The sequence below is a fragment of the Abrus precatorius genome, unplaced genomic scaffold (genome assembly GCF_003935025.1).
Source record: "Abrus precatorius isolate BTA unplaced genomic scaffold, Abrus_2018 Scaffold10, whole genome shotgun sequence".
Lineage (NCBI taxonomy): Eukaryota > Viridiplantae > Streptophyta > Magnoliopsida > Fabales > Fabaceae > Abrus > Abrus precatorius.
In genome coordinates, this window is record NW_020874292.1 from 25,464,403 (window position 1) to 25,701,873 (window position 237,471).

Sequence of the window (237,471 nt, forward strand, 5' to 3'; positions counted from 1 at the left end):
AATTCGAAGAACAAGAATGAATAGGGATACCTATGTGAGAAATAAATCCGAAGAGAGTATTATTATTTATAAGAAGAATATTGGAAGAATTACAATTCATGAATGAATCAAATCAGTCTATCCACCTGTTATTTATAGCCTAATTAACTCTAACTCCCTTTCCAAAACAGAAACTGACTTGTTGACTCAGATAACAATGCTTCCCTCTTGAAAGCATCCTTGACCTCAAGGATGAAATGACGGATACTTCTTTTTGAGGTTATAGTAGAATTCCCACGTAGAGTCTTTTGGAAGCTTATGCTTCCATTTAACCAGTAACTTGGTTACAACTGCACCTTTCCTTTTCATTGTCATCCTATCCAATATAGCCTAAGGTTCTTTCTCATTAAACGCATCTTTAGATTGAAATGGTAAATCTGATGAAGTTGTTGTATTGCCAACATGTTTCTTAAGTTAAGAAACATGAAATACATTGTGTACTTTTGACTGTAATGGTACTTCTAACTTGTAGGCCACTTCTCCAATTTGATCCAGTACCTTGTAAGGCCCAAAGAACTTAGGACTTAATTTAGCATTGCTCCTATAAGTCATTGACACCTGACTATATGGATGCAATTTCACATAAACCAAATCTCCTATTTGATACTGCTTATCTTTTCTATGTTGATCAGCAAGTTGCTTCATTCTCTCTTGAGCTCTTTTCAAATGAAATTTGAGCTATTTAAGCATCTCTTCCCTTATTGACAAGCTTCTATCAACCAACTCAACCTTGGATTCGCCTGGTAAGTAAGGAAGATAAGTTGGAGGTGGTTGACCATATACAATTTCATATGGAGTAGCTTTAATGGTTGTGTGATAAGTGGTGTTGTACTACCACTCAGCTAGAGGAAGCCATTTACTCCACTAATGGAGAGTATCTGCACACATGCACCTTAGATAAGTTTCTAGAACAAGGTTGCCAGCGCAGATAAGGTCGTCGGAGCATATACAGTCACCGGTGTGAAAGCTATAGGGATCCTAAAGTAGAGAAACGAAGTCGTAGATTAGAGGAAAGGTTTAGAGATCACAGAATGAAATCAATTTTAGGGTTTCAAGCAAACTAGGTTGTGGGTCATTGGGTTTGAAAACATGGAGGGATCGTCCGAGCTTACTGGTTTTATATTCTGGCATGGCGATCTCACCCGTTCTTGCTAAATCACGATCTTGGCACTGAGCTAGCACAGAGAGGGAGTTGGAGATCGTAAAATCGTGCGATTTTACGTTCCGGCACGCGATTTTGACTACCATACTTGGCTTACCTATAAGGCCTTTTATTAACTGGGTTAGCACCCTGTATAAGTGATATTTTATGATCATGGTTAGGTCTAAGAGGTGGCAGCTGCTCAGGTTCTTCAAAAATGTCTAAAAATTCCTCCAAAAGCTGGACTATTACTACTGGTAAAGTAGGCTGATCTACATGAGTTGTTAAGGATTGTAGCAATCCCTCATCCTATTTACATAGCTACATTGTTTAGAAATAGACTCCTTCCTCTAGAGTTTTACCAAGCTGCTGTTTCTTCACTGTCTTAATACCACCAAATGTAGCCCCTCTTAATACATGCTTCCTGTCCTGAACTTTAAACTCCATAGTCAACTAATCAAAATTCCAAGTGATGTCCCCTAGTTTGACGAGTCATTCCACACCTAATACAAGATCACAATAGCCCAATGGAATCAAAAGCATATTTGAAGTAAATGTAGTTCTCTGGATTGTCCAAGTAAAGTTTCTCACAATAGAAGAAATGCTCAACTTTTTGCCATCAGCTATAGTGACATTCAAAGGCTCGATTTTCTCAATCTTACATCCAAATTTCCTAGCCACTTGTATGTCTAGAAAATTATGCATACTGCCACTATCAATCAAAATATGCAGAGGAAATTTCTGCTGATAACCGATGATCCTCATAGTTCTAAAATTGGCAATGCTAGTTAGTGCATTGACTAAAATTTGAGGCTCCTCCACAGCTGATATATCTTCTTCAGCATTTTCACACATTTCTTCCCCATCTAGAATCTCCATAACATGAACCTGTAGCCTCTTATAAGTTAAGCTATGTTTAGGAGAATATGGCTCATCACAAAAATAACAAAGATCCTTGGCCCTCTGCTCATTCATGTAAGTTGGTGTCAAGCTTTTCCTGGGTCTAATCTTATCCTTACCTCTATCAACCATCAAACTAGAACCAGATTTATCAGCAGCTACTAGTCTAGAACCAAGCACCCCTTTGCGTGACTCTAAAACACTCAAAGCCTGGGGAACATTAGCAGCTTCATACAGTCTTGCCAACAAAATTGCCTTACTCACAGTGGTTGGTTGAAACATTCGCACCAACATTCGTATATCCTGCTTCAATCCACCTAAGAAACAACTCAGCATATAATCCTCAGGCAAATTCAGACGAGTAATAATGGCATTAAACTCCTCATAAAACTCAATCACAGATGTCTTCTGCCTCAAACACATCAATTTAGTCATGGGATCGTCGCAGACTTTCCCAAACCTCTCAAGAACCGATTTCTTGTAAACAACCCAAGGAAGATTAGAACAATTGATGGTTTTATCTATGGTCGTGTGTCACTGTAATGCACGTCCCTCCGTGTGAACCACCGCAAGTTTAACACGCACAACATCAGATGTATCATCAATAAGGAAGAAATTATCACACTGATAAAGTCATTGATTCACATTTTTGACATTAAAATGGAGAAAATTGATGCGAACAAGTCATGTATGACAAGAATAAGAAGAAGAGGGACGAGGCTCACAGTGAAGAAGGTGAGATCTCAAACCAGCACCATTAGTCTATGCTACCAAACCTTGCAAGGTTTCCTTTAAAGAATCACCTAGGGTTCATTGAATGGAGCCCGCAAGTTCAGCCAAGCAAACCTCTAATTGCGCCAATACACGATCTTCAATGTCCTTCAACGCTTGAGCTTCCGTAGCATCAACAAGTATACAAGCCCCAAATCTTATTCTAAAAATTCTTCACAACAAACTATGTGGGAACCGGGGAGTATCTTTTTGTAATATTCATGGTTGAGTGCTCTATAGTTTTTACATTGATTAGTTTCTCATGGGTTAGAAAGTTATAGATTTGTTATTATAATCAAAGGGTGGTAATATTCAATATACAAGTTATAATTAATAGTATTAAACTTAAGTGAAAACTAAATTTAAAAAAGATTCTTGGTCCATTAAAAAATCTATCTTCTGAGAGTCCAAAACTCGTTATACACAAAATGGAAAACTAAAATTACACCAAGTTCTGAGCCCATTGTTCTAGCCCAAATAGAGAAAAACACTCGAATTAAAAAACTAAATTGGCCCAACCTTATTAAAAAGAGTAAGAACAGTAGCACTAGACTCGTGTCTTGGAGCAGGTCCCTCACAAGCGAAGGGTTTAACCATAAACAAAGAGGAAGGAGGCACAATTCAGTAAGTGATTTACGTGCAAAATTGCTTTTGGAGGCAAACCAGGTCATACCCGAAATTGGGGTTTTGAGAGGAAGTAAAATCCCACGATTTTACGATTCTCTAAAAACCAACGACACTTGTCTCTTACCTTTCTCTCTAACATTCCTACCTTCTCCCTTACTAAACCCTTTGGTGTGCGGTTTCTGCTAATTGATTCTCTTATCTGTATTTTGTTGGGATGTTGCACTCTCTAGTTGCTGCTTGTTTTATTGTTGTTGGCCTTCTGCGTACTTAGCTCTCATTGCCTTACTGCATGTTTTCTTGTTTATGTGTGCTTTGTTTTTGTGGAAAAAAAAATTTGTTGTGACTTATGACTTGTAGCATAAGACCTTGTAAATCTTAAATTTAAGTTTAATTCAATGTTTTTTTTAGACTTAGGATTAATTTTCACATCTATTTTATTTTTTATGTCTATGTTTCTGTGTTCCTAGATAAAATTTTACATTTTTATGCCAATATGTGGATGTTTAAATATACTTTTACATTTCTCTTGCAATTATAATCCTTGTTACCATCCACCCCACCCCCTTCCCCCTGGCGGTTGAAACTTGGTTTGGACTTTTGACAACCTTGCAATCATTTTCAAAGCCCAATGTGCTAAAAAAAAAGACTGACCAACCCTAGTGTTCTATAAAGTATTAGTGTTTTGAAGAGAAAATTCAATGGTTTGTTTAATTAAGTTCTCATGTGTGTAAGTTACTAAGGAGATATGAATTTTCTGTGCGAGAGGGTTTATGTTAGGGGAAACCAAGGTAAACTTGTGTTGATTATCTTTTTTTTTTTTAATAAATATTGTGGGCATAGTTTTCATCTATACTAGAATAGTGTATGTATCCTATTATTGAAAGATTCTTCTGCACGCATCAAATTAATATAGCTGTAACACACATGATGAACTGATAGAAGACTATCTTAGTTTAGGAAGAAAATAGATGATGGACCTTGTCGCCCCCCCCACCCCACCCCACCCAAAAAAAAAAAAAAAAAAAAGAAAGGAAATTATGCAATTTGGAGGTTGTGGGTTTGAAATTTTTTATTTTAATATCATTTCTAAAGTTAAGTCAATCATAGGTGCAGCTGTTTTAATTATTGTAAGTTTCGCAACAAATTTCTTTATGAAAAAAATTGTATTCTCTGTGCTACTTGTGCTAATAGGCTTGTTGTCTTGTTTATATACTTTATTATAAAATAGGCTCTTACGTCAGGTCAAGCTTTTAGACAATCCAATCATGATCTTAAAAAAGGTTATAATAAGTAATTAGGATAGGATTAGGCCTTCTAATTAGGAATCAAGCTATGCTCAAGCCTTTCAAATTAGGGCCTCTGTCAGGTACTGTCTTTTTACTCAATAAGATGACATCATGGCAAATTTATAATATTTTCCTTCTTAAGTTTGATAGTATGCTATGGTTAAGGATAGATGTATGACATATAATGGCTGATAATGTGTTACAACAATGAATACAAATTAGTGAGCAGTCACAACATTGAATTTTTGCTTCAAACCTTAACCGTACAGATATCTCTATCAGCATATGGTTTGTTTATCACCCAATATATTTGTATGTGATGCCACATTGCCACTCCCTTTTCAAGCTCCTTTAAAAATTTTAATAGTTTCCACATTTTAGTACTGAAAAGGTTGAACTTACTTCTATATTTTGCACAAACAAAATTTATAATTGTTATTCTAGAGTGATATATCTAAGGTCTCTTGCTAGAAGCTATTTTCCTGGCCTTGGTACCATTGTGACAGCTTCTATGATGATTTCCAAGTAGATATGTTTGAGGAGCACATGGAGCCGCCTACATATTTCCAAAGCTTTGAATTTCCTGATCATTTTAAATATTGTTAACGATTATAGTTAATATGCTTGAATTATTGATGTGAAATATTTTCTAATTACTTTATTTTTGTGTTATTTGTTCAGTTCTGTAGTTTAACCGCATGATTCGTAGTGGGACTGCTTGATCAAGTGATCTGACCTTATAACTGGAGCAACAATATATTTCAGATATATTGCAAAAGTCCTACGCTTCATCTATATAATTACTTTCTACTCTCTCCTAAATTACCACCCATATTGCATTGCTAAGCACATGGACACTGATACCATTGGTGATCCTGTTGACATCAATACCATTCAGAATGATGAAGAAGATCAAGATGATGATTATGATGATGAAGATGAAGAACATGAACTTGTCACTCTTGGTTTTGTTGACAAGTCCAAGAATCAGTGGTCTCTTCTCCGTCAATATTTTCCAAGCAAAGCTGGAGGTGTCCCGGTACTTTACCACCTCCTTGAATTCTTTTACACCTTGCATTTATCTTACTTATTCAGTGAACACAAGTTTTAGTTTTTGATGGTTATATAATCTGTTGTGAGTAATAGTCTTGGCTTGACCCTTTGAATATACCATCAGGGAGAACATCTTTGTGTGACTTTTGTGGAGACCCATTACAATTCTTGCTTCAGGTACGAGGTTAATACCTCATTTATAGTTTGACCTTGACTTCATTTGTGTTGTACCTGTGGATTGTGATATATTGTATTTAAACCCTTGAACTGCTAGGTTTATACACCAATTGAGCAGGAAACTACGTTTCATCGGATGTTGTTTGTTTTTATGTGTCCTTCTATGAAATGTCTTCTTAGGGATCAACATGAACAATGGAAATGCCATCCAGAGAAGCCATCTAGAAGGTCTGTGATCATTCTCTGTGAAACAAGTTTTTCTATTTTGTTTAAGTTCCTTTGATTGTTGATCTCTGATTATGTAATGATTTATTGAAGTGTGAAGGTTTTCTGTTGTCAATTGCCTCGAGTTAATCCTTTTTATTCATATGAATGCCCTGAGTTTAATGAGAGCCACAAATCTGCTACCAATAGAGGTTTGTTTACTCATCATAATATTTTTGTTTCATTCTGCAGAAAATACTCCCATTTTACTAATATTTTTTGTGACTTGTGACTATTTATATAAATTCATTTTCTCCGAGTTTTATGAATGTTTACTTGTTTAGGCCTTAGGGTTATTTGTGCCCTGGGGTAAAACAGATGTTCATAGTTATCTGGAGATCCTCTGCATTGGTACGGTAAAAGATTGATTGCTATTTTTGTTTGGATCTTTATTTACTGGCCTGTGTTTGTGTCTTTTGATTTATGAATTTTTATACTCATGGTTGTCCATTGCAAGTACTAGTGTCAGGCAGTCCTACATGAGTTATGAAGAGTTCATGATTACATGTTATCCTTCATTCTGTTATTGCACATAGTGGCAGCATGCTTTTATCATGAAAAATAAATATATGATGTCTCATTTCATTCTTAAACTTAATTTGTTACCCTGAACAAGCCACTATTGTATTTTTGTTTAATGATTCTCATATTATTTCTACAGTTATTTTGCTTAACATATAACTTATATATGGCATGCTTGCCTATTTAGATAAGTGGATTAGAGCTATTGATGAATTAGGTGTTGGAGTATATTTAACATGTTGTTTTGAACAGTTTTGTTCCAAATCTATCTCTATCTTTGATGGAACTACTTCTTACTTCCAGTTGCTCTTTGTGATTTGTGTGGCACCTGTAAAGGAGATAAGCTTTGTAGTAGTTGCAGACCAATGTTATCAATGGCGGATGGTGGCTCATGGCGGAAACTCAGAAAACTGCCATAAAGTTATGGCGACCGCCATGGCGAGTTATGGCGGATGTAATAAAATATATAAAAAAAATACTATATGTCACAAAAAATAATTAACTCAAAATATATGTAACATAACTTCCAATCTAAAGTATAATTGAATACAAAATATGTAATTATCAAATGTCAAGTTGACAATAAAAATAAAGATTATCAATTTAGTCTTCTTCTTCAACTCCAACATAATCATCCTCTTTCTCATCCACCAAGTCATATCCCTCCTCATCTTCTCCTTCAGATTATGGAAGATTAAATTCTAATTCATCTTCTGTTTCTTCTGACATTTCTTCATCTTCTAATTATTCATCATCATCTTCAAGAACCATTTTCTCTTTTCCTTTTGCTGTTGAACATGCCTTGATCTTGGAAACTTTTGCATCTTTGATAGTGATACCACTTGATGGACTCTTTCTTTTCTTAGATGACACCTAGTATATGTTGTAGGCTCTCTAATTCCAGAAGCTTCATAAACAATTACCCAATTTAAAGTGTTATCACCATAAAAAACTAAGTCATTTCCAGCATCCTCATCTACAGCATCATCATCCATTTCTCTAACCAACCACTCATTACACTCATTAATATCATTGAGTGTAATTGGATCAATTATATCTTTAAGATTTTAACGTTCTTTGAGTTGTTGGTTGTATTTCACATAAACCAAGTCATGTAATTTTTTGTGATCAAGCCTATTTCTCTTCTTTAAATGAATTTGCAACGTGAGTTTAATTATAAGAATATTAATTAGTTTCTCTCTAATTTCTAAAAGAAAGTAGTAGCCTTGAGAGATAAAAAAATTACTTGCTCAAAAACACTCCAGTTGCATTCACATCCGGATTCACTACATGTCAAGCTCAAAATTTTGATAGCTAGTTGCTGCAAATGTGGAGCTGAATGTCCATACATTCTCCACCATTGAGCTATAAAATGAAAGATAAATTATAACTCTAAAGATGAAGTATAACCTTAAAATTAAAATATTGAAGAATTTGATGAATTACCGAGAGCAATGCTTTTTCTTTGTGATTTTGCAAAGTCAGACCCAAAGAGACCACCACTGTTCTTGTAAATTGGTAATTCAAGTAGTATGCTTTGTTGCACATCCTGACTTGGCACCAACCTCTTGATACAATCATACAACTCATTTGTAATTTTCAAATCAAATTCAATTTGAGGGTTGTTATAGTAAAATTTCGGGTTTAAAATGTGACCAGCTGCATGTAATGGACGGTGAAGCTGACAAGTCCTTCTGTTATCAATGATTGCAAACACATCTTTGTATTTACTTTCATTATTTTTGAATGACTTTATAATAACTTCTTTACTTTTCTCCATTGCTTCATAAATATACCTCATGGCTGGTCTTCTTTCTCCATCAACCAAACGTAACACCCAGACAAGAGGAGCCATGATTTTCAAAGTATGCACCACATTATTCCAAAATACAGGATTTAATAGAAATTTTGTTGCTTGCTTCCCTTTAGCTTCCTTTGATAACTTGTTTTTACACCATTCCTCAGAAGTAAACATCTTTCTAAGATTTGCTTTTTCTTGGTGAAGCCTTTCTAATGATAGAAAAGAAGTTGCAAATTGAGTAACTGCATGTCTTACCAATTCCCTCTTGTTTGTAAAATTTCTCAACAAACTTAAGGTACTTGAATGACTGTAGATAAAGCCAACAACCAATATTCCCCTTTGAATTATCTTCTTTATTAAAGGAAGCTTTCCAATATCTTCAAGCATAAGATCTATGCAATGAGCTGCACAAGGAGTCCAATAAAGATGTGGTCTTTTTGCTTCTAACATCTTACCAGCCAAGACATAATTGCTTCTATTATCCGTTATCACTTGCACAACTTTATCTTCTCCAATCTCTTCCACAAGAGCATCAAGCATCTCAAATAATTTTTCACTAGTCTTCACAAAATTAGATCCATCAATAGACCTCACAAACATAGTACCAACAGGAGAGTTGACCAAAAAATTAATCAAGCATCTTTGCTTTCGATCGGTCCATGCATCTAACATGATGGAACAACCATGTTTGCTCCATTGCTCCTTATGATCTTTCATGAGGAAATTGGTATATTCTAGCTCTTTCTTTAGAAGTGGAACTCGAATATCATAATAACTTGGAGCTAGTAAATTTGGACCGAAAACACCAATAGCTGTAAGCATTTCTTGAAAGCTCTTCATTTTCATGAGGTTAAAGGAAAGTCTAGCTTGATACCAAAATCGAGCTATGTATTGATAGACCCTTGCTTTGGCTTATTTGTCACAAACTTCTCTTATATTTGCTTGTCTAAATTTTAACTTTTTCCTTTTCTCAATTGCATTTTCTGGCTTTCTACAAAACAAATCCATTGGCCCTATCTGATTACCCATGGCAATAGTATGTGTTTGGGTATCCTCCTGATCCTCACTTTCATCATAGCTTACACTTTCAAAGCTTCTCATATTTGGCATTTCAAAGTTGTTTGACTCTTTTTATCCTTTTGATATGTCTCAATCTCTTTTCTAACTTCTTCAGGACACTTGAGACAAGCTCTCACATTACTTTTCTTTCCAATCAAATGTTGTTTCACTCTAGTAATTCCAGCACTCATAACTTTTCCATAAAAGTTACATACAATGTTGTTTGTATCACCCTCTTTCAATAAATGAGTGTATTTCCATCCCGGCTCGGATCGATTAGAAGCTCTTAATGATGATTCTTGTTGAGCCATGTTAAGAGAAGATGAAATAAAGATAATGAACTTTTTTGAGGATAAACACAGAAAAAACAGAAAGGTGGACAAAGGAAAAATTGAACCATGGAAAGAGAAAAACAAAAATGAAGAAATAAAAAAAACTGCAAGAGAGACGGAAAAACAAAAAAAGATTGCTACCGGACAAAAGGGGTTGCCGGAGATGGAGAACAGAGTCGCAGCCACCAGCAGAACAATAATAAGTCAAAGAAAATAGCAATGGAAGATGAGTGCAACGTCGGAGAACAAAGAGACGAATAGAGATGAGAGGGATTGGAGAGTCCAGACGAACGAAGATGAGATTGGAGACAAGAGATGAGATCGGAGACAAGAGGGATTAGAAGAGAGAGGGAGAGATTTGGGATGAGGGTTGGCTTTGAGTGTCGAAGAAGAGGGGTACTAACCTTATTTCTGCGCGGGTCACCATTGGGTCGGGTCGGGTTTGGGCCCAAACCGTCAAATTCGCCATTTTTGAAGGATTTTCGCCATGGCTGTCGTTATTGCTATGCAGGTAACGGCCTCCATGGCGCTGCCATCTAAATTTGCCATGTAATAGAGGCAGTTTAACGACAGTCTTTAGAACTGCCATGACGAACCGCCATGGCGCCGCCATTTGATAACACTATTGCAGACAAACACAATATTGCTCTAAAAAACACCAGGTAACTAGATTGCTTAAATGTCTTCATTCTTATTCTTTTCCCAAATTTGTTCCTATAATATTCTTTTTCTCTTCCAATTTGCAGGTTGTAAGTTGGGGCTCAGGGCACAAAATTGCTTGCCAGCAGATGTAAGTCTCTTCACCTGTTTTTGGATCCAACAAAAGTCGACCCACCTCCTCGGAGCATCATAAAGGTTATAGACTTATAGTGGTCTGAAGTTTTGCTTGCTTGCTTTTATCACATTTATTTGTCTTTTATTGTGTTAATAATAGAAAAATTAACCATTTTTGGATGGAATAACAAATGATAAGACTAAGTATAATATTGCTAATAATTAACAATCTAATCCTGAATTTAATAAAAAATTGAATGTGACAAGATATTTATATTTGTATCTGCTAAGAAACTTAAAACATGAACATAGACAGGTTACTGTATATCTATTATTTTAAAGCATTCAAAGTGACACAATGGTATCAGAACAATGGAATCAGATCCTAAACTACGTGGGAAATAGGAATTGCGCATTCCTCTGACTTTTGTAAGTCAAAATTGGTGGCTCTGTTTTTCAGCAATAGTAGGCACCGATTTCAAGTTTTTCAGCAATAGTAGGCATCGCATCAATTCGTCAAAATTTGCTACAGTAAATTACTGTAGTAATGTTGAATTTTTGAAAAGATACTGTAGCAATTTTTGCCTATAAAAGGGCAACGAATTAACGAAGGAAAGCACAACAACAACACATCATTCACGGATCAGTGAAGGAAAAATACTGAGAGAAAATTGAGAGTGTTATTTTGTAAGTCTTATTCCATTTTGAGAGAGTATTTATTGAGAGAAAAAATAGAGAGATTTTACTCTTTGTCCTAATAATTTTAGATGACTTCTTGTACTTTCCCTTTTACATAGTAGAATTATTTTGCTCGTCATTGTCCGTGGGTTTTTTCTCCGATTTAGAGTTTTTCCCACGTTAAAATTTTGTCTCCATTATTCTCTTACTTCTCTTTATTTTCAATTAAATTCGATCCAGTCTTCCACATTACATTAATACTCCAACAAGTGGTATCAGAGCTGTTATTTAATTGGAAATGTCTACCGTTACAAAGTTTGACATTGAGAAGTTTGATGGCAAGAAAAGCTTTTCTATTTGGAAAGTCCAAATGAGAGCCGTTCTCACTCAGAACGGATTAAAGAAAGCTTTAGATGGAAAGTTAAAAAAATCGGCTTCCATGACCGATGAGCAATGGGATGAGTTGAATGAAAAGACGCTTTCAGCAATCCAACTTTGCTTGTCCAAGGAGGTTCTACGTGAAGTGGCCGACGTAACCACCGCTGCGGAATTGTGGTTAAGGTTGGAAACTTTGTATATGACTAAAAGCCTTGCCAACAAGCTTCGTCTCAAGGAGCGATTATACACGTTATGTATGATAGAAGGTACTCCCATTCAATCTCATCTTGATGAATTTAATTCTATTATTATGGATCTGCAAAATATCGATATTAAAATCGATGATGAAGATAAAGTCATTTTGTTAGTTGTCTCTTTACCTTCTACCTACAAACACTTCAAAGAAATTATGTTGTATGGTAATAATGACACCTTATCCTTTGAAGATGTTAAATCTAATTTATTGTCCAAAGAAAAATTTGATCTTGAAATCCATTCTGAGGACAAGGGTGAGGGTCTAAGTGTTAGAGGTAGAACTCAAGTCAAAGGGAGTACTAGTCACAAAAAGAATAGATCTAAATCTAGGAGACAAAAATCCAACACTACCTGTTGTTATTGCAAAAAATATGGGCATGACATTTCTGATTGTTTTATCTTAAAGAAAAAAGAAGAAAATAAACAAAAGAAAGAAAAAGGTAAACAACTTGTTGAAGCTGCTAATATTGAGACTGATTCTGATGGAGATGTTATGGCATCTGTTGTCTCTTCTGACAAGAGAAGTAAAGATAAGTGGCTTCTTGACTCTACATGCACATACCACATGTGTGCTTATAGGGATCTATTTACCACTTTTGAACCAATTAATGGTGGTATTGTCTTAATGGCTAATGATACCCAATGCAAAGTTGAAGGAATAGGTACTATTCAGATCAAGGCTCATGATGGTGTTGTCAGGACTCTGACTAATGTTCGCTTTATTCCTGAATTAAAGAGGAATCTCATCTCTCTTGGCACCCTTGAATCTCTTGGGTGCAAGTATTCATCTGAAGGTGGAGTGCTAAAGGTCTCAAAAGGTGCCCTTGTTTTGTTGAAAGGTAACCGAGTTGGTACTTTATATTTCTTGCAAGGTTCTGTTGTGACAGGTTCAGCAGCTGTATCTTCTTCTATGCTTGATAATAATGTCACCAAATTATGGCACATGCGCCTGGGCTATATGAGTGAAAAAGGCATGCATCTTTTGAGCAAACAAGGTTTCCTTGGTAATCAAGGTATCGGTAAATTGGAGTTTTGTAAATATTGTGTCTTTGGGAAACAGAAAAAAGTAAGTTTCTTTACAGCAACTCACCATACAAAGGGTATTCTTGATTATATTCATTTTGACCTCTGGGGGCCTTCTAAAGTTCCCTATTATGGAGGACGCCGTTATATGATGACTATTATTGATTATTTTTCTTGCAAAGTTTGGGTTTATTTTCTCAGGTATAAAAATGAGACTTTCCCCACTTTTAAGAAGTGGAAAACTCTTGTTGAAACCCAGACAGGGAGAAAAGTCAAGAAACTCAGAACGGATAATAGATTAGAGTTCTGTGACGGTGAATTTATCGAATTTTGCGCAAATCATGGAATTGCTAGACATAAAATCATTTCAAGAACACCTTAGCAAAATGGTGTTGCAGAACGAATGAACAGGACTCTACTTGAGAGAGCTCGTTGTATGCTCTCAAATGCTGGGTTATGGCATCGACGTGAATTTTGGGCCGAAGCAGTATCAACTGCTTGTTACTTGGTTAATCGTTCTCCACACTCATCACTTAATTTCAAAATTCCAGAAGAAATTTGGTCAGGTAATCCTGTTAATTATTCTAATTTGAGAATTTTTGAATGTCCTGCTTATGCACATGTCAATGATGGCAAATTAGCTCCAAGAGCTGTTAAGTGCATATTTCTTGGTTATGCATCTGAATCTAAAGGATATCGTTTATGGAATCCTAAGTCACAAAAATTAATTTTCAGTAGAGATGTGACTTTTAATGAAGATGCTTTATTATCTTCTGAAAAATAATCTTCTGTGACTTCTTCTACTAGTACTAATAATCTGCAGGGTACTAGCTAGAAGGTGGAGTTAGAGTTAAAATCTACAACTCTTAATGTTGATGTCCCATCTTCTTCTATCAATGAGTCTAGCACTGATATTTGTGGTGATGGTGATGATGAGATTACCATTTCTCCAATTCAGCCTCAGGAAGAGGAGTATTCCATTGCCCAAAACAGACCAAGAAGGATGATTACTAAGCCAGCTAGATATGCAAATTATGCTTGTGATGATAATTTAATTGCATATGCATTATCTGTTACACAAGAAATAAATGATGACATTGAACCAGCCAGTTATACTGAGGCTGTTTCTTCTGCTGATTCTTTAAAATAGCTAGTGGCTATGAATGAAGAAATTGAAAGTCTTCATAAGAATGGTACTTGGAGTTTAACAGAGCTTCCCAAAGGCAAACGGCCTTTGAAATGCAAATGGGTCTATAAGAAGAAAGACGACATTCTTGGGGTTGAAGATCCTAGATGCAAGGCACGATTGATTGTTAAAGGCTTCAGCCAAAAGGAAAGTGTTGACTTTAAGGAAATTTTCTCACTTGTTGTTCGCATACCTCTATACGTGTTTTGCTTGCTTTTGTTGCTTTATTTGACTTGGAATTGGAGCAAATTGATGTTAAGACAGCTTTTCTGCATAGAGAGCTGGAAGAGGAAATTTATATGGAGCAACCTGAGGGATTTATTGTTCCTAGTAAGGAGCATCTTGTCTGCCGATTGAAGAAATCTTTATATGGAGTCAAACAAGCTCCGAGACAATGGTACAAAAGGTTTGATTCCTTTATGATTGGGCAAGGTTATTGCAGAAATCAATATGACGACTGTATTTATTTTTAAAAACTTCCTGATGAATCTTACATATACTTGTTACTATATGTTGATGATATGTTGATTGCATCACGTAACAAGTCTCTAATCAGAAAATTGAAAACTCAACTCAATAATGAGTTTGAGATGAAAGAATTGGGTGCAACTAAGAAGATTCTTGGTATGGAGATTTGCAGGGATCGTCAAGCTGGTAAATTGTTCATATCTCAACAAAAATACATTGAGAAAGTGCTTAACAAGTTTAATATGACTAATTGCAAACCTGTTTCTACTCCACTTGCTGCACATTTCATGTTATCATCTGAACTTTGTCCTGAGACAGAGGAAGACATGGAGCGTATGTCACGCGTTCCTTATGCTAGTGCTGTTGGCAGTCTTATGTATGCTATGGTATGCACTAGACCTGATTTAGCATATGTCGTTAGCATGGTGAGTCGGTATATGCATAATTCTGGAAAGGATCATTGGAGTGCTGTAAAATGGATTTTTCGATATCTCAAAGGTACTTCTAATATTGGCTTGGTATTCGATAGAAATCATGCAACAACTGAAGTTACAGGTTTTGTTGATTCGGATAATGGTGGCGATCTTGACAAAAGAAGATCTCTTTCTAGTTACATATTTACTCTCTGTAACTGTGCTATTAGTTGGAAAGCTCAGCTTCAGTCTCTTCCATCATTGTCTATAACTGAAGCTGAATATGTTGCAGCAACAGAGGGTGTGAAAGAGACTTTTTGGCTTAAAGGTCTGATTAATGAACTTGGTCTTACACAGGATGTTCTTACTGTGTTTTGTGATAGTCAGAGTGCTATTTACTTGACCAAGAATAACCACTACCATGACAGGACAAAATATATTGATGTGAGACATCATTTTATCTGAGAAATTGTTGCTAAGCGTGAAGTCATGGTTCATAAGATTCATACATCTGAGAATCCAGCTGATATGCTTACTAAGCCTCTTCCAAAGGTCAAGTTCCAACATTGTTTGGACTTGGTTGGTCTCTACAGCACTTGAACACCCTTCAGGGTTAAATGACGTCGAGCAATTTATAAAAACTGATCCAAGGTAGAGATTGTAAGTCAAAATTGGTGGCTCTGTGTTTCAGCAATAGTAGGCACCACATCAATTCGTCAAAATTTGCTACAGTAAATTACTGTAGCAATGTTGAATTTTTGAAAAGATACTGTAGCAGTTTTTGCCTATAAAAGGGCATCGAATTAACGAAGGAAAGCACAACAACAACACATCGTTCACGGATCAGTGAAGGGAAAATACTGAGAGAAAATTAAGAGTGTTATTTTGTAACTCTTATTCTATTTTGAGAGAGTATTTATTGAGAGAAAAAATAGAGAGATTTTACTCTTTGTCCTAATAATTTTAGATGACTTCTTGTACTCTCTTTTTTACATAGTGGAATTATTTTGCTCGTCGTTGTCCATGAGTTTTTTCTCCGATTTAGAATTTTTCCCACGTTAAAATTTTGTCTCCATTATTTTCTTACTTCTCTTTATTTTCAATTAAATTCGATCCAGTCTTCCGCATTACATTAATACTCCAACAACTTTATTAATATTCCTTCCGGTAAAGACAAGTTCAAAATTTTTCGTATCTTTTTGAATCTCTTAGAAAGAAAGTGCAGAAAGGACCGATCAACCAAGGTACTAAAATCAGAGGAATAATTGGTGGCATTATCCATTTCAACAATTCCTTCATTCTTCATAGCAAAACGTAACAAGCAGATAGTAGCAATACGCGTAGCAAATGGATAGAGGAAGTTTCGTGCGGGAAAAAGTGTACTAATGGCGTGGGCTACTTGGTACAGTTGGGAAGCAGATTGGTAAGCAGTGTAAAAGTCACTGTACAAGTTTGGGGAAGTGATTATGACATTCATATGAAGTGATTATTGGGATATGGTTTTCATGGCTTGTGACAGTCCACCACATTCTCTCGTTTTGTCATACGTGCAGGCTTCTAATAATTGTGCAGGGAGGGACTCCTTCTACCACCTATTTCTGACTTGTGTCACATTACATTTTAGACACCAACTCTTAGGAATCAAGGCATTCTTCTTTGATAGTTAAATTAGAGCATTTGCATGGTGATTTCTTCAAGTTCATTGGTCAAAATTTGAGGCATTATTCAACTCGTGTAAAATGTACAGATTGGTGACCCCTATCCTATGCATGCAATTCAATTGGTTGGGTTAATTTGAGTACATCCAGAGGTCATTTATCCATTATTATTCAATAATTATAACACTATTACCAAGTACGATTTCCAATATTATCTAACATTATTACTAATCATTTCTCAACTTTTTAATTCAATTTGAGATAAACCAATTCGGACTGACCCGACTTGAATACAGGAGACATTTCAAAATTAAACCAAAAATTTGATTCTGAAGGAAAATGCTTTTCACCTTATTTCTTTCCCATTTTAAAATCATTTTTAAATAAGAGTTTTTTTTATCAAATATTCTTCTCTACTGACTAATTATTATCATAAAAATAAATATTACACTGGAATTAAATGTTAAGCAACATTTTTTTAACTTGTAACGTATATTACTGTTTGATTGACACACTTATCTCATTTAAGAGACCAGTCGTCCAATTAATTTAATTTTCAATCAAATATTATATATATGCATACATACTAATTATATAACAATTAGTTATTTAATTTTTAAATAAAATACAAAAAATATATTGACAATAGTGAGGAATGGGCAAGTGGCCGATTCAGTTGTCCTCTATTAGGTTTTATTCGATTAATCCTAGATCCAGTGGACAGTAAGTAACGCTTCCTTCAATTATGTTTTTTTGGTCCCAACATATTCTTCTATTTAAAAAAAATCTGGAATACAAGCCCAAAATATAGCCCACATCTAGTTATGTTGTCATGAGCCGAGCTAGCCCAAATGTGATACGATGTAACTTGGATTATAAGTTAGTAGATATTTATATTCCGATCTAGTGGCTTTAGATATTTAGACTATCACAAATCACAACAATAATAGGATAAAATTTTTGTTATATTCTCTATTCATAGTGAAATAAATTAAGACATTATTTTAACTATAAAAAAAAGAAGTGGAGTAAGCCCCAAGTAATAATAAAACAAGAAATTCGTATTAAAAAAAAAGGAGCTAAAAAGTCAAGGTCGCGCGGAGATAAGTAAAAACCCTAAAAAACACTGGCACACGAAAAAACACACACACTGACTTTGGCAGCGCTTCTCCTCTTCTTCCTTGCGGTTGCGTCGATCTACGAGGGGGGCTTCTTAGCCCTCTCTCTCTCACTCTCTGGGCTGCAATTTTAGGTATTTTCGTTCGAAACCCTAAATCTTTTTTGCTACTGTCTTAAGCTTCTTTTGGTTCCCTTCTTTATTTTGTTGACTGTTTTGTTCTTTGGGTTGCCGAGGGTAACCCACGTGATTTCGATTTTCGGTCTTTCTTCTTCTTCAAATTCGATTCGAATGCGGAACTCAGTGAAAGACTATGTGTTCTCTTTATCTGGTTATCCAAGGAAGGTTTGGTTCTGTGTGTTGATTTGAAGGGCTGGATAACATGTTGCAATTGCTTCATTTAGTAGCTGTATTTCATATTTTCTCCCTTGTCATACTTGTATAGCTATTTGATTCGTTATATTTGAATGGATTGGGTTGTTGATTTTAGAATCTTTCCTTGAAATTGTTTCTTTCGTTTTGGTTAGTTGCAATATTGGGAAAATATTTTACTGTTGTGAAAGTTTTTTCGACTTCATTATGACATGTTATATAATCTCTTTATGTTGGTGATGATCAATTTTTGTAAACAAACTTTATTTTGATTGGAAGGGGAATTTCGTTATATATAATTATATATATTTGGAGAAAGGAATTTATTTTGTATAAATGAACAAGTAGTGCGCTGCCTTTTCTGGTTACATAAATTCATAAGTTATTCTTGCTGAGATTGTTGGCAACTTCTTTTTCTTTAAATATATATTTGTTTGGGCTATCCAGGTGATTTGTCTTCAGATGGAAGCATTGCTTGCTTGACTGACGCCTTTGTCTCAAAAGGATTGGAATTTCTGGTTTTTGAGGGCTTGGAAATTCAGAGAGTAGCCTTTCACTCCGCGAAGAATAAAAAAAATAAAAAATAAAAAAGAAAGAAAGGAAATTGTGCATTTTGGAGGGTGTGGGTTTGAAATTTTTTATTTTGACATCATTTCTAAAGTTAAGTCAATCATAGGTGCAGCTGTTTTAATTATTGTAAGTTTCGCAACAAATTTTTTTATAAAAAAAATTATATTCTCAATGTTACTTATGCTAATAGGCTTGTTGTCTGTTTTATAGGCTTTATTTTAAAATAGGCTCTTAGGTCAGGCCAAGCTTTTAGACAATCCAGTCATGGTCTTAAAAAAGGTTATAATAGGTAATTAGGATAGGATCAGGCCTTCTAATTAGGAATCAAGCTATGCTCAAGCCTTTCAAATTAGGGCCTGACCTGTTCCCCACTCTGTCAGGTACTGTCTTTTTACTCATTAAGATGGCATCATGGCAAATTTATAATATTTTCCTTCTTAAGTTTGATAGTATGCTATGGTTAAGGATAGATGTATGACATATAATGGCTGATAGTGTGTTACAACAATGAATACAAATTAGTGAGCAGTCACAACATTGAATTTTTGCTTCAAACCTTAACCGTACAGATATCCCTATAAGCATATGGTTTGTTTATCACCCAATATATTTGTATGTGATGCCACATTGCCACTCCCTTTTCAGGCACCTTTGAAAATTTTAATAGTTTCCACATTTTAGTACTAAAAAGGTTGAACTTACTTCTATATTTTGCACACACAAAATCTATAATTGTTATTCTAGAGTGATATATTTAAGGTCTCTTGCTAGAAGCTATTTTCCTGGCCTTGGTACCATTGTGACAGCTTCTATGATGATTTCCAAGTAGATATGTTTAAGGAGCACATGGAACCGCCTGCATGCTTCCAAAGCATTGAATTTTCTGATCATTTTAAATATTGTTAACGATTATAGTTAATATGCTTGAATTATTGATGTGAAATATTTTTTAATTACTTTGTTTTTGTGTTATTTGTCCAGTTCTGCAGTTCAACCGCATGATTCGTAGTGGGACTGCTTGATCAAGTGATCTGACCTTGTAACTGGAACAACAATATATTTTAGATATATTGCAAAAGTCCTACGCTTCATCTATACAATCACTTTCTTCTACTCTCTCCTAGATTACCACTCATATTGCATTGCTAAGCACATGGACACTGATACCATTGGTGATCCTGTTGATATCAATACCATTCAGAATGATGAAGAAGATCAAGATGATGATTATGATGATGAAGATGAAGAACATGAACTTGTCACTCTTGGTTTTGTTGACAAGCCCAAGAATCAGTGGTCTCTTCTCCGTCAATATTTTCCAAGCAAAGCTGGAGGTGTCCCGGTACTTTACCATCTCCTTGAATTCTTTTACACCTCGCATTTATCTTATTTATTCAGTGAACACAAGTTTTAGTTTTTGATGATTATATAATCTATTGTGAATAATAGGCTTGGCTTGACCCTCTGAATATACCATTAGGGAGAACATCTTTGTGTGACTTTTGTGGAGACCCGTTACAATTCTTGCTTCAGGTACGAAGTTAATACCTCATTTATAGTTTGACCTTGACTTCGTTTGTGTTGTACCTGTGGATTTTGATATATTGTATTTAAACCCTTGAACTGCTAGGTTTATGCACCAATTGAGCAGGAAACTACGTTTCACCGGATGTTGTTTGTTTTTATGTGTCCTTCTATGAAATGTCTTCTTAGGGATCAACATGAACAATGGAAACGCCATTCAGAGAAGCCATCGAGAAGGTTTGTGATCATTCTCTGTGAAATAAGTTTTTCTATTTTGATTAAGTTCCTTTGATTGTTGATCTCTAATTATGTAATGATTTGTTGAAGTGTGAAGGTTTTCTGTTGTCAATTGCCTCGAGTTAATCCTTTTTATTCATATGAATGCCCTGAGTTTAATGAGAGCCACAAACCTGCTGGCAGTGGAGGTTTGTTTACTCATCATAATATTTTTGTTTCATTCTGCAGAAAATACTCCCATTTTACTAATATTTGTTGTGACGTGTGACTATTTATATAAATTCTTTTTCTGAGTTTTATGAATATTTACTTGTTTAGGCCTTAGGGTTATTTGTACCCTGGGGTAAAACAGATGTTCATAGTTGTCTGGAGGTCCTCTGCTTTGGTACGGTAAAAGATTGATTGCTATTTTTGTTTGGATCTTTATTTACTGGCCTGTGTTTGTGTCTTTTGATTTATGAATTTTTATACTCATGGTTGTCCATTGCAAGTACTAGTGTCAGGCAGTCCTACATGAGTTATGAAGAGTTCATGATTACATGTTATCCTTCATTCTGTTATTGCACATAGTGGCAGCATGCTTTTATCATGAAAAATAAATATATGATGTCTCATTTCATTCTCAAACTTAATTTGTTATCCTGAACAAGCCACTATTGTATTTTTATTTAATGATTCCCATATTATTTCTACAGTTATTTTACATTAACATATAACTTATATATGGCATGCTTGCCTATTTAGATAAGTGGATTAGAGCTATTGATGAATTAGGTGTTGGAGTACATTTAACATGTTTTGAACAGTTTTGTTCCAAATCTATCTCTATTTTGATGGAACTACTTCTTACTTCCAGTTGCTCTGTGTGATTTGTGTGGCACCTGGAAAGGAGATAAGCTTTGTAGTAGTTGCAGACAAGCACGATATTGCTCTGAAAAACACCAGGTAACTAGATTGCTTAAATGTCTTCATTCTTATTCTTTCCCCAAATTTGTTCCCATAATATTCTTTTTCTCTTCCAATTTGCAGGTTGTAAGTTGGCGCTTAGGGCACAAAATTGCTTGCCAGCAGATGAAAGTCTCTTCACCTGTTTTTGGATCCAACAAAAGCGGACACCCCTCCTCAGAGCATCATAAAGGTTATAGACTTATAGTGGTCTGAAGTTTTGCTTGCTTGCTTTTATCACATTTATTTGTCTTTTATTGTGTTGATAGCAGAAAAATTAACCATTTTTGGATGGAATAAAAAATGATAAGACTAAGTATAATATTGCTAATAATTAACAATCTAATCCTGAATTTAATAAAAAATTGAATGTGACAAGATATTTATATTTGTATCTGCTAAGAAACTTAAAACATGAACATAGACAGGTTACTGTATATCTACTGTTTAGCTTCCTGTTAGTTCACATGTGATATCATTACCATACAGTTGCAAGCAACAATGTGTGGCCTGAATTTGAGATCATCATTGAAGATGAAAGTGAATATAATAGAGACATATCTGAGGACAATAATACCTTGGCTAACTCCTTGATCTCAAGGAACAGGACTGATGACACAATGAATTCACTTTTGGATAACTTTCAGGTATTATTATTCAGTCTTTTTTTAATAAGATTCTTTTACTTTTTTAAGTATTTATTTGCTAATTATATTGTTTGTGAACAGGGTGATCATGACAAAAGGAGTTGGGCATATTTCCAGGAACGCATTGCTAAGGCTCCTGAACAAGTATTGAGGTGATTAATATATAGCAAATTTAGAGTGTTTAACTATGCTGAACTGCCTTTATGTGCCCTTACGGACACAGATTTGTGTTAGCAAACTGGGTGGGGAAAATAATTGAGAAACGGTTATCTTGCCTTAGAAGATGAATTGAGCAGGAAAGTAGTAGAAATATGTTAGTTGCCTCTGATTGTCGAACCTAACATTTGAGAGAATAATAGCTGTTTAGAACATGCTATATATTTGCTTAATCTGATATCGGTTAATGCTGAAGTAAGGAGACAAAAGTTGGAATTTAGATTATTCAATCTTAATTTCCCTCAAAATCACATTGCAAAAGGTGCATAAAAAAAATTTAACCATGTAAAACATTATGCTAGGTATTGATTTTATCAAAACATTTGTGTTTAATTACAGTTTTGATACCTTCGGTAAAAACAGGTACTATAGGAATACTAATGCTAAGCCCATATGGCCTGTGTCAAGTGGTCGGCCATCTAAAGCTGATATCCCTAGATGCAGTTACTGCAGTGGACCTATGTGCTGTGAATTTCAGGTAGTTATTTTAGAAAACAATGGTTGAACCTAAATTTTTTTCTGCTTGTACTACTATTTTTCTTGCTTGGTCAACCTAATGTTTGCACATTTCCTATAGATACTGAGTGTTTAATGTTTTCTATTTTTGGTCATTCTGAGTGTTTGATGTTGGTGGTGCCAGATTTTACCTCAGTTGCTGTATTACTTCGGCGTTGACAATGAATTGGATTCGTTGGATTGGGCTTCAATTGTTGTGTATGCCTGTGAAGCTTCTTGCGAGGCAAGTTTACCTTACAAATATGAATTTGCTTGGGTACAACTGTATTCACCTTCCCCCACCTTATAGGAAAGTGTCTGCATTTAAATTTTTGGGACTCAACAGTGTAAGATATTTTTGTTTGCCTTGGTGGAAGTATAAGGTACGAATTTGTACTTCAACCATCAATTTTGAGGATCATCTGGTGATTGTGTAATTTATGGGCGTGTTGCGCCCCTTGTTAGAAGAAATTTTGCCCCTACAGAAGAAATAGGCTATTGTTACGGAGACATATTCTCGTTGCTTTATACATATTTTCATCATTCGATAACTAATAACGAGTTATAATGAAATTTCGGCATTCTTTTTACAGTAAGGGATATGTTTGTTTTCCTTCTATTTTAATAAATTTAAGTGGACTTTGATTTTCTTATTTTAATGTTATTAAATTTTACCCCGTTAATTTGAGTTCTATTTTTTTTTAAATAGTTGAAAAATGCGTTACATGTTACCAGTGGCCTTTTTACGGTTAAGATTGGTTTTGCTCGTGTCTTTTTTCGAAAAAAAAAATATCATATTCGAATTCAAAAGAAATAATGGATCTTCCAAACTTAGTTCTGGAGTATCAATTATGAAGCAAATCAACAGAGGCGGTGACTGACTATTTAGAATGCTTAGTTTGGAAATAGCTTAGAGAAACTTTAGTTTTCTGAAATGTCAAAATCAGATTACACTGCAAACATGTTTTATGCCCGTCCATCAGAATAAACAAATCAGGAGGGTAGTAACATCGCATCACACATGCAGGTAGTAATATTTCTATCGAATGCAAAGTGTCTTAAAAGTGAGCCTTCTGCAAGTTTCTTGTATATGAATATTGAGAATTGACTCCTGTATGTAAAGATTTTTTATACCAAGACATTGGTAGAGTGATTAAATTGTTTCAAGAGAAGCAAATTCTTTAAAAACAGTCTCTCAACTAAACTTCATGACACCTACAAGTAGTGCTACCAACAATGCTCAAAGCCAGCCCAAAATTAAAAGGAAAAACTATCACTGCATGAGGGTCATAAATCAGAGTCTTTATCATGAACAGGAAAGAATTGCAACAACAAATCCCTGAGAACTGCAATCAAAGCCTTCAAATCATTGTTACCCACTTCAAGACAATCCCTGATTAACCCACCTTCCACCACTTCTTTCTGCAGTGTCTCCACAACTTCCCTCATCACTCCCTGCCATTCCATATTTTTCAGAATGAAATCTATTAATTTTAATTAAAATTACCAATACAATTATGATCATATAATTATGGTCAGTCATAAATAAAATGGATAGCAAAAGTAAGAAACGACGTCGTACGCAGTACTCACCGATTGGCCAAACGCTTTGAGGAGCTTGCGGAAGAGCGACTTAGAGACAGTGAGGACATTCTGGTAATTCCGGGAAACCCAAGCAGACCTTTCCGCGACCGATTCCAAGCGAGTCAACTCAGTCAAGCCCCTCAGCAACTCGTTCATGTCTGAAACGGCGCCGTAGAGCTCCGTGAGGGGCAATTCAGTCCAGGACCAGGTCCAGGTCGACCATACGAGCCTCCAGAACCCAAAGACGGACCCTTGCTCCAGCTTGTCGGCGATAGTCCTGGCTCGCTCGGCGCCGGCGAGGTCGCCGCGGGTGGCGCGATGGTTGGCGACGGCAGTGAGAAGGGAGTGGGAGAGGTAGAAGAGGTTACGGTAGCGGAAGTAAGAGGAGAAGGTTAGGGATTGGGATGGAGAAGGTGCTGCTGTTAGGAGAAGGATGGTGATGACGAAGACAATGGTTGAGTTTGATCCTACGGTTGTCATTGAATTTGGAATTTTTAATCGAAACCATGAAATTGTGGAAAAAATGTAAAAACCCCGTGAAAGAAGTGTTCGTATCAGATTTGGGACATTGCTTTGGTAGTCAGGTCGGGTCGGGTCATTTCTTCATTTGTTTTACCATTTTAAGATCGATTCATGAAGTACCCAACTTTTTAAACTATGAATTATCGGCTAGCTCTTTTGTATTTTCTTGCAAATATTATATTATTATTTAAATAGGCCAACTGATTAAAAGTTTTTTTTTAATGACATAGCCCTTGTCTTTTATTAACTAAATAAACTTTTAAAAATTGTTTAACCTAATTTACTCATTAAATAAGTTTGGTTTCACATAAGTTTAATGTAGATTAGATCATAAATGTCTGAAAAATAGTCTAACATATTTTCATCTTTATCAATAATTAACTAGTTATCTTCATTATCTTAGCAACTGCGTATCGTTCAGCGATTATATAATTTAAGAGTAAATGAATTAATTAATGCTTAAAATATATAATAAAGGATAGCAATTAATATTATTTTAAAATTGTAAATAGATAAATAAATAGAGTTAATTTTAAAAAAAGGGGGAAAATAATTTAAAAAACAAAAGAAGTATTGGATGATGTTCAAGTTTAATTTCTTGAAAAACAAAAGAAGTATTATATGATGTTGCAGTAAAAATTGAAAAACAAAAAAACTTGATTAATGAGTTTTGAAAAGTGGTTTTCTTTGATTGCATATGCCATGACATTAGTCCTTTCACTTCTTTGATCAGTGGATACATATCATATGGACTTTGCTTTAAAGCTTTCTGCAAATTGTATAAAACCGCACGTAACTATTTTCAAACATACTCCCTTTGCATACCACACAGGAATGCAAGCTTTTCATATCATCAAAAACTAGAAAAGTTCATGGTTTAAAAGAAAAAAGGGACTAAAATTTTATGAGAATTAGTAAATGCCTCGTACAATGTGCAAATATGTTTATAAAAATAAATTAAAATATTAAAGTGATGAATATTTATTTTAATAATAATAAACTAAATATAACTATTGAGATATTTAAAATTTATTTCAATTAATAATATTTATAAAAATTATTAGTTTAATTTTAGTTCACTGTTAATATAAAAATTTTATATTATCAATTTTAGATATATTTTAAGATTAATTATTATAAAAAAATTAATAATTATTGTTAATATGGTAATATGTGATTGAATGAAAATGTAAAAAAAATTATACTGTATATATTCAAATTAAATTCATATTTTATTATATTTAATGTTAATTCAAGAAACTTAAGTATTAACTATGAATATGAATGTTTTTATTTTAATAACTAATTAAGAAATAAATTAATATTGATTTAATTTAATTTATAAACACTAAAAGCTGATTATCACTAAAATTTGTTTTGAATTGATCATAATTGCCATTTAAAAACTTTCATTTATATTTAATGTTGATTAAAGAAAATCAAGAATTAATTAACAAAATTATGTAAGGAAAATATATTTTATTTAATAACTAATTAAAAAATTGTATTATTTTTTATTTAATTAATTTGAAGCTCTGGACACATGGTATGACATAAAAGGGATAGTATGAAAAGAGAGTCAGTGAATTCATGATAATTAAGTATGAGATTTCAAATTTAAATGTATTTGTTCGATAAAAAAAAAAGTATGTCTTAGTTAAAAAAATCATGTCCTATACACTTATTGTTAAATAAAAACTTTAAATGAAGTCAAAAGTATTGAATGATCCTTTTCAAATTTAATGAATTTAAAAAGAGTAAATATTTTTAATATTAAAAGATTCTATCATATTAAACAGAACTAAATTAAGAGGTAAGATGTTTAAATTAAGAAAAATGTTATAAAAATAAATATAAATTCAAATTAAGACTGAATTCAATTTTTTTTATTTTAGTAATATGATGTGTCATAAATTTAAATTAACATTGATTAAGATATAATATTTTGAAATTTATTTTATCTAAAAAAATCTCTTTAATTTAATACAATGTATCAAGATTTAAATTTTAAATCACATTAAATTTAAAATAGAAAAAGTCTTTTTAAAATAACAATTAATAAAAATGTAGCAAAAATCATACAACGTAACAAAAATGCAAAAAATTATCTTATTCAGAATAAGTAGAGTCAAATTTAAAAAATAAAAGCGAAAGTAAGAATGTGTTATTTAATTTCAAGTACCTCAGTTCTATACAGTCAACCTGGATAAGATGAAAAGGAATGGCACTTCAAATGAAGAAAAAAATTATTGTTTAGTAAATGCGAGATTGTTTAGTAAATGCGAGAATCTTCAACAGAAACTTATTTAGTTCATCAATAGATACAATACATCAATGATACCAATCACGAGAGATATGTCCAATACAGAAAGACCTATAAAAATATGATACCTACTCTAGAGATGAGGGCAAACATTGGTTAGAGATTCGTGTAACCTCTATAAATATCACATTGTCCAATTGCGTTTGTCTCCAAATGGCGATTAAAAACATTATTTCTGCAACCTATGTCCTACTCTTGCTCCTCCTCTTTCATCCTTTGGCCTCATGCACCAAAAACAAACAGGTCTTTCATTTTTCTGCTACTAATTCTTCATAGGTTTTTTTTTCTTTTGTCACTATTAAATTATTATTATTATTATTGTTTTGTTATGTAGAGTCTCATGTGAAACAATCTTTCTTGGGTTCTCACAGGTTTATGTAGTTGAGTTGATTAGAGAGCACACTAGTGAAGATCATAAACCACTCCATGAAATAGAGAATACCCATCACTCTTATTTGCTTTCTGTGAAAGAAACTGAGGAGGAAGCAAGAGATTCCCTTCTTTATAGTTACACACACACTATCAATGGCTTCGCAGCATTGCTTACCCCAAAAGAAGCAAATAAGCTCTCAGGTATAACTGATAATTCTCCAACAGTTTCAATTTTAATTGTAGTTTTAATTACAACTCTCTCTCTCTCTCTCTCTCTCTCTCTCTCTCTCTCTCTCTCTCTCTCTATGTACCTGACACTGACATTGCAAAGAAAACATGGAACAGAAATGGAGGGAGTGGTCTTTGTGCATAAGAACCAACCAAGGATCTACTCCTTGCACACCACAAGGTCATGGAAGTTCGTGGGGTTAGAAGGGCCTTTAAATCCATGGGAAGAAGAATCTGATCAGCCAAATGGAGACTTGTTAACCAGAGCAAAATATGGGAAAGATGTCATAGTAGGAATGATTGATAATGGTAATTCATGAATAGTACTATTTTCCTATGTATGTCTACGGTTTTATCCTGCATATAATTAAATTTGGCTGTTCACATTTTCCTCTAATTTACTATGTACCACTTGAACTGCGTATATGTGTGTGCGTGCATGATGGTATGAAATGGTTGTGCTTCTACTTGCAGGTGTGTGGCCAGAATCAAAGAGCTTCAGTGATGAAGGGATGGAGCCTGTTCCGAAAAAATGGAAAGGAGTGTGCCAAAATGGAACTGCTTTTGGTTCGTCTCAATGTAATAGGTGACTAATTGCTTTTCTTTATACCACTTTAACTTCTAATATTTTTTTTTGCTATTTTATTTAGTTTATTTGGAGAATATATGACCAAATTTGTCAAAAATATGTCAATCAATTTTTACTTAGTATTGGGTGTTTTTACTGCAACTAGCGTAAGGAATTCCCTTGCTGCTAATAACGAAATTGGGTAGGACATAATTTATGAAAGTTGAATCTTTTCAGATAAAAAAAACAACTTGTGTGTTTTTATTTTGTTTATTTTCTTGAAGGTTACTGCTTGCAATTTAAAATAGAGCATTACATTTGTGATTTCTGAATGAAGCTCCAATCTATCTTTTTTAACACCCCCCCCCCCCCCAAAGTTAGATATATTTATAAAAATGACCATGACAATTGCCTTTTGAAATAATTTTTTCAATATGCTTTGGAACCTTTGAATTGGTTTCGTTCTGGGTTAACCAGTATTTTTATAGTGTCTTTTTTCTGTTTATATTCAATCACTATGAGTGGCTTACTGGCTTAAATATTACAAAAGCAAAAGTTCATTTCACTATCTGTGCATAAATTGTGAGCATGTCATTTTCATGGTATATAAATATTCATATATTTGAAGTTTTAACTAAAGGTAAATGTGTAAAGACTTGTATTCATTCCCTTACAGCCAAGGAATTACGATTATATATATATTTTATGGGGAAATATTGTATGCTATCAATAAAAGCTATTCCCAAGTATTTTGTAATTAATAAAACAGAATAAATAAATAAATAACTTCTTAATTGAACAAGGATCACAATATAGTTGATATGTAACATGTTGGTTTTCTTTAGATAGTCCTTTTATGTTGCCCTACATTTCGTTTATTCTCTGAGAGACTGAGACACAATGATAAGGTCAAAGAAGGCATTTTCTGCTCCAGCTTTCGCAATATGTGGGGTTAAATTATAAATAGGATATCTATAGAGCTTGTTCGTCTAGATTTAAATGGTTTCAGCTTTTCCTCTTTTGACTTAAGTGTTTTTGGCTTCTTTTGTTTTTCATCCTGTGACTGTGTAAGCGAGCCAGTATCTGTATTCCAATGTCTTCTCTCCTTTTTTAAGCCATGAATATGCCTTTTTCTATCTTCTTTGAGAGCATATTCCAGTTTGAATAAATTTTTGTTAAATAAATTAATAGAAAAATAATAAAAATTTTCAAAATTTTAAATAACTTATATTTCTTAAGTTTTGAAAAATTATATGAAAAAAATTTATAAACAAATAGAAAAATATAAGATAATTTTAACTTATGAGGCAAAAAAAATCTGATTCATGTTATTTAATTTTTTATTCTTATAAGTACTTTTTAAAAAATTTATTTAAACTGAACCTATTTCTTTAACTGGTAACTCTTATTACACTACTTAATAGATTAAAAAAATAACTTTTTATTAAAAATTATGTTAAAATTTATTAAAATACATATGGGTAGATGCATTTTTCTATTTTTTAAAATTAAAATATTTTCATTCTTTAACGAGCACTCTGAAAGCACTTATTATTAACATTTATCTTTATTTATTTTGTCAATGCATTATCTCTTGGCTTGTGTTGTGTGATTCTATATATCCCACTCCCATAGTCTAGATATAGATGATTGAGGGAAAAGAAAATGGTTCAATAATTGAAGAGCTCTGTACTGAAACGGTCAATGCATGACAAAATACAAACATATGCACGAGAGAGAGAGAGAGAAGAGAGTGCCATGCAAACTAGAGGACAACGTTATGTATTGGGACGATAGACTGATGAAAATTATGTAACTCTGACAAGTCATGGTTTGCTTACTCGTGATGTTTTTGAATCTGTGGCTCTTTGCCATTTCATATATATCTGCTTGGGGAGGCGGGAGTCCGTGTTCACAAAAATATCAAATTTTGAAAAAGGAAAGGTTATATATATATATATATTACAAGATCTTCTTATAATTGGTGTAAATTTAAAAAAATTTACATTTAATTTAAATTTTTTATTTAACTTAAATATAACAGATTATAATTTATTAATTTACTAGCCGTTAAATTTAAATTAAATAAAAAATTCAGATTAAGCATAAGAATTTTTAGATTTATACTAATATAATAAAATCATTTTTCTATCTTTATAACTTAGTATATTTTATTTATATTTTAGAAGTTTTAATAGTTCTTATAATTTTATTATCTACATATTTTATTTAGGTTTTAATTACTATTGTATATCAAGTATTTGTCCTAGAATGATAGTTGTGTGAAAAATGCACGTAGTTGATAGAGAATATTAAATCCAAACTTTATTTCATTTAGATTTTTATTTTTATAATTTTATTTTATTTGTTTTAATTTTTACAATGCATTAAACACTATTCTTGATAATTTTCTCTTGAAAAATATGTGGTGACATATTGTTTGTGGTATAGGGATATAAAAAGGGAAAATTATAAGGAAAAAAACTAAAGTTTTAAAATATATATACTAAGACCAAAATAAAAGAAAATTATACGGACAAAAAATATTTAACTATACAATTATACATAGTTAAAATTAAATTTAAATATAATAATTCAATAAAATTAAATTTATATACAATTATCTTGTTTTTCTATTTATATTGGTTAGAAGAAAATGAAGAAGAGGAAAAGACAAAGATTATTAAAAAAAATGACTCAAAATTTAAGAGGAAACTAGACATGAAAGAGGTCGATAAAAATTTCTTCTCTTTGCATTTTGGCTCCCCTTTAATACTGGCAAGAAAAAGTGCATTTAAAATATTTAAATTATGATAACTGAAATATCTTAGTTCATTGTTACATTCTGTTATCATTATAAGGATATAATAATATGGCAATTTTTAGGGATAGTTTATTTTTAATCATTAAAATGTTACATGATCTACATATGAATACAAATTTATTTATATATATCTTTAAAAAATAAGATTATATATATATATATATATCGACCTCTCTATAAATACATTTCCTATTTACACACAGGCTTCCTCGAAATGCATGTACATTGCACCCACTTAAGCCACAGGTGCATGTAGTGGTAAAGGGATAGCCTTATACTTCGATCCTGTCTTGGGAAGAAAGACAACTGATATATATAGTTGAGTTACCCCCCAGTAACAAAATTAATAATTAAAAATAACAGGTTAGCCTTATATAAATTTGGTGCAGGAAGATCATTGGAGCTCGTTACTATTTGCATGGTTATGAAAGCTTATTTGGTTCTCTAAACGAAAAGGAAGATTACAAATCAGCTCGTGACAAAGATGGGCACGGAACTCACACAGCGTCAATAGTTGCGGGGCGTTCAGTTCCAAATGCCTCAGCCATTGGAGGCTTTGCTAAAGGCACTGCCACAGGAGGAGCCCCTTTAGCACGCCTTGCCATATACAAAGCATGTTGGCCAATTAAAGGAAAATCAAAAGATGAAGGCAACGTTTGCACAAACATTGATCTTCTCAAAGCAATTGATGATGCCATTCATGATGGTGTTCATGTTTTAAGCATTTCCATTGGCTTCTCTTCACCAATCTCTTATGAGGATGATTTCATTGCCAAGGGTGCTTTGCATGCTGTAAGGAAGAACATTGTTGTGGTTTGTAGTGCTGGCAACTCCGGTCCTTTACCTCGTACGTTGTCAAACCCTTCACCTTGGATCATCACTGTTGGTGCTAGTACTGTGGACCGTTCCTTTCTTGCTCCAATTAGGCTGAGCAATGGCACATGTATCGAGGTAAACTTAATTTACATTAAGACAACGTATATGAGTGAATACAAAGGTATTCAACTTTTGAGCATTCGCAAGTACACCCCTTAATTTTGTATTTTGATAACCAAACTCCCCTTCTAACTTTAAGGGAAAATAAAACTCAATAGATAATTTTTTGCTAGGAAAAATGTTTTTTTTTTTTCAAATAAAATTTCTAAGTGTGATATTTTGCAATAAAAAAAAATAGAATTGGTACCCAATAGAGTTGGTTAAACTTGTCATTTTAAAAAAGACAACCTAAATTTGTTGTGATATGAGAATTAATCTCACAGCTTCGTTTTGGAGAATTTTGGTTACATAAAAAGATTTTTGCGCTGAAAATCACATTATTCATCCAACTATGTTCTTGAAAATACAAGATGCACTACGAAAAGTAAACTGCGTATGTGGCTACATGACTAATACTTTTAGCTTAAAAATGATTATTCGTTTTAATTATAACTTTCATCAATGTTAATATCAGGGTCGATCAATCGCCCCCGTCCACACGGGAAACAGCTTCTACCCGTTGATTCTCGCTAGAGATGTTGAACAACCAGGGGTGCCTAGTTCATATTCTGGGTACTTTTCCTTACTAGTTCAATTTTTATCTCTTCATATGTTCCGATTATTTTGACTAATTATAATTTGAAAAGGTTAATTCAATTGATCATGCAGGTATTGCTTAGACAATACCCTTCAACCCAACAAGGTCAAGGGTAAGATAGTTCTCTGCATGAGAGGGCAAGGAGGAAGATTAAAAAAAGGCCTAGAAGTTCAAAGGGCTGGTGGTGTTGGTTTTATCCTTGGGAACAATGAAAAATATGGGAATGATGTACCAAGTGATACTCATTTCATTCCAGCCTCGGGGGTGTCCTATGAGAATGCCTTAAAACTTACTCACTATATCCATTCTACCCCCAATCCAGTGGCAAAAATTCAACCAGGAAGAACAGTGTTAAATACCAAACCAGCACCTTCCATGGCCTCCTTCTCCAGCAGGGGTCCAAATATAATTGACCCCAATATTCTCAAGGTAATGTCCATATAACATGATTACTTATTATAACAGTTGAAACCATGTGTCATGTCATCATGCAATTGATTTATTTATTGTACATATATCAAAAGTAACACTAACATGTATATTATTTCTAGTTTCGAATTTCTTTAATCTTTTTGGACTTTCAGCCTGACATTACAGCTCCAGGAGTAGAGATATTGGCAGCATGGACAGCTAAAGATGGCCCTACACGAATGACTTTTCACGACAAACGAGTGGTTGAGTACAACATCTTCTCAGGAACTTCAATGTCATGCCCTCATGTTGCAGCAGCAGCTGTTCTTCTCAAAGCCATATACCCTACTTGGAGCAGTGCTGCTATAAGATCTGCGCTCATTACTACAGGTAACTTCAAGATCAAGACACACCAACCCTCTTGGGTACAAGTACGACTCCCTTGGACTTGGTTGGTCCATTCTCCTTGGACTTCACACCTGACTTTTATAGTGGCACAAATAAACATGGTTTGCTGCAAGACCTGATCATATAGAGGCCAATCTTTTTTCTCTTTTTGAAAAAAAAAGCAACAAATAAAACTATAGCAATCAAAAATCATCAATGGACTGAATGGCAATGATTTATTGATCTGTTTATATTGCATTAATACTTTGCTATTATATTATATAACCAAAAAGTACAAATTTTTAACTTAACCATTGGGATAACTGTATTAGAACATCATCATTCTCAGCACTATAATTCCCTGCCATGCATTCCAATTTTCCTGTCTAATTCCCCACTCTCGTAATAAATTTCACATACATGTCGCATTCCCTCATGTAAAATATGTGTTGAAATTGATTTAGACACGTATCTCAATTACATATAATACTTAAAAATCAACTTTACCAAAATCTAAAACAAACAATCACTGAATTATGTTTTTCTTGCAGCCATGACAACAGACAACACTGGCAATCCATTGAAGGATGAAACTGGAAATATTGCAACACCTTTTGCTATGGGTTCAGGCCACTTACACCCCAAAGGAGCAGCAGATCCAGGACTGGTTTATGATGCATCCCACATGGACTACCTTCTTTACACTTGTAGCCTTCGAGTAACTCAGAGATCAAATATTACATATAACTGTCCAAAGTCATTTCCTGAACCGTTCGAGCTCAATTATCCGTCCATACAAATCCATAGACTCGACTACACTAGGACTATTAAGAGGACAGTCACCAATGTTGGTATGAGCACAAGTGTATACAAGTTCAGTGCCAAGTCACCAAAGGAGTACTCTATCAAAGCCACTCCAAACATTCTAAAATTTAATCATGTTGGTCAGAAAGTGAACTTCATCATCACAGTGACAGCAAACATGAGTCAGGTGAAGTATGGCCCAGATAAGTACTATTTTGGATGGTATGCTTGGACTAACGAACATCATGTCGTAAGAAGCCCAGTGGCAGTATCATTTGCATAAAAATAGCAGCGTGTCTGCATATTTTCATTAATATATTTTGGTGCTTTTTCCTTCTGACATTTTTCTTGTGCTATCCAAATTCCGAAGTCCAAAGGTCAAATAATTGGAGAATATTGGAAAGGCAGGAAACAGATAGGATACGGATTATTAAAGCAACGTCGGACAGTGTGACTAAGAATGCGAAAGTAGTGTTATCTGAGGATTGATTGTCCTTTCATTCAAGATCGTTTTTCTGCTGCTTCTTTTCTTTTTTACCTTTTTCTATCTTTATATATGTGCACAGAGAGAGAGAGAGGAGAATACTTCTCATTTTAAGAATAAGAGGATTATAAATATAGACCATATAACTATATATGAATAGTCAAAATTAAAAGTTAAAGCTCACCATCTATAATCACCATCTATAAAAAATTATTCTGCATATGCTCTATGAACATTATAGCCTTTTTTAGTGGCATCATGATCATGGTTAAGCCTGACTTTGCTGGTAACTTATACAATGCCATCATAGATAGAACCTTCAACAGCGTGAACACACTTTTACTTTTTGGCGTTTTGGATAATGTATAAGCACACAGAATCAATTTTATTCAAACTCGAACTTATAATAGTTCACCTAGATGCATACTTTATCAAGATCTTTGAATTTCTTTTCACTTTTGTTAACAGGAAAAAAAATTATATATATATATATATAATTAGAAGTTTGAAAAGGGGGTGTTAGCTTGGCGTTTAAACGGTAAAGGATAACCCAACTCCAGGAATTCATAGGCATCCAAAAGACAATTACAACCATTTTTTACCGGGTTCTAGTGTCTTTCAACATAAGAATTAGAAAATTGTTTAGGAGATTTAGGGATATTTTGTACGAAAACCTTTGAGCAATCATTTGTTCAAGTCCCAGGTGGTCGGTCTTTCTGTCACGTCCATCTCTAAATCAGTAGACTACTAATACCTGCCCAAGTTTAGCAAAACAAGAATATAAGGTTGGCTGAATGAACAGTGATTGTATGCAATAGTGTCCAACAGCAATCCTATTCATCGGCAAATTATATGAGGTTGGTTGAATCATTTGTGAATCAAGACAAGCAAATGTTATCCCGGACAGTTCCATCTCAATTCAGCGGAACTCTCATTTATCCAATTCTACGCTTCATATGCTTCTGAATTAGCTTGCTAGATGGACGAATACAAAGGATCACAGAGATGCGGCCATCTGTTCGCAATTACTGTATCTTATATCCACAATAATGTTGATGAAACGCATCGTTAGTGTGGGTAGAACTAAGAAAATTAGTTTCGGATGTAGACACTAAATCTATCTTATATGTTAACGTGTTTTGCACTGAATACATACTTATCTATATATTACAACATCGTCATTTTTAAATTTAGGGTGCAGTGCCCCAATCCCTCAATGTAATACAATCCCTGATTGATCAGTAGCTATGTTGGACCAAATGGGTTAGCCACAATGCAACAGCAGTAGAACACAAGACAATTGCATCAAAACAGCAGATCCCAGACATTAAGATCTAGTGGTGTCCTCATTGACGTGTACTAATGTACTCATTCCGATTGGTTGATTCCCTATCTTCTTCCCATGCTTCTGTTCTAATTCTCACCCGTTGACCATTAAAGTGAATGTACTTCCATTTAAGCCCATATCGTTTTATAACCAAATTCCGTTTCTCTTCCTGGCCTAGTTTTCTAAAGGCACTTGCCACTCTCCTGACTGTATCTTCATCCGGTTTTACGTGCAACTCCTCCATATCTGCAAATATCTGAAATGAAACAATATGTTAAGGCATAAAAGAGTTAAATTCAGAATTGCATAATAATATTCATGTAAAGGTGTATCACTGTAGAGAGATAATGATAGGAACAAAGATACCTCTACAATTTTATCTGGCAAATTATGATGATCATACAATGCGATCATCCTAGAAAACAATCTTTTTGAGACAGAACGCACGTGGGCATGGATGATCATATTCCACAACGATTCTGCCTCATCTACCCTCTGATCCATATCAAATGCTAGAAGAAGGGTGTCATATGTTCCCATTGTTGCTCCTTGACCTTTGCTTAACATCCACTTTGCTACCTGAGTATTAACCAAGGATTGATAATCAATGAAATTCTTTTCCATTCCTCACAAGTAAACCAAACATGAGATCATCATATAAGTGCATAATTTTCCAATCTTGATATACAGATAAATGCAGTAAAAAATTATGCATACTTATACGACCTAAACAACCTGGATGACAATACAAGAAGATATAAACAATGTCAATATTGTGGGATGAAACATTATTATGAAGAAAAGAGAATTAAATGAAAGCGTACGGATATAAGAAATGTATTCAAGATTCATGTCTATTTGTAACTTGAATACATTCTGCTACATCAAAAGCTGAGGGAACACTTTAATGAGCTAAAGAAAGGATATGCTAAATTTAAAAGCACAATTGAGCAATTTCAGCATTGACTAACACTCAAATTCATTTGTTGAAATTTTAACAAATAGCCATCATTCATTTCATGAGGATATGATGATTTTAAAACCTAGGGAACTTTAAATAAAAGCATATCAGCTCTAGGGCATGTTAAGAAAAAATTTATCAGTCATCAATAAACTGAAGGTTACTAGATGTCAAATATTCTTTAAAAATTCATAAAGGCAAACCAAAGCATTTGGCAAGATACATAACAAGAATTCTTTAAAAGACTAGTGATCATACTTGAATTACACGAACCCACTGACCCCTTTTCCTTAAGATTTTTAAGGCCTTTGCCACAGCAATCAGTGGGAACTCTGTTTCCCAAGCTGTCCATTTGTCTAATGCCCCATAAACTGCCTCTTTCTCATTAGGGAGTTTAAAAACCTGCCATTTAAAAATCCTCATGCACAGAACCAAAATCAACACAATACAATAAGATTAAAAAGATATCCTCTTGTTTGTTAAATTATTTTCTTGGTACCATTTTTTTTATCTTTAGTATTTAAAATATGTTTCATTCCATACCCTGTAAAACCAGATTCTCCACAATCATCAGCACCCCCATGATCTGATACCACGTAAGAAATTGAGAATGAGGGAAATCTCGAGAACTCCAGAAACCGAAAGTAAAATATTGGAAAGGAGAGAAATCACTCTGTGTATCAGAGTGAAAGTTGATGTACTCAATCTGTTAACTGACAATAACATAATGCTATGCATAAAGACGTACGTTACAGTTAAAGAAAGTAACAAATAGCCTATTCTAACTAATCAATCAGTAACTGACTTTTTTCCAAACTAGTTTTATTTTAAATACAGTTGGTGATAAAATATCATTTCATGGAAAAAAATTTTAGTACTCCTCAATATGTACTTCCTTCCCTTGAAAGAAAGACACCTGATGTGTATGGTTTATTTTTGTCATATTTAATTATTTAAATAACAAATAAGAAAAAAACAGCTACATTAAGAAAGATCACTGCAAAGGAGTTGACATTGCAGGAGTACCGAAAATTTACTCCAGATCATAGCAGCGCTGATGAATGTGAAGAATCCAATAATACCCCCAAATCTAAGATTCTGAATCAGAAGATCAATGGGTAGGTAAACATACAGTTCTCACTAGGTTGAGTGCCTTTTGGCCAGACTGAGCTGAATCTCTTCTTTTCCACAAGTGGTGCTCTATCTTTCCTGGTCTCTTTTTCCCTTTTCTGCATTCCATGTAAAACAGATTATTCACCAGACCAAGTGTGCATTACAAGATGAAGAAAATGGAATCAACAACCTACTTCTCCTTGCCTTCAGGACTACCATCTTTTGGGCTAAATTTTGATTGAACAATCATACAACGAATACATGTAGTCTGCAACGAAAAGCAGAATATTTGAAAATTTCAAAAAGTCATATACAAGAAATGCAATTGTTATGTTATTTTCCGAACCAATTGTTACCTTTGGTAACACGGTTATAGTGGTTGTTGAGAATTTATTCCCCGAGAGAAGAGCTCTTGTATTGTCTGTCTTAGGCTGAGCCAGAAGATAAGAATGCGATTATAGCAATGCAATGGTTTCTTTCTCTAATAATTACTAAAAGAACACAGCATTACCTGACATATCCGTGACAGCAGAAGAGGAGAAGCAATTGAGCTATCATGTGCCAAGGGCATCATGCCTCTAAAAGTTGGAGAAGTGTTAGCTGTTTGCTTGATACAGTGGAAGGGATACGGATCCTCTAGAATTATCAAATTACAACATTGCTAGTAGTAAGTCTCCAGAACTAATTTTCTCATATTTCATATTTTATTTCTCTGCAGTAGCATCCTTTTTTTTTTTTCAACAAAGTGGGTGAATCATAAAGTTTTTAGTATTGAACTATAATGTGCTGGTTTCCTCTGTATAAAACCTAATTATACATATCATGTTCAAAACTAAAATGTCACTCTGGAAATTAAATGGTATAAGTGTACAGAATTGATTCTAGAAGGAGTACAAAAGGTCTGCATTCAAAAAGACTATTAAAAGAAGAATCACTCTTATTATGCATTCCTTCGAACACTAGATATGCACGAGAAAATCAACACTCGTTCTTCCAAAACAAATCATTTTGACAGTCTCTAAAACCCTGTGTCACAGCAACTGCTAGTCAAACCGAAAATGGGTATTGTATATCAAAATTGATATTATATATGCAAGCAACATAATAAAAGGGACGCAATTGATTGCATAATGATAATGCCGCAGCAAGTCCTTACTCCTCACCCAATAAATAATTAAACTCTTACCCTCTCCGTCGAATTTTCCCTTTCCTACTCGTCACGCACAAGGGAAAATTCGCATGTGCTCTTAACTGAAGCAAGTCGAGTATAGTCACTGAGATTTACCACAATTTTTTGCTTTTTTGGGTAAACGATTTTCAAAAGATTACGTGAATACTCTCGACTGTGTTTAATTTTATCTCTCTTACCCAGCTGCATGTCTGGCTTCGGGCTTTTGGGCTCAGTTTGTTCTGGCTCTATTGCTTAGTTGCCCAAATAAAATAAAAAAGAGGAGTTAATGTGAAAGTTATACAATTGACCCAAAACAAAAAGAACAATTAATCTTCCCATTTATTTGTTCCAAAACAAACTTGATATTTTGATAAGGCTTTCTTTTTATTTAAAACCTACCTAGTAATGATGTAGTCCCATCATTAGACTAATCAAGATTATAATCGAAGATTTAGAGTTGTTGTTAGTTTAAAATTTAAAAAATCAAAATTAGTTTTAAATTTATGATTAATGCCATTTTTGGTATTTAAATATTAAATTCAAACTACACAAATAACTTATATTTTTTTCATTCAAACTTGTTTGATAACTAATGTAAATAATGAATGACAATGACAACAATACACTAGCACGGGGATTAGTGATAATTTTAACAACAGGAAGATATGGTTACAGTGACAAATATAATTGACTAGTGACAATAATAATTATAGTAGTTGTTTGCTGATAACAACAACGGCAATGAATAACAATCAAAACTCTTTTTATAATTCTAAAATTAAGCTGAAATGTTAAATTTTAATTCATTTAATTTCACTTCAAATTTAGTCAAAAATATTTATTTTTTAATTTTATATTTATTACATATTAAATTTTGAAAAACTTGCAACAATCCTGAACAAATACTAACCTAACTAGGACGTTGCCAACCTCACATTAAATAAAATGTATGAAGTTAAATATTACGTATAGCTATGTCGCATTCGAAGGTCAGAAATTAAAACTAAATGATGTTTTATGAAAAAAAAATATCAGTATTAAAAATTCTTTACAGTATTGTGTAAAATTTATTATTTTAAATAAAAAATGTTATAATTTTCATTATACATTGAGCCAGTGTAGACTATAATTTGAACTCAACCTAAAATTCAATCAATTATAACCAAACCCATCCTAATATTAACTTCCAGGGCGGGAGTAGGTCTTCAGCACAATTTGATTTGACTATAATCTTTTGATGGATGAAAGCCGCGAAAAACATCGTGGAGTATACATATTTTAAGAATAAATTTTTATGTATATTTATTTAATTTGAATCTAACTTAAGCTGCATACTTAAATATAATGAGTTTATAACTGTAAATTTTTGCATACATAAAAACTTAAACTTAAAACTTTATATAAGTAAGATGGAGCCGCTTGCTACTCAGATCAACTTCTATTGGTGTACATATTTTATTTTAAATCTAAAAAATAATAAAAAAATACTATAATAAAATTATAGTTTTAATGCTAAAAATTTTTTTTGACAAATTTTAAAGACAAATAAATAGTGTATTTAAAGTCAAATAAATCTTATCACAAGTTTATCTTAAGCAATCGTTGTCTAGTTATAAAGGTGATTATACTATGAATCTATATATATATTTCTTGAAATTAAATAAAATTTTGCTTATTACTTCTTTCTTCTTTTTTTTAATACGCGAGTGTGATTTGTGCATAGTTATATAGTTTCCTAATATGTTAGTCCAACCAAAACAGAAAAGAAGGACTCTTGATACCATTGAAAGAATGCAAATCCATTTTATTCACAGCAGTCACATGTTCACCATTTCCAATTATTATTGAACTGCAAGCCATTGCAGTGATACAGTTTCAATGTATATCCATCACACATTCACATGTACAATCAGATAGACTTCTACGACAATCATATAATCAGATACTCCAAAAGTTTACCAGTTTGGCACTCATTAATTATTACAACAAAAGGCTGCAAAACTTTCTGTCTCAAGTATATTTTCTTGTCTCAATTCCCACAACGCTAAGAATTAAACTTTTTGCTTAAATTGAAATAACTTAGACTCTAAAATTCGGCAAATTTATTAAAATATTGTAAATTCAAAAACAATTTATTATTTTATAGGAAATCTGAAACAATTTTTTAATCTGGGGTATTTTTGCCACGTGGAATAGAATTTCGCCAAACGGCTGGCGAAAGTATTAACTATTTCACCAAAAAAAGAACGAAATACGACTTCTTAGAGCGGTCAAAATGGAACCGCTCTCATAACCCATTTTAAAAGAGCGATTCACGAGTTTCGCCAACCGAAATGCGAAATGTAATGCAGTTTCGCATATTTGATGGCGAAAATTTTCTTTTAATATATTTTTAAAATAATTTCGTTATCGGACTGGCGAAACAAATACCACTTTCTTCATTTTCCTGGCGAAATTGAACGTTATATATATCTCCCACCCATCTCTCATTTTCATCGGAAGGATAGAAGAAAATCTCAGGTATGTGTTATTTAATAATTTTATTATTTAATTTTGAATATATAATTTTAGTTATATTTAATTAATGAGTATTGTTTATTTTATTTATGTTAATTATTGTAAAGTTTAAATATTAAATAAAGTTTATTTGAATAAAATGCAGGATGAGTGAGATTGTTATTATTATATATTGGAATGGTAGAATCTATGAAGGAAATGAAGGAGTAAGTTTTGAAGGAAGTAAAAAAGTAATTCAAATAAAATGAGGAATAAGTTATGAAACATTGAAAAGAAAAATTCATGTGAAACTCAATCTTAATCATAATCAAGTGATTTCTAGATTAATTTTTTGTTTTTTGATTGATGAAAATATTAGACAGTATACAGTTTTGGATATATGTGATGATGAAGATATTGATTGTATGATAAGTGCATTTCAACAACAATCTAGTAGAAATATTATTGAGTTATATGTAAATATTGCTGTTGGTGGAAGTTCATCAATGTCCTTACAGACGATAAATTTAAATTTATCACTTTCACAACAAAATGATAATAATAATTTATATTTTACTAACATATTAATAATACATAAATTTTATATAAATACAATTTTAAAATTTTACTTCAATATAAGTGTAAAAATTATTTATTACAATCAAACTAAGTATAAATTATTATATTTATTTTATTTAACTCAATTTTTATTATTCTGTATTTTAATAAATATCTATAATAATTCCTGTAAACAAATTTTATAAATCTTAATTTAACCTATCTTCTTAACAATTAATTATAATTTTATATTTTAATTAACTATATCACATTTCATTTTTTCTAAAAACATATTAATCTATATATAAATAAATAAATAATTATTTAAATTTTAAATTCTTTTTTACTAATCTTTAATAAACTTTCAGCATATTCTTCACTCACTCCCACTTAATTACCAAATCACTTACATACGTAGAGTTTAAAAATATTACAATATTATTATCAGATTTTCTAATTAACAAAATCAAATTAAACATAATATATAAATGCATGTTGTTAATGTTCCATACCTCTTACAATCGTAGCAGTATTTGATCCTTCACAGCAAATCAAAACAAATTTTGAAACTTCGACGATGATAGAGGAGGAGGAGAGACGGAGAAAATGGACGACGAAAGAGGAGCAGAGATGGAGAACATGTAAATGGAAAGGAAGGAGGACGACGGTCAAAAGCGGTTTCGCCAGCCGCAGTGCGAAATGAGCTTTCGCCAGTAGCAGTGCGAATTATCTTAGATGTTGCCACGTGTATCAAAAGCCCCCTTAGCCGTCCATTTTAAATCTAAGAGAGCGGTTCCAGCAGAACCGCTCTCTAATATGCACTTCTGAGAGCGGTTCATTTGAACCGCTCTCTTAAATGAGTTATGAGAGCGGTTCTGCTGGAACCGCTCTCTAAAATAGACCTATGAGAGCGATTTTAATTTAACCGCTCTAAGAAATCTTATTTCGTTCTTTTTCTGGCGAAATAGGTATTAAACAATTCAAAAATTACTACTTTCGCCAGTCGTTTGGCGAAATTTTGATCCAACGTGGCAAAATCACCCCAACTTGGGAAATTGTTTCAAATTTTCTATAAAATAATAAATTATTTTTTAATTTACAATATTTTAATAAATTTGCCCTAAAATTCAGTGATTTGTTGGGCCTGAATTTAGCATCACATGCGGATCATAGTTCCTACAACTTTAGGAAGATGTTAATTTGCCTAAACAACGATAGGTCCGTTCCTTGTAAAACAAGCAAGAGAATGATGATAAGCATTAATAATTAATTCATATCTCTTCATTATCAAACAGTGAATTGTGGAAATGATACTCACGAAGAATGAAGGAATGTGAAATTGTAACAGGATCATTAACCTAAATTACTGTTGATGTCGTTCTCATCAAGATAGAGTATATGTACGTCAAGCACCCTCTTAAGACTGCTTTCTCAGTGACAAAGTCTTCATCAATTGCCACTTGAATTAGGCTACACCTCTCTCTCTCTCTCTCTCTCTCTCTTTCTCCATGCCTAATTTTGGCTCAATCATTTTTTTAATATATTCTCTTTCAATATCATTTCCTTTTGCGTTTTGTATTCATTCATTCCAGCTGTATCATAAATAAAAAAACAAAATGTCAAAGTAAATCATATTTCATTCTTCCCTGAAGTGGCTTGAGGATCTACGTTCACGACGTAGCTAGAGGAAAAATCAATTCTTAACCCAGTTGTCAAGTATTGATCCGTAGATTATTGAGAATGCATACATACAAAATAGAATGACGATTTGAGCAAAAAAAATAAGACGTTTGTCTCTGATCCAAAAGTTTGGGATATATTTATAATTAAACTGAGCACATCTTAATTGAATCCAACTTCTAAAACTGATCTCTTCAAATAAAAATTATAATTTTTTAACGTAAGTCTTATCTAATTTTGAAATTTTTAATACAATAAACTTGTTTTTTTTTAATAAAAATCTATCACCTTTAAATGCTTAAACTCAAATGTAAAAATAATAAAATTTATTTAAAAAATTTACAAATATTTATTATTTTATCGTGCTTACCTATTTCGGACATTTGATTTTCGCTAATCATTTTTCAAACATTCATTTTAGGTGGAAATTTGTAGAAGACGAGGGTTTGCATTATTAAGTTATATAATAAACTAAAACGAATTGTATGAGTAAGACCCTTGTGGAGGAAACTAACATTGCTTGGAGGAGTAACTATACTCACTAGCATATTCCATAGAACAAAAAGAAATTTCAAAACAAAGAAAGATAAAACTATTGACCCTAAGAGAATATTAATTTTAATTTATAAATATTCAAATTAAATGATGTTTTTATTAAGTTTTTCTAGAAAAGAAGAATCTAAGTAACATTTTTCATATAAAAAATACTCAAACAGCGAGGGGAACGTAGCAGCGAAGCAGGGCTAATCATTAGGACCCTCACCCAGAGGAGCACGTGGAAATGTGAGAACTGACATCACAAATGGACACGTGTTAGGTGATTAGTGGGTGGTGAGGTTGAAAATCCTGGTACGCTGGGGTGACAGATATATAGTTGAGTGTGTGGGACCCTCCTCGAGAAATGCAAGCTTGAGATACGCCGAGCTGCGGCAAAACACAGACAGATAACTTTATAACTACGCTTTTTAGTTTTTACCCAATTAATCATTCTTGTCATTCCCCAAAAGTTTTATTTAACGGATACCATTAACCGTTCTTTTTCTGTTTATTAATCCTTTGTTACTTTTCTCAACTCTTTTCCTAATTTTCTGTTGTAAATTACTATTTAAACACATTAGTTCATCAAACTCTTCAATTTAAAATGGCGCTTCATTTTAATTATTTTTTAACTTTGAAAATAAAACAATTTACTTTTAATTAATTAAATAATCAAAGTAAATAGTCCAATCTCTCCTTTCAGTTCCCACGATACATTAGTTTTTGACTATTCTATTTCAGTAAGAGTGAGGACACTCTTGCTATATTACGATGCAAAGTAGTGACATGATTTCGTAAAGTCAATAACACGAAGTCATTCAGCACCAAAACAAAATAGAAAATGACATCATTTTATTCACTGTTGCTCAGAAATATAATTACATGCAGCAAAAGGGGGAAAGGATAAAAAGAATCGTCAATATTTTTAAATAGAAAAACCAAAAATGAAGCTTACACAGAGTGGCCCAGTGAACTTAATTTTACTCCTGAAGTGTAAATGAATATACCTGCAAAACATGGTGAATAAAGTGATATTATTTTTCCTTTTTTTTTCTGATGAAACGACCGACTCATGATTTTTCTAAAATATAAGAGGATTGAAATTATCTTATTAATGAATATTGGGGACCACATTTGTACTCCATTTTAGACGGATGGACCATTTGCAATCAATTTTTCAAGTGTTATTTGCCATCAGTTTACTTTCAAAAATGAAAGAAAATAAAATATCATAATAAGAATTGGTAGTTTTGTATACTTAGAGATAATTTATTTGAAATAATCAGAAATAAAGTTTAAACTAATACCTTTTTAATCCACATGCATGCTTGATCCTACGATGGGTTGTTGAATCTATCCTTATTAGTGATGTTTTTATTCTATATATACTGCTTGAGAAAAAACTAATCTAGCATCTTAATCCACGTAATGGTTAGCCTCCCACATATTAATTAAAGTTATATTCTTATATGGAAATCAATTCAAAAGGAAAATATAATTCTGAAAATATTCCAATATGATTAGAACTGAAGGCCTAAAATTTTAAGTGATAAAATGAATTGTTTTATGGGAATCCGGTTCCAAACATATATTCTCACAATGGAACAATCCTCCTTATACAAGCTAGCTAAAACCTGTTTTTGTATGATTTAAATATACAATATTAATTGGATTTTTGTTTTTTACCAAAATTAAACAAAATTAATCTTCAGGGATATTCAGTAGGAAGATTATTTTAAAAAAATAAAAAACCTTAAATTGGAAATATAAGATTCTCATATTTGATGTAAATTTTTTTTAACTATTTTTTAAATTTAATTGGCAATTTTAGGAATGAACATTCCTATGTGAGAAGGGGTAGTCAATTAAAAATCTAAATTTATATGGAAGAATAAATGTTTTATACACATTTATAACATTTTTAGAAATGATGATTTCATAAAATTTAATTTTTAAAAATATAATTGTCAATAATTAAAATTTTTTCATGCCAAACGTCTTATCAAATAATTTCCTTTAGGATATAAGCTCTCCCTGAAGAAAAAAAAAAGTTATTACAATTACCTTTCAAGATCATGTATCTGCTCACATATATTTTTTTTTCCTTTCTGAAGTCTTTACTTTTCTTTTTTAGGTACAGTTGTTCCAATAAACTTTTTAATTATCCTTGGATTAGTTGGGGAAAACGATATTAATATTATATACAAAATATATTTTAAATATAAATATATATTAGTTAATTCATTATTTTTAAGACTGAGAACTTTTTATAAAATATATTTTTAAAATTTTAATAGAAAAAATATATTTAAATTATACTTTTTTTTACTAAACATCAATATTTTATTAAAGATAAATTTAGAATATGAGAATATTTTAATCCATTACAACTTTAAAGAAAATTAACAATACATGTTAGAAGATTATTAATATAAAAGTATATTATATTTTTTATAATATTTTCTTATTAATATTAATATTTTAATAAAATATTTAATAAAAAATTAAATGATTTAATTTTTTTAAATCTAAAAATCATTTAATAATAATTTTTATCTGTGTAAGAAGTAAAATATTTATAATTATAGTTTAAATATACATTTAAACTCTATTGTTAATATTTATTTTTGAATCACCACTTATACTTAACAAACTTACATTTTCATTCTTATTCAAATATTTTGTTATATAATGTTATGATGATAAGGACTATAAAATAAAAAAAATTATAAAGATTAAAGTTTAAAATTTAATTTTTAAAGATATTTCCTTAAAAATCATTTAAAGAAAATTACTAAATATTAAGTTTTTTTTACGAATTAAGTATTCTTAGTAATTAATAAAATAAAGTTAGAAAACATTAAAGGAAAAGTAACATATATTTAATAAGGCATAACACTGGTTTGTAAAATTCATATTTATTGTCTTGCAAGTAAAAATATTTAATAAGAGTGCTCACTTCATTCTATATTAAGAACTTTGATTAAAGGAATTTTGCTTTTAAATTTATCCAAACCCGTTGTCAAAATTGGAAAGGAATTTTTTATTAGGAAAAACACTTCTGAGATTAATTAAGGGAAAAACACACACTAATCAGGAAAAAAAATGAGGGGCTGATAGGGTTACGCTGTAGTCTAAAATATTTTCTTTAAAAGAAACCCTTGTTTTTTTCTTGGTAAAAAAATAGTGTAATATTTTTGTTTCCTAATACTTACAACATTGTGGCAATGTAATTAATCAACTACTTGTATGTGTAGATGCTCAAACTATTTATTATTATATTGTTAGTATTGTTAAATTTGTTTGACAGAACAAGAGTGAAAGTGTGTGTGTAAGAAATTTATCAAATTTAATTAATAATTTTTACAATTAATTACAATCTATTTTTATCAACAAAAAATATGTCTTTTTATACCGACGTGATTATATTATATTAATTTTTTATGTTCATATTTTCATATGTAAAACTTATTTATTTTTTTCGTATATTCCAGCACCTTAAAATTATAGATTTGATTTTTTAAAATAATAAGGCGTATCAAATGAAAATGAAAGTCTACATATTATTAATTCTATTTTAAATGTTTAAAATTAAAATTATAAATTTTCTGTTTTTTATTTTTCCTTTTTTTACTTTAAAAAAATAAATTATAAAATCAACATTGTTATTATTTATCTCAGTCACACTCATTTTCCCTTAAAAAATAATTATAGTGAAGCTAGTGTAATCGGCTAAACTCTCCCTTGAAAGTATTATTGACTGACGCACTTTCCTTCATCTCCATTAGTTAATTATTGACGATCCTACGAGAAACAGACGTTGGTAACAGTCACGAATCTGTTGGTACCTATCCATAATAACAACAAAAAATTAATTAATAAAACAATTCATTGTCTTTGGAAAGGCACACGTAAACGAATAAATTACTATTATTTACCCTCATGTAATCATTCAAATCATGTGCATAGCATTAAAAAAAACTAAGACTTGATTCAGGAAGGTTAAGTTGATGACCAATAAGACGTGTTCACCGTTCTAATGATTTTGGATAAACATTGAATAGAGGACGGTAAGAACAGGAGAGAGATTTAAAAAAGTAAAAAAAGAAAGAAAACGTAAAAACACAGAACTCAAATGAATTCATACGAACAGGAAGCCACGTGTTAAGAAAAGGCAATAGAGAAGGTACAAGTTAATTGCAAGAAAAGGAAATGAAATATTAAAAGAAGATTAAAAAAAAAAAAGTGGGACCCAAGGGGAAAAATTAAGATATGGTTTTATTCAGAAAATGAGCCGACTAATGGAAACGAAAGTCACGCAGCAAAGACATGACACAATTAAGAGAAAGCAAAGAAGGGACCGCACTCAACTCAACGATCCCTTACCATGACGCCATTTCACCACATAAACCAATCCAAATGTACTCACTACCCTTTCCTCTTCTTATAAATAAAACCCCAAACCTTCACTGTTTCATTCCCAAACCTCAACCCCAAATAAAACATTCCAGTTCAAACAAATTAAAAAGGGTTTTTATTTTTTCTTTCAAGTTTGTCTCTAACTAAAACCTAACCAAATGGCCGAGGAGTTCTCAGAGTCCGAGGTTGTCTTCTCCGACCACCACCATGTTCCGCGCAAAGCCGAAGGCTTCCACGAGGTGCTGGTCGTGCCGCCGCAGAAAAAGAGTTCGCGGGGCCAGGCGGTCGCCAGTTCGCTCCCCGTTAATATCCCAGAGAGGATGCTCCGGCGGTGGGGTTCTGGCGAGGAGGAGGTGGCGGAGGAGGAGGGCATGGTTCCGCCGCACGAGATCGTGGGGCGGAGGGTCGCCGGAAAAATGGCGTTCTCGGTGTTCACGGGGAATGGAAGGACGTTGAAAGGAAGGGATTTGAGCAAGGTGAGAAATTCAGTTCTTAGGTTGACTGGGTTTCTTGAGGCGTGAAGGTTTCTTCGTTTCGCATTGAATCGTGTTTGGATGATGGGGAAATGAAAATGAAAATGGAAAGGGAGAGGGAAAGGGAAAGTGAAAGTGAATTTGCCTTCATTATTTCTTCTTGTTATTATTAATTGTCTCAAGAAAAGAGAAAAATTAGCATTGAGATCTTTTTTGGAGTCTCATTGATTAATTGTTTGTAATTGGGAACAGCAAAGGTTCAGAACATTTGAAGATTAGAAACGAAGTGAACTAATTTATTAATTTTCATATATATGCTTCATAGTTTAATTTGGTTATATTTATATTTTAAGTTTATGTATAGTTTGCTTTGCTTGTGGGGATTGTTGATTACATTGCTTCTGCGTACGATGTTCGAAGGTGTGCGCATTGCACCCACTTCTGGTTAATTCCTTTTTCTTCATCGATAGAAGAGAAGGTTTAGAAGCTAAAACCTCAACGGTTTGGGACTTCTAATTGTGCGTAGTATGTTGTTTCTTTTGGTTTCACATTTCTTCTGCTTCATCCTTTTGTTAGTGTTTCATCATTAAAAGTAAATGTTTCAACAATTTGAAGAGAAAGCTAACTGAAAAAAAGACGGAGAAGAAGAGGTAGTAGTCTGGTACGTTTTATCAAAATAAACTTCATTGTTTGTAGGTTTTTTTTTTTATAATTCTGTAGTTGAAATTTGCTTCAAATTCATTCTACGAAGAACTGATTAATCGCACAATTATGAGTGTGAGACTAAATTAAAAACAAGTTAATAAGCAGCTGGCTAAATTAAATGAATGCAGAATTGAAATAAAATTTTTGTCCAAGGAAAATACTAATAAGTATCTTAAAAATTAAAAATAAACTTTTAATTAAGAATCCAATAATATATATATATTTTATTACTATTTATTAATTATTTAACCAGTGTATTAAAGACAATGAATAATTAATAAAATCCTTTGTCTAAATAAAAAATTTAGAATGAGGTGTGTGTTATATAAAAGGGAACTGAAGGGTAAGATGGGTTTTAATTATGATTAGGCAGAAAGACAGGAAAGGATAGGCATTAACAATGAGTTGTCTACTTTCCCCTACAATGGCGATATTAGAGTCTTAATAGAACGATGATGTGAGGACAAGACAATAAGCTTGAGAACCAAATTTGGCAATCCAATTATAGCCTCAACAATTTTTGTTTGGCATCCATTGGATGTCTCATAATTGCAGTAGAGGGATCGTTTCTCTATTTTCTTTTTCTTGAACCTACCTCCTCTCTTTCATATATATATATGGGACATGTATTGAACATCGTATTTTCAGGATGAAATTAGTCATATGTGGGTGCATGTTACATCAATTATTTGGTTTTAATGTTTGTTTGCAGATTCACCTTGGTAATGTATTGTTATAACATGGACTGGAATTCTCTCCCGCGAACTGTACGGTCCAGTCAAGCAAACATTAAAGAGAGAGATAGGTTCAAGAAAGTTGAACGGAAATAGGTTCAAGAAAAATAATACCTTTAGATACTAATTATTATTTAATCATCCTTTAATAACTTAATTTATTATCATACCGTGCTTTATGTATATAACTAATGTTATATTATAAATATATATCTGTTTAATGAATTAAAGTGAGAGAGAAAGAGAAAAAAAACAAAGTGATAAGATAGGTAATTAAGGGGGAAATAGAAAAATATTATTATCATCATTATTATAAGAATTTTGTATATAAATATAATTCTTAAAATTGAACGGAGGATCACCAGTATGAGGGTTTATATCCCCAAAAGAGAGGTAAGACCATATCAATATGCAAGTTACGTCTAGATACAGAGTTTACTTTTTATGGATCCTGCCAAGTTTACAGTTTACCATTAATTTTATTATTATTTTTAATAATTATACTCTATACTCTTAATTATCTGAATCCTGTAAAAATACAAACCATGAATATTTTTTTTCTTTATTGGGATGTATACGCTCAAAAATATTTTTACAAACTATTTTATCACAAATTCAAGGATAGGAGGGTTGAGTAAGTGTGATTTGCCAAGACATTATTCAGATCAACGATAAAATAAGCCCTTATAATCGCGTAAAGAATAATAATAATAACTCGTGCTATGCAATTATTTAATATTTTTCATTTGGACATTCTTAATTCGTAAACTATTGAGTAATTAAGTTTGGTTGATTGCACCAAACAATTGGACAATAAGGTAAGTTTACTATCAATTTATTTTAAAAGAAAAAATAATAAGGGAAATATTATTTTTTAGGTTATTATCTTAATTTTTTCTTCAACTTAATAAAAATTCATTGTTACCTATATTTATTATGTCATTTAAATACACCATTAAAGTGATAATAATATGATTTTTATAAGAAAAAAAATTATGGTTATTAATTACTACGGTACTCAGCCAGTTGTTCTGTCATAGCAAAGTACATACTTGTAGATTCGTGACACTATGGTGTACTATATTGGTACTTCATCATTTAATGTTTGATTATGTCTGAACGGTACGAATGGAACCATTTGCCATCTTTCGATACCTGGTCATTAATAACGATGATTTTTTATGATTTTTAAATATGGTTGTATCAAACAAAAATAAAGAAATGAAAGATTTTAAATTTTTTATAAATTAAATAAAAAATATCAGATTAAAATATTACATACAATATTATTTTTGTCATATAATTAATTTAAATGCTATATTTATATACTATTTAAATTGATATCATAACATCTATCATTATTTTTTTTAAAAAAATTGTTTTAACAACTAAATTAATAGATAAAAGGAAACATTTTAAATCATAAATTTCAAATTTTAAAATGCTTAATTTTATCGATTCAAGGAGCCAAGAAAGATTTTAATTTCAATAGCAGGCTTTTTTTATATGAAAAAAAAAATACTAAGAATAGGATTTTGAGAAAAAATTATAGGAATATGGATAATTTTCAATAACTGTATTAAACTGAAAAATCATTATTGAAATTTTTTTTTATTTTTTTTGAAAAAATGTTATTAAAAATTGTTTGCTTTTAAAAAATGATAAATATTTAGAATGCTAAAATCTCTACACTTGCACCAAAAATGATTATTCTCTTATTTTTATATTTTCATAATTATTTCAATAATTTAATATATTATTTTGAAATGCCATGTAAAAATTTGAAAAACAGAATAGTAAGGAGAGGAGGATATGTGAGAAGGGAAAGTGTGGTGGGATCACAAAATCCAAGCTATTTGGTTGACAACGAGACCACGTGCTGTGAAGATGTCAGCAACACGTGTACAGCATGATCAACCTGTCCCCAAAGACCAGATCAAACAGAGTTCATCACAGTTTGGTGAAAATAGAAAATTCTGCAATTGAGTTCTTCCATAAGATCCGTTCCCCTCTATTAAATTACAATATCTACCGTCTAATTTGGAGGGTTGTAGTTTGTGGTTGCAAGGTATCTCAAATTATATGATCTCAGCTATTCACCTTATCACACATTTTAACTATTTTTTCAATTATTCAATTTATATAGGTATTATATCATGATTCATCGAGATCACGCAATGTTGAAAATTTTGACCTGTGTGAAAATTTTTCAATGACTAAGCCTAAACATATATTTTATGCATTGGAATTACTTTGATTGAAAGAAAAAATAAAATGAAGAATCAAACAGAGATGTTAACGTCAAGCAAATATCATAATTTAAGTCGATTTCTAACTTATCATTTGAGTAATTATTTATTAAATCTTAGTTATGGTGATGCGTTCCGAGTAGCAAGTGTGTACTTTCACATTCAAGTTTCCTTTTCAGTTTTTTGCACGGTTTTAAAAATCTTGCAAGTGTAATATTTATACACTGCTTTATATTATTAAGAATAGGTACTTTCAACAATTTGTAGAGTTAATATATTCACAAGTATTTAGAATTAATTTTTTTCATAAACTTGACGACATGGTTGGTTAGTTATGTTCTTCATTAGTTATTATTTTAATTGGTAGTTGAGTTTCATAATGATGGATTTATTTTTTGGTACTTGATTTCATTAGTACAGGGTTGAAGAGATTGGTCCTCGTCCCTCAATTAATTATTATACTAAGACAATCGTTAGGGACAAATATAGTCACTTTGATCTTATTTTAGAAGAAAATAATCAATAATTTATTTGTTCGAATTTATATGTTAAAGTCGACAAACAGATTATCTAGACAACAAATAATTTAAATTTAATTTAAACTAAAAGAATATGTTCACATTTGACAAATTCAATTTTTACAACCTCTTAGTACGTTTAACTTGCAATAGAGTTAATTGGATCAAGTTGAAAATTTTATATTTGACGCGTGTTTTAAATTTAAAATTAAATTAGTACATCTTATTGAGCATATTTGAATTGACTAAGTTAATAAACTCATTTTACTAACTCGAAAATACATGGACAAACACAATTTTTTAATGCACGTTCAAAGATATAAAAAATAATAATAAATATGTTTAAAGATTATAACATTTAATGTTATCAATACGTATAATTTTACAATATAACGTGATTTTAATAAAAAATTATTGTGCATAATTTTTATTATGTGTTAAACAGATTATATATTAAAATATAACTACATAAATTATAATTAAAGATGTACTTCACACTTCTTTTCTTTTTATATTTTCTTCTGCAAATAATGTCGTACACGTACGATTTTAGAGTTTGACAATAAATTAAAGATGAAAAATTGAAAATACAATTTTTAATATTGATTTTTTAATATATATTAAAAAGTATATGTTAAATATATAAATATATATTTTTAAATATTTTAAATTATTATAAAAGGTATTTATTATTTGTTAACAATTTCAGGATTCGACAATAAACTAAATATAACAATTTAGGGATATATTTTTAATATTATTTTTTAATTTTTTGCTGAAAATACATGTTAAAAATATTAAATATATAATTAAATATTTTAGGCTATCATAAAAAATATTCATTGAATATTTTATTTTTTGAATAATTCTTACTTAATCATAAAAATATGTTTGAGGAAGCATGTTCTTGACATTTTTTATGAATTGACGTGGGTCTCACTTCAAGAAATATTTTAGCCATATAAATAATTAGGTAGCTAAAAAATTTGTGACGTAGATGACGTTTTAAAAAATCTAAATTCTTCATGCCGATACATCGTTTTCTATTGTAGATGTTTTATTTTAAACTGTTGATTATTATGTTGATATGAAAATATGTTTGCTTTTATTGGGGCCTAGCCCTTGCTTTTAAATATGAGCAATTTTGTTATTTTTAATTTAATATTTAAACGCTGATATATATTCCACCTTTTTTCTTCTGTTTTCTACTGATTTTTCATTGTACTGTATAGCATTACTATATATATGCGATTGTTTTGTGTATTTGTTGAAACCTTTAGCCAAAAAAAAGTTGCCAAATTAATGATTTAGCATTACCGGTCATTCCATATATTTAGCCTTGCACGGATAAATTTTTTTTGTCTAAATTTATATTAACATTAGAAATTTTTATGGACATTGTATGAATATTATTAAATTAAATTAAATTTTTTAAATAAATATTTAAAATCATATCATACATTTATAAACCTTTTTTTGCAAAGTTTTAAAAAGAATAAAAATTATAATTATTACTATTGTATGAAAATTAAAAAATTCAAAATTTTTAAATTAACATTAAATTAAAAATAATTAAATAATGTAAATAATTTACTTGATAAAAAAAATCTCTAAAAATACACTTGTTTCATAATATTTATAAAAAACACTATCGTTTAAGAGTATTTAGAAATAATTTTATTCAAAAATTAATACTTACAATTTGCATTTTAAGCATCTGAAAATTATTCTAGAAAAAACGAATTAAGACTTGTTTGAGGTGATTGTGAATTTTTAGCTTTTGATTGTCAAATATAACCTTTAAAACATTAAAATTTAGTGTGTGGAATTTAAAATTTGAAAAAAGTAAGACGACTTAACACTAAAAATTAAATTAAATTAAATTAAATTATTTAAAATTTAAAACTTTAAATTAATAATCACACGGGACCTTGATAACTGCAATTTCATTTATAAAAGTTTACAAAATAAGTGGAAGTTAGATTAATTTGTTTTTCTTTTCTAACTCTGAAACGTGATATTGAGGACACGAGTCATTATCCAACCTTCGTGCCTTATCCATTACTGTTTATTAATTTAAAGCATTCAAAGTGACACAATGGTATCAGAAGAATGAAATCAGATCCTAAACTACGTGGGAATTAGGAATTGCGCATTCCTCTGACTTTATTAATATTCCTTCCGGTAAAAGACAAGTTCAAAATTTTTCGTATCTTTTTGAATCTCTTAGAAAGAAAGTGCAGAAAGGACCGATCAACCAAGGTACTAAAATCAGAGGAATAATTGGTGGCATTATCCATTTCAACAATTCCTTCATTCTTCATAGCAAAACGTAACAAGCAGATAGTAGCAATACGCGTAGCAAATGGATAGAGGAAGTTTCGTGCGGGAAAAAGTGTACTAATGGCGTGGGCTACTTGGTACAGTTGGGAAGCAGATTGGTAAGCAGTGTAAAAGTCACTGTACAAGTTTGGGGAAGTGATTATGACATTCATATGAAGTGATTATTGGGATATGGTTTTCATGGCTTGTGACAGTCCACCACATTCTCTCGTTTTGTCATACGTGCAGGCTTCTAATAATTGTGCAGGGAGGGACTCCTTCTACCACCTATTTCTGACTTGTGTCACATTACATTTTAGACACCAACTCTTAGGAATCAAGGCATTCTTCTTTGATAGTTAAATTAGAGCATTTGCATGGTGATTTCTTCAAGTTCATTGGTCAAAATTTGAGGCATTATTCAACTCGTGTAAAATGTACAGATTGGTGACCCCTATCCTATGCATGCAATTCAATTGGTTGGGTTAATTTGAGTACATCCAGAGGTCATTTATCCATTATTATTCAATAATTATAACACTATTACCAAGTACGATTTCCAATATTATCTAACATTATTACTAATCATTTCTCAACTTTTTAATTCAATTTGAGATAAACCAATTCGGACTGACCCGACTTGAATACAGGAGACATTTCAAAATTAAACCAAAAATTTGATTCTGAAGGAAAATGCTTTTCACCTTATTTCTTTCCCATTTTAAAATCATTTTTAAATAAGAGTTTTTTTTATCAAATATTCTTCTCTACTGACTAATTATTATCATAAAAATAAATATTACACTGGAATTAAATGTTAAGCAACATTTTTTTAACTTGTAACGTATATTACTGTTTGATTGACACACTTATCTCATTTAAGAGACCAGTCGTCCAATTAATTTAATTTTCAATCAAATATTATATATATGCATACATACTAATTATATAACAATTAGTTATTTAATTTTTAAATAAAATACAAAAAATATATTGACAATAGTGAGGAATGGGCAAGTGGCCGATTCAGTTGTCCTCTATTAGGTTTTATTCGATTAATCCTAGATCCAGTGGACAGTAAGTAACGCTTCCTTCAATTATGTTTTTTTGGTCCCAACATATTCTTCTATTTAAAAAAAATCTGGAATACAAGCCCAAAATATAGCCCACATCTAGTTATGTTGTCATGAGCCGAGCTAGCCCAAATGTGATACGATGTAACTTGGATTATAAGTTAGTAGATATTTATATTCCGATCTAGTGGCTTTAGATATTTAGACTATCACAAATCACAACAATAATAGGATAAAATTTTTGTTATATTCTCTATTCATAGTGAAATAAATTAAGACATTATTTTAACTATAAAAAAAAGAAGTGGAGTAAGCCCCAAGTAATAATAAAACAAGAAATTCGTATTAAAAAAAAAGGAGCTAAAAAGTCAAGGTCGCGCGGAGATAAGTAAAAACCCTAAAAAACACTGGCACACGAAAAAACACACACACTGACTTTGGCAGCGCTTCTCCTCTTCTTCCTTGCGGTTGCGTCGATCTACGAGGGGGGCTTCTTAGCCCTCTCTCTCTCACTCTCTGGGCTGCAATTTTAGGTATTTTCGTTCGAAACCCTAAATCTTTTTTGCTACTGTCTTAAGCTTCTTTTGGTTCCCTTCTTTATTTTGTTGACTGTTTTGTTCTTTGGGTTGCCGAGGGTAACCCACGTGATTTCGATTTTCGGTCTTTCTTCTTCTTCAAATTCGATTCGAATGCGGAACTCAGTGAAAGACTATGTGTTCTCTTTATCTGGTTATCCAAGGAAGGTTTGGTTCTGTGTGTTGATTTGAAGGGCTGGATAACATGTTGCAATTGCTTCATTTAGTAGCTGTATTTCATATTTTCTCCCTTGTCATACTTGTATAGCTATTTGATTCGTTATATTTGAATGGATTGGGTTGTTGATTTTAGAATCTTTCCTTGAAATTGTTTCTTTCGTTTTGGTTAGTTGCAATATTGGGAAAATATTTTACTGTTGTGAAAGTTTTTTCGACTTCATTATGACATGTTATATAATCTCTTTATGTTGGTGATGATCAATTTTTGTAAACAAACTTTATTTTGATTGGAAGGGGAATTTCGTTATATATAATTATATATATTTGGAGAAAGGAATTTATTTTGTATAAATGAACAAGTAGTGCGCTGCCTTTTCTGGTTACATAAATTCATAAGTTATTCTTGCTGAGATTGTTGGCAACTTCTTTTTCTTTAAATATATATTTGTTTGGGCTATCCAGGTGATTTGTCTTCAGATGGAAGCATTGCTTGCTTGACTGACGCCTTTGTCTCAAAAGGATTGGGAATTTCTGGTTTTTGAGGGCTTGGAAATTCAGAGAGTAGCCTTTCACTCCGCGATATTCCATCACCATGATTGCCACAGAAACTATAGTACCCAATAGAAAATTGAAGATCAAGTTCTCAACCAAAAGGATAGAAGTTGATTCTGGCCCAAAATGTGAGTTTGAACAGCAAGTGTCTCACATTGATGAAAGTAGGTGCTGTAAATCAAATGAAAAATCCTCTCTGCCAGATTCCAACAAGAGGGGACCAGCAGAAAGTACTGAGGGCCAGACAGAGAAAAGGCAGAAGATTGACAGGAAAGGGTCACTGCAGTGTGCTACAATTCTGAAGAGTTTAATATCTCATCCATATAGTTGGGTGTTCAGTAAGCCAGTGGATCCTGTGGCATTGAATATTCCAGATTATTTTACAATCATATCTCGGCCAATGGATTTGGGCACTATTAAATCCAAGCTGGAGAAAAATATTTATTCTGGCGCTGAAGAGTTTGCTGCTGATGTCAGACTGACCTTTTCAAATGCCATGACATATAATCCTCCTGGTAATGATGTTCATTTGATGGCGAAGGAACTGAGGAAAGTATTTGATAGGAAATGGAAAGACTTGGATAAGAAATGGAAGTGTGAAGATGAGCATGGGAAAAGTGTGACTGGAACAATTAAGGAAACTGTTAGAAGAAGTCTTAATGGGACACATCCACGGCATAAAGATACTTTGCCCAAAAAGTCACAAGTATCTGAACACAAAGGAATACATAAGATTAGTTCATTGGCAGCAAGAGATGCTAGAGTAAGTGTTGTTTTCTGGGATGGAGAAAAGCATTACTGTGATATACAAGGATACAATATATTTACTGGAATTGATGAAATAAAATTGATACTTCTACCAACTTTGTTCTCCATGATCAACTTATAGTTGGATACATCTTTTGTTTCTTTTGTGTATTTTTGAAAGATGTCATTATTTTGACAATGTTTTACTCATAGGTGGTGGTACCTAAATTATCACAGATTCCTTTCAAATTGATTGAGAAGGACTTGCACAAAGGTATGATGCATTCAGAATACTGTGTGCGTTTATGGCTCTCTAAAGGAGCTAATAGCTGTGTATTCTATAGGCAGCAAAGGTAACCATGATGGGGAACAGCCTCCTGGCTCTGTAAAGGCCTGTTCTTCATTGCGACTTGTCACACGCAAGTGTAGCATTTGTGGTGACATCACATGCCATTGTGTAATTCCTAGCAATTCAACTCAAGTGTCATCAGGTAGTTAGGCAATCTTCTGGCTGATTCTCTTATTACTGTCCTTTGTTGCCCAATTGACTTGTATTTGCACATTGATTTAGATGTGTCATCTGATGGATGTGAAGGAAGGGAGGACCTATCTGCTCGTGGTGCTGATGCTTTGAGACAGGTATTAATAATATTGTCAACATCTTTAGCCAAATTGGTGCAGCAATTCAAAATTTCATTTACTTGCTAATCTAAGAAAAAACTTCATGTCTAATTGCAGGACTGCTCTACTAAATGTACGTCACCTACAGGGAAGAAATCTGATCCTGATTCTGATGGTGAGAAGAATTTATGATTTGTGATATGTTATGTTCTACCTGTTGCTTTCATGCTGATTTGGTATACTTGATGTTGATATTATGCAAAGGTGCTGTAAGTTCTTTGGATAGTGAACATGTATGTTCTAGTTCCGAGCTTGTAACTCCTGCTACTGATGCCTCCTCGGTGGAAGGTTGGCTTCTCTTCCCTTTATGCTTTAGTTAACTGCTACCTTTTGCATGTTAATTGGTAGGATTTTAATTGGTATTTTTCTAATGTTTTAGTATGGAGTACGCCTGTTTTTCCTGCACAGTTGTCTCCTAAAAAGGCTCTTCGCGCTGCCATGCTTAAAAGTCGCTTTGCAGATACCATCTTGAAAGCACAACAAAAGACTCTTCTTGAACATGTAGGGCTTATGAAAAAGGAGTCTCAATTGCTGTACTTTTTATCCTGTTGCCTTAGTAAAGGGTACTTTTGAGTGCAATATAATATGGTTTCCTAATTTTCATTGCTCTTTTTAGGGTGATAAAGGTGATCCTCTAAAAATGCAGCTGGAAAAGGAGAGATTGGAAAGGATTCAGCGTGAAGGTGAATTCATTACTTTTTACTTGAGACATAGTAGGAATTTAATTTGGTAGAACATACCTGTATGCTTGTTTTGAATTTTGAATGCCCATCAGTACAGTAGCATCATTTGTCTCTTCTGTTTTTTCAATTTATTTGATCTTTCTATATAGGAATTAAGAAGGTGCTTCATGTAATTTATATCTACCATCAGTGTGTGTAAAGGTTCTATATATATTGCACAAACCGAATTGTCTCTGTAGGAATACCCTGTTAAATTGATGCCTTATTGGGGATATATTTCAAGTATTAGTTATTAACTTTGGGACCATCTAATATCACAAAAGACACTGGTATTGATGTTCTAGATGAAGGGAATAAAGTAAGTTATCAATGGTTGGTCCAGTAGCTAGTGTTATTTTATCATACTGTGATGCCGTATAAATTTTTTACCCTTTTCCTTTTCTTTGCTCTTTGTTGTTTAGAGAGGAACTATTTGCTTCATATCTTTTCGTTTTCTAGTTCTTAATTGGTGTATATTGCATGCACTTTTATGCTTTATCATACTTAAATTGAGTGATATGCTGCTTAACAGAAAGAGCTAGGATTGAAGCCCAAATCAAAACTGCTGAAGCTGCTGCTAGAATGAGGGCTGAGGAAGAGTTGAGACAACGAAGAGAAAAGGAAAGAGAAGCTGCACGAGCTGCAATAGAGAAGGTTTTGTTCTTTAGTTATATGTTTTTTTTTTCTTACTAGAATTTTGTATATTAACAATGAATTTTCACTTTGATGTCTTGTAGATGAAAAGAACCGTTGAGATAGAACATAATATGGAGATCATTAAAGAACTGGAAAGTTTGAGTGGCTGTACACTATCTTATAAGGCCGTAGGTGGTAGAAATGGCTACAAAGTTGCAATGGAGACGTTGGATAAACCTCTGATTGAGAACCCATTGGAGCGGCTTGGTTTGTTTATCAAGGATGAATATACCGCAGATGAAGATGAGGAGGTTTTGAACGGAGGCTGGGAAGAAGGCGAAATTTTTTAGCGACACAACTTGATGTTGTTCTGCCAGCTCTAATTGTTTATATCCTCTTAGACAGGAAATCAGATAATTATTGTAAATGCATATATTGTGGAATCTATATAGTCTGTGAATTGGGACCTGCATGGACTTGGGGGACTACCCGCCTGCAATTTTGTTTTACATTCTTGAAGCATTACCATGATCAAACATGGAAGACTCCTGTAGACGGTGTCTTTGATAGGAAAAGGCTTAAGATAAAGATGGCCTAGAAAAAAATTGGAAAAAATATATACAAAAAAAATATTTTGTTCGCAAGTGCAAGCAATTGCTTCTGGCAGAACCATGGTATTTGTATTAAGAATTCGTAAGAGAACTGTGTTTAATTTGTGGCGCCGTGCTGTTTAGTGGTGTAGTTTTTAGTACTAGATTAAAAATGTTCCTTTAAAGTGAGTTTATGTATGAACCGTATTTGTTTCAAGGTTTTTTATTATATTATTAGAATTAATGTAAAAAAATACAGTGTATTTTAGTTTTTATTTAAAGTGTAACTTCAGAAATAGAAAATCTTAATGAATCTGTAAATCCATAATTAGTGTTGTACAAATTAAATGTCGGTAGTATTTTGGTCCCTAATTGTTTTGTGTTCTTTTTGTCATAAAATTTAATGTTTGAAATTTCAAATTTGGTTCGTTACACATGCTAATTAATGATAGAAATAGGATAGGTAAATTTTGCATAAATAAGTTTTGGTTGTTTAATAATTTTAAACTTTAAGTTAGGTAAATTTTACATAAATAAGTCTTTATTTAATAATTTTAAAATTTAAGTTTGGTTCATTATCTGTCATATTTGTTATTAGTGACAAAACCAATTGAATTTTTATATAAAATTATTTAATATATTTTTATAAATTTTAAATAAATCATTCTAATAAATTTAATTATTTTTTTAAGTTTAAATCTAATCTATTTAATTAATTAAATTTTTAAAAAAATTTAAGTTAAACTTATTAATTAAATAAATTAAGCTTTAAAAAAGTTACACCATAGACTCTTTCAAACATGGCCTATTTTCATTCCTAATGCCAATGCAATGAGTGACTCAATGGCCACCAAATTGGTAACGGTCAAGTTTCGTAACACTGACTGACACACTCTTTGTTTTCCAGTTGTTGCATGAGAATTTCGTCGCTGTATTATAAAAAGATTTTATATTGATAAATAATAAAGTTAATGATTTTGTTGAAACAGATATTACCCTCTCAAGTCTAGGTACATAGCAAGCACCTATTTTCAATGGTAGAATACATAGGAGAAAAACCAATAGTGGCAGACACATGGATGGTAGATTAAATGTAGAAGCAATTAACTAAATGACTATTATTAATGAAACACATTTCAGTCTGAAAAATTATCCGTAAACAACAAATAAAAGACAAAACTGCCTTAGAATTTAGCTCAGCTACATGTCGGAGGAAAGACATGGCATCTACATGCCACTTCACACATGAAATGTACGGCATCCTTCAATTGCTACCAGTTTAAAAACGCTATACAGTTTTTATGACGTATTTGTTCTTAGCACCTCTCTCAAGGTTCTTTGCATCCTCCTGGAGAAATAGAACAAAAGCAAAACGAAACAGCAAATTATTCCCTTTTGGGATAAAGTAATACCCAAATGCGAAAGCACACATATAATTCTACTCACATGAAATATAAAGCCAATGGACTCATTATAATCAAGAAACTCCTTCCACTGCTTTCCAATGCTCACCTGTAAGAAGATATATTTAGATGCTCCTCAAGTTGCCAGATAAATGAGACAAGATTTTGGGGGGCATTTACCAAGGCCAAGGATCTATCTATAAGGACTTTTTAACAAGATCTCAGAGAAGCTTATCAAAATAAAATATACTTAGCTTATTTCAGTAAGCTTTACGGTCAAACTTATTATGATAAAAGCATATCGAATAGATACTAAGTTATTTACTCAAACATGCCCATTGACACTTGCAAGCGCACAGGCACGGCAAGATTTAGGCAGTCACAAGCATAAGCAGATACCAACACCCCAAGTGTACAAAATACAATATATCATAGAGTTGTCAGTATTGCTAATAATCAGTGTAATCAGTGTAATCACAGAATGGTAGCTTAGCAAGTTCAAGAGCAAATTAGATGTGGTATGCCTACAAAGCATTGCTCAATATTTCTGACAAGACAATTATGGTTAAATCTCCTTCCCACAATTGTTATCTTCAGCCCTTAAAAGTAAGTTTAAGCAACAATATTAAAGTTTTATTGAAAAAAGTATTTATCACACTTTTGCATCTCTAATGTAATAAAAGGCTTCCTTTTTAACAGAAATCTACTGTTTTAGGATGTTTAAACTCAATGCTGTGGATAACAAAATCGTTAAACTACTCAGAACTGTGAATATCTATCTGTTCTTTACACTCATACTCAAAAGCAATAGTAAGAGGGGGGCTCAACAATGTTTTATAAGAACCATCCAGTTCCTTATCTAGCATGTCATTCGCTCATAACAAATTGACAAAGAGGCACCCTTCCGTCAGCATATAACATTGTTGTTAAACATTCACAAGAACCTTATTACAGAAAATCTTAAGAACTTCTAATAAAAAAATAAAGTAGTAAAAACTAATGTTACCTGGGCAGCTTCATTGGCAGCATTCTTAGTCCATAGAGCAATTTTTTCCTGCCTATTTCTGACATTCACAACTGCTCCACATATTTCATCTCCGTGATCAAATTGTTCTCCAATCATCGCTAACAACTTGAACCCAAAAAAACAAAAGAATTAGTATAACTATTATTAGTTATATAACAACGAACCTAACCAAATACACAATTATTTTATTTCAAAATCACAAACTCTAAAAACGCACCGTATACAACCAACTGGTATCAGATTTTCCCTTAGGAAAAGTCACAGTCCATTTTCCCCCATTAGCACAGATGGGATCCTCCCACTTTGGCTCAATCCTATACTTGAAACAGTGGAAATCCGCCCCAACGGCCAACTTACTCGGATGGTGAATGTTATTGTAAATGCTGAAATAGCGAAAAATAACACAGAAAAAAATATATTAAAGATTGCAAGAATCAAGAAAAAGTGAATTAGGTTAAGACCCAGAAGAAAGAGAAATGGGGAAAGAGAAGAAGAAAGGGGAAAGATTGAAGCTTAACCTCCAAAACTCTTCGACGGTGGCGAAAGTGTAAATGGGTCGGATAGAGCTTCCCCATTCGGCTTGTTTGGACTTAGCGGAAGGGCTATCGAACCAGAAAGTCCAAGAATTCTCCAGCGGGTGAGGCTGCCGGACAAGGGTCGCCGGAGCTTTCGAAGCGCCGGAGGATTCCTCTTCGTCGATGATCTCACCCTCTTCTAGGTCGTCGTCGTCGTTCTCCGCCATGACCCTATTAGGGTTCTCCTCTGCCATGCTTGATTTTGGGGTATCTTCCACAACCATCTATTTTTCTCTCAATTCTTTAATGGGATCGAATGGAAATTTTGGAATGGATTTGCTGACTCTGTGATTTTAATTACAAACACTTGTGTGGTGGGCTGGGTCACTCACACCGCTTAGCTGGGTTTCAAGCCCCATCCTTGTAATGCATATGTCAGTTATTAATAAAAATAGGGTTAATTAATGTTTTAATTTTCAGACAAAAAAAAAAACTAATGTTTTAGTTTTAAAAATTAATAGATATATATTTTTCACTTAAATTAATATTAAAAGTATCCTGATACTGTCATCGGATATGATTCTATTAAATATTACAAGAGTACATTATTATACTTTTTTATATAAAAATATTTTTAATTCATTAACTAATATTTTAAGATATTAATTAATAATTTTTATTAAGATATAAGTTGGAATTTTTAAAAAAATAGTATATACCTTATTCGTAACCTTCTTTTAGTTATTTATTCTTTGATTGATCTGATTTTTTAAGTTTTTATTTTATTGATAATGAAGAGGATAAACCTTAAAGAAAAAGGCAAACTTCTTCCTACTTTTAGGCTTTTATTATTATTGAAAAGTGCAATGCTAACATATTATTTTTAACATAATTTTTAATTATTTATTAAATTTTATTAAAAACTACAAAAATATGAGATAAATATTTTTTTTTTAAAAAAAAAAGATAGGAACTCACTTATTTTTGTATTTTTTGGTAAATTTTAACATTACAAAAAGTGTGTTGCTATCCTTATCATTATTTTATTCGAGTAATTAAAACTCATTTTATTAAATTTTGTAGAATTTATCTCACCTCTATTCGTTATAACATGGGAATAACTTTATCATGCCGTTTTTCTTTCTCTATGATTTACTTCAACCTTACTAATAACTCCAATAGTAGATCATGCTTATAAGCTTCTTAACATGCTTCAAAACACACAATGTTATCTACCGAAGATAGCCCCATAACTCAAAATTGTAACTTTTTTTATTTTAAAAGGCACCCTTTTGGGGGGATGATGATGAAAACCTTGTTGTATATATATAAACTCGTCTTTCAAAAAATCAACTTGTTTATTATTCATCACATCAATTCTTTAATAATTATGATTAAATCAGCTTCTTTAACGAACAGTGCAAGTTACTAAATAAATGAGCTCTTTTGTCATTATTTTAGATTTTCATAAGTAGAAGTGCAAAAATATGTTCCATCTTTAAAAAAACTAATTTAATAATAAAAAAAAGCTTTAAAAAAGTGTAATATTTTAAGAACAAATTTAAAATTTGCCTACAGCTACCACTAGTATAAGGCTTTTTGAATCCCAAGTCGGCCTACAGGTTTATCATCCAGTCACCTAATATTCATTACTAATAAACCAAAATGCTACAACCCCTAGAAAATATTTGAAGGATCAATGTCTGATTGCATCCAGTTCCAAATGGATGTATGATTATATAAAGCTGCAACAGCAGAAGAGACACGTTTAATCATGAAATCTAAAGCAACAAACATCATCAGCGACACACAATGGATGTATGATTATTATATCAAAAATTTTCGACAGTGTCCTAGTTTTTAGCGTTCATTAAGCAAGTACACTTAGACTCCAGGTATAGGATATTGAGTAGTAAGAGCTTCAACTTTACTACGCAACTCTGAAACCTTATCTCCCAAAGGAAATTCAGGAGATGATACAAATTTCAAAAAGTCTTGGAGCTTTGTTCCTGAGACCAAACTTTTGGCTTCAAGACTTATCTGAACACCCTCATGAATCAAGTCTGCAATTAGTGCAAATTCTTTCTTACCAAGTCCTCTTGTTGTCATTGCAGGTGACCCAATGCGAATGCCTCCTGGAACTAGGGCACTCTTATCACCTTTTGTGATCAGCACGTGTCAGTATGGGTCATAAATATCATAAAGAATAAGCAAAAATGTCAAAGTAAATCAACACACAAGGAATAAGAATCTTACCAGGCACAGAATTTTTGTTGAGGGTTATGGAGGCCATGTCAAGAATTTTCTCCACCCGAGCACCATCAATACCCTACAGGATGTGATGCTGATTAATATGAAAAACAACTAACAATAACAAAGTCTTATCCCACTACGTAAAATCAACTGCATTAATATGAAAAACAACTAGAGTGCTAAAAAGGATCATACATAAACATGTAAAATCAACGTCTTTTTACATTCAAAAACATGTCAAATACATTGCAAACTCTGCATTAGTTTTATAATGGATGGGGGAAAAGAAGACGAGGGAACTGAACATTTTATCAAGACACAAGAAACAAATAGCAAAAAGCTTACAGATGGCCTCAGATCGACAAGAATCAAGTGATTATCACTACCGCCAGAAACCAGTTTATATCCATGCTCAATTAAATGGTTAGCAAGAGCTCTCGTGTTAGCGACCACCTGCAAGATGGTAGTTTTATAAGCGCCATTGTTAGGAAGTGCCTCACGCCCACCCACCTATTAACCAATGATGAAACGGGATATTGATATACCTGATTTTGGTAAATTTTGAATTCTGGAGATTGGGCATACTTCAAGCAAACTGCTAGTCCTCCAATTGTGTTGTTATGAGGACCACCCTGGATAATTCTACTATAAATCAATATCACAAACTAGGAACGTAAAGAAGACAACATCTAACTTCATACGTGCATAGGATCCACTCAACGTCTGAGTTAGAATAAATGAAAGATAACAAATTAGAGGACTTCCTAATTTACCTGTAGACCAGGAAAAACAGCATTGTTAATGGCAGATTCCAGATCAACCCCAAGCACAGGATCTTTCTTGAAGAATATCATACCACCTCTTGGACCTCTTAAAGACTGGAGGAAAATATCCAATAGATTGTGTCTCAGATGTGTCGTGTTTAACAAATAAAAGTATTTACTTCATAATTCCAAGTAAACATAGCGTTGTGTTTATACAAAAATTAAATGCAAAGTCCTCTTCTCATTTTCATTTTGAACACATAAATACAAAGTGTGACACAAATATCTCAAAGCAAACCTTGTGGGTTGTGGTGGTCACAATGTCACAAAACTCAAAGGGATCAGCAAGCACAGATGCAGCAACAAGCCCACTTATGTGAGCCATATCCATCATAAGAAAAGCACCTACTTCATCTGCAATCTTCCCATGCGTATATAAGATGTAATTAGCTTTTTGCCAAGAAGAAAACCATATTAGATAATGAGCAATATATAATTGCAGAAAATGCATAAGAACAAAACATACTTTTCTCATGCGAGGATAGTCAATGTCTCGAGGATAAGCACTAGCACCAGCAATAATGAGTTTTGGTCGGAAAAGAGTAGCAGTTTTCTCCAGCATGTCATAATCAATAAGACCTGTTGTGATTCCAGCATGGGTTAAAAAATAAGATACCCCCCAAAGGAGCCACTATAATTGTAAAAATTTTAATGACAAAACAAAAGCACCTGTTGATTCATCAAGTCGATAAGGCATAGATTCAAAATAAATTGAGGTGGCTGATACACGTTTTTTAGGTGTCATGAATCCATGAGACAAATGTCCTCCATGAGGCAAGTCCAAACCCTGGTGATATAACATTATACATTAGCAAAATCAAATTGGCTGTCGATTGAATAGTCAAGATCAAGCGAGGGGAGAACAGTTTACCATTATTCGATCATGTGGTTTAAGGACTGCAGTGTATACTGCAAAATTAGCAGGGGAACCAGATAATGGTTGAACATTAACACCCCACTTATTTCCATCTACATGAAATGCAGCCAGTGCCCTTTCTTGACAAAGGATTTCAAGCTCATCAATGTACTCATTGCCACCATAGTACCTTGAATGTAAGATGAGGTTTCAGTCAATGAAATTACAAAAGCAGATAACGAAAGACACATTTAGTAAAATTCTCATATTTTGAGAAACATAAAAACTGACCTTTTACCAGGTAGTCCTTCTGAGTACTTGTTTGTGAGGCACGAACCAACTGCTTCCATCACTGCTCTAGATGTAAAATTCTCAGAAGCAATAAGCTCAAGACTTTTAAATTGCCGGTCCTTTTCCTTGTTAATAATTGCACAAACCTCAGAATCAGCTTCATTCAACCCATAGTCCAAGAAGCTACTTCCATCGCCTAATATTAAGTCAAATATATCATACACAAATGTTCACATACTATCCTACTAATATATATTATTTGATGTTCACGCTAAACTGGGTGTCATTTTTCAAACGCTGCCACATAACAATGTGTCTTCAATAAACACAGAAGGAAGAACAAGGAACACAAAGACACTCACAGATAAAAAGGAAAGGAATCTATCTAGCACACCAGATTGCAAGAAATAGGTGAGCAACTGCACTCGTATTCCATTGTTAGATACAAAACAAACCAGAAAACCTCAAACCTATTTGCTTAAGAAGCTGCACACTTGTTCCATACACAACTATCCTACATAATTTATCAATCTCCAGCACCCTCAAATCTTTCGGAAGGGGGAAAAAAACACCATGCATTCACAAACGATAACTTCTCCATCAAATGGCAAATTAAAGTTACCTCCAATTTCAGGCACAGAGAAAGACAAAGATGATGGCTTCCCAGTGACCAAACCTCCCTCAACATGAGATGCTTTGCAGGGCTTCAAATGGTAAACCTTCATTTGAGGTATAAATCCATTACTGCCACACCCTTTAGCAGGGAAATTCATCCCTTTCGTCCAAACAGGTTGTTGCAAAGAACCCATCATTGAAACACCTTGCATCCTTGTCTTGTAAATTCAGTATAAGCGTTACACCCCTTCCCTACACAATCCATAAAGCATTATACAATAAAAATAAGATTTTGATTACCACATAACATGCTATAGAATTCACTATAAAAAAATGGAAAAAATAATTGAGATAATACATACACCCACATGATTTTTAGTTTTGAACAAATAAAAGTAGTGTTACTCTGTATATTATTAATCAATATAAAGCTGAAAAGTTGAAACAAAAATCAATCTATATAACTGAAACAAGTAAATAAATAAGTGAAGGCAGAAAGAAGATGAATTTAAGTGAGTGGTGGACTTACTGGACGGTGGCTCGTTGCTGAAGGAAGGGTGGAAAAAAAGTTTTCAGTGGAGTCAAACCAGTTAGGGTTTCAGAATTTGAAAATTTTGAGCTTAAAAAGAGAGAAGAATAGAAAGAAAAAAAAAAAAGTGAAAACGACAAAGAAGATTAGGATGCGGGAAATGGTTGAATTCAGCGGCTAAAGTGACAATGTGGCGATGAAAATTAAAAGGGTTGTGATAAGATTAAGAGATTAATGAATATAATAAAGCTTAATTAGATGTATTGTCGTGTAAAAGCTGTCCAGTCTGAATTTAATTTATATAATTTCTTTTAATGATACAATTTTTACTTTTTCATATCTTTAGTACCTTAACTCACAGTCCAGTAACATAATGTCAATTTTTAATTCAACCACATCACCTAAAAAATTAAAAATAATAGTTTATAAAAAAAATAAAAGTTATATCTTAATAAAATATTTTATATGAATAAAGCTTAAATTGTACAATATTTGTATATATTAAACACTTAATTAAATTAAAAATTAAAAAATATATCAATATAGTTTCATCATATTTTTAATGTTTTTAATTTAATTTTAATAAAACATTATTTGTTATTTTAGTAATTAATATTTATAAGATTTATTAATAAATAAGATAAGAGAATAAAATATATTTTTATTTTATTTTTAATACTATTTATTTTAGATTTTGTTAATCAATATTTTAAATGTATTAATTAAAAATAAAAAATTATATTAAAAATTACAAGAAATATATATTAAGAATATGTTTTATTAAAAAAAATTCCTAATTTTTTGGTTAATGTTCTTTGAGTATGAATTAGTGTTTCGTTTTGTATTTACTTATTTAATCAATAAGATAGAATATATAAGAGCAAAATCATACTAATCAGCCTTGAAAGCAACTCTCATTTACCGTGTGCTTGCTTGTCTAGCCAATGGAACCAATGAAGGGATTTATCTTGAATTGGACCAATTTGTTTCGTTTATAATAACAATTATCGGAATTTTGGCTACTATTGTCTAGACGATCTTTACTCTTTCCACGTCACGGTCTCTGTCCTTCCAAAAACTATTAATATTTTAATTAAGATAATTTAATAGAAGATAAAAATATACTTAAGTGCGTAGCCAGAGCAAACTAAAAAAATTAAATGGGCGGCTATATAAGCGATTGAAGGATTATCTTGAGAAGTTTGTCACTTGAAATACATTTCACTGTCCAACTACGTAATTTACATGAAAGGTCGCAAAACCAAGTTTTTCATTTTCTGCCAACCATCGAAGAGAAAGTTAAATTCTATCCTAAAAAACGAATCCTCTCATTTTCATGCAGCCAAGATATTGCATAATTCTTCCTCCATTTATATGGGTTAACCTCATTCAATTTTTCTCAGCTAGAGCCGAATTAGATTCGCTTCTTTAAGAAAAGTCATTGCATCTAACACATTGGCAATTTGTACCAATTTCATACGAATAAAAAGCATAACCTAACCTTTTCATTTCTCTTTTCCAAAAGGACATATTCTTCCAATGGCATAGAGGAACAAATGATAATGCATAGTTTTTCATTTGTTCTATAAGACATTTTAAATTGTCATATTTATCACCCAAATGACTAGCATGTAGCCACAGAAATTCTTGTGTAATTTACATGGACTCCAGGACTAAATTATTTCACTACTTTTTTTGGCTTGCTATGGTTATCATGTAACAAAATAGCATTCATAAATGCATTTCATTCCACGTGCGAAAGTCCCCCGCCACTCTCAGCACGAGTCCTACAAAAGAATTAGTGTTAGGAAGTACGAAGGAGGCACAATTATAGTAAAGTGAAGCCCAGGCTTTTAACCATTTCAATGTACAAACCCATGCAATCTTATGAATACACGTGCGCGTGCATAAAAGGGTTGATAGTAAAAACATATAGGAATGACACAGGATATAAAGAACAAATTGATAATATAATAATGCATTCAATACTTACTTATGGTCAGAAGGATTTGGCATTAGCTCATAAACAATAGTAGCAACCACATCCCTTTTTAACTATACAATAAACAAGAAAGTTAATAGTCTGACTAGATTGTAAACCAGCAACTGTGAATTTAGCAGTAAGAGTACCTGAGTGGCTTCGCCTTTAAACCCAATATAGTATATCTTAGTAGTGTCACCTCCGAAATTGTCAGGAAAATGCAACGTAATATTTGCCACACTTTGAAATTTAGAATATCTGATCCAAGGGAATGATATATTAGAAGATGATGAGTCACTAGCTCATCTAAAAAATTTAAGTCTTTTGGTATATTTCATTGAGTTTAAATTATAAATTAATGTAATTAATTAAAAATTTCAATAAAATGTTGTAACTGCTGAAAAATTGATAAATCTTTCATAGTTTGATGCTGGCAATTGAATTTTGAAGGGATTTGAAGAAAATTGGCAATCAGACTAAAGAGCAAAAGTTGAATGTTGCAGGATACAATTGTGGAGACACTATGCTGAATGAGCATATAAAAGCGAAAATTTCCGAAAAGGCAGCATCTTTTAGTTTTATCTTTCCTTTTTAGTACATTATGAAGGCGCAGAAATCTAAGTTTTCGTACAGTTTATGGAGAAATGGCAGCTATGGTAGTTTTCTTACATGTTTTCTAGAGGATTCATATAGGAACTTGAATTCCCTTTTTATTTTTTCTGGTTTATGTAATGGAACAGTAATTCTCTGATTTCATCTATTTGTTGTAAACTTTTCTATAGACATGAATTCTGTTTCTAATATATATTTCTGTTTTATATTATTTATTTTCATTATGTCTAGCTAAATATCTTGGAGTTGAGTGAGGATGAACTTATACCTTTATCATTTGCAATGAACTAACATTGGATATAGCTCAATATACATGCTTTAATCTAACATTTTGATTTTGAACTTAATACTTCCTTGTTTTATGTGAATAAGGTTGATGAGAAAGAGTTTATTGCTGAAAAATAGTGAACTTTCTTAGATATGAATTAATTTGTTCATTATGAATTATCTAGAAATAAAAATTTATGATGATGTGGTCAATGGGTTTAAATCTTAATGCTAAATGTTTTTAGTTGTATCTAAAGAATTAAGACACTAATTTTATTTTAGAACTAATTACCAAAGAATTGGGGTTGGGTATTTTAGAAAATCTGACCATTAGATGAAGCTGTATTTAGAATTACATATATATTTGTATGTAAGGCAAAAGAGATGAGGGATTCCGAACGCAACCTACTTTTTAATCGTCTTTAGATCCACTTCCTGTAATTAAGACATTTACTTTCTGCAGTTATTTTGTTTATTGTTCCAAGTTTTATTTCTCAGTTTATGTTAACATATTAATTTCAATTCCAGCACTTCTAATTTCATTTGTTTACAATCCTGCACTTAGTTAAATTTCATTTTGTTCATACTCTATTTTTAGTGACCCAAATAGTGTCGTTCTTATACGTTGGTACTTAGTATTAATTCTTATGAACAATAATCTAATTTGTTATTTCATCTATTTGGTGCACTTGCCAAAAAGTCATTAGAAGACCGTAATACTAGAGACAAAAAACTGAAACTCCAACGATACAAAGCATTATTGCCCCTAATTAGTCAGTATGGTATATACTACATTAATATAACATAGGAAATGCATTGCATACATGTATTATTGCCTTATTGAATATTTTGCAATTTTTTTTTTGAGCATTAGTGTTAGTAGAAAAGGCCAAAGTAATGGAAGAACTAAAATGAGCAGTCAGTAATGATTACCTTGTCTGGTATTCCAATACTCCTTGCATATTCTCAACCAAATCCCACTCCTTTAAGAAGAAAAAAATATTTCATACAAGTTGTAGTGTGGACTTGTCAATTAATTCCTTGGAAACCTTGAAAGAAACTATACCTGAATGGCTTGCATGCCTTGTGCATCTGAAAAGTCAATACCGTCCCGATTGATGAACCTAATTCAAGTTGAAGTGTTCAGCCTTTTTTATGTAAGAGTAAGAGAATATTTACAATAAAAAAGGTTATTGTAATTGAATATTCAATTTAGTCAAGATTGTACAAATATTATTTTCCAACCTACAAAATGTTGTATAGAGGTGGGGTATTGAGTCTGTTGATTGTAAAGGGGATACTTGGAAAGTAGATTAAAAAAGTTTGGGCCAAAATACTAAACTATATTATTTTTATGTGAAAGTAAGTAATAGGAAAGAGGTTGACAAACGTCTACAGTTAATTTCATCTTTCATCTTACAACCTTTCCTCCTTAGATTAAATTGAACAAAAGAAAAACAAGTGTTGATCACAAAAACATGCACAAATTCATTTGGTATGAGCGTTTACTAAGATATTCACACTGGTTGCACTGATATCCAATTGAGAATAAAAACAGCTCAATTGTATAAATAGAGGATGCCATTAAGCAGGAAAAAAAACACGAACATCAGACAGCACAGGTGGGGAAAGGTTAAAAGTGGAGATGGTATCTAAAATCCCTACGTGGCACATGAATAATCCAAATAAATTTAACAAGCTGGATTTGATGAGAGAAAAAAAGATATCACAATCATGAGACAATCAAAGAGGATAAATCTTATAGAAGGAATGTTTCAAATGGTAAAGCAACAACATTCATTTTAAACTCAGTTGTTGTCCAAGCCAAAGACAAACCAAGAACTAGAGCTGCAGAGGCTGGTATGTTTCTCATATCGGATTGGCAAACATAAGAAAATTAAATAAAATCCAATTTTTTGCAGGCGAAAATTAACTCTTTTATTATCAAATTCAGATGGAATGTAGGGCGTAATTCCTCAAAAAAATATAAAAAATAAATACAATATAGCTGCTTCTAAACCATAAAACTTACGCCCTCATCTTCGAAGGGCTTGTTCCATCAGCTCCACCAACAATGGATATGCTCTTAATCTTGACATCTGAAGTAAATCTATCTTACACAGAAGCATAACAGGTTCTGTAAGAACATACAGGGCCATTTTTCTAAATAGCAAAATGATAATGCTACAGCTAAATCGTTGCACTTACTGATTTTAGAAGAAAGTTGATCATACAAAAATTTAAGATTGACAGCACAAAGGAAAAATTTTACAATGAAAGGAAGCATAATTCAAGACATAAACATGGTCACAAGCACACACACATGTATGTGTTTTTCTTATTAAACTATTGCATAAGATTGCCAGAAAATTCTATACAGTTCAGGTACAGTTAATCCTATGGGGCATATAGAGAGAGAATTTTTGTTTTATTTAAAAAAAAAGAAAGAAAAACATCATAAAAACAGTGTACTGATACTAAGAAAACATATTTATTTTCCTTCCTAACATCTAAAGCATAATTCACTAGAATCATAATACGTAATTCAGTCCAATTTTAAAGAATACTTGTTTTATTCACAGTAAAGGGTGTGATAACGTCAATATTCCACCTGACAACTTCTACCCAAAAGTACTTATGTTATAAACATAGCCTTACCAAGTGCTAAATATTTCCATATCTTAGAGGCTTGTAGGGTAAGCAATTACATTATACTCACATTTTAAGACTAGATGATCTCAATATACAATGAAGGGTTTCTTTAATCTACCCTTGTTATTGAAAAATAGGTGCAATGTTTTTCTCTCCATAACCATTATTTAGAACATGGTTTTCATAAAACACAAAAAACAAAATTGACAAGGAATAGGCTGCAAAATTGTGATGTAATAAAAATGGTAATTAGGAGGTGAAAATAGTCATAGTTAGTGGGGTGGGGAAATTTAAATTAAAATTTGCTGTTACATGTTCATATAGCTTATGCTGACAAAATTATATGCTTGAATCTTTACAATTTAGATAAGCTCTGTAAAGGAGAATCGGAACCAGTAATACTACCAAAAACCTCCAGGTTGTTAACAACGGGGTTGAAAATTTTCTTGGCCTTCAAGGCCATTAAAATGAAAATTAAAGACATAAAAAATATTAAATTGACAATCCACCCCTTATATTCTACATTTCAGGAATCAGCATATTTACATAGACAAACACCACAACAACAAAGGAAAGCAACTGATTAAAATATATAAAGAACACATTCAATACAGCATAGTAAAACTAGAGAAAAATCAGTTCAACGTGTAGAAAGCATAAAGGTATGAGGCATAAAAACTTACGGAATGAATACAAGTAACTCGGGATCCCCTTCATTGCTTTCCAAGTGTTCCTGTTGAAGCAAAGAAGACCAAAAAAGATACATTATTATTTACTACAGGTTAAAGATCACACTGTGCAACTCGCAAGGAGTGAACAACGAAATTAAAGTGGATTGCTGAATGCATTACCCCAGAAGAATTCAGACGGTCTTCCCAAGCTTTAAAAACTGACTTAACACTGCCTGGAGTTGCCTCATTCAAAGCAGATACCTGAACAATATTTTCAAATTAAGATCCTTTTAATTTTTCTTTTCAATAAAAAATTTAAAGAATACAGAACCTACATTTGATAATCATTCTAAAGAGATGCAATGCGATACACCTAAAGATTAAAAAAAACCACATCCACAGTAGCAGTGCGGTATGCACAGTACTGCACATGCTCTCTAAAATTTATTATGTTCTTTCTATACAAGCTTTTCTGCTTTCAATAATGAAGGAATCAATAAAAGACATCATAATCAACATCATCGGAATTTGTCTCAATTTGATGTGGGTGTGCGAGAGAGACAGAGAGATAGGGAGGAACCTTGGAGAGGTCGATGTGTTTGTAGAGAGACCAGTCAGAGGAACAGTCATGGTCTTCGCAACTGTGGTCGTGCAAGCACGCCATCTTCGCTCTTCACTCGCAACGCAAACCAGTCCCGATTCGTTTCTCCTCGATTTGGTTTAACACCCCCAGCACCGTTTCACCTTTATCAAAACGACACACACCCCATTCGTTTGTTTCCTGATATGATAAACGACAAGTCGTATTCATGATGGCAGCGTATAATCTACAAGAAGGAACAAAATTCTGTACCAAAATAATAATAATAATAATAATAACAATAATAATTTCACTTTTTTTTCTTCCTTCTCGTTTTTACTCACTTGTTTCTTTTACCCTTTTTTTTTTGGAAAAATAGTTTGTTTACACCTATAAAATAAGGTGTGAAATAGATGGAAGAAGAAAAATATTTTAAATAAATAAATAAATTATGTAATAAAAATGAAAAAAATAAAAACAATTATAATGTAAGAGAAAATATCTGTGAAAATATATAATTTTTTATTTTATTGTTACATCTTTCATTTTTATTATTTCTCTTTTTTTATATCCAAATAACACCTCACAAAGAGATATCAAAATCTCATCACTCAATTAAAAAATCTTGTACATGGATAATATATTTATTTTAATAAGGAGTGTGTAACTTGTTAGATGTCCCTAAAGTTTGTCTAATATAAATAATATTTTTATATAATCATACAAAAAAAATTAATGAATGAATAATTCTTGCATGAGAAAAATTATAAAAAAGGAAGTGAAGAATGAAAAACATAGAGGATGATAGTTGATGAAATTATTGAGGCTAGTCTCTTGAGTGGGAGAAGTTAACCCAATTTATTAATTTATTAAATGAGAGTGTACTACAAGTTAAGTATTAGATTAAAATATTTATGTTTAATGTGAAATTTACAATGTTATTACACCTTTTAAGAATTGATGTTTATGATAACTTTATTTTATTCATTCAAACTTGGTGATAGTATTATTTTTCTTTAAATAACTTTACTCACCTATTAATATTCGTTGCATTATACTTAATTCAACTTATAGGTAACCTTTTTATGTAGGTCAATGTCTCTCAATAAAAACACTAATTATTGTAACCAGCATTGTGCTAATTAAATGTTTCCTTAAGTATGCACTTTAGAATATATGGCTCTCGGTCAAAAGGTTGATGAGGGTGAAAACAAAATTATATTCCTCGATATACATAAATTCCTTTTATTAACGTTTTTATGTTATTTAAAATAAATATTAATAACGCACTTTTAATATATTTTTTATTAGTTAAAATTTTTTTAAATATAAAATAATGAGCAGAGCTCGATAATTTCAAATGAAACCTACATAGTTTTATAATTATTCATCAATTTCAACAAATAATAAAAAGTATGTTAAAAGAAATGTATTAAAATTTATTCAAACAACGTTTTTTATTTTAAAACATATAACTACTAAAAAGGTTGAGTTTTATATTGTAATGTTAACATTTCCCTTTTATTTCATTTCAATTTCAAGCTATATTGGACAAATAATATAAATTTTTTATTTTATTGATTTATTATTATTATTATTAAACTAAATACAAATGCAAATCTATAAAATGTACACATAAAATTATAAGTTGAATAAGAAATATAGGTTATATTAATCAATATTATTTTAAAATGTGTAATTATTGAAAAGGTTGAGTTTTATGTTCTGGTCTTAAAATTTATATTTTTTTCATTTTATTATTTTCAAAGTATATAATACAAAAATATAAATCATGTTGTTTTTTCAAAATAGCATCATTTTATAAATAAAATTTTCGACAAAGTATATCAAATACACTCATAAAATTATAAGTCGAATAAAAAAAATTGTTAACAAAGTTGTATAATATATGATTGTGAAGGCAAATGAACTTAAACCTAGTTTAAATAAACTTTTAGAGAAATATTTATGAAAAAAAAATAAACTATGCTATTGTTTTTTAATAAATAAATTTTAGCATTAAATTATAAATAAATTTTTCAACAAAGTATATAAAACATACTCATAATTATAAGTCAAATAAAAAAATGCTAACAAAGTTGTATAATTATAAAGACAAACGAGGGTAAATTTCTAGAAAAGTTTCTATAAAAAAATTAGTATAAAAAATAATGAATTATATTTCATAAATTAAAAATAACTTATTTTTAAAATTTTAAAAAATAAAAATGTAAGAGGTTCTTAAAAAATAAAAAACCATAATTTTTTAAACTTATAAATTAAAAAAAATATGAACTTAATAAAAAAATTATGATTTTTTATATTAATTTTTTAATATATTTTTTTAAAAAATTAGTCAAAAGATACCTTATCCTCCATTTATTATTGTTTTTTAAATAGAAAAGGAGTGGGTTGTAATGAGTGGATATTGAAAAGTGAAAATATATTTTGTAGGTAGTGTTCAAAACATTGATAATAAAAAAGATATGTCAAGTGACACTTCTTTTAAGAATTTATTGCCTTTAATTATAGTAAAAACTCTTCAGAATTTAAAAAGTTCTTTCAAGCATTTTTCTGAGCAAATATAATGGTAGAAAAAACATAATAAGGGACCCAAACATTTTTTAAAAGATAAAACGAAGAGAAGAAAACTCACAAATTTTCAGTCGTGTATTTGGAACTCTTGCTAAAACTTATTTTATAAACACAATTACTGGTCCGTTGCATCATTCAAGTGAAAGAAAATGAAATACATATTCAAAATAACAAAAAACAACTTAATATACCTCAAATCAATCAATATCATTATTATTTAAATGCTAATAAATTTCATAAATGAAAATGGCATCAGAAAGCAATTTGTTTGAAAATATTCATGTGGTATTAATCAAAATAATGCATCATTCAATAATTAAATATGATTGAATTAAACAAAAATATATACCTATTTAAAATTTTGAAATAATTTTACCATAATTTTCTACATATTTTAAAAGTTAAAGAAACATTTAAAAAACTGGGTCAATCAGGAGTGTAAATACATAAAATCTAATGTCTTTTAAGATTTGAACTACGACATAAATTGACACTAAAATATAACATACAAATGAAATGAAACTGTAAAGTTTTATGAATTAAAAATGTCATTGTATATTAGAGTCGTATTATATCTTTCCAATTTTTTTAACTATTGACGTTATTTCATAGTATCATACAAGTAGCCTTGCTTCAGATTATTTTATCAAGTATATATTTTATTTTATAAATTATGTATAAGAGATATAAAATTTAATAAAAGTTCTAAACTTATTGTTTCAATAAATGCAATCTAGGATTTATCACGTTACAAGAAAAGATAAAAGTAACGGTGTTAATTTGCATTCTCATTCTCTCTCACACAAAATAAATAAATAAATATATATATATATATATATATATATATTGTACTAGTGTAAGTATAAAAATTTACATTCAATTTGAGTCTTTTATTTAATTCACATCTAATAAGTTATAATTTATTACTTCATTGACTGTTAAATATAAATTAAATAAAAATTTTTAATTAAAAGTAAAAGTTTTTAAACTTATACTAATTTAAAAATATTATATATATATATATATATATATATATCATTTTTAATAATTATTTTTAAAAAATGACATACATGCATACATCTAAATTTATATTTATTAAGAAATTGCTTTCACTATTTTCACTTGAAAATCACATAAATTTCGACATAAGAAGACATCAGTTTCTTTTGTGAATAATATTTGCTAAAAAAATTTCTTACTCGATCCAGTTCAAACTCTATACTAAATAAAAATAAATAATTTGGCCTCCATAAAACATCAAATAACCTCTATATTGTAAATCAAAATCTATTATTTAAAAAGTAAAATATTTAGAGCATGCTTCATTTCTGTTTTTAAAACAATTATTTATTTTTAAAACTTAATTTTAATATAAATTTGTATTAGAATTGATTTTTAAAAACAAAAAACAAACATACCCTTAGTGAAACTATTTTTTTTTAATACAGTTTGTAGTATGTAAATTTTAAAATATAAATTAATTGAGAATGATGTATGAATTACATTTTTTCTTATTATAATAGTTTTATATTTTCTCATATATATATATATATATTAATTTCATTATAAATTTTAAAAATTTAAATTATTACTTAAAATTTTTATTTTTTTGTGAATTTATATTTTTATATTTATAAAAATTATTTCTATTTTTTTAATTCTAAACTTTATTTTTAAAGGTCTTATCTCTTAAATTTATAGTTATTAATAAATATCAATTATTGACATTTAATTAAATTTTTGTTAACATTATATGATAAAAGTATTATTTTAAAATTATTTAATTTTATTTAAATATTTATATTTTAATATAGTTATAGAATTGAGTTAAAATAATTTCTAAGGAAGTTATGTTTTACCAAGAGACAATATCTCTGTTAAGGTTAAAAATAATCAAAAGCCAATCTACATCAATGACAAAGCAACTTATATAATACCACAATGTATAAATATAAAAAAATATATTGAAAGAAAAACTCAGATACTCAGTTTTATACAAGACAAATAATAATAAGGGCCACGTTGAATTTTAAATTCAAAATTAAATGGAATGTGACGCGTGCAAATTCAATTCAAATCCTACTCAATTATAATACTCAATTATTTTAATAGTTCTCAGTTTGATGTCAATTCTTTCACAGTAGTATTATCATTTTTAAAGATACATTCACTTCTAACTATTGTGAAAATATCTCAAAATTTAATAGATTATTCTAAAAACTTTTTTATGCAAATAAAATAGTTGAAATTGTTTTTTTGTCAAAGTTTAAAAATCACAAGTATTCTAAAATTTAAAGGACGCAGTCCGTAATTGCTACCAGCTCAAGAAAATTTTTACGCGGGGAAATTTGAATACAAAATCTTTTGTTAAATAAAAAATTGATTATACATAAATGCAATAGAACCTTGCACTACTGGGTTAATCATTTGAATTAGAATAAAAAATTAAAAAATAAAAAGAAGACAAAGAAATTTACAAAATTTTTAGAGTGCATTTATAACTCTCCCTAAAAGCGATTACTGATCCGTTGTCTCCTTCAACGTGAGAGTAAATCAAATGCATATTCAAAATAATAAAAGCCAACTTAATATACCCTTAATCAATCAATGTCTTTATTATTTAAATGCTAAAAAATTTCATAAATGGAGATGACACAAGAAAACAATTCGTTGAAAGATATTCATCTAGTATTAATCAAAATATAATGCACTATTCAATTATTAAATATAATTCTATTTGAATATATAAAACAAAGCATCTAAAAGCTGAAGTTTGTTCGAAGTTTTCTCTTAAATCTTAATGCTGAGCGTTAGTTCCCCGTCTCAAAATCAAAGCTAACGTGCTGTTGTCTTGAAATTTTAAGTTCTTTTAAATAAACATCTTTGTCAAACTTCTGGCCTAATTAAATTTTTGTCCGATAAGAAGGTGCATGATTATTTAATAGATACAGAGCAATTAATAAGCACGTTTTTTATTACAAAAATGACAAACCATAATCAGAAGTTTTGACAGGGTTTCCTCCTATATACCTTTTAAACATTTTTTATCATTTAATATATATATAATTTTAAAATTATTAGACAATATAATAAATTTTCAATTTAATAAATAAGGATATTTATAAATATAACAAATAAAAAAGTTTAAAATAATTTTACTAACTAATATTCTTAAATTATTACCTAATATATCACTCTGGTGATATTCAAAATAAGCACATTATACATAAGAAAAATACACTTGAGCAATGGGCAAGGAAGCGGGAAAGAGAAAAATATTGGTCGCTTTTAAAAATTAAAAACGCATGTGATGTTGATTTTGTCCAACAATTGATGCCAACATGTCATAACGCGTTTGGCCAAAAACGCGTGATAACGTGGCTTGTACGTTGGGATAGTTTTTCAATCCCTCCGAACCATATATTTCTTCCGTTAAAAATATAAATATTCAATTATTATTACTTTTTTTAAAAAATTTAAATTTTATATAAAACATATTATATGAATACTAAAATTTACTTTGTAAGTTGACATGTTCAAAATAATAATTTAACAATAAGATATTATCCTTAAGACACTGGTTATTATTATCCATATGAAAATTAAACAGACCAAGTTAATTTTCACGCAATGACTATTTATTATTTTAGATAATAAAAAAAGTAATATTTTTTTAATAATATATATATATATATATATATATATATATATAATTTTTTTAAGTATCAACATTTTATTATAAACTGGTATATTAATTTTGTCTTAGTCTGCATTTTATTTAACTTAACATGATATTACAAGGTTTTTATATCTATTTGTTCACATATGGGAAAGTTTTTATATCGATGATCGATCAAATGAAATATAGAAACAAAACATATTCATGAAATACGTACTGAAACACGCGTCTACGACATATTCCATTAGTAATGCATGCTATTTCATGTTAATTTTTTTTTCTAAAATAAAATAGAAAATTCTAAAATTTAAACAAAAAACTAATAAAGTTAGAATGCCAGAAAGTAATTAAACTAACACTGATTTATATTTTTATTTTTTTGTGAATAAGCTAATAGTCGTGTTGGAACTTGGAACATATTTAGAATATCCTAATTATCAAAGTTAAAAAATGAGTATTAATGAAATATTATTGAAAATTATAAATAGTTTATATTGATTGCGACATAAAATAAGTTTAATTTTGATGCATACTTAGTATAAAAAAAATAATATTATCCTTGAATTAAAAATATATGATAAATATAATTTTTAAATTGTTTATTACAAAAGTCAATAATTCTTACTAAAATAACAATTTATAATTAAATGATAGTGTAAATTTTTTTACATATTCAGTACATTGCAATTAAATAAAAATAAAATTAGACTAATTAATTTATTTGAATTGGATCAATTATGATAATTGAACTAGTTGCCTAATTTTAATAAATTTTAATAATAATTATTTGAGTGCTCATTCTAAAAAATATATAATACTCGAGTTAATAATATCTAAATTAATTTTAAGAATTATATTTGACATATTTAATTTTAAATTTTTATTAAAAATATTATTTTATTAAAATTTTTTATCACATAAATCACAATATTTTATTATTTATTAATTAACAAAATCCATACAAATGTAATTAAATAATGTGAATTTTATTTTCTCTTTATTGAATGTAGGGGTGTGCATAAATTGGATTTGGACAGAATCAATCTAAATCCATTTTAAATCTAATTATATGAATTAAATATGAAACTAATCTATTTTATTTTTTCTAATACTGGTTTTATAATTTAAATTTAATTTAAAATTAGTTTTAAATCCAGTAAAACATACCATAAATATTTTTTATATTATTATTAAATTATTATATTAAAAATAATTAAATTTATAATAAATAATATAAAATTATATTTAAATATATTTAATTTGTTAATAACAATTTTTATATTTATATTATTAAAATTACATTCATAATTTTTATTTTGTATCATTTATTTATCACATAAACTAATCAGTATATAATTTTTTTTAATTAAATTGTATGAAAAATGTTAGTAATATAATTTTTATTTTTATTTATTTTTTAAAAGTTATCTTAGTCTCCCTTTTTATTTAGTCTTATTCAAAATGAAATTATACTCTAATCTTAAAAAATAATAATATTTGGAACACTATTTTAATAATATAATTTTGTTAACAAATATTTGAAAGATACTAATTAAAAAATTTATTATATTTTATAATTATTAAATGTATACTAAAGTGTAGTTATTATTTCTTTTATTTAATTTTTCAAGTTTATTTCTCCTCTTGTCAATCACTCATGTAAAATATTTTTTAGAAAAAATAAAGACACGTACTTATTATTTAATGAAAGTAAATTTTAAAAATATTTTTTATTTACAATAATGTCAAATAAATTATCATGATAATATAATATTATATAAAATATTTTATTTATTTTTTAAATTTTTTATGTCATTCTATTTATTTAAATAATTTTTATTAATTTATAAAATAATATTTTTTTATCTAAATAATAATAATTTTTAACTAAAATTATGTTTAAGAGATATATTGTATTGATTAGAATTTCAATTCGATATCACAAAATAATATACATTATTTTAAAATATAAAAATACTTAACATTTTAATTTAGTAATTAAAAATACAAAAAGAAGAAAGATGTAAAAATATTTATTATAATGATTTCAATATTATTTGAACATTTGTACATTTTTTATTTATCATTTACATAAAAATTATAAATAAAACTTAAAAAATATTTCAAAAATAGGTTTTTATTCATTTTTTAATTATATTATCATCTCATATTTTAATATATATGTATATATATATATATATATATATATATATTATATAAATTTTGTGTTGAAGATAAAATAATATTTAAATTAATTTAATTTAAATGTGACACCAATGATATTAGACTAATTTCAAACTTTCTGGAATCTGGAAATACACTTTTCACTTGGTCTAGCTGATATTCTGATTTATGCAAAGGATGAGATTGAGACCCATTGCCCAGACTACACAAAAGATATGCTAAAACTGGTTTTGAGGAAATATAATCTAATTTTATAAAATAAAATTTAAATAATATCTGGACAAAAATAAAGTAGATTGAATATTTGATTTTCACAAAAATCTAGATTTTTGAATTCAGTTTAGCTTGAATGGTGGACTGAATTTTAGTATCTAGATTTTTTATCCACTTCTAATTGAGTGGCACATGTATTTGGAGAAATGTATTATATTCTCAAATTCTTAAATACTTTTCTTACTATTATATAAAAACATATCAAATAAAACTATATGCATTTATAAACATAAAACTATTCTTATTTATATAAAACTTTAGTTTTTTTATATTCTTAATTTTTACAATTAAGCCTCTCTCTTTATATATATAGTTAATACTGCTATTATTCTTGCTCTTTTTCTTATATATTTTTTAGTGCATATCAATCAATTTTTGTAGTCTCATTATGGTGTCTAGTGACTTGGATAAAAATAAATAAAATAATCAATTGAGTAATTATTATCATAAAAATATTATTAAGTTAGAAGAAAAAAGGATAATAATAATTTTTAAAAAAATATTTTTTTATTATCTTTTTTTTCTATTTTCATATTTTTAAATTTAAAATATATTAAATTATTTATATTAAATTATACAAAATAAAAAAATTAAAATTGAATTTAATAAATGCAAAAAAAATATCCTTTACTGTTATAATTTTTTCTATCAAATCTCAATTAAATATTAAGTATGATAAAAATTTATTTCGCTCTTATTCTACTCTTGTCTTATTCTACCCTTATTTCGCTTACCTTTCCTAGCTGTCCTCCTCGCATGTCCCCACCACACGGTCTAAGTTACACATGCCGGTCATATAAATTCTGATGAATGCAGTGGCAATGTAAGGTAAATTTAGAACAACAATGGCGTCCTCTCAAATTGGAAGTCGTGAGAGCTTAGAAGCAGGGTTGAGTGTTCAAGAGCTCACAAAGAAACCGTTGACTTCAATTCCTCAACGGTATATTCAACCCCACAACCGCGAACCTTCAGCTATCCCAAATCAAACCTTGTGCCATACAATCCCAACCATCAACCTGAAAAACTTGATTCATGGAGAAGCTACAGAACTTGAACTACAGAAATTGAGCTCAGCTTGCAAGGATTGGGATTTCTTTCAGGTTCGAAACTGGCTTTTACATTTCATGTTATTGTCATGTTGTGAATATACATATATTATTTTCTTGAAATCATGTATATATGCTTTATTTATGTAGTTGGTGGATCATGGAATTAGCCCATTTGTGCTCGAAACGCTTAAAGAGGAGATTGAAGGATTCTTCAAGCTTCCTTTGGAAGAAAAGATGCAATACAGGATGAGGGTAGGTGATGTTGAAGGCTACGGAACTGTGATTAGAGCAGAGGATCAAAAACTTGATTGGGGTGATAGGTTATTTATGAGGATCAACCCTCTTAGTATAAGAAAACCACATCTTTTTCCAGAGCTCCCTTCATCGCTCAGGTATATAATTTATATTCTCTAAAACTATATTTCGATGTGCCTCAAATAAAGGAGTAGAAAAGGAAATAAGAAAAAAAAATTAGATTTTTCATTTAGTTGGAAGAGAAAAGAAGAGGAAAAGATTTTTTCATGAGTCCCATCATAAAATGAAAAAGAAAAAAAGTCATTTTATGGAGAAAGTGCGAGAGAGACAGGCTGGGGAGAGGGAACTAAGGAGGAAGGGAGGGAAGTTTTGAATTTGTTATTTTTATTAATTAAATTACTAAAAATATTTACATAATATAAAAAGTTTAAAAATATATATATTTTTTGTTAAAACCATGATAATACACAAAATTCTTTTAAAATTTATTTATATATATTTTTTTATATATTTCAACACATCTACATAATAAGCCTTTTTATTTTATTTATTACTCTCTTATCTTTTTCTTCTTTATTTCACTTTACATCTAAACAAAGTATGAACCCTTTTTTTAACCTTAAATTGGATAACTGTAAATATTTAAAAACAGTAAATTTTATTAAAAAATTTTATTTATTATTTTAATATTCTGTATATAATAATTTTTAATAATTGTTTTAATTACTTAATCTCAGCTCTTATAACCGACATTTTCTTGCTCAAAAATTTTCAACTCAAGCATGGATATAGATACATATATTGATGACTTGACTTATATAAATGTAGGAGTATCTTAGATTTATACATTGTGGAAGTGCAAAATGTTGGCATGGTGCTTGTGAGGTTATTGGGAAAAGCTTTGAAGATAGACAAGAGGGAATGGGAGATATTTGGGGATGGGATACAAAATCTAAGGATGACATACTACCCTCCATGCCCAAAACCAGAGCTAGTAATGGGTCTCTCTGCACATTCAGATGCAACAGGAATCACCATCCTTAACCAAATGAATGGAGTGAATGGCCTCCAGATTAAGAAAGATGGGATTTGGATCCCAGTCAGTGTCAGCTCAAATGCACTTGTTGTCAACGTTGGGGATATTCTAGAGGTTTGTATCAATAATCCTCTCTTTCAAATTCTGTTAGTTTTTTCTTTGAGTTGTATTATTTATAACAAATTTTGTTATTACATTAGTTATTTTATTCTATGTTTTTTCTCTTTTTTTCTTATATATTTCTTTGTTATAATTTGTTTTTGCAATAAATTATATAAGTATAATTTTCCTTTTACTTTTTACACTTTTGTATTTATGACAATTTTTTTATATTAAGTAATATTATTATTCTCATAATAATTTCCATGATAAAAAGAAGAGAAAAAAATTATGAAAACAAATAATTTACAAACTTCAGTTTTTAAGACTAAATTTAAACATCATAAATAAAAAGTTTTTATAAAAAATATTTATTATATTAAAATTATAAAAGTAAAATAAATACTTTTTTTATGATAAAATTTTATTATTATTAATTGATTATCTTCTTACCTTACGATTAATATTTTTTTAAAATAAAATATAAAAAAATTAAATAAGAAAAAAAGTACTATAAATATATTTATGACAATATTTAGAAAGAGATTGAAGCTATAACATTTGAGAAAATTCATAATAATATTAAAGATTTTATTAACTTTATTTCTAATATTTAAATTTAAGTATCTAAAAATAATTTTTTTATAGAATAGTACATTATTACTGTATTGAAGTTATAAAAATATAATAAATATTTTTTAATAAAATTATATTATTATCAGCAGTTTATTCTCAATCCTAAAAATTGAGGTTAACAAAATTTTAATATTAAAATATTTTTATTTGTGAAAATGTCTTTTAATAGTCAATTTCAAATGGTATTTCCGTTAACCTTTCTTTCAAGTTACCAAAGGTAGATTAACTTTTTCAATCCGCTCTCACTCAGTTCCCTAAATTATAATAAAAATTTAATTTTTTAATAATTTATTTTGAGTATTTCAAACTTATCCTATAAATTAATCTTAAGAAAATTGATAATTAAAAATCATGTTACCTTATGGACTAGAGACTTTGATTTAGAAATTTTATTTTAATATACATCGATCAAATAACTTGCGCTTAAACTACTTGTAAGGAAGTTTCTTATTTTTTTATGTCAATTTTAAAAGTTTAAAATAATATAAACTATTTTTTATTAATTATATCCTTAATTTAAAATAAAGAAATAAATAATTAATATGAGAGATAAAGAGATGCAACAATAAATCAAATGGTATTTTTCATAAAACTAATGCTATTAAATATATCCTTTAATTTGTCTGTAAAACCATAAAGTGATAGATAAAATAAAAATAAAAAACAAAAGGAGGAAATGCATGCTAACTTCAACAAAGTAAGAGAAAATTTAAATTTTGTTTTAATGAAGAGACAGGATTTCACTTTGTTATAAATTATATCACTTAATTTCAAATTATTAAATTATTATTACAAAGTATTTATTTCTTAATAAAAATAAACAAATATAGTAAATAAAATAATTTCTAAAAAATAATACTGAGTCATAAACTTATTTTCGTTATATTTTTTACTATTAAAAATTAATTTATATTTGTATAATTTTACTAGGAACAAAGTTTTTCCAACAAATTATATTTATTCAACATGTCGTGTTGATTATTTTTATAAAAAATATTTTTATTAATTTATATATTATTTTTATGAATTTTACTTAATAAATAAATTTATATGTTAAGTATTTAAAATAATATTTTAATAATAAGACATTAACTACTATAATTAAGATAAAGGCTAATTAGAATCCTTAAGAAATTGAAAAGGATTCAACACTATAGAATATTATTTAATAATGTTATTAATATATTTTTACTATAATTTAAACAATTTTTAGTGTAATTTTACTTAAAAAAAGATTTATTATTATTCAACTAAATCAGTTAATAAGATCATGTTCTTAATAATAAAATTAAATTTTATTTGAATCATTCTCTTTTTGTCAATAAATTTAGTAATTTTAAGTTATTATAATTTCCTTACAAAATGTTTAGATATTTTGCAAAATAAAATGCCTTCGGTAACCCTCATATGAAAGTGACACGTGGTGTGCGGGTATTATAAAGGATTGTTTCACATTGGTATAACTTTATCTATACATTATTTAAGAACTTTTATTAAATTATTATTTTTTGTTATATAGGTTATAAATTAAAAATATTAAATTAATAGAATGTTCTTTTACTTTATTAAAAGACATGAAATTAATATATTCAATATATAATAATATTAGTTATATTTTGTATTATTATTTGTTTTATATAATATATAGTACCTACAACCAATTTATATATATATATATATATATATATATATATATATATATAAATTAATGAAAATTGTACTTCATATAAAATTATTAAATTATACAAAAATATTATATACACACGCATGTGTATAATACAGATATGTGTGTAACGCACAAGAATAAAGAAAAAGAGAAAAAACATGTATATATAAATTTATACTAATAAAAAATAATATGGTTCACTTTTTATTAATAAAATAATTTTTACTATCTTAATGTATTTAGGGTAAGATATTTTATCTCTTTTATCACTAATGTGGTTTTTTAGTTTTCATTTGTAATATCAAAATTATAATTTGAAATTTTGAGCATTTTCAAATAGAGAACTAGACAAGCAACCTCAACATTATAAACATTGATGCAAACATTCCCATCTCTTTGATCCATTCATTGACTCTATCTAGGAAAGTATAAACAGTCTTATTTTTTTATTTTTTAATTTCTTTATGCCATTTGGTATCTCATCATTAATTAATAAATAAGAATGCTTTATGTTATCTTTATAAGCATGTATATCACATAAATATGTTATATAAAATGTAACATATATTTATATTTTAAAAATATAATATCTGTTCAAATAAAGTATTTATTGATTTTATTTTATATGAAAATTTTTAAAAATGATTAATTTAGGAAGATTAGTGCAATTGATTGAGAAGACTGAACTAAAAAATTTGAAAGACAGAATGATTGTTTTTGTGGAGAATAATGAAGTGATATTGAAGTTATGAGGATGATTTGATTAAGAATAGAATAAAGAATGTTGGAGTTTGCAGATTATGAGCAATGGGGCATACAAAAGTGTTGAGCACAGGGCAACAGTGAATTCAGAAAAGGAAAGGATCTCTATTGCTATGTTCTTTCTTCCCAAGTTTGAATCAGAGATTGGGCCTGCAATTAGCCTGACAAGCCCAGAAAATCCCCCATTGTTCAGAAGAATTGGAACAGAGAAATATGTGAAAGATTACTTCAATGGTAACATGCCTGGAAAGTCGTATTTGGAGCATATGAGGATAACATATCACCCAGATACCAACGCCTAGTCATATGCCTCCCGTCATTTGTATATATTATTCAGGTTTTTCTTTTTTCTTTTTAAAAAAAGACAATAATAATGACAAATAATATGATATTTTTTTTTATTATTTTAAGGAATGTTTCACAATGAAAATTCAAAAATAATGATAACGTTTGAAGTAAATTCTATTGTATCTCGTTAATCGAATTAGTTTTGGTGCTTTCTTAAATTAAATAAATAAAATATAAATATGTGTATATTATTATTTATGATATTTTTATATATAAGTTATAATATGTTCGGTTTAAGAGTTTAATTATAATATTTGCATTATTTAATAACTTTTTATTGAATTCAACTATAGATTTAAAAGTTGTTATTACATATTTCAATTTTATAAAATTTTATATAAAAATAAAATTAAAAAGCACTTTATTATATTATTTTATTTCAATAATTTATGTTTTAAAAATATATAAAAATATTAAATTTTAAATAACATACATACAAATTTTTAAATTATGTAAAATATGATATATATAATTTTTAAGATGATATAAAATAATTTAATAAATAAATTTATTAATTTTATATTTTTAAAAAATTATTAAGTGATGTATGTATCTAAATTTAACACTGTCAATAGACTTCAATCTCTCACATATTGTTTTAAAACAAGTTATTTAGTGTAGAAGATAAATACTTTATCAAATTGTTAGTAACTTTCAAATTTAATTTTTTTATTAAATAATTTTTTAATAAATCTTAGACAATTTTTTTTTATTTTATTGGTCTCATTGCAAATCACAACGTAACATAAAAAAAAGGTTTATATTTAGACAATTATTATATGAATTAAGATTTGGTATAACTTTGAACAATTATATTATTTAATAACTATTTATAGGAGATGAAATTGACCAATTTTACTGTTAAATAATCTTATATTATCTTTATAATAATGTATATTAAATTTTACATGATTTAAATATTTATAAATATATTATTTAAAAATATCTTACATGTTAAAATAAAGTAATACAATAAAATATTTATTAATTTTGATTTTATATAAAATTAATCTACTTGATACCCATCTTCAAACTAATTCAACAGATAGATTAATTAATCTTAAATTCAGTAAATATTCAAGATTAATGCTCGTTGTATATATATATATATATATATATAGATTCAAAATAAATAATAAAGTTTGACATGATTTGTACTAATCCGTACTTGGAGGCTTTCTTTTGGCTATTAGAAACGATCCATATCTAAGTGACTGAATATTAGGAGCTCTATGCATGAGAACCGACCGTTGATGCCATCCGACTACAAATTCCGACGCACAGACTTTCGTCAAATGAACAAAGTCTTGATTAATTATTCTAGACACAGTATTACCAGTGTTTTTCTACAAGGTAAACATAGAATTGCGTAGCATGAAAGCATGCTTATGAATAGGATCTACTCTCACGCAAGAGCATTGTCGTGTGTTGTCTCTTCATTTAATAGTCTTAGACGCGAGGGCTAGGCTATCTCTAGTCCATAGCCATGACAAATAAACCAGATGTTCAAGATGAAGTACACAAGCCCAAAGTCGTTGAAAGGGTTCCCTTTCACAAGCTATTCACTTTTGCGGATAGCTTTGATGTCGCTTTGATGATCATTGGTGCCATTTGTGCTGTCGGTAGTGGGATGGCTCAGCCTATCGTGACCCTCTTTTTTGGGAAGCTCATCAACACCTTTGGTAGCGCTAGTCCATCCAACGTTGTCAAGAAAGTTTCCGAGGTATAATATCAAATCCACCCTTTTGATTTGGCCTACACAAAAGAAGTCAGAAGCAATAATTAAATGACAGTAATATCATAATTCTGTCGAATTTATATTCATGTTAGATAATGCATGGACATTCATTGTACATACTTTTTTATTCTTTTTAAATTTTATACCAATATTAGTTGACGTATTATAATAATTAGACAAGTTTTTACATTTTATTGTATTTACAATGATTCATACTTGTTTTTAAAGTATAAATTCTCTCTTGTAATTTAAAATTCTTATTTTATGTTAATTTCAGATTAATTTTATACATTGTATTACAGCATATCGTGTCTTATAATTTTTAAAATTTGTCGTATCTCCATGCCTGTGTCATGTCATATTTGTGTCTTGCATCATATTTGTGTCATGGCTTAGATACTGAACATTTTTTAAACGAGGGATCCTTTGTGTTTCTTTTTCTAGCCTTGAGTTGCTTTGCATAATAGTTTTTGTTTGCAAACTAACATTTATGTGTGACACCGGCATTCAAATTTCAGGTTGCGTTACTATTTGTTTACCTGGCTATTGGGTCTGGAGTTGCATCATTTCTACGTGAGATGGCACTTCTTTTTTTATTTTTATCTCTTACCCTCATTTATGCTTAATTTTGTTTAAGACTGCTGTAGTATTTTTCAGTCTTAAAGATAATTGCAATATTCTGATATGAGGGTTATTTTGTTGAATGCTGCAGAGGTAGCATGTTGGATGGTGACAGGAGAGAGACAAGCTGCAAGGATCCGTGGCTTGTACTTGGAAACTATATTGAAGCAAGACATTGCCTTCTTTGACACTGAAACAAATACAGGAGAAGTAATTGGGAGAATGTCTGGTGACACCATTCTTATTCAAGATGCCATGGGAGAAAAGGTATGTTCCTTTTGTGTATGAAAAAACACCAAGTATTGTATCATGTATCTGATTTAACACACTCATGATTAGTAGCTCTTTGATTTAAGTAGAAATGACAAGGATTTCGATCATAGAAAAAAATAATTGACCTGAAGTTAATGGCAGGTTGGGAAGTTCATACAACTTGTTACATCCTTTGTGGGTGGTTTTGTGATTGCCTTTACAAAAGGATGGCAACTTTGTCTAGTTTTGCTTGCATGTATTCCTTGTATTGTCATTGTTGGTGGAATCATGTCCATGATGATGGCAAAAATGTCAAGTCGTGGACAAGCTGCTTATGCAGATGCTGGAAATGTTGTACAACAAACAATTGGAGCCATCCGAACAGTAAGAGACATAAATCTTGGATGAATGATAGAAAACTTAGCACGCATTGCTTTTATATTTACGCATATTCGCTGATTTCTTTCTAATATTATACTAGGTTGCTTCTTTTACTGGTGAAAAAAGAGCAACTGAAAAATATGATAACAAATTAAGAATAGCCTATTCTACTACTGTTCATCAAGGGTTGGCCTCCGGGGTAGGAATGGGAATACTTATGCTGGTTGTGTTTTGCACATATGCATTTGCCATGTGGTATGGTGGCAAACTGATCGTTGAGAAAGGATACAGTGGTGGAAGTGTCTTCAACATAATCATATCAGTTAATACTGGTGGAATGTAAGTGAGACATGACTTTTCTTTTGGACTAGACTCTATAGTGCTTGTTTATGTTTGATGCTTATCATGTCATAATCTTATTAACTTAATTTACACCCATCTTAATCTGTTAAACCAGGTCACTTGGTCAGACAACCCCATGCCTAAATGCATTTGCAGCAGGCCAAGCAGCAGCATATAAGATGTTTGAGACAATTAAACGAAAACCAAAAATTGATGCTTATGACACCCGTGGTGTTGTCTTGGAAGATATAAAAGGAGATATTGAACTAAAGGATGTTTATTTCAGATACCCTGCAAGGCCAGATGTCCAAATTTTTGCTGGATTCTCATTCTATATTCCAAGTGGCCAAACTGCTGCTTTAGTAGGTCAAAGTGGAAGTGGGAAGTCAACTATAATCAGTTTATTAGAAAGATTCTATGATCCTGATTCCGGAGAAGTGCTTATAGATGGTGTGAATTTGAGGAATTTTCAAGTTAGATGGATCAGAGAACAGATTGGGCTTGTTGGTTAAGAACCTGTTCTGTTTACAGCTAGTATCAAAGAGAACATAGCATATGGGAAAGAAGATGCAACAGATGAGGAGATAACAAAAGCAATAACACTTGCCAATGCCAAAAAGTTCATTGATAAGCTTCCACAGGTATAACAAATTCTATTACTGGGGACGTAAATATACAGTGTGTCTTACTCGAGTGAACCCAATTTTATTTTATTTTCTCAAGATTATTTTAAGCTAATAAAATTGTATTATTCTCCATGTAGGGAATTGAATCGATGGTAGGAGGGCATGGAACTCAACTTTCTGGTGGGCAAAAGCAAAGAATTGCTATTGCAAGGGCAATTTTGAAGAACCCAAAAATCCTTCTTCTTGATGAAGCAACAAGTGCATTGGATGCTGAATCTGAACGTACTGTTCAAGAAGCATTAGAAGAAGTTATGGCACATAGGACTACTGTAGTTGTTGCGCATCGTTTGACAACAATTAGAAATGCTGACATCATAGCAGTGGTTCATCAAGGGAAAATTGTGGAAAAAGGTTATAAAATTGAACCAACCGTTTCAATTCTTTTTATCAACCCAGCAGTTTGGCATCATAAAATATAATACTTGGATTAAAAATATTCACTTGGGCATTTTTTCTTGATATGTAGGAACTCACGATGAATTAGTCAAGGATGCTGATGGTGCTTATTCTCAACTTATTCGTCTACAAGAAGGAGCTAAGGAACGAGAAAAGGTAGCTACAGGTAGCCAGAAGCCAAAAGGAGATAGCTCAATGAACAACAGTTTTAACTCAGAAAGTCAGATGACCAAGTCTTCCACCCAGAGAATGTCCTTTGCAAGATCAATTAGTCGAAGCTCATCAGGGAGTAGACATTCTCCTTCACTTGGCTTTGTTCTTCCTTATCAACTTGCTGCAAATGAGTCCGGAGAAAGAGCTCATGAAGATTATGAAAGTGGTGAACCTGATGACGAGAAACGCCAAAATGATTCTGTTAAACGTTTGGCCAAAATGAACAAGCCGGAGATTCCTGTCTTGCTACTAGGATCTGTTGCTGCAGCAGTACATGGGATTGCACTCCCTATATTCGGCCTCTTGCTTTCCTCAGCTATTAATACATTCTTTAAACCTCCAGAACAGCTTAAGAAAGATTCTGCTCATTGGGCACTTCTATTTGTTTTGGTGGGGTGTATCACTATGGTGGCTATACCAGTGCAAAACTACTTTTTTGGGATAGCTGGTGCAAAACTTATAGAACGGATTCGTTCATTGACATTTAAGAAGGTTGTGCACCAAGAAATTAGTTGGTTTGATCAACCTACAAATTCAAGGTATGCCAAGGTGATATTAATTTCAATAATGAAAGAGCAAACAAAGACACATTCATGATCATATGTGAATTCCTTCAAGTCATCTAACTCAGAAATGACTTGTTATGCAGTGGTGCAGTTAGTGCAAGGTTAGCTACTGATGCTTCAACAGTGAGAAGTCTTGTAGGTGACACATTGGCCCTTATTGCACAAAACATAGCAACAATCGCAGCTGGTATCATTATAGCATTCAGTGCTAATTGGATTCTGGCTTTAGTAGTTTTGGCTGTGTCACCCTTTTTGCTCATACAAGGATACCTTCAAACCAAGTTTGTAAAGGGATTCAGTGCAGATGCAAAGATTAGTCTAAATTTTTTTATGTTGATTCTATCAATAGAGAGTACATATATGCTAACAAGAATCCTTTATCTTTTATAGGTGATGTATGAAGAGGCAAGTCAGGTGGCAAATGATGCTGTTGGTAGCATTAGAACTGTTGCATCATTTTGTGCTGAACTAAAGGTGATGGGTATGTACAGGAAAAAATGTATTGGACCAGAAAAACATGGTGTTCGATTGGGGCTTGTTAGTGGTGCTGGATTAGGTTTCTCATTTTTGGCTCTGTACTGCACCAATGCTTTTGTTTTTTACATTGGAGCAATTCTCGTGCAACATGGGAAAGCAAATTTTGGAGAAGTTTTCAAGGTACATCACTTTGGGATGGTTCACCTTAATTGGATCATTGATGTTTCTTTTGAACTAGTTCTTACAATAGGTTTTGTGCAGGTTTTCTTTGCTTTAACAGTTACAGCAGTTGGCGTTTCCCAAAGTAGTGCATTGGCACCAGATACTAACAAGGCCAAAGATTCTGCATCTTCAATATTCACAATTCTTGACAGCAAACCAGAGATTGACTCAAGCAGTGATGAGGGCATGACACTAGACACCATAAAAGGTGATATTGAACTTCAACAAGTCAGCTTTAGATACCCAACACGGCAAAATATTCAAATTTTCAAAGATATGTGTCTAAGCATTCCAGCTGGAAAGGTAATCACTACTTTACTATTCTGATTATTAAGTTTGGGATCATACATCAACTTATTTGAGAATATGAGATATATAGGGAGCATTTGGATACTCAACTTATTTAAACACTTATTTAATAAGTTCTTTTTAAACGATGACTTGTGTTATAAATTTAATGATGAAACTTATTAGAATAAGCTGAAAACATCATAATAACATTGTTGATATATATCTCTGTAGACAATTGCCCTGGTTGGAGAAAGTGGCAGTGGAAAATCAACAGTTGTGAGCCTCTTAGAGAGATTTTACAACCCTGATTCTGGACAAGTACTACTTGATGGAGTGGAGATCAAAAAGTTTAAATTAAGTTGGCTGAGGCAGCAAATGGGTTTGGTTGGTCAAGAGCCAATTCTTTTCAATGAAAGCATTCGTGCCAACATAGCTTATAGCAAAGAGGAAGGTGCTTCAGAGGAAGAGATAATTGCAGCAGCAAAAGCAGCCAATGCACACAAGTTCATAAGTTCTCTTCCAAATGGTTATGACACATCCGTTGGAGAAAAAGGGACACAATTGTCAGGAGGACAAAAGCAACGTATAGCCATTGCAAGAGCCATTTTGAAAGACCCCAGAATCCTTTTGCTTGATGAGGCAACTAGTGCACTTGATGCTGAATCAGAGCGCATAGTTCAAGAGGCTCTAGATAGAGTTAGTGTGAATAGAACTACTATAGTAATAGCTCATCGTCTTGCTACAATTAAAGGTGCTGACATTATAGCAGTTGTAAGAAATGGGGCAATTGCTGAGAAGGGAACACACGATGCACTGATGAAGATTGATGGAGGATTTTATGCTTCATTGGTAGCTCTCCATGTTAGTGCATCTTAGGAATTAAAGTAGTTGGTGCCTCCTTAGAGTGGGTCACAAATGCCTTGCACACGACTAAATGAAGTCAATTTTTGAAACTTCTATTAGCATTTATCTTCCCCTATTTAACTTCATTATCATTGAGTACGCGTGCTTATACTATAAAGTTTACTACGGAACTTATTAAAATACGTCACAGTCACCTAATTTTAATAAATTATACTAAATAAAAGAAAACTTATAAAAGTCATAATGTTCCAATGCTTATCAGATTGGATGATATTTCACATGAACAACAAGGGAAGAAGCAACTCCTCATAAGTTTCTCAAATTTTCAAACATGCAATGTGATTGATGAGAACAATAAATGAAAACTGATTTATAAATTTCACTCCCTCGTCACATGTTATGTGATTCGAGAATACAGAGGCAGGCCACACCAAGGATGAACTTAAAAGATCTACAAGTGTTTTCACTGCGTGGGCCAATCCTTGGCATTTACTAATAGTAATAAAAATAAAATTATTAATGAAAATGTAGATTAAAAATACAAAATTTATAACAAAAGAGTAATTATAAAGGAAACATAATCAAAAAATAAATAATTAAATTAATATATATATAATATATGTTTGACGATGTTTATCTATTGTAAAAATAAAACTTTCCAAAATATTGTTTTATACAAATTGTTTTCAAATAATAAAAATATCTTAATTGTTTAAACTTAAGAAATATGAAATTAAATAAAACACAAATTCAAATATAAAAGTAATTAAAGTGAATTAAAATAACATAATCTATGACTATAAATTAATTGAGAAAATTTTTAATACATATGATTTTATCTTTACATTTTTTTATGTTTATTTTTAGATTAATTCTAATTTTTTTTTATAATTGCTAATTATTCATACTAAATCTATTAACATTGAATAGTTATGTAATGCTAATAATATTTTTCTAAACTATTATCTTTAATGGTTATGCAAGGTAAAAAAAATAGAAAATATAAAAAGTCTATGAATTATTAATTTAATAACGATTAAAAATAAAGAACTAAGTTTTGTTCACTTACAAATTTAAATTTAAATTTAAACTTTAAAATTATAATATTAACATTATATAAAATAATATATTAATTTATGATTTATTTAGATATAAGTCTTATAATTTTTATAAAAACATACATATTTGGATTATTTGATAACCTATTTATATTTATGATTTTTAAAAGAGATACCTATTTAAATAATTTGATAATCTATTTATAAAGACACTTGATAACTTATTAAATGTTACAATAAAAAGTAAGACATTAAAAAGACTAATAAAATAAAATAAATTTTTTAAAAAAATTAAATTAATTTAATATATAATTTATAACAGATAATAATAAGTCATGTTTAAATAAAAATTTTAGGTGGTTTGAAGCCATATGGTTCCAACCGCTCACATTTCATCACGTATCCAATATTTTGTTAAAGTGTATATGTGTCATGCTTTAATTGGTTAGGACTATAGTGATATGGAAATATGCAATAATTTTTTTATGCTCAAACTTCAAAGATATTAAATAGATCAGACTTATGCAAAGTTTAGTCTAGTATATTTCTAGTAATAAATAATTGATTATGTGTATAAAAATTAAATGTGAAAGGTATAATTCAATATAACACAAATTTTGCTGTCTTTAAATATTTAAATAAAAATACATATTTATTAATGTATAAAATGATAAATATAAACACTGACTCGTGGGAAAGTGCCTACGATCAGCAAACATGGCTAGTTAGGAAAATGTGCAATGAAAATCGCGTGAATATTGGCACAAAATATAATTTAATCACCAACATAGTTTGAAGCTCACCTGCTTTGGAATAATTACCTTAGATACTACTGCTAGTTAGGTGTAGTAAAAATTAAATAATATATTTGTTTTGTGAAAATTATTGAAATTTTACTTTTTTTTTAAAATTTCTGGTTAAATATTCGATAGGGGAATTTTGTTTCCCATAATGGTTTTAATGACTTGATTGCTTCAAGTGAAAAATACTTGGTCCATACCAAAATCTTATAAATTAATAAATTTTTTAAATTTAATTAAAAACTATTATTCTATACCAAAAACATTTGATTAAAAGTTTGGTTAAAATTATTTTTAATCATATATTAAATAATAATCACCATCTAATTAATTTTAGTAAATAAATGAAAAAAATTTACCATTCAATTTTCCTAATTAATTAATTTCCCTGGGAAAGTTAAACGAAAAAATGTTTGGCCAGTAACGTATGCTCCCTCCATGAAGCATCTGAATCAACCTATACGAAAACCATCAAGTTAATGAAAAATTAGTGTATGTTTTATATATAGAAGCGTTTTGTTAAAAATATTGGCTCTTTTAAAATGGCAGACAGAACTTGAGATTGAACATAGGTAGTAGGTACCCAATCTTTGGTGGCTGGAAAACTGCATGTACCATCGGATATGGTACAAAATTAAAAGTATTGAAACATTATGATAAATTAGTGAACATAACATTTTGTTTTAAAAAGAAAAATTATATTCCATTTGTTTTATATCCAAATGTTGGACTCTTCCATTGGATGCCCATGCATAGGAACTTAGAAGGTATGGTGGATGTTGTTCAAAATGCTCATCAAATTGGATGGCATTCATCTGAACAATAAGCCAACTTCTGATAAGTTTTTCAAAATTTCAAACATGCAATGTGTGGTTGATGAGAATAATAGATGAGAACTGATTTATAAATAGTATATGATCCTATAAAATAATCAATGTTGTCAGACAGTTTCTTAGTTATCAATGTTGTCACCGTAATCATCATCATCATCAATAATAATAATAATAATAATAATAATAATAATAATAATAATAATTCAATTTCCTCATGTTGATATCAAAATTTTCATGACAATTTTCATAAGTTTTATGGAGAAACATGTAAGAAAATCAGCATGACTACCTAGAGCAGGTATCATAATAAACTCTAAAGAATAAAGCATAAGTCAGAATGTGATAAATAAGGTCTACAAAACTATAATCAGGTTCATAAGGATCTTGTGAGAGCATGTGTGTCTTGCTTAGAGTGGACTTTTCTCCAATCACTGGTGAATGGAGACACCTTTGGCTAATCAAGGTTTTGGAGTCCGCTGTATCACTGAATAATTTGATACATGGTCTATCCAAGTTACCTCCTCTTTCACAACCTGAAAATCATTCCAAATATAACATGTTAATGTGCTTCATATCCATTATCCTTGCCTCCACCACTTCAACTTGTTAGTAACATTCCCAAATTTGTTACAGCTATGGTATTTGTAAAGCAATTTAAGGGGAAAAAGAAAAGAAAACAAGATGGCACAATTTCATTTAGACAATCATTTAATGAATCAGTAGATATATACTGAAGTTTATGATAAAGAAGCCAAACTTCATGTAATGGGTCTGAAGATTGATTTTCAAGCACTCATGTTACGCCAATCAATAATTGAAAAAGGAGGTATGTTGCCTTCTAAAATATGTTCAACACAAGATCACAATCATTACATTCTTATGAAGTAAGAATCAATAGGAATGACTATATAAATCCCTATAGTAAGAGAATGTGGGCAAGCGTTATTGAACGGGAAAACATTTTTGGAAAACATTGCATTCTAAAATATCAATTTGTATTCTACCAAATCTGAACCTACTGATTGTATTGATTAGTTGATGGGTAAAATACAAGTGATGCTAGAAATAATGAAAAAGGAATCAGAAAAGTTATAGAATTTGCGTATCAAATATAAACTAAATGTAAAACTTGATGTGCATTATTATCAAAAGCCGTATATAAAGATAATAAGATTCAAATCAAAGCATACTAGATTTTATTTGAAAGGAATGATAAAAAGAATTTCAGAAAATGATACTTTATATTGAGAAAAAAAAAGAGTAACATAATAGTAAGAACAAGTACCTGTACACAATGAAATGCTTCATGACATCCATTTATCTCCAATACGTATGTTGCGAATGTGAGCAATCTTAGGCCAAATTTCCCTACTCTTCATACGGCATTTTTCTTCTAGAAAGGGACAACTTCGAATTGTAAGTTTAATAAGAGAGCATGGCAGACTTGCTTCTGTCATGGATTCCAGCATAGGACAATTTACAATCCATAAGTATTTGAGAGAGGTTAAGTACTGTAGCTTCTTGCAGTCCAATTTGAGCATTAAGACTTTCTCTATGGACAAGTAGGTAAGAGTGTCAGGAAGCAAACCATCCTCAGGGAAGGACTCAACAATTTCATATATGCCAGAAATGGTAAGGGAGGTAAGAGTACTTGGCAAATTCCACTGCATTCTGAGTGCAGTAAGTTTCAAGCAATTGGTGATAACAAGTGAGCTTAAACTTGATGGCAAACCCATTTCAGGAAAAGACTCAATTTCCGGACAATCACAAATGGAGAGTTCTGTGAGTGTTGGGAGAAGGCTCTGCATTTGATTAGGCAGCATGTTCTCACACCTGGATATAGTCAAGCTTCTCAATCTAGGTGCATACAATTCAAGTTCATGGAAAGATACTAATTTGGGACATTGAATGATGGCGATGCTATCCAAATACTCCATAGGGCCTTCTGCCACCAAAAGAGATGCAAGATTTTCACAACCCTCTATATGGAGACACTTGAGAACTGGGAGCATGTCCACTGGGAAGGATTCTACTAAGTCACATCTATTTTGCATTTTGTAGGACTCAAGTGTCGTATGACACTGAAACATGTGAACTTCAAAATTCTTGCAATTCTTGAATTCCAATGTTTTTAAAGAATTGGGTAGGCAGCACCCAGAAAAAGATGTAGTGGAGAAACAATCAGAAATTTCTAAATGCTCAAGATAATTTTCACTTTGCATCATGGACATGAAAACTGAATCTACCACGTTTGATCCCGAAACTCGGAGTGAGTGCAGCGAAATAGGGATCTCCTTCAACACTATATTTTCACTTTGATGTATTTCTATTTCTTGAACCATAGGAAATGTTGGGAGGGAAGAGACTAGATTATTACATCCAATGATCACAAGCTTTTTCAAAGCAGGAAGGCTATTATGCAAATCTCCAACCAATGAAGTGCACTTTCTTAACTCAAATTCACGGAGTTGTTGGAAAGCATGAGGTTCAACTTGAAAGGAAAGCAACTTTTCCAATTCAGAAAAGATCAAAGTTTCAAGGGAAGCAAAAGGTGCCATGGAGGACAACTCACTGGTCCCAAAGAACTCAGGACCAATACTGCATGTTTCATGGAAACTATGAATGAGTAGATGCTTAAGAGAAGGTGGTTGTCCAAGTGGTGGTAGCAAAGAACAATCACAGCAATGCAGACTGAGGGAAACCATATTGTGGTATCCATTATGACCTATCCAAACTGGAAATTCTGAACCAGGATAGCCTCTGATGGAAAGGCTTTTCAAGTTCATTTGAGGCTGCAGATTGTGAAGTATTTTTGTTTCAAAGCCTAGAGGTATAGAACCAAGAAAATTCGAGCTCCAACTGAACTCTAGATGCTCAAGGAATTTCTTGTCCTTCATCTTTGCATCCGAATTTTGAGTGTTTTCTAGCCTACTAATGGCTAGTGATTTTGTTAGATCTTCAAGTTCTCCCAACTCTGAAATCCTGGTCTCTTTGCCAATAATAAAGTCACTTAAGAATTGGAGACTTTTCAATTCACCAATCCTTGTAGGCATCCCTTCTATACCTGCTCTCCTAATATCAAGATACCTCAAGTTGACTAGAAGAAAAAAATCTTCAGGTAATGTGGTTAAGTAGAAGCAATCTGTGAGCTTAAGTGTTTGTAAATTGTATAGGCCACACACGGAGTCAGGCAACAATTTGATTTTAGTCCTAGAGAGGTCTAAATAGCGCAAATGAATTAATTCCCCAATTGAATCAGGCAACAATTCAATGGTGCCATATCCAGATAGTGATAACACTCTCAAGCATCTAAGCTTTGTGAATATGAGATGAGGGACTCTTTCATGTAAAGGTAACACTCCATAGTTGTCTGAATAAATGGGTAGAAAAGTGCGCAAATGCTTTGCTTCACAGAACATCAGGAAATTCTTGAAGACAGGGTAGCTTAGTGCATCATATGACAAATGACGGGTTCTTTGTGGTATTCTTTGCTCATTATCAGCTTCAGAAGCAAGGCAAAATTCACCAGCAACAAATTTTGCTAGGTCATGCATGAGGTGATGCATAACAAAACACTCTTTCTTATTGCTTGAGGATTGAAAAAACGATCTTGAGACCAGACAGAAGAAGTATTCATTACCAATGTCTTCAACTTTCATGTTTCCTTTTTGTGGTTGTAAAAAATTTTCTGCCATCCACACTAACACAGGTTCCTCTTTGTCAAACTCATAATCTTTGGGAAACATTGAACAATAAGCAAAACATCGTTTCAAGCACGGAGGCAAATAGTAATAACTTATTCTCAAAGCTGGAATAATTTGACACTCATTCTCTAGCAGATTCCATATGTCATTCTTCAATATGATATCCCAGTCTTTGACATCAGGTTTGGATCTTAAAAGCCCTCCAAGTGTTTTAACTGCAAGAGGCAATCCTTGGCATTTTTTAACAATATCTTTACCAATTCTCTCTAAAACTGGATCCACCTTGCAACATCTGTCACCAAATGCATGCTTTGCAAGCAAATCCCAGCAATGCTTATCTGACAAGTGACCCAAGCGATGAGATGAAACGGTTTGCATGAAAGATGCCACCTTTTCACTTCTAGTAGTAACTACAATTGCACTCCCTTGAGCACCATAAAAGAAATAACTTCTCAAATGATCCCAATTCACATAATTCTCATTCCAAATGTCATCAAGGATGAACAAAAATTTCTTTCCAGATACCATCTTCTTGAATTCAAGCAACAAGATATCCAGTTCCTCAGTGTTGCTTCTTTGGGATGTAATGGCCTCTAATATGGCTTTTATGATCTTAGAAACATTAAACTCTTCAGACACATAAACCCATGCAGTGAGTACAAAGTTGTGCTTCACTCTATCATCATTATACACAAGTTGGGCTAAGGTAGTCTTCCCAATCCCACCCATACCAAGAATGGGAATCACAGATAATCTATTTTCTCTTGCAGAATCAGACAACAAAATGCTGACTATGGCCTCTTTATCATCATCTCTCCCAAACACAGCAGAACTCTCTATCAAAGATGTTGAAGGTGTTTACCATGAGAAGCACTCTCCCACACCCTTTTGAAGGCCAAGAACAACTTGGTACTTCATGACTGATTCAAGGATATTAACAACGTTTTCTACCCTTTTCACCAACTCTCTATCACGAAAGTAATTGGAGAAAACGTTGTGACTTACCTCCTTTTTGTGGCACGTGGCTTTGGTGGCAACTTGGTCCATTAAGTCTTCAATAAGGTAGAGAGCATGTTTGAGATCATGAAGCCAATTCTTGACAGATGGAAATTTGACTTGTTTGTGCTCAGCGTCATCAAGCACAGCACTGGCAGCGTACAACGTTGTGTGGAGTCGTGAGAGGATTTTGTCATCAAGTTTTGCTGCACGCAACATGTTAACAACCTGAGATGAAGCTAACCTCTCGAAAATCACCTGAAGTGAAGCTGACAGAAGAGCACCACCCACTACCGCTGCAGCCATGATGTGGATCTCAAAGTTGTCTACACAATTCACCCTCACTCTCTCTTCATTGACTTGGTTTCTGATTTCAGCTACAGAAGTCTATGTGATGTTTCCTGGTCCTAGATCTTGAAGAACTATTATTATTTATTATTTGATTGTTCAGCTTTTGGTACGATTCAACTATTGCCATAAGTCTTAATGCTCTGTTTAAAAGAGGGATTACTATTTTTTAAACATGCTATTTAAAAATAATATATACTTTTTGAAAAAATTATAAAAATATGAAACCTAAAATTCTTCATTAATAAATTTTAGTGTAAATACAGTAATTTACCAATAACAATCTTTTAAAAATATATTTAAAAATTTTAAAACATCAAAACTTGGAGTAGTAAATTTTCAAAAAATAGTAATTTTTTAAAAAAAAATTAGGCAATTTTGAAAAAGTAAAAAGAACCAATGATTAATAACTTTTAGTTATTTTTAAAACAATTATTTTATTTTCATAAGTTTCCTTAAAACACCGTATTGTGGTAATTCTTTTCAATATAATTTTTTTGAAAAAGAGTTCAGAAATAGTTTTAAAAAATAGTTTACAAGTTTCTTTTAATTTATTTTTATAATTTTTGATTTATTTTAATATTAAATTTATAGTATAAATTGTTATTAAAAAATTATTAAATAAATATTTAACTAAACATTATTTTTAAACGTTCCTTAAAACAATTTTTACATTATGAGTTAGTTTTTGAAATGAGTTAGACTCAAACTTTTTCTGACTCGTAAAAACATTCAAACAGTTTTAAATGTGAAAAATTATTAAAATTTCAATTATAAATATAATTAAAGTAGAATTTGTGGTAAATATAGATACGGCATCAAGTATTTTACATACAATCTATCTTTTTTGTTGTTTTAAGAAGGAAATAATTAGACCCGACGAAAAGACCTTTTTTTATCAACTATTCAACACCGTAAGCAGTCAAAATTAACACAGATTCTTACTCATATGTACACACGACAGTTTAAACCAGTGATCATCGACGACAATTTACACAATCAAGTTAAACTCCAGGGTTCTTAAAACTCTTAAAATTAACAAAGATAAATACACACATATTTGCTCTTATTTATTGGCAATTATGTCACATATAAGAGCATATGGTGGTATCAATTTGTAGAATAACTATCAAACTTTTGAACTCCTGAAGCACACTGAATGCTCTTTAAGTAGTCTTTTATACATTGATTAAACACAAACACATATACCCTTAGTAATATGAAGATTAATCACTGGAACTATTCAGCGGCGTTGGTATTATTTTCATCTCTGATCTTCATATGCTCTAAGTATGATTTTCCATCCAGCTTGCGAGCGAAAAAATCTTGGACATATTTTTCCATTTTGACCTTTTTATAGTGAGGAACATTTTCTCCATTTGTGAGACTAACTGCAGGTCCAATTTCTGATTCAAACTTGGGGGCGAAGAACATAGCAATGGAAATCCTTTCCTTTTCGGAATTTACTGTTACCCTGTGCTCAACACTTTTATATAACCCATTGCTCATAATCTGCGAATTCAAGCGTTATATTGTATAGTTTTACAATTTGCAAATAAAAAAGCATGCACAACACATGTTTTATTTTATTTGTTATTTTTTCTTTCATAATTTTCTATTTTCTTTTTAGTCAATAACATGAATTGTCCTTCGGATTGACTAGATTTATGAACATTTTTTTCTTGTAGCTAGTAAAAAGTTACACCCGTGCTCCTTACAATAATTTGGTGGTACAAATGCTCTGCCTGTTTTGTTCTAAACACGTATCCAGTAAACATGTCTTATAAAATAATTCTTTAACTTTGTAGGAGCCATATATAATAATAACTAAGAAAATTACATATCCGACAAAGTTTTATAAATCTAAATGATCTACTAGAAACTCGAGAGCTGTTCAATATGTCTTTATCATATAAGTACATGTCACCATATTAAATAATGGTTAGTTATATATAAGTGAAATTCTTTGAACAATGAAGTATACATGATTGATGACACACTAATAGAAATTAAGTTTTCATATGAAATTTCTGGTAATATCATATACGTTAAAATAAGTTCATGTTCGACCTAACTCAGTGATTGCTGATTAAGCCGTTTTCAAGCCTTTGGTTAGAAAACTCAAGCTTCGATGATATTCGCATGCATGTATTTTAAAATGTCGTTTCGTATCCGACCAAACTCACTAGTATTCAATCTGTGTAGGAAACGCTCGTGTTTGATAAGGTATATTATCATGTCAAAATATTTATTTTTTATGGTATTGATTTATGTTTTCAAGGGTTTGATTATTTCTGTTGCATGTGTTTTGAGCCTGTAAAATTGTCTATGATTAAGGAAATATTTAAAGTTTCGTTTGGCTGAGGAGTAAAATAGAAAGAAACAAATAAAGGAAAAAAGAATAAAAATAAAGTAAAAAAAATATTTGATGTCTAGATGAGTTAAAATAAGAAAAAATAAATAAATAAAATTCTTTTTATTTATTTAGATGAGTAAATAATTAAATTATATTAAAAAAATCATAAAAAAATTAATAAAGAAATTCTTAACAGCTTTTATATTCTTTGTATTATGTCAATACTTTTTATAATTTAATTAAGAAAAATAAAAAATACATAAAAAATTTCTTCCTGCCCAACGTTCTCCTCCCCTACTTGCCCGCAAAATACTTTTTTTTTTCTAAAGCTAAAAAAAAATGTTCTCTCCTCCAACTAGACAAAGAACTGATTTTTTTTTCTTCCTTATTTCCCAGCATCTAAAGAATTAATTATAATATTTACGAATTTTAATTTATTTTATAAATTTTATGTGATAAAAAATGTTAAATAAATATTGTATTAAAATACATACCTAAACCTACCTTTAATATTTTGCGTTTTAGTACTTACATAAATTTTTTACACCCATTTTACTTTTTTTTCATATGTTTTTATCATATATATAAAAAAACAGCAATATTTTTGCTGCACTTGGATTAGTATTTTTCTGTGGAAATAGGGAGGGAAGAAGAAAAATATAAGATAGGATTAAGTTTGCTTCGTATACGTTTTATTTTAACTTAACGTATTTATATTAGTATTTACAAGTATAAATGAGGTTTAACACCCTAGAGTGTTGTGTTATAGATATATACACAATATGCATGGCTATGAAAATACAGAACGAAATATGAAAGAGAGAGGATTATTGATACAAACCTCTAGAATATCCCCAACGTTGACAACAAGTGCATTTGAGCTGACACTGACTGGGATCCAAATCCCATCTTTCTTAATCTGGAGGCCATTCACTCCATTCATTTGGTTAAGGATGGTGATTCCTGTTGCATCTGAATGTGCAGTGAGACCCATCACTAGCTCTGGTTGTGGGCATGGAGGGTAGTATGTCATCCTCACAGATTGCATCCCGTCCTCAAACCTCTCCTCCCACTCTTTCTTCTCTATCTCCAGGGCTTTTCCCAACATCACAACAAATGTCATGGCAACATTTTGCACCTCCACAATGTATGATTCTAAGATATTCCTGCATACATATATACATGATGAGGTAAAGTGATGACAGAAGTTATGATATATAGAGAGCTGTATACCATACCTAAGGGATGAAGAGAGCTCCGGGAAAAGATGTGGTTTTCTTCTGCTAAGAGGGTTGGTTATCATAAATAACCTATCACCCCAATCAAGTGTTTGATCCTCTGATCTGATCACAGCTCCATAGCCTTCAACATCACCTGCCCTTATCTTGTACTTCATCTTTTCTTCCAAGGGAATCCTAAAGAATCCTTCAATTTCATCTTTAAGCGTTTCCAACACTAGCGGGCTAATTCCATGGTCCACCAACTATATGCATAAATAAAGCATATATAAAGTAAAAAAAAAAAAAAAAAAAAACAAGAAAGATATTCTCAAAATGACAAGAAAATGAAATGTAAAGGCGAGTTTTGAACCTGAAAGAAACCCCAATCCTTGCAAGCTGAGTGCAATCTGGCCAGTTCAAGTTCAGTAGCTTCTCCATGAATCAGCTTTTTTAGGTTGATGGTTGGGATTGTATGACACAAGGTTTTATCTTGGGAAGCTGAAGGTTCATGATTGTGAATATAGCGTTGCGGAACTGAAGTCAGTGGTTTCTTTATGTGCTCTTGAACACTCAACACTGCCTCAGAGCTCTCACAACTTGCTACTTTAGAGGACACCATGGTTCTTCTTCTAAGCAAACACCTCCCAGTCATTGTATTTATAGAACCAGCATTTTATGTACAATTTTGGACATATTCAAGGAAATCCTATTTTCGTTTTTACTATATTACCCAGTCACACACAATAGGCATTCTCTTACCACTTCATTTAACTCAGCCAGCTCAGGCAGCACGTAGTCACATACTTTTGCCAAAAAATAAAACAAATAAAAACACATAATTATTTGTGTCATTATATAGGATAAAACTTACATTGCTTTTTAGATATTTTTAGTTTTATTTATAGATTTAAATTAAATTTTTATTTTAATAAAATATTTATAATTATGTTATTATAGATTAAAAAGATAAAACTTTAATTTCGATTAATAAATAATATAATACTTAAAAAATTGCAGTAAAGTTCTATCTTATTATTTATATATATAGTAACTCAGCCTTAAAGTGATTAGTTTAAATAACTAATAATTGTAATATTTTATTTAAAAATAATTTTTATTATATTTTATATCTTTGATAATAAATATAATTTTTTAACAAGAAGTTAATATTTTTTATGTTTAAATTTAAATCTAAAAATTGAAATTAATAAAAATTATTAAAAAATATGACTTTTACGAAAATTCCTAGTAAAAATATAATAGCCAGAGGACTTGCTGATAAATTTCTGATAAAGTGCAGCACGTTTGAAAATGCTAGACAATTCCTAGTAATAAACAATATCGATGATATTAAGTATATTACTGAGAATGGGAGATGTAAACCACCAGCAAGATAGCGCATAGACTTTTCTTAGCGATTCACAATATCTCTCTGCCTATACGTGTAAATCTGCATCCTTGACTATGCTTTCTAAATTCTAAGGATCTGCATGTGTTCTACAATTCTCTTTAACTATGCGCTGTTACATTTTAAAAAGTTAGAAAGCCCAAATTAAAAGGAATACCACTCACTATTAAGTTTTCAATATTCTAGACTCAGACCAGTTGGCATATCTAGATTCACAAAAGATGAGAAATACATATTGTTTATGTGAGAAAAATTCTATTTGATAATTTTGTTCATAATTAACTAAAAAATATAAAGAGAGAAAAGTGTGAGATAATCGAGTGATGTAAGGAAGAAAATAAAAAATTATAAAAAGTAATAACTCTTTATATAACAGGTATTTATTGATTAAAAAATTATGTTATGTAAATTTTCAAAACCAATTCATGATCTCTATAACTTTTATACAAGTCAAAACACATTATTTGAATACGTGGTATATTTTTAGACACATATAGATAGAGATTAGAATCATTAAATTCTGTGACAGCATCGCATTATTACGATAACATGGATTCATGCATCTGAATGGAATATGTAAGTCGTAGGTATAGAATTCACGGTTCATGAGCATGTTTTGTTTCTTAAGTTTGTTTGACATATTGCAAAAAATTTGAAGCTCTCATGCATGACCATTGGTTGAGAAGGGGTATCATAAACATAACTTTGTTTAGTTAAGAATTTGAAGAAGATAGATGGAAAGGGGATCTAAATGTTTCTACTTTCATTTTTGCTATCTCATCAACTATTGACAGATTTTAAAGAAAGAATAAGGGTTTATTTGTTTCTATTTTGATTTTTAATTTTTTTAAAAAATATTTTAAAAAATGAAAATAAAATTTATGTTAACAAATAAATTTTATTTTATTTTTTACTTTAAGAAAAAATATTTTTAAAAACAAAAAACAAACACTCTCTAAAAGTTTTTTGCCCCACTTAAAGAAATACATACTTTTTTTTTTGTTATATTCCTTTAATCAAGACCTAGTATTGAATTGAATAATATCCAAGATGTCTCTTTCCTGTGGAACCCCTACATTGAAGACTTATCTCATTCTTATATTGGAAATATTTATTTGATACTACTTATTAAATGAGTGTTAAATGGATGAAAGAAAAAGTGAAATAAAAGAAAGGAAAAGCAATTTTAAAATTTTTTCATAACTTCTAATTATTGAAACATTAATTCATATATTATAAAATCTTTTAAATTATATTAAATATTTAATTTTAATATTTTAATATTTTTAATCTCAAATCTACTTAAAACATTTAATTATTTGAGTAAAATATAAAAAAAGTTATGTATAAATAAAAATAAGAAAAAATTAAAATGTAATAATTAAAAACTTCAAGCTTGAATTCGAATAAAAAAAATATTAAAGAGTTAAAACCACTTGTTAACATAATAGAAAGACTAAATAATAGAATTAAGTCAGTTGGAAATAAATCATTTTATTTCTCAAGTTTTAATTAGTAAAGACAAAGTCATTATTAGCTTATTTTTGGAAGCCTCAAAGGTTGCTTTCTTCAATAAACAAGCTGTTAGCTTTTTATCAGAAAGGATCATGGTTGTACAAATGGTGAACCTGGATATTGGTTATAGCTCACCCTTCTTGAGAGAAATATTGATCATATTAATTTAAAAAAGGATGATGTAATTATAAACATATCATACAAGGATATCATTGACGGAGATTACAGAATTTTACTTTTTTTTCATAAGACTTTAAGATGACGTTTGATATATGACTTTTTTTGTTTGAAAATTTCATTCTCAAAATACAATTTCTAAAATAAAATCATATTTTTGGTCATTATTATTTAATTTGTTTTAAGAATGATATGTTTAGCTTTAACTATTGCAAGGAGGTTTACTAAGTTTGTAATCAATTAATACGAGGAAAATTTTCTATGAAAAATGAATATTTATATGTAAATAAAACGTGTCAAGTGTTAAGATAACATTTATCAGTATAGTATTCATTTAAAAATAATGAATTGTTAATATAAATTTTGAAGATTTATATTAACAAATAATGCATCATGATAATATTTAATGCATATTTATATATTGATAGTTTTACTAATAAGATTATTTGCACGTTGATATAATATACTATATTATTAGTATACATTCATATTATTTATTATAATAAATTAATTTTCATTAAAAAATTACTACAAAGGCTAATCTAACATTAATAAGTTATTGATAAGTAACAATTTTTTAATATTTTAATTTTGTAAATTAAATTGTTTTTTAAAAATTAGAATGAAGATAATATATTCTATTTGAACAGTTCGTGGCGTGCTGTTTAGTTACCTGTCAGATCACGATATAAATATAAAGTTCTGAAAAACAATCACATGTATAATTGATGGATTTAATTTCCCTAAAATGTTGGCATGAAGACTTTTTTTACATTAATTAGGTGTTGTTGGCACATCGTTTTTTCATATTTAAAGACAGTGCCCGCTGTGAGGAGACACTTAAGCACGTGTTTTAGATTTTTATTTTCTTATACATCAGGTTAACAAAATATTGTTAATAATTAAAATTATTTTATAAAAATAAGAATTATCATTTAACAGGTGATTATTATAAGTATTTTTTAGTATATTTGAAACTTATTATAATTTTCTATTCAGATATTTTATTTTTTAAAAATAAGCCTATATTAATTATTTTAAAAATTATCTTATAATTCATTTTAAGTGTTGATAAAGTTGTGGTCTTGAACATGTCCATCTTACGTGATTATATGCGTACAGTTGATGTGGATTGGTTGACAAAGTAAAAGATCACGTGCAGAATTAATATTCCGACTTACTTTGGAGAGAAGAAACATGTTTTTCTAACATATTTAAAAACAAAACGTGCTTATTGACACTTTTGTTTATTAAACAATAGCAATGGTCAGAGGAAATAGTTTTAATTGAAACTAAAATTTGCCTTTAATTTACCGTAATTTAACATATTCATTAAATATGATAACCACTTTTCTTATACAACGTCGCTATACTTTTCTAAATTTGACTATGAGGCATTTAGTGGGGTCAAATTTCCAAATAATTCGCGCTTTGGATCATAACACATAAATTACTCTTTTAACTTATTTTTATAAAAAAAATTATTATTAATTTATCAGAATTAGTATTTTTAATAAATTTAACTTAATTAGTTATATTTTTTTATGAAAAATACAAAAATATCTAGTTAATATAAGTTATGTAATAAAATAAATATAAAAAAGTTAACAATTAGCATATTTAAAAAATTAATTTTAGTCTACTCTTAATATAAAATAATTTATACTATGATCGATTAAAATATATTATCAATATAATTTTTATATTAATTATTTAAAAAAATAATCGCTCTTATATAATGAGAGCAATAATTGTTAGGAGTATTATAGACACTAAAAAAATTATCATTTATTTATGTAAATTATATCCTCAAGTATTAAACTATTTTTTTATATAACTTATAAAAAAATAAATTTCCACTTATCAAAAACAAATAATTATAATAATTTAATTCAATATATTTTTAGAAATATATGATACATTAATTTTCACATAAGAAATGAATAATTAAATAATTTTAAATTTTGTTATAATGATTTATATGAATAGAGTTTTAAATTTAACGGTTAAGTTTAAAATAATCTTTGATAAAAATTTAAATTAAATTTATATTGATGTATATACATAAAGAGAGCCAATCATGTTTCAAAAACGTGTATAAAGTTATGAAAAACGTAATTAATTAAAGAGTGATATATTTTAAAAATAAAAATTTAATTCACTTTAATTGATATACAGAATTAGAGCCATTAAGAATTATTGAGGAAAGAAAAGGCGCAAATTTTCATGTAAAATAAAGAATTTGAAAGGAATTGATTTTAGAGTATAAGTTGCCAAAATTTGAAGAACAAGGTATTTTAATATAAGAATGAAATTCAAAAGTATTGATTTAAAAATTATAATTACTTTAAATTGAAAAATAAAATTTTAATGAAAAATTGAAAATAATGACGACTTAAATTTTAAACAGTAATATCAAATAACCGAAGTCAGACATCTTTAAATAATGAATATAATAAAGTAGTATCTATCTCTTCAAAGTAAATCGTTATTTTATCATACAAAGAATTGTTTAGAAATTAATTCCAACCTTTTCAAATTATTAAACCGACAGAAATTAAATAAAAATAAAAAAATAATTATATTTTTTAAAAATAAATGTTTTTATTTGACTTATTTTGATTTTTAATTTTCATATTTAAAGTCAAATCAAATTATAAATATTTTAATTTAAATTAGTTATTTTATTTTTATATAAACCCTAACTTAAAAGTCATTGTATGGTCCAATTTATTATAAATATCTATGCTTTTTTTTTTTCAGAAAACGTGCAATGATTTTGATAGTAATTTGAAATTTAAACTATACTTTATTTTGGTTTAGCTTATTTTAAAGAGATAAATAATTATTCTTTTTAATTTTATGAAAGGGATTTTAAAAATTAAATGATAATATTCTAAGATATAGTTAATTTAAACATATTCTTCAAATTAATATATAAGATGACATAAATTATCTTAAATATTTTTTATATATTTAGCATTAATAAGTATCACTCTTAAGTAAAATTACTGCAAGTTGGCTTAAGTTCTCATTAATTTTATCTTTAGATTTATCGTTGTTTACTTAGATTGGTGTTTATTACAGTAAAAGAAAAGTGATAAGTTTATTAATTATTTGAGTAAGTATAATGTGCTCTTTGTGATTACATAGAAATAGAATGCTATTTTAGACGAGAGAGAATTCCTAAATTCTATTATCTTGAAGTCCTAGAAGTAGCTATCACTTGTTAATAAAAAAAAAGTTATTTTATTAGTTGATTAATATCTGAACGTAAGAAATTGTATCTGCTTTAACTTAACATATATGTTTCTGTTTTTTTATTTTCCTGTATAAGTGTTAATTTTTTTTTTTTTGTGTATATGGGTTTTGAGTTTTCTTGAACTCTCTCTAATAATATATGTTTTGCATATAAAAAAAATTACTCTTAAGTAAAATTTATTACTCACTATGTTTTAAATTAATTATTATTTATTAATAAAAATTAAAAATAATTCATAAATATCTTAATTATATTCAGCAAAAATAAAATCTTAATTATTAAAATAACTTTACCAAATTATTTTTTTAAATATTTATTTGTTTGTTAAAATTAACTTATACCATATTAAATAATCATTATAATAAAAGAGTTAAAATTTTAAAATGTTACTTAATAAGAAAATGCTAAAATGATGCTTAATTTGAACCGAAGAGCGTATTATTACACTGATTGAGAGAATATATCGTGATTATTTAATATTATTAAAATATTATATTACTAAAAACATTTTAAAATCAAAGTGACAACACTTTGTTTATTGTGAGATTAAAAATCATTTTAAACTTTATTTAATTGTGTTAGGTAATCATATAACCCACATGTGTGTTTCATTACTTTGATGGTATTTAAAAAATATAGTTTTTTTAATGTGTGTTAAAGAATATATATGTTAAAAAGTTAAAAAAATAAATGTTATTAAAAATGAAAATATTTATTATTTTGAAATTATAAAAAAAAGCATTTAATACATACTTTAAAATATTTAATAATTCTTAATTTATCTCTTTAAGCTAATGTTTAAAAAAGAAAAAGAAATTATCGTCAACTTGTTATGATGAGTAGTTTCATGCCGATAGAAACTAAAATGGGATAGAATGGCTGTTATCTGTTTCTTTCAGTAAGAAATCAAACAATAATAGTTTAATTAAGTGGTAACTTTTGAGTCTTTTGATTCATTGATCTTATCTTTATGGAGTTTACGAATGGAATATAATGCATTATGCTGCCTTAAAATAAACCACAAAAACACATCCATCAGTCAGATGTATAAATACCTAACATTATCAAGAAGCATAGTAGGGCCAACCAAGAAAATGAAAGTGTTTTCAATGGATACAGTGAAACATTTTTTATAATATATATATATATATATATATATATATATATATATATTATTTTGAAGAACATCATTAAGATATTTACATATGGGATGGATAAAAAAATAAAAATACAGATATTTGTATATAAATGACACATGGTATTAGTTTTTATACTTTCAAATAAAAAAAACTTATGAATATGAAAAAACAAAAGAAATATATGAACAAATACTGAATTCAGTCATATTGGATTCATAAATATAATTGGTGACTTAATTAAAAGGTATTTGAAATTTATGTAAAATATATATTTAGGTATTTCGATAATATAAAATACTAATTAAAAAATTTAAAGTTATTTTTTATAATATAAAACCAGTTATCAAAATAATACAATCAAATTCAGAAACCATATATTTTAATAAATAAAATTACTAAATTACGTACACAATCTTTCTTAGAGCATCTTTAAATGCAAACAAAATTTTATTAATCTTAATTTTGAAAAATCTTCCTAATAAGATTGTAATAATATGAATAGTTAATAATATTTTGTAAAGTATCAACATTTTTGAAATTGGATTTTTTAATATAAAATATTGTAGTTGAAGGGATATTTTAATTTTTATATTTATAATATTTTTAAAATTATAATATTTAGAAATTTCTTCATTTAAAGGAATATTTGAAAATAAAAACAGAAGATAAATTTTTTATTTAAATAAATATATTTAAAATTAATTCTTATTTAAAAAATAAAATACATAAATTGATATATTAACATAAAATTAATATAATAATTATATATTTATAATTATAAATAATATATAATTTTTTAATTTAAAATTAAAAATATTTATATATCCTCATATTTTTTCCGCAAAAACTTTGTTTTCCCGCCGCTAACGTTGAGTTCTAAGCATACGTCGTGCTTTTCATTCACTTACTTGCATCAGAGGCCAAAATGGTTACTGTTTTTTCTACTACATGACCTCATAGCAAAGCTAATTTTGAAAGCCAATCGTTGACTAGTAGCCCTTCAAGAAAGTTATCTTATGCATGAATACATGCTACAAAGTGAGATAAAAGTAAGTTAGGTTAAACCAGATTTTGTAAGGTCGAAATTTAATTTATTTTATAAATCTATAGGTTCTTAAAAACTAATACAACAAAGTGATATTTTGAATTTATTTTAGTTAATTTTGTACCATATTTAATAACAAACATACAAATTTTATATTTAAACAAAATAATGTAATTTTATATTAAAATATGCCTATCTTAATCAAGCTCAGTGGTTAAATGATTTGCGTCTTAGTCAAAACAGACTTTAGTTTTATTTTTAGCTTTATTAAAACTGGTTAAGAGATGAACCGGTCTAATTCTTATTCATTTTTCAAAAGGTTTTATTTAACTAAAAAAATTATTTGGAAGTATGTCTTTTAAATAAGATTATAATCATAAATTTAGATAGAATAATAGACCCTTAAAACTTTTAAACTTTTAAATAAATTAACGAGTATGTGATATAACAATATTATATTAAAAATTAATACGACAATAATAATAAAATGTTATTATATTATTATTATTTATATTTATTTTAATAGATTACTTCATATTAGTTTTAAAATACCTTTTGAATGATTTAAAATTTTACATTTTAAACTAAATATGCTTTAAAAAAAATTAATGACTTGTTTAGCAAATGAGCCTAACTAACATGAATTGATGACCGATTTCAACCTTCCTTATTTTAAGTTTAGAAAATAATGTGCTTTATTTGGATAACATTATTGCACTTGTGGATTGCAATGTAAAACTATATATAATTAGTTTCTTTCATTTCCAATGACATTGAACTTAATGTAGTTATACAAGGGATTTGAACAAAGATGTAATTTGTGTACTTGATGTTAGTTTCTTTGTATTTTTGTGATATAGGCATAGTAACCAATATCTCCACTTTCCTTTTCTTTTACTTGTTCTAAACCAACCTACAATAATTGATTACCGTGAAGAACAAACTATACAAACAAATACTGTGAGCAAAGTAAAATACATTATGTTGAAAAGCTCAAATTAGTTAAAACAATTGGTACACGTAAAGTTATGCTTGAATTTTGAAAAATAAGGTTATAAAATATAACCGGCTTTATGGGTCAAAATTTAATCTTCATTCAAACTACATTATAAAAAAAAAGATAGCTAAAATCAATTTAGAAATACATTAATTAAATTTTGAAATCGGAAGTATATTTATATCTGCTTTTAAAATTTAGTTGGATCAAGTTACCTTTTTCACTTTTCCTCTCTTAAATTTGATTCAAAGAAATGAATTATCTCCTTTTCTTTAATCTAAGCATTTCATGACTCAGGTAAAACACTACTTGGAATAAAGCTAGTAATCGATGTATCATATTTTGGATGACACATACATAACGAGAAGATCTGATTAACAAACACATATCTTTGTGGAGAAACTTCTTGTCCTATTTCAGTTGGCAATTTTGTGTTAATTCTTTGTGCATGCGTGCTTCGATGCTTCAGTGTATGTATTTTTAGTATTTTGCTAACTTGTTGGCTTCTATATTCATTGGAACTTGGGAAGAAATCCTTGTACAATTGAGTTAGTTCCCCATCTATTCTTATGCTGTTTAGCTGTGGTTGTGGAATTCCTTCCTCAACATTTTCAATAAATCATTCGGTGTATCCTAGGTCCCTGGCCCAATGCTTGATGAACAACTTTTATGATTTTCCTAGAAGTAAAGGAGGCTAAACTATAGTTGCAATATTTTGCCTATGCTACAATTTGGTAAGATGTATAATGCATTATTAGCAGCTCGGTGGCTTCCAAATAGGTGTAAAAGGCATGAAAGATTCACTATCATCTATGAAATTTTGCAAGATCGTTATAATGGTAGGAAAAGCTATAAAATGGAGATAACTTGATCTATGTATTACTTTATATTCCTGTTGAGATTTTTACAAGTGTACTAAATTTTCATTTTAATAAAGTCGTATCCACGTAAATTGAAAAATATATAACTAGTTTCTATTATCTTAATTAAAATTTTTAAACAAAAGATGAATAATTTTGCACAATTTGTTTATGGATTAAAAATGCAATAATCTAAGAACTAAATTTAATTTAAATATGAAAAGATTATAAGTTGAGTTGAGATTAATTTCATCATTCTTTTTTTTCAATATTTTAATGAACAAACACTTAAGTATAAAATTATAAATGTAGAAGCATTTATTTAATGTTTCTCTATATCAATTTCTCACATATAAGGGTTTTAAAGATATTCATTGAATAATGATTCTTCAATTTCAATGAATCCTCTAACATTAAAAATAAGAGTTAAAAAATAATTAATATATTAAAATTTATCCTTAACATTACAATACATTGAGTCTGTTTCATTAAATTCAGGTTCAAAGTTTGTTTTCTAGCCAAACATTAAATTCTAAATAAAAAAAATTATTATAAAGAATATAATCAAGTACTAAAAATGAACGAAATTACCAACATTTATAAAAAATGAATATTATAAATAAATTATTAAAATATTTTAGAGTAGAAGATTATATTCAATCCCAAAAGAGTTTTAACTACTTATAGTAGTCATTACAACACAAGAAAGAGAAAAAAAGGTGATAGGATGAATGATGCCCAATACTCCTTGTCCTAACTCTCCCTTAATTGCTTTATTTTTCACACTCTTTGATCCCCTTTCTTCTAATTCTCTTTCCTTAAAAGTGGAATAAATGAATATTCGTTCATGCGAGAAAATTTTGTTCAAGCCAAAAAAATATTCTTGCTTAAGCAAGAAATTTTTGCTTGAATCAAGAAAGGATCTGGATCAATTCTTCATCTGCCAATTGTTTCTATCCTCATTAACCTACTGTAAATTAAACAAATTATAAAAAGGGATCAAAATGAACCTTCATCTTAATTTTTAACTTAAATTAGTTTACTGAATTCAAGTTCTACTAATTGAAAGGGAATTGACATTTAAATTCAAATTATTGAAATAATTAAACACTTAATTTCATGCAAACATTTGCTCAAACTTAGCACTTATCAATTTACATTAATAAAATTTTGTAAAATTAAAAGGTTTACACACTATATTCCTAAGAAAACTAAATAGTTCATACATAGGATAAGATTCTTGTAATATACACATAGTTACCAATATCTCTAATTTCCTCTTCTTTTACCTGTTATATCCTACTATAATTAACCACCATAAAGGACAGCGAACAAACTATGCAAACAAAATAATGTGAGCGAAGTAAAGTACATTATATTAAAACACTGAAATTGGTTAAAACAATAGTAAGATGCCAATGGTACACGTAAAATTATACACTTCTTAAGAGCCTAATGCTTTAAAAGATTTTGAAGTGAGGAGATCAAAATGTAATTAACATAGCAATGAATGAAGGAGCAGAGTATATATTGAATTTATGAAGAAGAAAATTAAGGATAAATTAATACTGCAGAAAAGGAATTATTATAAATACACAATAGTAGAATATCTGCAGCAAACTATAATGCATGTAAATGATAAAAAAATGCATTTGTTATCATTACTGTTTGAGAAAAAGAAAATTTTTTAAGTTATGAAGTCCTTGTCAGACATCTGCTATAAGAAAAAGACTATATCCTAAGAAACTTGTTGAAAGGTTCCACTTTTTCGAGATGTTTTGGGAGGATTTAGAAGAATCTTGTCATGATGAAGAAACCACATTTTGAAGAGTTTCCATAGGGTCAAAAGAAAAGCCTCATTCTTTGTTGAAAAGAAGGCCTTTTCGAGAAGTTTCTAAGGATCTTCTAATCCCTAAACTAGAAATAACCAAAACTAGTCGAAAAATAAACTTGACAAGAAAATTATTTTAAGTCCATAAGACTGAAAGTCTTTTGAAGAGTTTTTGAAGGATTTTTCAAGTTTATAATTCTCAAAATTAGTCAAAAAAATAGGAATTGACAAGAAAAATATTCTAATTTCACAAAATTGAATATGATCTCAAACTTCCCTCAGAATCACTCAAAAATCAAAATTAATAAGAAAATTATTTTAAGTCTATGAGACTGAATGAGCTCTCAAATTTCTTCCAGAATTAGTAAAAAAATAGAAATTGAGAAAGAAATTATTCTAAGTTCACGAGACTGAATGAGCTCATAGATTTCTTTTAGAATTGGTCAGAAAATATAAATTGAGAGAGAAATTATTCTAAGTTCATAGGATTAAAAGAGTTCTGATGAATCTATATTTTATAGATATTTTGTTTATCTTTTTATATATTTTTAATAGAAAAATGAACTTAGAAATGGTAAATAGTATAAAATTTTCATTTAGGTCAATTATCATAGCTTTCTTAATTTTTATTCAATTTACACCGATTTCTGTAAACATATTTTGTAATTTTGATCACTTGAATAATTGTGCAGTAATTTCCAAACAAATTCTATGAATTTTTGGCTCTTGAAAAAAAAATATAAAGTGAAAATAACTACTTTCAAGCCCTATAGTAATCACTACAACAAGTCATTTCCATGGGACAGATCAAAGTAACTACTTTTAAAAGTAACAGTAATCACTACAAATCTAAAGGAAAGGCGCAGACTTGCCCATGTTCACTATCATCAATGATAGTGAACATTACAGATGGCCCCAAAGTAATGAAGGATGTGCGTGTTTACTTTCATCAATCATAGTAAACACGACACACATGACCAGAGTTTAAAGGCTGCGTGTGTTCACTATTATTCACCATAGTGATTATGCGCAGTACTTATGAAAGTGAACACTACAAAGAAGGGAGAACTTTATGGAACTGCGCGTAAACACTATCAACATTGATAGTAACTACTTTGGAAGGTGTTAACTATACTATAAATAGGATTTTTACCATTTAGGGTAAGATCTTTTACCATTTATTGTAATTTTTCATTTCCCCACTTTTATAGGATTCGGTTAGGAGTTTTGGGCAGCTGCCCAAGAACTTCATTTTTAGGGTTTTCATTTCTTTTCCTTTTCTCACTTTGTTTTTCTAGTTTTTTAAACATCAAATGCTTGTAATGTTGGATTTCATCTTTATGCAAAGCTATGTTTTGAAAATTAATTCCTGGTATGGTTCACAATGGTTCTTGAAGTTTGGATTTGATTGTTAATACGAATTTCCACTTGTACAAATTTTATTTTTCCTAATATCTTGAAATCAAAGTTAGGATTTGAACAAGAGTTGTTTGCTTAATTCAATCCGAGTTTTTTTTTTTAACAAGAGATTCATAGTTTAGTTTGCTTAATTCTAAATTAGGTTTTAGGTTTGCTTAATTTAAAGGACCAGAGATTGGAGTTCATATAATTTGCTTAATCTTGCATGAGAATCCAAGAATTAATTGACAATTGTTCTAATTAATTCAAGTTTGTGAGAGAATTAATATTTAATTCTTGGTTAACTAATGATCGAACCAACTGTGGATGAACTAGGGATTAATCTAATTTGAATGTTTAAGGATTTAAAACCACAACCAAACACTCCTTATTTTTCAAATACATTGCACACCATATATTTGATATTTGGTCACTCATCCAATGATTCATAGGAGACGACCTAGGTTGATTCACATTAATTCTGTTTATATTTTGATGAGGATTAGCGACAACCTTCTCATCAAGCTCTCAGATTTTTTCCAGAATGGGTCAAAAAATAAAAACTTAAATGAAAATATTCTAAGTTCACAAAAGATATGATAGAGCTCAAAGAGTTACAAGGCTCAAAATAGTTATCAATAGTTACCATCAATGAGAGGTTTAACACACGACAGAGAATTGTAGGCGATAATAGTTATGAAAGAAGCCCCAATCGACAACACGATCATAAACAATCCTAGATAATGGACAGCAGCGGTTGAAGGCAAGCATGTATGGAAGATAGTTGCTGAGAAGTGATTGCGAAAAAAAAAGGATCAGGAGTGGTTCATCTGTCTATAAATACAAAAAAAAATTTACATAACAGGAAACGACTTTTTGCACCCAGACACTACACATAAACTCTCTGCATGCTGAAATTCTGCACCGAGTCAGATACTACCTATTAGGAGATGCAATTGTTGTTGTTTGTTGTTCCTAGGAGTCTTACGTTTACATTCTTACACTTTTACATTTATGCTCTTTATTTTTAGTTCATTCTACATTTATTTCTTGCAATTTTAGTCTTATTCAGTACTAGTGTAAACCTTCACGTTTCAATTTACTGTTTCTATTCCACTGTTCTACTATTCTTGTTCAATTCTGTGTTTTATGATGTTTATTCAATTATTTTAATTACAACACACTTAAAAGAACTCAAAAGGACCTAAAATTCAATCTCCCAAATTACTCTTGGATTTATTTGTTTATAATTGACATTTTTCATCGTAAATAACTACTCTCCAAAGATTTCTATTATTTTTAACACGTGAAAAAAGTATAATATAATGAATGCAGAGGTGTAAACAAACAACTAGCCGTTATGCGTTTAAATGATGAAGAAAATGGCGTTTTATCATTGATCCATATTCCGTAGACAGAATGCAATATATCACATGTTGAAGTTCAACATCACCAGCAACAGCTTCTATTACTCTGCCCTCAGTTGGAGTCAATCACTAGTATTGCTATCAAGAATTTCAAATATTAAAACTTTGAAAAGAATTGGTTTGTACACATTTGAGATACAGATAAATATACTACTTTGCATTTCTCCTGTCTCAAGCTCTGTCAACAATTCTAGTATAAATTCCATAATCTAAGACAATGATGGTGCCACCTATTTCATAAAAATAGTAGATAGTGAAACTCAAAATCCCGGAAATAAATTTTGCATTTAGATTTCTCTAGTAGTAGTACACATTTGCCTTAAATTTCTTCTGAAAGGGATTTCTGTACTTTTAAACATAATGGCAAATGTTTCACATAGAAGAGCTTATAGGTATATATAGTGTTACTAGCTGGTAGAGCATGTAACAAAATTTTATATCAATGTTTGAGTGGTGTTATAGCTTTTACATTGGATCTACGTTTACAGAATTTTTAACGAATACATACCAAGTCTTTTATACATCGATTATGCACACATAGACTTTGTAATTTGATACCAATTGCAGGAGCTATAGGGTGGCGTGGTAGTATGTTAATTTGTGATCTTCATATGCTCTAAGTACGACTTTCCGTCCAGCTTACGACGATTCATAAAGTCTTTGAGATATTTCTCCATTTTGATCCTTTTATACAGTGGAGGATTTTCTTGGTTTGTGAGATTAACTGAAGGTTCAATTTCAGATTGAAACTTGGGGTTGAAGAACATAGCAATAGAAATCCTTTCCTTCTCTGAATTCACTGTTACTCTGTGCTCAACACTTTTATATAACCCATTGCTCATAATCTGCAAATCAAATCACATTTAGTACATATTCTATTATTATCAAGATATGTTGACAAAAAATTATTCTTATTTTATTTATTTTTCTACTTATTATTTTCTATTTTCATTTTAGTCAATCGGCATGCACCAATTAATCATCCTTGAGATTTAATAAATTAATGAACACTTCTTTCTTACAACATATTGTTGTGATACGAAAAGCATATTCATTCTGAACAGGATCTGTGTCCACTTCGGTTTTCCAAAAGAGAAATGATAGTTATATTTCGACTTTGTAAAATTTATACACAAGATGAGAGAGATAAAAAGAAAAATAATGTTAAAAACTATTATTAGAAAATACTATATAAATAATATAATTCCTTTTCAAATAATATCATTAAAAGCTAAGGTAATTTAGTTATCACATTTAAATTTATATTTGTGTTTTAAACTGTATATGGTTGTTTTATACTCAAAAGATCTGATGAAATAAATAGAAGATATCACAATTTGTCATAGGAGAAATTTTGCGTTTGTTGGATTCGGCGGTTTGTTATTAATATTTAGCAGATAACATGTAGAGGTACAATTAATTACTAATATATATATATATAGACAAAAAGAGAGAAGTTTATTAGTTTATTTAAAATGTATTATATTAATTTTTATGCTAGGTTATAAATTTGAAAGGATTGGATTGAATCAAGACAAATTTTAACAATGACTAAATTAATTAAATCAGGTTCAGGTTTTTTATTTAATAAATGTCATACTAAAGTAAACTTATAGCCTGATCATGTGACCTATTTTTACGCACAGACATAACACATAGATGATGAATATGGTAACATTAAACTTTAATATTTATTCATATATATATATTTATAAAGCAAAAATTTTTTTGTATCAAAATATAGAAAGAACTGTAACGCATATACAGATCTTACCCAGCACCATTTTGCAACTACATCTTCCAACAACTATACCCTGCACTATCAGCAATATTGTTTGAAATAATCAAAGGACCATTATGTAGTCTTATAAAAAACCATGATCAAGAATGAATTTTATTCCGATTCATTAATATTTAATCAAGTCATAAACAACATAAATTGTGTATTTTAAAATGTCGCTTCTTATCTGAGGTCAGTATTTTACATATATATAGGGAAGAATTCCAATCCAAGAGCAGGAAAATTATTGATGTATGTGTTTTAATTTAAATATCAAAGTAGAAATAGTAAAAACAAAACGGGAATGGCTATGAATTCAGAACAAAATATGAAAGAGAGGATGATATCAAACCTCTAGAATATCCCCAATATTGACAATAAAGGCATCTGAGCTAACGTTGACCGGAATCCAAATGCCATCTTTTTTAATTTGTAGGCCATTCACTCCATTAACTTGGTTAAGGATAGTGATTCCTGATGCATCTGAATGAGCAGTGAGACCCACAACTAGTTCAGGTTGTAGGCATGGAGGGTAGTAATTCATTCTCAAATTCTGTATCCCATCCTCAAACCCCTCTAACTCTCTCTCATTTATCTTCAACATATTTCCTAGCATCCCTACAAGTATCTTGGCAAGATTTTGCATTTCCAAAATATATGATTCTAAGATCGTCCTGCATATATATGTGTGTGATACATATCAAGTGATCAAAATATCCATGCAGTGAGAAGGACAATTTATAATGAGTGAGGGAGATGATATTTATAAATATATATACATATATACCTAAGTGATGAAGGAAGCTTTGGGAAAAGATGTGGTTTTCTTATACTATGAGGGTTGGTGGTCATGAATAACCTATCACCCCAATCAAGTTTTTGATCTTTTGATTTGCTTAGACTAATTCCGTAGCCTTCAACATCACCTGGCCTTATCTTGTACTTGATCTTTTCTTCTAAGGGAAGCTTGAAGAATCCTTCAGTCTCCTCTTTAAGAGTTTCAAGCATTAGCGGGCTAATTCCATGATCCACCAACTACATGGATAAATAGTTTAGGTTGATTGGAAAATTAATTAATAGATAACATAGAATGAATAAGATGGAGTGTAGAAGGCATTTTGCAAACCTGAAAGAAACCCCAATCCCTGCAAGCTGAGTTCAATTTCTGTAGTTCTTGCTCTGTAGCTTCTCCTTGAATCAAATTTTTCAGGTTGATGGTTGGGATTGCATGATCTTGGAATGGTGATGAAGGTTCATGATTGTCTAATTGAATATAGCAATGAGGAAGTGAAGTTAGTGGATTCTTAATGAGCTCTTGAACACTCAACATTGCTTCTTCAGAGCTCTCAGATCTCACTACTTGAGAGGATACCATGGTTCTTCTTCTAAGCACACCTTACAGGCATTGTATTCACGTAAATTTATACACCTGTATATTTACATTTTTGAGATATTCACGGAAATCTTATTTTCTTTTGTTTAAATTTTCATTTTTTTAATTTTAATTTTTATATGGAAAAACCGTTCATTTTAGTATTTATATTAAAAAATATTATTAATCAAAGTTATAATGGTATCGATATATTTTATTATCATACTCGTTTCACATGCACCCGTTCTTCAAGGGAGGCCAAAAATTAGATATATTATTTATTGTCTTCTACTTTTACTTTTCAGTAAGAATTTAGAAGTGCAACTTTGTAATTTGTGTAATCAAAATCAGCGTTACAAATCACTATAGACTATTGAAATAAAACTTTATGTTCTGACTAAGATACAGCATCTCAAATAACTAAGATACACTCAAATTTTGTCCTTTAAACAACTACACACATTGCGGTTTCAAAGCCATCAACGTATAATATATACTCTCTCTTTCTCTATCTACCTATCTTTCAATTCCTGGCATGCTGTTTGGTTACATGACATCAATTCGTAATGCAAGTGTATACGTTCCACTAAAAGATCACATGTACAATTGATGGGTATAATTTTGATGAAATGGTGACACAATTTTTGTAAAGTATTTTTAATAGCGAAACTTTGTTTAAATTTTATTTTATTAATTTGTATGTGAATCCTACAATATCTCATCACTCATTTAAAGATTATATTAAATGAGCCTCACAATTATTTCATGCTTTTATACATTATTAACATTTATTTTAAATTTAAATTTTGTAACTTGATCTTATAAATTTTTTTGGTCAAGCAATGGTTATGTATTTAAGCAATCGTACCAATTATGATCTCCACCTCAGCTCGGTTGATTATTTAAAAAATATATTAAGTACCCTTTAAAGATGTCCTAACATCAAATTAGGTGTCGATTCGTTGTTTAATATGTGGCCTTTAATTTAAGGATGATATATGTTTTTATAGTCCATTTCAAAATAGAACGTGTATTTACTGTTTTATTTTTTAATAATAAGCAAAGAAATTATTATTAGAGTAGGCACTAAAGTGAAGCCCGTAGTCTAAGATAGAAGAAGAAGACACTGAAATGGGTTGATACAGCGTTGAAAAGAAGGTAAATAGAAACTCACTGACTTTTGCAATTTCAAGACTATATTTTCATAATATAATCAATTCTACCAATTCGTATGGTTGATGGCAGAGCACTGATCAAAGAAAACAAGTAATCGGAATAATAATATTTCGTATTTCGTGAAGGATAATAATAATTGTAAAAAAAATTAGAATGTTAAAATCTCTTCACCACACACATTTCGTATTTCGTGAAGATTAAAATTAATGTGTTACAAAACGTGAGTGATCTAACTCAAATCATCTAATAATCGTTCATGAATGATAAAAAAATTAAATTGATAATAATATATGAAAAATTATTAATAATATATATTGTATTATAGGAACTAGATTAATTAAATCACATATTATTTTCTTGAGTTTGGTTCTTGAGCTACGCAAATTACTATCAAATTGGTCGATTCTTTGTTGAATTAAGAAAATTGAGTGTAAGGTAGGTTTAAGTAATATTGATCATTATTTATTATTAAGCATGTAGATCAAGTAGAAATTTATTCCACTTTAAGTTGTAGTTTATAGTTCGAGTTTTACTAATAAAATTTGTTATTATATTATTAAGAGATTTACTTAGTTGTAAAAAATTAAATTGAAAAATAACATTCTTAAAGAAAAATTAGGTTATTTATTTATTAAATAACATTTAAAATTTAACCTAACTAATTATACAATTATACAATCTACGTGTTATCTTTTTATTATTCTGACATATAAACCTTCTTGTCAATGGATGTATTAGGGGTATTTTTACGCCTATACAAACTAAAATGGGATAGAATTCCTGCATCAGTTTCGTTTCTTTGGGTAATAGATCAAATTAAAATGGTATTGATTGATGGTTATCTTTATGTTATTTACGAAAGTAAAATGCTGCTAGCATAAAATAAAGCTAAAAAAATGGATCAAAGATATAAATACCAAAACCAAGAAGCATTGTCCATTGGCAGGCAGCAGGTTAAAAAATATTTTTGATGATGCTGAAAAAAGAAGGAATCTTGATCAAGGATATGGTTCCATATTGAATTCAGCCATATGGATTTAAATACTAGAGTCAAATCTGACAGATACTGAAAATATAACCTCGCTTTAAGATGCATTTTTTGACTTTGCTTCTGGAGATGCTTTCAAAATTAATAAAAATACAAGACACGTGGCATATGATTTAAAACAGAATAATTTAGTATAAAAAAAAAATAGAGCATATTCTGACAGATCTTTATATAACATTATCACCATAAGAACCCAATTGGGTGTTTGAAAAAATGCCAAAATGAGGAAAAGTTTTGAATTTGGTTTTATATTTTTACTGTTATTGCAAATTTGGTCAGAAACTAAATATGATAAACACTATCTGGATGATAGTAGCAAAGTAATCAAGTGTCTAGAAGGACTTGCAACTTCCTTTGCAACCTATGTTGATACAGAAAAATCTTGTACAGAAGATATTGTAATAGGTTCATTCTGAAAACTATTTCATATTTGGATTAGTATCAACTGCAAACACCACTCCATTCAGTAACCCTGACTTTATATTCTATTCACAGACATAAATCAATAAAACTATGAAAACAAATCTAATGTTAAAGAAATATAAACTAATTCATGACAGAAATCGGTTTCCACATTGGAACAAGTCTCTAAATTGACACCACTGCGATCTTCTGGAGCTAAGTCAATGCATGATAGAAGCATGGATTGTATTTCCCACACACACACTGCTCCTTTAGAATTCAAATTGGTATGATCACACCACAGTCTTCTTCACAAGGCAAACAGAAAGTTGATGTACCCTCAACTGTGATATACTGCAAAAATTGAAGAGATAATAACTATTATTACCTTGTAAGATCACCTTTTTCAGATTGACCATACTCGGGATTTGGTGACAAAATAAATATCATTAATCAAACCGTCAATATAACTAACTAGATAGTCTCATTAATCAACTTCATTACTATCTATAACTACTATAAAAAATTACAGTTTTTCGAATCATTGTCACACTGTACTTTTATTAGTACAGAACTAAAAAAATGATGATAAATGAAGTATCAAAAAGTATCTGAGAACAGTTTTGAAGCATTGGTGCTTCATAGGAACTCTTACACGTTATGATGAACTCATGTGTAGAGCTACCAATGATGCATAAACTCCATCGGTGATCTTCATCAAATCATCATGCCTACCCTTTTCTGCAACCTCCCCATTTTTTATCACTGCTATCATGTCAGCACCCCTAATTGTTGTAAGACGGTGAGCTACCACTACAGTGGTTCTGCTCACACTAACTCTATCTAGAGCCTCTTGGACTATTCTCTCTGACTCTGCATCAAGTGCACTAGTTGCCTCATCAAGCAAAAGGATTTTGGGGTCTTTCAGCATGGCTCTTGCAATGGCAATACGCTGTTTTTGCCCTCCGGAAAGTTGCGTGCCTCTTTCTCCAACATTGGTGTCATAACCATTTGGAAGAGAACTTATGAACTCGTGTGCATTGGCTGCTTTAGCTGCTTCAATTATTTCATTCTCTGTAGCACCTCCCTCCTTGCTATATGCTATGTTGGCACGAATGCTTTCATTAAAAAGAATAGGCTCTTGACCGACCAAACCCATCTGTTGCCTCAACCAGTTTAGTCTGAACTCTTTTATGTCCATTCCATCTAGTAGTGCACGTCCAGAATCAGGGTTATAAAATCTCTCTAAGAGGCTAATCACTGTTGATTTTCCACTACCACTTTCTCCAACCAAGGCAACAGTCTACAGTTAAGTATATCAACAATGTAATTACACCACATGTTTTCAAATAAGTTGATTCACACTACCCAAAAGCTATTATTAAAGCGATGATTACCTTTCCAGCAGGAATGCTTAGACACAAATCTTTGAAAATTTGAACATGAGGCCTAGTTGGGTAATTAAAGCTGACATATTGCAGATCAATATAACCAGCCACAGTTTCTAGTGTTCTACCCTCATTGCTGCTGGAGTCAATAGCAGGTTTTCTGTCAAGAATTTCAAATATTGAAGCTGCTGAATCTTCGGCCTTGTTAGTGTCTGGTGCCAAGGCAGCAGTCTGGGAAATACCAATTGCTGTGATTGTCAAACAAAAGAAAACCTGCCACAAATTTTCTTGTAAGAACTATATCAATAGAAACATCAAATGAAGATGAAGCATCCCAAGTTGAAAAGCTGATTGTACCCTGAAAACCTCAGAAAAAGTTGCCTTCCCATGTTGCACAAGAACAGATCCTATGTAGAAACAAAAAGCATTTGTGCAGTATAGAGCCAAAAAAGAGAGACCAAATCCTGCACCACTAACAAGTCCCAACCGAACACCTTGTTTTTCGGGCTCTAAACATTTTTTCCTGTACATATCCATCACCTTGGATTCAGCACAAAATGATGCCACGGTTCTGATGCTACCAACGGCATCATTTGCCACCTGACTTGCCTCTTCATACTTAACCTACATATTATTAGATAAAATATCTCATCTTGTCCATAATGTATAATTTCATTAGTGTCATGGAATCAACAAATTGAAAGTTAGGCTAACCTTAGCATCTGCACTGAATCCTTTTAAAAACCTCATTTGAAGGAATCCTTGCATAAGGACCAAGGGTGACACAGCCAGAATTATGAGAGCAAGAATCCAATTAGCAGTGAATGCTACTACTAGACCTGCTGTGATTGTTGATATGTTTTGCACAATGAGGGCCAAGGTGTCACCGACAAGACTTTTCACTGTTGAAGCATCAGTAGATAATCTTGCTCCAACTGCACCACTGGAAAGTGATTCACTTCTTTCAGTTTCATGTGTAGAAAGGATCAATACTTGATAATAAAGGTATCTTGTAAACATACCTTGAATTAGCAGGATCATCAAACCAGCTTATTTCTTGGTGCACAACCTTTGCAAATGTCAGTGAACGAATTTTTTCTATTAATTTTCCACCAGCAATGCCAAAGAAGTAATTCTGAACTGGTAAGACCACTAGAGTAACTATTCCCAAACCCACATACAAAAGTGACCAGAACCTAGCATCTTTCCGCTGTTTTACTGGAGGTTCGTAGAACGTAGTTATTGCTGATGAAAACAAGAGGCCAAATATCGGGAACACAACACCATGTACTATTGCAGCAATGGATCCAAGCAATAAGACAGGAAGCTCAGGTTTGTTCAAGTAGAGCAAACGTTTTATAGAAACCCTTTTGGAATTCTTAGTATCCATTTTACTTCTTTCAATATCCACATCTTCTGTTTCTCCAAGTGGATGTGCCCCACTTTGATGAGAAAGAGAAAAGCTATGTGACTGCGATTGTCTCCCTGATGAACCTCTGCTTATTCTCAGGGTGCTAGATTTAGCCGTTTGATAATCTAAATTCAAACTGGTACTTGGCTTCTCTGCTTCAGAATTATGGCTACCTTCGTCTTCCTTAGCTCGTTCTTGCAGACGAATAAGCTGTGAATAAGCACCATCAACATCTTTGATCAACTCATCATGAGTTCCTACATATAAAGCAAGCATGCAATAGTGAATACCTTATTCCAAGATGTTGCAAAAGATGGATTCTCATTTGTTGTTGTATTTATATGATATAGAAAATATAGAATTAGAAACAAAATAGTTGGTTAATGTATAAACCTTTCTCTACAATTTTGCCTTGTTGAACCACTGCTATGGTGTCAGCGTTTCTAATTGTTGTTAAACGATGTGCAACAACTACAGTAGTCCTTTTTGACATGACATTTTCTAATGCTTCTTGAACAATACGTTCAGACTCAGCATCCAATGCACTTGTTGCTTCATCAAGAAGAAGGATTTTTGGATTCTTCAAAATTGCCCTTGCAATTGCAATTCTTTGCTTTTGGCCACCAGAAAGTTGAGTCCCATGCTGCCCTGCCATAGTATCAAGACCCTGAAAAATAAATAATACGCTTTAATTAAAATCAATCAAGCTTCATAAAAGAAGGTAAGAATTTGGAATATTTATAAGTACCTGAGGAAGCTTGTCAATGAACTTTTTGGCATTGGCAAGTTTTATTGCTGTTATTATTTCCGCATCAGTTGCACCTTCTTTCCCATAGGCTATGTTCTCTTTGATACTAGCGGCAAATAAGATAGGTTCTTGACTAACCAATCCTATTTGTTCTCTTATCCATCTAACCTGAAAATTCTTCAAATTCACACCATCTATGAGTACTTCTCCAGAATCAGGATCATAAAACCTTTCTAATAAACTGATTACAGTAGACTTCCCACTTCCACTTTGACCCACTAAAGCTGCAGTTGTGCCACTAGGAACATACAACGAGAATCCAGAGAATATCTGCACATCTGGCCTTGCAGGGTATCTGAAGGAAACATCTTTGAGTTCGATATCTCCTTTTATATCTACCAAGATAACACCACTGGTGTCATAAGCATCAATTATTGGCTTTCTTTTAATTGTCTCAAACATCTTATATGCTGCAGCTTGGCCTGCTGCAAATGCATTCAGGCTTGGGGATGTTTGACCAAGTGACCTGTGAAGGTAAGAAAAGTTAAATTAGGTTGCCTCACCAACCATAGCTCCATAACGTACAAAGTAAAAAGAAAAAGGTTAAATTTCATGCCTAAACAATGTGATCACTTACATTCCACCAGTCATAATAGCAATGATTACGGTGATGACAGTTCCACCATTGTATCCTTTCTCAAGAACTAGTTTGGAACCATAACATGTGGCAAGTCCATAGGTGCAGAAAATAATCAGCAAAAGTACCCCCATTCCTAACCCTGAGGTTATTGCTTGTTGAACCGTTGATCTATAAGCAACCTTTAACTTTATATTATACTGGTCTATTGCCTTTTTCTCTCCAGTGAAAGATGCCACCTGATTAAATTTCATAAATAAGGGAATGACAAGGGTTAAATATACAGTTGCCACGAAATTATATGATGCATCAGACATTTTAATTCTTGAAATATTAATATTAAAATTATTTGAGATTATATTCATAAGACATTTTAGTTCTTGAAATAGTAAAATGATAATAAAAAAATAAAATGAAACAAAAACTAAAATGAATGACAAAGTTAGAGAATAATAAAAAAAATTAATATTTAAGAAATTCAAATGTCTGACTCATATAATCTGGAGAACTAACGTGGAACTTTACTCATTGCAAATCATTCAATGTTTTTCTATAATTGGATTTTGTGTGATTGTGACTTACTGTTCTAATAGCTCCCACTGTTTGTTCAACAACATTTCCTGCTTCAGCATAAGCAGCTTGGCCACGACTTGACATTTTAGCCATCAACATAGACATTATTCCACCAGCAACAACGACACATGGTAAACATGCAAGCAATACTACAGCCAATCGCCATCCTTTTATGAAACCAATCACAAAGCCACCAATAAAATTTGAAGCAAGTTGTATGAATTTCCCAACCTGTCATTATTGTAAGTTTGTCATAAGGTACAAGAAAGATCATTGGTATCAATTGTAATTCTTGCAAGATCATGACATTTTAATATTCATTTCTGTTTACATAACTAGTGGTATTAGTGTATTACCATAACGGGTTATTCAAAACAATTAAATATATTTATACAAATATTTTAAAACTTTAATCTTATAAAAAGCATAAAAACTATATTGATAAAATTTAAATATGTATCTATCATTATTAATTTAAATAATAATGCTATTATATTTATAATAATAAAAGCTATGATTATACTGTGTTAAGAAAACTTATTTTTTTTCATTTTATTGTTTAAAAATGTTATGATTTCAGATACTTACAGAAAAGTGGAGAATAGAGACGGAAAAAAAATTTATCCCAATACAAAAAAAAAAAGAGAATAAAAATGGGAAAAAAAGTTGAGACAGGTAAGAAAACACTCTCCATCACGTGCAGATGCCGTCCCTTATATCCTTCGAAACAAAAAAAAGAACTATATATCTTTCGGCAAAATTACCAATACTCTTTTCCGCATCCCCATTGTTCTTTTGAGTTCATTTGGTTTGGTAAGCATCATCATGTTCTTTTTAATTGTTTCCACCGGTTTCATCATTATTACCATTGTGCTTTTGTACACTATGATGCATTCACTGTTAAAATTTACTCTTGACTGGCAAATATAATAATACTTAAAAGATTATGACGCTTGATAACAAATATATATGAAGGTTCACCATGGTGTTATTTCAAACACATAAGGAACCTACCTTTTCTCCCATGGCATCTTGAATGAGAATGGTATCACCAGACATTCTCCCAATTACCTCTCCTGTATTTGTTTCAGTGTCAAAGAAGGCAATGTCTTGCTTCAATATAGTTTTCAAGTACAAGCCACGGATCCTTGCAGCTTGTCTTTCTCCTGTTACAATCCAACATGCTACCTCTGCAGCATTCAACAAAGCAACCCTTAATCTTTATTATCATGATTTGATACTCAAAGTCAGAAACACATCACACATGCAACGTCGAGTTTCCCAAAAATAAATAAGCAGAAAAGGAGACCAATCTTACGTAGGAATGACGCAATTCCAGTCCCAATAGCCAGGTATACAAATAATAATGAAACCTGAAATTTGAAGTAACAATAGCAGACATATTAGGATATCAGGTAATGCAAATTTTTTTTCCTCCTTTAATCTGGAATCTCAATCAATAGAAAAAAGAACATGAAATATTACGCTTGATTCCTTTTAAACAAACCATACCCTACCCCATATGGAAAACTTTTCACTTTCCTTAAAACGATAACGTTAACACGCTCATCCAAATGATTGGAACTTAACAAAGTGCATTTGTTAATGTAGAAAGGTATATAAATGTAGAATTAAAGTTCTCTAGGGTTCATGACATGATAGACTTGAGTATGATTTATAAATTTGGACTGGTGTAAAGCTTAAACTTATCCCGGCAACTAATTCGCTCAAGCATAAGCTATCTCAAGGTGCATTAGTTAATTGTTTCGTATCTTCATTTTTATGTGTAGGGGTGTCCAAATCTTGAAAGAATACTTCTTGGTGTACCCATTGTCAGTACAAGCAATTTTTCATAACAAAAGAAGGCCACAGATGAGGGATATACATATGCATGCAATATAAATCAAGAATAATTTTCTTTCACGTAGATGAGGTTACTAAAATAGGAAACAACACAGACCTTTCATTGCACTGAATCTTAAAAGTGAAATAAATAAAAGATTTATAACAAAAAATTAAATAAATATAGCGAAATCTCTATAAACCGAGGTCATATATATATATATACCTTGGAAACTTCCCTGATAGCACTGGATGGATCGGTGGAGCCAAATGTGTTGATGAGTTTCCCTAAAATGACGGTCATGAGAGGCTGTGACCACCCATTAGCTATGGCACAGATCGTGCCAATGCTCATCAATGCCTTGTCAAGGTGATCAGCAAAAGTGAATAGCTTGTAAAAGGGAACTTTTTGATTGGCTTTGTCTCGTTCATGATTTTGTGAAGATGAAGGTGGTGGCACCGATGTGGTGTCTGCCATGGCTGCCTGAAGAGAAAAGCAAAATCAAACAATAGAAGGAGTAAGATAGATACGTGATTAGTTATAGACAGACGTAGAATAAGGTCAGTGGAGGGTTATAAATACTCGTATAACAAGTATAGATTATATTCAGTTATTTAGTTAAGAGCGACGTTGTTTGTTTAATTGGGTAGAAGATTATTCAGCTATTTCGCATAGTTTGAGGCACAAGTTTCTTCCATGTATATAAGCCCGGGTCAAAAGTTTTATTTGAATGAGTAAAAGAAAGAAATGTTTAGCATTAATATTTTCTATGTTTTTCTTTTTTTTTTTTGTTATTGATCAGCTACTAACTTGTTTATGGTGGAAAGAAATTTTTTCTTATTCACATTAGTCGTTTGATTTTAGGGCTAGTTACTCATTTTTACGAAAAAAAAAAGAAACTTTTTAGATATATGCAAATTTAAAGTTGTTTATTCCTATGAAATATGGAAAAAAAAAATTAATTCTAATAAACTACCACAATCTCAACTGACCAAAATAAAAGACTACAACAATTTATTTTTTGAAAATTTGAATTCCAGTATAAAAAGTATACTCAATAGTCACTTAAAAATTAAATTTAAACTTATGAATATATTTAACCTTCATATACACAATTTGTGAGTATTATTCTTGAATTAGAATATTTTTAAAACATTTCTTCAACTGAAGCATTCTTAATTTTGTTCTAAATGGAGCGTTTTTAGAGATTATTTTTTTTATCATGCCAAATAATTTTTTTACATTAAATATTTAGTTTTTAAGTTAATATTAATTTAAATTTTATATTTCATAATTTTTATTTTTATTTAATATAATAAAATATTTATCATTATAAACTATAATTTTCACTTTTTTAAAATTTAACAGGTTATTAACTATAAAAAAAAATTCATATAACATTTTTAGTTAATTATTTAAAAAAATTTAATTTTATTTAATGAAATTCATGTAATGCATAGAAAAATTACTAATCGTCAATCTCTATGTATACTATAAAAGTGTTTTTAGAAATATTATTAGATAAGAACATTTGAATCGATTATTTTTCAAATAATTTTTTTAATTGGTCTCTGATTTTGTTAGGTTAAATATCCTTCAAATTTTAAAATGTACCTCCAGTCATCCACGTATTAACATAATATCTAAAATATCATATGTAAAATTGTACATGTAACAAAAACTATGCTTGTGAGAACTTGCCCTATTCGCTTGAAGATTAACTCACAATCAAACTTTTATCTCCATTCAAAATGAACCAAAACAAAACCATCCAAAAGGAAAGGAATTAAAGAATTATTAGGACTTAAAGAACCAAGTATGTTAGAAGGAGAAAAGTAAAAAGGAAAAAGTAGAAAGTAGAAAGATCAAACGTGTACTTAAATCTATGTTTAAAATATTATTTTCTTCTTGCACTGTACCAATATTATAAATTAGCTTTTAAAATAAATAATAAAAAATATACAATATGATTATTAATATAAATTCTATTATATTAAATAATTTTTTTAAATTAAAATATTAAATTAAAAAATAAATATAATATAATAAAAATACTCATAAAAATGCTCTTCTTTAAAATTTTCCTTAAAAATGTTTTCATTAAAAAATTAATAAATATGAGTTAACTGCTCAAGAATGATTAACAATATAGTTAGAAATTAGATAAAGAAAAAATCATTCAAAAGTAAGTGAAAAAAATAAGGTTTAAAACTTAAATAAGTCAAATAAGATTAGAATATGGACGTTAAAAGTAAGTCAATGCAATGGGTCAAACATACCTTTTATATATTTTAATTTTTAATAAAACAAATTAAGGTCAAATCTCCCTTCTAAAAGGTGTATTTGATTTAATAAATATTTTTATATAATAATAATAATAATAATGTCAAGAAAATTGTGAAAATATGTAATATATTAGTTGCAACACAATACTTTAAAAAACTTTTCAATAAATATTAATAATTATTAAAAAAATAAGTGTTTAAAATTAGAGTTTATAAAAGCAATGACTAATTTTTATATTTCAATCCTTCATTTTAATTGATAAAATAATTCTTTTTTTTATATGCTAAACGGACTCTTCAATTGATTTTAAATGTTTATAATAGAAATCATCCATATTTTATTTATTAAGTCTATTAGAGATATTTTAAAATTTATTATATTTATGTATTCTGTAAAGAGATCTATTAATGTGTTGATAAACTTTCTAAGATCAATTTTAAAGAATTTTGTCATTATATTTGTTTTGAACAATCTCTATTATTTTTGCTTTCTTATTTGAGCTTAGATACCTTAGTATCTATAATTTTAGATTTCAGAATTAGGGTTTTGTATTGGCCAGACTTTTAGCCCTGTTTAATAATAAAAAATAATTAAATTTTTAGATTGATTTTAATTTTTTAAATAAAAATTTAATGAAATTTAGCAATGTCATAATAGAAATAATAAAAATTAAAAACTAAATTACACTACAAAAATTAAAAGAAAAACTAAATTAAACTTAAAATTTTTTAAAAATGAAATCAAAAGACCATATCATTAATCCTACATCTTAAAACGATAGACATAAGATTTTAGACAAAAAATAAAAATAAAAAATTGAAAGAAAGATGAAGAGATACCTTCCTTGTACGTTTGAAATGAGAATGAAGAGATACCCTCTTTACGATCGCATGTATTGCTATTTTTCAGAATTTCTTGTTTTTTTCAATTATCATCAGAAAAATAATTATAAACCATTTGTTATTTGTCTTAATTAATTTATAAACGGTATTTTTTTAATTATTTTTTATTTTATCTATTCTCAATTATTATTAATTGAAAATTAATTTTTGCTGATTTGACTCTCTAGGAATTCCAACATGCATTTATTTCAAAACTACCACTTTCCATTTAAATTTTACAATCTAATTTTATTTTATTTTTAATATTTCTTTTGTATGATTATATTTGAATGCAATTTCTCATTTAATCATATAGCCAATGGGACGCACCAAATGGAGACTTAACAAATGAAAGGGTAAGTGTATTAAATAAACTTGGATCACTATAATTTATTATATACGAATAGATAGGATTAAAATTATAAATTTTTAAATTAATTATATGATTTTAATTAAATTTTAATTTATCTCATTTATATATAATTATATAGTTAAAAATTATTTCTTTTACCTTAAAATATGACTTTTTTTAACTAATTTGACATCAAATAATAACTTTTATAAATTAAAAAAGTTCTTTCATTAATAGTTAAAGGACTTATTTAGTGTCACAAAAATGTAATAGAGAAATTATTATTAAATGATTATTGATGTAATATTATGAGATAAAAAGAATAAATTATTACGTATCGATTGAATCAATAATGGTGAACTCTATGGAAGACTTCTTTCATGGCGAGTCTAGACAAAATGAAAAAGTAACGAATAAATAATTTTTTAAAAATAAACTATTAAAGAAATAAGAAAATAAAAAAAGAAGAAGCAAAAACATGCTGAGTGTCCTAGCATTCACTCTCGTGATGAATTATTATTATTATTATTTGTTTCATAAGATAATTTTATATTATTTTTTATCTTCAAAAATTGTTGCGATACGAATTCTTTATTATTTAACATCAGTTTATTTGTAAAATATTAAAAAATTATCTTGATTTTATTTAATGACATTTAAATATAAAATATACGTGTTGAGAATTTTTTTATTATTGAAAATAAATTTAGTTTATATTAGTGACTGATTTTCTACAAAATTTATATTTTTTTAGGAGATGTATGTAAGTAATGTGTAGCTGTTAACATAAATAATAGTTTAGGTACATTTAGTTATATTTTGAAAAAATAAAAATATTTATTGAATAAAGTTATCAATGCACGGTGGTTAAAATAATTATGACACTATGTGAGTGAGGAAAAGGCTACTTCATATAATAAGAGTAGGGTATTTGAAATGTGGCTAGAACAAATAATTTCTATTCAACCAATGTGTTATAATTAAGTTTTATAATTGTTAACTATTCATCCATTATTCTTTTATTTATTTATTGTCGTTATAATGTTTTCTCTAAATTTATATAACTTTTTTCTTCAGATCATTTAATAATTGAATTGCTAGTTATTGGAAGTTGTGGTCCTTCCGAGCAGGCTTTCATTATTTTAGTGGTCTTTTTTAACTTTATTTTGTGCATTAAACATATTGCAACTTTAGAAAATTAGTAATATAATTTTAAAAATTTACTAGGCCTTTGTTTTTGCACTGAAATAATAGGTTATTATGTTTTGACTTTAAATAAATTATAAATATATTTTAACAGGTTATTTCTTTTTAATATTGAAATTACAGAGAAGATTCTACTAATATTTCAATATATTTAAAGTAAAATTTTATGTAAGAAATGATTTAATTATCTTAGGTTAAGTAATGTTTGTTAATTTAACTTGTACGTCAGTTAAGAACCCAATTGTAGATCATAACAAGTGACATGGCACAATAATAATAAAAAATATAGCTCTTAAAATCTCTCACCAACTTAAGAATAAAAACTCATTTAATATTTAAAAATAGATAGAAATCTAGATGTAATCCACAAACTCAGGCATCATATCTTACACAAATTAAATCCTAATATTTTAATACATAACTCAAAACGCTTAAATTCAATTCAAATCTCAATTATACAACTTTTATTTAATTTAAGACAATATTTGTTCCCACTCTGAATGATAATAAATAAACTCCTCTCTCTATTTAAAATTTAAATATGCGCATCACTATCCCCATAAAAGATAAAATGATCTTATGAGTTAAATTTACATTCTCAAAACAAAATAATCTTTTTCTCAAAAAATAATGCCTTACCTAATTGAAGGCAACGAAATGGAATACCAACAAGGGAAAATGACAAACTGAGGTGAAAATAAAATCATCCCTTTAAAGCTTAAGCTAAAAATAGTAGCTAACTTCACAGATGCATCTCATTTTGTTGTATTCCACGCTCAACAAATCGTAAAATAAGGTTATCAGCCTCCGCCAATTTACCATCTAACACCAGTTTCTTACTTACTTTCTCACACAACTTTAAATTAGGAATCAAATTACGTCTAAACATTCGACAAGCCACTTTATATGCTGAAAGAGCAAACCCTTTATCCAAATATCTTTCCATCAGAACATGACATGTATTAGCATCAAGTTTTGATGCTGTTCTCAAAACCTTCGCTAGTAGTTTCTCAGCCTCCTCAAGGTTCCCAAAATCACAAAGCTTTTCAATAACCTGATTGTACACTGTTCTAAATGGCTGCCTAGCAAGCATTTTTTCCAACAAGTTCATCAAGTCATCAACTCTACCCCATTGACAATAACGGTGGATAACCGACTGGTATGTTACAGGAGTTGGAACCAAACCTTTGCCAAGCATTGTTACAATTAACTCAGCTGCCTCATCCAATCTACCTTTCTTTCCCAATGCATCAAACAATGTTGTATATGTGACAGTATCAGGATGTTTGTTGCTTAAATACATGTCATCTAGCACTGATAGAGCACCTTCCAAGTCACCCATCTTGCAAAAACCATGGATTACAGTAGTGAAGTTTACAACGTTGATGGCACATCCCTTATTCAGACATTCTTCTAGATATTTTTTAGCTTCTACTACTTTCTGATTTTGACAGAGAGATTTTATTAGCAGGTTAATTTCAACTGGGGTTGGGAAAAAACCTTTTTCAACCATTTCCCTGGTCAAATCACAGGCCTCAGACAATTTTCCCTCCCTACGGAGCCCATGCATGACAACGCAGTAAGTGATGGCATTTGGCGTCCACCAATGCTCCTCACTTACATTTGTCATCTCCCATGCCTCTAATGATTTTCCATTGCGACAGAGGCCATTCAACAAAGCTGTATACGATACAGTATTTGGCTTGCACCCGTGTTTGTACATCTGCTGCAGCATCTTTTTTGCTTCATCTATCTTCCCCAAGCGACAAAATCCATCAATAATAGCAGTATATGTCACTACATCAGGATTACAGCCTCTTGAGTACATATCGATCACTAAAATCTTTGCCTCACCTATCCTCCCCATTTTACAGAACGAGTGAACTATTGCACTATACCCTACCTTATCAATGTGGAAACCCTTGTCTTCTGCTTCCCTTAGGAAAGAAAGAGCATCATCTGCATGTCCATGCTTTGAAAGCACGTGGATAACCGTATTATATGTAACCTGATCTGGTATTAATTTACTATTCTGAACCATGTTCTCCATTAAATGTTTAACTTCTTCAATTTTTTTATCTTTACAGAGAAAAGCCATCACAGTATAATAACTAACTTTATCTGGAGGACATCCCCTGGATGGCATTTCTGCTATAAGCTCCAATGCATCTTCAATCCGATTTAAATCACAGTAACCCTTAATCAAGCAGTTATAAGTGATAATATTGGGTTTGATTCCAGTCAGCTGCATTCGTTCCAAGAATTTCAGCGCCTTTGCCAATTTATTTCCCTTCACCAAAACATAGATAGTAGTGTTACATATAGATAAATTAGGTTCAACTCCAGCTTTCTGCATCAAGGTCAGAACTCGCAAGGCATTCCTCAATTTTCCCGCACGACTATAAGATACCATCACATAACCAAAAGCTTCAGGGGAACATTCAAATCCCCGGCGGTTCATAAGCCGAAGAACTCGCCTTGCACCTTGGCACAATTTGGTCTTGCTAAGGACATCTAGCATTGTATAGTAGACAATAGTGTCATGTCTGTAGCGCCACTGCCGATCAGCCCAATAGAAAAAGTTCAAAGCAACCCGTTCATCATCCTGGGAGCGCAAAACAGCACAAACAAGTGGAGGTTTGAGGCTTCTTAATAAATGCCTCAAATGTCCTTCAAATTTAGGGTTCCAAGCAGACCTGAGAGTGATTAACCTACAAACCTCCCTGACCAAAGGGTGTCTAAACTCACTGTCACCAATTTCAACTCTTGCAATATTTTCTCTCTGTTGGTGACTGCCATGAAAGGAACTGATAAACTCAAGACTCTCATCATCACTAGGCCCCTCTCCTTCACACTCCTCATCTTCCTCTTCTTCTACCGCATCATTCAGACTTGCAGTAAAACCAAAATCCCCTGGAAAACCAGAACCCACTTTCCCCAAATCATCATTGAAATTCTTAATGTTGCATTTACCCTCATGTTGATCTCCAACATTAGCGATTGAATAAGAAGCAGAAAAAACAGAATTTCTTGCTGAATAAAGACTGAGAGCAACACGGGGCAAACGGTTAGCATAGAAATGGGAGGCTAAAACTTTTCCCAGTAAAGAACGGTTGAACCTCGGAAGTGGCATCGTTAAGAATTTGATGTTGTCTAATTAGAGGAAAAATACCCACATCTCAATCTCTTCAACAGAAATGGAAAATTCATTCAAATCAACAAAAGTCGTGATTTTTACCTGAAAATTTGACTTGGGTAACTCGCTTTCCATGCAAAGATCTGAAACGGAAGAGGCACCCCCAAAATCTGGAGTCTCCATGGTGGGCGTATAATTATTGCAACTTTGTTCGTCCTCTTATCAGTGTTAGCGAGCTCTCGAAGTGAACATAGAAAAGCTTCTACCACCTTAAGGTGAACAAACTGCAAGCAAAATTGAAGACATAAATGGGTTCAATCGGGTTTCTAGTGTTTTGGGCTTTGGCCCACACGACACAATGCTTGCTGGTTAGATGGCCCAACTCGAACGACTATCAAAAGATCAAAGTCACTCTCACTCCTGGCCTCCAATCTCGTTTTCTTCTATTTTCTAGTTGTCTCTATTCTCATTATTATTTCTCTCATCTACCAAGTTTATAATATTCTTTTTTTCAGGATTTTATACTTACAACATTTCATTGATTGAACATATTCCAAAGGTTGTGTTCTGTCAACCTTGCCTTTGTCACATGATGTTTTGATGGATGAGTGATATTTTATATTTTGATTAAGGTTTTGCTAAGGTTCTGTTTTACTGTGCTGTGAATGCAAATGTTTGATGCTATTACTTGTGTCTAATTTTATTTCCTGCACTAATAATCTTGGCTTCTCATATTTGTTATTTAACTTGGATTTATTGGTTAGATGTATTTCATAGGTCTTTATTGGTTAAGTTTCTTGTTTTTTCTTTTCCAATTTGATTACGCTGAACTGGTAATCTCGAGTGTATTACCTTTAATTGCTATTTGGAACTACGTTTAGAATTGGATCTGCACATCATAGTTTTCTTTTCCTTTTTTATTTAAGGTCCAGCATTTTTTTATTTTAAATTTGAATTTAGTAATGGCAATTTGGCGTTGGGATGTAACAATTAACTTTTTTTTTGGCCTGTGTGAATCCAAGGTTGTTTTGCGTATACTGTATGGGGGTGTGTGAATTTAAAGTAAAAAAACAAGAGATTAAAAAAGTTTAGTGAAAAAGTTTTTTTCGTGATATATTATATGTTCCTAATGAATGAATCTTTAACATGTGTTTAAGATTAAATTAAAAAAAATTTAAACAAATTTATTTCCATTTAAACATAAATTACACATGCTATTAAAAATATGACATGCCTGCATGAAAAAATTAAAAAGCCGAAAGCATCCGATCAATAGAAGAAGCAAATCCTACCATGCCACAGTCAATTTAAAATAAAACTAATGATGTGATAAAAAATAAAAAGAATATATTAAATAAGTATTAACATTATTAAAATATTTATATAAAGTCATCTTATTTTGTCAAGAAAATTCACGTGTTGACAAAATAAGATGATTTGACAAAAAAATCATCGATGGTTGTTGACGAAATAATATGATTTGACAAAAAAATCATCGATGGTGATCGCATATCCGTTATTCGAATACGTGAATCCAAACTTAAAAAAACATTTTCTTTTAGATATACTTAGAAATAAGAACGTGTCAAAATTCTTACAATCGTCACCACATTATTTCTGAGCCTTCTACACCGTTCAGAATGTAAACATGTACCACACACTCGTTTCCCTTTTACTTTGATGACACATAACATCACCATTTTACTTTTCGAATTTTTAATCAAATAAAATGAATCAACTTATTACCAAGCACAAAGGAACCACCCCCCCCCCCCAAAAAAAAAGCCTGTAAATCAGAAGTGGTTTAAATAATTAGTTTGATTTAATACTTGTTGAATAAAAAATATATATATATTAGAGTTTAATATATATTTATTATAAAATTTATTAAAAATTAATAAAAACATAAAAATAATGAATTATTTTTATAAATTCCTACTCTTTCAAATACTCCTTGTTAAATCATAGGAAAGACAGCAGCACCTATACCAAAACGACGTTCTGTCAATTAACATGCAGACAAGGTTCTACGAGAGTAATTTCATCATGTGGGTAACTAAGCAAAGGTTGCGTTTCCAACTACTTATTATTTAAATATTCAAACATTAATATTATAAGTAATATTGTCCATAATTATTTTTTATTTTCATTTTTTTATGTAGATGTGTCTAAAAAGTGTTAACTGTTGTTGAAGAAGGAAAGTGCTACTTTTTAATTAATATTCTAAGATTCATAAAGAAGATATTAAAAATGCTTTATTTTGTTAAAAAAAAAAAAAGGTTGCGTTTCCAACTTGTTATAGCCATCAAAGTCAATCATGACATGAATGACATTGACCATCGTAATTTAGTAAACAGATTTATATTGGTATGTTATTCTGTGGAATAGATTAGTTCTGTCACGCAAGTGCAGTCCTTAACAAAATACTAGTCAGCAGTGTCTAGGATGACAAGGACACAATCACGATAATATCAAGAACTAAGAAGTAAGAAGCTCCAATTAAAAGCCATGGAAATGCTTAGAGAGAAAAGTGGGAAACCATTGAAAATGGCAAAGTTTAGTTTGAGTTGTGGTGCTTCGGATTTCGTCTACTTTGGAGTTCTACTTTCCCATCTTTTGTTATCACAATTTTTCTTTCAACTTACATGGTGTGGCTCCACAGTACAGTTCCTTCCTGGATTCGAGGGACCCCTTCCTTTTGTTCTCGAAACGGGGTCAGTTACAGTATAGCTATAGCAACAAGCATATGGTTTTAATTGAAATTGAAATTGATGTTATTGAGTTTTATACACATGCATATTGTGCATGTTGAATAGGTATGTGGGGGTGGGTGAAAGAGAGGATGTTCAAGCCTTCTACTACTTCATTGAATCAGAGAGCAACCCAAAGAAGGATCCTCTAATGCTTTGGCTCACTGGGGGTCCTGGTTGCTCTGCCTTGTCTGGCCTTGTCTTTGAAATAGGTAATACACCAACTTTGCTTTCCACTTACTTTTAACTCTTGGATAGTCTCTCTCTCGGATAGTCTCTCAATACTTAAATAGGGAACATGTAAGTGGAATCCATTGTTCATATACTCATGTATGTCATAAGGTTTTAAAAGGGTATATATTTGGATTGCCCTTGACCCAAAATAGTGAAACTCTTTTAAAAGAACTAAGAGGATTGTAGGTCTTATTGAACGACTGACACAAAAATATGAGAGAAAAAAGTGTTTTGAAACTTTAAAGTGTAAGTAACATACACTACTCTTTTGTTTTGTAGTAAACATTAATTACTATTTTTTGCCAGTCTTGTGTTCTACAATTTTTACTAGCATCATTGTGATGCTCATTACACGTAACATACCAACAAATACTCGTTTCTATTTGTTTATGAACATAGAAGGTAACTAGATAGAAGACAGCTGAAACTTGGACGGTTAATCTATTTGGGTAATGCAGGTCCACTTGCATTTAAAAAAGAGGAATACAATGGGAGCCTGCCTAATATGGTCTTGAGGCCACACTCGTGGACAAAGGTAGGGGGTGTATCCTCATTTTTGCTGGCTAAAATAGATAATTTTTGCATTTGTTATATTTATCTTACCACATCCTTTTGGATATTTTTATCAGTTTACTATTCGATTATGCTTTATACATAATGGTATTTTTCATAACTGTTCTTGTTAGGTGAGTAGTATTATATTTGTAGACTTGCCGGTTTCCACGGGCTTCACTTATGCTAGAACAGAGTTTGCTACTCAACGAAGCGACTGGCTCCTAGTTCATCAAGTCCATCAATTTCTTAGGAAGGTATTCACCCAATTTTCACTGTTTTTATTTTACAATGCCACTTTTTTTGGTTTTGTTTTTAGATTTCAGTCAATTAAATTGTTGCAATCATGTTTAAATGTATGTAGTGGTTGATTGATCATCCAAGATTTTTGTCAAATGAAGTTTACATCGGTGGCGATTCATATTCTGGCATTCCTATTCCTGTAATTGTTCAAGAAATTTCACAAGGTACAGAACTTGTATATGGTTCAATGTGTATGGTAAAATTGAAACAACTAACATACGCAGAAGCTAATACCTCCTTGATAGTGTGTTAGGAAAAATTATTGAGTAGTTTGGGACCACCACATGTCTATGGTCCTGATCAGTCACTATGTGACGTGTCAAGATTTTCAATTGATAAGAAAAATATCAAAATTTTCAATGCACCCTGCATTATATCATTGCATTAAATTAGTATATTTTAAAAATATTTTAGTAATTTTTATTAATTATATTATACTTTATAAAATTATTAACTAAATATTAATTATTTTTTAACTTATTTTTAATTAATAGAGTTTATGATGAAAGTTTAAATTAATATTTATAAAAATAAATATTAATAAATGAAAAATATAATATTATAATATTTTTTAAAAAATTAATATAATAATAATTATTATTAATTTAAAAATATTTTTAATACTTTTATATCTTTAATATATTAATTACATTTTAAAAAACATCATTTTAATTATAAGAACTAAGGTTAATAAAAAAAAAGACTTAATTATATTTTTTGTCATTATAAATGTAACACGTTTTATGATAAATTCTTATAAAATTTTTGTTAAAATTTATTTTCTAAAATATTAAAAAATTAAGATTTAGTCTCTATTATCAACTTTCTTTCTTACTCTATTCATTAAACTCTAATGTGGATGTAAGGATGAAGTTGGTGTTGAGAGTGAGAGTAGGAGTGAGATAAAAGAGCGGAGTTGAAAAGTGAGGTGAAGGGAAGGGAGTGGATATCTGAGTGGGGTGAAAAAAAGGAATGAAAAAAGACTTTTTTTACAAATATTTAAAAATATGTTAAGAAACTTATTTATAAATATTAATTTTAAATAATAAAATATTATAAAATTAAATAACGTGTGATATTATATGAATATAGTTAGTCAACTCAATATTTAATAGAATGTAGTTGACGGTAGAGATTAAATTTTAATATTTTAGAGACTAAATCTTAAAAAAATTATAAAAATTTATCATAAAACATATTTATAGAGACAAAAAAATAATTAAGTCAAAATATATTAGTTATAAAACATAATCATAAAAAATTTTGTCAACTGATATACCGTAGAAATCTAATAAGTTAGGACTAAATAAAGAATAATTTAATTTTAGAAAGTAGATTTAAAATATTATTCTAGTTAAAAATATATGGTGAACCAAAAAATTAGTTTAAAATGCATCCAATTTTTTTAAATCCAATTTAAAATTAGTTATAGACTGATCTCTCGTAGCTGAATTATTTAGCCTGCCTTAATTTGTAACCATATATTTTGAGCAGTGTGACTCTGTTTTTCTATGTTGCCACCATAATTATGTTGAAAGCTTAACTGTTTCCTATTTTGTTTTTCAGCAAATGAAAGAGGGGCCAAACCATGGATAAATCTCCAGGTTAGTGTTTTAAAGTATCACTCTCATGTTAAGAATATATATTTTTTAACTATATAAAACGTGTGTGGGGAGAGTGAAAGGAGGGGTTGTATCTTGTACGTTGTAGTAATGTTAACAAATGAAAGTCTAGGATTTAAAACTTCTAAATTTTTATGTTTTCTATAATGATGGCATGAAGCCATGAAAGTTGGAATTTAAAATCTCTTCCTAACTACTCAAAGGACTGATCACTAGTTAACCATTCCCTGAGGCATTATATGAGGAGCAAATGGGTTTGTACAAATGGCCACTGAAAAGTAGAATTGTATGTGAATTTTGATTATATGAGAATCTTTTGGACAGCTGCCGAGAAATGTTCATCAACTGATGAGAATATTTTTTAATTGGTTGGGTATTCCACTAGTTAGGGAAGGTGTCATGGTATTATTATATAACGGCTTTCAGATTGACTATGAAATGTTTTTTTTCTTCAGGGATACCTGCTGGGGAATGCAGCAACAACTACATGGGAAAAAAACTATGCAATCCCTTATGCTCATGGAATGGGACTTATTTCTGATGAGTTATACGATGTAATCTCATTATAATTCCTCACTAGCTATTCCGCAAAAAATGTATTAACTAACAAAAATCAAATGCTAAAGCCTAAAGGTTCTCTATTTATTTTAATGACCAGTCACTGCAAAATAATTGTAACGGAGAGTATATAAATGTAGACCCCAGAAATGTATTATGTTCAAGAGATCTCGACTCATTCGATGAGGTATGAATCCTTTGTTCGAGGGGTGACCCTTCGACATTTCTTATCAAAATTTCATGAGTAGAATTTCAAGTCAAACGGGAAATCACCAAGTCAACCATTTCTCCATTCCCACAGGCTACATCAGGAATTAATAAAGCCCATATTTTGGACCCGGCATGTGAGTGGATTGAAACCCATCATGAAACTTCTCAAAGGAGATCTATAATGAAGAAACATCCTGGGAAGAAGGTCCTCAGTACTCATCTCAAATTGCCACCCTTAATCTGTCGGGTAATCTTTCTTCATGCTTTATAGAATCAGAGATGTTTTATATATTTATGCAATAAGAACCTGTTAGAAATAATAATTACAAAATAAAATGGTGCGTGAGTTGAAAAAAAATGAAAGGTTGCAAATTAGTGTGAGTTAAGAACCATAATTTTTTAATTAAAGATTATAATTTTAAATTTGTGACCACTTAACATTTAGTGATATGTCAATTGTTTGATATAAATTAGGACCACTCTGCCACTAATATAAATAGTAGACTATGGTCATGTATTAAATTTCCATTTTGTATTATTCTTCTCTTCCTGCATCTAACACAATCTAGCTATACCATGCATGCACTTGTTGTTTCAATATGCCATCTCTTATTTGCATATGCAGCCACATTATCCAAATATTTGTGCTAACTACTTGTTCATCTGCTTTCCACTGTTAGAGTTATGTGTACTTCCTCTCTGTCTATTGGGCTAATGATGATAATGTTCGCAGAGCATTGCACATCCGTAAGGTGTAGTTGACACAAATGAAAGTAATTTTCTCACTTAAATAGTTGGCATACTACTACATATAATAACATAAAGGTTGGTTGCATGTGCTGCAGGGAAGTATAGGAAAATGGCATCGCTGTACCTTCAATATACCCAACAAGAGGGATATCCCTAGCAGCTTTGAGTATCATGTAATCCTTAGTAGAAAAGGCATTCGTTCACTTATATACAGGTCAATATTGTTTCTCTATGCTCATCAGTCATCACATACTGCATTAACGTAACACGCACAGATGAACTAATTTGAATTCCACGTGGCAAATAAATTTTGCATATTGATAACAGTGGTGATCATGACATGACGATTCCTTTCTTGGCGACTCAAGCATGGATAAGATCTTTAAACTACTCCATTGTGGATGATTGGAGACAATGGCGTACAAATGGCCAAGTGGCAGGGTATTTTCCTAGCTATACAGTTATATAATAACCAGGATGGACTTGTCTGTAAGGAAAATCTAAGTAAATTATGTACTTAATATTTGTTTTTCTGCAATTAGGTACACAAGGACTTACTCAAATCGGATGACATTTGCAACTGTGAAGGCAAGTCTACTCTCCCTCTTGCTACACTTGTGGGTTACACATAGATTTTGCTTGATGGATCTATGAAGGATAAAAGTGAACCAAATGATTTAGGCCTTAAATTTGTTGGACCTTATTAAACAAAGTGAATTTGAATGGTTGACTCCACCAATATTTGATAGACTTGTTTTGCCTAAAAATTTCATAAGAGAGCAGTTGTTGATTGAATAGGGGATTCCTTTTTCGTTTTAGCTGTATCAACCATGCACTGAGAATGAGGTATGTGTCAATCAATTGGTTGTTACTTATTCTATTATTTTTTATTGATATACTTTCAGGGTGGAGGCCATACAGCTCCCGAGTACAGGCCTGAAGAATGCTTTGCCATGTACAGTAGATGGATATCTAACAAGGCTTTGTAGAAATAATCAAATAAGGTTATCTACCATTTTGTTTCTTAAGTATCTCTGCACTTTCTATTTTGTTTGAATAAAAAAGTGGTAAGAAGGAGATGACATAAATAAATTATCAATAACATGGAAGAGACAGGTAGAGATTCAATTTAGAAAATTATGGCTCCAGCCTCAATAAACTGCAAGTAATTTTACTCAATCGTAACTACTCAACTAGCTAACTGCTTGAAGTCGGAAGATGGTGGTATATGGTAGGTCCATTATTCAACTGAAAATAATGAGTCTTTAGATCAAACCAAATTGTTGCACCAAATTTTGCATGTATGACATTTGCTACAAGTTCTTCTCAGATCGAATTAAGAAGTCATAATGTTATTATTGCGCTCCCTGACAAAAAGAAGATGAGAACAGTGCCATTAAATATACCCATATAGGAGCGGATCCATCAACAAAATAATATTTGTTTTTAGTAGTGAGAACCATCTTGTAAAAGTCGTACCAAAAATTATAGTTGTGATCTCCTTATAAAGATTGATACTAATGGGACTACGAGACTATTAGAAGGATGCATGAAGAAAGGATTAAAAGGATTGTCGTTTGTGTTTAAGTGTTTGAGGCTACTTATTAAACACGTAGATTAGTTGGTTCTAAAAATATAGTTGTATTAGAAGTTTTAATATTTAATTTATTATGTATTGTAAATTTAATTTAACTTTATCTAAATTACTTAAAATGTGTAATATATATTAGTGAGTGGAGGAAAATAGAAGGCTTAGAGATTGGGAACTAATTGAGGAGGATGAAAGCGTTGGAAACTTCATTGGCTCAAATAATGGAAAACAAAACGAAGGAAAAAGTAAATGTGGGAAGTGAAATTCAACATCAATTTCGTCATTTGTAATAGAGTGGAAAGTGTGAGTGAATAGTAAGTCCCACTAAAAATATAAAGGAAGAATATGAAGTTGCAAAGAAGATAACCATTAAGAAGAGGAAATATCTAACCTCCGTGTCAACATATTACTTAATATAATAAATTATCATTTTATTACTTTACTTAAAGTTTTTATGACGAGAATAAATTATTTAATAACTTTTAATTTTAGAGATTAAAATTTAAAATTTTAAAAATTAACTTAAATAAGGTTGTATATTTTAAGAATTAAAGTAAATATTTATTTTTAATAAATGTTAACTAATAATAAAATAAAGTTGTACTTCAAACTTGTCATATGAAAAGTCATAATTTAGCATTATTTTTATAATATTTTTTTAAAAATTATTATTATTATTTTATTTTAAATGTAAAAAATACTTTTTAGATATATTAATTATTAAAATTTGTGATAATAAAAAACTTATTTTTTATAAAAACAAATATATTTGTTAATTTAACATATAATATATTGATTTAACCATTTAATATTAAAGTATTTCTAAAATAAAATATAAATTTATAATATATAACTAATTTTATTAAATTTTTAAAAAATATATTTTATAAATAAAATCTGGAATAGTATCAATATTTATATTAGTATATTATACCATGTAACAGATAACAACCGTCACCAAACATATTCCTTAATAAAATAACACTTTTTTTTTTCATTAGTTGTGGTTTAAATTTTATTTATTTATTTTAAATTATTTTTTATTAAAAAATTATTGTTTTTACAGTAATATTTTTATTTATTAAATATGTTTTTTAGTTAAAATAATTTTAAAATCAGTAATCGCTTAATTATTGTTACAACTTTAATATAAAGACATTTTAATAAAAAAAAATTATCGTAAGAATTCAGAAATGTCTATTATTTTACTTATGTGTCTATTGCTATTTTAATTAAAAATATATATAATATATCTTTATTATGAATATAGTTATAAAAATTTATTTTTTAATTACTTAAAAGAAAATAATAATAAATATATAAATATAACAATCAATAAACCATAACAATTGGTTAAATTTATCTTTATCTTTATCTTTATATATATAAAAGTATATGAGTTTTGGAGAAAAATTTACAATAAGTTTTGGAAGAGAATCTATCGTCTACTCTTTCATAATAATTTTTATATAATAATTAATAATTACTATTTAAGATTTTCTTGAATGGTTTAATTCATATCAATTAAATTTATTCATTTTTAATTAGTAATTTTGATATATCTTTACGTTTAAGGCTGTCTTGAATAGTTTAATTAAAATAAGTTAAATGCATTTATTTATTTATATATTTAAAAAATACATGTTTTGCGACAAATTTAAACTTTAATATTAATGTTTATTATTGAAAATTAATAATTGATAAAATTAATGAAAACTCTTAAACTTTAAATTAAGTTTATTATAAAAGTTTTGAATGGTTTAATTAAAATCAGATAAATGTATTTATTTTTAATTAGCAGTTTTTATATATTCAAAAGATGCATCATTTGCAACAAATTTTTATTATTATTAAAAATTAATAATTAATAAAATTACAGAAAACTCTTAAACTTTAAATTAAGTTTATTATAAAACAATAAATAAAAAAATATTTTCAAATAAGAAAGAAATTATATTTTATTAGGTATATATATAAGGGAAAGTTAAGGTTATTTGTTTGAAATTTTACTAAAATTCTTATAAAATGGCGCCTACTATTTCAGTGCTTTCTGAAATACAACCTAGAAAGGTGAATTGAAAGATAATAGTTCAGATCATTTATTTGTGATTTTCTCATGAGTTTCGAAATAAAACTCAATTCAATAGCATGGACATGATTTTAGTCGATAAAAAGGTGAAGCTTTTAGATTTCTTTTGTCGAAGTGCATAAAATTTTCTTCTTATTTAATTCCTTCATATTCTCTCATTATTTCAGAATTCAAGAATTCATTGTACTGTTAGGAAGGATATTATATCACGTTATAAAAAGCTACTCCATGAAGACAATGTGTATATCATGAAAAATTTTATGGTAATTGTTAGAAACAACTAAAGAAGAAGAAAGAGAAAAGAGAGAGAGAGAGAGAATACAAGAATTTAACGTGATTCGACACACAGTATATGTACCTATGTCCACGACTACACTAGGAAAATATTTTATTCATTGGATGATTCTTAAAGTTGTACAGGATATTACTTATATAATAATAGTAAAACAGATGTCACTCAAGAGTAGACAATGTGAGACTAAATAAGACTACACAATCTCAACAATTCTCCCACTTTGAGTGTGATTAGATCCTTGTAAATAATGAGCTCATGTGTTCTTCACCTAGTATAGCGTCTTCATCATCAGTTATCATCGGAGGCCAGTTGAGGCAATGCAAAGCCTCAACATATCAGTTGTAACAGTCTTGGTCAACATATCAGCTGGATTTTCTGATCTTGAGATCTTCAACAAAGACAAGTCTCTAGCACTTATTAGGTCTCTAATAAAATGATACTTCATATTAATATGCTTGCATCTAGAATAAAAAACTAGATTTTTAGCGAGACGTATAGCATTTTGACTGTCACTGAATAATGGAGAATCTTCCTATTCTTTTCCCAATTCTTTGAGAAAATTCTTTAGCCATAGCATCTCTTTTGCTGCTTCTGAAATAGCCACAAACTCAGCTTCAATGGTTGAGAGAGCAACTCTACTTTGAAGTTTATACTTCCAACTCACAGTAGTACCACCTAAGGTAAAAATATAACCTATGGTGCTTTTCCTACCATCCAAATCTCCTTCCTGATCTGCATAAAAAAATGCTTTTAAAGTGATATTAGTTTGCCAAAGCACAAACACATTTATGAAGTGCCCTTCAGATATCTCAATATCCACTTCACACCTTCCCAATGCTCTTTTCCAAGATTTGATAGGAACCTACTGACAACTCCCACTACATGTGCTATGTCAGGTCTAGTACACATCATAGCATACGTTAAGCTTACTACAGCTGATGCATATGGTATTCTTGACATGTAATTTTCTTCTTCATCTGTCTGTGAAAATTGCTTCTTTAAAAACTTTAAGTGAGTTCCTAATGGGTATTTTTGGTCTTAGCATCTCCAACATTAAATCTATCAAGCAATTTTTCTATACATTTCTCTTGAGACAGTTTCAAAATACCTTTTGATCCATTTTTGAGGATTCTTATGCCGAGAATTTGTTTAGCTAGTTTAAGATCTTTCATCTCAAAGTTTTCTACCAATTGTTGCTTCAATTTATTGATTTTTATCATACAGGACCCTACAATTAACATGTCATCAACATATAAAGCAAGAACGACATAACTATCAACATACTTCTTAACATAGCAGGAATGATCTACATAACATCTGTGAAATTTAGAGTTGCTCATAAACTCATTAAACTTCTTGTACCACTGTCTTGGTACTTATTTCAAGCCATACAAGCTTTTGTGAAGTTTGCATACAAGATTCTCCTTGCCTGGAACTTCAAAACCTTATGATTGTACCATATAGATATCTTTCTCTAGATGCCCATGAAGGAATGCACTTTTAACATCTAATTACTCCAAGTAAAGATTCTTTGCAGCTACAATACTCAAGATAACTCTAATGGTAGTCATCCTAATAACAGGAGAGAAAATCTTTGTGAAGTTAATTCCCTATTTCTGTTGAAACTCTTTCACTACAAGTCTCGCTTTGTATCTTCTACTACTGTCAGGTTCTTCTTTTAACTTATAAACCCACTTGTTCTGCAAGGTTTTTTTTCCTTATGGTAGCTTAGTTAATGACCATGTTCAATTCTTTTGAAGAGATATCATTTCATCTTTCATTGTTAACTCTCACTTAATAGAGTCATTCTCCTGCATGGCTTCTACAAAATATTCTGGCTCACCAGCATCAGTTAATAATAAATAATGCAATGAAGGAGAATACTTTTGCAGTGTTACTGGTACTCTAGTAGATCTCCTCAATTAGGTCATAGGGATTTCTGGCATTGTTGTGGGCTCTGGTTCTGATTCTCATTCAGGTTCTTCCTCTGTATCTGACCTTCTATTAGCTACATCACTTTTTAAAATTTCTTTCAGTTCTACACTTTCAAAAAGTTTTGGCAATCTTGTTGCACCCATAGATTCCGCATATCTATCTTTATAGAACTTGTACCATTAAAAGTAACATTTCTACTTCTAATAATTTTCTTGTTTTGGTTATCCCAAAACTTGTAGTCATACATGTCAGATCCATAACTGCTAAAATAACACTATTTTACCTTGGGGTCTAATTTATCTCTATTGCCAGAGTCTATCAAAACATATAAGACACAACTAAAAACTCTCAAGTGTGAAATTTTTACCTTCTTTCCAGACCATACTTCTTCAGGTAATTGATAATCCAAGAAAACTGACGGTCTTCTATTTATGAGGTAAGATGTTGTATTTATTGCTTCTGCCTAAAACATTTTAGGTAAGCCAGACTGGATCCACATACATCTGGCTCTCTCATTTAGGGTTCTATTCATTCTTTCTGCCACACCATTTTGTTCGAGTGTACCTGGTACTGTTTTAACCATTTTCATCCCATTTTTTTAATATAAGTCCTTAAACTCCTTGCTATTATACTCTCCACAATTAACAAATTTTAGACTTTTAATCTTTAAACCTATTTGATTTTCAACTTCTGCTTTTCATATTTTAAATACAGAAAACGCATCAAATTTATTTTTAAGAAAATAAACCCATACCTTTCTTATAGAATCATCAATGAATGTGACATAATAGCGTGATCCTCCAAGGGATTGTATTGGGGATGGCCCCCAAATATCTGTATGCACCAATTCTAACTTTTCAACTTTGTATGTCTTTCTTGACTTTGAGAAGCTAACTTTTTCTGCTTTCTGAAGATGCAATGTCCACATACTCCAACATCAATATGCTTCAGACTTGATAGTTTTCCCTTTGACGCCATAAGCTTCATTCCTTTATCACTCATGTGTCCAAGTCTTTGATGCCATAATGAGAAACTATCAACAGCCTCAGTAACTGCTACCATGTCCTCATGTGCAACCATGTAAAGAGACTCTTGCTTCTTTCCACGAGCTACAACTAAATTGTCTTTTGTTACCTTCCAAGCTCCATCTCCAAAAGTGGTGTAAATGTCCCTCATCATCCAACTGCCCTATAGATATTAAATTTCTCTTTAAGGTAGGAATATGTTTGACATTGTGCAATGTCCACAAGGTTCCACTTGAAGTTTTGATGTTAATATCACCTCTTCCCACAATATCAAGAGGTTTTTCATCTGCAAGGTAGACCTTCCCAAACTTTCCAAAAACATAATTAGATAATAGTTCTATAGAAGGAATAGTGTGGAAAGACGCACCTGAGTCCATAACCCATGAGTCAATAATACTATCCATGCTACAAAGTAAAGCATTTGCGGATTCATCAGTTACTATATTTGCAGATTCATTTCATACTTCTTATTATTATTATTATTTCTCCTCCTTGGAGCCTTGCAGTGTCTGGTAAAATGACCTCTTTTGTCGCAATTTCAACAAATAATATCATTTTGGGCTTTTGTTTGCCCTCTCCCTCTAGACTTTGATCTTCCGCGGCCTTAATTTTGACTCTTCTGGCTACTCTTTCCTCTACTTTCAGTATTCAGTGCTGAACTGGAAGTAGAACTAAAAAGTTCTCCTAAATTTCTCCTGTGAACTTCTTCGCTTAAGATCAGGTCACGAATGTCATCAAGTTTTAACTTGTTATCCCTTGCAAAACTGCTAACTGTAGTAACAGTTGCAACTCAGCTTTCCAGAAGAGATGATAATAGAATCAATATCTTTACCTCATCATCAAACATGATCTTCACTGACACCAATTGGGCAAGAATTGTATTAAATTCATTAATATGATCAGTGACAGAATTACCTTCTCCTATTTTGAGGTTGAATAACTAACGCATCAAATGTACTTTATTTGCTGCAAATGGCTTCTCGTACATATTTGACAGTGCTTTCATCAAATCTATAGTAGTCTTCTTGTTCACAATGTTGAACCACATTCTTGGCTAGTGTTAATCTCACTACACCAAGTGTTTGTCGATCTAGCAACTCTCATTCTGACTACTCCATGTCATTTGGCTTCTCTTATTTTAAGGGTTAATACAACTTCTTCTGATACAAATAGTCTTCTATCTGCATCTTCCATAATTCAAAGTCTTTTCCGTCAAACTTCTCAATCTTCACTTTTCCCTCTTCCAATGTCATTGCTCCTATTGCTTCCTCTAAGCTAAGGAAAGCCCCACTACTTTCAAAAAATCAAATCTTTTCTGATGTGAAAGATCAGACAATGTTGTAACCACAAAGTATACTAAGATATTGGCTTTTGATACCCGTTGTTAAGAACAACTAAAGAAGAAAGAGAAAAGGGAGAGAAAATACAAGAATTTAACGTGGTTCGGCACACAGTATATGTACCTACGTCCACAACTACATTAGGAAAATATTTTATTCACTGGATGATTTTTAAAGTTTTACAGGACATTACTTATATAGTAATAATAAAATAGAAATCGTTTAAGAGTAAATAATGTGAGACTAAATAAGATTACACTATCTCAACAATAATTACTCCTGAAAAAAAGATGTGAACCACTAAACACAAATGAAAATTAAATTTAATAGCAACCACCATAGTTTCAGAAGTCAAATGTGACAACATCTCTTTTAACTGTTCTGATTTTGTTCCATTCTCAAAAAATTTAAGTCAGCTAGATGAACTATATCTAATTGGTGAGTTTTTTTATTTTATTTTAATCGCTTTCATATTTATCTATGTATGCTACTTTATTATTTTAAAACAATATTTGACACATGTTCAGTTAGATGTCATTGGTCATATGGTTGAGAAAAATAATCCCAAAGACGTAGAAAAAAAAATGGAAAGAAAAGCAAACATATTAATTTGATTCTCAAAGATTTAGAATGAGTATTATTTTGTAACATATTTTAATGGCTAAAGTATTTGTTTAATATTTTTTCTCTTTCATTACTTTATACTAATTAAGATTATATTATATCAAATTTGTTTCATAGGAATCAGAGAATTATTTGACTTTATGGAAGGAGTTTGCTGATCAAATGGTTGATTTTCTAAAGAATGAAAATTCTAATGCTTTACCTATTATAATTATTCAATTATGTAAAATGAAAATATTTGGTGTATGATTCTTTATCTATATTGAACTATTTTTAATTGTGTGATAGTTATTATTATCAACAAATTATATTTCATCGTTATTTCAGGAACTTTAGGCATATCAAATACTTATGATGGGACAAAGTTGTATATCAATCCTAATATAAAAGAGACTGTTGATTACAAGAATAAGTAAGTAGTTTAATTATTTTTTATTTATAGAGACATCATTATGTTTTGCATGATGTTTTCTATTTTTGTTAACTTATAAGCTATCCAATTTGTAGTATAGGATGAATATGAATGATGCAGGTATAAGTCAAGTATTAAGTCAGATGTCTGGGTACTCTTCTGTTTCAATGGAAGATGATTTACTCCAAGCTCAAAGCATGACCGTACATGAAATAATTGAGACAAATTATGTATGTTTTATATTGAAATAATGAAGTGAAATGCATATAATTATTTTTAAAATATATAAAATTCATAATTTGAAATTTCACTTTGAAAAGGTTGGATTCGATGTTGTTCTTGCCCAAGTTATTAAAATTGAATATGAGAAGGGATGGCAATATAACTCATGTAACAAGTGTTTCAAGAAGTTGAAAGAAAATGGACCTAAGTTTTTTTGTGAAAATTGTTAGAGATATATCATTTCTACTTCCCGGTATAAACATTACTACTTGTAAACTATATATTCAATTTAAAACTAATTTAGTAAAATTTTTAGTGGACTTATGACCAATTCTTTTTTCTAGGTTTAAGTTGTATGTTAATGTTATAGATTCTACTAAATCTACTTCTTTTACAATATTTGAAAATTCCCTATCACAATTCATTGGAAAGTCTGCAAAACAATTGAAAATATAAATGACTGAGGTTGATTGTGTTGATATTGATTTCATTTAATCTTTTATATTTGTTTTAATCTATAACATTTTTAAAATAGTTTTTTTACTCTTATAGGCAAATGTGAATAATAGATTTCCTCCTGAGATTGATACAATATTATTCAAGTTTTTTCTATTCAAAGTTGAAATTACTCAAACAAATTTAAATGTCAATTGGGTTTCATACAATGTTAAGAGACTTGTTGATAGTGTTGATGTAATTGACCAGTTTAAATCATTGCACAGTATTAAGGTATATTTTAAAAATTATTAATGATTGAAATAAAGGTGTCAAAATAAAATAATTAAATCTTGCATATTAGTGGAACGATGATGAAGTAGAAGGAGATTCGGAGGATAGTTTGTCAACTCAAAATGCTGACAGTTTGAAGGTTGTAATTTGTTTTCAATAAATTTAATCATTTTCAAATTGAAATGAAATTTTATTTGATAAATTTATTTATTGTCAAATCTCTAAAAAAAATTGTATTATGTTTGATGCATGAAGACTTTGAATGAAGGTGCTAGCTTAACCATAAGTAATGTTGAAGATGAACAAATAATTGATATTACAAGGTAGTAAATGAATTGACTTCAAATAAGTAACAATATTTTAAAAAGTATTGGTTTAAATGTTGATTATCATTTAAATTGTGTTAGGATACCTAAAGAGTTTATGTTAAAGTAGCTTCGGGTACTAAGCAACCTTGCAAAATGATAATGAATGAGAATGAAATGAGTCTATCAGTTGTTAAGGAGTCACAAACACAAAGTTCAAGGACTAAGCCTTTAAAGAAGGTCATCATTAAGAAGGAGTTAAATGTTTAATTTTCATTGATTTAATTTTCTTTTTATTTATATGTGACTTTTTTTTGTTTCCTAATATTTAGTTATAAAGTTATTTGCTGATATTTTAATATATCTAAACCATGATATTCTCTACCAATATTATGTGAGTAGACAAGATTTTGAAAATATAAATTTAACTTTTAAGTTTTTTTTAAAATTTTTTTACAGCATTTCAATTTAAGTCTTTCATTATCATTGTGAAATACATTCGTTATATTAGTCAGGTTATATTAGTGCAATTAGCATAGTTACCTATTTTTTTGTAACTTTAGTATTAATATATTAATACATTTATTTTTGTAAAGTTTAAGGCCATTTTGAATTATTTAATTTAAATAACTTAAATGCATTCATTTCTAATTAGCAATTTTGATATATTCAAGAGGTACATCAGCACCTTTTTTTTAATTAGCAATTAAATGAAATTTTGAATTTTAATATAAATAATTTACTTTAAATTTTATTCTTGAAAACTGATAATTTGTACATAATTAATGAGAAATAAAGGAATGAATGAATAAGAATTGATGAGTATATATATATATTCTAAATATAATGTATGTTACATTTGAATCTGTTATAAATAATCAAATGAAAGCTCTATGGACAGACTTAAAATATTTAATAAAGATAAAAAAATTATATTTTATTTAGTGTGTATATATATTAACATATTTGTATGTTTTTTTTTAACTTTAATATTAACATATAGGATCATTCACGAAGAATAGTAGAATAAATAAATTATAATTAATTAAATTATATATTTGAAAGGTCATACAATAATGAAATAAGAATTAATATTAATCATTTCGTATTTGTAACTTTAATATTAACATATTAATGCATTTATTCTTACAAAGGTTACAACAATTTTAAATTTTCATATTAATAATTTACTTTAAATTTTATTATTAAAAACTGCTAATTGGTATCTGATTAACGAGGAATAGTAAATTAAATGAATAAATTTTATTATTATTTTAACTTTTGATATTACTATATTTGTTATGTAACTAAACTAGTTTATATAAAATTAATTAAAAAATTCTTGACTATGTGTATAGTATGTATATATTAAAAAAAATATTTAAAATTAATTTAAATATTCTATTTCTTTCTTTCAAATAACTAATATTTTTATTAATAATAATATTAACATATCCTAATTAATTTTAAACTTTTAAATAGTTTAAATATTATTATAAAATTTTATAAAGTTATTTTTATCATAATATTTATCTATGTTTTATATGTGACTCATAAATTTTATATTATATCAACATGTGTAATTTTAATTCATATAAAGATTAATTTTTGTTTTCAATAAAATTATTTTTCTCTTTTACTTTGTATTTAAATCTTAATTAAAATTTTAAAATATATAAAGCATATAAAAATTTACATATAAAAATTTATTATCTTATTTTTTAATCTATTTATATTTGATATTATTCAATATAATATAATTTTATTATTATATATTTTTAATATTTAAATTATAATTTATAATATTAATATATACTAATATACAATATAAACAAATTTTTGACATATAAATATATTTATTAATTTATAATTAAATTATTATTAATAATATTTATAATATTTAAAGTCACATATAAATTATTTTTAACTGTTATATTTATTTTTTATAGATAATTTATTTTAAAAATTAATCAAAATTATTATTTAATATTTAATAAATAAATATAATAAGAGATTAAATTATAATATTTATACATGACAGTGATTTTAAAAATACAAAATAATAATTTTTTTATTCTTAAATTGTGTGTTGTATAATTTTATAAGATATATAATTTTATTCTTTCAATAATTTTTGTCTTAAAAATTTTAAATATATTAAAAAAATTATTATAAATCCTTATGTTGTGAAATATATGTATACATATTAAATTATTACAAATTAATTATAAAAGTATTTTTAAATTTTATAGAATTAAATTTATAATTTTATAAATTCAAATAATATTTGAATTTAAATCTTTTACTTTTAAAATTAATTTACAAATATTTAAAAATATATTATAAATATTTATACAATATATGAAATAATTTTATTAATAATAATATTAATATATACTAATTAATTTTAAAATTTAAAATAATTTAAATATTATCATAAATATTTTATATAATTATTTTTTATTTTATAATTATTAATTATAATATTATACTATAACATAATAATTTATTATACACGGGTCACCAACCTAGTTATTTTAATAATAAATGTACATGACAATTAATGGGAGGGGGAATGACAGCTAATACGAAACATAGAAAGTAATTGACACGTTTATGGAACTGAGTAGTAAGAAGTTCCGCTTAAAAAGCCATGGAAACGCCCACAGAGAAAAGTGAGAGACCATTGAGAATGGCAAAGTTTAGTTTAAGGTGTGGTGCTTCGGATTTCGTCTACTATGGAGTTCTACTTTGTCATCTGTTATCACAGCTTTTCTTTCAACTTACATGGTGTGGCTCCACAGTACAGTTCCTTCCTGGATTCGAAGGACCCCTTCCTTTTGTTCTTGAAACGGGGTCAGTTACATTATAGCTATAGCAACAAGGATATGGTTTTTAATTGAAATTGAAATGATGTTATCGAGTTTTATACACATGCATGTTGTGCATGTTGAATAGGTATGTGGGGGTGGGTGAAGGAGAGAATGTTCAAGCCTTCTACTACTTCATTGAATCAGAGAGCAACCCAAAGAAGGATCCTCTCATGCTTTGGCTCACTGGGGGTCCTGGTTGCTCTTCCCTCTCCGGCCTTGTCTTTCAAATAGGTATTATACCAACTTTGCTTTTCATTTTTTCATTGATCTTTCAATAGAGTATCAAAGGCAGAACCCCCCGCCACCCAAAAAAAATAATAATAATAATTTCCTTTGTTTTACCATTTAACAAATAATATGTTTATAAATTATAAATAACTATTAAATTTTATATGACATACTTATAACTATGATTAATTTTATATTATATAAAAATATTAAATAATATAAGTGTCTAAAACTTGAAACTTTATCTCAATGGATCTAACTCTTTAAATTTTATATGTATATATCATTTTTTCAAGTTTATTTGTATTTTTATTTCTCTATTATAACTAATGTTTTATTTTGACTTTAAATATTTTATATTTCAATTTAATTTTTAATATCTATAATAAAATATTTTCATTGATTTCCTTTTAGAAATATTAAATTCTCATTTTGTTTTCAAAATTATTATGAACTAATTGAATTAAACTATATTCAACTTTTCTTTACTAAAAAATTTATAAATTAAAATATTATTTATATTTAAAATTATTTTTAAAAATATTTACCATCCTTGAAATCTTAGCTTCACATCCTAAATAAAATCATTCAACATTCTAACTTTGAAAGTTTTTATATAATTTTATATCTCAAACACGTCATAAATCTTCAATTATTTAAATAAAAATTTAAGGATATCAGAGTTTTGTAAAAAGAATAAATTGAGAATTTGACTTTAATTTTTGTATGATAAAAAATATAATATTTTTTAAAATTTATTTTTCCACCGCAACCAAAATCATCTACCTCCGTCCTTGGGGAACATGTTGACTGACCTGTTACGCTAAGTTTTAAAATATTGCAAATTAGTCCTTAGAAAACGAATTACCCATTTCTCACAAGTTAGTCAAATAAAAACAGTGCATCCGTAACCTTTGTTCAATATCAACCTTTAATTATAACAAAAATTACTTCTATGGTTTATATTTCCTTGTCCAACGTAAAAACAGTATTTAACGACTGACACAAAAACTTTGAAGTAAAAGGAAAATACACTACTCGTTTATGTTTTAGTATCATCATCATGATAGTTTATTACACGAAAATTTCAATTCATACCAACAAATAATTGTTTCTACTTTTCATGTTCATAGAAGGTAACTAGATAGCGAGCAGCTGGAACTTGGATTTTTACTCTATTTGGGTTTTGCAGGTCCATTTGCATTTAAAAAAGAGGAATACAATGGGAGCCTGCCTAATCTGGTCTTGAAGCCACATTCATGGACAAAGGTATGGGTGTAACCACAGTTTTGTTGCCTGAAATATATACTTTTCCATTTATTATATTTATTTCATCAGATCCTTTTGGATTTTTTTTAATCAGTTTATTAATTTTATTATGCTTTATACATACTGGTATTTTTCATTACTGTTCTTGTTAGGTGAGTAGCATTATATTTGTAGACTTGCCGGTTTCCACGGGCTTCACTTATGCTAGAACAGAATTTGCTGCTCAACGAAGCGACTGGCTACATGTTCACCAAGTCCATCAATTTCTTAGGAAGGTATTCACCCAAATTTTTTTGTTTTTCTTTTACAATGCCACCTTTTTTTTGTTCATAGGTTTGTTTGCAGTCATGTCATTCAGTCAATTAAATTGTTACAATCGTGTTTAATGTATGTAGTGGTTGATTGATCATCCAAGATTTTTGTCAAATGATTTTTACATTGGTGGCGATTCATATTCTGGCATTCCTATTCCTGTAATTGTTCAAGAAATTTCACAAGGTACAAAACTTGTATATGGTTCAATGTGCATGGCAAAATTAAAACCGCAAACATATGTTGGCAACTGATTTGTACATCATATATTTCGAGTAGTGTGATTGTGTCACTCTGAGTTGCTATAATTATGTTCGAAGTTTACTTGTTGGCCAATTTTTTTGTTTCCAGCAAATGAAAAAGGGGTCCAACCATGGATAAACGTCCAGGTTAGTGTTTTAAAGTATCTCTCATGTTAAGAATATCAGTTAAAGTACCTCTTACAAACTACTCAAAGGACTGATCACTGGTCAACCATTCCATGAGGCATTATATGAGGGGGAAATGGATTTATACAAATGCCCACAGAAAAGTGGAACTGTATGTGAATTTTGATTCTTCAACCAAAAAAAAAAAAACCTCCCAAGACTGAATGGCCAATTATTCTAATTGTTTGGGTATTTCTCCAGTCAGAGAAGCTGCATGGTATTATATAATGGCTTTCAGATTGATTATGAACTGTTCTTTTCTTCAGGGATACCTGCTGGGGAATGCAGCAACAACTACATGGGAAGGAAACTATGCCATCCCCTTTGCTCATGGAATGGGACTTATTTCAGACGAGTTATACGATGTAATTTCATATAATTCCTCACTAGCTATTCTGCAAAAAATGTATTAACAAAACAAAGATCAAATGCTAAAGGTTCTCTATTTATTTTAATGACCAGTCACTGCAAAATAATTGTAATGGAGAGTATATGAATGTAGACCCCAGAAATGTATTATGTTTAAGAGATCTCGCCTCATTCGATGAGGTATGAATCTTTTTTCTGCTCTTGGGCTGTCCCTTCTATATTTCTTATCAAATTTCATGAGTAAAATTTCAAGTCAAACTTGCATCACAAAGTCAACCATTTTCCTGTTCCCATAGGTTATATCAGGAATTAATAAAGCCCATATTTTGGAGCCGTTATGCGAGTTGGATGATGCTGAAACTACTCAGAGGAGATCTCTAATGAGGAAACATCTCTGGAATAATGTCCTCAAAACTCATGTCGAATTGCCACCCTTCAGTTGTCGGGTAATCTTTCTTCATGCTTTATAGGATCAGAGATGTTCTAGATATTTATGCAATGAGAATCTGATAGAAATAATAATTAGAAAATGAAATGTTGCATGAGTTGCAAAAAATGAAATGTTGTGAGTTAAAGATCATAATTCTTTAGTTAAAGACTATAATATAAATTAATTGTCATCCTAAGACTGATATCAATAATGGAGCATACTTTTTATTATTTTTCTCTTGGTAACTCTAACACAATCTAGCTATACCATGCATGCATTTGGTGTTTCATATGCCATCTCTTATTTGTGCTAACTTTATTTTCATTTGCTTTCCACCGCGCGTTAGATTTATGTGTACTTCCTCTGTGCTTACTGGGCTAATGATGATAATGTTCGCAGAGCATTGCACATCCGAGAGGTATAGTTGATACAAGTGGAAGTATTTTCTCGCTTACTCAGTTGACAATACAATTACATATAATAACATAAAGGTTGGTTGAATGTGGTGCAGGGAAGTATAGGAAAATGGCATCGCTGCAGCTACAATATACCTCAAAAGAGGGATATCCCCAGCAGCTTTGAGTATCATGTAAACCTTAGTAGAAAAGGTTATCGTTCTCTTATATACAGGTCAATATTTTCTCTATCCTCATCATCTGCTGCATTAAGGTAACACACACAGATGAACTAATTTGAATTCCATGTGGCAAATAAATTTTGCATATTGATAACAGTGGTGATCATGACATGGCGTTTACTTTCTTGTCAACTCAAGCATGGATTACATCTTTAAACTATTCCATTGTGGATGAGTGGAGGCAATGGGGTACAAATGGCCAAGTGGCAGGGTATATTCCTAGCTATATAGTTATATAATATCAGGGTGGATTTATCTGTAAAGAAAATCTAAGTAAATTATGTACTTAATTTTTGTTTTTCTGCAACTAGATACACAAGGACTTACTCCAATCGGATGACATATGCAACTGTGAAGGCAAGTCTACTCTTCCCCTTATTGCACTTGTGAGATACACATAAATTTTGCTTGGTGAATCTATTAAAGGTAGGTGAACCAAATGATTTTGGCCTTAAATGAGTTGGACCTTATTAAAAAAAGTGAATTCGAATGGTTGACTCCACCAATCTTGATAGACTAAGTTCGCCAAAGAATTTCATCATAAGAGAGCAGGTGTTGATTGAATAGGGAATTCTTTTATTTTCTTTTAACTGCATCAACCATGCACTGAGAATGAGGTATGCGTGCATTAACTGGTGGCTATTTATTCCATTTTTTGTCGTTGATATACTTTCAGGGTGGAGGCCATACAGCTCCCGAGTACAGGCCTGAAGAATGCTTTGCCATGTTCAGTAGGTGGATATCTAATCAGTCTTTGTAGGAATAACCAAATAGGGTCATCAACCATGGTGTTTCTTAAATATCTCTGCTCTTTGTATTTTGTTTTGAATAAAAAGTGGTATGGAGATAACATAAGTAAGGGATCAATAACATGTGGAAGGGACAAGTAGAGGTTCAATTTAAAAATTGTAGTTCAAGCCTAAATTATAAGTTATTTTGCTCAAGTGTTTTCTCTACAATTTTGACCATTTATCCCAATAAAACGAAACTACTCTTACAAGAGTTTTACTCTATAAATTAAGTTTATCTGTTTCAATTGATAAAAAATAATTGAAAAAAAAAAGTGACATTAACTAAGTTTACATAGTGTCCAATTGATTTAAAGTTGAATAAAATTAATTTGACAAAATTAATTTTAAATCATATAATATAATTAAAATTTGTACAAAAATAATTTAAAATATGTATTTTTATTGAAAGATGCATTGGGTATTGAAAAGTTCAATAACTAATTTTCTAACTAGAAAAATAAAAGAGACTCGTTGAGAGTTAATTTTCTAAAAAGGACAAAAATAAGGCTTTATTTGAGAGTTTAGAAGGGACAAAGCTAAGGTTTGTTTGAGTTTAGAAAGAGAAGAAAAAATGTTTGAAAAGAAAAGGAGAGGAAGGAAATAGGAAAAATTAAATATCTTTCTTGTTTGAATGTTAAATATGAAGAAAGAAAAGTGATAGGAAATTAATAATGTAAATTATATTATTGTATTTTATACATTTTATTTATATTTTTTATTTTTTTAAAAATATAAAAATTAAATATTTTTTTCTTCTAAAAATTAATATTTTTAAAAACTAATATATTTTAAAACTATCACTCTAAAAATACTTTCTATTTTTTATAATTTTTTTGAAAAATATCACTTTAAAAATTAATATATTTTGAATAAAAAATAATTTATTACTATTTTTAACTGTTTTAAAAAATAAATAAATTATATTTTTTTCTTTCTCTAAAAATTAATATTTTTAAAATTAATATTTTTAACTTTTTATATTTTTAAAAAATTCTCACTCTAAAATTAACATTTTTAAAATAATATTTTTTTAATTATTTTTTAAAAAATTAACACTATACTTTTAAAAATATTTATTTTTTCTATTTTATTTATTTAATAATTAATATGAAAAAATATATTCTAATAAACTAAAAAAAATTAAAATAGAAAAGCTCACAAAATTAAGATTAAGAAAATTTTGGAAAGTTTAAAAAAAATTTCTAACTCTTTCCATCCAACTTAATTAATTTCCAAACAATAATTAAATCCTTTTAACTTCTTTCTCTTCTTTCCTCTCCTTAACTCAACTCTCAAACAAACTTTAAAATTTTTCGTTGTTTTCGTTAGAAGAAGAATACCCGTATCTCAATATTATTAACAAAAATGGAAAATTTATTCAAATTAACAAAGGTAGTGATTTTTACTTGAAAACATGAACTGCGTCACCGAGGAACCATCGTCGCCTTCCTTTATGCTTTGGTTACAGTAGCGAAATTGGGTTTCTGGTTCTGGGTTCGCTTCAATTTTTTGAGTAAATCTTTTTCTTCAATTCTTTCTCTCCAGCTTTTCTTCTTTTTTTACTTTTTTTTTTATTTTTTCAACGTTTGAAAGTAAAAATTTTCATACAATCAAATGAAACATAAATATTAAAGATATTTTTTACTTTTTATTCCAAAATATTATCCATTTAAGATTATTTTGCATGAAAAAAGAAGTCATTAAAGATTCTTAATTTTATGATTACTAGAAAATATCCTATTTATTGCAGTTGATTTTAAACTTAGGTATATTTTTTGAAAAAAAATATTAAAATAAGGGAAAATATTTAATATTATGAGAGAAACATGTATACTGAATTTAAATAGTTAGGTAGATAATTTAAGTAGTTGGGATTTTGAAAAAGAAAAATAGGTTTGAATGTAAAATAAATAAAAAAAATAGAAGAATTGACATTTTTTCAAAGAGAATTAACTTGATCCTATTTATTGTTGAGATTTCAGATTTTAAATGATAAATGAAGTTTTAAAATAAAAAATCTACTTGTTTTGAAAAGGTTTAGATTATAAAAAGGGAAGAAATGGTAAGATTAAATTATACTTTTTGTCTTTTAAATTAGGCTTTATATATAATTTATATATATCAATTCTTAAATAAGAATATTAAGAGTCTATTTTTAAATAGTACTTACTGCAAAATATATTTGAAGTTTAAATTAAAAAATTATATACAGTTTAATTTTACAAAGAAGATCTATTTAAAAATAAATTTGTCTAAATTATTCAAAAATAAATAGCATCTTAACTTGAGTAATACAATTAAAAATATTGTACTAAAAACCATATTATTTTATTTAATTTTTAATAAATGAAAAGTTTAATTGTATTTTTTATTATTATACTTTAATAAATGTATAATTTTGGCCTTCTAATTTTAATTACTCACATTTAATATTTTAAGTTTTTTTAAATACTGAAAGTAAGACTTTTATCCTAAAAATTTATTCAATAATTAATAAAAATGAAATAAATATAAAAAATTTAAATAAAAATATAATATATAAAATATAATAAAAGTCAAATAAAAGACTTAAACTATATATAGATAAACTTCTAAAAAAAATATAAAAATAAGTTTATCTCATAAATTAAATAGAACTTATTTAAGAATTTTAACAAACAGGATATTAATTTAAACATTTGAAAAGTTAAGAGATTAAATTTGAATAATAAATATTAAAATAACTATTTAATAAAAAAGATAACTAAATTTAAATAAAATTTCATTAATCTATTTAAAATGAAATTATTTATCCACTAAAATAACATAAAAACAAAAAGGAGGTGAGAAGAATTACGAGCGAAACTGTTGAGACATTGATTTTGGCGGGTCGGAACTTGCCAATAAAAGACGATACCCCCGTTGGGTTAGAATCTTCCTTTTCTTTCCTTCCTGAGAAGGCAACACAATACAACACAGTCTCTCTTTTTTCTTTGTTATCTCTCTCTCTCTCTCTCTCTGGATCCGTCGTCACGGCATGGCCACTCCCAATGGCTCCGTCGACGGAAACCACCGGGCAACTCCTCCCTCCGAATCCGCATTGATCTTTCTCGGCACAGGTTGTTCCAGCATGGTTCCCAACCTCATGTGCCTCATTCAGCCCTCCGACCCACCTTGCTCCGTCTGCGTCCAATCCTTGTCTGTTCCACCCGAACGCAACCCTAATTACAGGTCATCTTTCATTTCTTCTTTACCTTCCAACGACGCAAGTCAAGATCTGAACTCTCTCGTTCCTTTGCAGGTGCAATACATCGCTTCTAATTGATTATTGTGAAAGCAACGGTCATCACAACTATATATTGATTGACGTTGGCAAGACATTCAGGGAGGCTGTACTTAGATGGTTTGTTTTCCATCGGATTCCGAGAATTGATTCTGTGAGTTCGTCGTTTTCGAAAATTTGCGAATCTTAATTTAGAGATAGTTCCTTGGCATGCGCAAGCTCGTGAAATATCAATGTGTTTAGCATTGTAGACTGCAATGTGGAAATGTGACTTAGAGGTATCTTATGTATTACTTTGGATGTTTGCTACCATTTTCTCCTTTTTATGATTACATAAACTGCAAATGAAAAAGAAATTCATTGTTTCTGCTGATATTGCATTTCGTGCTTAGACATGGCTCTTCTAGATTTCTTAGCTATATTCTTCCCCTGCTTGGCACAATGTATGGCATAAATGTGTTTCTTTGCTGCATTTTAGCAACATGTGAAATGAATCAGAAAATCTTTAACATACAACTCTAAGTTTTTGTGCTAGACTGTTGGATATTGTTTGCCTGTTGTAATTTATAGAAATTTTTGTCCTATAACTAAAGCAAAGCTGTGTCCTGAACTATTGGTGATCTTATTTTTAGGGAAACTTCATCACTAGAATGAGAAAACTTGTTATTTGGTGCTCAGCCTCCTTATATTCTAAAATTATAAAGCATTTGAATACATGTTTGGCTTTTGGGCTGTATGCAATGTCCTTTCTTTTAATGATGTCGTGGGTGTTTTGAACAGTTTTCCCTGTTATTGTTTCTTTAATAGAACTGATTTGAACCCCCAACCTAGGAAAGCATGAGATATTAGTCGAAGTATGAGGAGATCTCTTTTTCCTTTAGCTTCCTCTTTTTGGATTCTGTCTTCTGTAGATATTTGAAACAGTGGAATTGGAGATTTTAAATAATACCCTAGAAATAAGACTAGTCTTAACTTAATGCTTACTTATGTTCAATGATATTATTGGAGACTCAATCTATCAGGTGAGCCCAAAAAGTTGAAAGATGAAGGTTTATGTTAATCCAAGATAAAAATCAGGGTGTCATATTGTGCTGAGTATATCTATAATGGTTTAGTTATTATGTCAGAGAGTTAGTGTTTAATATTCATTGGGATGAGATGCTTTAAAAGAATTTGCCTATCTGTATCACAGAGCACCTGATTATACTATGGGATATTTCATGTAACTATATACTAGTAAAGAATCCAGTGTATGCCATAAAGAGAGGGCAGGTCCCTGGTGAAAGCATGAAATCAAAGTATATCTTAAGGAAGGAAAAGCTCAGTTTGTTGCCATTACTGTGTATGTAATATAACTGGTAAGGTGAGCAGAAAAAACAACAAATCATACCATACTAATTAACAAATCAGAGTTGAAGTTTTCTAGTTTACTTACTGTTAGAATTTCTGCAACTTCAGAAGAGCCTCTTAAGATTTGTAGTTGCCATTGGCTCATTGTGTAATCTGAACCTATGATGCATTCTATGAAGACACATAAAATTATTCACACCAGCAATGCTGAGGTTCAAGAAAATTTTACATTCTTCCAGGGAAGGAAGTCATTTTAGGGAAAACAACATATAAATGAATCATTAGCCATGCAGTTTGGTCATTGTTGTTGACCCATGAAACTCAAGAACATGGATTGATTACAACTCTGCCTTTAGCTTAGTTTTTCATTTTTTCTTCCTTCCATCAATATTACTACTGTGCAATTTGCATTGACCTGAAATTCACATTCTCTGAGAAAACAAATTTAATTCTTGTTTGAATTGCAGATTATTTTAACTCATGAACATGCTGATGCAGTCCTTGGATTGGATGATATACGTGCTGTGCAGCCTTTTAGTCCAACAAATGATATTGATCCCACCTCCATATACCTGAGTCAGCATTCAATGGATAGGTAACTCTAGTAGCTGCTGCACCTTGTTGTTTAATTAATATATTGATAAAACTATCATTACATCCCTGTTTTGCTGATATTACTAGCAACTTCCCTCTATTTTCAGAAGACCTACATAACGTCCCTTAAATTTTAATAATGCAGTACAAAGTAACCTAACCATCAAGTAGTAAAAGAACCATCGTTCCTGGCTCAGTTGCAAAATTAGTTTGTCAAATAACCTAAATATTGAGACTTAACCGTTTAGCCTTTAGTGGGTAATTTGGCTTAGAAAGCACCCCATATGGGACCATTTCTACTGTTGATATTAGTTATACTTTTTTTACTTGTTTAAAATTAATTCTAACATAGCACCTACACACACAGGTAAACTTACATTTCTATAAGAAGATAAACATGTAATATTTTTTTTGTGTCTTTTCAAACTATTCTTGTTGCATGCAACACAAAATACATTTTAACAGTAAACGGCTGCAAATTGGACTACTTGCTGTGTGATAGTCAGGCAGTTAAAACTTAAAATGGAACTCTGTTGATCAATATGGCTTGTTGATTTTCAATATAGATGATGTGATAAATGTTGCCATCACATGATAATTATTTTCAATAACTTAGATAATGAAATAAATACTTGAAAAACTAGTCTTTCTGAAAAATTGTAATACTGCAGTACTGGCAGCAATATAAATCCTTAAGATGAAATCAGTGCATTGTGTGTGCTTCTCAACCATTGCATTTGAATGCTTGTTTATCTGGAAATTTGTTTTTGATTAGTGTAACTCCTATCTCAGCATTATGCCCCTTTCATTTGATTTTATAGATGTTTTATGCTCTCCAGTACTTGAATTTGTGTTTTGAACCTTTGCAACAGCATAGCTGAGAAGTTTCCTTATTTGCTTAAGAAAACACTTAAAGAAGGACAAGAAATACGAAGGGTGGCTCAGCTTGCCTGGAACATCATTGCTGATGACTGCAATCAACCATTTTTTGCATCAGGATTGAAATTCACTCCTTTACCAGTTAGTTGCCACAATCTCTGTCCTTAATGGTAAGACACCAATACTCCTTTATATAATAAGAAATTCACTGTTTTGTTTGTGGATGTAGGTTATGCATGGAGAGGATTACATCTGCTTGGGATTTCTTTTTGGTGAGAAAAGTAGGGTGGCTTACATATCTGATGTTTCACGGTTTCCTGCTAGTACAGAGTATGGTATGTTTTGAATTAGTTTCTTCCCACTTGGACATATGCATTTATCTATAAGCATTCTATGAAATAATTCACCTACTTGTTTTTAACTTCCGACTCACACATCATTTAATTGAAAATAGAATGACATATTGCATATTGGTCTTGGATTGCTCACTTTGGGGGTTTGGTGTTCACTGTTGTGCTGTAATTTGTGCAGGATGCATGCGTTTATAGATTGCTATAACTAACATCAATTCTAGAAGACAAGATTCATGTTTGAAGCATTACTAGCTGAATTATGATTTTTGACATCTAATATCTAGCAATAAATTTTCTTTTCACAGTCATCTCGAAAAGTGGAGGTGGCCAGTTGGATCTTCTTATATTGGATTCATTGTATAGGGTCAGTGATTTCATTTTCATTCTTTTTGCATATAAAATATAAGTATGATGTAATGCTGTATTTTCCACATGTACAAATGTCAGTTACATTCTGCCACTGAAATTGTATAATAATGTACATCTAAAGGATCTTTTCATGCAAAAAGGCATGAATACATGTGCACTCAACATGCTTAAGTATCTCATGTAGGAAGTTTTAAGGAAATTGCTCGATTTCTTTTTACTAGACATGCTTGATTTCTGGTCTGTTGCATCTTGTCTGATTCTTACTTCATGTTACTCTCTCCTTGGGAGAAAAGTTTGCTGTGTTATGAATTGCTTTTGCTTAACTGTTGTTTCATATGGATTAGTCTGATTCAATATTTTGTTAATTTGTTTTGTAGAATATCAGCGTCTCTATACAGAAGTATGTTTTTTAATTTTGTTTAATTTCTCTTATACTAGACAGGTATCACTTCTTTGTTGTAAGTTTAATCAGAGAAGACCAATAATCAATTACTCAATGCGTATTTGCTGGACCTAAATGCTTTGACGTTTTCAGGCACTTGAGCATATCTACAAATTTAAAATAATAAAACACTGATGTATTCTTTCATTGCTTTAAAACAAAACATAAATACCAAGTTGCATTATTGATCATTTGGAATTGAACATTTTCTGATGCATGTTTGTCAATTCAGTGTTTTAGTTTCTTGTTTCTTGACTTTTTCAGTGATAAATGTTTGCTTCTTTGTTCTCGTGTTATCACAGACTGGATCGCACAATGTTCACCTTTGTTTTCCACAGGTTTGTTTTCTATTTTACGAAAAACCAAAAATCACTTACACTTCATATCTCACAGACCCTGGTGGCGAGACATATTATTAATTGGTAATTTTACAGACTCTGGAAACTGTCAAGCGGTTGTGTCCAAAGCAAACTCTATTGATTGGTATGACTCACGAGTTTGATCACCACAAGGACAATGAGTTTTTGACAGAGTGGTCCAGAAGGTATGTGTCTGATCCATTTGTAAAGAAGTCAAAATTAACTGTTGCAAATATATTTGGCAGTAATTGACATGATAATCTGGTAGACTCTATGGTATTTTGTGGATTTTAGAAAGTGGGAGTTGACTCTTCTCTTATTGTACTTAGGGAAGGAATTCCGGTACAGCTTGCTCATGATGGTTTGAGAGTCCCCATAAACTTATAGCAAGGAAGGTAATCACTGCAGACATGAATATTTTTCTCATCAAGCGTGGTGCTTAAAAACTACTGAACTAGGATATGAATTATTCACTATGATCAGTGGCGCATGCATTTGTTTCTGAGGTCTCATCCTTCTTAGAATGGATGTGCCTGTTAAATGATTGCATTCCTGGAATACTATTACCTTTTCTGTTTTAGTTTTTCCCCCTATTCTGTAAAACGATGCATTAATAAATCGTGACGTGAATTGTCGGGTGTGTTTGTTTAAGGAAATGGATAGTGAGTAGGGAGACAATTGGGTTGATAGAAAGATAATTTTCATTATGTGAGGCTTGGTCAGCAGAAAATCACTTTCATGCTATAGGAGTAGATAAATTTGTAGGTGCAGTGTAGATTAGGGACAGTACACTTCCACAGGCCCTAAATTTTGTTGTTCCTAACAATTATGAAGTAATCTTGTTCGAAGTTCTATTGTCTCCTAAAACAGGCAGTCCCTTATTTGTATTTTGGCCATGAACATTTAGGAACTGATTATGTATTTAATACTGACAAACAAGCACATAACACCCTTTCTCCTCCTCGTGCATTCCTTTCTTAGTAGCCATATTGACTATCAATGAATATCAATGCTCTTAAATCTTAAAATATGTGCTATCGTGTTCTTGCAGGGTAAAGCATGTGACAATGTATACTGCATACTGTTGATCTTAATTAGATTGGATTGAGGCCTTAATATCTTTTTAAAGAATATCCTCAGTTTCTGCAATAGTAAGCTAAACCAACATTTTTCCTACAGGTGGCATTTCTGGATACGACAAGGATAACTTATAGTGATGAAATCTTTATTTTTTTTATTTAAACTCCTGAAAGCTGTGTTAGAATTATCTTATAATCGACTCCTTGGTGGTGGAGATCAAATTGGCTAGCTATGAGTTTTGAGAGCTTAAAAAAATCCAACATATCTTAAATTCCTTTTGCAGTCACTGTGAGTCACTCTGTAGGGTGATTATTATAAATAATAAATTATTACATGTGGAACCTTCTTGCACGACATTTTTGGTTTGTTAATTCCCAATCTCACATGCAAGTATGTCAAAGGGGCTTGAAATAGAGGACCCCTACATTGTGCCATTTAAAATAATCGAATGTGATATATACCCGGTAGACCTGTGCTGGTATTCGTGTCGTAGATTGGATGAAAATAATTAATTTATTGGACAAGAGATATTGATAACTATGGAGTAATGTCTCTCACATAGCAAAGTGGATGGTGAGATGCGTGTGGAGAAGGGATAGAAAAACAAGAAGAAAGGGAGAAATGAGAGATGTTACAATTGATGTGACAGAAAAGAAAAAAAAACTATAGAAATAAAAAATTGGATGTAAATATCTAAGGGGGGAAAAAGATGAAAGAAGATTTGAGTTGATAACAACGAATCAAATACGAAGTATATATATCTATACACGGATACTTATTTCTTATGGTAATCAAGCTTGGTGTCACATGGATTCAGAGTGGCAATGGCTTAATCTCCCCTTCGTTAGATATTTCAATGGCTTGACCAACATTCTCAGCCTGATTTCAAAAGTGAAAGTTGAATCTAAACTGGGCAAATTCGGGAATCAATTTGTAGCTATACTCGATAATTTGTTTCTTCTCAGAAATATATTCACAGTTTGCCTCTAGAATGAGAACAACTTGATATCTGCAAGGCTTACAATTGTTCTGGTGCATGGGAAAGGATGCAAATTACAATTGCGTTCCTTAGAATTTTAACGAAATTTTATTTAATATTTTCATTATATTAATTTAAGGTATCAACCCTTTAAATAATCCTCCACGTACTTTTTTTTTTTTTATAGACAAAACAAATATTTAATTTTATATCCTCTGTAATTTGTCTTTTCTTTCCTTTTTCTTTTTACCAAAAATATACAAGGTATCAAAAACTCAAAAGACAAGAATTACAAAATAAAGGGAAAAAAAAGCATGATATTGTATGAAAAATAAAATACATATAAAGGTTATCCTAGTCTTAAAATAATTACTTGAAGGTGTTCTATAAGCGTAATTTTTTCTCACCTTATAATAAAAAAATATTAAACATGTATGTGATATGTATATTAAATTTCATCAATTTAGTTATTAAATAATATAATATTAACATATTAATCATACATATCAAGTTTAATAAAACATTAATAAATATATAATTTTATAATAAAAATTATTTATAATTTAGAAATACATTATATAACAAAATAAAATTATATGAAAATGCATATAAACTTTTATTAATTTAATTTATTTGCATAGAACTTTCAGTCTAATAATTAAATTAATAAAATTTAACATTTATAAAAAATAATTATGGAAAACATCTCTGATAAAATTATTCCTCATAGCTTGAGGCCCACCTTAAATGACAGCGATCAACTAGAAATTTCTTGTATGAAGAGGGATGTGAACGTGTTGAACTAGTCAATGCACGCGATACAGTGTTTATGTTCCATTTGCATGACTTATTCCTTTTATATTCTTTGTCGTTTACAAGAATCAACAGAAGACCAGGCAGAAGGAAGCAACTAGTTGAATTCCTCTACACCCTAAGTCAATATTTGGAACCATTCTAGAAAGCAACCATAGTCCTCAGTAGTCATCGAAGCTTCGGGTATGCGTGTCGTATGGTTTGTTTCTCATATATGATACTCTCACAAACAAAAAAACATTAGCAATTTAATATATAGTAGGGAATAAAAAGAACTTGAAATCAAGAGAGAAGAGACTAAGAATATACAAACACAAGATGATGGCATGTTCTTTGCCTTTTAACAACAAAAATTTGGACGTAAGTTTCTTTGTCTTCAAGCCAACCATTGTAATCATAGATGACCTTATTCATGGACTTAAACAGTTCTCCTTAAGCACTGAGAGCCTTGGCTGTGTTCAAAGCTCTATATTTAGAAGCATACATGGAAATATGGTAATTTTTTTCTTTCTTTCTTAGCTTTTCAATTTTCAGTTTATTTTAAATAATGTCCACTAAATTCGTGTATTCTGAAGTGTATGTTTTTTTTGCTTGCTGGATTCAATTTGTTTGAAACTTTGCTGATTATAGTTTATGAAATCATTTCTTCTCAAGTGAATTGAGTTGCATTTTGGCTGGCAAGAACATAACTGAAAGATTGCACCTCAAATTAATCATATTGTATAATTCCTATTTTCAGCTTTGTTTTCCACGTGGAGCTTTGGATCCACAAGTTCATGTTCATGAAGAGTTTATTTTGGAACTTCTATCTTTCAGTGAATAACAACTTCAGATGCCATTGCTCCATGGTTGACTACCATCTGTAATGGTTGAATCTGTCATCAATTCATAGATATATAGCTTAACATCTATGATTGTGCTCTTCAATTAACTAAGTTGTTTTTACCATCTGGCTTCTCAATAGTAATCAATTTCCTGAATTACACAAAATTCAATATCTTCACTGGTTTTATTTATCTTTCTTTATCTATTGATTTATTTATTCACATTAGGCTGAATATGTGTGCCCTTTAATCAGATCATATGGTATGGAGCATGGCAGAAACGGCCAAATAAGGAAAAGGTGCAGCTGACCCTAACACTTGTAAGTTGACTCTTGGATCATTAAAATAATTTGCAGTGTTTCAACAGGATAGATACTCTTTATTACTTGGACATCTATAAGAACAAAGAAGGCAATAAATTTTGCTGAAGCTTTATAAGAAGCAAAATTTAATATATGTGTGAAGCTAACTTATGTTTTATTTTCCATGTGTCTGTTTTATAATGGAAAATTTAACTGGTAGAGATGTGAATTACAGCGTAGGAGGGGATCAGCTCAAAAGAGCTCTCCAAGTCCAATCCTACTGTATAGCCAACAAAGAGAAACCTTTAAAACAAATCATGGGCATAAACCCGAAACAAAGCAAGAAAAAGTGAAGTTCATAAGTGAAGATTTGTAGCTGAAAATTCTGGCATTTTCCCTCCATAGTCCCACCAAATGCACTGCAAGCCCACAAAAATAACAAAATACATATCATTTTAAGGTCAAGCCATCTAGAATTTGGCTCACGCTTCTTTAAAAATCATGACATGCAAAGAAAACTTATCTCTTTATGGAAATGTTATCTTATTTAACAGTCATGCTCAGAGATCTATCATTGTCATATGACATGGGATTTCTACAATATAAGTAAGGTTCACATATATGTAAATTTTGCTTCCTTACCATATGTTTGGAAGAATTGAGACAAACACCTTTTCTTTTGTAATATTCTTGTATGCACTTTATCTACTAGTTTGGAGGGAAAACAAATTGTCTTATTTTTCTGTTATCTTACACTTTGATCAACATTCACTGATCAATTTTTTCCTTTACTCTTTGTTTTATGGTTTACTTTACAGAAATCAATGCTAACCAACATATCAAGCATGGCTATCTTAATTGAACATAGTTTCCTTGAAGCATATGGTGGAGAATCAAGAGATGGCTCTTCAACTGCAAAATTCTCTACAGGGGACATAATATCCCTGAACTCAGCAGTCACCACTACTAATGACCTTAATGACCTTTGCTATGCCGTCCTAGCAATTTTAAGGTCTCGCTTTTCAAAAATGGAAGGTATAACCGCAGGCCTTTGCTTGAAAGGACAAAGCAGACCCATAGTGGTATCCATTCATGTGTGGAAGTCTCTCCATTTTTGTTACTCGTGGATTCTCAACTTTGACCAAAGAAAATGGATGATGCCTTACCTTGAACGTTTCTCTATCGACATGAAGTATGATATTTTCCGAGTAGTCTATGTTAGTGGTGACAATGTGGTTGATCTTAACTATATTTCTCCTCATCAGATGTTAGAAAATGGGCAAGAGAACAGGCAAGGGCAAGTTATGCAAAACTGAAACTACTTTAAAAGATTTCAAGTTTTGAACTATCTTCTTATACTATGCTCTCTTTTTTCCTTATGTTGTAAATGTGTATATATATTACTTTTTCGTAATCAATTCACAGGTTAGAACTCAATGTTGTATGTTAAGTAAGTAGGTATACTTATAGGAAGGAGTTAGCTAAGACTTTCAACTACAATTTTAACAAATATACATGCATGCACACATATGAACCACAAACAAGCAAACCGTACACAAGAAAATTTGGATTTTGCACCTAATCCAAATCCTTAAAACTATTACGTTATGAGTTCTTGTTGTTTATACATTGTTGAACTTCTTCGCTAATATTTGACCTTAATATATATATAGAGAAAGCATTATAAATCGATAGATTTAAGTTAAATGAAAGATTCAGATTGAGTGTAAGAATTTTTATACTTATATTGGTATAAGAAGATCTTTATCTTACAAAGATAATATATGATGATTCAAAAGTTAAATTAATTAATTTTATATTTTATAAAAAATTATTAATTAGTATAATTGTTTAAGAGAGTACTAATTATAATTCTCTCTTTTTCAAAGATTAAACTAGGTTGAATTGCTTAATTATAAGACTAAATAACACTAATAGTTCATTTTCAAAATATTCAAGGTTTGAATAAAAAAATGTTATTGTGAAGTTGTGATTCATTTGACTGCAACTCAACAGTGAAGTGTGTACTAAAGTAGGTCAGAATTTGAACAAAAAAAAAAAAAAAACTTGCTAATTGTAGATCCATGTTAATGCGTACATCAAAGGCAAAGTTGGAAGCAGAAATGAGAGGAATTGAGGTACATAGCATAGTCCATATTCATTGGAAACAAACTTCTTATATAAACATCATCAATTTTGTTATGATTAACATCTGATTGAATATGTTATATGAAATTTTTTGCTCGAAGAGTTAATCTGGAATATAGTTGTTTTTTTCCTGATAGAGTAGTTTATACATTCTAGGCCATTACTTGAATGCATTATGACCTTAGAACATCTTGAGAAGAATGTCTATGCAACATATCACTGTTAACTTTACCACTGATTAAAGCTTATACATTCTAGACAGAAGTTGAACCGATGAAAAGCCGGGCTAAAGCAGCTTATACATATCAATTATACATTTTTTGTGGTTGGCTTTGATATACCTTAAATATTGGTTGAAGAGAAGGAGAGAAATTTGGATAAATGAGGGAGCTAAATTCCTCTCTCAAGGATCTTCAAATCAAGATTACTCATCTTCCATAGGTTTCGATCATTCATATAAGACATAATGTCAAATAAACCTTGTCTTGTTAAGCAACTGTGTACAAGTTGCTAAGTAAAGTTTTTTTTGTTTTAGATTTTTTTTAAATTAAAAATTTTAATTTGAAATAATTGATGTTAGCAACATCTAGTTGTGTTAAGAAATGATATTTGATTTATCCAAGTATAGAAGAATTCATTTTTAGATAATATAGCAAAATTACTTTTAAAGTGCGACGATATATATTTATTAAAAAAATTTGAGTTCTATATTTAGAATTAATTGTACTTAATGAAAAATTAAATTTACTTCTCTTAAAGCCAATTTAATAAACTGCATAATTTTTTTAAAAAACAAAATTTTATCTAAAATAGATGAATTATTATACAAATAAATTAAGTATATATTCGCTTTGAAGTTAGAAAATCAATTATCACTTTTTTTATAAATTAATTTAAAAACATGTCAGTTCAACGATTCATAATTGATTTTACTAAACTCTAATCCAAACGAGCACCAAATACCACTTGTTTTGCAGGCAAAATAGTGAGTCCAACATTTGGCGCTTGCTCAATACCAAAATTGTTTGGATAAAATTTTATCCTTGCAAAATCAATTTTGTGGTGAATAGAATTGATTTTGAGAAAAACATTTTTTTCCGAAATTGATACATTTATTCTAAGGGTAAGATCTACCCAACTTTTTTTAAAAATATACCTATATTTACATTTCAACAATAATTTTTCTTATTATTGAAATAAAATCACTTTCCTTAAAATTACTTTTAAAATATCATTTTCAGACACATTAATTTTTAATTAAATTATAAATTTAATCTCTACAGTTGACATACGTTTATAAATAATTTGTGTTTAAAAAAATTTACGTTAATTTTTATACATATGTTTTATTAAGTTTTGATTTATGTCATTTATGTTTTACTCTTTCTCATTATACCAACATTACCAAATTATATTAACAATGAGAATTACTAAATTATAGCAAAACACTCATGTAACTACTAGAACGTTAATTATTAAGTAGTGTTAGAAGTAAGTTTTTTTTTTTTTTTAAGTATAGAAATTAATTTGTAAACATGATAAATATAGAAATTAAATATGTATTTTAACTAATTATAATTTTAAAATAATACTATACACTAAATTTAGTTGAAAAAATATATGTATTATAACTTGATTTTAACTTTATAACATTTTATTTTTTACTAATTAAGAATTTTATTTAATTATATATTTTACATTTTATCCTATATTTAGAAGAACAAACAAAATATCAATATTTAGCATTTTTATTATAATTTTGTAATATGTAACTATATCAATTTAATATTACATATTTTTTATTTTCATTAAATGTTTTGTTCTTAAAAAAGTTGCATGATTTAAACTTAAATATTCTAATTAAGAATTTTATTTAATTATATATTTTACATTTTATCCTATATTTAGAAGAACAAACAAAATATCAATATTAACATTTTTATTATAATTTTGTAATATGTAACTATATCAATTTATATATTACATATTTTTTATTTTAATTAAATGTTTTGTTCTTAAAAAAGTTGCATGATTTAAACTTAAATATTCTAATTAAGTATTTGTATAATTTTTGTAAGATTCAGTACTTAATTAAGTATATAGATTTTTACATGAGTCTATAATATCTTTAGACAATATTTTTTTATATAAAAAATAAAATATTCATTATGTTTAATATGTGAAATTACAGTATTATTTAAAATTTTACATGATTAATTATATTACGTAAATGAATTTATAAATTTTCTATCAAGTTATATTTAAGTAATTTTTATTATCTCATAATATCATTAGTTGATTATTTTACTACTTTCTCTATTAATTAAATAAAAAAACTATATATGTCTAAATATTTTTTAACAGTGATAAAAAGTTTTTATCATATATAAATTATTCTTAATATTTATTAACTACAATTATTATTATTTTATTAATTTATATATTTACTAAATTAATAAATTTTATCAATAAATATATATACTTTTAAACTACAAATTATTTTTTAATTAAATATATAAATTTTAATAATTTTAAAATTTATGATTCTTTTATTTAATAACTCATTTTTAATTTCTTCTAAACAAGTTCATAAAAAAAATTATTTCTAATTAAAATAGACATATAATCCATATAGTTAATATTTATTTACGAGTTAGTATATAAATTTAAAAATATTATGTTAACAATATAAAAACTAAAGTGTAACTTTTTTTAAACAAATGGATTCTTTTGTCTAACAAATATCAAGGATTAAATATATAATTTAACCCTTCTTTTACATCAAAAGTAGTGCGAGGAAGATTGGTTGGGTGTCAAAAACATCATAGAATGAAAGAGATTTTCTTTCTGATATTTGGTGCCTGGCACAAGAAATAAAGCATATATCTGGCAGATAAATGACAAGATTGCCATCCAGAGTTTCTGTATCAAGGTAGGAAAGTACCAGTCAATTGCCGCTTATAAAATAGCCAATCAAATTATAGTCTTTATACTTTTATATGATATTTAAAAATCTGTACTGAATTATGAGATTTGGAATAAAATTACGAAAATATGAAAACTCAAAAATCACCCTTTGACATTTTTTTTCTATTGCAGAGAATTAAAGATAAAACAACTAAAAACTATTAAAAAAAATTAAAGTACTGACAATTTTTCAAAAATTATATATATTAAAAAAAAATTAAACTACTAAAATTGAGATATTTTAAATTTTTTCTTATTTTTCCCAAAATCTCATTTTGGTATTTAAATTTTTTTTTCTCGTGTTAAAAAAGAGCCTCAAATTATTAGTTGCTATTATTCATCTTCTACTTCTCCCTTCCCCAAAAGTTATCACAGAAAATAGGGCCAGCACCATATGGTCAGAAGCCTCCATCTATCGTCACATTCAAAAGCATGGCGCCACATAATTGTAGCCTAACTAAAAACATGAGATCAAAATAAAACAGACAGGAAATTCCAGCATATAGTTCCATTAGACGTAAATTCAAGTTCCATTTGTCATAACAAATAAAAACAACCATGTCCTAGGAATTATCTAAATATAAAAAACCAACTCGCAAAATTCTCAAGCTTCAACTACAGAAACAAACATCAGAAAGATTGAATGAGATGCTTCTCGGTCTCTCACCCTTTACAGGTCTTGAACACTCAAACCTGAAAAGATCAAGAACATCACAAGTTGAAGGGCATATAACTACCAAGATCATATCATACAAACTAAAATAATTAAAGAGGACGATAATTGTCCCCCAAAAGATATGTCCAAGTGCACAACCACTAATAGTTACTAACCAGTCCAAATTATGGTTGGTTAAAGAATGTAAATCCCCTCATCAAAATACTTTGTTTGCAATTTGTTGTGAACATAACCAGTGGCGTATATAAAGTTGAAACCAACGGTATCCTACACTAGAATAAATGTAAAATCCTGAAATGCAAAATCCATTACTAACCTGGAGGGAGTGATTGCTTCAATTTATCAGCCTTCTCTGGGTCGAACACACAAAGTGTGTAGAGGTACTTGGAGCATCGGACCTTGAACTTAACCACATCTCTGCTCCTCTTGATTTTCACCGACCTCGCATCCTTCCTTCGGGCAGTGAGAAGGAAATCCTTAATTTCGTGGATTTGCTTAGGCTGTGCAGAAAACACCACATACATATTAATAACTGAAAAAATTGGTATACTAAATAACAGCAAAGATGCCAGTATATTTGACCTCAAGAATGAGAAACTAAAAAGCAGTTACAAAACAAGTAATTCTGCAAGACAAAATTAATGACCATCCATACCAATGGAGATCACAAAGCATAATTAAGTATCAATGTTGAAATTCACAATACTAATCATTATGAAATCCAAAGTCCTGAATCAGAGCATAACCCAACAAATACTAAATCTAACTTTGTTGTTTACACCTTTTTCATAGAAAAACAAATTAAAAAAAAAAAAAAAAAACAACCACCCCCTCCCAATTTTGTTTCTATCAATACAACAAATCAATTGTGTTACACTTTTCACTGAGATAAGTTAGATGTGAAACATAACTTCACCCAGTTTATTTGCATCGACTAGTCCAACATAAAATCGACCCACAAATAATAAGTCAAAAAAATGGATTAAGGAAAGAGCTTCTTGAATGCGTACTGATCAAAGTATTGCAGAAGAATAATCGAATTCAAAGAACAAAGAAGATAGATAAACTTGGGAAAAGGGAATGAGTAATCACCATGGTTACAGGCGGCCCGAGGGTGACAATGAGGAGGAACGAAAGGAGTTATGTTGTAAATTGTAAAACGCACGGCAAGTGAGTGCTGCTCATAAACCCTAACCCTAGTGCCTCTCTCTCTGATACCAAAATTGGACCCTGAAGCCCAACCCATATTGTGGCCCATCCCTTTCCTCCAACAGGCTGCGTAGAAGGAAGAAAATTTTTAGTGTAAACTTATGAGCGTTCTTCTAGGATCTTTTATGTTGTGTAGCACTTCCATTTAAGGGCTATTTTGGCTGGCCTTTTGGGCCAATTTATGGAATATCCGTGACCAACAAAAAATTAAGCTGTGGAATTGAAAGTCTTATTCAAATGTTGTAAGACTACATTGTTAAAATTGATTTTAAAGTTAAAGCTAAAAAATATAAATTTGTATGCCTATAAAAGTACAAATGTTCTTAATTATTAAATGAAGAAACCATTAATATACATATATAATGCTTAATTTATAAACTCAGTGCATCTTTAAATTATTTTCCATTAACTAGAAAAGAAAAAAAAATACACTTATATGTTTTTGGTTGGTCAAAATATGTTCCCCATCAGCTCAGTAATAATGTTTCTCTTTTTTGGTCGAAACCAAGAATGGCTAAACTTACCACATCTCTAGAGATCTTTTAATTTTGGGTCAGGATTCGATAAGACTTTTCATTTTATTTTTTGGGCCCAAAGGGGCCTTTCAAAGCTGGGTATTCCTCATCCTGTGAAGTAGGGTTTTCATATATTACTGGTTTGGGTTTTGCCTTATGCCATTTTGTTTTTGTCTAAATCCTTATGCCGTGTTGGGCTTACCTTTTTTCCCCTGAATCTTCTGACCAAAAAAAAAACAGAGACGGATGAGGCTAAGGCCCCCCCACCCCAATATCAAAAAGAATAAAAAAATACTTTTAGAATATATATGTATGTGTGTACATCCTTTGACTAAAATAAATACACACACATGCATTTTTTTTCTATAAAATATGTAAGTTTAGGTTTGTTCTCAAGATTCATTGGTATAAAAATATATTGTTGAAAGAAGTCCTCGTTAGTGGGAGAGGTTTCCAGTTTAGCACCAAATTGTACCGTTAGAAATCAATTTCTCACTCACATATGAAACTTATATGGCTTTCTAGTTTCAAAGAAAAATTAGTTATTCATTATTGAATTGAAAGGGGTCAATCGCATATCATGAACATGGTACATTACTAGACATTCCCACATCAACATGTTTTGGCCTCCCTATTTGAGAGCAATTACAATCGTAAACCCTTTCTTTGACAAATTATTGTTACCTAATTGAGCTAGCGAATCACTTATGTAGCAAGAATCTGTACTTCTCATACGTAAGACTCAATTAACACAATTTGTTTTGCTAGCTTTTCAACATTGCAATACCAATTTCTCATCGATATGTCATTCTCTCATAACAACTAAAGACAAATAGTTCACCTTTAATAGTCACCCCAAATGCAAATTCACATCCCAAAACAACTTGAAACTTTTTGAGATGATCAATACAATAGCTATATATATTTGATTAATGATCAAGAAGGCGCATGCATAAACATTTTATGATAAGAAAAAAAAAAGTAAAGCAACACAAATTTGTACAGCGGGAAACAAGAAAGGATAAGGACCTTGCACGTGTAAAACAAGGTTAGTACAACCTTTTTGGTCATGTTGTGGGTGACAGAGCAAAATCATAGGGTAGAGTCAGTCCCAAGAAAGAAAAAGAAATGAGGTGAGGTTATAATAGAATGAATGCAAGTTCAAGAATCAAGAATAACTCCTCACCTAAAAATATAGAAAGGTGGGGTTAGGGTCGTTGGCTTACTAGCCCTACCTTTTTACTAGTATTATTATTGTAGATAGTGCCCTACCTTGTCACCATTCCATACCCAGAAAAAAGCTCCAACAAATAAGGCAGCCCCACAAAATGCATCAAAACAAATTGTACTAACCTACTCTCAACTCCAACTTCTTTAATCACCCATTCCCAGTGGGGAAGCTAGCTAGTGTCACAACTAAAAAAGGTCACCTAAATTTGCCTCTTTCTTGCATTCATTAAAATGTGAAACAATTTGTTGGAGGGGGGGGAAAAAACTTGAAGCTAAAATGATTAAATGAATTATAGCATTGTACCGAATGAGAATGAAGGTCTTACTGTCAAATCTGCCGACATCAAATGGTTCAAAGTTTTTTTTTTTTTCCAACAATTATGTTCCCCATTTTATATTAAAGACTAATTTAAGTATTTAAGCTCAGGTTTTGGAGGCATTACATCTCCATTTTGTTCGATCCTATTTTGAATTCATATAAAATGAAATTTTGATTTATATAAACTGATTTGTGGATGTTGTTGGGTAACTCATTTTTATGGTGTTTAACTTAATTTTTTTAGTCCAAAAGAGGCTTATATTGTAGTAAAAAAATCACGCATTGCTATAATTCATGTTTCATAACTTAACCAGCATATTAACTTGAGTGGACAACTTGCATTCTTACCAAAAGAGATACAGAATAAAAGCTTTACGTTACGAGAAGAGACCTAAATAAATCGAAATGTCAATATTTCAAATTTCTTCCCCCTTAGATTGGAAACTTACCAAAAGTCTTATAGCCTGCTTCCAAAAGCCTTTCAATAATAATATTGCTCGTGTTTTAATATACGCGCGTCCACTTATTTTCAACACCCTTCTCTTTTCACCACATAATTAGCCGAAAATTTTCTAGTTATATATCCTTCAATACTTAATTTGTTTGTTTCTGTAAAAGAAAAAAAAAGTTAATTCTATAAAAATGTATAATGTATAATAATTACTTAAAAAGGGTTATTTTAGTGTGCTTTTGGTAACTAAATTTAGTAACTTCAGAAAAGAAAATGTTGTTGAAAAAGGCTGTATAAAGATACTACTTATTTTATTTAAAACAAACGGACCATATATTAATATTAAAATGTAAAACCTGTTCAATTATACGTTAATTTTAGATCACCTTATGATTCAAGACTCAACAATTCGACTCATTAATATATCAAATCATTCATATTGACCTCCTACAAATGATTTTTTGCATTTGTATAATAAGGGATTAATTTTACCTTACGTTTCACAATGCAGAAAACATTTTAAAAATGAAGTAATTAAATTATCAATCCCAAGAATTTTCTAAATTGATCGAGCTATATTTGAATGGAATTTGCTTCATTTATGCTTACGTTATACATAGGCATTGAACAAAACAATATCTTGTAGGGGGCAATTTTTTTTCCAATTTTTTTTTTCACTTTTATACCTGACATTAATAAAGAGAAATAAGGATTGAAAACTTATATTTGACTTATCATGTAGACGAAATAATTCACTTCCACTCCATTATTTTGCAATTTTAATATCTCAGTCACCTCTACCTTTCTCATTTATTGGCAAGTAGATTGCTGAATCAATTGGCAGAAATTATTAGCATTGTCGTGATCATTTATGTGTCACCTACATCCATAAGATTTTTACATCATTTCTATAAATTTTCCCATCCATGAAACGTCAACTTAGACAATACAGGGAAGGAATTATGTTGCTTTATAGAATCCAAATACTTGGGACACGAGAGCATGAAGCATGTATGATTAAGCAAGATCGAAATGGACAAATGCACAGCTTTCACTTTGCCATTGAAGAAGCAAAAGCATTAACAGGCAAGGTAAAAGGGTGCATGGCCAAAACCAAGAACACGACAAAGCGGGCCACAATCACATAAATAGAAAGACAGTGATTTGTTTTCCATCCTTGTATGATCACGGGGACACATCACATGTCTTTGGTGTCCTCTTCATGTTCAAAGGGTCACATCCTCCTTTTCCCAAATGGTTTATCATTTATTCATCACTCAACCAAGGTCAAGTACTCTAACATCATCTGCAGGATCATCTACGACTTAAGTGACCATTTATCTCATGCATGGTATATATTTACCAAACAATTCAAACCAAAACTCGTTAAAGGTCAAGAATATCAACATCACCTCCACTCCATTGTCCCCAATGCTTCATAGTCAAATCATGCACCCCGAAGACTTGGCCAAAAGCAAACTAAAAGTAAAGTTCAGCAGAAGTTATGAGAACTATCTTCACGCATTGATTTCCTAACGGATTTAAGTATTGTATATATTGTTGCTAGCACAATGACTAGATGCCATATAGTTACAGTATTAATTTATGAATGGTCCTAGCATAAAAAACAGGAAAACAAAAACCAAAGGCTAGAGAGTAGGCTATAAACTACATTAAGGAAGTGCTTCCCACCGTTAACAAAGGGTTGAGAAGCATTGATAATAATACATGTGATGGAAGAAATGCAGACTATAAACAGTCATATAATTCAGTAGTCTAAAGACCCTACAGTTGTTATCCCACTGCTTAAATTTCTTGGGTCTTGACGGCTCACGTAGTCATCACAGATGCCGTTTGAGAGCCTTTGAATTGGAACTGAGCTCAAAAGCTCGAGGCCGGTGCCCATTTGCTGCACTTCCTGAGGTGAAAGTATCTTGATGCACCATACACTATTTACGAATTCCCTGTCATAAGATCATGAATGTGACAAGATGTACAGAAAAGAGGCACGATCATTTGATTTCACAAAAGATATGGTACTTAAATCCCCAAAATGTAAAGCATCAACTCCATATAGATCGCTAAAAAGTAATTTAGTGTAAGTTTATGGTTTTTCCATTATTATTATTTCTGAAGGGATTAGTTATATAAAACTACCATGTCATTTAAAACAGGTCACTGGGTTTCTTTACTTTTCAATTTACTACTTAAGTGGAAAAGGAAGAACAAAGAATAAGGCATTTGTGGTATGGGAGACTTACGGCCAGGGGCCATCACCGAGGAGAAGAACATCATTCTCTCGGTCTACAAATACAAGCTGCCAGCCTGATCTCAGAGGGTCCTCCAACTCGCCTTCAAGGCCAAACATTCGGGCAAGCTCACTACGCAGCTCATGGTAGCTGCTGAATTTAGTGATATCCAATGACCTTCCAAAGGACCCTGACTTGTAAACCTGAAGCAAAAAACTTATCAAATAAAAATGCTAATTAACTTATTCATTGAAAAAAGTATAGAATCCCACTGGAAAAACTCACCTTCACAAAGGTTTTATTCAATGGGTTTCCTTGTCCTGCATTTTCTGGTGTCTGCAGAAAGCCTGATTCGCCAATGCTGTGGGTCATTCCATGATTCAATGAAGAATCAGGACCTGTTGTATTCAGATAATTAGAAGATTGATATGGCAACGTTGAGGAGTCACCGTTGCTGTTGACCCCCTTTATGGCAGACATCCCATTAGGCATGAGAAGGGAGGACGGATCTATATTAACACCAAATAAAAGATGGTTTTGTGGATCATTGCTCCCTTCTTGGTCAATTGAGCACTCCCTACCAGGAAAAGGTGGTAATGTAATAGCATTTGGAGACATGGTACTCTGTGGTTGCCCAAGCTGTTCCAGCTGAGGTAGAACACATTGAGATGCTCCAGAAGAAAGGAGAGGATCCACTGCAACACGCTTGGAGGGCCACGCACTTGAATTCTGAACAGGAATCCAAGAGCTTGTTCTAGTAAGGTTCAGAAGGTGAGATGTTTCATCCTGGGGAAATGAACCCAAGATACTGTGTAGTGGAGAGACAACAGTAGTCACAGGGTTCCCATTTGAATCAGAAAAATTTTGCTGTTGACACAGGGAAGAGATAGCTTGCATAGGTGGTGATTGAGGTTGAGGTGCTGAAACAAACTGAGACATTGTAGAGACAGCACTTGAAATTTGCTGACTATCTACCACTTGCTGTTGCTGTTGTGTCTGTTGTTGTAGTTGTTGCTGGTGTTGATGATGATGCTGACTATTGAACGAGTGTTGATGTTGCATATGTTGCTGAAGATGGGCCTGAGTTTGAGGCTGAGAGAGTGTTGGATGCTGGTTTTCTTGATTATTTCCAAATATCTGCTGAGGTTGTGACTGCTGCAACATCTGGGCCTGCATTAGAGCAGCAGTCCTGTTTGGGATGTTCTGTGGTTGCTGAAATTGAAGTAACGAACCAGGATGCTGTTTGGAAGAATCTACACTCCTTATGTCCTGAACAGCAGCAGCTTGAAACATATCTTGTTGCATATTCAACATGGAGGGATCAAATCTTGGCTGCATCCAAGGATTGACCCCAATCCCCTGAAAATTAAGAGACTGAAGCCCTCTATCAGTGTCACGGAGCCACAGCAAAGGTGAATTTATGCCAAAGTCATCATCCTTCATGCCTGCTAGTATTTCAAGCAAGGAAAATTGGGGAGAGCAGTGAGAATGACTTTCCATTGATCAGAAAGGAAACAGTCTTTGAAATGTTATTAGCTTGCAAAATTGAAACTAAATTCAGTAGTTAAAAAGATAAACAAATCAACAATTTGTGAATATTCTCAGCCCTAAAGGTGGCAAGGAGCTGACCATGGAATGAAGGCAGTCCAGGAGGCCATGGTCGTTTAAGCCTAAGTGGGAACGGAGATGGATACATAGGAAATGTTGTTAATGGCTCAATTTCCCACAGAGACACCCTAGGTTGCCTCTCTCCAGCAGTGGATTCATCCCAGCCAACCTGCAATTCAAGAGAAAGCCATATTTTAATTTCTAACATCCTTTCTTGATAGATAGAAACTCTATATGAAGCAACATTTTAGATATCTTACACCTGAGATACAAGATGCCGGCAAACTTAATTATATAACTTGAGTGAAATATCAAGTGTTTCTTTTCATACCTTGACCGAGCGCCAATGTGAGTTTGGCCAACGTACAGGATCCAGGTCACTAATGCCAGTTATTGTACCCATGTATCTTCACAAGAAAGGCAAATTAGTATTACATAATTACATTACAAATAAGTATCATTAACTCTACAAAGTGACTGGCCATACTTATCCCAGCAAGAAGTTTAGTCAACAAAACTTTATAGCTGGGATTACTATGGATTCTAGTTCAGAACAAGAAGCACACACTGAAATCCATGTCTCTTTTATTCATTGTAAAGGTCATACTTTAAGGTGGAATGTACAAATATTACCTTACTTTTAGACAAGGTTGCATCTTATATGCACATATGTTGAAGCATAGAAAAAAAAGCCTCCAACTTGTTTAACAAATTGAACATGGAACAAGAACAAAAGAAAATCCCTTACACTCACCTACTATTTGTGATTTTAATGCATAAAAATATGATTAATGTTCTTTATGTCATCGTAATTCTTAAAACATTTAGGTCCCTAGCAGCAACTAGCGTCAGAGTATTAAAGCACTTCTAAGAAAATTACAATCACTTTTCAAAACAAGCCAAACACCACCTGCAAATTTATGCCAAGACTTATGGCAGCATGGAAAAGACAACCACGTTTGTTTTAAAGTCATTTTAGATTTTATCCTTAACTTACTAACATATCAAACATAAAATCGGAAGTGTTTATACAATATCATTTTCAAGAACAGAAGTTTTAAAAACCTACCGCCGCACACTTGATTCCTCTGTTTCAAATAGCATCCTGAAACGCATACCAACTGAAACTCGAGTGTGATACACAGCTTTTACGTACTTTGCTAAAGGAATCACAAATTCTGATGGGCTAGCACTAAATTAATAAAGAAAAAATATTGTTAACCAAAGACAATATATCATGACTTGAAAGTTTTACAGAAGTGTGCTACTTACCGAGGATTATAGAAAATGGTGAAACGACTATTTGTTGCAGCTGCATGAGCTGCTGCAGCAAGAAGCCCCAAGTGCATACTATCACTTGACAACACTGAAGAAGGCATCACAGTTTGTGGTCGATTAGCACGACGGATACCAAGAAGCAATTGGTTCTTTTCATTCCTATCAATGAAAATGCACTTGAGTTACATGAGACAAGATATCACAATTATTATCAAAACTAATAATTCTCATTATAATATCACAAAGCACGCAGATATAAGAAATAAGAAGCATCCACACATCTTAAAGCCTGATCCGCATGTCAACAACAATTTTTTCAGTATATTGATATATCTTTTGATTTTTTAAATGACCAAATGACATACCAGTCACATGGCCTGGTACAAGGTGACAAGCGAATCAATCACATAAATACCAAGGGGAGAAGTTTAAATTTGAAATGATGAGAAAATCTGAGGTTGAGGTGCAGAATAATATTTAATGCTGCCCAGAATATAGCAGCAAGCCATTTTGGTGAGCAGGTAACAATTAAATTACTTGCCAGATAAACAGCACAGAATCACCAGCAACGAGTCTTTTAGCACTCACAAAGACACTCCATCCAGTCGTAAGTAGATGCCTTTTGGGCTGACCTGCAGGGGAAAAAATATAAAAACCAAGTTTAACATTCTAAAAAAACTCTGCACTTATTTTCAGCTCATAGCAAGAAACATAGAAGTCTCAAAGTGACAGCAAACTTCCCACATTTGCAATCAAATAGCATGAAACTCAGCTTTAACTCACCCCGGAAAATGTGCCTGAATTTCCATTCATTACCATGCAAATCCCTTGCAATCAATTCTTGAGCAGGAGGTTGTTGGGAGAAATCCTACAGGTCACAATCATAAATTTAAGATTTGAGAAATTAACAGATTTGATGAAAATGTATGAACTTTTGGACAAAGGTTTACCAATGGGGGAAACACTTTTTCAGCTGCCCGGCGAGGTACAGAGAATCCCCCGTGAGTGCTTGTATCACTGGCAGTCAAAGTTTTGCAGAAATAGTTTGTTGGTTGTTTACTTGGAGTGCCCAACTCTGCTGGCAGGTAGGCCTCCTTTTGCTCTTGCTGCAGACATGGTCATAGTCAAAAGATGAATAATGAATATAAAAACTGCAAAACCAGTTATCATTAAAGACAGTGTTTCATACAGGACTCAGAGGTTGCAAGGTCATCTGTGCGTACACTTCATCGGTCTCAGCATCAGCCTGAATCCCAAATGAAGAAACCAATAATTAAAGACAAAGAGAGTGCTGGAACTAACGAATGGAAAAATTGAAACAAGTGGAAGACAAAATAAACCAGTCTTGCTATTATAAACAAAAAATTAAACAAATCATACATGCATAGTCATATTATGAAGTTGACAAATAAGTTGAGGAGGTAAGCTTGGATAGTTTGGGATATGGGCATCTACTTCCTTGTTTGTTGAAACAGCCACCTGAGTAGAAAAAGTGCCAAGTTAGGAAATACACATGCGTATAGTTTGTGCAATAGAGAGAGAGATGCTATAGAACATAAAAAGTTCTTGTGCTGGTTTCTGGGAGGTAAGCGTAGTTACTTCATTTCATTAAGTTAATTCATTAGGCTGCAACAGTTCAAAACTAAAAAAGTTTAACTTTGGAACCAGTTAAGTATAAATATACACGAGTTGCCAGAGTGAAAGAAAAAACAGGTTTTGCTAAACAAAAGTGTAACAGTGACCCCATCCTCCAAATTAGTAGAGCAATACGGAGACAGAGACAACAGACAAGGGTAGCATCCTTGTGCCCAGAAACTAAAGATTCGCACTATTACTTTATTCTCACCATTAGAAAAAGAATGTTAGAAGAGTGTCCACAAGAGTAGTAGCAATACAATAATCTAACACCATATTTTACTCACTTGTTCACTGTGACCTTGTGGAAAGTATACCACGCGGCTTCCAACTGCTGGTAAAGAGACAAGGGGACCAGCACATGCATGCCAAAGTTCTGAATCTAAAACTCGCTTTTCCCCTGCAAAATCCATCCCAATGTCATCAATATGGAATAGAAAAGGTCTTCACCTTGTCTCAAAGCACAAATTGATTTTGGCATACTTTGCCAAATCCAAGATCTCAAAACAATTAACCAAATCCCAGAAGAAGTGCTTATTTGGCAAATAAATCCAAATTACTTTTTCTGATCTCTGAGTTATGGTATAAACAAGAGAAACCTTAGCCCAAATGGTTAAAATTCCACACCCCCACCTCAAAATTTGTAGGCATCCAAGTTAAACATAAGAAAAAGCTTCAAAGACTTTGCTAGACATATTAACACAAAAGGCAAAAATGCGTAATCACCAAGGATTGAGGTTGCAATAACCAGTTCCAGAAAAGCTGAGTACCAAATACAAAGAAGAAGAAATGAAAAAAATAAAGGAAGAAGAATCTTAAAACAAGTGGTAACATACCTTCCTGGGATGGAGGACTAAAACCAGCTGAAGAAAGTCTCATTTGAGCAAAAGATTTAAGCAAAACTGTAACCTCAAAATTGAGCCAACAATCAGAACACTCTTAAGCAGACCAATTAAGCAACAAAATTGTCAGAAAATGACACCCTCCACCACAAAACAAGCCTTTAGTCTCTTCCTTCCCACTGCAGAATAACATTCTTTGTCCCAATAATTTTCACCCCTTCACCAACCAAAACCCATCAAAATCTAAAATATACCCACTAGATTCCCACCGTCCAGTCCTCAACCAAAACCAGTATCACAACAAAAGACAATTGCTTTACGCCTCATTCGCTTCTAATCTTGCTCAACCCCCAACACCCCAAGTTGCAATCCTCAACCGAGTTCTTCATTACACACGACCTTAAAGAACTCGAACAAGAGCACACGTGGGTTCTCACAACCAAATTTAGCAACAATCTGAAAGAGCAAGAAAAAAAGAAACGTGAAAAGAACAGATCTCAGGGAAAGAAGGGATCTTAGAAGGGGAGAAGAGAGAGAGAGTTAATGGATCGAATATTTAGTGTGTTGATTATGATGGACACCAAAAGAAGAGACAGTGTTGTGTTGGGTAAGGAGTACAAAATTCAGAGTCAGGTTCTTAGCGTTTGGCTCATTTCAAGTAATGGAAAAATGGGAAGCAGTGGTTGTGCTCTGCGATTATGGTTATGGTTACGGTGCTGATGCTACTACTAGTTACTTGTGACCATGCTACTATTGCTTTACTCTCTCTCTCTCTCTGCTCCAATCAATCAGAACGCAACCGCCATTATTTTGGGGTGTCCTTTTAAGAGGGAGAAAGAAAGAGTGTGTACGAGTGTCACATTTTTTCTAGAGAGAGAGAGGGTTTCACAATTTTGCATTTTTATTATTATTACTTTTCGTGCCCACGACTTCATTTTCAGACAATCAAGGAGGGAGATTTACATTTGACTATAGATTTACTGTTTTCTCCTCTGCCACCCTCGTACTTATAGATTGAGCTTTCGTATTAACTTTGATTAAATTACAATGAAAGAACCACACAAAATTATAACAACATTTTAAATCTCACTTATTAGTGTTTCAAGGTATGTTTAATGCGGTGGGAAAAAAATTTGAGAAAAGGGAAATTAAAGAATAAATACTCATTTATTAAAAATTATATTGATCATATATTTAAATATACTTTTAATATGTTGATGCGTATTTATTTTAAATAAATATAAAAGAAATAACAAATTATGATATGACATTATTGTATTTCTTGTTAACTGAGAGGTAAAATAGGGGAATGACAGTCATTCTGACTGCTTTTAAGTATGGAGAGGAAGTTGAATCATTCATGTATGGTTGGACTGCGAAAGATGTTTGAGAGAAACTTATTCATCTTGATCTTTAGTTTCATTTTTTTAATATAGGTTTTTTTAATATAATCTATCTATTTAGAATGTTAGAAAAGTTTTCCATTAAAATATTTTATTCAGAATGATTATCTGAAATTTATGAAAAAATACAAACAATTTTTTTTCTAAAATTTTGGTGTTAATTTTAAATTTATTTTGTATAAAATCTTATATGATTTTTTTTTTCTTGTGACAAAATAAATCAGGGTGTCAATCTTACTACTCTGAGTGCTGAGAAAAGAATCAAATAATAGCCTTCTCTTGAACAGTAATTTAAACTTAATGTGAATAAAGCCATATCTAACTTTTTTGGATTTGTCAGCTATAGGGGTCTCATCTAAGACATGAAAGAAAAACTTGTAACTGAGTTCTGCAGTATTAAGTTATGAAGAGTCCATTAGGGTTAAAGTTAATGATTATGAAAAGATTTCAGCTTATTTAAATTGAATGCGACTCTAAAGAGGCTATCGTCTTAATTGTCAAATGTTATAACTAAAATCATCACTTGTTCTTTATTAATGAGATTAAGAATTTATTATTGAGGATTTAGTTTATTAGATTTAATCATATTCTTAGAGAAGCTAATAAATATACAGATTGACTTACCAAGTTTATGATAGATTGTGGACACTTTTTTAGTATTTTGATAAAGTTTTTTTTACTTTACTTCCTCTTTTAAATCTTAGATAATGGAATACCTGGTATTTTAGGGATAACTGTTAGTTCTTTATTTGTTTTTGAGTTTTATTAACCTCTTTTATTAGTAAAAAAAAATTTACTGTAAAGCTTTTTTTTCCTTAAGGTGACTTTGTTTAAAATAAAATCTATAACATTAATTTTTTTTAATATTTATCTTTAGAATTAATTTTAAGTATTTAAAATAATAAAATCTAATAAAATTATTTCATATGTTCTTAGTAATTATTTTAACAAAGACATTTTTTATATACAAGTCTAAAATTTTGATACCTTGATAGATCGAACATGTATTGTTCATATTTTTTTTTCAGTTACTTTTAAAGTAGTATAAAATTATTTATCTTAATATTTTATAAAATTAAAATTATAAAATATAAATTAAATTATAGATGCACGATTTTAAAAAAATAAAAATAAAAATATTATCCGACTGTGCTTGTAGAATTGTTATTGTGTAGGGAAATTGTAATGCCAACTTTGGCAGGAACCGTCGTTTATGATCAAGTTGGGGCAAATGCAAAATCTAACCGCAAAGTGCTTTGATTTTGACAATGCAATGAGCCAACAAGAATTATAGGGTGGGAGTGAGTGGGAGGAACATAGCAGCGCACATTTTTCTTTTATCCACTGTGATTCAAGGAAAATGCTACTAATAACATATTTTAATATATTCTCAATTATTAACTAAAATTTACTCAGAATTAAAAAAAAAACACGTGAAATTTTTTTTCACTTTTATTTTAATTTAATGTTTTTATTTTTATAATTAAAATTGTGTTAACAGATTGTATTTTTCTTGTAAGAATACTTTATCAAAATAGTTTTGACAATATATCGAATTTGGAAGAGCAAATGCTTAGTTATATTTTCCTACCAACCAATTTACCGGACAATGACATGTTTCACAATTTTTATGGAATAGGTAATAAATTGTTATATAATTAATTAATTAATTATCGTATACGAACCTTAATTCTTACCTGAAAAATGCATGACATGACTGGGTGAAAAAACCGACGTTGTTATATTTATACATATTCGAAGGATGCTCTAAAATTTTTAAAGCAAGTTCATGTGTTATTTATTTAGGATGAGTTATTTTAAACTTTTGTTAGTATAAGTGATAAGAAATTTCAATCTTTTCAATTATCATCTCAAATTTAAGTCTTGTAAAATTTTAAAAAAAGACATACAAATAATTTTTAAATTTTCCTTCAATTATCTATTCAATTTAAATAAACTAGGATCTTACATAATTTCTAAATATTAACATTTTCAACCTAAAATGAAATATCGTAATTAAGAAGTCACACATGTTTCTTCTAATTCATTTTAAGTATATTTTGATGAAATACCAGTTTAGGACACGTGTTTCTTTTATGGAGAAATTTATTAATCAATATTTTAAAGACACTAGTAAAAAAATTAAATTAATTCTTCATTAAAATCACATTAATATACATTTGGGAATTGTAAAAGAGACTGTAGTAATAACATTTTATGACAAAATAAAAAAAGTATAGAAAAGAAAAATTCATATTTTACATGAAGAAAAATCACTAAAAAAAAGAAAGTGGTAATTTTTTTATATTATATTATATTAATGTTATATATATATATATAATTAAATAAACCTTATATCCCTCTGGTTTAACAATATATAAATAAATATAAAATATTTCAATTTAACATTTTTTCACATGAGAAAAGGGAAAATATTTCTGTGGTTTTTTTTTCTCGTTCTCTTTTTTAGTTAATTGTAAGAGATTATTTAACTAAAATAATGTTCTCAACGTTCAATCCCAATAATGGAGCTAAACCAAGATGGTAGGTAAATTTCTATTATCCTTAAGATTTTTATCTAAAATTTGAATATGATTTGTCCAAACCAATACATGTTAAGTGATTGTTTTTAGTTAAAAAAAAAAAAAGGCTTAGTAAAGTAGATTGAAAATTTAGTTATTTTATTTAAACAATCATTTCTTAGACATTTTAATTACTAATTATTTTAGAGTCATCTGTACCTTCGTCATAATTTTAAAATTGATTTATCAATTACACATGTAATGCGTATCTAATATCAATGTTTCAATCTTTTCAAATGTTTTTGTTAATTTAAGTTTTATTTAATGTTGCTGTTAGTTTTAAGTATTAATTTTTAAAAATTAAAAATATTTTTTTGTTTTACATATTTTTTAATATTATATTAAAACTTAAATTTAAATTATACAAAATATTTTTTATTTATAATTTAAGTATGTTTAGCAATAGAGTCACTAAGTTAATGAATAAAAAGGAAAAAAATACACTAATAATAACATTAGATTTATGGTAATCATAGCAATAATATTAATAATAAAAGAAATGATAATAGTAATTATATTTGTGATATACTTATAATAGCATAACAATGGTAAAAACAATAATGTCAATAATTATAATAGCAGTGATAGTAAAAATGATAATAATAATCTTAATAATAACAATCTCAATATTAAGTAATAATAGTAGTAAAAATAACGATTGTTGTAATAAAAATAGTTACTACAAGCGCAATAACTTTTTTACTAATGGTAGTTATAGTAGTGATGGTAATTAATTAATAGTAATAGTAGTTATTGTGTCTTTCAAAAGTATACTATACAACTAAAAATTCGAACAAACTTAACTGGTCCTAAATTAATAACAAATTTATAAGGGTAATCATAACTAAGCATCTATCAAACATAAATAGGATCAAGACCGAACAGAAGAAGTCTATGATCTATCTCTAGCAGCCTATTGCACTGGGTTTGGTGGCCAAACAGTGCTACTCCAAACAAACAAGACATCATGGGAAAGCCACACAATATAGACCACTCTCATTCATCAGTTTCGGTTGATTCCCTTTAACTTAGCTTGGAGAAACTTCTTGCTTGCATGTCCTAAAATCTTCACTCCCCATGCCTAACTGCTATATTGGAGCCTCTTGCATTTTGAAGGATCTTGCTTTCTAAATATTGGTAATTAGTTTTGAGTGTCAAATAAGAAGTTGGAGCAACATACCCATCACACTTATCGTGAGCTTTGAATTAATGTTGAATATTGAGATGAAGGCTGATTCACATCCATCGTCAATAATTATTGTTTCTTTGACAAATTCGTAGTTTCTATTTTTGGATAGATGTTCTCTCATTGTGGAAGCATTTTAGTCTAAGTATATATAAGTGTAGATAAACTTGGTTTTATAAAATTAATTTAGGCTAAAGTTGAGTTTAAAATGACATGTTTTAAAAAAATTATCTAAAAGAAAGTGTTTATTAAAACTTAAAATGAAATTTTCAATTAATTAATGCACTCGTTAAGCTTTGTTTAGTTTTTCCTAAACGTGATTTCAAAAAACGATGTTGAAAATCATTAAACATTATTCTTTTAAACAAAATGATCACATTTGTATTATTTAAACGTAAGTGAAACGCACAGCAAATCACACAATTTCCATCTACCAGTACATGATAATCCCTTTATGGGAACATAGGCCAAAGTCGATAACTAGTCAATTACCATCTACTAGTTCATGATAATTTGGATCTTATCTTTAACTGATTTAACACTTCACTTCAAGTATTCAACAAGGAAACCATCTATCTGCATCCTCATTATTGGTGGCATTGACCATGGCGGCGAGGAAGCTGTTCGACAATCAGCACTTTCAAGTAATGGGGCCTTTTGAAATATGAAAATCCTGTTTTGAAAACGTTTTTAACTCAACTTTGTTAGAATTAAAAAGTCGTTGCTGGAAATGATTAATGAACTCTTATGATTGACTTTAAGTAATTTAAAATAATTTTTTTATTAAAAAAAATTCTTACATTAAAATATGATAAATGTTTTTTAATGTATTATTTTTAAATATTTAAATTCAACTTTAACATAATTATTAATTATTGGCAAAAATTGCTTAACATGTGTATTTATAACATGTCTTAAAAGAAACACAAATAAATAAATCTAAAGTCCTAAAATAATTATTAATTTTTAAAAGTCAATAATTATTTTTAAAATAAACGTCCAATAATTACCTATTTTTTTCTCTTCTTCTTCCGTAACAGAGTCTGTTTTCTTTAACTAGAATTATTCTTCTTAATAAAATTACCTAAAAAATGAACACGCATTTAAGTTACTGTATAATGTTCAACTTTTCGGATCAGATCCCCTCAAAATCGAACATGAGAGTTATGTTGGTGTATTTTTGTACGCTCGCTTAAGCGAAATTACAAAAATACACCAACATTACCCTCATGTTCGATTTTGAACATAAGAGTATCTTTTTCCTAACTTTTTTTTTAAAAGAATTACATGATAAAATAATCAAATTAATTTTTCTAGAAATTACATTTTTGTAATCTTATGCAAACGGCCCTAAACGGAGGGCGACTGTGCTTTACAAAGGACAATGGTGGATCCATGGTTAACAGCAGATCGAAGGAAATGGGGCTTGTTTTGATGCGCATCATTAATTGCACCACCTAAGGGTAAGGGATTTGACATTGCCACGTTGGGGATGGATTGGGGCATAGCAACTAATAGAAGAAGGAGTTCCACCATTCCAAGGAGAAACACGGCGGTGGTTGCTCAGTGTTTCCTGACACGGTTCCCCCAATGCCAAGGGACGGGATAGAACTGGTAAATTAGCTTGTGTCACCCGTTTAAGCTTGTTATATAATAGAAGTGTTCCAAATCAAGTTTTTAACCCAAAACAAATATTTTTTTAATTATTTTAATATTCATTTATAACATTTTTTATTCTAGTCCTCGTATGAAAAAAACAAACTATAAAAGTTAAAATAAAATATGTTACATGTAAAGATAATGATAAAAAAAATATGTTGTACAAAGGTTAAATTAAAAGCTCACCATAAAAACAAGTTGAAACATATTATAATAATCTAAGACATGTTACAAAAGATTATTTATTAATTTTAAATAATGTAACTGTATATTACTGTGGTTACAAAAATTGTTATAAGATATTTTAGAGTTTAGTAAAAAAAATTGATATTATATTTTTAGTACTTTGACAAATTATTTAAGGAATTATCTGATGATAAAATATATATCTAATGTTTTAAATACTTTTAATATTTTTTATAATTAAAATTAGCTATCAACATTTAAGTTTTATTTAAGAATCTGAAGTAACAAAAAATGAAAGGATTTAAAGGTCAATGAATGAGAAAAAAGAAAAAAATTAATAAAAAAATCTCTTAAAGTAAAAAAATTTAATATATTTTTCGTTAAAAAATCTCAAACAAAGCTTTAAAAATTATATTTAAATTTTGTTCATAAATATATTTTTATTATACTTAAAAGCACGAGTAAATTTAATAATATATTTTAAAGTATAAATTAAAAAAAACAACGCAAAAGAATATCATTATTCTCTCAAGTAAAGAAATATTAATATTTAAAAATTAGTTCACATTATCTTATTGTAATATTTCATAATAAATAAAAATATAATTTTTTAATCTAAATTTCAAACATTATGTTTTTCATAATAATTTTTATATTTATGTTAAATTACAAAGACATTATTTGAAATATTAAGTCATTTTTATAATTTATGATAAAGCACTATAATTTTTTTAGACCATGGTGGAGGTTTTATATATATATATATATATATATATATATATATATATTGTTATTTAAAATATTAAATAAAAATATATATCATATATAAGAATTAAATTAAAAAATAAACATCAGAAATTAAAATTAAAAATATTGTAAAATCAAATTTTGATTTGAATTATTGTTTATAATTTTTATAAAAAAATTAAAAAAGAGGTTGATATACAAATTAAAAGATGATCTAAATGAGAAGAATACGAGTTGTGTTTAGCATAGAATTTTGGGCAATGGTAAATGTGGAAAAGAAAAGAGTGTTGAGTATGGAAGAGTAAAAGGATGAATCCCATCGGAAAAGATGGGACCCAACAGAAAAAAGATTTGGTGATGGGACCTGCGAGTGTACAGTACAATCTAGTGCTACATTGGTCGCTGTCCAAGTTGTACGTGTAGCAACTAGCAACTAGCAACCCACACACGCAATCCCTATCTACCATTACCCCACGCGCTTTATTGCTCCCACCTTTCATAATCAAACTCTCACCTACATTCCATCCTCTGTTACTTTCTCTCTCCTTTCATGGCATCAAAATTATAAAATATAAAGTAAAAGAATAATATAGTGTTTTTGCATGTTATACATAGCAGTTTTGCTTTGAATTTAATTTTTATAGTTTGCTGTCTAACTTTAGTGTCATAACAATGTACAATAGATAATAAAGGTTAAATTATAAATAAATTAAAGTCAAACTGTGGTGAAATACATACACAATAGACTTTTCAATTAAATAGACGCTCTCAAATATCATATAACGTTCTTCTTCCGACCTATTCGAGTACACTTCTTTATGTCGGCCAGGCAAATTCGAAAGAAAATTATCTTCAAGCAGTATCTACTAAAACTGGAAAACAAAGTAACTTCAACGTTTTCTAGGCAGAATAGTGTGCACGTACTTTTCTTCATAACATGTCCCAACTATAATTTTCTTTTGTACATTAGATACGCGAACCAATGTACCACACGTACAAGCGCGATTTTGTTAAGATTCGGTGTTCGCAAGTATTATGAAATAATTAATTTCATTATTTAAATTATTAAAAATCAATATTATATTTTTTTATTTTTTATTTATACACATCTCATTAACATACTTAAATATGAACGAATTATCTTCGGATGTCTCTTCCGTATCATATTAAAAAAAGTCATAATACTTTTACAATAATTTTTTTTATAGTAATGTTTTTCTTTATCATTCTCCATCACATTACATAATTCCTTTATGTAGAAATAACATTTTTCTTAAAAAACATTTTCTTTACAAGAGTATGGAGTCGATGGCCACAAAATCGTGTAACGTGGTGTCACCCTCGTCATATGATATATACTATGTATTTAGCCACGAGCGAAGTTAGAAATATCAAGTACAAATTTGCACATTCACTAGAAAGCCGTAGCTAGTGAAGGAGAACACAAGCATTATTAGTTGAAACATCGATGTCGAATGCATACCCCCGTCTGGTGTGGGAGATTTTGGCCGTAGGCCACATGTGAAGGAATTCTTCTTCACACATAGAGAAAGATAAGATATGCTTTTTGTGTCACTCTTTCAACTGTGCAAAGTAACCGAAACCAAACTAATTGTAAAAGCCATAGGTTTTTGTCTCGGGCATAAGTGGCAAAAAAACCCGTTGGGAATTTAGCAAAACACAATGTACTGCATGCAAAAGCTAGCTAGCCCTTCATAATTCAGTTTCTGCAATCAACATGGCATGTCTTCGTGGAAGATCACTTGAGTACACGTAATTGTTCAACAGTGTGTTTACAATTTATGATATGAACTGAAAAAGTGGAGACTGTACAAGCGTGTGGCTGGGACAATGCCCGTTTATCCACTGTGTTTTTCTCAATTGTGTGTATAGCGTGGACCATTTGATGGCAACTTTACAAGTACAGATTGAGAATGTATCAGAATCCCTAGCTTGTGGATTGATGTTTGGAATACGCCTTGAAGATGATTGAACCAACATGCTAAATCTATGAGTGCTTCAATTATTAATTCTTTAACGGATAATTGGAATAAAATGAAATGGAATATAACAATGTCATAATTATGAATGTAGATATTTTATGATAAAATATCATTTTCTTTCATTATTTGAAAAATTAATGAGATTTTTCATTAGTTAATTGAGCTTTATTGTTCACATGTTATCATTCTTTCAAATATAAAAAATAATGTAACATGCAGGTTAATGTTAAGGATAAAAGATATAATTTTATAATTAAGTTAACAAAATAATTAATAGTTCACCCTATTCTGTTTAAATTGAAAGGTAGAGAAAAAAAAAGGAAAAAAAATATTCTTAGGCACAAAATTTTATTTTTTTAATGTGCCTTTATATTTTAAGTTTTTATCTTTAATATTATCATTTTTAGTTGTACTGAATAGAACACTATTCGGTCATCGCGTCACAAAAAAATGAAATCGAACAGCCTTTTAGCCTAACTTTTGAATGAAAAGTACTAACATATCTTTAACCTCGTCTTTAGACGAGAAGTATCAACACTCTTTCGATCAACTTAAAATAAATTAATTAAAGTAAATAACTAATAAAAAAATATTAATTATTCAAGTGATTATAAGATAATTTAGGGCTGACTCGTCAAGTTTATTAGCTCAATACAATATCTATAAAAAAAATGACAAGTAAAAAGATTAACTTTAAAATATTTAATAGCATTTATTATTTTATACCAAATGTTTATTTGACCATCAGAATGTCGTTGCAGGTATCTCCTTTCTATAGACAATTTTTTTTTTATAAATATTCTATAAAAATATTTGACAAAGACATAAATTTTGCAAGAGATTAAAAATACAGATTAATTTTTATTAATTACAAAAAATATAAAAAAATAAATACTATAAAAAAATGAATACTATAAAAAATGTTGTATCTTCATTAAAATGATATTTAAATTAATTATCACAGAATAAAATAAAATTAATTCGATTCCGTTTTAAATACCTCAAAGAGTAATAATTAATACTTTTTTATTCCATGTTATTCATAGATTCCGATGTATCGATTTCCACCGATTCAAACAAAGCCTAACAGTAGATACCTAAATTTATGTTATATACACGACAAGTGTGCAGCTGTGGATCAAGACTCTGTTGCGCCAATTCAACCTAAGAAATTTTTAGGTAGGCTTTATAAATCGTTGATCATAGGTAAATCATTGACATGCATATATAAGATTATATAATTAAATTATGTTAAAATTATGTTTTATTTAATCTATATAGAAAAGACTGTCTACGTGTCAATTACTAAAATTTTAGTTAGTACATATAGCAGGCAATGCAGAGCCTTTTTCTTTCAATCTATTGGACAATACGTAAAACAAAGTAATCTTTTATGCATTTTTTTTTTATCAAAATCACTCAAATTTGATGTTTCAGAATTTTCTCATATTTCCATTTTTGCCAAGCATATGAAATTGAATCTCTTTAGTGACTTAGTGTTAAAACGAGTACACAATTGTCTTAAATTTTATGTCTTTTTATAAATAAATAAGTTAAGCTTTTATTTGTTTCAATTAATATTCAACCTCTAAATATTATTACAGTAAATTCGTTTAGTCTTCGTTAATATAAGTTTAATGTTGGATTGAAATTAAATATGAAAGCTTAATATTTATTCATAAGAACTACGAATAAAAAGTAATAATACATTTTCCTTTAATAGAAATTTAAAATTCAATTTACTTATCATTAATAACTTAATTTTAAATTAGTAAAAAAATTGTTATAACAATGATAATAATTATTTAAAAAAAAAATTTAAACAGCTTTATATGGGTTGCGTAACGCGTCAAACACTTGTTGCATGTGAATATCACCGAGGTTTAATCCTACTGATGGAGGTAGCACGAATTGTTTCAAACATCAAAGAGAGCGACATGTGCTTCGATGTCACATGTCATATCATGATAATATCTTGCTTCTATTATTATTTATCTTTATTTGTTGTAGTTTTTTCGTGTTCAAATAATTAAGGATTATCCAAACCAGCTTTAAAAAAATTTATAATTCGCTTGTGGCAAAATTTATTGTATTGTATTTATTGTACACTTTAAAAAACCGGTATTTAATTTACATAATATAAGGATAAATTATATTTTAGAATTTATAAAACTTCGATATTCTTTTAGCTTTGTTAATATATTTCAATTCAATAAATTCATACGATCAATATTTGTATTCCTTTATCAGCTGAAAACTAGTTTTAATTACTAAATAAATAAATTTTAGTGTATTTTTAAGTATAATTTTGTTTACTAAATCAATGAATTAAAATACACAATAAATATATATTTTAAAGTTAATTATTATAAAAATAATAATCTTTTATTAATGCAACAATTTATAGTATAATATAAATAATTTTTACAGTGCATTCCAACTAAATTGTTAATAAAACTCATGGTTCCCGTTCTAAAGAAGCCGTCCTAATTTTGGCCTTCATCAAACTGATAAAGCGTAAGCTATAATCATATATACGAAAAAAAAGCGATATTATACAATCTCATACGATCCCCTCATAGAATCATTTGCAAAATTATAAGTAGATAGCGTCTAGTTAAACTTACTTAATATAGATCAAATAATTAACAATATATATATTAAAAGGTAGGATAAGTATTGAAAAGGCTAATAATAGACTAGTTTATGTGAAATGCATATAAAACTGTGCTTTTAAGCTCCATGTTGATGAAAGTATCATTAACAAATTTAGTATTCAATGAAGCAAGTAGCCAGGAATATTTACTTTTCCCTTTTAACAAATAAAAAGGTATCTCCTTTACGTTGAAAGATAAGGCTTGATTTAAAAGTGTTATTATTTTCTTTCATTTTGGTTCCAAGAGTCAAAAAGCCTTATATTCGACGAGGTGTGTGGGTAGCGGAATACCTAGCTACCTATCTTACATACAAACTAAGAAGAGACAAATTAAGATGCTTTCTATAATACATAATTTAGGCCTTAAATCTGGGGAAAGCGCCATAAGCCACAACGTATACAAACCCGATCTTTATTAGGCTTTTTTTACGTAGAAAAAAAAAATTAAATATCAATATTTTGAAAAAAAAAATATCGGAAATTTTTTTATAACTTTCAACTACTTTATTTATGAATTGATCTCTCCACAGAAAGTCGCCGTACATAGTTCCCTTACTCTTAATTCTAGTGGAATTATTGGGAACAGAGATGAACTTGAGGGCTACTATGGATTGAGTAAAACTCCTTAGCTCAGACAAAGATGCAGGGGACTTGGCTTTGATCAGAAAATTTGGGCATCCCTTGATTGTGACAGTTGCTACAATAGAGTGCCAAGCCTGCACCAGACAACCTTTAAGCTGGGTAGTGGTCCTGTGAATCTTAGGATCTACAAAGAACAAATTTTGGAAACCCATACTTATGCAGTAGCTGTTGTTGCAACATAGAGTCTTCATTGTTGCAGATTACCACAATTAAATGTACCAATCTTGATTCATTCACGCTGGAAAGCAGCAAAAAGATTGCCATACACACATATTCCTATCTACGATAATGCCAAGAATCCTGCCGCATCTAACCCACCTTTATTAATTTAATCTCATGCAACTTTTTTTTCCCCTACGTTTGATTTAAAGTTAAATAAAATTAATTTACGAGCAATTACTGTCATTTATAGATATGTATATTTCTTCATTAGATATAATTTAACGAGTTATATTATTTTTTAAATATATTTGCATACCACTTTTTGCATAATATTTTTTTAATTTTTTATACCTCTGTCGTAATTGTACAAACTTCGTCAAAATTAATTTGATCGTACAAGCATAATTTTTTGTTTGATCCTATAAATTTTGATCTTCAATTATTATTACTATGTCCTTATTGAGCACGTGACAATGTAAGGATTGAATAAAATAAATTATAATACGACACTTAAATAGGATTACTGCGAAAGATCAAAATCAGAGTTTAAATACATTGTTCATTATGGATAAGCGAAGGTTTTCTGAAAATGAAGTGGGAAATTGATGATTGAAAGCATAAGTGGGTGTGATTGGAATAAAATTAACAATTTTATAAAACAAATGTCAATAACGTTTATCCAACCCAATTTATATCAGGTGCCTCTCAAGTTTCTTTCAATCGAATATGATTAATATTATGAGTTGAGAAGGAAGAAGCTTATCTGATGCACTAATCTGAAGGAAATACGAAGCATTGACAGGTGGAAACAAATACCCAGATTCTGAGTGGATTCATTTAAATTTAAACAAAACAATATATGGGAGTGTTGTAGGTCCGTCCCAATTCCTGTATGGGCCAATATTAATTTAAGAAACGAAGCAAGAGATCTTAGAAGTAGATTCAAACTCAACAACTAGTGGGTCCTTAATAATTAGTCACGACGAAGACGACCATCTACACTATCATGCATCTCACTTTTTCCATCTCCCATCTCTTTTCTCAATTTTTCTTCACATCTGTTATTATATATAGTCATAGACTATATTATACTCTCTAATTTTTATTCAAAGTTTTCATTAACAAATAAATAATTTCACTAAAATATTTTTTTTTCAAAGTCAGTGATTATTAAATATTTCTAAGTCTAAAATGTAAATTAGAGCATGTACACAATAAATAAGAATAATAAAATGTATGAAAATTGTTATAACATATTATTTATAATTTTTATCTTACTTTATTACATCACTCATTTTTTTTCTATCTCTCCTTGATTTCTTATAGTAAAATATTTTTTAAGATAAATATTTTAATATTTCTATCATATATTTAATTGTATTGTTTTAATAATTCTTTCATTATTTTATACGGAAAATGCTAAATAAAATGTCACTTGTATATAATAACTTAAAAACGTTAAAAAAATATTTAACATTCTCTTCAATTGGTTCTCACTTCTCAATAAACAATATCCAAAGTGGTTATTTCGACATATAGTAAGGATGTATGAGAAATAACTTTTTATTAAAAATATAAGATATTACGAGATTTAATACATTTATAACAATAAATATCACAATTTTAATAGTTTTTTTAATATGTGTAAAGACACAATCAAAATATTATGTGTTATTCAATACGTATTAAAAATTGTACTCATTAAAGCAAAATTAATAACGAAAATTTTCTTTTAAAAAATTTAAAAAATTTATTATATATATTCTCTTAATATTTGAAAATTAGTTTACAAATAATAATAATTATTTAAAAAAATATTTTAATTATAAATATTTATATATTTGATTTAATTATTATAAAGATCTATAATATAAAGGAAAAAAATGAAAAATATTATAGAAAAAGAGTAAAAATGGGAGGAAAAAAGTTTTAAAAAAAAAGTAGGGTGAGTGGAAGGTGAGGTTATTGAAAATATATGCACTTTAAAATAAAAAATGAATGTTTGCATGAATGATGAACAGCTAGCTAGCTAAGCTTTCGTTTTCGTACATTCTCTCTCCTATTTTGATGGTCACTTTCTCGGTGAGTGCAAAGAAAGAGAGGTGAGTGTGCGTGAAAAAGAAAAGGAAGAAATGTCAAAAAAGCAACAGCTCATGGCTTAGATTTGTGGGACCCACCCAATTACTCTCTCTGGATTTCGTAGTTGCCCTTTTTGACGCGACGCCTTCCCTTGGAATTCGATGGGACTCCACCCTCTCTCCCATCACTCTCTTTCACTCGCTTCCTTCTTCTGCCAAATTTAATGCATCTTTCCTTCCTCTCTCTCGATTAGTCCCATGGAAATCAATGAAAAAAATCAATTTTGTCTTAATTTGTGTTTTTTTTATTCAATTTTACTTATTTTTAATTTTTATTTAAAGAGACCTTCGCCTGTAAAATTTGAACATCAAAGTATCCCTTTTCTAAAATATACAATATATGAACAAAGATCCTCAACTTCACTCCTACTCTACACTTCCAAGTTACTGATTCAGAACAATAAATCAACCTTCTTCGACCTTGTTCTGTATTAGGCTTTTGCTTGTTAGGATGAGATAGTAAAATGATTTTTTTTTAAACTTTGGGGTGTCGCACATTAGAGTGAAATATGTTTTGAAACCTTGACTTAAGTTTTGCTTTAACTTAGAGTTGCAATCACAAAAAGCGTCTTGTGTAATCAGGGAGCCCTTATGTTTTGTAGTTATACATTTTAATTTCAACGACTAGAAATATTATATAACCTTCATTATGCAGCAAGTTTTGAGTTTATTTTATTTTTTCAGTCTTTAACTTCAACTTCAAGTATCATTCCTTTCAATAAGATAAGAATTTTTAAGATAACAAATTTGTATAGCAAACCCAACTTTTATTGACATTGCATTGCATATGAGGATTCTTAATATGATTGCTTCCTACGTTAAACAAAATCCCACTATCTTTATTTCAAAATATAAAAAAATACAACTATTAAAAGCACCGATATAACTCATAATATCCTAATATACATGTTCAAACGTCTGAGATGTTAGTTTCTACAGCTGCATGAAGCCCTTTTTCTTAATTATTAAACTAATCAATTTCAAATTTTACAAAATTTCAGTTCAATGCGAAAAAAAAAAAGGCTAACAAATGCATCACTTTAAACAATGGGCACCCCCTAAAAATGCTCTATTTGGACTATTTAATTTTGAGATGTACACTTTGTCTTTAAATCCACAGTGACTTCTCGAGCCATCACCTCATTTTAAAAAGCCTTGTTTTGATGCTTGAAACGTTTCCAAACCAACTCATGTCACTTGTTACACGTCTTTGATGCATTTCATTCATTTGAAGATACGTCATTTCTCCATCAGTCTTGAACATAATTAAATCACAGTAATTTTTGAGAGAGAACAGAGAAGAACTATGAAAGAAAATAAGAGATGTTATACATTGCATAATTTCAATCAGAGAAAAATATTTTCTTTGCTCTCCTTAGTTGATAACATGGAACCTAGGTAAGTTTAAATTGAACAGTTGAATCACAATATTATGATTTGATCAAACCTATCCAAATTTGTTCAGGTTAGTTTGGTTTAACTTAAAACACAAGTTTATTCTCTAAACCAAATCATTTCAATTAAAATAGTTACTCTACCTGGACCTTCATGAATAAAAAACTAGTAATGTCGGCTTAGAGATCGAATTGTATATCCCATAGGAGCTTGGGTTTTAGACAAAATGAGTCACATCCTATAGGCTGGTTTTCAACAAACAGGTATGACTAATTGGGATTCAATAAATGAAGCCAAAAATACGGATGTACAACCAATTTAAGGTAAAATAATGCAAATGGAGATGGGTAGCAAAGAGACAATGCATGTAAAGAACTACACTAAACATCACAGCTACAATAATAACCTTGTGCCAATAATTTTTTTGAAGATATAGATTGTTGTGCAGATGACGAAAAAGGACATGTTATAATTGGAGGGGCCTTTCCACATGCAATAATTTCGAGGATCTTGCGGAATTTGTGACTCCAATATGTCCACCAAGATAGCTTCTTTTCCACTCGTGAATTCTTGTCAGGTAGCAAACATAGGTCTCAAAAATCACACTACACTTACATTTTCTTCATAAAAAGCTTTTCGGAAAGGTACTTTCATTTTTTCGTAATTCAAATTTATTAAGATAAATTTTTAAACTTTATACAGTGCCATTTTATTCATAAGAAATACTTTTGAGACTTTGTTTACAATAACAAAGTTTCTTGTAATTTAAATTAATAGCCATAAGTGGATAATAGACTTGTTTAATCATTGCTAGCCAAAATATATAAACTTTGAATTTAATTTGAAAAGTATTGATAATATATTTTGTATTTAAAACTTTTAATATATTCTTATTATTATTTAAAATTTATTAAAACTAACAAAATCAAGTGCAATATCAATTGACGATAGTAAAATATATGTAATTTAATATTTATAAAATTGAACTAATAATAAAGAATATATTAAAAAGAGTAGTTATTCAATATTTCTAATTTAATTTCGATTTTCATGAATAATTTTATATTATTTGTATTATTGAATTGTTATACTTTTCATAAATTTAATTATTATGTTAATAGGATTAAAAGAAACTTATTGTCAAACATATAATATTACTATTAAAAACGAAGACGATATATAAGTATTAATTAAGTCATTCGAATTAAAATTTTGATAAAATTTTAAATACAGAACTTAAGACATTAAAACATTTCTCAAATATTACTTTTATTGTTACACGGCATTCATTTTATTTCAATGACAGCGAGTTTAAATTATTTTAATGTTAAAAAATATCATCATAAAATAATTGATTTATTAATTTTTATAATCTAATTAATATTTAAACAAAGTAAAAATTAAAATGAGAGATCAAGGAAAAAAATGTTGCATATTTTTGTACTATGTCCCCTCAAGTTAATTTAGTTGGTAAAATTATGAAACATTAATTATGAGTATGCTGCGAGATTGATTTTTTATAATGTAGTTTATCATTTCCTTAATTTTCTTTTCCTTGTATATAAGGTCTATTAACAATTCTTTAAAAAGAGGAAAAAACTACATTGGTGAAGTAGTTCTAAAAAAACATGTGACATGATCTTACATTGTCGTTTTGAGTAATAACAATGTATGTATACTGAAGAAAAATTATTGACTGATATACAATTATGTTAAGCCACAGAAGAATCGATTAAAGAGACATTTTTCTTCAAAGATTGAACCGCGGGAATGCGGCATACATGAATGAAGTGACGATTTTATCCTATATCTATAATTTTTTTCCTTTAATTTGAGCATATAGAAAATAATTTTGCTATATTTTTTTCACAATCTTTCTAAAATAAGTATCAAATAAATTTTTTATTTATTATGACATTAAAATATACAATATATTAAATGATTTCTTCATTTAATAATTAAAAATTGTAGAAATGTTCTACAGAAAACCATGGTTCAAACAATCTGCTGAGAGTAAATTTTTAAGTTAGTTTTTGAAATTATATAAATTAAATATTTTTATCTCTAAAATTTTAAAAATTCCATTCTGCCCACATAAGAAAAATTGTAAAATGCCCGTTTCACTTTGTATGTGTACATGTTTTATATTATTTTATACAATAGTAACTCATAATCTTTAAATTAATGAATCCTATCATGTAAATTAAAATATTAACTATTATATTTAAGCAAGTGTTAAATTAGTAATATTAGTCACTGTAATCTAAAAGTTAAAATAATTTGTCGGTTCTTGAGATATTTTTAAAAAATCTCTTAAATTTTTATATATTGAAAAATTGTAATTAAGTCAATGAACTTATAAACAAATTTTAATTAAATTTCTGGTTAGGATTTCGTTAAATAATTTTAAATCATTTAAAAACCTATTGTATAGTTAAAAATAATAATCCAGTCCTTGAATTGTATAAGAATATTTAGTTTAGACGCTGCATTGTATGAATCCCAATAGAATCTTAATTAATAATTTAATCAGAAAGAGTTTGGAGACGCACAATCATAATTTTTTAAAATATAAAAATGCATTTAAATTTTTCTAAAGAATCTTATAACTAATTGATTTAACCTAATTAAATTTATTAGTAACTAATTAACATGATGTTCACTTAAATAAAAAGTACAGAGGGGAACCAGAAGGATTAACCCCAAGTTTGCACCGACGCCACCCTACAAACAGGGTGGAATTTATATGTTCCTGGCTGGTGTGGGACAATGAGCTGGAATATAAAATTGCCAAACTAATGAATTAAGTGAATAATCATAGAAAAAAGAAATGTATGATATTTCCTTTATAAATGTTAAATTACTTGTAACAATCAAGAATTCATCTTGTTTATTATGGCAGAACTTGAAGCTGATGTGATTAGATGGAAAAATTTGGGGAAAATGGCTACGAAATAATTTAATTTTCACATCTTGTGCATAAAATAAACGAAGTCTCTTAAAATATTATTCATTTGTAATCTACTCTCTAAATTTGATATGGATTCAGGGATTAATGTGTGAGTGAAAATATTTTCAAAATTAAATAAATGAATTCACTCAAATAAAATTTTGAAATAGATTATAAATGCACTTGTACTATTTGTAATTATAATTAAGTGCTAATCATTTTATAATAGGTACTATACTTAATTTACTATGCATTTTGGAATGTGACACACTGAGATATCACTAAAATAGGGAATTATATATATATATATATATATATATATATATTTATCATAGTTTAATAATATTTTAGAACACTATAAAAATAAAATTACCGCTTATAATGGCTATAATAATAAAATATCTCTATACTCTCTAATAATCGAGTAATACAAATAATAGCAGAGTTTTTATGAAAAACAAAATCAAATGAAAAACATTATTAATACATTCAACTTACTTTTAAAAAAAAAAAAACATTCTATACTATTAGTTAAATATATTATATATTTAATGCGTATTACACTTGATTTTGTCGATTTTAAAAAAGTTAACAATAAAGAATGTATTATAAGATGTGATAAAAAAAAATAAAAATCTTCTTAACATTTTTGAAATTAATTTTTTATACGTTTAGATTTCTAATGATTAAACAAGTCTGTTAACACCCCCCCCACCCTCCTATGCCGATTAATTTAAAGTACAAGAAACTATATTGTCTTTAAATAGAGTCTCAAAATTTTCTCTGACAAAAAAATGTTACTATAAAAAAGTTAAAATATATCTTACTCAATTTGAACAAATATTTATGGGCAACGTACGCAACCATCTAAAAGATACAATAAGAAAGGTGGACAAATTGTTGGGTTTTCAAGTGAGTGATTAATGGAGGTGATTGGCAACACGATAATATATAGATATTTAAAACTTGAAGTAAGATAGAGTTAACACGAGGGCATAATTAATTTGATAATAATAAAGTTGGATAGGAACATAAATGTTAGAAGAATTATAATTAAAAAGTAGTAAAGTTGTTAATACAGCATGAAAGTAGAAGGTACAAGCTTAAGAAGAATACAGCACTAAAGAGGGGAGGCAAACGGAACAGAATAATAAAGTGGAGCCCATGTCTTAATCATTTTGGTCTGTAGCATGAATACGACTAATTAATGACAAAGAACGGCTGAGAGTGTCACTAAGCATAATTATTAGTAATCAAAAGGAGGGGGTTTAGCTATAAGTGTCCCTTTTCAAAGAAACATAAACCACCCAAAGAAGAGCATAAACATTGCTAGAGAGAGACGAACATAGGATGAAACATGTTGACCAAATGTTTCTGTTTTCACCCTCTTTGTTTGCCATTTTTCAAAGGTAACTGGCAGCCAGGGAGCAAAGCAAGAAAGCAAGCCAGCACCCCTTTGGATTTTTTCTTGGCCATGTTTTGGGTGACATAGGGTCTCCAACATAATAAACCCATTAACAGTTTTGTTTTAATTATAATACATGTTTGCTTATAACCAGACTTGCTAATCATTTCTATATCATCTGGGTTAGTGAAATTGGACCTACAACCCCTACAATAAACATTCTGTCTTTCAAGTCAAATCTCCAATTCCCTATCATTAGATTAATATTTCCACTCTGTTCACTTCTAATATATTTCTCTCCTTTTTGTCTCTCTTAAATATATATATATATATATATATATATATATATATATATATATATATATATACGCACACATCTACATGTGCCCCAATTGCGTTCAATCAACCATCTTTACTTGAGTTTGCACCACAGGAGTTTCCACATGAATAGTGAAAAATGTAGCAGTGGGGAAATTTTTGAAGTACTTCTATACTAGGGGGTGTTTTGGCCACGGATTGCAATAAAATAATTGTTATCTAGAAAAAAATTGTACACCATTTGAGATAGGGTGGTCAAACATTTATTTTTCACTTTGAATATAGCTTCGAGGATATTGGTATTCTACAAGGAGCCGAATTTTAAACTACTGGAGTATCATTTAAGATACATTTGAAAGCTTTATGTTTTAAAATTGTGTCAAAGATACATTTGAATATGAAGCCCAAGTATGAATCCATCAATTATTAATGGGACCACATTCCAAGCAAGGCAAGTGGGATGGACACATTTCTTGGTTTAGAAAATGTTAGACATCAATGATGCAATTAATTCTGTAAAGAATTATGGCTATAAAGGTGTATTAAAATATTGCTAATATTTTTTAATATAATACTAATTGCCGGTATTTAATATCACTAGAAGGAATGATATTTTAATTTATTGAGCACTTTTAAGATCTAGTAGAAGAATCAGGTGGATAGTGTAGGCCAGAGAGAATAAATTATTGCGATCTAGAGGTAGAGAAGACCATTTCTGAGCTTTTAATTAGATATGGTTTTAACTAGACAAGATTTTACTCAAATTATATGCTCTGCAAGTCACTAAGATCCAAAAAGAAAAAAGCTTAGCTTATTCTTCATAATAAGTAAAGAGATAAATCTGATCCTATAAGAAAGAGTTGAAGTGAAGCTATGCTTCAAAAGGCTCTCTTTCAATAGTTGCAATCTCATTACGCTGGAATAACCTTTTGAGCGTGTAAAAATTTTCACTGAATGTTTTATTTTAGCTTATTATATTATGGATTGATGACAGGGTTCAACGTTGATCAACAGTGCCTCGTATAACGCAATAGAAGCACGTGGTTCGGTCAATCATGAAATTATCACAATAGAGTCAAAACAGTTAAGTTGCCTCTGTTTGCCAAAAGCGAAATACGCGCGCGCACGCATATACATAATATATGGTTTATAAAATATTCTTCTATAGCGTTTAAAGTTACCCAGTAAGAAACTATGTATAAAAAATTTATGTTAAGAATTATAAAATATCATAGAATATAATTGATGACATTAAATGTTATATTTTAACTTGTTCTTTTGGAGTACATGTTAAAAAAATCATTTATAAAATAAGTCAAATGGTTAATGGCACAAGTTCCATTAGAACCCGCAACTACCATTTTTATATTTGTGCATCTTTGAAAAATGAAACAATAGAAGGTAGTCAGTCATTAAGTCTTCTTTATATATAGATAATTATCAGTTTTTTAATTAATAATTTCCGTGATTAAATAATGAATGATAATGTTATATTTAAATTGTCTATCTTAAATAAAAATTTTAAACTAAATAATTTACCGACAAACTTAACTAAGCGACTAAACAATATTATACAACATTAAAAGAAAAACAAATAGGTAGAGAAGTAGAAAAATCCAGAGAACGGTCTTTCATTAAAGGTGAATTCCATATGGGACTTCAAATTTGAGGATCTGCATCCAATACCTAACCATCCCTTGGACTGAATTAGAGTAATCGATTTTCCTTTCTTCAATTTGGGAAATTTTATTTGGTTCTCTTTCATTTTTTCAGGAGATGAACTAGTGGGATGCTGATGCTTCAATTTTTTTATACACATATTTGCATGGGCAAAGTAAAGACATCATTGGATAATTTCGATTTGGCTCCAGCAAAATATATTCCCCCAAAAGCATAATATATATATATAGCATATGCCTAAAAGAATATTTGAAATAAGCACTACATAGTTAAGCCCAATTTGATGTATCTTTTTTCGGTCTATATTTTGGTCCAAATCTTTTTACATGGTCCTTGGGGCACAGGCCCAATAGGACATTTGAATAATGGCCCAACACACATCCAACAAGAAGACATACCAACCATCAAACTATACAATGTTCTACCCTCCCAGTAATGTTCGTTGCCCATGTTATAAAATTTACTTATAAGGATCATTATGTGAAAAAAATATTTTATATAGATATATTTAAATTTTTTTAAAAATTGATGACATAGATTAGTAAACAGTTAAACACTCGTGGCGGATATTAATTAATCAATGTTGCAAAGGTATTGATACCCAACTACATGCAAAGACGCCATAACAATTACCTTTATTTTTCTTAAATTGAGGATCATTATACACTACTATTCCCCCTGGTTAACTTCGAAATTCAAACAACACTCAGTTAACATTATCCAAAGCATAAACATTATTCAGTTTAAAGTAGTTAAGCATAATAAAATGAATACATGCATATTGAAATTCTGAATCATAATACAACTATTCATTAGCAAGTATCTGAAGTCTTAAACATGCCTTGGACCAAAATCTGAAGGGGATAGTGAATCACAATAAATGAGGACAGCATTACTTGAACTACATGAGAAAGATGATATGTGATACGTATTGAGTTCTAGTTTGCACCAACATATTTAATATGTTAGAATGGTCGATCTCCTAGTTAAAATTATCTGCTAAGTTCCATACGAATACTACGATATCAAAATTGTTTACGTACACAGGTGTTGGAACTTGGAAACGAGTACTTAGTTGAGTATTCAAGATAATAGCTCAACTCGGAACTTAACTCTAGCTCAATGTTTCTAGAATTCTTGAATTAAGCATTCAAAATCTCATTCCAATAATCATCACCTTCGCCTCCCCATCCTTAAAGTTATTGATAGCGCAAGAAATTGATAAGGAAGACTAACATGCAAACCTTTTATTCTGTCTACAACATAACATGCATGTCTACCACTGCTGCAGTAATCCATGTTTCACGAAGAGGCATGTCATTCTTCTTCTTCAAAGTCCATGAGGAAATCAGTCAAGTTCTCCGAATCATCTACAGCCTCGTCCAGCGACATAGGACCATCTTTCTTTGGTTTTGGCTGCAAGTTCAAGGAGGGGGAGGAATGTTTTGTTGATTACACATCATTGCTGATGAAATGAGAAACATGTGAAATATAACAATATTTCAAAGACTTCTGATTTGATAGTCCCAATAGGGAAATATGAGAAAGCCTTTTATCCACCTAAGGATACTATTTTAAAGACAACTGTGGTCAAGCAAGCATGATTGAAGATATTGAACACTACTAAAGAGAGAAAACAGATTACACCAGCAGAATATATTTGATTTAAAGGAATACCTTTGACTTGCGAAGCTCGGGGGTACTTTTCAACACACTCCAATAATCAGAAATCTTCTCTTCCTCTCCCTCTTCCTCTCCATCTTCAAGATCACTATCCTCTTCATCCTGGTTAATAAAGTGAGAAAAAGAGGGGAAATGTTACTTACAACCAATCATTTATGAATGGAACTCACAAGACAACCACAAGTATTGTTTACAGTCGCAATAGTAAATGAAAACCTAGAAAGATGGTGAATTGAAGCTTACATCGTTTTCTCCGATGTCAACAGCTTTGGCCATAGCTTCATCCACGTCTGTCATCTGCCATATTGCAAATAAAGGGTATCAAACTATATTAGAATGATAGGCCATAGGTAGTATTTGAATGAAGGAGGAGGATGCAAAACATGAAAGAAATAGTTCTATGACGTTCATTATGTGAAGCTTTGTAACTTGGCACTTGAGAATAGTACAAGTTCCAAGTAAAAGGGCAAACACAGGCAAGAGCAAACACCACAAGAATTCTGTTGTCTATGAATTATAAAACCATGCTACAAATTTTGAGAAATTCCAAAATAAAAAAGGTTACACATCTGTCCTGCCGTAAACAATGTATAAGGATTGAATGGCAAGTTGGCATGATAAAGAGAAACTTTACTCTTATTATATATTTATTTTGAAATGGTTCTCCCTCCTTTTATGGCTCAACTTTATCAAATATAATCAAAGAATAAATACAGATTTGTACTTGGATCTCTAATTTTCTCTAACATTTTTTATTTCATTTTAGACTTCCAATTGGTGTGCAACCTGATGTAAGTAATTGGGCCAGAAAATCAAATAAAAGTCATCTCACATACAAACTATATTTCATGAATTTTTCCCCGCTTTTTATTGTTGCACTGTATCAACAGAGATCATTCTTTACCAGTGGCTAGACTTTAAGATTCTAAATAAAATGACAATTTCCATCCCATTAAGCAAAATTGGTCTAATGGATTGGGGAAAAGATAAGTAAATGACACTCCTCGCCTCATTGGTACTTCCAACCGTGTTATTATTGATAGAAGTGAAATATTGTCTGAAGCTTTGCTTATTTGACAACTTACTACGAAAACTGAACTAAACTCGGTTTAAAAGATAAACTATAATTCCAATTTTTTGGGTCTCTGCCAACCTTTAACCTCTTCCCCCTTAACAAAATTAGTTGACGATAGAGGCCCAGCTTTCACTATTCTTTTATTTTTATTTCCAAATAGTTATCTCCCTAGTGCACTAACTGTCAAGGGAAAAAGACTGGGATTTTCAGATCCATTTTACAAGCTAGGATTTTTTTTTAAAAAACAGAGATTTATGTGACCTATCCCAATTGCTTTTCATCAGCTTCCAAGGAAGCTGGCACAGAAGCTAGTAATGTAAAGGAACACATCATTCCTTCAACTCATCCATTAAGACTGTCTGGTTTCAAGACTTAGAAGAACAAATCACTAGAACAAAACACATTTAACTATAAAACCTTCAAGCAATTAAGCCTTCCAAGTTCCAATTGATAAGCTCATATCTAATATAACAATAGACCCCATCCAAAAGGTTAGGATCTGGCAAATTAATACAGGAGGCCTAAACAATGTGATGCCTGTATTTCACTTCCCAGCACCCAAGTGAAGACAAATCATATAAAAGTATAACTCGACAATAAATCTCATCAAGAAAGCAATTGCCAATATGCAATTCATCTGTTTGCAAAATAATCCATTCTATCAATATTATAAAGTTCAAATTATTACTTCCTTACCTCAACTTGTTCAGTCTTTTCCTTAGCCATAACCTTGTCAAATTCCTCCCTTGAAACCATTTTTCCATGCTGATCATATAATGAAAAGAAGTTCAGCAATTGTGCCATAAACAAATAATCACAGTTGTTACTAAAAAGTCTTGCCATTATACAAGTCTGAAGGGGAAAAAATCATATATTTGAGGATAAATTAGCCACTATAACTACAGTACTATACTTGTAAAATCAAGTAAGTGCTTTGGGGATTATCCTTACTGAGGCAACAAGTAGCAGTTAAATTGAAAGCATTAGAACATAAACAAATCTAATGGCCATTAATGACCATATGAAGCTTATATTTTGGAGTAAGGAAGAAAATATATCCCAAAAATTTTTTGAGCACTCCATCCTGGAGAAATGTTTTTATGTTCAATAGAGGTTAACTATTACAATTTACTCCCATTTTAACAACAGATGGGAATAAAAAGAAAACAAAGAAGTGCTTAGAGCAATTAACCTCTTTCAGATAAGCCACCATATTTGGCGTTGGTTCATGAAAATCTGGCCCCCTGTAGTCAATAACTTCATTTGGATCTTGAATATAGTTCACAGTTGGGTAAACTGGATCTCCACCCCATACTGCAAGAAGAGAATTTCTTCAACTACTATTCTAGATTAAAAATATTTAGACTTTGAAAAGTGTAATAGTATTTGAAACTAGGATGTCAATGCATAAAGTATGACAAAAATAGTGTCCCATGCTTTACATGGAGGACAAAAGCATGATCTATCCAATAAGCATATGACAATTTTAATAGAAGACTCCTTAGTAAGAATTGCTGATGCATCAACATCCAAGGTTGCTAGTAAAGAATCAGTTGTGGTATTAAAGGACATTTCACTAAATTCTGTTCTCTCTCTCAACCCCCCCCCCACCCAATTAAACTACAACCTCTTGTCTCTCTGTAAACTCATGTGAGACCTTAATTGTGTTACTAAATTTCTTCCAAATGCCCATGAATTTCAAACAATGGATTCAGGGAAGAGGATAAACAATGCTGAAGAATTTATAGGACTCTACTTCCTTCAAGTTGATAACAAGGAACAACCAAAACGAAGGAGTTTAGCTGCTAGTACTGGACAAGACAAAAATAATGTGATGTTATCACGTTACCACCTAGGTCACCCAAATTATATGTACCTTAGACAATTGTTCCATTCAATTTTCAATAAAAATTTACAAATATTTCAATGAGAAGTTTATCAATTAGCCAAACATGCAAGAAACAAACAATAACATCAACAACCAAGCCTTATTTCAATAGGTAAGGTTAGCTACAAGGATCACACGATGTTATTAAGTTTGGTCAAAAACTAAATTTTTAGAAATTTGTGTTAATCAAAATGTCTTTTTTTAATAATTTCGTCTAAGGTTCTTTTGAGTTTCCTTCGACCCCTATTTACCGAACTAAGTTATGCAATTCACTTTTTTTATTGGCGCCATTAGGGATCGAATTCCGAATAGGATAAAAGTGTATAAAAGAAGGAAATTTAGGAGTAACTTGGAAAACAATAAGTTGAGAGAGGGATGTGACCAGGTGGGACCAATCCTAACTAATTGTGAAGACGTGTGCATTTCATGCTGAGGGGTGGGACGAGAGAATGATTAGTAAACATTTTGTTATGAGAAAAGGGTATAATTGTTGGCTAGTGGAAAAGAGTAGGGGAATTTTTCTGAATTAGGACTTGGAGCGTAGAAGCTGCTTAGTGCTCCATTTTTACCATTCTTGTTACTGCATTTGTCTCTTACTGATTTCCTTAATACCAGACAGTTTTCTTGCTGTTTCTTGGGTTGTTTCTATCATTTTGGCATCAGAGTTCTTTTTTCTGGGAGCTGTGGGGGTCCAATTTCGCTCAAGCTGCCAATGGAGAAACGAGTGGAAGAGCTGGAGAGGAAGTTTGATGAGATGTTGCATCTGTTGAAAGAATCATGCTGAGCTTGTTCACAAGGTCGATCGCCATAGTCACAGAGGAACCACCAAGTGGAGCTGAGAGACCGATGGAAGGGGGGTTTTAGACGAGATGAGGGGTCACACCACTCCCACAGTGGTCACTCGCACCATTGGGGTGGCCCTTCTTGGGGTAGTCAACGATCGAACTCGCGTAGTGACAGCCTCCACTGCCGGCAACATGATATGGACAGGAAGATGAAACTCCCTTTATTTTCTGGCAAAGATGCATTGGGCTAGCTGGTGAAAATCGAAAGGTATTTTGCTATTAATAACATTGAGGGAGATGAGAGAATGGAGGTTGTGATCTTAGCATTGGAAGACAAGTCGCTAAATTGGTTCCAAGCATGGGAGGAACAAACTTCATGTCCGTCATGGAGACAGTTCAGAGATGGTGTGCTACGGAAGTTCCAACCAGGGGTAGTGAAGGACCCCTATGGGCCCTTGTTGAGATTAAAGCAATTGGACTTTTTCATGGACTATATTGAAGAATTTGAAAAAGTCTCTAGACCCATGAAGCATGTGGACCGAAAGATCATGAAAGGCATCTTCATTAATGGGCTAAAAGGGGGACTGAGAGCGAAAGTCAAGAGCTTAGAGCTGGGCTCCCTAGCTTAAGTTAAAGATAGGGCTCTCATGTTAGAAGAGAGGAATAGGGAATGGAAAGGAGGAGAGAGTCCATTGAGCAAGGTTTTGGGCCAAGTTAAGGGCCCAAATATTAGTAGAGCTAGTCTATCTCGTATGTGGAATGAGTAGCAAAGAGACTTCCAAAAGGGATGAGTGGAGAGAAGAACATCATTGGGAAACGCCTTTCCCAGGAAGAACTTCAAGAGAGGAGCTGTCGGGGTCTTTGCTTCAAATGTGGAGAAAGATGGGGACCGGGTCATGCATGCAAGTTGAGGCACTTTAAACTCGTTCTAGTGGAAGACTCTGAAGAAGAAGATGACGAGGAAGTTCAGGGGGATGAGGTCATTCCACAAAGTTAGCGATGAAGTCCTTTCAAATCAGGCTTAATAGCTTTCATGGATTCATCACTGTAAATAAATCTTTCAAGGTGAGGGGGACAATAAGGGGCAACGAAGTGATTATTTTGGTGGATACAGGGGCAACAAACAATTTTTTGTCTAAACCATTGGCGAGGCAGCTTCAAGCGGAGGTCGATGACGCGACGACCTTCATTGTAGAAGTGGGCTAGTGGAAAAGAGTAGGGGGATTTTTCTGAATTAGGACTTGGAGCGTAGGAGCTACTTAGTGCTCCATTTTTACCATTCTTGTTATTGCATTTGTCTCTTTCTGATTTCCTTAATACCAGACAGTTTTCGTGCTTTTTCTTTCAAGTGCCTTCAAAGGTCTACTCTACATATGATTGAACAACTTTAGATAGTTTTCAATTATTTTTTTCATTATAAGGTACTACTCTAATAGTCTCTCGTATATTATCATTTTGTATCATGTTCTTTTTCGTGTGTATATTGATTTATCTTAGCATTCTCATTTCTGCCACTCTCACCTTTTTCTTGTGTTGTTCCTTTAAGGCATTCATTACTATATTGAATAGTTGATTGTATTGCAGTACGATAAAACATTCCTTTTAGTTTAATGGGTACTTTACAGTAACAAATAGTTTGTTATGTCTTTTTTCACTTTAAACACTTATCTTGTATTTTAAAAAACATCTTCATTAATTTTTGGCTTAATTATGTTTTTGGTCCCCATAGATAGATATTGAACCTTACATTTATCAAACCTTGACCCTTAACCAAATTAATGGCATGTTCTCTGCTACGCCTTGGAGACAAACCTTGAGGTTCCTCGGAAACAGCCTCAAACTGATTTGACAAGATATTCAACTCTTCCTTTTGAATACCACTCTCCATAGTATTACTTCTGCCAGTGTCAACATCAGTTGTTAATATCAATTCAGTAGACCATAACAAGCCTTCTATTGTATGCTTTCCTTTGCTTATCAAAATTTGGAGTGTGGTTTGACCCCACTACTTGTAGCCCTCTCCTTGTACCTTGGCCCATTGATTTTGCCTTTGGAATTGAAAGATTTGCTTTCCCCAATCGACCACCATCTCACCTAATAGTGCCAACTATGCAATTCCCAATATAAGATCAATTTTGTCCAAGTCAAACAAGACTGTTTCAACAATAAATTTCAATGTTACTCCACTCCTAGACAGACCCCTTGTGCTATTGCCTTGTATCGATCACCAAGCTTGATATTCATGGGTTTAGTATCTTCAATCCTCCCATCCCATAGCTTGCACAAGCTTCTTCAAAATGAAGTTATGTGTAGCTCCACTGTCTACGAAAAGGAGAATTGGGACTCCATTGATTTGGGCCTTGACTTTCATAGTTTGAGGTTTTTGCTTCAATACTACTAATGCACTGCCTAAGAACGTCAAGCTACACTCCCCATTTGTAGCGACATCCAACTTGGTCTCCACCTCTACTATTTGTGCTTCAATTCCTACTTCATCCTCTTCTTCTAGTAAGATCACTCGTAACTGACAATTGAGACATTGGATCAAAGGGACTACTGCATTAGTAGCAAAGATCCCTTTCTCTTCTGATCAGCCAGCTCCAGGTAGGATAGGTGGTGCAACCCTCGATCTCTGGGCCCAAAACAGCGTAGCTTGTTGCCAGCTTCCGATTTGACCCTACTCGCATTTTGTCCTTCATAGTGGAACTTACCTGGACCAAAGTTTGATCTGGACCCATGATCTGGCCCATAAACATTACTTGAATGGGTTGGGCTCTGTCGAATACTTGGGCCCATGCTAGATTGGCCCAACACAACACATTGTTTCCTTTGTTACCATTTGATCGAAACCCAAACCACCCGCCTTTCTTCTCTTGCAATTCCAACTCTATAGCTCTAGTCAAATTCATCAAACATGAACGTTGTAATGGTCCCAATGTATGAATACTTCCTTTGATGTCTCAATCCATGCACAAAACACCCAAAGTATTGGCCATCAGGTAAATGTGGAATCTTTGTGCTGTCAAGCGCTCAAACTCTCTGATATACTCCTCAACACTTCCCTTCTGTTGAATTCCCACCAAACACTCAAGGACATCACCCTCTCCACTTCTACCATAACGCTCCAAGAGCTCGTTCTTCAAATGCTCCATGTCAAACTGCCCTCCATACAAAGCTGTGTTAGACTCACCTTGATATTGGGATGAGTTCCCTATACTTGAAAATAGACTTCAACACAAACAATACATCCTCCTGGGTCATCACCGTCAAACATTGTCAACTCCACCTTCTTGACAAATTGTCGAAATTCATCATATGGGTCACTGTGTGGGTTACTATTTGGAATCAACCTTGAGTTGCATAACTTGCATTGCGTTTTCAAGGCCAACGACCTTCATCTCAAGTGCAGCAACCTTAGCCTCCATTTTCTTTGGTGGCACTTGCTAATTACATCACCAAAATACTTTTTTTTGTCTCATCAAATCCGGCAGACCAGACCAAATGTTAGAGACCCAATTACCCAAAATAAAGAAGAAGAATAAACAAGGAAAATAAGATAATATATGTATTATTCCTCAAAATGAAATAGAAATATAGTAAGATAATAGTTCCTAGTGCCACAGAGCAAGCTCCTCCAGAGGTTAACCACCCCCATAACAAAATTTCAAAATATCCAGACGTCCCTCTTTCCTCACTCTTTGTCCCCTATATTTCCCTACTTCTCTTGCTCATTAGCTAATTATGTCACACCCTTTGCCACCTCAACATTTCTCTTCATTTCCTTGTTTCTCCTCTCATACACTCTCCAAATCTTAGGCTTACTTTCAAAGTCTAAGCCCACATTTTGAATCTTAACAATTTCATTAAAGAGTTTAGTGAGTCACTCAAGTCCTTATTTTTCCAAACTTCTATAGGGATATTATCAGGACCAACCGTTTTACTATTCTCCATCCTTTTAAGAGATTCTTTTACTTCTTCAACTCAAATTCTACAATAATATGTCAAATTTAGATCATTCGGTTACATTTTTAATCATGCTAAAAAATCTTAGTGAGCCAAACATGCAAGAAACAATTATCCTAAAAAATCTTATAAGTCTTCTAAACCATTTGCACTTGTTCACAAAGATGTCTAGGGGACCTCTAGAATCAAAACTATTACTGGAGCTAGATGGTTTATAACCTCAGATTCTGCAGATTGATAATGGCTAAAAATACTACAAGTCTTGGATCTTATCTTCACAAACATGGGATCATCCAGCAAACATCATGTGCAAATATATACCAGCAAAACAAAATTACAGAATGCAAAAACAAGCATTTATTGGAGGTAACTAGATCCCTCATAATGTCCATAAATGTATCAAATAAGTTTTGGGATGACATCATCATCATCACAAGGGATGATGAAGAAGAAATTCTAAAACTATAAGGGCTCCTTGCAAGTGAATTGGAGGTTAAGGACCTTAATCATCTTAGGTACTTTCTCAGGATGGAAGCGACTCGTACCAAGAATGGTGTTGCTATATCTCAAAGAAAACATGTGACATATCCGCTAAAAGAAACATGGACATTGGGATGTAAACCAGTAGATACATCTATAGAACCAAGTTCAAAACTTGGGATTAAAGAAGGAAAGTCCTCCAACAAACTAGGACAAATATCAAAGATTATTAGGGAGACTAATATACTTGACTCGTACATGACCTAATATATGCTATGCAATTAGCTTGGTGAGTCAATTCATGAATAATTCTATAGAAAGCCACATGAAAGTTGTTGACCAGATTCAACAATACTTTAAGAAAAATACAAGTTGAAAAGTAAATTTTTATACAAATGCTCACCAATTCTACAACAGACTGTAAGTTAATTACAACATATTGTTCCTATGTGGAAGAAAATTTAGTAACTTGGAGAAGAAAGAAACAATCAATGGTTTCAAGAAGTAGTGCAGAAGCTAAGTTTAGAGCCATGACTAATGGTATTTATGAAGGCATATGATTTTTACAGATGCTTAAGGAGCTGGAGGTGTAGATCAGAATATGCTATGAACATACAATGTGACAATAGTCATAAAACATTGTGAAAAATTCAATCCAACATGATAGAACCAAACATGTGAAAACATATCACCACTTTATAAAGGAGAAGCTTGAAAGTGTCATATTTGAATTTACTCCATCTAGCCAACAAACAACAAACATTCTAACTAAAGGCATGCCATGACTCAATTATGAGAACTTGAGTTTTAAGTTGGGGATGATTGACATTCACCACCCAGCTAGATGGAGAGTGTTGGAGATCAAATTTTTTGTTCCAATTCAATCAATCAAATCAAAGAGGATCAGACTCTAAATTAGAAAATTATTTATTGTTATTCTTATGCTGATTCAGTCATGTATATGCCAGGATTGGACAATTGTATCATTCCTAAAATAGGATTGTGTAAATATTGTAGGTAAGAAAACTAGGATTCTAGTATTTATTTCCTTTGTTAGCACTCCGAGTCCAGTCACTCAGTTTGTATATATATATATATAGCCTTCAATGTAACCTATTTGATCAAGGAATATACAACACCTTTCACAGGATTCAATTGCAAGGCAAGTAACTTGAGTCTTACATTAGAAGTACAGGATTTTAGTGTGAGATTTATAAGACATTGAGTTCTTCAACTACAATACCTAACTTTTGTGTTATAGTTCTTTTGAGGTTTTTCTCAATTAGTATCAGATTCTTCTACTGTATCTCTCAATTGAAAACAAATGGTACAGGTGGTAATGCCAACATTTTAGTGTTCGTCTAAGCTAATCAAGGCACTAGTACACAACTAGCCCACGTGAATGTTGGGACTACAGAGCATGATGGGATGTTAGAATTCAATACAAGGTATGGAATCTTGAATCCCACATTGAAAATATGAGATTCTAGTGTAAGGTTTACAACACCTTGAACTCTCTAACTACAATGCCTAACTTTAGTGGCATAGTTCTTCTAAGGTTCTCATCATGTCCTTTAACAAACAATGCTAAATAAAGTTGAATAATTTTAGAATCATTAAAAATAAGAAGAATGGCAATACGACATAAGATGACTGAAGAATTAAAAGACACAGAAATGGCACACATATTTAATTTTTAAAGTCAATACTTTGCTTTATTTGATCCTCCCTCATTCGCATTGCTAAAGGATCCCTTTGGATACGTGTATCAGTCCCCATCATTATGCGATACTCTCGATCAGTTTGGTGGCAAAACATTTCAATCATTTGAGTATTTTCATCTTCACCGGTCTCTTCAAAATGCTTCTGAATAGCTTCGTGTGACATGTCCCCCTTCCATGCTTTCACCCATTCTGAATAGTATGCAATGGGACCAATCTTTTCCAGTCTCTCTTGCTCAGCCTGAAGCCTGAAACAATCAGTAGCTTTTTTTTTTCACAGATTCAATTATGTGAGGCAAAATAATACAGGAAGCATTTAAAATCAACATTTTCCTGATTTAAAGCAATTATTGCAAAAGATATGATAAATCCAGAACTTCTTTTGTGTCTATTTATGTGCAAGTGATTTTGATTTTAAAATTAATTTTGATATATGAATTTTACAAATATGAAAATTAAATTTAACTTTATACACTCGTGCTTAAGCACTCTAAAATTAGATAGGTTTTCTCAATATTTTCCTAGATCTGACAATGCCATTTTTTTATTTTTTTGAATAAAAAGCAAACAGTGTATTTTCTTTTTTTCTTTTGAAAAAATACATATTGATCTTGAAAGAGTCTTGCATCCACATGCCTAGAGAATGGTTTCTATCCCTAACTTTTGAGCGCCCTGGAAACTGTCACTTAACCAAAAATTGGAGTTTGTCCTTTAGGGACTATATTTTCTTTCACAACATATTAACTAGGAAGCAAAACTCAAATTTTGAACTTTTAAATAAAGGAAGCATATTGACTGATATCTTTTTAAGTCAGTTTATTATAAAATACATTAAATTTTTAAGTCAGTTTATATTTTAATGGAGGGGCCTACATAAACTTGGAGCAGCATACATTTGGTCTGTGCAGTGAAACTTTATTAGGTTAATCCTCTTTATTCATGATGTGAATTGTGTCAAGTAGTCTTCTTCACAAACTATTCTCATGCCTTTTCTTAGTCCTTTCAGAAATTTTTAAATCTTCAGCAACTGCTGTTTGACCTTTCTATTTAGTTTCTTGTTTACAGTTCATGTACATTTTACAGTAAGAATGCAATAAAAAACACTACTTTATAGGCCTATCAGAACCATGTTGCTAGGATTCATCAAGAATACCTTTCTTCTTTATACAGATGGCGCCTTGCTCGGTAAAGAGCAGTTTCTGCCAATGTTGGATGTTCACCATGAAGCTTTATTTGCCCAGTTTCTGCCATAGCTTTCAGGAAAACCTGAAAAATGGCAGAGAAGTTCAGCCTCAAGACACCAGACTTAATTATCAAAAGTGGAATTTATGACTTCAACATTTATTGCCTTGAAGCCCTCTGGTCTGATGAACGAAACCATGTAATAATTTGTATCTAACATGGGGGCTAAGAGCATCTTGGTACAAGAAAATGATTTTATGACCCAAATCCTTATAGCCTCTTCAGTTTTTAGCCAGATTGCCCAAATAAAAAAGAAAAAATGGCCACATGACCCTTTAATCCATAAACTGATTGGGGCAAATTAATTCATACATAAAATAAATTCAAATCATAAATCACAAAACCAATGAATGCACACTAACCGTTTCAACATCAGGTTTCCTCCTTTGCCACCTGGACCATTGTTCTTTCTCCTGCTCTTTCCAATTCCACCATAGTTCGTCATTTGGAAGCGTTCCCTCTATCGGTTTTCTAACTTTTGGGTCAATAAATGCATGAGGCCGTCCAAGTTTCTTATCAAGTTCATATTCACTCAACTCATCTTCCTCCGGTTCAGACTGATAAACAACATACTCAGACGAGTAATCCTGGGACTCATCCATGGATTCTACCAAAGCCTCAGAGGAACTAGCGCCAGTTGACTCAACAATCGGCTCAGAGGACGAAGCAGAAGCAGGAACAGCTGCTTTGTAACTCTTCCTCCTACTCCCAGGCTTGGCTCCATAAGATGGAGAGGTTGATGATTCACCAGTAGGAGCCGGTGCCCTCGCAGCCCTAACACGACTAGCAGTTCCTTCAGGCCAATACTCTTGATCAGGAATACTTGCTCTAGCGCCGGAAGCCGGCTCAAGCTGGCCAGAGGTGGAGTCCATGTAACTATAGTAGGGTGGACGCTCAACTGATACATGCTCAATGTATTCATCATCTTTCTTTTCACACTTTATTATACAACTATGTGAAGAAACTCTCCTTCTAGAATTGCTCAAACCAACTCTATGTTGCAAAGTACCAGCACCAACCAGGTACGATGATGTCTATCGGGTTTCATGTTTCAACCATTGTATGCTACAAATTAGCCCCATATTACATACAATAAAAGCATAATGAAATTACTTTAAACAAAAATGGGAGCGGGAGCATGAAAAATGTGTAATTTTTCAGATTCACTTCAAAATTGATTTATTTATTTTTTAATAGAGTAAATGTAAAGTGCAACATAAGAAAGAAGAGGGAAGCAACCCAGAAGATAAAAAGTAGAACTTTGAATGCTAACCTGGAAGTGATTGAAAGATAAGTTAGCCACAAGATTGGCATGAATGGAAGCCATGAGCTTAACCTGAAACTTCAACCGAAATCACGTCGTATATGATGGCTACGGTGAAGAGAAAAATTGGAAAAGGCAGAGAGAGGGAGAGACACACACAGAGAGAGAGAGAGAGAGTTGCCGTGGCAAAGAGGGAGACACTAACAATTATCTAAGCAGTGTCTGGTATGGCATGCCTTTACTTCTGCCATCGTTCCTTATCATTTTTTCTCCTTTTCCTTCTTATCAGTAATTTTAAAATAATTAACTGTGTTTAGATGGTATGAAATAATTATTTTTTAAGTTAAAATTATAAAAAAAGATATAAATTATTATATAATACTTAGTATTGTATTTAAAATTTTAATTAAAAAATAAGGTGATATTTTTTAATCATAAGTTTCAAAATTTTGTTTATCTTAAATAAGTTATTTTCTTTGTAAAAAAATTAATCAAATATTATATGCTCGATTTTCTAAAATTATTTAAACAAAAATAAAAAGTTTTTTTATTTTTTAAATAAATATCCAAATTAATTCCATCCAAACACACTCTTTTTCTTTCCGTAAAACTGACGTGCCAAACCTAATAATTGTTTAATGATGAAAATGTCAAATTTGATAATGAATTAATTTTTTGAAATGAATTTAATAGTTCTATTTAAAAACAATGTTATAATATTTTATATTAAAAATAAAAATTTAATGGTAAAAATTTTTTGAGCTCTTTTTTATTTAAATTATGTGTAATTTTGATTCTTTTAAAATTTTTTTAACGTTAATCAAGTCTTTTTATTTCAAAATTATTATTGTTATTATTTAAAAGAGTAAAGAGATTACAATGGATTTGAGATATAAAATAATTTTAAAAGTAAAAAAATTATGAAAAACTTATAAGAAATGAGATAAAGAAAAAAGTTTTTTTTTTCACCAATTTTTTTTACATTTAAGTTAAAATTTGATGTGTTGATTGATATTATAACTAAAAGATGATTTAATTAATTTAATTTTATAAATTTTTACAGTAAAAAAATAAAATTATTAAAGATGTTGTATGTATTTAATTAAAAAATTAATTAACTTAAAAAATCTAAAACTATATAAAATTTAAATTTTAGAAAAACTAATGGAACGAGCCATGTGATTTTAAGGGAGAAGATGAGAGTGAGAGAATGATACCTTGGTTGCTCCATAGAATTTGTCATGGCGTGGACGTTATTTCCTCATAATGTCCCATCTTAACCTTATGCTATAATT

At 30.2% G+C, this 237,471-nt stretch overlaps 21 protein-coding genes and 2 pseudogenes across 37 annotated transcripts; 10 read left to right on the forward strand and 13 right to left on the reverse strand.

Moving 5' to 3' along the window:
* Positions 1–5,576: 5,576 nt before the first annotated feature.
* On the forward strand, positions 5,577–10,850 carry LOC113852122 (annotated as a pseudogene).
* Positions 10,851–17,900: 7,050 nt separating this feature from the next.
* Positions 17,901–23,519, forward strand: LOC113864967 (programmed cell death protein 2). 3 transcript variants are annotated; one of them, XM_027499254.1, is made up of 13 exons: positions 17,906–18,057; positions 18,742–18,990; positions 19,075–19,244; positions 19,846–20,206; positions 20,314–20,397; positions 20,495–20,625; positions 20,716–20,813; positions 21,482–21,570; positions 21,655–21,763; positions 22,060–22,217; positions 22,299–22,369; positions 22,797–22,911; positions 23,074–23,517. In XM_027499254.1, the coding sequence occupies exons 4-13, from the start codon at positions 20,018–20,020 to the stop codon at positions 23,236–23,238; spliced, it is 1,209 nt and encodes a 402-aa protein (XP_027355055.1). In that variant the 5' UTR covers positions 17,906–18,057; positions 18,742–18,990; positions 19,075–19,244; positions 19,846–20,017; the 3' UTR covers positions 23,239–23,517. The 3 variants fall into 3 exon arrangements, with proteins under 3 accessions (XP_027355046.1, XP_027355064.1, XP_027355055.1); XM_027499245.1 differs by lacking the exon at positions 19,075–19,244 and having other exon boundaries at positions 17,901–18,057; positions 23,074–23,519; XM_027499263.1 differs by lacking the exon at positions 19,075–19,244 and having other exon boundaries at positions 17,903–18,057; positions 18,742–18,954; positions 23,074–23,411.
* Positions 23,520–24,111: 592 nt separating this feature from the next.
* Positions 24,112–25,053, reverse strand: LOC113853077. The gene is made up of 2 exons (XM_027483530.1): positions 24,522–25,053; positions 24,112–24,383 (listed from the first exon to the last, which is right to left on the reverse strand). The coding sequence occupies exons 1-2, from the start codon at positions 24,990–24,992 to the stop codon at positions 24,216–24,218; spliced, it is 639 nt and encodes a 212-aa protein (XP_027339331.1). The 5' UTR covers positions 24,993–25,053; the 3' UTR covers positions 24,112–24,215.
* Positions 25,054–27,473: 2,420 nt separating this feature from the next.
* On the forward strand, positions 27,474–34,965 carry LOC113852392 (subtilisin-like protease SBT5.6). Of its 2 annotated transcripts, XM_027482615.1 has the most exons (10): positions 27,474–27,600; positions 27,729–27,930; positions 28,075–28,266; positions 28,432–28,543; positions 31,739–32,300; positions 32,800–32,897; positions 32,994–33,351; positions 33,507–33,723; positions 34,272–34,427; positions 34,528–34,710. In XM_027482615.1, the coding sequence occupies exons 1-10, from the start codon at positions 27,511–27,513 to the stop codon at positions 34,575–34,577; spliced, it is 2,037 nt and encodes a 678-aa protein (XP_027338416.1). In that variant the 5' UTR covers positions 27,474–27,510; the 3' UTR covers positions 34,578–34,710. The 2 variants fall into 2 exon arrangements, with proteins under 2 accessions (XP_027338416.1, XP_027338415.1); XM_027482614.1 differs by having other exon boundaries at positions 34,272–34,965.
* A 652-nt stretch (positions 34,966–35,617) lies between these two features.
* On the reverse strand, positions 35,618–39,883 carry LOC113850094 (pentatricopeptide repeat-containing protein At4g18975, chloroplastic). 2 transcript variants are annotated; one of them, XM_027480471.1, is made up of 8 exons: positions 39,596–39,883; positions 38,921–39,045; positions 38,766–38,840; positions 38,604–38,677; positions 38,429–38,525; positions 37,555–37,698; positions 36,702–36,914; positions 35,618–36,591 (listed from the first exon to the last, which is right to left on the reverse strand). In XM_027480471.1, the coding sequence occupies exons 2-8, from the start codon at positions 38,981–38,983 to the stop codon at positions 36,355–36,357; spliced, it is 903 nt and encodes a 300-aa protein (XP_027336272.1). In that variant the 5' UTR covers positions 38,984–39,045; positions 39,596–39,883; the 3' UTR covers positions 35,618–36,354. The 2 variants fall into 2 exon arrangements, with proteins under 2 accessions (XP_027336272.1, XP_027336264.1); XM_027480463.1 differs by having other exon boundaries at positions 38,921–39,883.
* A 9,469-nt stretch (positions 39,884–49,352) lies between these two features.
* LOC113853024 lies at positions 49,353–49,825 on the forward strand. The gene has a single exon (XM_027483454.1). It carries the CDS (start codon positions 49,429–49,431, stop codon positions 49,789–49,791), a length of 363 nt encoding a protein of 120 aa, XP_027339255.1. The 5' UTR covers positions 49,353–49,428; the 3' UTR covers positions 49,792–49,825.
* A 7,876-nt stretch (positions 49,826–57,701) lies between these two features.
* Positions 57,702–62,363, forward strand: LOC113846604 (transcription factor GTE8). 2 transcript variants are annotated; one of them, XM_027475070.1, is made up of 11 exons: positions 57,702–57,877; positions 58,562–59,414; positions 59,612–59,672; positions 59,743–59,889; positions 59,970–60,037; positions 60,137–60,194; positions 60,284–60,367; positions 60,459–60,580; positions 60,696–60,762; positions 61,334–61,455; positions 61,539–62,363. In XM_027475070.1, the coding sequence occupies exons 2-11, from the start codon at positions 58,692–58,694 to the stop codon at positions 61,785–61,787; spliced, it is 1,701 nt and encodes a 566-aa protein (XP_027330871.1). In that variant the 5' UTR covers positions 57,702–57,877; positions 58,562–58,691; the 3' UTR covers positions 61,788–62,363. The 2 variants fall into 2 exon arrangements, with proteins under 2 accessions (XP_027330871.1, XP_027330878.1); XM_027475077.1 differs by lacking the exon at positions 59,743–59,889 and having other exon boundaries at positions 57,752–57,877; positions 59,994–60,037; positions 61,539–61,962.
* Positions 62,364–63,123: 760 nt separating this feature from the next.
* Positions 63,124–65,340, reverse strand: LOC113846626 (eukaryotic translation initiation factor 4E-1-like). Of its 3 annotated transcripts, XM_027475108.1 has the most exons (5): positions 64,976–65,338; positions 64,675–64,840; positions 64,437–64,562; positions 63,474–63,539; positions 63,124–63,375 (listed from the first exon to the last, which is right to left on the reverse strand). In XM_027475108.1, exons 1-5 carry the CDS (start codon positions 65,254–65,256, stop codon positions 63,316–63,318), a joined length of 699 nt encoding a protein of 232 aa, XP_027330909.1. In that variant the 5' UTR covers positions 65,257–65,338; the 3' UTR covers positions 63,124–63,315. The 3 variants fall into 3 exon arrangements, with proteins under 3 accessions (XP_027330909.1, XP_027330919.1, XP_027330927.1); XM_027475118.1 differs by lacking the exons at positions 63,124–63,375; positions 63,474–63,539 and adding an exon at positions 64,075–64,353 and having other exon boundaries at positions 64,976–65,340; XM_027475126.1 differs by lacking the exons at positions 63,124–63,375; positions 63,474–63,539 and adding an exon at positions 64,075–64,338 and having other exon boundaries at positions 64,976–65,339.
* Positions 65,341–66,661: 1,321 nt separating this feature from the next.
* LOC113846614 (serine hydroxymethyltransferase 3, chloroplastic) lies at positions 66,662–70,611 on the reverse strand. 2 transcript variants are annotated; one of them, XM_027475089.1, is made up of 12 exons: positions 70,341–70,410; positions 69,819–70,063; positions 69,197–69,392; positions 68,921–69,095; positions 68,719–68,836; positions 68,516–68,628; positions 68,288–68,410; positions 67,999–68,103; positions 67,771–67,857; positions 67,571–67,678; positions 67,229–67,301; positions 66,664–67,131 (listed from the first exon to the last, which is right to left on the reverse strand). In XM_027475089.1, the coding sequence occupies exons 2-12, from the start codon at positions 70,021–70,023 to the stop codon at positions 66,857–66,859; spliced, it is 1,578 nt and encodes a 525-aa protein (XP_027330890.1). In that variant the 5' UTR covers positions 70,024–70,063; positions 70,341–70,410; the 3' UTR covers positions 66,664–66,856. The 2 variants fall into 2 exon arrangements, with proteins under 2 accessions (XP_027330897.1, XP_027330890.1); XM_027475096.1 differs by lacking the exons at positions 67,571–67,678; positions 67,771–67,857; positions 67,999–68,103 and having other exon boundaries at positions 66,662–67,131; positions 70,341–70,611.
* Positions 70,612–71,765: 1,154 nt separating this feature from the next.
* LOC113846644 (PITH domain-containing protein 1) lies at positions 71,766–77,306 on the reverse strand. 2 transcript variants are annotated; one of them, XM_027475136.1, is made up of 9 exons: positions 77,104–77,306; positions 76,704–76,784; positions 76,536–76,585; positions 75,233–75,310; positions 74,267–74,324; positions 74,134–74,183; positions 72,471–72,579; positions 72,334–72,395; positions 71,771–72,127 (listed from the first exon to the last, which is right to left on the reverse strand). In XM_027475136.1, exons 1-9 carry the CDS (start codon positions 77,185–77,187, stop codon positions 72,085–72,087), a joined length of 615 nt encoding a protein of 204 aa, XP_027330937.1. In that variant the 5' UTR covers positions 77,188–77,306; the 3' UTR covers positions 71,771–72,084. The 2 variants fall into 2 exon arrangements, with proteins under 2 accessions (XP_027330945.1, XP_027330937.1); XM_027475144.1 differs by lacking the exon at positions 75,233–75,310 and having other exon boundaries at positions 71,766–72,127; positions 77,104–77,243.
* Positions 77,307–86,679: 9,373 nt separating this feature from the next.
* LOC113852123 lies at positions 86,680–98,381 on the forward strand (annotated as a pseudogene).
* Positions 98,382–102,729: 4,348 nt separating this feature from the next.
* Positions 102,730–105,858, reverse strand: LOC113852124 (putative disease resistance protein At3g14460). The gene has a single exon (XM_027482372.1). The coding sequence runs from the start codon at positions 105,856–105,858 to the stop codon at positions 102,730–102,732; it is 3,129 nt and encodes a 1,042-aa protein (XP_027338173.1).
* A 14-nt stretch (positions 105,859–105,872) lies between these two features.
* Positions 105,873–110,701, reverse strand: LOC113852125 (protein SRG1-like). Its single transcript, XM_027482373.1, has 5 exons — positions 110,420–110,701; positions 110,068–110,312; positions 109,671–109,995; positions 107,736–107,985; positions 105,873–105,907 (listed from the first exon to the last, which is right to left on the reverse strand). The coding sequence occupies exons 1-5, from the start codon at positions 110,699–110,701 to the stop codon at positions 105,873–105,875; spliced, it is 1,137 nt and encodes a 378-aa protein (XP_027338174.1).
* A 15,000-nt stretch (positions 110,702–125,701) lies between these two features.
* Positions 125,702–128,263, reverse strand: LOC113852126 (codeine O-demethylase-like). The gene is made up of 4 exons (XM_027482374.1): positions 128,015–128,263; positions 127,676–127,923; positions 127,241–127,562; positions 125,702–125,953 (listed from the first exon to the last, which is right to left on the reverse strand). The coding sequence occupies exons 1-4, from the start codon at positions 128,261–128,263 to the stop codon at positions 125,702–125,704; spliced, it is 1,071 nt and encodes a 356-aa protein (XP_027338175.1).
* A 3,281-nt stretch (positions 128,264–131,544) lies between these two features.
* Positions 131,545–137,963, reverse strand: LOC113852127 (ABC transporter B family member 9-like). Its single transcript, XM_027482375.1, has 12 exons — positions 137,712–137,963; positions 136,962–137,016; positions 136,658–136,833; positions 135,653–135,874; positions 135,071–135,309; positions 134,434–134,959; positions 134,079–134,352; positions 133,297–133,942; positions 132,989–133,217; positions 132,632–132,898; positions 132,284–132,547; positions 131,545–132,189 (listed from the first exon to the last, which is right to left on the reverse strand). Exons 1-12 carry the CDS (start codon positions 137,961–137,963, stop codon positions 131,545–131,547), a joined length of 3,795 nt encoding a protein of 1,264 aa, XP_027338176.1.
* A 4,760-nt stretch (positions 137,964–142,723) lies between these two features.
* LOC113848103 (pentatricopeptide repeat-containing protein At1g09900) lies at positions 142,724–145,624 on the reverse strand. Its single transcript, XM_027477493.1, has 2 exons — positions 145,450–145,624; positions 142,724–145,364 (listed from the first exon to the last, which is right to left on the reverse strand). Exon 2 carries the CDS (start codon positions 145,342–145,344, stop codon positions 142,954–142,956), a length of 2,391 nt encoding a protein of 796 aa, XP_027333294.1. The 5' UTR covers positions 145,345–145,364; positions 145,450–145,624; the 3' UTR covers positions 142,724–142,953.
* Positions 145,625–147,825: 2,201 nt separating this feature from the next.
* LOC113864913 (putative serine carboxypeptidase-like 52) lies at positions 147,826–154,153 on the forward strand. Of its 3 annotated transcripts, XM_027499150.1 has the most exons (14): positions 147,826–148,061; positions 148,164–148,309; positions 148,790–148,866; positions 149,018–149,140; positions 149,248–149,350; positions 150,753–150,790; positions 151,264–151,362; positions 151,467–151,553; positions 151,668–151,823; positions 152,257–152,328; positions 152,422–152,540; positions 152,654–152,767; positions 152,869–152,914; positions 153,232–154,153. In XM_027499150.1, the coding sequence occupies exons 1-14, from the start codon at positions 147,856–147,858 to the stop codon at positions 153,313–153,315; spliced, it is 1,470 nt and encodes a 489-aa protein (XP_027354951.1). In that variant the 5' UTR covers positions 147,826–147,855; the 3' UTR covers positions 153,316–154,153. The 3 variants fall into 3 exon arrangements, with proteins under 3 accessions (XP_027354951.1, XP_027354959.1, XP_027354968.1); XM_027499158.1 differs by lacking the exons at positions 151,467–151,553; positions 151,668–151,823 and having other exon boundaries at positions 153,232–154,024; XM_027499167.1 differs by lacking the exons at positions 148,164–148,309; positions 148,790–148,866; positions 149,018–149,140; ... (3 more) ...; positions 151,467–151,553; positions 151,668–151,823 and having other exon boundaries at positions 152,259–152,328; positions 153,232–154,024.
* Positions 154,154–165,546: 11,393 nt separating this feature from the next.
* LOC113852128 (serine carboxypeptidase-like 11) lies at positions 165,547–170,199 on the forward strand. Its single transcript, XM_027482376.1, has 14 exons — positions 165,547–165,749; positions 165,852–165,997; positions 167,187–167,263; positions 167,416–167,538; positions 167,659–167,761; positions 167,927–167,964; positions 168,270–168,368; positions 168,466–168,552; positions 168,669–168,818; positions 169,149–169,220; positions 169,314–169,432; positions 169,537–169,650; positions 169,751–169,796; positions 170,116–170,199. The coding sequence occupies exons 1-14, from the start codon at positions 165,547–165,549 to the stop codon at positions 170,197–170,199; spliced, it is 1,461 nt and encodes a 486-aa protein (XP_027338177.1).
* Positions 170,200–173,141: 2,942 nt separating this feature from the next.
* On the forward strand, positions 173,142–179,248 carry LOC113848854 (putative hydrolase C777.06c). Of its 2 annotated transcripts, none has more exons than XM_027478227.1 (10): positions 173,142–173,440; positions 173,511–173,646; positions 175,310–175,437; positions 176,309–176,456; positions 176,545–176,650; positions 176,974–177,032; positions 177,782–177,817; positions 177,914–178,023; positions 178,168–178,233; positions 179,018–179,248. In XM_027478227.1, the coding sequence occupies exons 1-9, from the start codon at positions 173,247–173,249 to the stop codon at positions 178,223–178,225; spliced, it is 975 nt and encodes a 324-aa protein (XP_027334028.1). In that variant the 5' UTR covers positions 173,142–173,246; the 3' UTR covers positions 178,226–178,233; positions 179,018–179,248. The 2 variants fall into 2 exon arrangements, with proteins under 2 accessions (XP_027334028.1, XP_027334018.1); XM_027478217.1 differs by having other exon boundaries at positions 173,150–173,440; positions 178,890–179,213.
* A 1,535-nt stretch (positions 179,249–180,783) lies between these two features.
* Positions 180,784–184,603, forward strand: LOC113852968. 3 transcript variants are annotated; one of them, XM_027483393.1, is made up of 4 exons: positions 180,977–181,205; positions 181,789–181,854; positions 182,655–183,127; positions 184,243–184,603. In XM_027483393.1, the coding sequence occupies exons 1-4, from the start codon at positions 181,029–181,031 to the stop codon at positions 184,259–184,261; spliced, it is 735 nt and encodes a 244-aa protein (XP_027339194.1). In that variant the 5' UTR covers positions 180,977–181,028; the 3' UTR covers positions 184,262–184,603. The 3 variants fall into 3 exon arrangements, with proteins under 3 accessions (XP_027339193.1, XP_027339194.1, XP_027339195.1); XM_027483394.1 differs by lacking the exon at positions 184,243–184,603 and adding an exon at positions 181,450–181,558 and having other exon boundaries at positions 181,099–181,205; positions 182,655–183,152; XM_027483392.1 differs by lacking the exon at positions 184,243–184,603 and having other exon boundaries at positions 180,784–181,205; positions 182,655–183,414.
* Positions 184,604–187,443: 2,840 nt separating this feature from the next.
* LOC113852883 (60S ribosomal protein L38-like) lies at positions 187,444–188,779 on the reverse strand. Its single transcript, XM_027483278.1, has 3 exons — positions 188,720–188,779; positions 187,944–188,127; positions 187,444–187,644 (listed from the first exon to the last, which is right to left on the reverse strand). Exons 1-3 carry the CDS (start codon positions 188,720–188,722, stop codon positions 187,622–187,624), a joined length of 210 nt encoding a protein of 69 aa, XP_027339079.1. The 5' UTR covers positions 188,723–188,779; the 3' UTR covers positions 187,444–187,621.
* A 3,346-nt stretch (positions 188,780–192,125) lies between these two features.
* On the reverse strand, positions 192,126–199,834 carry LOC113871208 (auxin response factor 6-like). Of its 2 annotated transcripts, none has more exons than XM_027508145.1 (14): positions 198,958–199,834; positions 198,409–198,521; positions 197,867–197,965; positions 197,676–197,732; positions 197,437–197,592; positions 197,270–197,354; positions 197,028–197,118; positions 196,481–196,645; positions 196,278–196,400; positions 195,540–195,615; positions 195,230–195,377; positions 193,886–195,045; positions 193,613–193,803; positions 192,126–193,315 (listed from the first exon to the last, which is right to left on the reverse strand). In XM_027508145.1, exons 1-14 carry the CDS (start codon positions 198,998–199,000, stop codon positions 193,120–193,122), a joined length of 2,703 nt encoding a protein of 900 aa, XP_027363946.1. In that variant the 5' UTR covers positions 199,001–199,834; the 3' UTR covers positions 192,126–193,119. The 2 variants fall into 2 exon arrangements, with proteins under 2 accessions (XP_027363946.1, XP_027363939.1); XM_027508138.1 differs by having other exon boundaries at positions 193,886–195,048; positions 198,958–199,824.
* A 22,932-nt stretch (positions 199,835–222,766) lies between these two features.
* LOC113871017 (protein PLASTID TRANSCRIPTIONALLY ACTIVE 12, chloroplastic) lies at positions 222,767–236,432 on the reverse strand. Of its 2 annotated transcripts, none has more exons than XM_027507683.1 (9): positions 236,186–236,432; positions 235,275–235,946; positions 234,824–234,936; positions 233,659–233,918; positions 226,026–226,147; positions 225,530–225,598; positions 224,002–224,055; positions 223,753–223,860; positions 222,767–223,491 (listed from the first exon to the last, which is right to left on the reverse strand). In XM_027507683.1, the coding sequence occupies exons 1-9, from the start codon at positions 236,237–236,239 to the stop codon at positions 223,393–223,395; spliced, it is 1,551 nt and encodes a 516-aa protein (XP_027363484.1). In that variant the 5' UTR covers positions 236,240–236,432; the 3' UTR covers positions 222,767–223,392. The 2 variants fall into 2 exon arrangements, with proteins under 2 accessions (XP_027363484.1, XP_027363494.1); XM_027507693.1 differs by having other exon boundaries at positions 222,832–223,491; positions 235,275–235,977; positions 236,186–236,407.
* Positions 236,433–237,471: the final 1,039 nt, after the last annotated feature.

Excerpts from the sequence above, each read along its gene's own strand:
- LOC113852392 (XM_027482614.1), top strand. The coding sequence starts at position 27,511 with ATGGCGATTAAAAACATTATTTCTGCAACCTATGTCCTACTCTTGCTC. Across the intron at positions 27,931-28,074 it reads AGAAGCAAATAAGCTCTCAG|AAATGGAGGGAGTGGTCTTT; the intron begins GTATAACTGATA and ends AACATGGAACAG. Across the intron at positions 33,352-33,506 it reads TTGACCCCAATATTCTCAAG|CCTGACATTACAGCTCCAGG; the intron begins GTAATGTCCATA and ends TTGGACTTTCAG.
- LOC113846626 (XM_027475108.1), bottom strand. The coding sequence starts at position 65,256 with ATGGTTGTGGAAGATACCCCAAAATCAAGCATGGCAGAGGAGAACCCT. Across the intron at positions 64,563-64,674 it reads ATACCAGTTGGTTGTATACG|TTGTTAGCGATGATTGGAGA; the intron begins GTGCGTTTTTAG and ends TTTGGGTTCAAG. Across the intron at positions 63,540-64,436 it reads CTGCCAATGAAGCTGCCCAG|GTGAGCATTGGAAAGCAGTG; the intron begins GTAACATTAGTT and ends ATCTTCTTACAG.
- LOC113864967 (XM_027499245.1), top strand. The coding sequence starts at position 20,018 with ATGGACACTGATACCATTGGTGATCCTGTTGATATCAATACCATTCAG. Across the intron at positions 20,398-20,494 it reads CGTTACAATTCTTGCTTCAG|GTTTATGCACCAATTGAGCA; the intron begins GTACGAAGTTAA and ends TTGAACTGCTAG. Across the intron at positions 21,571-21,654 it reads ATTGCTCTGAAAAACACCAG|GTTGTAAGTTGGCGCTTAGG; the intron begins GTAACTAGATTG and ends TCCAATTTGCAG.
- LOC113852125 (XM_027482373.1), bottom strand. The coding sequence starts at position 110,701 with ATGACTGGGAGGTGTTTGCTTAGAAGAAGAACCATGGTGTCCTCTAAA. Across the intron at positions 110,313-110,419 it reads AGGATTGGGGTTTCTTTCAG|TTGGTGGACCATGGAATTAG; the intron begins GTTCAAAACTCG and ends TTATGCATATAG. Across the intron at positions 105,908-107,735 it reads TATGAAGATCAGAGATGAAA|GTCTGATTCTGCAAGAGAAA; the intron begins ATAATACCAACG and ends CAGCATTTTGTT.
- LOC113848103 (XM_027477493.1), bottom strand. The coding sequence starts at position 145,344 with ATGCCACTTCCGAGGTTCAACCGTTCTTTACTGGGAAAAGTTTTAGCC.
- LOC113846644 (XM_027475136.1), bottom strand. The coding sequence starts at position 77,187 with ATGGCGTGCTTGCACGACCACAGTTGCGAAGACCATGACTGTTCCTCT. Across the intron at positions 76,785-77,103 it reads AACACATCGACCTCTCCAAG|GTATCTGCTTTGAATGAGGC; the intron begins GTTCCTCCCTAT and ends AATATTGTTCAG. Across the intron at positions 72,396-72,470 it reads TTAAAGGCGAAGCCACTCAG|TTAAAAAGGGATGTGGTTGC; the intron begins GTACTCTTACTG and ends TTTATTGTATAG.
- LOC113852126 (XM_027482374.1), bottom strand. The coding sequence starts at position 128,263 with ATGGTATCCTCTCAAGTAGTGAGATCTGAGAGCTCTGAAGAAGCAATG. Across the intron at positions 127,563-127,675 it reads AAGCTTCCTTCATCACTTAG|GACGATCTTAGAATCATATA; the intron begins GTATATATGTAT and ends ATATATATGCAG. Across the intron at positions 125,954-127,240 it reads ATATTGGGGATATTCTAGAG|ATTATGAGCAATGGGTTATA; the intron begins GTTTGATATCAT and ends TTTGATTTGCAG.
- LOC113852127 (XM_027482375.1), bottom strand. The coding sequence starts at position 137,963 with ATGGCAGACACCACATCGGTGCCACCACCTTCATCTTCACAAAATCAT. Across the intron at positions 133,943-134,078 it reads AGGCAAAATTGTAGAGAAAG|GAACTCATGATGAGTTGATC; the intron begins GTTTATACATTA and ends CTTTATATGTAG. Across the intron at positions 132,190-132,283 it reads TAAGCATTCCTGCTGGAAAG|ACTGTTGCCTTGGTTGGAGA; the intron begins GTAATCATCGCT and ends ACTTAACTGTAG.
- LOC113852124 (XM_027482372.1), bottom strand. The coding sequence starts at position 105,858 with ATGGGTGGGATTGGGAAGACTACCTTAGCCCAACTTGTGTATAATGAT.
- LOC113850094 (XM_027480471.1), bottom strand. The coding sequence starts at position 38,983 with ATGATGCCCTTGGCACATGATAGCTCAATTGCTTCTCCTCTTCTGCTG. Across the intron at positions 38,841-38,920 it reads TGCTGTCACGGATATGTCAG|CCTAAGACAGACAATACAAG; the intron begins GTAATGCTGTGT and ends CTTCTGGCTCAG. Across the intron at positions 36,592-36,701 it reads TGCCAGATAAAATTGTAGAG|ATATTTGCAGATATGGAGGA; the intron begins GTATCTTTGTTC and ends GTTTCATTTCAG.
- LOC113846614 (XM_027475089.1), bottom strand. The coding sequence starts at position 70,023 with ATGCAAGGTGTTTCAATGATGGGTTCTTTGCAACAACCTGTTTGGACG. Across the intron at positions 69,393-69,818 it reads CTCTGTGCCTGAAATTGGAG|GCGATGGAAGTAGCTTCTTG; the intron begins GTAACTTTAATT and ends ACTTAATATTAG. Across the intron at positions 68,104-68,287 it reads TGACCACCACAACCCACAAG|TCTTTAAGAGGTCCAAGAGG; the intron begins GTTTGCTTTGAG and ends ATTTTCCTCCAG.
- LOC113871017 (XM_027507683.1), bottom strand. The coding sequence starts at position 236,239 with ATGGCTTCCATTCATGCCAATCTTGTGGCTAACTTATCTTTCAATCAC. Across the intron at positions 235,947-236,185 it reads TATCTTTCAATCACTTCCAG|ACATCATCGTACCTGGTTGG; the intron begins GTTAGCATTCAA and ends GAAACCCGATAG. Across the intron at positions 225,599-226,025 it reads TGGTGGCTTATCTGAAAGAG|CATGGAAAAATGGTTTCAAG; the intron begins GTTAATTGCTCT and ends TTATATGATCAG.
- LOC113852968 (XM_027483392.1), top strand. The coding sequence starts at position 181,029 with ATGATGGCATGTTCTTTGCCTTTTAACAACAAAAATTTGGACGTAAGT. Across the intron at positions 181,206-181,788 it reads GAAGCATACATGGAAATATG|ATCATATGGTATGGAGCATG; the intron begins GTAATTTTTTTC and ends CCCTTTAATCAG. Across the intron at positions 181,855-182,654 it reads TGCAGCTGACCCTAACACTT|AAATCAATGCTAACCAACAT; the intron begins GTAAGTTGACTC and ends TTTACTTTACAG.
- LOC113852128 (XM_027482376.1), top strand. The coding sequence starts at position 165,547 with ATGGAAACGCCCACAGAGAAAAGTGAGAGACCATTGAGAATGGCAAAG. Across the intron at positions 168,369-168,465 it reads TTTCAGACGAGTTATACGAT|TCACTGCAAAATAATTGTAA; the intron begins GTAATTTCATAT and ends TTTAATGACCAG. Across the intron at positions 169,433-169,536 it reads TATCGTTCTCTTATATACAG|TGGTGATCATGACATGGCGT; the intron begins GTCAATATTTTC and ends TATTGATAACAG.
- LOC113846604 (XM_027475070.1), top strand. The coding sequence starts at position 58,692 with ATGATTGCCACAGAAACTATAGTACCCAATAGAAAATTGAAGATCAAG. Across the intron at positions 59,415-59,611 it reads TGGCAGCAAGAGATGCTAGA|GTGGTGGTACCTAAATTATC; the intron begins GTAAGTGTTGTT and ends TTTTACTCATAG. Across the intron at positions 60,038-60,136 it reads GTGCTGATGCTTTGAGACAG|GACTGCTCTACTAAATGTAC; the intron begins GTATTAATAATA and ends GTCTAATTGCAG.
- LOC113853077 (XM_027483530.1), bottom strand. The coding sequence starts at position 24,992 with ATGACAACCGTAGGATCAAACTCAACCATTGTCTTCGTCATCACCATC. Across the intron at positions 24,384-24,521 it reads TCAAAGCGTTTGGCCAATCG|GGAGTGATGAGGGAAGTTGT; the intron begins GTGAGTACTGCG and ends ATGGAATGGCAG.
- LOC113853024 (XM_027483454.1), top strand. The coding sequence starts at position 49,429 with ATGGCCGAGGAGTTCTCAGAGTCCGAGGTTGTCTTCTCCGACCACCAC.
- LOC113848854 (XM_027478227.1), top strand. The coding sequence starts at position 173,247 with ATGGCCACTCCCAATGGCTCCGTCGACGGAAACCACCGGGCAACTCCT. Across the intron at positions 173,441-173,510 it reads GAACGCAACCCTAATTACAG|GTGCAATACATCGCTTCTAA; the intron begins GTCATCTTTCAT and ends GTTCCTTTGCAG. Across the intron at positions 176,457-176,544 it reads TGAAATTCACTCCTTTACCA|GTTATGCATGGAGAGGATTA; the intron begins GTTAGTTGCCAC and ends TTGTGGATGTAG.
- LOC113871208 (XM_027508138.1), bottom strand. The coding sequence starts at position 199,000 with ATGAGACTTTCTTCAGCTGGTTTTAGTCCTCCATCCCAGGAAG. Across the intron at positions 195,616-196,277 it reads GAGGAATCAAGTGTGCGGCG|ATACATGGGTACAATAACTG; the intron begins GTAGGTTTTTAA and ends TTTCTTGTGAAG. Across the intron at positions 195,378-195,539 it reads CACATTGGCGCTCGGTCAAG|GTTGGCTGGGATGAATCCAC; the intron begins GTATGAAAAGAA and ends CTTGAATTGCAG.
- LOC113864913 (XM_027499150.1), top strand. The coding sequence starts at position 147,856 with ATGGAAATGCTTAGAGAGAAAAGTGGGAAACCATTGAAAATGGCAAAG. Across the intron at positions 148,310-148,789 it reads TGGCCTTGTCTTTGAAATAG|GTCCACTTGCATTTAAAAAA; the intron begins GTAATACACCAA and ends TGGGTAATGCAG. Across the intron at positions 152,915-153,231 it reads TGACATTTGCAACTGTGAAG|GGTGGAGGCCATACAGCTCC; the intron begins GCAAGTCTACTC and ends ATATACTTTCAG.
- LOC113852883 (XM_027483278.1), bottom strand. Across the intron at positions 187,645-187,943 it reads GAAGCAATCACTCCCTCCAG|GTTTGAGTGTTCAAGACCTG; the intron begins GTTAGTAATGGA and ends TGATCTTTTCAG.